Source organism: Equus asinus, chromosome 14 (assembly GCF_041296235.1).
Source record: "Equus asinus isolate D_3611 breed Donkey chromosome 14, EquAss-T2T_v2, whole genome shotgun sequence".
NCBI lineage: Eukaryota > Metazoa > Chordata > Mammalia > Perissodactyla > Equidae > Equus > Equus asinus.
This window is the reverse complement of record NC_091803.1, coordinates 5,441,964-5,679,502: the sequence shown is the minus strand read 5'-3', so window position 1 is coordinate 5,679,502 and position 237,539 is coordinate 5,441,964. Positions and strand designations below refer to the sequence as shown.

General features: G+C 47.4%; 3 protein-coding genes and 1 long non-coding RNA gene across 6 annotated transcripts; 2 read left to right on the top strand and 2 right to left on the bottom strand.

The window, feature by feature from the left end:
- Window positions 1–13,707: 13,707 nt before the first annotated feature.
- On the top strand, window positions 13,708–44,607 carry TECPR1 (tectonin beta-propeller repeat containing 1). Of its 2 annotated transcripts, XM_014855997.3 has the most exons (25): window positions 13,708–13,820; window positions 17,357–17,603; window positions 18,081–18,263; window positions 18,526–18,648; window positions 19,504–19,629; window positions 22,059–22,233; window positions 22,332–22,432; window positions 23,868–23,969; window positions 24,718–24,863; window positions 27,660–28,147; window positions 28,508–28,653; window positions 29,575–29,730; window positions 30,668–30,817; window positions 30,936–31,093; window positions 32,023–32,150; window positions 33,176–33,278; window positions 38,115–38,211; window positions 38,299–38,378; window positions 39,508–39,564; window positions 40,131–40,311; window positions 40,617–40,752; window positions 41,671–41,763; window positions 42,505–42,611; window positions 42,771–42,890; window positions 43,110–44,607. In XM_014855997.3, exons 2-25 carry the CDS (start codon window positions 17,379–17,381, stop codon window positions 43,269–43,271), a joined length of 3,543 nt encoding a protein of 1,180 aa, XP_014711483.3. In that variant the 5' UTR covers window positions 13,708–13,820; window positions 17,357–17,378; the 3' UTR covers window positions 43,272–44,607. The 2 variants fall into 2 exon arrangements, with proteins under 2 accessions (XP_014711483.3, XP_014711485.3); XM_014855999.3 differs by lacking the exon at window positions 42,505–42,611.
- A 4-nt stretch (window positions 44,608–44,611) lies between these two features.
- On the bottom strand, window positions 44,612–48,343 carry BHLHA15 (basic helix-loop-helix family member a15). The gene is made up of 2 exons (XM_014856000.3): window positions 48,215–48,343; window positions 44,612–47,613 (listed from the first exon to the last, which is right to left on the bottom strand). The coding sequence occupies exon 2, from the start codon at window positions 47,557–47,559 to the stop codon at window positions 46,996–46,998; it is 564 nt and encodes a 187-aa protein (XP_014711486.1). The 5' UTR covers window positions 47,560–47,613; window positions 48,215–48,343; the 3' UTR covers window positions 44,612–46,995.
- Window positions 48,344–49,473: 1,130 nt separating this feature from the next.
- On the bottom strand, window positions 49,474–144,453 carry LMTK2 (lemur tyrosine kinase 2). 2 transcript variants are annotated; one of them, XM_014856002.3, is made up of 14 exons: window positions 144,030–144,453; window positions 113,219–113,343; window positions 110,143–110,287; window positions 103,947–104,020; window positions 100,078–100,196; window positions 94,758–94,845; window positions 83,960–84,093; window positions 72,209–72,293; window positions 70,805–70,926; window positions 66,325–66,474; window positions 62,060–65,045; window positions 54,749–54,881; window positions 54,260–54,502; window positions 49,474–53,292 (listed from the first exon to the last, which is right to left on the bottom strand). In XM_014856002.3, exons 1-14 carry the CDS (start codon window positions 144,124–144,126, stop codon window positions 53,264–53,266), a joined length of 4,530 nt encoding a protein of 1,509 aa, XP_014711488.3. In that variant the 5' UTR covers window positions 144,127–144,453; the 3' UTR covers window positions 49,474–53,263. The 2 variants fall into 2 exon arrangements, with proteins under 2 accessions (XP_014711488.3, XP_070340285.1); XM_070484184.1 differs by lacking the exons at window positions 70,805–70,926; window positions 72,209–72,293.
- Window positions 132,655–138,014, top strand: LOC139040138 (uncharacterized). The gene is made up of 3 exons (XR_011494062.1): window positions 132,655–133,029; window positions 133,964–134,103; window positions 137,397–138,014. It is a non-coding gene; the product is annotated as an uncharacterized lncRNA (long non-coding RNA).
- Window positions 144,454–237,539: the final 93,086 nt, after the last annotated feature.

Here is a 237,539-nt window from a genome sequence, read left to right as displayed (position 1 = left end):
GAGGATTCAAATCTAGGTCCTTCTGTCTCCAGAATTGAGCTCTGGCCCATAGGCCGTGAAGTGCATCCCCTCTCAGGCTAGAAATAGGTCTGGATCATTCCAGAAGGCCATTTCCAGTTTTAAAAAATCAGGAGTGCCCAGATAGCAGGGAAGATGCCCGTTGAGATGATTGACGCTCTTTGGGATGTCACTCGGCAGTGTCTTGTGACCACGGAGTATCATTCGGGGGAAGTGATGGCCCTCCGAAGCTTTTCTCCCCTCTATCCGTGAAAGTGAATTCAGATATACAGGCAGTATTTCCCTCTGAAACCTGGTACCCGTTTCGTTTATGATGGTAGAGAGAAACCGAGGTGAACTTCAAATGAACTTGTTACCATTTGCCAGAGCACTGAATTTGGTGCCAACCAGGCACTTCTTTGGTTGGCGGGAAGCAAATGACCACACCCAAGTTGAGACAGAAAGGTCACTTCCTTAGGTCAGGAAGGGACTTGTGTGACCACGCCCAGATGGGGATTTGTACAAGGCCCTTGCACGGCCTGCAAGGGTCCCGCCTCTCCTCTCACCCGTTACTCTGTTTGCCCAGCAGTAGCCAGAACCCAGTCCTCCCACAGGCCAGGGGAAACCGAGGCTTTGAACTGGTGTGGCATGGAGCCTCAGCTTGTGAAACCAGTGGGCAGAGGACGGGAGTGGCCAGGGGTCCTCGGGAAGAAGAGAGGCCAGCTCTACCGCAGGAAGGCCCCCCACCTCTTCTCCCCGTCCCATCATCCCCTTCTCAGGTCCCTCCATCGTCTCCTCTGGCCAGACCCACCCCGCCCTCCCTCCCTGGCTCCTACCTGCTGCTTGCACTGTGGACATGGCTAACTTCAGCGAGACACCCCTGGGCCGTGGGAGGGAGCCAAGGACAGGGCTGGGAAAAGCCCCCTTACACTCCAGCAGAAGATGGACAGGGGCCGACATGAAGGAGTGATAAAGGAGAAGGCCACGGGGGAGGAGCCATCGCGGGCGGGGAGGATGGGGAGGAACTGGGCAGGGCGGGGCCTCTGGGGGGCACGGAATCCAGCCTCACAATCCCGCCTTGCCGCGAAGATTCTCAGGTTCTGAGCCCGGAGTCCTGCCACCAGGAAGAGGCTGCTGGCGGCACCGCCGACCGCATTTCGCCTCTGGGAGCTGGGACCGTCCGGGCAGAAGCCTGGCTGATACCACTGCCAAGGGCATCCTCGATAAAAACATGACTTATGAGAGATCATGACTGTAGAGCCAGCCAGGTGAGGACAAGATGTGACAGGCACCAGAGACAAAGGCCCAGTGTCAGGCTGCTTCCCGTGTCCCCGGAAAGGATCAGCAGAGGCAGGTGGGGTGAGGCTGGCAGCCACCAGTAGGCATGAACGGCCTCCTGCATCCCAAGATCAGGGTCCCCCTCAAGTGAGGCCAGCAGTCATTCGGTCATTTCCCTTACTTTCCTAGGACAAGTCCTTTCTGTGGCTCCAATGTGGACCTAAGCAAAAGGGAAATGTGCTTCTAGGCCTCTGCCAGGAGAATGGGGGTCCCCAGGGGCTGTGCAGAAAACCACTGTCATGGGGCTGACCCAGTGGCACAGCTGTTAAGTGCACACGTTCCGCTTCTCGGCGGCCCGGAGTTCACCGGTTGGGATCCCGGGTGCAGACATGGCACCGCTTGGCAAGCCACGCTGTGGCAGGCGTCCCACATATAAAGTAGAGGAAGATGGGCACGGATGTGAGCTCAGGGCCAGTCTTCCTCAGCAAAAAGAGGAGGATTGGCAGCAGATGTTAGCTCAGGGCTAATCTTCCTCAAAAACAAAAAAAGAAGAAGAAGAAAACCAGTGTCAGGACCCAGAAAAGCAACGGCTGGCAGGAGGGGCCCAGCAGGGTCCCCTCTGTCCGGGACGTTCCTGTGTTCACTGACTGGCAGTACTGGAGGCTGCAGGATGATTTTTGGGAAAACATATCCCCTTCCTCTATCTCTACTTGTGGGAACCAGGCCCCGGACTCTGCCCTTTTTTTAAAAAAGAAAACAGCCTTATTGAGGTGTAATTGTGCGCGCTTTCTTTTAAAGGCTACACAGTAGTCTTTTCCATCTTGTGACTGCTGGTCCCGGCCTGTGTCACCTACAAGCCTCCCTGGGGACTCCCAGCCTCCAGCCTCTCTGCATGCCCCTCACACCGACCATCGGGAGAATCATCCAGAAGAGCCACCGCTTAAACCCTCCAACGGCTCTCCACCGCCCACGGGATCCACTCTGGCACTTCAGCGTGTCCTCCGAGTCCTCCCCTTCCACACAGGCCAGCCTGTCTGTCCTCTGAGTTCCCGCCTGCCTCACTTGGCACATTTTCATGGGAACCTAGTTCACTGGTATTTCTATTGTTTTCGGAGCCATCCTCCTCCCCAGCTGGAGAGACGGCAAGGTGAGGGGTAGGGAGGGCCCCCCACAGCTTTCTGACTCCAGGAAGACAGGCTGTCTGGGTTCCAGTCCTGCATTTCCTTGACCTACTAACCAGGAGCCCACTGTGACTCAGTTTCCTCATCTGTAAAATGGGGCAATAACTGCACCTCCTTGGTTGGATTTTTGTGGGTGGTGTGACAGGCGGGTGTGGGGCACTGAGTGAGCGTCTGGCAGCGCTGTGTGGTTACTGCTTCTGAGCACTAGGTGCTACCTGGGGACCCTGCAAGTGGCGTCAGCACATCAGGCGTTTACATCAGGACATGACAGTCCGCCTGCCCCTCCCCGCCAGGGATCACGCGGAAGGGGTTACAGTGGATCTTGCTGTCTTTTCACGTTAATTACATGTATATGTTATTTACTGGGTTGACTTTTTCCCCACGTGGGATCCCACTCCCAGGTTTTGTTGTGCAATTTGCTTTTCCCACGTGGAGAGCTTTGCAGGCCCATCAAGATCCCCGTGACCTCTGTCCTCTGTCTTATTACAACATATGGCCCTGTTGGTTGGAAAGCCAGGCCCTCCGCTCAGATTCCACAACCCGGATCCCTTTCCCTTACTGATTCGGTTCCTCACTGTCCCCCAAGCGTCTGGCACGGAGAGACGTCTCCACTCCCCCTACTTTGTTTAATGCTCCATTTAAGCTCTTAGGTCTAATGACCCAAATTTTACCAATCTTTCCCTTTTTTTGCACGTCTACACCACGATTACAAATATGTTAAAGTAATTCTCTTAAGTAATTAAACTTGCAGCTATAAATATGGTGCAATATTTTTGAATATTGCAAACACCTTAGAGAGCAAATCAAGCATATGCTAATGGAATGACTACATAACCAATTTCTTACCCTAAACATCTACATCGTGGATTCAACCGTCTTCATTATGTCCTTGAATTTTTTTAAAAAATACACCTTTTGGGTTATAGCTATATTTATTTTGATATTTTTCCAGGGTTGAAGGCCCCAGAGAAAAAGATGACCATCCCTAACCAGCCGAGTTAAGGCACTGCGGTTCGCGATGGGCTGACCCTTGCCTGGGGCCAGATCTAGATTGTTCTTCCCAAGGCAATTCAGACCAGGCTACAGGTCATCAGATTAAAGTTGCTTTTTATAAGTAAGTGTCATTTGCCGTATCAATCAGATCTGGAAAGCTCAAACTCTTCACTTAGGTTTTGGTTCTTTCCTAAAACTATGCATTTTTAAAATCTTGCTTGGTGGCATTACATGACCCATCTTTGGGTTTTTATGACGTATGAACCTCATCCTGTCCTTATGAAATAGTGACTTGATCTGTTAGCATTGTTAAAAATGTATGTTTGCCTTATCGGTATTCTATAAAAATTAGCAAGGCCATCGAGAAATTCCATCGCCAAGAAATGAAGGACGGAACCTAGTGGTTGTGTCATCTCTTTAGGACATTTGGGTGATGTATCATCCATCTGGGAACACACCGCTGGTCCCGCCCTTTACCTGGCTTTAGTGTGTGAGCACCGGGCCTGGCACCTCCTGGTTCTCATGAGTAACCACGGTGCTGGCAGTTCCTGCTTTTTCTGGGGCCATTGGCTTTGTTCCTTGGTCCCAAGCATTTCCCTGTTTCATCTTAAACAGACAGAGACAAGTGTGCAGCATCACTTGATCATTAGGGGGAAAAACAACATGCCCACGTTAGCGATCTCCCGCTAGATTAGTTTTCCCTGCCGCATGATGAATACCACCAAGTTAGCAGCTCCAGACAGCGCACAGTGATTACCACCCGGTTTCCGTGGGTCAAGAGTCTGGGCACGCCTTAGCTGGTCTTCTGCTCAGATGTGAGCAATCCATGTGTGAGCCAGGCTGCGTTCTCATCTGGAAGCAGCAGTAGGGAAGAATCCGCCACCAGTCCCATTCGAGTCGTCGGCAGGTTTCATTTCCTCGCAGCTTCTTGCTGGTTATTGGCCGCCCTCAGATCCTAGAGGCCCCAAGTCCCCTGCCACGTGGCCCTCCCCAGAGGCCCTTCACAACACGGCTGTTTGCTCCTGCGAGGTCAGCAGGAGAGTTCCCAGCCTCAGAATGGGCCAAGTGCCTCTTAAAGGCTTTTACCTAATTCCACCAAGCTGACCCAGGATAATCTCCCTTTTGATTAACTCAGAATCAACTGATTTGGGACCTTAATTATGTCTGCAAAATCCTTTCCTCTTTGCACTATTCTACTAGCCAGAAGGAAGTCGTAGGTCAGTCAACAATCAAGGCAGGGGGTTATACCAGGGACAGAGATTGTGGGGGCCACCCTCGGGTCTGTCTGCCACGTTCACTTAATGAAATCAGTGCCAACAAAGCACAGTCTGTTACTCACCCCTCGTCTGCACTTACAACTACCCTCGTGTGCGCTTCTTAGAAACGCATCTCAGGAGTTTCGTTATGACTCATGGCTTTGCCGCAGCCCCAGAGGACCTCTCCCTTGGGGCGCTCTGAGCTCATCTACCACTCAGCCTCCCATCCCCGGGCTCCAGCCTCCCTGGCCTCCCGGCTGGTCCTGGCCCTTTGCACTCGTCGTTCCCTCTGTCCACTTCACTCTTTGGGAGAGACCCCTGTCCTCACGCCACTTTATTCAGGCCTCTGCTGACGTGTCGCCTCATCAGAGAAATCCTCAAAGCGCTCAGAGAGGCAGTCGGGATTCGGGATGCAAGCACAGGCTCTGGGGCCGACGGCCTGCACCCTGAATCCCAGCTGCCTCCTTCCCAGCCGTGGGACCTCCCACACCCCACCGTCATCCTTGGCCAGGCGAGGACTTGACTTCTCTGGGCTTTCACAGCCGCCTGGGTCACGCACAGCCTCGTCCAACTCACTCCTTTCTATCTGGGAAGAAAAGGTGCCTCTCGCGTGGTTTCAGGGTGGGATTGCCGTCCTTCTCGGTGGTCCAGAGGCCCTGGGCAGGGATCCCACGCTGCCCCCAGTCCCTTCTCTGACCCTTTTTGCTTTCTGGTGAAATTTCCTTTACGAAGTTTTACTTAATTTGACTGTCTTTGGATCAGTAGACATTTTTCTTTGGCTGCCTTTAGAAGCACCCCGAAAGCTGAAGCAAATTTTCTCTCCCTCCCTCCCCGCTCCCTCTCTGCACCCCTATCTCTTGCCCTACTTTCTCAAGATCACCCACTCCCTGCCCCATCTCGGGCCATTCTCCAGCATTTATCCAGTACTGACAACGCTGAAAGAACTATACCAGGCACCAAAGTAGCTTGCCAAACCATCCTGAAATTCACACCGCTAAAGCTTCCTTTAACTGGCGATCTTTATCATTTAGGGAGAAAGAAGACTGGCAATAACTGTCAAATGTAAATTGGGAAAAGAGATCTCGCTTGGAGCACTTCACCCCTAAAACACCTACTCGGAAACGCAATGGGAGGCCAGAAAGAGGAATTCAGGCATTTTAAAGACATTACATTAAAGGTAGCAGTAAGATCCAGCTGATGTTTTTCAGAGATTAGACCACAAGCCCATTGACAACAGGAGCCTGGAGTATTTCTTTTTGTGCTCCTTGTAGCTATACCACCCTCACCCTGCTGATTATTGGCTTGAAAGTAACTAAAGGGCTGCCATTGGGACTTCTCTTGTGTGGGGTGAGCTCAGAAGCTTCCAGCACAGCAGTGCGAGCTTTCCATTCATGAGGGATCTGACCCTAGCAACTATGCAAGGGGGTCAGGACACTGCCACTGGTTACTGGTGTTCACCACCCATCTCAGTCCCCAGGTCCAAAGCAAGACAGAAGGGACAGTAGAAACTCATGTCGTCCCAGCCCTGCCACTGACTGGCTCTAAGGAACAACGACTGGAATTTTGACTGTTCAGAGTGTGAACTCCCTTCTGTCACCTGGGAATTCTGGGAGTCTTGGTAGGGACCCTAAAAGGTGAGATCCTTGCTCTGTCAAACCCCCAGTCCCTAAGACATGGGCAAAGGACTGGGTGTTGGCCCACTGGAGCGTAGGACTTCGGGTCTGCAGTGAGTGACAAAAAGAACAGACAGATTGGAACGCGTTCCACCTGTGGCAGCAGCACCCAGCATCCGGGGTCCAGAGCTGAGTGGAGACGGTGGCAATGAGGCGATGCCCAACAGCATCATTGCCCACATCCTGATCAGGCTGTTGCTATGGCAACAACTGAGCTGTGGTTCTGGCTCTCAGGTACCCTCGGCTCTTGCCTGTTTTCTCAGCCTGGCTTTTCAGACTTCTGTTGATTCTATAAGCTACACAACACCCGTGGCCATGGATTCCCTTTCGTGTTTTGGTTTGCTCCCCAAGACTTCTGACTAGCTGTGCGAACACTGGCAAATTACTTTCTTTCCCTGTACCTTAGCACTCTGTCATGGCGGGCTGGGTAACAGCTACTGGCACTGCCCGAACATGGAGAAGACTCTTCTGGAAAGAGGAAGAGAAGCTCCCGCAAAAAATGTGGTCGACTTGGTCTCAACTTTTTGAGAATGAAAATGAAATGAATGTCTATTTATAATATTTATTAATTTGGTTTTATGTACATAATTCAAATCACATTTTATAGAAAATATTATCTTTAGAAAGTGTTCTTTGCCCTTACTTTTCTGGAAATGACTTTACTTAAACTTCTCTCCATCTTTGACACTGGTGTCACTGTCACCCCAGAGCCCGCTCTGTGCCTCAGACAGATTTCCAGGGCACATAATCTTGTCTTTTTTCTGGATTGTTTGAGATATGGCGTTCTAAAAAAATCATGTGAGATGCCACTGCTGTTATCCCATTCATGCAAAACTAAGACAGTTGCTTTTACCATATGTTCTTTTTAAAAACCTTTTTCAATTGTAAAATGCACAGAGAAAAGTGTATAAGACGTAAACGTTGTGAATTATTATAATTCAGAACTTATGGAACCACCATCCAGGTCAAGAACTGAAACATTGGCAGCAATCCCAAAGCCTTAGTCTGTCCCTTTGGTGCCCAAAGGCATCCACATTCTGGTTGTTATGGTGACATTATGGTAATCACTTACTTGTCTTTATACTTTTACCACTAAACACACATCCTTAAACATTGTAATTGAGTTCTGCCTATTTTTGAATTTCACGTATAAAAGGGGTCATATATACTCTTTCGGATCTGGCTTTCTTCACTCGGCCTATGTTCAAGATTCATCCATGTTGTTGCATTTCGGTGTACTTCAACTTTTGTTACCAATAATATTCCATTTTATGACGATACACATTTATTTATCCATTCCACTGCTGGACCCCTGGGGCCGTTACAGACAGTGCTGCTGATAATGATCTCGTGTGGGTCCCTGCTGTGTATATTATTTCAGGCATTGTTGACCCCAGGGCAGCCCTGTTAGATTGATTTCCCCAGTGAGGCCCCACTTGCACCTCCCCTTAGCCTATCTGGGAGGCCTCTCTTTGTAGGTTTAATTTTCGTTCCCCCACTTACTGCTGAGGTTGAGCACGTTTCCCTAAGTTTATTGGCCATTTGTATTTCCTCTTTTTTCTCAAGTGTCTATGCAAGTTCTCTGCCTTTTTTCAATTTAGATGTTCATCTTTTTGTTACTGATGGGCAGGAGTTCTCTCTCTATTCTGGATCCTAGCCCTCTGTTGGTGCGCGTGTTGCCGAATTCTTCTCCTGCTCTGTGGCTCGCCTTTTTACCCACTTCACGGTGTCTTGATAAAGAGAAGTTCTTAAGTATTAAGGTAGTCGAATGTATCAATCTTTTCCTTTACAGTTGGTGCTTTTTACGTTTATTTATTTATTTATTTTTTGTAGAAATCCTTCCTTATCTCAAATATTTAGGATGTTATCTTCAAGAAGGGAAGGTTCATTTTGTCTTTCACATTTAGATCTGTAACTAGGTTTATGCCTCTGGTCCTAGCATCTCTTCTTTAACTCCTAAAAGAGTCTGTTACATTTCCTCAAGCTTTTCTTCTTGCAAAAAGTTAGCAGCACTTCTTCATTAATTCTGTTTCCGGCCATTGTAGATTCCTGGCTTTTGGAGAGGAGCGGAAAAGCATAGCAGAATGTTGTGGAAGAGCTGGATCTGGGCCCGGCTTTCACCCCTACTGGCCGGGTGGCCTCCCTCTCAGGGCCCTGCCTGCCTGGGAGAGCTGTGGTGAGGTCAGCAGAGCGAGGCCAGGAACCGCTTCCTCAGTCCCTACCCAGCGGGTCCCACCTATGGCGGCAGTCGGCGGAGCCCCACTCCTGCACTAGAAAGAGGGCTGATGGGGTTTGGGATAGGCAATGTCACCCTGGAGTAGGTTAATCATGAACTTCCTTTGTGTAAATGATTGTAAAACACAATGAAAGACATTTTAGGTGCAATCAGTTTGTCAGACAAATTCTATTTCTGGAGTCAAATAAACAGGATGCTCCTTTTACATACAGGTACGAGGCAGATGATGCCACTAGAGTTGATTGCCATTAGAAGCTCCTCAAATGACTGTCAACCAGTGGCTGTCACGTGGCGTGGTGCAGAACGATGCATAAAGCCAGTGGAAGGTGGTCCTGCCTGACAAGCTTCCGGCCCACCAGATAAATATAGAGACCACGTGCCTCGTGGTACGTACATGTCACGGACTGACAGTGCGAGTTTCATTTTGCCTCCTGGAGCTTAGTTTATGTTAAGTAGCTTAACCTGGGCTTTCTTTCAGTCTCCTCCTGACCCTTGTACTTTGTCATTGGTGCTGCTGAGTCAGTCTGACTCCTCGTGACCCTGTGCACAGCAGAGCGGAATCCTGCCCGGTCTTTTTGCACCACCCTCTCACCTTCCGGCGCTATGTCAGACAATGTTCCGCTGCTATTCATAGGGTTTTCATGGCCAATACTTGGGGAGTGGGTGGCCAGGTCTTTCTTCCTAGTCCATCTTAGTCTGGAAACTCTGCTGAAACCTGTCTGTCCACCATGGGTGACCCTGCTGGTATTTGAAATACCGGTGGCATAGCTTTCAGCATCACAGCAACACGCTGCTGTCACAGCATTACAGACAGATGGGTGGCGTGGTTCCCTAACTGGGAAACGAACACTGGGCTGCAGTGGTGAGGGCGCCGAATCTTAACCACTAGCCAGTGGTTGGCTCCTTGTACTTTCCCATTAACCTTCTCAGTTCGCCTCCTTAACCCCTAATTAACCACCTGTATAATAAACACAATTTAAATAAACCCCTGTGGGTTTCAGTCTTGCCTGCCTTCTAAAGTATTTTTCTCTCCCCCATTGGACCTTGGCAACTCCAGGTGAAAAGGTCCCTTGGCCAGTTTGAATCCCCACGAGCGCTGGCACAGAAGCTGACACACAGCAAGCACTCCAAATATGTGTGTCAACGAACACTCGACTCGACCATGTTTGCATAACCGCGTGACCAGGCCAAGGTTGACAGCTGAGACAGCGACTATCACTGGCTTCCAGGTTTAGCCCATTGTTTGTTTGTCTGTTTGGGTTTTAGGTTTTGGAACTTTCGTAAGTTTTCTCCTAGAAAGAAAAACATCACTTCTTTACTTCAAGGCATTGTTGCCTGTATCTAGATATGTGAATCTGGACATGCACATGAACTTTGAGTTGCACTTTTCTTTCTTTCTTTTTTTTTTTTTTGAGGAAGATTAGCCCTGAGCTAACATCTGCTGCCAATCCTCCTCTTTTTGCTGAGGAAGACTGGCCCTGAGCTAACATCCGTGCCCATCTTCCTCTACTTTACATGTGGGACACCCACCACAGCATGGCTTGCCAAGCGGTGCCATGTCCGCACCCGGGATCTGAACCAGCAAACCCCAGGCCACCAAAGCGGAACGTGCAAACTTAACCGCTGTGCCACTGGGCCGGCCCCTTTGTTGAACTTTTCTACAGACAGTTTCTGCAAGGTTTCCTCTTCCAGAGACGGGGGAAACACCACATTTTTAGCTGCTTCATCGAGCATCTTAAATATCGCAAAGAAGAACAAAAGTGTTGAAATTCATTTAATTAGCAGAGTGTGAAGGAAGTGGCTGGGTACAGTGTGGGTTACCCCGGGAGCTGGGCACTACCGGCTGAGCGGTGAGAAGGGGAAACTGAAGCCAAGGAACGAGGCTATCCGGGGTCCCGCCTCAGGAGTACCAGGCTCACTGCCAGACATTTGACTCAGTGGCTTTACAAAGGGAGGAGTGACTTAAGAAGAATTAAAAGTAAAAACACTGCGAGCCACTTGCGATGGAGAGTTTACTCCCAGCAAATAATAGTTTCCACTGAAAAATCAAACAGTGGTTAACAAAGAGATATGCCGTCAGAAAGAGCTAGAACAACTTAACCCCCTCCGCTTAACACATGGAGAGCCTACCTGAAGCAGTGTTAGGAGAGGCCCAAGCTAGTGCATACGTTACTGGTAGAGGTGGGGGATGAAACAGAGAAAGAGAGAGAGAGATGTGTGCGGGCCTGTTCTGCTAATCTCTGCCCTTTTTGCTCAGCCTCTTCCAACATTTTTCAATGCATGACTTACCCATTTTCTGGGGGATTAAGGGAAGAATATTCATTCTGTTAATAAAAATTGAGTACCTATTATGTGTTAGGCAATTATTAAGCCCTGGAAATTCCAATACAGATAAGAAAGTCACTCCCATGTATATCTCACCATGTGGTCAGGGAGACGGGAAAACAAACAATCATAGTACAATACGTGAAGGGTTAGAATGGAGAATGGACAAAGTATGAAGCCACGATAACCCAGGTCTGCTTTCCCTTGGGTTCAGTAAGAGTTGACCTTTGATCCCTTTGATCTGAGATGTAAGGCTGAATGAGAATGGACAACGGAAGAAGGAAGGTAGGTAGGACATGTGGGACAGTGGGGGCCCTGTGGGGGAAGCCTAGAGGTCTGACAGAGTCAGAGAGGGCTTGCCATAGTGAATTCTGCCAAGGCTGAAGCTTAAAGGTTCACAGGAGCTTCAGTAGAAACGAGGCTACCATGGAAGGTGGAGTCGGGTGGGGAAAAGCCATCGGGAAGAGCCTGAGCTCTCTCCTGTACCTGATGGGCAACCATTGGGGATGTTTAGCAAGCCCAGCCTGGCATCAGTCCAGCCATCCCTCCCTGGTCCATATACCAGAAATATATACCGTGATGTCTGACATCCTGAAAGCAGGCCTCTATCAATCATTTGGAATGCTGCTGAAACAAGTGTTGTTTCTAAAGTGTTTCTGGAACTCTCACTAAGCAGGGATGCCAATGGCCACGTGCCCCAAACCTGAATACACACAGAGTATAATAGTAACACTAGGAATACGTGAGCGCTCGCTGGAGGCCAGGCACCGTTTAAGTGCTTTACACGCCCCTTCTCACTGGCGGTGTTATTCCCGTTTTACAGATGGGGACACAGGCTCGGAGGCTGAGTGACTCACACAGAGAGGGATGGAGCTGGGATTTGAACCCACTGTGTCCGGCCCAGGAGACAAGTGGCAAGGTTAGAAAAGAAACCAAGGAAGAAATGAAGGTTGAAATGAAAAAGCAGAAATGAGAATGAGAATTACCAGTTGCGGTGAGGGCGGGAAAACGCAGACCTCCTGACAGTAAGTGAAGAGAGTCAGCTCTGCAGAGGCTGAAAGGACTCGGCGAGGAGGGTTGGGAGGAGGGAGGAACATGGGTCCCCAGAAGGGCTGCTGTGTCCGATCCTGAATTCGGGAAAACTGGTACTGAACTCCATCACAGCACATGAGCACCACAAGGACCATGGAGAGCTCCTAATTCAATGCCTTTTTTTAATGCGGAAACTGAGGCCAGAGAGGAGAAATGGCTACAAAGGGTCATGACAGAACAGAATCCAGGTTTCCCTACTTCCAGACTATTATTTCTGTAGTCTAGCAGCCACTCATCCTCCTGCCAACAGGACTCTAATTTTCCTCTGAGGATCCATCCCTTTCGTCTAGCTGAGCCCTCACGCTGTGCATCTTAGGTGGCTTGGGCTGCCATAGCAAAAATACCATAGACTAGGCAGCTTAAAAAAAGAGACATTGATTTCTCACAGTTCTGGAAGCTGGAATTCCAAGCTCAAGGCACCAGCAGACCTGGTGTCCGGTGACAGCTTGCTTCCTGGCCTGTAGACAGCTACTCTCTCACCATATCCTCACAAGGGGAGGGCACATGAACTCTTTTATAGCAGCACTATTTTCATGAGAGCTCCACCTGCATGACCTAATTACCTCCCAAAGAACCCACCTCCAAATACCATCCCATTGGGGATTAGAGTTTGAATGTATGAATTTCGGGGGGATACAAACATACAGTCCGTAACAACCCACATCTCCAGACTAAGCCAGTCCACAAATGCCATTCCCTCACGTGCAAGCTAGGGTCAAGGTTACACACAGGACTCCACAAAGCCATCCAGGGTGAATTGGAGGCTTTTGCCTTTTTTCCCATTGGAACCCGCCCACGTGGGGCTTCTCCAGCCATCATGACCAGGGAAAAGCCGGTCTGCATCCTCCGAAAGGAGCAAGAACCAGGCAGAGGGAAACTAAGTCCAAGTGACATTGTTTCAGCCTCTAGGCCTATAAGTGCCTGGCCTTTCATCAATCACATCTTCCTTTGTTTTGTTTTTCTTTCTCCATCCTAACTTTGGGAATAACACCACACCTCCCTCTCTGGGTTGTCGGGGGGTTGGGGGGGGGACGAAATGAGAGGGTGCACAGATGGCACTTCCATCAGCGCCTGGCACCCCGCAAGCACTCACATATTAGCGACCTCAAGTTATCTTTTCTCTCACCGGCCACACAAGAGTCTGAACGAAACAGTGACCTGTTACTGCTACCACACCATGCTGTATTCACAAAATTACAGGTTTCAAGGATTTCTCCCAAGAAAGTTACAGCTGTGCGTTTGTGGGCGACGTTTCAGTTAGATGGAAACCAGCTGGACACCTGTCTGGATGTCCCCGGCTGAGCGCCCACTCGCCGGCTCTCCTCTCTCCTCCGGTCTCTGCAGCGCTGCGCACCCGGGCACTGTCCAGACCCGCCCCCTCTCCTCGCCTGCGCCCCGAGAACACACCGCCTGCTCCGGCGGGCAGGTCCGAGGGGCACGGCGCGCCGGGTTCTGGGGATCGACGAGCCGGGTCCCGACGGAGGGCGGTCCTGGTGGGGGCGGCAGGTGGGCTGCGGGTCCGCTTTGCTCCCGGGAGCGCGCGGAAAGCTCGCCCCACGAGCCTCCAGCAGCACGCACTTCTCCGCGACCCCGGAAGTGGGCGTGACGCGACACGTCTCAGCCAATCATGAGCTCCCGGCCTTCGCGTCACCGCGAAGCCGGCCAATGGGCGCGGGCCTGGCCGCCGCTTCCTGCCCGCCCGTTCGGCCGGCCCGCGGGGGAGGGCCGGCTAGGTTTCCCCGCCGCGGAGGAGCAATCGCCGCGACCGGGCCGCTAGACGCCGGCCGAGGTGAGTGCAGCGGCGGGTCCCGGGCGTGCGACGGCCGCCACGGTCGCTCTGGACAGGTCGGGGGGCGGCAGAGGGCAGCGGCGCCTCCTCTTGTGGCGGCTGCGTTTGCCCCGACACTCGCGGGGAGGGCGGGAGGGGCTGTGCTCGTGCTCTTTCCTGCACGGTTGGCGGAGCGCCGCTGCCATTCCTCGGGAACGCAGCGACAGGTGACGCTCCCACCCCAGCCTTTGCTCTGGAGTGATTTGGGAATCGGGCTGCTGGAGCCTGAAGGGTTTAGAGGATGGAGCTTCTGGTCCTTCTCTGGGCAATGATGGGGGCAAATCTGCTTGTCGCGGGATTAGCGCTGGCAGATGGTCAGGGCCGGGCGCCGACAATGCTGCTGGTGGCAGAGAGGGAGCCCGCCTTGTCGCCCAAGTGCGTGGAACCGGAATGAAACTAGGCTGACCGGCCCGCGATGATGGCGGGCAGGGGGCTCCTCTTCAGGGCTGCTCCCTCAGGGCACCTTCTGCTCTTCAGGAAGGGTTTTACTACCATGCATGTCCTGCTGTTTCCTCTCACCTCTTTGGAGCCTGATGTCGTCTTTCAACAGCCCCCGCAATTGGCAGACAGTAAGAGAGACCTTAGCAGCCTGGGCTCGCTCTGTTTGCACAGGTGGTGGGAATGACAGGGTGTAATAGAAAAACAAACCAGCAGGAAACCTTTCAGGAAGGCGTCCTAAGGAAGATTCCAGGAAATAAATGCTTCAGGAGCTCCCTTGGGACTGCGTTGCACCGTCTACCATACCCCCACCCCCACCTTCCCTTGGGGACCTTTTGGTCTCTGAAGAGATCTGTTAATAAGCCCATGCAGAAAGGCAAATGGTTCTGAGGGCGGTGCGCTGGCCTTCTTAGTGGAATGACTGAAGGTCCAACTGGAATTCATTGTGCAAAAGTTCTTGGTGAATCGGAGGTTGCTTTCTTGGAAGATGTTCCCTCTGTCCTTTCACCCCTACAAAACAAAGAAATCCCAGGATCCTAGAATCATGGACTCAATGCTCCAACCCTCCTTTTGAGAGTCCTCCGACCCAGTGACCCGGTGTCCCTGGACAGGTTACCTGATCATCCCACAGCTGGAAAGAGGCATGCGAGGAGTTGGGGCGGCCTTCTGGCAGAGGTGGGAAGGAGGTGCAGCTGCCCAAGGATGTTCACCCTGTGTCATCTTTAGCTAGGAAATGACTGGTGCCCAGTCACTCTGAAGGGAGTATGCAAACATAACGCCAACCTCATCCTTCCTCTGCAGCAGAGTCTTTCGTTAGCTGCCCAGAAGTTTCAATTATGTCTATTACTACTTAGTCATTTCTCTGAAGGAACGTCTATCACATACAAGTCAAAGTCACTATTCATTGAGCTCAAGCTGCAGACAGCATGAGTTAACTGTTTGCTTATGTGGTGAACTGTGAGCTGAGATCTGTCTTTGAAGATTCGATTCATATTAATATGACACTGTAGGAAATGACATCCCCCCCCCAAAAAAAAACCTTTACTTTTTCCGTAGCAATTTATGATGAGGATTTTCAAACATGCAACCAAGTTGAAAGAATTATACGGAAAACACATACCCACCACCAAGATTTTTACTATGCTTGCTTTATCACACAGCTATCCACCTGTTATGACCTTCCTTCTAACCTTAAGTCATTGATGACTTTGGCTTCCCTGGAGCAGTATTTCCATCTCAGCTCAGGGAGTTGGCAGTATGGTGGATGTAGGTCGTGGTGATTATCTGTAAACTTTAGTTGAACACCTACTATGTGCAGAGCACTGTTCGGGGCTGAGGAAATGAAGAGACTGAAGACTCAGGCTGAACAGGAGGGGACTTTATTTTTTTGTTGTTTTCGAAGAGACAGAAGATAAGTGGGAGTTTGTGGTATTACCGGCCAAGTAATAAAATGACATCAGTAACGCTCATTGAGTTCTTGCTGGGTAGAACTTTATTATAAGCTCTGTTCCTGTATTATCTCATTTAATTCTCACAGCAACTATCTAAGTAAGTCAGTATTCCGTCCTACCTTTTACAGATTAGGAAATCAAGACACAGAGGGGTTACCTGGCCTTTGGCGGTGCTAGAAAGTGGTGGAGGCAGGACCTGAATTCCAGCAGTGACTGTGGGCACCCTTCGTCACAGTATAGATGCCAGAGGGCGATAGTGGACACTCATCCCTGACCAGGGAGAAGCAAAAGGATATCAGGGGGTTACCACAGCTCTTCCGGGGGTTCCAGCTCAGGCACCTGGACGCAGATGCCAGTTTTCAAATGGCTTCAGAAGGCTAGTTCTGACTTCCCCTGTGGTTGACTGGGCCTTGGTGTTCCGAGGTTCTGTGGCAGGCCCCCTGGCGCTTGTTCCGCTCCGCTGGTCAGGCTCCCTCCTGTCATCTCTCTTCCTGTTCTGGATGTTTCCCAATGCTTGCCTCCTGCTGCTTCCGCTACCCTTCTTTCTGTTCCTTGTCCTTCGGTCACTTCCTTCCCAGCCCGCACTCTTTCTTCTTGGTGTTTGTAAGACATGCTTTGTTCTGAAAGAACCTGTTTGTCCATGGCAGATGCTCCTGTTTTCAGACACATTTCATCCGTGTGCTCATTCCAGTCTCCATGCCTTCTGAAGTGCCCACGTGCCTCTGGCGTGCCGCAAGAGTGGAATAGCAGGGCAACAGCCTCCAGGCACCCAGAGTTGCTCTGTCTCTTGGTCGCTCCAGTTTCCAAACCAGACTGGTGGTGTCCTCACCTTTAGCCTCTTCCCTCGATCCTGGCCCCAGGGCAGTGTTTGGTCTCGGATGTGGGAGGTGCCCTGTGAGGCAGAGCTCCTCACTGCCGTTCCACTGCCGCCCTTGTCCAGCTGCTCTGTTTTACTGCCGTGGGTCTGACCATGTGGCCCTGCCACCAGCAGGAAGCTTGTCCCTTCCAGAAGCCAGGGCTCCAGGAGTGACACCCAGGGAGCAGCCTGGGGGATGAGGGGTTCACTGGTAGAGCTTATCTTTACTAGTTCATTGAAGAGCTTATCAGTCACCACGGCCATCCCCTACATAACAGGAAGGAAGAGGAGAGAAGAAGGAACAGGAATGGAGACTGACAGAAGAGTGAGATTGGGGCAGAGAGAGAGGTGGTCACACAAGGAGGGTGAAGATAGGACCCTCACATCTCCACCATCCAGCCTCAGGGCTCCCGTAGGACCACACAAGACTCTGGCTGGGGTGCCAGGCACGTGTGGATGTCCCCACCACACCCATACAGGAAGGTCACATGGGCAGCAAGATGTGTGTATATTTGGGACTCAGCTAAATCTATGGCTTTTCATTCATTCTTTTGACAGGAAAGATGACCGAATAATAATATTCACTAAATTTGGGGCGGTGGATACTTTGACGTTATATTTTTTTCTCTGTACTTTTTTGTATGTTTGAAAAATATCCCCATAATTAGAGGAAAGGAAAGGCAATGATGAAAAAGGGCCCTAGACTGGGAGCCTGGGGCCGCGGACACTGACTCTGGCCCTCCTGTCACCAGCTGTCCCCCAGCTGCCACCGCCATGCCTGACTCGGTGCTCTGGGCGGTGGATCTCTTCGGGAGGGTGTACACGCTCTCCACGGCTGGGCAGTACTGGGAGCTGTGCAAGGACACCCAGCTGGAGTTCAAGCGGGTCAGCGCGGCCACTCAGTGCTGCTGGGGCATCGCCTGCGACAACCAGGTCTATGTGTACGTGTGCGCCAGCGACGTCCCCATCCGCCGCCGGGAGGAGGCCTATGAGAATCAGGTGGGGTCTCGTGTGTTTGGGTTGCTGAGTTGGTTGGTTTGTTGGGAGATAAAGCCCCCACACCCGACTCCTGGCCAGTTCCCACATTCTTCATCCTATTTAAAATCTGAGTGGTATAGAATCCAGGGTCCTTGGGACCAGAGTGCCTGTTGTGTCTTTACCAAGGCAGGCTGGCCAGATCTGCAAAAGAATGGGCTCCGGGCATTTCCCAGGGGCTCAGGATGGGGCCATGCCCTCCACTGTCTGCCCCTCGGGGCACTGTGGCTGGCCAGGTCTCTGCCCTTTGGGGCCGCGTGCTGGCTCATGTGAAGAGTCCTGGGAGTTGCTGATCCCTGAGTTCCAGGCAGGCCCTCTGCTCACTTCCCACCCTGGACACAACCAGGAGGGCCTGCTGGCAGGGTGCTACGTTCCCCGAGAGACCGCTGCTGTCCCAGGCCAGCTGCAGGCCTAAGGCCCGTCTCTGCCTCTGGCCCTCAGCGCTGGAACCCCGTGGGTGGCTTCTGTGAGAAGCTCCTGCCGAGTGACCGCTGGCCGTGGAGTGACGTGAGTGGGCTCCAGCACCGGCCGCTGGATGGGGTGGCGCTGCCCTCGCTGCACTGGGAGTGGGAGTCAGACTGGTACGTGGATGAGAATTTTGGAGGGGAACCCACCGAGAAAGGGGTAGGTGAACTCGCTTCCCTCCGTGCCTCCCTGTGGGGAGGGAGCGTCTTGGGCTCTGCTCCGTCCATCCCCCAGTGCTGTCCCCACTGCCCTGTGGCTGCCGACCTCAGTCTGCGCCCTGCCACTCCCCGCATGTTGCCCAGGGTTGCTGGGGATGGTGCTTTGGGCCATGTCGCTGTCCCCTCCCTCTCTTCCAGCCTGCCCCCCACCTTCCTCAGCTTTCTTCCCCAAGAGACCCTACAGAGCCCCCTTGGTATTTCAGGGGTGGACGTATGCCATCGACTTCCCTGCCACCTACACCAGGGACAAGAAGTGGAATTCTTGCGTGCGGAGGCGGCGGTGGATCCGGTACAGGAGATACAAGTCCCGCGACTCCTGGGCCAAGGTCGAGCCTGCGGGGTGGGCTGGGGGCAGGGCGGGGCCCAGAAGGCAGTCACAGGGAGCCTCCCCTGCCCTCCTCACCACGCCTACCCTGAGACCTTGCCTTGAGTCCTCTCCTGCCCTGGGAACACTGCAGTGCTGCGTGTCCCTTCATTTGGGAGATGGCAACATGAGGAGCTGGGACAGCACAGGACTTGTCCTGACCGGGGTCTCCGCTGCCCGGTCCCAGACTGAGACTCAGTCTGTGCCCTTCCTCCCCTCACCCCCATGGATGCCACTCTGGCTCTCACATTGTTCCCGTGACCCGGAAAAACCTCCCAACTTAGGGACACGAGGCCTGGACCCGGGTCCTCCACGGCCTTGAATGAGAGGAAGGCCTCGGGCCCTCACCAGACCTCTCCGGAGGGTCAGGGCCGTGAGGTGGGGCTGGGAGCAGCCCAGAGAGCGAGGTGACAGCCGGTGTCATGCAGGGCTCACAGGACAGGGCTGTGTCCGCTCCCTTCTAGACGGGGCTGGAGTCACAGTCAGTCACTGCAAAGCACAGAGCCAAGACCTTATATGTGCGTCTGCCTTCCACTCTGGAGCAGCAGTGACCACTCGGGGACAGCAGCCCAGGCCTGGTGGCTGATAGAGGATGGGGCAGAGGAGATTTAGGGCAGACGCCTCTGTCCTCGTGTGCCTGCTCTGTGAGGTCAGGTGGTGCGCTGAGCTGGAGAATGGAAGGCAGCGTGCTGGAGGCTGCAGGGGGCGTGTGGGGGCCGTGGTGCAGGACCAGGCGCCCACCAGGAGGGGAGCAGTGCCCTCTACTGGCCAAGGTGCCCACAGGTCCTGACTGCCACTGCCTCACACCTCATTTCAGATCCCTTCGAAGGATGACCCCAAGCAACTGCCCGACCCCTTCAATGACCTCTCTGTGGGGGGATGGGAAATCACAGATGAGCCCGTGGGCCGCCTGTCTGTGTGGGCCGTGTCTCTGCAGGGAAAGGTGAGGCCATGCCCCCCTGTACCTTGGACGGGAGGTGGCTGAGGGAGGTCGGCCACAGGCGGGAGAGAAGCTGGCCTTTTGGGTGGAGGGTGGGAGGTGGAGGAGGAAGGAAGCCTGCCCCTGAGACCGTCTCCTCACCTCCCGTCCCAAAGCCGGGGCTTCCCCGAGCAGGCAGCGTGTTACCTGGCTCCCACAACCCCCGTCCTGTGACTCCTGCTGTCCTGTGGACCCACTGGGACCTGCCCCTCCCAGGAGCCTCTGACGCCCCACTCCATGCCTGGTCCTGGCCTGTCCTTCCTCTGAGCCCCCGGAGCACTGATCAGTGCCCACCATGAACTCAGATGCCATCAATATTGTCTCCTCAGATAGATTCTGAGCTCTCTGCCTGCTCCCTTCTGGTGCCTCCCACACAGCAGTCTCTGGGAGTATGGCAGATGGATGGGTGGGTAGGTGGATGGGTAGGTGGGTATAAGATGGATGGATCGATAGATGGATGAGTGATGGTGGGTGGGTGGATGGGGGGATGGGTGGATGAGTGGGTGGACATATGGATGGACGGATGGACAGGTGGATGGGTGGGTGGGTGGGTGGATGGATGGATGGGTGGATAGATGGGTAGATGAGTGGGTATATGAATGGATGGGTAGATGGGTGGGTGGGTGAGTGGGTGGGTATATGGATGGATGGATGGATGGATAGGTGGATGGGTGGATAGATGGGTAGATGGGTGGGTGGGTATATGGAAGGAAGGATGGGTGGTGGGTGGATAGATGGGTGGGTGGGTGTATGGATGGATGGATGGGTGGGTGGGTAGATAGATGGGTGGGTGGGTAAATGGATGGATGGATGGGTGGGTGGGTAGATAGATGGATGGGTGGGTATATGGACGGATGGATGGGTGGGTGGATAGATGGATAGATGGGTAGGTGGGTGGATATATGGATAGATGGGTGGGTGGATAGATGGGTAGATGGGTGGATGGCTGGGTATATGGATGGATGGGTAGATGGGTGGGTGGATAGATGGGTAGGTGGCTGGGTATGTGGATGGATGGGTGGGTGAATAGATGGGTAGATGAATGGTTGGATAGATGGGTGGGTATATGGATGGATGGGTAGATGGGTGGGTGGATAGATGGATAGATGGGTAGGTGGGTGGGTATATGGATAGATGAGTGGACAGATGGGTAGATGGGTGGGTATATGGATGGATGGATGGGTATATGGATGGATGGGTAGCTGGGTGGGTGGGTGGGGGTTTAGAGAGAAGAGGACATCCTTCTCTTAGGGAGTTTGTGAACTAAGTGAAAGAACAAAACCAACCCCTGAGGTCAGCAGCAACAGAGCTATCCTGCGTGCAGGTGCTCCAGCTCTTTCGTCGTGGTTTTGGGGCCCTTGGTGACTCCTCAGCGCTCTGCACCACAAATTGACCAGATTCTCTGGTTGGCTCTGGAAGAGTCACGGCAGGTTTTTATCAGCCTTACCTCTGGGTCCTGTTCGGCTTGGGCTCAGGTCAACCCACACTTGTCTTCTCTGAGTCACACTGAAGTGTTGGGGGAGCTGGCCCGAGACAGAGCCCCTGCCGAGGGGCTGTGCCCCCCTGGAGGCAGGGATGGGGAGAACGGGGGTGCAAGAGTAGTGTTGGTGTCACCGGGTGCCAGCTGTGAGGCAGTGCTGCCCTGCACCCCTGCTGTGATCCATAAAAGGTGTGACCAGGACCCTGGGCTCCGGGAGGAGCTGGGGAGACAGCAGGGCTCCCAAACCAGCAGGTAGCCAACGGGAGGCTGCCCAGGCCTGGTTCTGCAGTGCTGGCTGTGAGGGCGAGGTGGCAGGGTTGGGAGCTGTGGTCACCCGTGTGGCGACAGCTCCCGGGAGGAGGTCCCCAGCCCTCCTGGACCGTGCGGCAGTGCACTGCCTCCTCCAGATGAAATGAGCCAGTTTGGATGATATGAACAGGTGGCTCAGCCTTAAATAGTTGGTTATGCTGATTCTCTTCGCATTAAGGAGAAAAAGAAGTGGATGTTTTGGACATCCGTATGAAAGGGATTTGGGAGTTTTCCCATTTAATCACCGGGCACCCTGATTTCCCCTAGAGACGGGTGTCCTGAGAGCATGACACCACTAGGGGGCGCAGGACACCTGGGCTGGGGCTGGAGTTCTCACGGGGCAGTGGGGCGGGGCGCGGTTCTCACAAGCAGATCAGGGATGGGATCTGTCCCCTAGGAAGGCCCAAAGGGTTTGCATTTTTTTAACAGAGTTGGGGGTCACCTAGTCCCACAGTCAGGGCACCCTGGTCCCCGGGTCCCCCAAGACTCCCCACTTGGCCCGTGTGTGCTGTGCTGCGAACGCAGCCAAGCTTGGACAGCTGGCCCAGCCACGGAGCCCTGGCTGAACCCCGCTGACCCTCCCTGTGGGTTTCTCGCCTCCCAGGTGTGGTACAGAGAGGATGTCAGCCACCCCAACCCCGAGGGCTCATCCTGGTCCCTCATGGACACCCCAGCAGAGGCGGCCCAGATCAGCTGTGGGCCCCACGACCTCCTGTGGGTCACGCTCTGGGAGGGGCAAGCCTTGGTCCGGGAAGGAATCAGCAGGAACAATCCCAAAGGTGGGCATTCTGGGGCCAGCCCTACACCTGTGCTGGGGCAGGGGGGCGCCGAGCTTCTCCCCAGGGCTGTCACTGATGGGGGCTGCCTGACCGTGTAGGAAGTTCCTGGTCCGTGGTGGAGCCTCCCACATCTGAAAACGGGATCATGCACGTCTCGGTGGGAGTCGCTGTGGTCTGGGCCATCACCAAGGACCGGAAAGTAAGATGGGGTTCCTGGGGGCTGGGGCTGGGGCTCTGTTTATTGTTGAGGGTTGTGTGGTTTTTTGTTCTTGCTAGTGTGGTGCAAACCCTTTAGAACAATCTGGCATCAGCCAAGCACGGTGCCTTTTCTGTTGTTGACGTCATTGGTCATCTCCAAGATGTTTGGTGCCTGCAGAGTCCCCCCCCCAGACCTGCGCCCCCCAACCCAAGGGCAGAACAACTGTGTTTGTCACTCAGGAGGCTGTAACATTTCAAATAATCAGAAGCAAATTTTCTGAAACCCTCTGCTAATTCAGTGCCTCCGCTTGCTCATGGCCAGTGCTTGTCATGCTCAATTTATCAGAGGCAAGTCCAAGAAAATAATCTGATTTCGGGCTGCTTCCACGATCTCTTTCTAACCGCATGTCAAGAGCATCCCATAGTGTCCAGGGGGCCGGATCAGCCACACATCTGAGTCTGTCTTCAGTGCTGAAGGCCCCCAGGGCTCAGGCCACACCCCAGCCTGAAAAAATGTAGCTCAGCTACCCCTCTATGTGTCCCCAAGCACCCCACTTCCCAGAGCCCGCTCCTAAGCTGGTCACAGAGCAATGGATTAAATGAGCAGAAAATTGTATTTATATGAGCCAGCGCTCTGAATGGATAAGGACCGTCGTGGGGGAGCCCAGCGGGGACCAGGGTCAGGGGTGGAGTGTGACTACCAGGTGAGTGTCAGAGCCACAGCTGGGCCTGAGAGAAATTTGGTTGGATAGTGTGTGTTTTTACAAGTTGACGTGAAAAAAGTATTTCATAAAGCACTAAGAATAGACCCAAAATATGCTATTTATTCTAATGATCAGTTTAGAAAAATGATTCTCCTAAATAGCATCATTAAGGCCATTATCTTACATAGAGACAAACTCGATTGGATAAAATGGCCTTGTCCGAGCGTCAAGCGTGAGCTAAGGTGGGGATGCCCAGAGGTCCGTGGCAGTGGGATGTCACTGGTCAGGCTCACAGGTCAGCGTCTGGATTTGGGATTCGATGTGAATCCCGCCCCCCAACCACCACCCATGACCACCTCCCCGCTCTAACTGTCTGCAGTGAAACAGCTGACACCTGTTGCTGGTGCCAAGAGATGCTGAACTGGTGGAGAGAAGGTTCTAGAAAGATTCAGGCAGCCTTGTCTCCTGGAGGGGCAATGCCCTCAGCCAGAGAATGGACAGGAAGCCACCAGGACAGATGTGGCTGGGGGCAGGTGACCCTCAGCCCTGTGGGACAGGGGCGCAGGAAGAGGGACGTGGATGAACATTTCCTTTAAATCACGTGCCGTGCTCGTTTGTGGCATGAACCAAAGGATCTGAGTTGTTCATTTGTTCTAACTGAGCCTTCAAGACAGAAAAACCCTCCATTTCGGTGGCCCTTCAGTGAGGCCTGTTCATTTCTGACTGTCCCAGGTGTGGTTCCGCAGAGGCGTCAATTCCCACAACCCCTGTGGCACCAGCTGGATCGAGATGGTTGGAGAGATGACGATGGTGAATGTGGGGCTGAACGACCAGGTGCGCACGGGGTGCTGAGCCTCGGCCCCCTCGGGGGCAGGGACGGCAGCTCATCGACAGCGGAGGTCTCGGGATGGGGGCTCCTGATGTGTCACTCCTGGGCCAGTTGCGGCCCTTCGGGCACCCCCGCAGGCTCTTCCCTGGCCCCTCCCTTGGGCTCTTCAGCTGCCCAGCCCACCTGCCTCCTCAGTGCCCAAAGGCAGAGGGGAGGAGGCACCCGCCTGGCCACTTTTCCCGTAGAGAATGAGGTCAGAATCAAAGAGGTTACTTTGCATCTTTGAAAAGATCAGGACCATCCTCTGGGTTCACTTGGGGAGCAGCTTCCTTCCCCCCAGAGGCTACATGGAAGATGGGGATGTGGGTGGACTTTGTGTCTGGGCGCCGTGCCCATGGGCACCACCACCTCCTCTGGCCTCTGTCGCCCCAAAGCTGCAGGTTCACCTGAGGTTGGGGAGCCAGGACAAGGTCCCTGCTCTCCTGAGTTTGGTGTCATGCCCTCCCCCAGCCCTCCAGGCTCCCTTTCCTGCTTTTGACTTCTGCCGTCCCATCGACCTTTCCAGCCCTAACACACATGTACACGCATGCACCCCACCGCACGGATGGGGGGGGCCTCCTGCCTGCCATTGCAGATGTGTCCTCCAGCCTTGGGGTGCTCTCCCCAACCCCGTCCTCCTCCACACCCCCAAAAGGGAAGGGAGCCCCTGGGTCTGCGCCGCCCTCCCACCCAGCAGCACCTCCCCCTGTTCAGGTCTGGGGCATCAGCTGTGACGACCGGGCCATGTACTTCCGTCAGGGCGTCACCCCGAGCGAGCTCAGTGGGAAGACATGGAAGGCCATCGTCGCCGGCCGAGAGAGTGACCGGTCGCACTCCGGCAGCTCCTTGAGTCTCCTCAGGTGATCCTGGGGGCGGCAGGGCACGGAGGAGCTGGGGCGGGAAGGGTTGGTGGCCTCAGTGGGCAGTGTCCAGAGGAGGCTGCCACCTGGCCTCTCACCAGGACCCTGGTCTCAGGCAGGACAAAGCCAGGTTGTGGCGTGCCAGAGGCCCAGCCTGTGGGGTCTCCTCTTTCCTGTGCCTGTGTCCTGGCTCGGCCGGAGGGTGGGAGGTGGGAGGTGACAGGTGAGCGAGGCTGGGATGTCCGTCCATATTGGAGCCGGTGTTTGTCCCCAAGCAGGGCTGGCCTGTTGGTTCTGAAGTCTTGAGATCTGGGAAAGAAAAGGCTTCTTTGGGGGGTGGAGGCTCAGGCCGCTCCGTCAAAGGAAGGCAGGGGAGAAGATGGAAGGTCCCTCTAGTCTAGAGCTGGACCTGAAGCTTGGGCGTCTGGGTCGCTCTCCAGGCCCCGCTCCCAGAGCATCTGTTTCATAGGTTGGGGGCGGGGCTGGGATCTTGCATTTCTTGAAGCTCCCAGGTGTGCACTGCTGTGGTTCTGGAGACTGTGCCTTCAGACCTCCTGTGGGTCCAGAAAGTGTGGACGGAGGCATCCCAGCTCTTCCCACAGGCGTCAGAGCGCAGGGAGGTGACCGCGTCTGAGCTGGAGATGCCTCAGCTCCACTGGGAGGGGCTCGGGGGACCTCAGTGCCCACCTGCCCAGTCGTGCAGCCCACAGGGCCTGGGCACAGTGCTCCACAGCACGCCGCGTTCCTGCCTGCAGCTTGGGCCCGACCCACGCCCTGGTCCACACTCTTTGCTCCCCAGCTTGGTGGTGGCCACGTGGATGCACTACCAGCCCAGGGCAGGGGCAGGCCAGGCAGGGTCTGCCCACATTGACCCAAGGGTTTAGTCTCCTCGGCTGGTGGTTCCCAGACTGAACAGCATGTTGGAATCAGCTGGGAAGCTTCTGAAGCCACTGATGCCGAATCGTCATGACCTTGGATTTGGCAGTGGTTTCTTAAATATGACACCAAAAGCACAAGAAACAAAAGGAAAAATAGGTAAATTGAGCTTCATCAAAATGAAAACTTTTGGGGACTGGCCCAGTGGCACAGCAGTTAAGTGCGCACATTTCACTTTGGCGGCCCGGGGTTCGCCGGTTCGGATCCCGGGTGCGGACATGGCACCGCTTGGCAAGCCATGCTGTGTCAGGCGTCCCACAAATAAAGTAGAGGAAGATGGGCACAGATGTTAGCTCAGGGCCAGTCTTCCTCAGCAAAAAGAGGAGGATTGGTGGCAGATGTTAGCTCAGGGCTAATCTTCCTCAAAAAAAAAAAAAAAGAAAACTTTTTTGCATCAAAGGACACTGTCAAGAAAGTGAAAAAACAATCCACAGAATAGGAGAAAATATTTGCCAATCGTGTGTTTGACGAGGGCCTAGTATCTAGAATATGTAAAGAACTCTTACCACTTGACAGCAAAAGGACAAGCCCACTTAAAAAGGGCAAAGGGCCTGAATAGACATTTCTTCAGAGGAGATATTCGAATGGCCAAGAAGCACATGAAAAGGCGCTCATCTTTCCATCCATCGTCAGTCATTAGGGAAATGCAAATCAGAAGCAAAAGAGACACCGCTCCACTTCCCCACGTGTTGACAAGCTGTGGAGAAATTGGGGTTCTCATACACCGCTGGTGGGAATGTGAAATGGTGTAGCCACTTTGGAAAATAGTCTGGCGGTTTCTCAAGAAGTTAAAGATAGAGTTACCATACGATCCAGCGATTTCACTGCTGGATACATACTCCCAAGAATTAAAAACAGGTGCTCAAACAAAAACTTGCATGTGAATGTTCTAGAAGCATTATTCACAATAGCCAAAAGGTGGAAGCAACTCATATGTCCATCAGTGGATTAATGGATTAATAAAATGTGGTTCATCCATACAGTGGAATATTATGCAGCCATAAAAAGGAATGACATACTGACACATGCCACAACATGGACCAACCTTGACATCATCACGCTAAGTGACAGAGGCCAGTCACAAAAGGTCGAATATTGTACCATGGCATTTATCGGAAGTGTCCAGAAGGGGCAAATCCACAGGGACAGAAAGCAAATTAATAGTTGCCAGGAGGCTGGGGAGAAAGAGGAGGATGGAGAGTGACTCCTTAATGGGTTTCCGTTTGGGGTGATAAGAAGGTTCTAGAATTAGGTAGTGGTGATGGTTACACAACATTGTGAATATACTTAATGTCACTGCATTGTATGATTTAAAATGGGAAATCCTGGGGCCAGCCTGGTGGCGCGGTGGTTAAGTGCGCACATTCTGCCTCAGAGGCCTGGTGTTCGCCGGTTCGGATCCCGGGTGCAGACCTACTACACTGTCAAGCCACGCTGTGGTAGGCGTCCCACATATAACGTAGAGGCAGATGGGCACCGATGTTAGCTCAGGGCCAATCTTCCTCAGCAAAAAGAAGAGAATTGGCAGCAGATGTTAGCTCAGGGCTAATCTTCCTCAAAAAATAAAATAAAATGGGAAATCTTACATCATGTGTATTTTGCCGCAATAAAAAAATACTACTCCTGCCTAATCTCCAGCCCCAGATATGTTGCTTTGATTGCTCTGGGGCGGCCTGGGCATCAGGACTGCTCACAGTGCCCAGGTGTCCCTGGGAAGCGGGTACTCGTGTGTGTTGCACAGAGAGGCTGTGACTTGCCCGGGGTGGCACAGGTAGTCGATGGTGGAGCAGAGCCAGCCTGCCCCCTGCTGGGCGTCTTTCTTCCCCCAGGAAGTCACGGGTCTGCCCGCTTTGTTCCCAGCGCTGGCTGCTTCTTTGGCGACGAGGTGAGGGGCAGTGGCGAGTCCTGTGCACCGAGCGACACGGACGCCTCCTCGGATGCTGAGAGACCGGGGCCTGACCAGCCAGTCCCTGCAGAGTCTCTGGACTGTCCCGGGGACCCCAAGGGCAGCTCGGCCTCTGGCCCAGGCACCAGCAGGACCACAGAGCATCCCGCGGAGGTCGCCAGCCCTGCCACTCAGACCCCCAGGCCTGAGCCTCGCCCTGGTCCGGCCTCCACCCCGGCTGAGGTGCCCTGGACCAATATCGACCTGAAGGAGCCTAAGAAAACGCCCAGCCACCCGGTTGCAGGCCTTCCCGAGACCACGGGGCTCTCTTCGCTGGAGGTCCTCCCCCTGGGCCTGGAGGAGCCCTATGGCGCCGACGACCACCCGCTCTGGGCATGGGTGTCTGGAGGAGGCTGTGCCGTGGAGGCTCACTCTGTGCTGAAGTGGTTCTCTGTGCAGTTGGGTAAGGGGCTGTCGGCGGGGCCCCCACCCCAGAGGGTGTCCCCCGGGGGTGGCGGGCAGGCGATGTCCTGCCTGAACACCCCCCTGTGCTCAGCCTGTCTGTCTGCTGCCTTCTGATACCAGACAGCCTGGCGCCCCCTCCCCTCTCCCTGTCCCAGCTGTGGTGGCCATTCTGGGCTGAACTGGGGGACGTCAACGTTCTCATCAGGGTGAACAGTGGGGGGAGGGCTCATGGGACATTCTACAGAGTTTGTAGCTTTTTAGAAAGAAAGGGCTGATTAAAGAAAAAATAAAGATCCCTGGCCTGCTGCGCAGCTGTGGCCGGCCAGGCCCCGGCCCTGAGGCTCTGGCTGGCCCGCAGGCCTGTCGCCCTCGGTGCAGACACTTTCCCTGTCCATCACGCCGGCCCAGACGGCCGCCTGGAGGAAACAGATCTTCCAGCAGCTCACGGAAAGGACCAAGCGGGAGCTGGAGAACTTCCGACACTACGAGCAGGCCGTGGAGCAGGTGGGGGGCCCCCGTGTGCACGTCTTTTCAGCAGGCATTCATTGAGCGCCTGCTGTATACCAGCCCTGAGGTGACGTGGGAGAAACAGATGGACGGATGCATGCATCCCTCTGTCTGTCCGTCTTGGATGGGAAGCCGTCCCTTCCAGGCCCCTTGTAGATTCAAGGATAAAGAAATGAGTCCACTCCTTTGTTCTTCTGCCCTGAAGAGCGATGTTTCGGCCCCACTGCATTCCAGGGACGACGTAGGGCCTGGGGACCAAGAGACAGAGCAGCTTCGGGGGGTGGGGGGGGGCGGAGGTGAATCACGTCATCCTCTGTCTGCCGGAGGGAACCCTGCATCCCAAGACAGTGTCGTGTTTTATTGAGACGAGTCAGGACAGGGTTGAGGGCCATCTCGGATGCCCTCAGGCAGAGCCCGGCCCCCAGAGGCCCACACTTGGGCTGGGAAAGAGGAGTCACACGGAGCACGTGGCTGGTTCCATTCGGAGGACCTGGCCGCGTCTGGGCTGGTGGCGCAGAACCAGCCCGCTGGCAGCTAAGGGTTGGGCCTCTGAGGACAGGCAGGCCGGGTGTGGGTCCCAGCTTTGCCAGTGACTTACTTTGTAACATTGGGCTGGGCACAGAGCTTTCCGAGCCTCAGTTTCCCCATCCAGAACATGAGGTAATGCTGCCGACCCCACAGGCTGTTTGAGAATTAGGAGGTTATCTATAGCCGGTGCTGGCTCGCGGCCTGGCGCCTGTCGAGTGTCTGCAAGCATTGCTTTTGTCATTAGGGTGAAGTGGAACTGGGAGCCCCAGTGAGGCAGCAAAGGGACCAGGGGCCAGGGGTGGCTCTGGGGTGCTGGGAACTGGGTGCATGCAGGACCCGACTGCCTGCCTGTGACTCTGTCCTCGATGCCCTCCGGGGCCTGTGCCACAGTCGGTGTGGGTGAAGACAGGGACTCTGCAGTGGTGGTGCAACTGGAAGCCCCACAAGTGGGTGGACGTCCGCGTGGCCCTGGAGCAGTTCACGGGGCACGACGGGGCCCGGGACAGCATCCTCTTCATCTACTACGTGGTCCACGAGGAGAAGAAGGTGTGGTGGGGGGCACCGTTCGGGGGAGGTGCCGAGGGGAGGGGGCGGAGGAAGGGAGGGGGATGCCCAGGGGAGAGGGGGGTGCCCGAGGGGTACACAGGGGTGGGTGCAGAGCCGGGGGGTGCAGGACCGGGCCTGGGACACCAGCCCCAAGGTGCTTGGTCTGGAACTGGCATCTGGCATCTAGAAAGTGCTGGCCCATGGTGACAGCTGTCCCCATCAGTGGCGGGCAGGTGTGTGCCAGCCCCGTCGAGCCATGTCCCCGCTCCAAGCACCCGGTGACAGGCTCTCGTGTTTCAAATGAGAAGTCAGGCTCAGGGACATAAGCCACTCACCCCTCCTGACGGCCAGCTCATCCAGGGCTGGGGTTTGAACCCCATCAGTCTGATTCTCAAGTGCCCTTGTCAGCATCAAAAAGCATTTCTTTAAAGTGTAACTAAGTGGGCCAGCCTGGTGGCACAGCAGTTAAGTTCGCACATTCCGCTTTGGCAGCCCGGGGTTCGTCGGTTCAGATCCCGGGTGTGGACATGGCACCGCTTGGCAAGCCACGCTGTGGTGGGTGTCCCACATATAAAGTAGAGGAAGATGAGCATGGATGTTAGCTCAGGGCCAGTCTTCCTCAGCAAAAAGAGGAGGATTGGCAGCAGATGTTACCTCAGGGCTAATCTTCCTCAGGGAAAAAAAAAAGAAGTGTAGCTAAGGTGCTGCCCATGGACTAGGCTTCTGTACTGGAACTTCCTGGGCCCCAGAGCCCCCCACCAAGACCCACAGGCCCCTGGGGATCCCGAGCATCAGCTCTGTGGAATTGGGGGTGACCTAGGCCGTCCCGGTCCGTCCACCACGGAGGGGGCTCCACCCAGAGGCCTGTCGTGCCCCCAGCCCCGTGGGTCCCGCTCTGTCACCGGTGACAGCCCTGCCGTCTGCTCTCTGTGCCCAGTACATCCACGTGTTCCTCAACGAGGTGACAGCGCTGGTCCCCGTGCTCAATGAGGCCAAGCACTCCTTTGCCCTCTACACCCCCGAGAGGACCCGGCAGAGGTGGCCTGTGCGTCTGGCTGCCGCCACAGAGCAGGACATGAACGACTGGGTGAGTGGGCGGTGGTCCCCACAGGCCGAGGGTCAAAGGGCAGCCATCTCGGGGCAGCCCAGCTTCAGCCTGCCACCCGCCCCCTTCCCAGCCATGACCGGCCGTCTCCCCACGCCAGCTCGCCCTGCTCAGCCTGTCCTGCTGCGAGAGCCGGAAGGTGCACGGCCGCCCGTCCCCACAGGCCATCTGGTCCATCACCTGCAAGGGAGACATCTTTGTGAGTGAGCCCAGCCCAGACCTGGAGGACCCCGCGCACCCGCTGCCCTGCGACCAGATGTGAGTCGGCTGTGCTCCCGATGGGGCTGGGGCCTGGCCGCCCCTCCCCAAGCACCCAGAGCTGGGCTTGCAGCAGGGAGGGCCGCAGGCAGGAGGACCACACGGGGCCTTGCCTCCCGCTGGTCCCCAGACCCCGAGTCCTCCTGGACCTGTGGGAGGACCCCAAGCCGGGACCGGAACTGCCTGGGCTCAGGGCAGGTCAGCGCCATCGAGCAGCTGGGTGTTGCAGGACGAGGGAGGGACGGCCCTATAGGAGGCGTTTAAAACTACGAGATGGAATGAGGCCACCCAGGGCGGGCAGTGTGAGCAGAATCCCCGGGCATCTGGCATTTTGGATGAGGAATTGAGGGGGACCAAGGAGGGGACCCAGTGCCCCCAATTATGTCCTGAGGTTGCTCCCAGAAAGTCACCCAGAGCCCGCGAGGACCAGGGAGACGTAAGTGAGACCAGGGGACCCCACTCAGAAGGGGAGAGTCCATGCATCTGTCCACCCTTTGAGGCCCTGTGTACCTGGTGTCTAGTCAGACAAGTGGGGACAGTGGCAGAGCCTCAGCTAGCAAGTGGGGAACCCAGGTGGCAGTTGCTCTCTGCACTCTGCCCGGCCAGGAGGCCGCGCTGTCACCGTGCAGCCTGTCATGACGTCGTTTCAGTCTGCTGGGCCGTGTTGTGGCTCAGCCTGCTCCCTGCCCTGACATGCCCGTCCCAGACCCCAAGGGGCAGCGTGGAGCACCGGCTGCTGACCTCGCCCCCTGCGTGCACAGCCCCGGGGATCAGGGGCTCCGGAGGGGCCAGGCCAGTTCCAGCGTCCTTACTAAAGCCTGTCCTTCGGAGACTGAAGACATAGGACGTCCCCGGGAGGCCACAGCGCCGGAGGGGGAGGAAGGCAGGACGCCCGGCATTCCTGCCTGCCCTCTCCCCCATCCTCCCAGGTTCTGGAGGCAGGTGGGAGGCCACCTGCGGGTGGTGGAGGCCAACAGCCGGGGCGTGGTGTGGGGCATCGGCTACGATCACACGGCCTGGGTGTACACGGGCGGCTACGGCGGAGGCTGCTTTCAAGGTGAGGGCGGCCCGCACACCCTGGCCGGCGGGACCGGCTCCCTGGGCCCTGCCCACGGCTTTCCCGGGCCGCTGCCTCCTCTAATCCCTGTCTGGCTTCCCTGCCCCACGCCGGAGCTGCTGTCCCAGTGTTGACACTTGGCTGACAGCTGGCTGACAGGTGACCTTCGTCACCGCCAGCCTCCACAGAGAACAGTCCCGGGGCCAAGCCGTGAGGTGAGACCAGGCCTCGCCACCGATGTGCCTTCCTGGGCACCCACAGCTGAGCTGCGGGCCTTGAAGGTTCTAGAAAGGCAGCTGCCAGGGCCCTCCAGCGTGTCCAACCCCTCCTTTCACAGATGAGGCCTCAGGGCACGTTGGGGCAGCTCCGGGCCCCCGTCTCCTGAGTCCCTGTCCTGAATTTCAGCCCCTCTCTAGGTGGGTCATACGCCTTAGGGGATGAGACCTTGACGAACCCCTGTGGGCTCCCTGAGTTCTGGCAGGCGGAGTCCCTGTGTCCCCCTACTGGTAAATGGAGGCAGAAACAGGCACTGGAAGGGGCCGTGCCACAGTCCACACGCCCCACAGTGGGGGGGCGGTCAATCCTGTAGAGCTGTGGTCCACTAAGACCACAGGAACGCACGTCTGCACAGGCCTAACAGCTTCCCCGTTTGTGAGGCGGGAATTACCCTTGTCCCCGTCTTACAAATGAGGAAATTGGGGCTCATGGGGCTTTTGTGCATGGTCCAAAGTACCTGTGTTAGTAAAGAGAGAGCTGGGTGGGCCTCCCCACCTGCCCGGTGCCGGGTGGGTGGGACGGCAAGGGAAGAAGGGGTGTAACCGAGAACAGAGTGGGAGGTGTGGACGGGAGGTTTATTGAGCAGCGGATTCTCATCCAGGCGATGAGGAGGGAACCCAAGCTGGGCGGCCCCAGGAAACAAGCTCAGTAGGCCTGAAGCCCTCTCGGCTGGCCCTCCCCGCCCATTCTCTGCGGCCTTTGGTGCTTCAGACAGAAGCCCGAGTCCCAGCAGCCTCCTGTCCCTACAGGCCTGGCCAGCAGCTCCAGTAACATCTACACCCAGTCGGACGTCAAGAGCGTCTATATCTACGAGAACCAGCGTTGGAACCCCGTCACGGGCTACACCAGCAGGTGAGCGGCCCGGGCGCCGGCCAGGGTGCTCCTGGTCCGGGCCACGGTCTTGACAAAGACTGGATGACCACGTCCAGGGTGGCGTGAGAGCTGGCGTCCGGCCCCCGATGTGGGACTAACTGGATCTTCTGCTTACAGTTTTTTTCTTAAATCTTTAAGTGTGACACGCATTTTAAAAACTCACTTATTGAGAGGCATAGCATGCCTAAAGAGCGTAAAAGCGTGTATATGTGAACATATATGCCGTGAGATTTCTCTCTATCTAGGTGTATATTAAGCACTGGGTTGTCGCAAATCGAACCCAGTGTGACCACGACCCTCCACCCCTTCTGGCGCCCCTTCTCTTTCGTCATCATTCCCTCCTCACCAACATCCAAACTTCTAACACTACTGTAGTTTTGCTTGCTTTTTTGGGGTGGGGGGAGTGGTGGTTACTTAACTTTTTTTTTTTTAAGTTTCGCTTAATTTAAACTACTGAGAACATCGTGGCCTCCACCAAAATTATTATTATGACTTTTTTTTTGGCGAGGAAGATTGTCACTGAGCTAACATCTGTGCCAGTCTTCGTTTATTTTGTATGTGGGATATCGTCACAGCGTGGCTTGACGAGCAGTGTTTAGGTCCGTGCCCAGGATCCGAACCCGTGAACCCTGGGCTGCCGACGTGGAGCACGTGAACTTCAGTGCCATGCTGCCCGGCTGGTCTCTCCACCAAAATTATTTTAATCCTCTGAATTTGAGACCTTTGGACAAGACAGTCAGTGTGTTGTGTTTTGGGCAGAAGAGGAGATGCTGTATAAAATCCAGATCGTATGTGGCTTTTTATTTCCCACCCACTGAGCATAGACACGTATTTCTCATTGCTCTTGTCCTGGGGTTTTTCGTTTTCTGTTTTTTTAGAAAGTGAGCAAGTTGTGGTATTTCTTAGCCTTTAGAACCCACTGCAAGGGGCTGGCCCCGCGGCTGAATGGTTAATTTCTCGCACTCCCCTTCCACAGCCCCGGGTTTCGCTGGTTTGGATCCTGGGCGCGGACATGGCCCCCCTCATCAGGCTATGCTGAGGCAGCGTCCCACATGCCACAACTAGAGGGACCCACAACTAAAACATATACAACTATGTACTGGGGGGCTTTGGGAAGAAAAAGAAGAAAAAAAATAAGATTGGCAAGAGTTGTTAGCTCAGGTGCCAATCTTTAAAAAAAAACAAAAACAGAAAACCCACTGCAAGATTTCTGGCAGCTGGAGCAGTGCTGCCTGACTTCAGCATCATCCAGGCTCTGCGTCCAGGCCCCTCCCAGACTCCGCCCTGTGGGCCTCTTGTCTCGACTCGTCCTGTTTCATATCCTTTATGATAAAACTACGATCCTAAGTTTAGCGCTTTCCTGCGTCAGAGAGTCGTTCTAGCAGATTATCCAACGTGAGGTAATGGGAACCGCCAAATTCGTAGCCAGTCGGTCAGAAGTGCAGGTGGCTTGGGCGTCTGAAGTGTGGCTGATGTCTGCAGTGGGGCGGTCCTGTTGGGGACCATGCCCTTTGGCTGCGGGGTCTGTGCTAGCTGGGGGGTTAGCATCAGAGTCATCCTGCAGCACACCCAGCTGGGGTGGACACACCCGTTCACACTTCACCAGCACACCTTTGCCAGTTTCTTTTATTTTAGCCGTACTCAAGTGTGGCTCGCATCTCTTATTTTCGGTTTCTGTTTCCTGCTGGCTACCAAGACAGAGCCCCTCTCCTGAGTTGACTGGCACTTGGATACCCTTCTTTCTGGACGGCCCCCTTCGAGTCCTTGTCCCGTGTTTTGATTGCATCCTCTTTTTCTGGCTTTGTCAGTGTTCTGTGCGCATTCAGGATGTGAGCCCTCTGTCACTTACTTCCGTTCTGTGGCTTGTCTTTCCAGCTTCTTAGTGGTGACTTTTGATTGTTAAATGTAGTCCAGTTGATCGATCCTTCTTTTCTTTTCTTTTTTTTTTCTTGGTGAGGAAGATTCGCCCTCAGCTAACATCCATTGCCAATCTTCCTCTTTTTTTGCTTGAGGAAGACTAGCCCTGAGCTAACGTCTGTGCCAGTCTTCCTCTGCTTTGTATGGGGGACGCTGACACAGTGTGGCTGATGAGTGGAGTGGGTCTGCACCCAGGATCCGAACCTGCAAACCCAGGCCGCTGAAGTGGAGTGCGTGGAACTTTAACCACTCGGCCGCAGGGCCAGCCCCCGATCCTTTTTTTTAATAAAGTTGGGCCTTTAAAAAATCCTCTTAAGAAATCTCATGAACTCTGAAGTAATGAACACATCCTCCTGTCTTCTAAAGATCAGTCAGCAAACTTTTTCCATAATGGACCACGTAGTAAATATTTTAGGCTTTGTGGGCCATACGGTCTGTCGCAACTAGTTGCTTGAAAGCAGCCATGTCAACGAATGAGCATCGATGTGTCCTGGTCAGGTTTCTATCTGGACACAAATTTGAATGGCAGGTAATTTTCACACGTCACGATGCATTATTCTTCTTTGGGTTTTTTTCAAACCATTTAAAAATGTAAAAACCAGCCTTTGCTTGTAGACTGTGCCGAAAAAGAGACAGTGAGCCTGGTTAGGGCCGCAGGTCATGGTTTGTGGATCCTGTTCTAGAAACTTTATTCTGGGGCCGGCCCAGTGGTGCGGCGGTTAAGTGCGCACATTCCACTTCAGCGACCCGGGGTTCTCCGGTTTGGATCCCGGGTGCAGACATGGCACCGCTCATCAAGCCATGCTGTGGCAGGCGTCCCACATATAAAGTAGAGGAAGATGGGCATGGATGTTAGCTCAGGGCCAGTCTTCCTCAGCAAAAAGAGGAGGATTGGCAGCAGATGTTAGCTCAGGGCTAATCTTCCTCAAAAAAAAAAAAAAAAAAAGGGAAGAAACTTTATTCTTCTGCCTTGTCCATTTAGGTGTAGAGCACCACCTCCCCACCCCCGAACTGTTGGGTATATAGTGTGGGCTGGAGGTCAAGTGTTGGTGTTTGAATACACAGTGACCCACACCATTTATTGTCCCCCTTGCATCACAGCGGCCACCTTTGTCTTAACTCAAGTGTCCGTGTAGGCACTGCTCTGTGCCTGAGCCTTCCTCTCCTTTGAGCCATTGCGTATCCTCGTGCTAACCCCACGCTGTTCCACCCGCTGTCCCCTTACGGGAAGTTTTCAAAGCTGGTAGAAGAAACCATCTCATCTTCATCAACAGTGTTTCGGCCGTTCTCGCATCACTTGCAGAGTTTTAGAAGCAGCCCGTCACAGTTCTCAAAAACCATTGCAGTCTTGGTTGGGATGGCCTCAGATCTGTAGATTAATTTGGGTAGAAAAGTTGCCTCACAAATCCTCTCTCCAAAATGTGGCCGTAATTTACAAATCCATTCATGAAGGTCTTCCTGAATTTCTTCTTAATAAGGTTTTGTAATTTTTTTATAGAGGGGTCTTGACATCTTTTATTAGATGCTGTTTCGTATTTTTTGATCCTATTGTAAACGGCACATCCCAACTTTCTTATTTCATCTTTTTGGCTGTTTGTGGCTGGATACAGAAATTGATTTCCCCTGCTGTTTTTTCAAAATTGGCAAAAAGAAGAAATACCGAGTAACATGAGAACAAGCTCTGCACCAACCAGAGACAGCAACCACTGCTCAAATTTTGGTCTATTGCTCTGGCCCGCCCTCTGTGTGTGTCTCTGGGCCTGCACAAGGGGGACAAAATCAGGCACGTAAATATGGTCCGGGATGGCCTCGCAGTCATACCCGGGAGCCATCCGGTTTACCCAACCCCGACTCAGTCTTGGATGTGTAGGCCGTTCGCGACCTTTCTCTGTCGTAAGAACAGTTTGGAGGGTTCTCTTGTGTGTGAATATCTGTGAGTCTCTGTTCACCCCCAGTAAACCGAGATTTGAGCTCGTCTAAGGCAGTCGACACACATTGCTGAACAGGTCCTGGAAAGCTCCACGTCGGCTGTGTGTGGCATCCACACACGAGGCTGACCTGCTTGCGTCTCCACGTTCTCCTCAGTCCTGAGGAAGGGGAGCAAGGAAGCTGGTGCTCCCCAGTTCATAGAGAGAGTGCAGACGGGGGAGCCCGGTTCCCACACCCACCCGGCAGCCCCCGTGTGCTGCTGGCTGCTCTGCCGGTGTATAAGTCAGCTCCAGCTGCTGTAACAAAGCGCCACAGACGTTTCTTCTCTCACAGTTCTGCAGGCTGGGGAGTCTGACATCCAGGTGCCAGCAGGGTTGGTTCCCTCGGAGGACCGGGAGGGACCATCTGTTCTGGCCCTCTCTCCTGGCTTCTGGTGGCTTCAGGGGTTCCTTGGCTTGTGGCAACATCATCCCAGTCATCGCATGGCGTTCTCCCCATGTCTTCACGTCGTCTTCTCAATTTGGGAAACTTGGGTTGAATTTCCCCTTTTTCTAAAGACGCTGTCATATTAGATTAGGGCCCATCCTAATGACCTCATCTCACCTGACCATCTGCAGAACCCTATTTCTAAATAAGATCACCCTGACAGGTACTGGGGGTGAGGCCTCAACATCGTTTGGGGGCACACAATTCAATCCACAATACGAGGGAAGGAGAGGTGGGCTCCCAGACCACGCATGCGCCCCAGCCCTCGGGGGATGGCCTGGCTGGGGTTGCAGCCCAGGCCCCCGTGTGACATGGGGTCACCCCAGTTGCTGTCCCCGCCCTGGGGCAGTTCTGCTTTACCCCACACCCCTTCAGAGATGCAGACATCCCAGCTGCGTGTGTCCATCACTGGCCATTGCCTGAGCAGGACGGGCCATTCTCGCCCCTCTCTCGAGTCACCCCACACCTGTTGTCTCGCCATAGGGGTCTGCCCACCGACCGGTACATGTGGAGCGACGCCACGGGGCTGCAGGAGTGCACCAAAGCCAGCACGAAGCCCCCGTCCCTGCAGTGGAGCTGGGTGAGCGCCCGGCTGCAGGCTGAGCAGAGGCGGGGCTGGGGGGTCCAAGGGTGGGCGTCCGCCTGCGCTGACCCTCCCCTCCCCCAGGTTTCTGACTGGTCCATCGACTTCAGCGTTCCTGGGGGCACTGACCAGGAAGGGTGGCAGTACGCCAGTGACTTCCCTGCGTAAGCGTCCCCCTCTCTTTCTCTGCCTGGGGCGGGGCATCCCGGGGTGGGGCTTAAGCATCAGGCCCCTGGGCGTGTGACTCAGCCAGGCCCTGTCCTCCCCAGCAGTGGCGGCCTCACCATTTTGCCAGGCCGTCCCCCTGCTCCCCAGCCCCTTGTCCCCCTGCCCTCATGCCTCCCTGCCCTGGATAGCTCCGGTCCCTACAAGCACCCAGGTGTGGCCGAGGAGCAGACCCCTGCGTGCCCACCTCAGCTGGTTGGAGAGGTGTGGAGGGGCACACCTGGCACACCCGTTCTCAGTGGATGGGCTCAGGGATGGCACCATGGCTTCCCCAGCACCTGGTAGTGTGCCTTCTGTGCCAGGCACGGGCTCTGGGAGGGCCAGCCGAGAACCCGGTTCCCTGGACTGAGGTGGCCTTGGGAACCTCAGGAGCAGCGCTGGGAATATTGGAGCCAGGCCCTGGGTGACGCGTGGGGGTGGTCCCCCGTGAGGGAGGTGTTGGGGTGAAGGGGCAGCTTGAGCAGAGCATGGAGTGAGGGCGGCGCCGTCCTGGGAGGCAGGAGGCCAAGCTTGTCAGGGCGGGTGGTGACAGGAGAAGTGGGTGACGGCCTGCATAGCCAGGGGCTCTGTGTTGGCGGGCTGCAGGCCCTTCATGGTACACGCGTCATGTCCAAATGGAAGACTGAGCTGGGGAGCCCGAGCCAGGGCCTGAGCAGACCTGAGCTGGGGCAAGGCCGGGGTCAGGGGCCTCCCAGACTGACCCTCCCCTCCAGCCTTGGCCCTGAGTTTGACTGTCCCCAAGAGGTCTCTGATGGGGCCTGTGCCAGGAGGGCTAGGAGGCACCTTACCTAGAACCCCCCACCAACTAGTTGGGCAGCTGCCATGTTTTGGCCCCAGGAAGACCCCAACCCCAGGAAGACCCCAACCCCAGGGAGACCCAGACCCCACGGACACCCTGGCCAGGCTAGAGGTGTCTAAAGGACGAGGATCGTGATGCCCTTGGAGCCCACTCCGTGGCTCACGCTGAGGCTCTGTACCCTGTGATGGGTGGGGAGAGAAAGCGTGTTCAGTGTCGCTTTCCAGAAACTTCCACAAAGTGGTCTCGATTTCAGCTTCTTCCTCTTGCAGCTCATACCACGGGTACAAAACCATGAAGGATTTTGTCAGGAGAAGGTGCTGGGCCAGGTAAAGACAGGAGCGGCGAGGGAAGTGGGGGGTGTGGCCTTGTCCCTCCTGCTGGTCCCTCCAGGGCCAAACCTCCCAACCTCTGACCTCAGTCCCAGGAGAAGGAAGGGGAGGGGGGGTGGGAAGGGAAAACAGGATCAAAGTAAATGTCAGCCCAGGAAATGCCCGCAGGCTCCCAGTGCTCTCTCATTTCTGAAGCGTTTGTTTTCGAGAACAAATAAGAGAAATGTCACTGGCAGGCTCTGCTTCTGTGCTGGACCTGCTGGATGGGAGGCGGGGCTGGGAGTGGGGGCAGGGCAGGGCCCGGAGGTGGGGCCGCCTTTCTAGGCCCTTATTCCTGCCCATCTGGAGGAAAGGGTGCCCGCCTGGGTGTTTTTGGGGGTCCTGGCCCCTGCCCTCCCCAGGACCCGGCCGAGGCTGCCGTGGGGAGGAGGGGGCCTGGCTGCTCTCTTTGCAGTCCTCTGGGGCCAGGTCATCGTGGCTCTTGCTTCCACTTTCTTGCACATGTCTAGAGCAGAGACTCTGAGCATCCGGGTGCCCAGGTTGTGTTTCTTTCCACCATTCAGGAAATGCAAGCTGGTGACCAGTGGACCCTGGCTGGAGGTGGCCCCCATTGCCCTCGGGGACGTGTCCATCATCCCCGAGAGCCCGGGCGCCAGTGGGAACGGGCACAGCGTCGCGCTCTGGGCCGTCAGTGACAAAGGGGACGTGCTGTGCCGCCTGGGTGTGTCCGAGCTCAACCCCGCGGTGAGCTCCCCCATCCCTGCCTCCTCCAGGGGCGCCAGCTGTCGGGCCCTCTAGGGGTTCTGGTGGAGTCTTCCAGAAATAGGACTCTTGCTGTGGAGTCAGACTGAGCTCAGGTGTCCCCGGGCCTGCCCAGGACGGTCCCTGGGACCGCTGGCCACCGCCTGTGGCCCGAGGGGGTCACTGGGTTCTGTGGGCAGTTGGAGCTGAGGATGAGGTTGGCATGAGGAGCTGCCAGCTCCTGGGACCCGTGGGTGGGGGGTGGCAGAGGTCTCAGTGTCTCAGTGTCCCTCCTTGCCCGTCTTCAGGGCTCCTCCTGGCTGCACGTGGGCACCGACCAGCCCTTCGCCTCCATTTCCATCGGGGCCTGCTACCAGGTGTGGGCCGTGGCGAGGGACGGCTCTGCCTTCTACCGGGGCTCGGTGTCCCCCTCCCAGCCGGCCGGTGAGTGCCACCCCTCCACGTGGACCCCCACCCGGTGCCACCAAGCTGTGACGTGGGACGCAGGGCTGGTCAGAGCCAGGTTGCACGTGCTCCTGCTTCCAGGAGAAGCTGCTCACAGGTGTCCTAATTTTCAGCTCAGCTCGACGAGCGTTTACTGAGTGCCGCCTGTGGACCAGGCGCTGGGGCCAAGCCGGGATCCCCCCAGAGGCTGCGCTCCTCTCCCGCTGGGACAGACTGGGGGGCGGTCACCCCCGGGGATGGGGGGGCCCCTCACAGCTGCCCTTCACTGCGCTCGGCCTTCTGCCCAGGGCGTCGCTGGTGGTGGGCACTTTGCACATCCTGCACTCCAGGGGACAGGCCTGCCCAGGCCCTCCCAGGGTTGCCCCTTCTGGGGTGGCCCTGCATGGCCCACTCCACAGTGACCGCTCTGGCTACCCTCTGGGAGTGCAGGCTGTGCTGGCTTGTTCTTGGCTGGATGTCTAGACGGTGTCCGGCACAGGGGAGGCCAGACAGATGGATGAGTGGTGGCTGGTGCGTCACTGCCCCCTTCCCAGGGGGCTGCGGGGCTTGGGCAGGGAGTTCATATAGCAGCCCCAAGGCTGGCCTCCTGCTGCATCCCGAGCTGGGCACCTTCGTGCCCCTGTGATCAGCCATCCAGCCCCACCATCTGGAACCTGCCACGGCTTCCAGAGGGCCCCAGGCGAGGCGGGGGTATTGGAGAGACAGCAGGGCACCAGTCAGCCCTGCTTGACCCTCAGCTCAGGCCAGGCCCTGTCACACGTGTGTGGTCTGGGGACAGAGGCCGGCCACCCCCGCCTCAACCCTGTGAGCTGCAGAGGAAGCCATGTGCTCCACGAGCCCGGGCACCGCAGGTTTGGTGTTTCCCGGCTGCTTCCGACGTCCCATCTCCCGTCGCAGGTGACTGCTGGTACCACATCCCATCTCCTCCCAAACAGAGGCTCAAGCAGGTGTCTGTGGGCCAGACGGCCGTCTATGCCCTGGACGAAAACGGCAAGTTGTCTCCATCCTCAGTGGTCACCAGGGGAGGTTAGGGCTTCCCCGAGCACCCCGATGGGACGAGACCCTGGCCGGCCCCAGGTCCCTGACACGAGACTCCGTAAGCCACCCTGAGAGGCTGCCGGCCCGAGATCAGCCTCCAAACAGGTTCCTTCCCCAAGGTACCCAGGGTGGCGGCACCAGTGACCCCCGGTGATCAGTCTGCCTGGACCTGGGGCACAGAGCGCAGTACCAAGGCAGGGGTGACGCTGCACGGCGGGGCCTGTGCGGGGGGCGTCTTCTGGAAGGTGCCGCCCAGGCCCATGATGCTGGACCCCCACGGCAGCCTGGGCCTGGACCCTCCCTGCCGCTGTGTCACCTCGGGCAGCGCTCTGGCCAGTTCCCTTTCCTGTTCTGTCATTGTCACAGAGGAGCAAGGCGAGGAGAGGGCAGAATCGGGCCTGGAACCCAGGGCTTTCAGTCCGGACCCGCTCTCTTTGTTTGTTTAAACAATTCGTTGTCCTCAGTTTCTCATGCGTAGAAAGAGGAGGACGATGCCAGCTGGGCACAGCGGGCCGATGGGGCAGCTCGGGTGAAGCCAGGGGTGGGAAGGGCAGAGCTGGCTCCTGAGGGTCGGCGAGAGCCCCAGAGAGTGTGGAGACACAGAGAAGAGTGGTCAGACCAACCCCGGCTTTGCGGACCCTGAAGTGGGTCCCGACACTCTGGGGCCTCACGACTAGCACCCTCTCTCCCCAGGGAACCTGTGGTATCGCCAGGGGGTCACGCCCAGCTACCCGCAGGGCTCCAGCTGGGAGCACGTGTCCAACAACGTGCGCCGCGTGTCCGTGGGGCCCCTGGACCAGGTCTGGGTGCCCAAGTGGGGGGACGGGGACGGAGGGCGCATGTTCCCTCTGGGGCTGGGGACGTGGGGCACACCGGGGATCCCACTCTGGTCTCCCCGCTGCTGTCCCGATGGTCCCTCTGCAGCTGGGGGCCGGGCCTTCAACGGGTCTGCGTTCCAGGTCTGGGTCATCGCCAACAAAGTCCAGGGGAGCCACAGCCTGAGCCGGGGAACCGTGTGTCATCGCACGGGCGTGCAGCCCCACGAACCCAAGGGGCAGGGCTGGGACTACGGCATCGGGGTGAGCAGGGCAGGCAAGGGTGGCTGTGCTGGCCGGGAGTACGTGGTCACCCTGTGTGTGCTCCGGGCCTCGGGGGCGCTTCTGGCTGGGACCTGCCATAGGGTTGGTGGGACACCCCAGGCAGAGCCCCTCGGAGGACCCTGAGCTCCAGGGTTTGGAAGGATGGTCTCTGCCCCTTGGCCCCCGGCAGCCCTGGGTGACATGGCTCTCCCCTTCCAGGGTGGCTGGGATCACATCTCCATCAGGGCCAATGCCACCAGGGCCCCCAGGAGCGAGTCCCTGGAGACAGCCGGCGAGCGGAGCGGGGAGCAGGGTCTCCCCAGTGGGCCCGCGCAGGTGGCCGGCGCCCTGCAGGAGTCGCTCGGCCCCATCTGCTGCTGAGGCCGCCTCCCCTCACGTGGAAGCGAGAGTGGTGCCCGGTTTGAAGGATGAAGATTGATGCCTGAGTCTTCCTGTGCTGAAATGCGGATCCTCGAGACTCGAGCGGGAACCTGGCCTGAGGTTGCGGCCGCCTCGGAGGCACTAACTGAGAAAGCCCAGAAATGTGAAGCTTTGTGGATGCCCCACACATGTCCCTGGTCTGCGAGGAGAGCTCGGAGCGTAGGGTGGAGGGTAGGGGCCCCTTCCCCTCTGCCTCCCAGCGTGGGAAATGGATCCGGGAGCCTTCCAGGGGCGCTGCCCCCGGGGAAGCGGAGCTGCACAGGAGTCCCCGAGCCCCGGGCGTCCCCAAGCAGCATCAGGGCCCTGCCGCCTCCCCGTGAAAAACGGCTGTGGGGCTCAGCGCTGCTTTGGGCTGTGCTGTGGTCATTTCTCAGAGCAGGACTTGAAAATACAGTTTCATTTCAAAGGTTAGGGAAGGAGTTGGCAGGTTGGGAATAAATGCTGGAGGGGGCATCTTCTTCCCCCGGTGGGCACGGGCCCTCCTGGAGTGGATGGAGGACAGCGGGGCTGCCCCAGGACCATGAGAAGGTGCCAGCCCTTCCCCAGACGAGGTTAGGGGGCAGGGGGCTCAGCGGAGAGGGAGGGAGTGGGGATGAAGGGAGGGCTGTGGAGGCCACATCATCCCCCCTGGGGCAAGTCGGGCCAGGCCAGGAGGAAAGCACCTCTCAGTGGCCCTGGTCCCACCGGGCAGCTTTTTATCCCTCCCAGCCCCACCTGGTGACGTCTGCCGTCTGCTTCCTACAACCACACCCTTTGCCCCAGTCATCAGAGCTCAGGTCAGTCTCTGCTCCTTTTGAGATGGAACCAACTGTCCCCAGCTCTGCGGGCATTCCCTCGGGAGGGGTCCGCTCTGTGTTTGATCCCGTTTTGCTGTGTGGTGTGTGGTGTTGTCACCCTGAAGCTGACGCTAAGGAGGTCTCCTGTGGTGTCCCCTCCCATGGGGCTTTGAGGGAGCCCGTGGTCCCTGCGTTGGCCGTGTGTCCTGGAGATAGGACCAGGAGGCGTGAGTCTGGGTGCAGAGTGGAGTGACGCCCTCTTGTCTGTCTACACTGCATGGCAGGCTTTCTCCAAATGGGCATTATGAGTTTCTTCTATGGCAGCAACCTGTTGACCTGTCGTTCTGCTGGGACTCTGTCTGTAGCTGGTTTCACCCTGCCCTTTCTCCAGGGCGACCGTCCTCTCACTGCTGAGCACCAACTGTTTACCTGCTCAGCATCAGCGAACATCTGGATTCCTCAGATGCTTCGTTCAATAAAAACTTGCACCAGAGTGTAAATGACGTGATATATTTTATTGCCACATTATGATTAAAATGCACAGTTCCCGTGCTCGAGTGCACGGGGCAAAAGCAGCAAATGCTGTGAAATCTTTTATTTTTCTTTCATGACACAGCATCGGTTTTATTAGTACTTTGAAGGGGCCATTAGGAAAAATGAAAGCAAATTTGGGTCATTTAAGAAACATTTTCGCCGCAATTACAGCTGGGGCACTGGCCGTTCAGTTCCTGGCAGGTTTCCCCAGAGAGAAAACTCGCACTTCTGGTTTCTCTGCTGAGTCCACGGGGATCGATCGCCACCTCCGAGCTCAGTCAGGGCTGGTGTGCAGGCGGGTCTGTGGCCCCCGGTCAGGCCAGGCAGTGGGGGCTCAGAGTGCGTGAGTCTCTGACTTAAGGGTCCAAGACGAGGGTCAAGGGAGCAGGCCTCACTAGTCTGTCACCCGACCTGTCCCCTCACCTCCCCCGCCCCATATTTAATACCCCAACATGAGACTGGGACCTTTAAGGATCATTTATGATGTGGCCACAGGGTCTGGAGATGCCCTCCAGCCTCCGGTGAAGAAGGAGTGGACATCTGGGCCCAACTCACCCTCTGGGAAGCAGAAGGGATGCAGGAGCCAGTTTGGGACAGAGAGAAGGAGCCACGAAGGCCATCGTCCTGCAAGGTGGTGACCCCCAGGCCCTCCTGCTGCCCGATCACCGGGCATGGTCTCCCGGACGGAGCCCCTGCTGGGCACCCCTCCCTGTGCTTTTCGCTCAGTTGCAGTTCACTCAGCAAGTTCAGGGACGCACTGAGCTCTGCTCTGGCCCCAGCTCGGCCGGAACAAGCGCTGCCAGGTCTGCAGGCCTTGCCCTCTCGTATCCCAGCCTGGCAGGTCACCCACAGTAGGGGTCCCAAGGTTGGAGCTGCCTTCAACCTTGCCTCCCATTGATGGATTGCCCTGACCACTGACCTTCCAGAGTGGCCACCCCTGAGGGGAGGCCCGGAGTGCTGGGGTCCCCAGCTGACCCACGCTACCTGACCGCTAGAGTGATGGAGCCTGGCCCTCCTGGGGCTGCCTTCCAGAGGGCCCCGACAGTGTCTGACCAGGAAAGTTAGGACCGAAGCAGCTAATGGCTGTTCTGAGGACTGCCACATGCTACCCTCCATGTGGCCAGAGCTGACATCAAGCCCGGTGGTGCGTTAAGTGGCCGGGGCTGGGACTACCAGGCTAGGGAGGGTGAGGCCACAAATTGGGAAGGGCCCTTGGCTGTGGCAGCCCCACTCTTGGCCCAGCTCAGCCCCCACCCACAGCGCCCCAGGACAGGCGTGGGCACAGAAGACCCGGCCCCACATGTCAGGCCAGTTCCACCCTCACCACAGCCGCTGTCACTGGGGTTCCTGCCTGAGGCTGCCAAGGACCCTGTCCTCTCCCCATATCGGCTGTGGGCAGAGGGACAAGGAAGGGAAGAGGCCAGCTGGGGCCGGGAGCAAAGTGGCTGAGCCTGTCCAAGGCAGCTGGTCAGGAACGCCACAGAAGGAAGCTTGGCCCGAGGCAGTGAGCACCTGCCAAGCTGCCCAGTCCCGCCTTTAAGGAGCAGTGCCAGCGGGGGAGGAGATCTCCCGCCACCCCAGGCTCCTCCCTGGGGGCCCTCAACTCCAACCGGGACCCAAGAACATCCTGAAGTCCTGTCAGGCCAACCTCTGCCAGTTTCATGACCACCCACGTCAGTGACAATTATAACAATGAGCAGCAAACCTGGGTGGACCCCAAGGGAGGCCCAGGGACAGACCCTCCACAGTCAGGAGCCCCCACCGGGCAGGAGGGAGGAAGAGACCCCAGCCCCGAGGCCTCTCCCTGACAAGGTCCCTGTGGAATCAATCTGAGGTGGCATCTGACCAGGGCTTCTATGTGACGGATGCAGAACTAGACGCTCCGACCCTCGCAGCTTAGCCACACTGCCCGAGCGGCTGTGGGCTTTTGCTTGCTCCGTGCCTCAGTTTACCCCAAAAGAGGAGGCTCTGATGCAGGTCGGAGGAAGTCCCTTCCTGGGCCTGAGCCTCAGCAGGAACTGGGGGAACTTACCAAAGAAAACCTTTTCCTGGAATCTCCCTTCACCTCAGGAGGGAGTCGAGAGGGAAAGGAACTTGGGGACAAAGGCCCATCAACGCCTGCCTAGTCGATTACAGAGCAGGCCCTGGGACTCCCATGGAGGTTTGGGCTTCCTGCTATCCAGAGCCACGGCCCCTCACTGGTCTTGTCCCCCGGGGCCCGGAGGTGCTCCAGGGAGGCGGCTGAGAGCAAATGGGGCCGCTGGGGCCATGTCTGTGTGGGGTGTCTCCAACAGTCTGGGGATGAGCACGGAGGGATGAGCAGGCCGGGCCACCCCGAGCCCCAGGCCGGCGTGCTAGGAGCCCTCTCGGAAGCTGTGGATCTGTGTGGAGTACTTCTGCAGGTGGCCCTCGGGCTGGGCCTCGGTGGCCCCGAGGGCGCCCCCCGCCACCTGCTGCTGCTGGTAGTGCTGATAGAGCTTGGGGCCTGGCCCGTCCAGGCCCGGGAGGCGGCCGCTGGACATGGTGAGGATGGTGGCGGTCAGCGACTTGATGTAGTTCTTGGCCAGCGTGAGCGTCTCGATCTTGGAGAGCTTCTTGTCGGCGCGCACGTGCGGGATGACCTCGCGCAGGGCCTGGAAGGCGTTGTTGAGCTTGTGCATGCGCTGGCGCTCCCGCTCGTTGCTCTCCAGCCGCCGCTGGACGCTGCTCTCCCGCCGGCCACCAGGCCCCGAGGACCCCGGGCGCCGGCGCCCGCCCTCGGCTCGTGCCCCCTGCGCCCGCGCCGTCCTGCTCCGAAGCCCCTTGGTCAGCTCCGGCCCGGAGCCCGGCTGGGGCCTGTCCTGGGTCCGGTCCCCTGGGGTGGCCTCTGTGTCCTGCGGTGGCGCCCGGCGCCTGGGGGGCCGGTTCTTGGTCTTCATGGCTCCAGGCTGGTCGTCCCGGGGTGTGGCGGCTCTGAGGGGAGGCCCTTGGAGCTGAAATCCAGAACACAGGCCACCCCGTGGTCACTTGGCAGGCTGGTGGACACTCAGGGCTGCTGTCCCTGGCAGCCTCTTTGCTGCCCAATGGCATCTGGCCACTTGGTGCACAGTGACCCCAGGGTCCCTCCCATTCACACACAGACCCTGAACCGACCTCCACTCCCCATACCCCTGTTTGACCTCACACTGTGACCCCTCAGACCTTTCCCTGATCAGGTAGCCCCCTCTCCCTCTGGGTGACATGCACTGACTCCTGGACCTTTCTCTGGCCCCATGCCCCTCACTGTCCCCTGAGTGCCTCCTGGACTTAGTGGCCTTTGACACTTTGCTCAGACCACCAGATACCGGGCCCCATCCTGGCTCAGGGAGACCCCTCTGCCTGAGGCTGCGCTGCCTCCTGCTCGCCAGGCACCGGCTCCGGCCACCACACTGACCGTCCTGCCCGGCTGGATGTCACACATGCAGGGACAAAACTGGGGCGAGAACCGCTGTGGATATAGGGCAGCTGTTGCAGGTCAGAGGTCTACAGTGGCCAGAGCCTGCAGCAGCCCCAGGCCCACCCCGCGGCCCCACCCGGACCCCCCACCCTCATTACCTGGGGATCCGCGGCCGCACGCGCCAGGGCTGCCCACGGGGGACAAGGACACGTCGCTTTAGCCGCCCCGGGCGGGGCCGCGGCCGCATGTAAATGAGCCCGCGGGGCGGGGCCGGGGCGGGGCCGGCGTCCGTGGGTCCCCCGCCCCGCCGAGGCGGGGGCAGGGGCGCACCTGCAGGCGGGGCACCGAGCCCTCTGCGAGCCCGCGGTGCAGGGGAAGCCCCGGGACCGCGCCTGGCCGCCGCGCCTGGCCTCGGGGTGGAGGCTCAGAGCACAGGGCCGAGCGAGGAGAATTCGCGGAAAAGTCGTTTTGCAGTAATACCGGTTTCTCAAACGGGCAGCGGCCACACCCCTGGAGGGCAGTAGCCCGGGGACCCCCGCGCCCTCAGCCCAGGTTTCGGGCGGGCCTGCGGCACCGGGGCTTCGGGACGCCCCCACCACGCCGCCCGCCGGCGCCGGTCCAGGTGCGAGGAGGCGGAGCCCTGGGGCCCCGGCCGGCCGCCCGCGTGCAGGTGGCCGGGAAACGACTGGTCATGGGTTTGAGGGGGTCTGCGGGGCGGGAGGCAGACGCTTGGGCTCAAAACCGGCTGCCGCCCACTTGCTTTACTTAATGGCAGCCCTGCCCGTTCCCCCGCCTTTTACAGGCGCGTTAAAAGGTGCTGAGAGCAGCATCCTCGGGGCTGATGGGGGCGGCGCGAGGGCAGAGGCCCCGCGGTCGCACACGGGCTGGGCTCCCACCCGCCTGTGCCCCGCAGGGCCAGGCTCAGACTGTCCCCGAATTTCCCCGACACCGGCCCTGGCTGTGTGTCGCAGGCGCCTCCAAATGGGGGTTCACAAGTCTCCTCCATCGACTCCCTGAGGTCCCACGGGAGGCGGTAAGGGGTGGGGGCGAGGCTCGGGTTTTCGTAGGAGGCGGTGACCGAGGGGGAGAGAACGGCTGTGGGGGCCGCCGAGGTCCACTCGGGGCATGGAGAGGCTGGACCTCGGAACTTAAAATGCTTCTGAAACTCATCAGTTAGTGCAGAGGCTCTGAATTAAGATACATTTAAGGCAGCACAAGCACTACATAAAAGTTTCATTTTCCAGTGACTATGCAAATTGTGCTGTCAGGAGCGTCGGGATTTAGATCTGTCACTGAAAAGGGCTTCCCATCTCTAGACACCAGGACAGTGAGTGACCCAGGGCTGCAGGCTGCAGGCGCCAGGCCACCCACCCCGGGCCTTGCACCGTGGAAAAAACACGAAATAAACGCAGCAACAGAGTTTATAAATATATAACTATATTTATTTTGAATATTAAATAGTTTTTAAATTACAAGCAATTTATTGAATCACACTATGCATCAATATACAGTAAAAATCTTACAATTTAAAAATGTACACAATTTGAATTGAAAGTTCAGGAACTGTTATATTGCCATGAACCTCTTACAGCTGTGTTAAAGCACGACAGGGACACCTCGTAGGTGTGACCGCCCTGAGGTCCTCATCTGCGGACGGAATTAGACAGTGGGTACACACGCCAGTCCAGTATCCAGCTCCATCCACGCCTGCGCGAACTGGGACAACCACAACAGGTTCAAGCCACTCCAGTACCAGGCTGTTGGTAATCAATACTGTCGACACATCTTGAAGAATTTATTTATATACTACAGAGAAGTCTCTTTTTAATAGCCAAAACTTGAGCCAACCTCCTTACTACCTAGGAATATTGTTTTGGGGGATTTAAATCTGAAGTAACTGTGTACACCCATTCTTATTTTAAGGCTGCTTCTCGTAAGGCTGATAATTTGAAGCCCCCATAACTGACGCCCAACGTTTGGAGCCTGACACTTGGTTCACTTCTGGAATTTTCAGATGACGGGCAGGGCAGAGCAAAGCTGGCAGCTGCCTCCCTTGTGCCCGGGGCCCTCAGGCAGACACGCAGCAAGTCATCGACCCTACGAAGACCCTATGGAAAATGCAATACAAGGAAGAGGTTTTGAAAGGCGTTTTACGGCAGCAAGACATACAAAGGCTTCTCTTAGATAAACCCATTTCTATAGAAACAATCGCCTGTACGTTTAAAAATAGAAGGAACGCTGTTCGTGGTGCTGGGCGTCTTCACCCTGAAGATGAATGGCTTCTCCCCAGGCGCACAGGCCGGGCCACGAGGATGTGGGGAGCACTTTTTCTCCATTTCTCTTTCTGGCTAATGACAGGGTCACTGGATAACACAAATTAACATCTAGCTAGGAAGGAAATGAAGGTTCGATTATTTCTATCGTAGGATTTAAAATACGTAAATTCCACCAAAGTAAGACTAATTAAAATCTGACAGATTCCAAAGGAGGCCAGGAAATAGTGTGAACCAGGTATTATGAACCTCACCCATACTATCTAGAGAATTCCACTGGTTTATGTCACTGCATAACTCATTAGAACAAGTATGACTCGAAAACCCACCACTGGTAAGCAACTGAGTAAAAAAAACAAAATCGAACAAGAAAGCACATGCTGACATTTCAAAAATGGGCTGAAAATTTTAATCTACAGAATTTATTTCCCGTGTATTGCTTGAGATTTCAAAAGAACATGTCAAGTCACATGTTTATTATAAATAGAGTCTTCCCCACCATGCAACGCCACAACAGTATCTACTACCCCAGCCCGCCCCCCAACGCAACGTATAAAATGCTTTTTTTGGCAATTAATTATGACAGTGATATAGACTTAAAATAAATTAAAATGGGAATTATGTCATTAAAATCTCCTTAATCATAGTGAAAAATGTACAGCCCCAAAATATCAATAAATTTGTCCCAGGCTGACTGTATAAGAAGACTATATATTCTACAGATCTGCTTGATGTGAGTGATTAAATCTGAGCTCCTTAATTCGAGAAAACTGGTGTAAGTGCCTCTCATTTCTCTCTCAACTGAGACCGGCAGTCAGATGTAAAAATCCAGAAAACTCAGGAGGCCTCCATAGCAAGAAATTCGGCGTTATCACAATTTTGGCAAAATCACCTCCCCATGTGTTTGGCTGTGCACATCGGAGGCAGGCCCAGCGCTGGCTGGCAGGGTCCTCCGGCGACGCCCCAGCTCACCCCGAGCGTAGGGTACAGGGCCCTTTCTCCATCCTCAGTTTTCCTACTTGGGAAAGTTATTGCTGCTATAAAGTCAGTGGAGTGACCCAGAACTGAGAAGAAAGGTCACGATCTGCTGCCTAACTCTAGCCAGGACACGCTGCATCTCGCACTAGGCCCCGAGCGCCTGTGACTGACATCCCGCAGCCGCAGCCCGGGCCTGGGATCCTCCTGGTGTTCCGCTGGAGTCGGGAGAGCGCATCAGCACCGGAAAACGCCTGGGCTGAGGCCAGCACCGGGACGGCAGACCTGAGGCCCTGCCTGGTACACACGGCTTCCTCAGGGACACGGCGAGCCTCCCTCAGCAAACGCCGCTCCGCTGCTCTAGCCCCTGGAAACTTCCTGACATCAGAGCAGAACTCAAGAACTGCGGGAGGTCAGCTTTTTACTTGGAACACCGACTCCTGCCACCATGATGAGGTTGCGCTGGACACGCTCAGTCCCTTTCGAAGCAAGGGGAGAACTTGGTGCTTAATGCAGAGGGAAGGGTCAGGCAGACGAGCCCCGGGCCGGCGTCTGGATGTGACAGCCACGCGGGGCCACTCAAGCTTCCGACCAGGAGGATGTGCCAGCTGCAGAGGCTCTACCGTTGTCCCTTGTCGCCCCTCACGGCTGTGGGATGTAGGGATGTAGTGTATGTCCTCGGTTACAGAGAGCAGCCACACCTGGACACGACACGCTCGAAGGGGTTCTGAGGGGCGATCAACACCTGAAGCAGACAGAAGAAAGAAGCCAACCCGCCCTCGGTGCCAGAGCCCTCTGCGGGGCGGCTGCTTCCTGGGAGCCTCCACCTTCCCGGGGGAAGGAGGTACAAGGACACGGAAGCCACAGCAGTCTGCACTTCTAGAATCGAGCAGAAGAGCCGGCTTTGAGGGGAGGAGGCCTGGGCGCCACACTCTGTCTGCAGGTCACTCGACCTGCCACTCAGAACACAGCAGGCAGGGAGCCGCTCGGCTCCCCAGGGGGAGGGGTCGGGGGACCCAGACATTCTAACCTGCAGCTGAGTTCTGGGTGCACCACCTGCTGATTTTTATCAAAACGGTCTAAAAAATAGGGGGGCAGGGTGGGAGAATGACACGAATGGGGTGCAAGAGCCTTCAGCTCCTCAGAAGCCTCATCTGCTGCAGGGAAACTTTATAGAGAAGAGACAAAAATGTGTTTCACTCAATCCACAGAACAGAGCAGTCTTTTTGGACTCATCAAAAATATTTCCTATAAGAACATAAAATACTAACATTCGGAATCATTTATCGCGTACGAAAGAGTACCATATGTACAATTCCAACAATTCTAAAGACAGCGTGACACTCAAAATATGGAAGCTTTACAAGTACCATGCAAACAAACTATAAAACAGAAAAAAAAATCAAACTAGTGGATAGCACCAGCTTGACCTGCCTTATTTTCCTTGAATAATTTAAGATTCTGTACAATATCAGGGACTCTTGGAACATTTATCCACAGTGCAATTACAGAAAGCAATTAGTGATTTCTTTAAAAGTAATAAATATGGCTCACTGGTGCCAATTCCCATTGTGCGTCCTCTGGGCCCCTGCATACAGGTGTGGACTCAGACAGCACCCCGCAGGGCAACCAGGAACAACCCGGAGCCTACAGTCCCCTGCACACCGGAGCGGGGTCGGCGCTCCCCAAGGACACCTGAGCGTGAGCACTTGCAGTGGTGAGAGCGGCCGCAGGGCGCAGCTGCAGGGCAGCACTCCGCACCGGATGAGACCACGCCTGCCCAGCCCGGCTTCCGGCCGCAGGCTCGGCGCTCGGAGCCCAGCACTGACTCCCTTTCGCCTCCTGAGTCTCTCCCTGTCCCATTTCAGCAGATGTGGAGTGGATGTCGAAGCTCGCTGGCAGCGCACGAATGCCGCCCTGGGGGAGCAGCCTGGGACCCCGGAGGGCGTCAGCATCCGCCTAATCTTTTTCTCCATCTTCGCTGCTTCCTAGTTAGGAGAGAGCAAGCAAAGCTGAGTTTTTAAAATGACCGTGACAGATAAAAATAGTGTGGAGCACTCTGATCTGCACTGCAGAAAAGGGAACTGAAGCCACAGTGCGGCTGCACCACCTGGCCGGCTGCAGGTTTTCTTCCCGTAACAGTCGCACCTGCCGGACTCTCTTGCAAACACATCTGCGCAGCTCACACGTGGGTCAATGTCAGTGCTGAGGGCACAGGAGAGCATCAGCTGATCTCCACACATCTGCCCTGACAGCTCGTTAGGTACCGGCATTATCTAATCGGCACAATTAAACATCGCACAAACACAAAGAAAAGCTCTTTATATTTCAGTTATTATTTGATCGGCAAACTTCAAATCAAAAACTATACCCATTAACACTGATGTTCCCAGCGAGCCGTGGGGAACACAGGGTCCCCACGTTCAGATAACACCACTTCGAGCGTGCGCTGCCCAGCACTTCCCAGCCAGGCCTTCTGGCGTCACGCGAAGACCCAGACTTCATGGCAAAATCAACATTCCCGGGAAGAGCCAGAGCACATTGGGCTCAATCCCAATCACAGGCCAGGTGCTCTTAGGAGCACACCCTTTCTCAGGGGCTGCTTCTCTCTGGGGAAAGGAGAGGTGTGGGGTAGGGGGTGCTAACAGCAAAAGGGGAAAAACAGAGAACAGAAGGTGGCGCGCACCAGGGGCAAGTTCTAGACCCGAGCCACGCCACCACGCTGCTCACCGCCTCCACCGGGCCACCCAGCCCCGCAGGGCCGAGAGGCCTGGAGGGACAGACGCCTAAAAGTGGGGCCCGTGGCCCCAAGAGCGCACTGTCAAGACCGTGAGAGCTTTGTAAAGGATTTTTCATAATCCAGGAAATACCAGGCAAGCATCAGATTGACGGGCACTCAAGCCCCGTGGGGAAGGTCCCCCAGGCTGCCACCACGCTCGCACACACCCGTCTCACCTCCTTGCTCGATGTCCGAGTCGGTCAGATGTGTGAGAGAGAAGCTGGCGATGTTGGCAGGAGAGATGGAGAACCTGGAATACGGCGACGCGTGGGGCCAGCTTGGCTCCACACTCCGGGGCGGCGGTGGCGGAGAAAAGTACTTTGATGTCTGAAGAGAAGGCTTGGAACTAAGAAGGTTGCTCGTTGTCTTTGACATGAAAGGGTCTGGGGAGAAATCATCATCCCATTCAAAGCCTCCACCTACAAGCAAAAAAACAAAACATCATTCTTTTATCATTTCGTGATAAAGACTAGAGAGCAGAGCGCAAACACACAGGTGTGCTCTGCAGATCAACAAACACCGACTCGGGCCCGACAGGTGGCAGGGCTGCTCCCGTGGGTCACGGGGTCATTTAAGGCCATATGTGAAGTTCCCCTCAAAGAGCTGACGTCATGCACAATGCACTCCTTTAGCTCCTCTTTCAACCCACCAAGGAAGTGAAATACCTTCTTCGTCAGTTGAACTTTCGGAATTGATACACCTGCTCAGGTAGGGGAAGCCTGACGAAGGTGCTGGGCTGCTCAAGTCGGGGCCGTGCGCTTCTCCTCCACAGTGTCCCAGCTCTTTGGTTGGGGTCTCCTGAAAAGCCAAAGAGAAATTCCCGTCACCAACGCCTGCTCACGGGCACCCCCGAGGTAGGCGCCACAGGCCAAGGGCACCTGCCTGGTCAGTGGTGCGATGTTCACCTTAAAGCAGGGGGGTTCTGTCTGGGGAAGGTGGAAAAGGAAGGCTCAGCCCTGTCTCTCCACCCAGCCCCAAGACCCCAGGGTGGCAGGCGCCTATAATTCTGAGGGCGGTGAACTTGTCCCCACCTGGAGGAGCTGCGATCCCGAGAGCGAGGAGAATCCCCACTGCTTTTCCCGTTTCTGTCCTGCACAGATGCAGGAAGTGTGAGGCATCCACTGCTAAGGGCCAGTCTGGCCAGTGGGTGGCACATGCACTGGACAGGTCCAAACAGTACAGCAAAGGCTTGAAAGGGGAACCCCAACCCACAGAAGACTGGTTGGAACTTGTGACCTGAACCCGACCGGGTCAACGCCTGCTGAGATAGAAATATCAACATTCTCTGTAGGATCTAAAGCAAACACAGAGCCATGTAACATAATGAGGACACAATCTAAAACCACTCAGCATACAGAGAATCAGAAAAACCTCAATTCATGGGGAAAAGCCAATCAACAGATGCCAAAGCCAAGATGACAGAGACGTTGGAATTATCTGAAAGAGACTAACAAAAACGCTCTGCCAAGGAAGGGGAAATGCTGACATTTATACAACAATCCACCATCAAAGGCAAAATACATGTTCTTTCAGGTGCACACGTGACACTCACCAAGACAGACGATATCCTGGCTCCAAAGCAAATCTTAACAAATTTCAAGGAATTGAAACCACACAAAATACGTCCTCTGACCATAATGGAATTAGACTAGAAATCAATCATAGAAACACACAAGAAAATCTCCAACCCTTGGAAATTAAACAATATATTTATAAATAATTCATGGGTCAAAGAGGAGGTCTCACGGAAAATTAGAAAATATTTGGAACTGAATGAAAATACAACATATTAAAATTTGTGGGATACAGTTCAAGTAGTACATAGAAGGAAATTCATAGCACTGAATGCTAGTATTAGAAAGAAGAAAGGTCTCAAATACTAAGCTTCTACCTTAAGAGTCTAGAAAAAGAGCAAAATAAATCCAAAGCAAGCAGAAGGAAAGAAATGATCAAGATAATGCAGAAATCAATAAAAGTGAAAAGAAAACAGTCAAGAAAAAAAAATCCATGAAACCAAAAGCAGTTCTTTGAAAGGATCAATAATCTACACAATCTCTTCTGGAAAGTGGAGGAAATACTTTGCAACTTATTTTACGAGACCAGCATTACCTAGGTACCAAAACCAAAGACAGTACCCAAAACGCAAAAACCCAAATCAGCCAAACGAGAAAACACTCCCCAAACTACAGGCCAATGTACCTCACGAACACAGACACAAAAATCCTCAACGACAAATCCCCAAATCAAATCTAGCAACACATAACAATAAAACCTCACCACCAAATGGGCTTTATTCCAGGAAGGCAAGGCTAATTCAGTATTTGAAAATCAACGTAATCTACCATATTAACAGAAGAAGGACCACGTTACTACCAAGTGATGTATAAAACGCATCTGACCAAATTCAACACTCATTCAGGATGAAAAACTCTCTCAAACTAAGGACAGAAGAGAAGCTTCTTAGCTTGATAAACAGCATCTACAAAGAACCCCACAACACAATCAATGGTCAAAGACTGAATATTTTTCTTCTAAGACCCTGTTCAAAGCCAGAAGGTCTCCTCTCATTACTCCTATTCAGCAATGCACTGGAAGCCCTAGCTAGTGCAATAAGGTAAGAAAAAAAATTAAAAAGATACAGATTGGAAAGAAAGAAATAAACCTGTCCCCATTTGAAGACAACATGATTGTGTAGAAAACTACAAGGAATTTGCAAAAAACAAAACAAACTCCTAAAACTAATAAGTGAGTATAGCTCAACACACAAAAATCAATCGCATTTCTATATACTGGCAAGGAACAAATGGAAACCAAAATTTCAAAATTAGCTTTTATAACAGGTTCTCAAGAAATGAAATACTTTGGTATAAATCTAACAAAGCATATAGAGGATCTATAAGCTGAAAACTATAAAACACCAAGAATAATGGAGAGACTTACCACGTTCATGAATTGGAAGACCCAACATAGTAAAGATGTCAATTCTCCCCAAATTAATCCACATATTTTATGCAATTCCCATCAAAATCCCAGGAGGATTTTTTTGTAGATATAGACAAGACGATTCTAAACTTGTGTGGAATATTAAAGGAACTACAAAAGCCAAAACAATTTTGGAAAGGAAGAAAAAAGATGAGGAATTGCATTCCCCAATTTTAAGACTGAAAGCTACACTAATCACCAAGACTGAGGTATTGGCAAAGGGGTAAATACACAGACTAACGGAACAGAAAAAAACACCAGAAACAGACCCATATAAACACGGCCATTTAACTTCTGACAGAGTGTGCCAAGGCAATTCAGGTAGGGGATAGTCTTTTCAACAGACCATGCTGGAACAACTGGATATACAACCAAATGCAAAAAAAAATGAAGCCCAACCTAAACCTTATACAAAAATTAAGTGTATAACAGATCTAAATGAAAAACATAAAACTTTTGAAGAAAGTATTTGGGATCTAGGGTTTGGGGAAGAGTTCTTAGAAGTGACACCAAATGCATGATCCATGAAAGGAAAAAATCAATAAAATGGAATCCATCAACATGTAAAACTTCTGCTCTGGGAAAGACAACCTACAGACTGGGAGAAATATTTCCAAACCATACATCTGACAAACAATTCCTATCTAGAATTTATAAAGAACTCTCAAAACTCAAAAGTAAAAACACAGAGAATCCAATTAGAAACGCACACAAGAAGAGGCATTTCACTGAAGAGGACATATGGATGGCAAAGAGGCACATGAAAAGATGTTCAACATGTCACCAGTCAACAGAGAAACGGAATTCCAGACCACAACGAGGTATCATTTCACACCTATTAGAAAAGCTAAAATAAAAAAATAATGACTGCACCAAATGCTGGCAAGGATGCAGAGAAACTGGATCTCTCATTACCTTGCTGGTGGGAATGTAAAACGGTACAGCCACGCTGGAAAACAGTTTGCCATTCTCTTTAAAAACTAACCATACACTTATACAACCCAGCAATCACACTCCTGGGCATTTTTCCCAGAAAAATAAAAATTTGTGTCCACACAAAAACCTGTACACGATTGTTCAAAGCAGCTTTATTTGTAATAGCCCATAGCAGAAAAACAAAGCGTCCTTCAATGGGTGAATGGTCAGACAAAGTTCTTCATCCAGCCCGTGGAACACTGCTCAGTGACACGAAGGAAGGAACTACTGTACATGCGACAACGTGGATGGATCTCAAAGGACTGACAGGCTGGGTGAAAAAAGCCAGCCTCAAAAGGTGAGTCCATTTACACGACATTCGCAAAAAGACAACCTAGAATGACCCGGACCACGTCAGTGTTGCCCGGGATCAGGGGTGCGGGGTGGGTGGGACCAGGACGGAGCACAGGGCGTTTTCTGGGGTGAAGGAGCTGTTCTGTATCACAGTTGTGGCGGTGGTTACACAAATGTTAAAATTTATAGAACTGTCCACCTAAAAAGGGTCAATTTTACTGTTAATTTAAAAAATAAAATTAAAAAATAATAAAAATGACTGATGTGAACGCTGGTCAACAGATGAATGAATAAATAAAATGTAACATATCTACACAGTAGAATGCTACTCCGTAATGAAAACATGAAACACAGATGCCCCTCACAAGCATTATGCCGAGCCAGACTCCAGACATGTAAGATTACATACTGTATGATCCCACCACTTACACCAATTCTAGAAAAGGCAAAACTACAGTGACAGAAAGCAGACCAGTGGTTGCCAGGGGGAGGGGACTGAAAACAAAGGGGCCTGGGGAACTTTGTGGGGTGATGGAAGTGTTTGTATCATGACTGTAGTGGGGATGGGGGTGAGGAAATGAGTCTTTGGAATTTCGTGTATGTGTGTGTGTGTGTGAGAGAGAGACAGAGGGAGACTTCAAGTGGTAGGAACTATAGACAAGTTTTCTTTTTTTTTTTTTTGAGGAAGATTATCCCTGTGTTAACTGCTGCCAATCCTTCTCTTTTTTGCTGAGGAAGACTGGCCCTGAGCTCACCTCCATGCCCACCTTCCTCTACTTTATACGTGGGACGCCTATCACAGTGTGGCTTGCCAAGCGGTGCCATGTCCGCACCAGGGATCCGAATCAGTGAACCCCAGGCTGCTGAAGCAGAACGTGTGCACTTAACCACTGTGCCACCGGGCCGGCCCCCAAGTTTCATTTTCTTGAGTGTTTTTTTTGTTCCTCAAACTGAAAAAAAAAATCTTGCCCAAGTAAGCGTTTTTGTCTTATGCACAGTTTATATTCTTTCAGAAAAATGTCCTTGAAAATGGAAATAAACTCAAAAGACAAGAAAAAAGCAGCCCACAGGACCCCAGGTAGAGGCCCCCCTCTTGCCCATCTGCCCAGGCGGTCCACCTGGGTGAAGTCTAGGAACATTTATTCCTCATGAGCTGTGGGGTCTCCTGGCTCTAAGACTGTGATCCGGGAGGTGGCCTCATGGCATGGGCCTGAGCACCGCTCAGCACAGCTCCAAGGCCACACTGCCAAGCCCTGGCCCCGTCTTGACAGTCACGACCAGGGCTGAGATGAACGGGACTGAGCTCAAAGCTCATCTGTCCTACAACCATCTCATCAGGCTGGAGGGCAACCATGTGTCATCACCCACTGTTTTGGCCTCGAGAATACCGTGTGTCCAGGAAGGACCCACAGGCGAGCTGAGAGTCAAACAGCCGCCAGGCTCGTCTGAGGGTCTGTGCGGGAGGCTGCTGGGCTCAGCGGAGACCTGGGCCGTACCCCTGCACAAGGCGCCAGCTTCCCTGAGCCTCGGGGCCTTCTCTGTGAAGACGGGTGACAACCACACCTGCGTGCAGAAGTTAAAGAGACCCTGCACATAACGTGGCGGCACCCAGACTGCTGAGTCGCCGGGCCGTGATCTCGCACGAACGTTGCTTTACATACAGCGAGAGTGCGCTAAGTATCTGCTGAACTAACAAATAGGGAAACAAGCAAGACGCAAGGCAACGCTGCCACAACCCCTGAACACTCAGTTAAAGGGCTGGAGCTAAGACACTTAAACTACTTATTTAGAAACCTAACCTCCACGGCAAACTGCACGGGACAATAAGACAAGCAACTGCAGATCACCAGGAGGAGCTGCAGGATTTTACTGCGGCCTGCACCCACTTTCCGACTTTCTCTACGACACTAACCCCTTCCCAAACCTCACATCCATTAAGCGCATCTTACATCTGATTTCTGTAGCTCCGCTCCCGCAGCCGGCATGCCCTTTCTAAGTCTTCATCCTTTGCGATCCTGTCCTGTCTTCTGAAGCCAGCACAACATAACACCCCCCCAAAGCCCTCCACATGGGTCTAGGCCCCGCGCAGCCCGGGGGCCTCCTCCGCACACTGCCTTCCACTGGACTTGTGCCCCGCTCACTGCTCCAACAAGACCCCAGACAGCTTCCCCAGCCCCCCTCCCACTCTGCTCACAGAACACAGCTTATTTTTCTGTCCCACCTATAGATCGCCCTGGTCAGCAGGGAAATGTGACTGTAGTTCAAGTTCAGAGAGATGGGGAAGAAGGGGATATCTGAATTGGAATGCACTGGTAACAAAACATAGAACCTGGGCCAGGCGACCCCCTCCCTTCCACCCTCAGGAGAAAATGGCAGAGCTAGCTCACGGCTCTGAAGCCGGCGTGTGCATAAGCCTCCGGGCCCCTCTCACAGATTCAATAAATGGAGGCTGAGTCCAGGAGTCTACCTTTTCTTTTTCCCAAACACTTACCTGCCTCTACCCTCCCCCCACCACGTGCTGTAGTTCAAACGTGGTGGCTTAATGGCTTTTTGAGCAACACCACAAAAACAGAACACAGAGGAACAACAAAGCCTAAAGCAACAAGCAAATGAAGGAAAAGCCAGCCCCGAGGGAGGAGGTGGAGCCCAGGACCCCTGTGCGTGGGCAGAGCCTGAAGGGCAGAGCCCAGGAGGCAGGAAGCCGAACGAGAGGCTGAGAAGCCTGAGAAGCCACGGTCTCGGTTCCCAGGACAACACAACGGGAGGGCAAGCAGCTTGAAGGATGCCTTCTGGAAGGTGAAGGGGTCCTCCTCGGGTGTCTGACGCAGCTTCACTTAAAAGTCAGCTGATTTAAGAAGCAAATTCAAGGGCTACAAGGACTAGTCAACAAAGAACATTTCAAATAAAACTAAGAAAAATTTTTTTAATTAAAAATATTGAATTATAGGCTGCTTCATTTTTTTTTTTTTTTTTTGAGAAAGATTAGCCCTGAGCTAACATCTGCTGCCAATCCTCCTCTTTTTGTTGAGGAAGACTGGCCCTGACCTAACATCCGTGCCCATCTTCCTCTACTTTATATGTGGGACGCCTACCACAACATGGCTTGATGAGCGGTGCCATGTCCGCACCCAGGATCCGAACCTGCGAACTGCAGGTGGCCAAAGCGGACTGTGGGAACTTAACTGCTGCACCACCAGGCCGGCCCCCAGGCTGCTTCATTTTTAAAGAAGCTGAAGTCTGAGCCCACTGAGCAGTCTGCAGTCTGCTCCACAGCGGGGGAGGAGGGCAGGGAGGGGCCAGCTCCGGCAGGAGGGCCACAGACTCTGTCACCGCTGCCCCGGGTCCTGCTCCACAGGCACTGCCACTGGTCGGCATCTCCAGGGCTATGTGTGAGCCACGGACCGTTCCAGCGTGCACCTGCATGCTGGGTATCGCTGCCAATTGTCAGATCAAACTGTGGTCTGCGAAGGGTAACTAATTTCAGTAGGACTCTGCCAGGAGACCCAGGCCGAGCACCCAGGTCTCCTTCCCTTAATTTAATAGGAATTCCCTGTCTCTGCATATTCTTGGAACCGTAACTATAACCAACCCCAAATCCGTTCTTTTGAGTAACCATAAACCACCCTGTGGCCTCAAAACGGCAATCAGAAAAACAGAGCATACTCAATTTCCTAACGCATTCTGGAATTCTCGAATACGACAATTTGGAGGCAACAGATACCTACCTGGTCAAACAGATAGACTGTGACATCGTCAAAAAACGTCACGGCCTTCTTTTCCTTTTTCCAGTCATCTGGTAGCTGGTCAACGGCAACAGCGGCCGAGGGCTTCAAGAGGCTCCGTAAGTGCCTCCCGTCCTCGCTGCTGAGGATCACGGGGACGGGGTGTTCGGTGTCATCCTCCGACTCGGAGCTGAGGCTGTGCAGGTGGAACGCACGCAGGTCCTCGTCCGAGTCGTCACTGTTTTCGTCCTCCTCGTCCGCATCGATTCCGTCCTCGGAGAGGTCCAGCAGCCCTGACACACCAAGCTTCCCCAGGTATTTCCCTTCGATATCTGGCTCCTTGAGCTTGGGGCCCTCGGAGTGGCCGCCTGAGGACTCCTCCTCCATCAGGTCCGCCGGGCTGCCGGAGCGGAGGGTGGAATTTGCAAACGCCAGGAGCTCGTTGGTGTTGGTTCCAGTGGAGGCGAGCGTGCAGGGGCGCTCTTCCTGGGCCTCAAAGTCATCACCGCTGCTCAGCTCTGAGTTCCACAGACTCAAGGGGCTGCCAGCCTCGTCTTCAGGATGCGTCTGTCTGGAAACGTCAGTCAGTGCTGGTTCTGACATTTCTCTTAATTCCGGGTGACTGTAATTTTGCAAAGCAGACAGACAACTTTGGTCAGGCTGGCTATTTTTGGTTTCCGGGCAACTGTCCTTGGTGCCAGGACTCTGCTCTGGGATGACTGGCTCAGGCAGGGGCTGATCCGCTACTATCGTCGAGGCCAACGCTGGGGTTCCTGGGACCCCCTCCGACTTCTTATCAGGCTCAGAGTCATTGTCTGAGAAGTAAGCAGAGTCTCTGTATGAGCTCTGGGAGCCAGACGTGAAAGTCTGCGAGGTCACTTCTGTGCCCCTGTGGCCATCAGCTGCATCTGAGATGACAATGACAGGGTTGGGAGGCAACTCGCCATGACCGCTGTTGCCTGCCGTGGTCGCCTCAGAGGCAGAGGTGCCATCAGGAGCAGGGTGCAGAGTCCACTCAGGGGACTCCAAGTTCTCTGTCTCGTAGCCACTGTCTGCAGGCTTATCGGGGGGCAAGAGTTTCTGAGGTGTGTGAGAGCCCAAAGAGCCCAGCAGAACTTCACGGACGTCCACGGAGTCCAGAGAGTCCGGGGTCTCCAGAGACTGTTCCGATGTTGGAATGGGTGTGGACAAGCTGTCTTCTAACAGGCTGTCTTGACTGGTGGAGTCCGAGGAGAGGGCAGACACCAGGCCCGTCTCTTTTGCGGCATCTTTATAATTCAGCTGCTTCAGAGTCTCCACAGCCTCCAAGCTTTTCTCCAGCAGACTGTGACTGCGATGGTCTTCGCAAAGTGGCTGATTCTCTGAGTCCTGTCTCAATTCTGGAAGACTCTTCTCTATACCCACCTTACTGGCAAAAACGTCATCAACAAGCACTGAGTCACTTTTGGGTAGTCTCAAGGCTGCCTCACTTTGCTGAGTCAAGTCACGGGACCTGTCGCCAACACCCTGTGTCTTGGCATCAGTCAGGGGAATTTCAGCTGGGACGGTCACAGAGTCTGGGCTGGTTTCTTGGCAGAGACAGTCTTCATGGAGACCGGCATCTAAACACGTGGGCTTGGTTTCTCCCTGCTTCGGGCACGTATCTGGGGGTGCACTATGAGGCGTTCCTTCTGTTTCGAGCGAGGTAGGGGGCCCCTGCACTTCTGGGGAAGACTGCAGTGAGGTGTGCAAAGCGCTGTCGCCGGGCAGGACGCCTGCATCTTTCCCCTTTGCACTCGTGTTCTCCCGCAACAGAGAAAAGCCTGGTTTATTTTCAGCAGACTTAAGCTCAGCATCTAAAGAGTTTCTACGTGGAGTTTCTAAGATAGTTTCAGTAAAACCGGCATTTTTAAGCTCTGTTTGAAGATCGTTTATATGTTCTTTCCTAGACAATGAGTCTTTTACTAAGTTCCTCTCTTGAAGAAATAAAAAGTTTTCTGACAATTCTTCAACATCCAGCGGATCGAAATTATCTTGGTGCACAAGGTTTTCTGATGAGCAAAGAAGCTCAGAGTCAAAAAGCTTATGGGGCTTTTCTTTCTCAAAGTGGCAAGTGACTACTGACTCTTTGGGGTCCTCCAAACTCGAACGTAAAGTCGTTGGCTTCAAGTCACTTTGAACTCCGTTCAGTTCCATTAAGTCAAATATTTTTTGGTGACTGAGCAAATCCTCTGATTTGTCAAGATCACTAAATATACTGTTGAAAGGACTCTCAGGGCCCCCGGTAACATGTACGTCCTCGGGTGTGGTGGAATCTTTGGGGTCTGCGCTGCTCTGGAAGAAATCCTCATCTGTACTGGACTCCTCCAATTCCAGATTCCTGAGCGTCAGAAACTGAGACGCCTCGTCACTTCTTCTTTCTGGATTATCCATCTCAGTGGTAAGCAGTGCAGGTGGGTAATCGAGCTCCAAGGTGCTCCCGCTTTTTTCTTCTAACTGGATGTAATAGTCACTCCCCACAGAAAGGTTGTGGGCGTCAAACACGGGAACCACCCCGGGGGCCCTGAGGGGGACATCCTGGCCACTGTCGTCTTGTTTCCTGGGCCCGGAATCCGAAAGCGAACTCTCGAAAACTTCAACTGGAAAGAAGATGCTTGTGTAGGACAGGGCTTCGTCCGGGTGGCCCCGAGCGCGCTCGTCGAAGTGATCGTGCTTAGCCGCCTCCCAGACGTACTCGAAGCTCAGGCCCTGGCTCGTCTCAGTCACGGTGAGGACTTCCTCCATTTCACGACCAAGCCGGTCCCGGGGAAAGTGGTCGAGAATCGGGAACGCAGCATTACTGGAAGCGTCTCTGCTGTTTGTATTTGGTTTAAGAGCATTCCACTGTTGTTCAAAGTCGACTTCCGAGTCCCTTTGGCTTTGCATCCGCAGGTAGGTGAGCAGTCTATGCACGTCTTCGGCTGCTGGTCTCTTGTCTGGTGACAGCCAGCAAAACTGTAAAACTTCATACCTGAGCGACACAAGAGAGAGAATTCACGGATTGATAATGAATTGTTTTAAAATAAGAAAAGACTTTACAAGGACTCCTAACCCAACTCAACGCCTCAGAAGTTTCTACACTTTAATCACTGCCAACCACATGAAGGAGGTGAGAACATGGTGAGAGAGGAAATGCAGAAATATAAAATTTGGCCCACTCCTTTGTGTGTTCTCAGGACACTTCACAGTATCGCTGCAACTCTTTTCTCATTTGTTCTTCTGGTGTTTATCCAGGGACCTATCCACCGAATTTAGAAATGGTTTTACCATGCTCTCCTCTTAAAACAATTGCCACACGTATTCTGTGTAGTAAAGAATGCACCTGTCTCGCGTTTTTAGATTTATTCACTTTATTTTGCGAGAATTCACACAGACAAATGCTGTTGTAACTAATCTCCGACTATTCCCCCAATAAAAAGTAACACTACAATCTTCTGCAGCATGTGCCTTCCTTGGCTCAGAAAAGGAGCTGAAGGTAGAAGGGAAAGGGTAGAGAATGAAGCCCAAAGAGGGCGGCAGCCAGGAGGAGCTGGGTCTTCAAGGGGTTGGCTGAATACAGCCAAGAGCTTAAACTGTAGCCATGAGCAGAAGGGAAGACAAAGACAACTTCAAAGCATTACATTTACGGAGTAAATGTCAAGTTATTGTGGGTGAAATAGTTCTACCAACTTGGATGGCTGGGCAATGCCTACATGGAGAGGTGCCAAGCTTCAGAGGTAGTGCCAGACGGGCATGTGGTGGTGTAGACAGACGTCGAAAGAGAGGTGAACCTGATCCAAACGGGAAATAGACTAAGAACTTGTCTGAGGACTCATAAAAAGTAAATCCGTAAAAGAAGTAAGTTTGTTTTGTAAATGTCACCACACAGTATGCAAAGCAGTTTCAACAGACAATTTAAATATTATCATTTTTATACTCTTTTCTTACATATTAGCTATCACTCATATAACTAGCCTCATTTTAAAACAATTCCACGAGAGGATCTCCCTTACTATTGATTTTTCTAATTAGGTCAGACTTAATATTTTTTCTTACTGCAGGTAATACATAAATTCTTGCTTGTTCTAAACATTTTTCAAAAATTACATTAAATTTTTAAAATAGATGTTAATTCTAAAATTAATCATGAATGACGTACAAATGATTGCTTTTCATGACATCCATTTTTAAGAAGAAGGAATATGCAACTAACGCCCATGGAAAGAGGATTTCCTTATCTCGTGAAGATGGTAAAACGTGAAGACACTCACCATCTATCGGAATAAGGCTGCTCCAGCTGGGGCTTAGGGAGCTTTGTGTCTCTCTCCCGGATGACCTGATTGAGAACATCTAAGTTGGAAAGGTTGGAATAAGGCTGAGCAGCATTATCAAAAAGCTCCCAAAGTGTCACACCCAGGGACCTGCGGAAAAAAGAAAATGGTTATTTCTTTCTCCCATTAGGTGTCAAATTTTGTAAGGCCCACACTTTTATTTGTATGTCATTAGTAACTTTAAGGACAAGGAGTGTACTGAAAAGGTTATTAAGGGTAGCTCTTTAACATGATTTAAAAAAAGAGGCATTTCCATCACAATGAGGAACGCAACAAGAACGCCTCCTCGTGTTTACTACTGAATTCTCTAGAAGTTTAGGCCAATGCCAAAAATTATGAAATAGAGATAAAAGGCATAATTACAGGGAGGAGGGAATATGACTGTCAACTTAAGTATCTGAAAGATCATGAGAATGATTTAAGAGTTCAGCAAAATGACTGGAAACAAGATAAATATCTTGAATTCTGAGTTTTTCGGTGGAAAACAAATCCCATTCCCAATAGCAGTAAACACCAGAAAATACCTAGAAATCTTTATGTGAACAACTCATCTCTTCCCAGCTGGACCCACACGTTTCTTGTTATAGTTATTCCTAAGCAGTTTGGGTTTTGTTGCCATTAGGACGGGACTTCCCTCCATTACTCTGCCAGCTAATTTGGGTGACAGAGAGGCCGCCTGCCGAGCCTCTCGAGGCCTCCAGGTACACTGCCATTCCCACGGGCAGGAATGCCCCTTCTCTGGACCTGTCCCACTGCTCTGTCCCCAAGGAAATGGCCTCTGCCGCTCAAGTCGCGTGAACACTCACTCTTCATGTCGACACCACCTCTGCGTTTCTTTCCCACCACATACTGTGAGCCTTCTGCCGTGCACCAGTCTCCTATTGACTGCAACGGCTCCCAAGCCTGGGTGATCACCTGTGTCATCTGGAAGCTTTAAACTAACACATCGGTATTTAGGACCCACCCCAAGGACTTTGAGTTGGTAGATGAAGGCGTGGCCTAGGAAGCTGTATTTTTAAAAAGCTATCTAGTGATCCTGACATCCAGCCAGTTTGGGTACTGATGGTTTATATGACTTTTATCAATATCCACCAGAACGCTTATTTGAATAATAAACTATCTTGAATAAATAAAAGATTATTATTTGACATTGTATAATACAATATAACTTATAAGCTAAATTCTCTTACGCTAATTTCACAAATCAGTGAAAAAAACCCAGCATATTCAGTATCTAAGTTAAGAGATCATTTCTATCAATAAGGAAATAAAAGGACTCAAATTTCCAAACCCAATTCAAGAAGTGAGAAGTGCTTTCTCCTGGGCACAGAACTGCTATGAGCAGAGGACATTTTTGGATACAAAAGAAGTCTAAGAGAAGTCTAAGAAGTCAATGACTTTAGAGAGTCTATAATTTATCTGAGAACAATAAGAAATTCACATGAAATATTAAAGATCACAAGGGTGGTGTATGATTAGCAGCAAAATGAGTGTTATCAGCACCAAGCTTAACCTCGGGTACATAACTACCTGGCTCAACTTCCCCAAAGCCCTGATTTAGCTCCCTGCCCTCTCCTGGTGAAGCATACTCCGAAACCAAACCCCCCTCCAGCCTCCGCCCAAGCACGCGCTTGCTCCACTCCCCACGCCATCACTTCTAACATCCTTCTTGAGCATCCCTTCCTTATCTCCTCAGACAGGCCACGGAGAAAGACGGATGTGTCTCCCGCTCAAGGTCAGTCCCTGCCCTGTAGCTCTCTATTCTGTCCCTCCAGTCTCCTCCAGGATAATCGCCATCCATCACCTCCTCTTCTTCCTATCTATTCAACTCTTCACCTCACACCGGCTTGTGCCTCCCTGAGTACCTTCAAGCCTCTTTCTTCTGGGAGGAAAAATGTCCTGTAGTTCTTGTCCCCTCTTCCACCAAACTCTCTGAACAGAATTCCCTCTTGTTCACCTCTGGCATGGGGTGATGTGGTCCCTGCCTCTGGTGGGAGCTGGCACTGCTGCCAGCCCTGCCATCAGACACTTCTCAAACTGTCAAAAACAAGGGGCAGGTTCTGCATCTGGGAACACAGGCTAAGTTTCCAGATCAAGCCCAATGCTAAAAACAGTAAAAATATGGATAAAGCATAAAACACATCTTCTTAAAGGCAGCAGATAAGATATGGAATTGCCAGGACAAAATCTAGAACTTCAAAACTAAGTAGAACACTAAAACCACCTTACCCTTGGAGCATCTGCTGAAACACAGAACTTAGGTTCTGAGAAACACTTAGGTTCTGTGTTTCTAGTTTACAATACTTGATGGGGGTGATGGTAGTGATGGACAGGCCAAAGTCTGGGCCTGACGAAGGTAAAGGGTCTCACAGGGAGACCTCCTCATAGCGGGAATAAACCTGCCCCTCCCTCCCTTCAGGAACCTGAAAGATAGCCTTGGCATTGAGGTGCTGTGAGTGAGTGTGTGTGTGAGGGTGAGAGTACGGGCGTGTGAGTGTGTGTGTGTGTATACGGACATGTGTGTGGGGGGGGTAGTCCCTAAGAAGTTGTAACCACAGAGCTGGCCCTTACTTGAATTTGCAGCCCAAATTCACATCATCTGAGTGGTCCAAAAAAAATCTCAAGCTGGACACGTAAAGCCCTGGACTTGTACAGTGACCTCACATGGCAGGACACCCAGGTGCCCAACAGAAGCAAATACAGATCCTCTCTGGAGGAATGTAATGCGATTCCAGGATTCCAAGATCTTCACCACAAAAAGGTCCCCAAGGGAACAAGGAACCATCAAGAACCAGCAAGATCAAATCCACAAAGACTGAAGATGTTGGAATTATCTGATGCAGATCAGAATCCAATTATTAAAAGTACTGGGACAAAATTTTAAAAATCAGACAGACTTCCCAAAACTGAAAAATCAGTAACCGAACTATAAAACTTAATAGAAGAATAGACAGAGCTGAAGAGAGAATTTCAAAAAGGGAGAATTAGTGGCTGGAGCACAGGTCTGAAAAATTATCTAGAACGTAGCACAGAAAGTCAGAGAGGAAATATAAAAGAAAGATTAAGAGGCAGAAGACAGAGCAAAAAGGCATAACACATGTCTCATCAGACATCCAAAAGGAGAGAAAATGGGGAAATGGCAATATTTGAAGGGTCAGGGCTAAGAACATCACCGGCCTACAGATTTGAAAAGCCAAATAAATCCCCAGCAGAAAAACATAAGAAATCCGCACCCATACACATCATAGTGAAACTACTAAAAACAAAAGACAAAGAGAAGAGTTTAAATGCAGCCAGAGAGAAAAAGTCACATTACCTTCAAAGAGCTTAGGTAGACTGACAGCTGACTTCTCAATAGCAACAATGGAAGCCAGAAGACAGTAGAATGATATCTTCAATATGCTGAGAGAAAATAACTGTCATCAAGTAAAAACGTATTTCAAGAATGAGGACAAAATAAAAGTATGTTCAGACCTACAGAAAACTGAGAGTCTGTTACCAGCAGACCTTCACTCAAGGAAATTCTGAAGGACATACTTCAGGCAAAAGGAGAGTGATCCCAGATGGAAGGTCTGAGATTACAAAAAAAAAAAGGAGAAAGACTAAAGTGATGTGATTACATGGATAAACCTAAAGAAACATTGATGCTAAAAAAAATAATAATAATAATAAGGTCTTGTGGGGTTAAAAGAAAAAATTAAAATACCCAATAATAACATATAATTGCATGTGTGTGTGGTGTATAGTCAAACTGAGTTAAAGTACTCTAAGGTCCTTGTATTGATCAGAAAGGCCAAGATGTAAACTAATACTAGACTAAGGTAAGTGACGTATACATGGTATAATTTCTAGGGTAACCAAAAAAAGTACAGGAATAGAAAAATACAGCTCCCAAACTAAGAGGAAAAAACAGTTTAAAAAAATCAACCCAAAAGAAGGCAAGAAGAGACAAAGGAAATAGAAAAAGCAGGACAATAGCATAAAAAATGTAGATATAAAATAATAAAGAAGTAATAAAAATTGTTAGTCAAAAACTTAGATACATTTTCAATTTCCATTAAATTGTCCTCCTATAATTCACCGTATTACATAATAGTCTAGACTTCTTTCTGTTTCTTCATTCGATTCAATAAATATTAATTAAATATCCATTATATGCCAGACCCTGTGGCGGGCACAGAAAATAGACTTGGCTCTTGTTTTTACGGAGCTCATTACTGTCAAATGGATAAGAGAAAAGTTAATTGTATCATCACAACTGTGATAATTGCTATGATGTCAATAAACTGTCTTTTTCATAGCATCAGGCACTCTTGTGTTCCTACATCTTATTCAATTACTTTCCCTTAAGAAAGTACCCAGTGAGAAAGAAGGTACTTTGCTACCCATAAGCCTAATAGAATGGTAAATCAATACATACCAGATATTACTATACTTAGTTTGATCTGCAGTTAGTAGTCTGTCTTGAAAGCTGGTTACTAATTCTGGAGCAGTCCATCGCAGAGGGAAAATTTTTTTATCATCTGTTTCAATATAATCCTCCTGTTTTATTAGAAAGCATACAGAATTTTGAATTCTATTATACTTTTAGTGAGCTCAATGATTTAATTTCAGGTCATTCTCATAAAATAGACACTTAACCCAAAAGACATATCAGAGAAAAAAGTGGGCATGACGAGAGACTTTCTGGGCAGAAGGTGGGGGAGGGTTTCTCCGAAGCCTCCTGGGCTTCACGAGCTGGTCTCTGAGCCATGAACGCTCGCTCAGTCATCCTTCCTGGAAGAGGAAGGTACGCTGTGTCTGATGCACAGAACACAGACTCTGAGCAAAACATCTTTAAAATACGCTGGGCCTTACGCCCCGAATAGGGGAGTGGTGCTGGTTAATGAATAAGAGTTCAGGCTTTAGAATCCAACAGACTGGGTTGTAAGTCCACGTTCAACCATTCACCAGTTATGCGACTGTGCGCAAGCAACAAAGAGGCTCAGCCTTTTTCTTTATCTGCAGAATGAGGATGATACAATACCTACCTCCCCTTAGGGTGAGGATTAAATGAGATTATGCAGTCAAGTACTTCAGAGTGCTTGGTATACAGCAAGCGCTCAAGACAACAGAGCTACCATGTAGACAAATAACCAACTAATATTTGCCTAATGTTTTTTAGTTACAAAGTACTGTGAAGATAGGACCCCTCTGGTCCTCACCAGAAGCCCCTAAGACAGAACAGATATCATCCTCACGTCGCTGCTTAGAAAGTGGAGGGCAGGTGACTTCTCTGAGGCCCCGGACAGCATGGCGCGGGGCAGCCACAGTCCCTGCCTCACATCGTGTGGGCTCAGCTGGGCTACACAAACACGCACAAGCGAAACCTCATCAACTTCTCATTTTCTCTGGGGATATATTTATGACAGAGTTTAAAAATAAAAACCCCAAGCTTACGGAATGTGAGCCAGAATTTTACTGAACACATAACAGGGAAATATTTATATGACGTACGTTATTATACAAGTGGTAATAGCTGTTATTGCCCAGTGTCCACACTAAAATCTACGCTGCACTGTCAAGCTCTCTCAATTACACTGTGGATAAGTCTTTTCAAACAAAGCATTCGGAAAGCTGTTACCAACCCTCAGGCACAAGGCCACAGATTCAGACAAACCACACATCGGAAGCCAACACCATCATCCAAATGACTGGAACAAACCCCCTCCAAGTGGTAACGTGGCCGAGATTCTTACCCTCGTTCCCAGACGGAGTGGCGTTTTGTGATACCACCTATGAAATTAAGTCAGATTAAGGGGAGACCCTTAAACCGTTGGCTTACCTTGTACCTGCTGAATCCTATTCCATAATCTCCCACTTTCACATTTAAGTCCGAGGTCAGAAAACAATTCCGCAGGGCTAAATCACTGAAAGCAGAGAGGGTGAAGTGAACACGGGAACAAGAAACATCTGCAGCCAGGACAGTGTGACGTGAAGCTGCCATGGAAAAAGGCTTGCTCTTGTGATCAGAGTAGCCCTCTGAACTCCCTGCTTAATTAATGTTTTAAAATTCTTTTCCACAGAAAAAGGCTTAAATATCATATTCTTCATTACTTAAATAATGGAGATGATCAGGTGTGTTTGCAACTCTAACTATTACTGGGACTGCTAAGGTTCAACACTGCGCTGACCACATCTGTACCTTATTCTGCATTAATACCAGATTTGTGGCTTGTTTCCTAGTATTTTAAGAGTGACCAAGAAAGAATTCTAAAATACTACTGGCTAAAATGTCTGCATATTTTTTTTTTACAGTAACTTGCATTACTTAATAGTCTAGTAGTAGTCTATTTATTATAAGGAAGGATTAATAATGTCACAATCTCAAGCATCCAAAAATAATCTACATTGCTGAAAGTGTGCTTTTTTAACTTCTTTTCCAAAAATATACAAGCGGTATACAGAGGTCCTTTCCAAATTACTCTCATCTCTTTCAAACTCCACCTCCCCACAAGGGAGGTAAAGAACATATTTTCAAGACTTACTTAAAACAATTTACTTATATTGTTTAAGAACAAGTTAACTTTCAAAAACACCTAATTTGAAAAGTAAAAACCAGTTTTTCTAAAGGAACTTCCCACAGAGACAAAAGATTAAATTGTTTTGGATTTTGGCTTTAGCCCCTAGAATCTTTTTAATCTTCAATTGGCATACAAATAAAAAAGCCACTACATTAAAATAGAAAAGGACACCTAATTTATAGTTTTAAATCATAAATAAAAGTTATCAATGACTCAATTTCTACAGTCCAAATCTTAAAATAAACGTTTGCGTTTCTATGACTGTAGAAGACCAAAAACTTAAAACTAATTCTTAAATTCTGATTTTCATTTCCAAAGCTCACGCCTGAAATATAATAATAATAATGACGACAGTGAGAGCTAACTTGATATAACTCAGCGGCTGCTGGGTACATAATAACATTGGTTCAATTATATAATAATGGCTAATATTTACAAAGCGCTTACTTTACGCAAGGCATTTCTCTAAGCACTTGACATACATTAACTCATTTAGTCTTCACAACAAACTTTTGAGGTGGGTACTATTATTTTCCCCATTTACAGAGCAGGAAACCGAGGCACAGAGAACTGAAGTAACTTTGCTGGGATCACAAAGCTAGCAAGATACCATTCGGTAGTATTTTCCTCCTGGCACCAGCAGTAACTATCAATGACACATTAACAACCAGAGCACTGTCCCACGCATACGGCTGCTCCTCAACAAACATGTGCTGATCTGAATTTCCAGTTAGTTATATTAAATTTCTCTCTACACTCTCTCTGTTTACAAGTGGTGATTTTCACAGAGCTCCCTCCAGAAGCCTTCAGGCCTGTGGAAGTGGCTGGGAAAACCTCAGGACACATCACGCCACCGGTACAAACAATACAGAACTTCCAATCTTTTTGTTTTTTTTTAAAGATTGGCACCTGAGCTAACAACTGTTGCCAATCTTCTTCTTTTTCTTTTCTTCTCCCCAAAGCCCCCAAGTACATAGTTGTAGATTCCAGTTGTGAGAGCCTCTGGTTGTGGCATGTGGGACGCCGCCTCAGCATGGCCTGAAGAGTGGTGCCACGTTTGCGCCTGGGATCTGAACCGGTGAAACCCTGGGCCACTGAAGCAGACCGCACGAACTTAACCACTGGGCCGTGGGGCCGGCCCCAGAAACTTCCAATCTTAAGAAAAGAATTGGTCCCTATTTTTTGGAATGGAGGGAGGGGAGGGACAGGGGAGTAATATGCCATTTGAGGGCAAGAAAATGAAAATGGCTTAAGTCAGGCAGTTTTATCTACTGGACTGACGGCTGCAATGGACAATGTTGTGGGTTTTGCCAACAGAAGTTCTGCTCCTGAGCACCAGTGACAAGTATTTCTACAGTCTCTACAGATGGATCCTTCTCAACCTTCCCAACATCCCCCTCCTAAGGCCAGAATGAAAACCTGGGTGCCGGCATTCCAACAGGGGCAGGCGTGGGTCACCCGCAGGCCTGAGGCTGGAGCACCTTCAGGGCACTTGGAAAGTTCCACTCAGGCCATTCGTGCAACTAACTCCTGGCCCGCCCAGCCTCCTCGCTCCTCTCCTCTCTCCTTACCCATGCTCAGTGCAGGTCTTTAGACAGAGCAGATGTGAAGGTTAGATAAAAGATGGAAAGTTCCATATGCAAAAGGCCTTTGGCTCTCACTATAAAAGGCCTCACAAACTCTAATACAGTTCAACTGATATTCCCAGGAAAAGGAAGAATGCTTCTCACTACCTGAAATCCGGCGACTGGAGGAATTTCTTCTAAACCCGCTCCCCGTCTCCACCCCAAACATCCCAGTCACCACAGTACAGTGGAAAAAGCACTGGACAAGTCAGAAGACCTGGCACTTCTTGGCTCCACTTAAGAACTGCGCGACTTTGGGCAAGACGCTTAATATACTGGAGCCTCACTTACCTCACAAAAAAAGAGAGATGCACTTGTAAGGGCCAACTCACAAGGTTTTCATAAAGATAAAATTAAAAACTAGAGAGATAAAATATATTTCAAAACATTGAAGTGCTATCCAGATGCAAGACGACGATGCTATTTGATTCAAAATTGGTAAAAATAAATATTCTCTGAAGCTCAATAACACGCAAAGCTAAAGAACAGAACAACACAAAGGGAAAACTTCTTAACAACAGAGGTAACTCTTGACGTCAATGGCTGGTTTGGGTCAGGAAATACAAACATACCCAGGATATTCTTCCTCCAAGTTGAAAAACAGGTCTAGGGGCGATGCTGCCAAGCGATCAAGCACTGAAAGGCTCTCTCAAGGCCCTGGCTTGGTTCCCCTGGGCTGGCAGCACTTGCTGTCGCCTGAGCTGACAGTGACCGTGTGGGACTCGGCCGCATGAGTGGGGCTGATGGACACAGGAAGTAGAGCCCACAGATTTCAAGAGTCCCCACTGCAATTCACAAAGCATCATCACTTGTTCCCAACTCACAGGAGAACTAGAGTGCACCCATCTGCAGCAGGACTGCTCTAACGGAGACAGCTCAGTGGGACTGCAGCCATTTTCAAATCACCCACACCTCTGCTTACGTTACCTACAATGCCTTTCTGGGCAACCTGAATTCCTGATAAAAAGTAACAAATGGCGAGCAAAAGAACTGAGCGTTACCGACCGTTTTCTAGGGCTTGGCATACGTTACCTTACGTAATCTTGACAACAGTGCTCCAGGGTAAAGATTATCCCCATCTCACAGAAGAAAGAGGCTCAGAAGGATTAAGTATCGTGGCTTAAACGAGTAAAGCTGATGAGAGGAGAACGAACAACCTCAACCCCGAAGTCTCGCTGTGCTCACCACACCACCACCCTGCCTTTCGCAGCCACAAAGGTTCAAACTCAAAATCATTACATGGTTCTGAAGAGACTCTGCCCCTTATCACTTGAAGACGGGATGTTGCTCAAACAGGTGCAAGCAGAAGATTAAAGCCAGAGGATTCTGATATGGCACAAAGAGACGACCTGACTTAGCGTCTTGACAGCTCTCGCCCTTGCTTACTAGGTCAGTCCTTGCTGGCTGAACCATACTACCTTTACTGAGCGCCTGCTGCATCTCAGGCGCCTGCTAGGTTTTCGGTACAGAGAATACTTCCACTGTGAAATTCTGGATGGACCTTGAGGAAAATGCCTCTGGCTGGAATGTGATCCACCACTGATGGCCTGAGTTTTGTGGGCTGGTGATAAAATGGAGATAAAGCCTTTGGTTCTGAGTTTTCCCCAGGGCTGGGCAAGGGCCAACACTGAGTTGGACTTTCAGGCCTACATGGTTCTCAACTTCTGGCTTATCTTTCCACTGTAAACAACTACAAAACTGGACAAAATATACAAGGAAGCAGTTCTCAGGTATTGGACAGTGGACAGCCAGGGTTCTGATCCTGGTACTTGCCTGTGCATCAGAATCACTTGGAGGGCACAGACAACGCAGGAGGCCTGGGGTGAGGCCATACTACCTATCAGACAAGCTCCCAGAATCCAAGCCTAGACAAGAAGGCCGCAGCAGACCAGGATCAAAGACGGCCAGCACGTTCCATGTGTGCACACTTTCACAAATGGCAAACCAGCTGGTTTAAAAAGACAGCTAGCACTTCACCACAAATTAATTAAACATTAATTTTCCCATGGGGCCTAAGGCCATCTAGAAAAATGGAACGTTTAATACTTTATATACAACAAATGATTTTAAACCGAGGGTTAGAACCCCAAACAAGGTGGCCTGCCGTCTGAGACACTCGCCTTCGCCGTTCCTGCCTACTCCACACGCACAGCCTGCAGCGCGCTCCTCCTCCCGGCCGGCGCGCACAGCCAGCCCACCAGTCTAGAGCTCTGGCCTTCCCACCCCTCTCGTGCACACACACACATTCTGCGTAAATTGGCTTATATGACTGCGAGGCTTTCTCTGAGTCTTCCTGAAGTGCGGCCTTGAAAAAAAATATTTTTTAAACTGTCTTCCTCCTTCCCTGTCCACCCATTCCAGGGAACACACGTTCACAAACTGGTAGGTATAACCTTTCTAGATTTTTCTTCATACTTACAGACACAGCTCGAGGACATGTACAAATAAGGAGATTAAGAGAATCTGTCTTACAAAAATTCACTATTATGCTTACTTATCTGCATCTTTATTTCTTATTCAACAATATCGCCATGTGGAAACCCCTCACGTCAACTAGTACAGAGTTCTAAACCTTCCCTTACGATAGCTGTGTAGTATTCCGCAGTGCGGACGTACGTAAATTTATTCCAGTTTCCCTTTTTTCTTTTTTGCCGTCACTTCAAACAAAGCTGCAACAGATACTTGTAACACACATTCCTCAGTTCCAGTGCTTCTACTTCCTACGGGATCGAGTCTAGGGATGGAGTTAAAGGGAGTGTGCATTTCAATTACACAACTACTGCCCAAGAGTTTTTCAAAGTGTGTAATAATTTATATGCAATATATGACATATACACACAATAGATGAAAAAGTTCCCCCACGTTCCTACTAGCAAGAGATGCAGCAGTTCCTTTCAATCTTGAGTTTCAGTTACGTAATTTGCATGTCTCTATCTACTTCTGAATTTGAACATCTTTTCACATTTATTGGCCTTTTTATCTCTTTGTATATCTTTCTACGGGGTCGTCGTTTTCCTGTCAATTTGAAAGAACTCTTATGATATCAGGGCTCAGCTGCTATCTGCATTGCAGATGCATCTTCACGACTCTGATGTCTACTGACTTGGTTTATGGTACCTGTTGCTTATGAAGCATTTAATTTTGATGTAATAGTCAACCACATCTCCCTTTTATCTTCCTGTCTTGATTTAGAAGGCCTCACTCATCCCTGGGTTATACATACAGTCTTCCAGAATTTTGCCAACAACATATTTAATTCTTTTATCTTTAGCTGTATATAATGGAGGATGTAGAGGTCCAATTCTTTTCCCAAATAGATAACTAATTTTGTCAGCATCTAATAAATAAGCCATCCTTTTCCCACTGATTTGAAATATCACTTTTTCAGATATTAACTTTCTCCATGTACTGTGTACTGTCTATTTATCTGTTTCTCTGCCAAAACCACCTTGATTTTTATTTCAGTGGCTTATTGCGTATTCTGCTATCTGGTAAAGCTAGCTTCCCTTACTGCCCCAATAATTCATTTTTTTTCCATACTTTAATGGCTCTTCTAGACATTTATTCTTCCATACATAGCTAAAGATAACCTCATCCACCACTCCTCTCCAAAGAGCCTGTGAGGATTCTAATCGGAATTGTACTGTTTATTTATTAATTTTGAGTTAAGTGACATTTTTGTGCTGTCTTTGACATAAAACACAACATGGTACATCTTTCCATTCGTTCACATATTATTTTATGTCCTTCAAGAAGATTTCATAGCTTTCTTTATATATTCCTGTGTCTTTCTTACATAATTTACTCCCAAATAATTTATAACTGTGACATTGTTGAGAATGGAATGGTTTCCTCACCTTCATTTCTAGATTCTCATACCCAGTACAGGGAAAAACTATTAACTTCAGTATATTTGTCTTATAGCAAGCCACAATAAATGCTCTTATTAACTTTATTTTTTATAGAAACTGGTATCTTGTTTTTTCTCAATACATAACATCATGTCACCAGCAAAGAAGGGTGATGTTCTCTTCTTTTCCAATGATAAATCTAGTTTGTTTTTGTATTCACTAGTCTACCAAAGAAATGTTGAAAAAATAATGGAAATTGTGGGCATCTCTCTGGTTTCTGATTTTAACTGAAAAGTTAAATTTATTATTTTGCCACTTAGAATGATAACTGCTAATGAGCTTTGATAAATAGTCTTTATAAATAGTCTTTATATTTTAGCTGTTTCCTTTGTTTCCTATCAGAGATTTAAATAGGAAATGGCTGCTGAATTATATTAATGATGTTTCAGCAATCTATTGACAATATAATTTTTCCTCTTTTATTGTCACAATGAATAAATTATGCAGAATTTTATGATGTAAACCTCCCTTATACTCCTAGAAGAAGTCTTACTTGTTTTTTTCACATACTGCTGGATGCAATTGGCTAATATTTGTGCCTGTACTCATTAATGAGAATCATCTATAATTTTATGTATGCCATCTTTTGCTATTAAAATTATGTTGGATTCAAAGAGTTATAGAAATTTCAATTTCCTTTAGAGATTGAAATTAGCGCAAAGCCCTGGTTACGTCACTCCACTGCCCACAAAATAAAGCCCAAAGGCCTTATCCTGGCACTCAAGGCCCCGTATAATTTGGCTTCAGGCTACCTCGCTATTCTTATCTTCCACTATTTCCCTTCGTGCATTTCTGTTCCAGTTAAACTAGACTATTTGATATCTCCCTAAACCTCCTTTTCTTCTCTTTCTCTCACCACACACATATTCTTGCTACTCCCTTCTCTAGCAATTTCCTCATCTCCATTCTCTAACTTATACTCGTTCATCAAGGATAACTAAAATGCCACCTCCTTGATTCCCCCCAGAAAAAAGGAACTTCTCCTGTATAAAGGACTATGCATGGTGTGTGTATTTCAAATGACAGCATTCACTATGATATAACAAAACAGTATAGGAGATGAGAGCACAGGCTCAAGAGTCAGATGGCCTGGGCTCAAACCGCTCATCAAGTTAGTGGCCAGGACACACAAACTGCTCACCACTCTGATCACCAGCATCCTCTTTTGTAAAATGGGGTTAATAATGGCACCTGCCTCGTGGCTCTTAAGGTTGTCTTGAGGATAAAATAACTATTTATAGAATGTTTTGCAAATGCTTGGAACACAGTGATCATTCTGCCTCAGGTGAATAAATGCTTTAACTCTCGCTAGAGTATTAGTGAGCAAGAATCATGGATTTTGCTTTGATTTTAAATACATTTCTATATTCCTCATCTCAACTAGCACTCAACTTTGCAGACTGCAGGTCAGTGAACACTTACTCGATCAACGAAGTTTACATTGTCTTTAACTTAATATCAAAACAAGTCCAAAAAGGGCAAGAAAACGAAAAACTCAAAGTAAGACAAGACCTCACTCATCATAATCATCATTTCCCCTGCTTCTCCTTCCTCCCCTGCTGGAACCGGGCCAGACACGACAGCATGAGCTTTAGGATTTCATCGAATCCACACATTAATCTTAAGAATTTAACTCTATTATCAAGACTTTACTAGTGAAGAACACGAAGCTAGACCAGGCGAGCAACCGTGACTAGGACTGGTCATACTTTCATTTCTCAGACGCTTCCAGAGTGTGTGCAGACTTGTACATCAAGCCTGATTCCAAAGCCTGTTTAAGGAAAATCCTTAGGTTTTATCATGAAAGCAAAATGATCTTAGAGTTGCAGGGTCTTTTCGTTTAATACCACTGTGTCAGGTGCTCTCTGTGGCTTTGATTTAAAATTATCAGGCAAAGGAATTAAAGCAATCATATTTATTGCCATAAATAAATTTATTCCTTAAAAACGCCAATCTTTAAAATAGAAAAACAGGGGCTGGCCCGGTGGCGCAGTGGTTAGGTGTGTGCGTTCCGCTTTGGCAGCCTGGGGTTCGCCGGTTCAGATCCCAGGTGCGGACATGGCACCACTTGGCAAGCCATGCTGTGGTAGGTGTCCCACATATAAAGTAGAGGAAGATGGGCAGGGATGTTAGCTCAGGGCCAGTCTTCCTCAGCAAAAACAGGAGGATTGGCAGATGTTAGCTCAGGGCTAATCTTCCTCAAAATATAAAAAAATAATAACATAAAATAGAAAAACATTAGAAGGAATTTTAAAGAATATAACCTAAACATTTTTACATGTACACAAATTAATGAAAACATCTAATAATTCACTGACTGAAAGAAACACTCAAGCTACAGGTACAGCACAAGCCAATTAGTAACAAGACTTTCTAAGCTTTACCAACATGGACACCTGTAGTACAACTTAAGAAAAAAATAATGGAGAACGGCACCTGACACCAGTGTTTACTTATCATGCTCCTATAACACTGGACACCCACACTCTGAGGCCTGGAGAACTCGGTAACTTCAGTGTTTCTCAGCAGAAAGTAACTTTAACGTTAAAGCTGGGCAAATCCTAGAGGCTCTCTGGTGCACAATCGTCACCTGTGTACTCCTCAGTCACCATCTTACAGGTCTCCAGCAACATGAGCCACCGAGAGGCCCACGCCACCTGCTGAAGCCCTCTGCACTTAGCTCACGGCAGTGACCTGGTGGCCTCTCACTGGAGCTGCTCAGGACTGACAGGCAGGAGACAGGAAGTCCCAGGCCCTCGGCCAGCACGGCTGAATAGTGTGGAGTGTAACACACTGGCAGCCTCTGCTGTTTACATGGCCTTCACGAACGTCACATGCTCGACTTCAGAAACGCAGGCTACCTGAGACCCAGGCAGAAGTCTCTCGTTAAACAACCAGTAAAAACAAAATGTAACTGGGGGCACTTTACTAGATCAGGTTCCAAACACAGCTAACAGCTTTCACTCGGACACGTGGCCTGTTCTATCTTCAACCAACACAGAAAGTCTGACTTCGAGCCAGCCAATAAATAGTCTAAATTCTAACTTAAAAATATGCTGCACAGCGTGCTACCAACAAAAAGTAACTTAAAGCACAAAATTTTGCCCCAAATGGAAATTTTACAGAAAATATGGCTACTTTTTCAAACAAAATGAAACAGCTGTCAACGGTTTCAAGAATTTTCTCTACCTTGAGTTTCTGTACCTGAATAAAATCCAAACCTTCTGATTTATCATCTTTACTTGCTCTAAATTAAGTAAAACTTTCACCTGAAGAAACTCACAGGGAAATAACATTTACTCTGATATCTTTGCCAATTTTTAAAACACAATAGGGCTTTAAACACAAATTCTAGCTGTCTTTGATAACTTTATGTTGTTGATTCTGATACGACACTTTTTATTTTTATTTTTTTCCTTCTTCTCCCCAAAGTCCCCCTAGTACATAGTTGAATATTTTAGTTGTGGGTCCTTCTAGTTGTGGCATGTGGGACGCCGCCTCAGCATGGCTTGATGAGTGGTGCTAGGTCCATGCCCAGGATCCGAACTGGCGAAACCCCGGGCCACCAAAGCAGAGCACACAAACCTAACAACTCCATCACGGGGCCGGCCCCATGATATGATACTCTTTTTAAATGCTCCATTCTCCAAAATCTAAGAATTCCTAAACCAAGTACTATATAATAATCATCTGTGCTTTACAAAAGATTTAACAATGCAAATATGATGTGTATTACCTGCTAGAAGAGATTAAAAATGAAATATAAGACTTCTCCATTAGAAAACAAATAGATCTTTATATTTTGACGTTTTGTGTAAGACTTTCTGCCTTGGGCCTGAAGAAATTCATAATCTTTTGGGTCTTTTAAAAAGCACTTTATCAGAATGATTTGCTCACTACACAAGTCAAACAAGATACAGACGTGTAAGAAAAATGTTAATAATTTTCCTTCTTCCTTACCCCAAAGTAATGCGGAGAATTTGATGGGTACTTTTCCATGTCTGTTCTCACAAACACACACACACACCCTCCTCTACAAATACAACCAAGTGTTTTCTTACTTTTAAAAATGGAGTCATACTATAAATATACTCCTGTGCAACCTGTTTTTTAAAAAAATATAATACTTCAGAGACATCCCTTCAAGTCAATACACAAGGTGTTCCTTTCCAGGTCTTTGGATTGCTAAAAGTTAAATGATTTGGGGCTGGCCCAGTGGCGCAGCAGTTAAGTTCACACGTTCTGCTTCGGCGGCCCGGGGTTCGCTGGTTCGGATCCTGGGTGCAGACATGGCACCGCTCATCAAGCCACGCTGTGGCAGGCGTCCCACATATAAAGTAGAGGAAGATGGGCACGGATGTTAGCTCAGGGCCAGTCTTCCTCAGAAAAAAGAGAAGGATTGGCAGATGTTAGCTCAGGGCTAATCTTGCTCAAAAAAAAAAAAAGTTAAATGATTTAATGAAACTCAACTAGAGAAAGACTGTCTGTTTTCCCTGGAGAGCTGAGAAATAATTTTAAAAACACAGTGACACATAGCATCATGACGTTTCAGTCAACTATGGACCGCAAAGACGATGGCAGTGCCACAAGATTAGGACCACAGAGCCCAGGTGTGCAGTAGTTACACCATCGCGGTTTGTGTAAGTACACTCTATAATGTTCACACAACAACAAAATCGTCTAACAACACATTTCTCAGAATGCATCCTTGTCGTTAAGTGATGCATTCTATTGTATTTTAAACAGAAATGTCTATGTATATGTATTTTAAACATAAATCAGAGCTCAAAAGGCTAGAGGAGAATAAGCAGACATTTCCTTTTGGGTTCACAGAACCATCATCTCAGAGAGGACCCAAAGCGCTTTGTTGTTTTAACTACGAAAATTATATCAATGATCTGAACAGAATACAATGTGCTCCAAAGAGCTGCGGTTATTCAAGTAGGACCAGAAAGGTCTCGACAATAACGTGCTCTACCAACTGCCGTGCTGCTCGCACACAGGCCCCGAGCACCTCCACCCCAGCCATGGGCAGGCCCGCAGAGCGCTGGCCAGAACCTGTGCCATGGCCTTACACGAAAAGATGATGCTGGCTTGTCAGATCCTCTCTTCCTCTCAGGAATGTGAATCAGGACACAGAGGGAAAGCTGGCAGCGAGAATCAGAGCTTAAGGATGCAACGACAGACGGCAGGAAGTAGATGGGGACTGTTTACTCTCAACTCTGAGCGATGTACCATTTTAACAGTCTTCGAAATTCTGGAAATAACTTCTAGACCTTAGGCTGTACTGACATGCTGTTCCCTGGTATTGGTTTAAATGAAGCCCAGCTCAACCCTCATGCCGACACTGGAAAGTACAGGACAGCTTCTAGTTCATAAAGCAAGAGCTGACTCTACGCCTGTTCTTCTTAAGCTTTGCAGAGCCTTTTCAGCAGCCTCTGTGACGCGGGAGGCCACTCTGAGCGGACGGACCCACCTGTGCAGGAAGTGCAGCTTGTGCATGGCGGCCAGCCCCGCGGCGATCTCGCACGCCATCCGCTGCAGCAGCATGGTCTGCGAGCCCCCCCGCACGTGCTCCTGCTCGTCGCGCAGGTAAGCCTTTAGGTCGCCCTGCAAACGTGAGGCTAGTTTAGTTTCAAGAGTGGACGAGGTGAACAGACTGGCAACCAAACCTGTGCCTTAACAGACATTACCCATTAAGATTGGTTATTAGAAGTTACTTAGATTTGAGCTTAATAAAGACTCTCAGACTGAACAAGTTTCAAATTGTAAAAAGTAATTCCAACCGAATATTTCAAAGGTACAGAAAACATTATTATATTCTTAGAATCATTGTAACTAAATTAAACATTAGTTAATCTTTGCTATATAAACACAGGTAAAACAAGACAGTAAAAAAAAGGAAATTTTGCAATGATGCACAATTTAAACTAAGTGCAGAAGTATAGAAAATTCCAGGTAACTAAGAGAGGACATGACGAGGAAAAGAAATGGTGCCTCCCAGAGCCTCTAAGGATCCCAGGAGACACATGGTCAGAGAGTGCTACATCATGGGGGCTACGGCCAAAGCACTCACGAGCAACAGAGAGGGAGGGAAAAATGCGTGGAAAAGGAGGGACAAGCACATTCAGCGCTGGTAACAATGGCTTCAAATCTCTGCCCTGTGTTGCCCAGAGACCACTGCGAGAAAGAACATTCCAGTCCCTCCACAAAAATTTACAAAGTTAAATAAGCTTATTCAAAGGATAGCAGCATGGGCAGGAAAATGAACAAATTCACATTAAGACATCCAATGTGTGTACATTTACATGCTGAGCTCCCCGGGTACCACCTCCTGACTTCCCCACCTTACCCTTTTTCTCGCACCTTTAGTTTAGGACTGCACATTCTGGGGGGTTTATAATACGTCTGTTTTGGGGAATACACTTTTGAGAAAATAAAATCTTCCACATTCTTCTTATCATATGATTAAATATTTGTTGATGTGATTTAATTTCAAATTAAAGCCTTAAATAATCAGTTATTACAATTTAGAAAGCAAGCCCATAGCTTTCAGTTTTCTTTATATCTGAGTTAAGAAAAGACTCTCCTGGAAGGAAATTTCCCTTGACCAACTACAGAATATACTACATTTCTTATAACTGTTACTGAAGATAGTAAATTTATCAAATTCCTCCCAGAATAAAACCTTAAAATATGATACTCCTTTACCAACATTTGCCGACATTAAATACTGAGGACATTCTAACGTAACTTCTAGGTCCACTCCAAGAATCTAAGTTTGTTTTCACTCCCAGTTCCAGTGATCGTTACACGAACGATAACGGTGGTATTAATAAGCATTACCATCCGAGCTTTCGAGCGGGGTGCCAAGCACTGTACCAGCTTACACACTTGCTACCTCAAAGAAGTCTCACAGTTTGAACACTTTCCAGATGTGGAACGGAGGAGGAAGGTCAAGATGTGCCCAAGGCCAGAGCTAGTAAATGGTGGGGCTACGCTTCAACTTTCCAATCTACCGACTCGTCAAGACAATTCTACTCCGTGAGTGAACTAAATTAGTATCCAGATCACATCTATTTGTTTTACAAAAATGAATGTAAAATAACTTAAAGCCAATCATGTGGGTTTGTCGATTCTCCCACACTTTCTGGAGCTGCTCTGCCAGGGAGGCAGTTTCGCGCCGTCAGGACCAGCGCGAATGCCCACCCACATCACTCTCCTCTTACTTCTTTCCAAACATGGTGCTTTCTCCTTTGTTCCCACCGCAATTACACGCTGCTCCATAGGAGAAATAGACATCTATTTTTTCCTTTTAAAAACACATGCCGCTCCCCACCCCCACCCCCACCAGGCTAAACTCCATCCAGCGTGGGAGTGCTGGGAATAAAGACAGATTTGGGTGACAATTAAATTGACCCAGGAAAAATTTCAGCAAAGAGCTCCAGACCTACAGGCTAATGGGATTTTCACGAGGTAGTCCAAATAGAAACTAAATAGCTTAAATTTATTTACACTACCAATGAAATGGCCACTTAAATTCCTTTGTCTAACCCCTTTCCTACAACATCCATCTAAGGGAAAAATCACCCTCACAAAAGTAGGATTGTGCTGTGCTGTATCTGGCCAATTCTCAAAACAAACAGAAGCTGCTGGCAAACAGTGAACACTTCACAAGAGACTTTGGCCATGAATGCAGGAATGGCAGAGTGGGTGTAGTTGTTTTTCAAGGTTATCGAAAGTATATTCATCACAACTCACTGTTCCTAAAATATCTTCTCTCCACAATATTCCACTCCCCAAACTTCACTAGAAGATAAAATACAATAAACAGAAAGGGATTTTGCTCAAGAATGTTAACACTCCTAACGGCTCTAGCTTGGCAGGAAGCAGAGGCCTCCCCCAGCCCACCTAGGGGAGATAAAGCTGGCACAGGCCGGGCGAGCACATCTCTGAGCTGGGTGAGGGGTTAACACCATCGACTACTGAGGAGCCTGTCACTGCTTCTCACGGATGGACCTGCAATGGACTGTGAAGGATCAAGGGTTAGTTCTACATTCTAGAAAGATCCTCAGAGCTCTCCTGATACAGCCGTTTAAAAGAAAAATCAGCATAAAATCTTTAATCACCGTAAAAAATGTTTCTACTAAATAAGTACTAAAAATTGATTCATTCTATCCAAACTAGGCTGTACTTAGATGTTTGGTTTATTTATGTTTTAATGGGGCTTAGTGAGTAGACAGGGATTACTTTGGTCCACAATTTAAAGAAAAAACACTAAGAATAGAAATGTAATCTAAATTAAAATACAGTTTCCTTTATCCAAGTTTTAAAAATTTCTCAGATCCTCCCAAAACCCCTGAAAAAAACTGGAAAAGAAAAATTTATGACACTAGATGGCAGCAAAGTGCTATACTGTACTAAGAACTCGGCTAACAGAACAGCAGCTTGGAACGCCTTCTCGGACTGAGTCATTCAAAGACCTTTTCATGGGTTAGTCACAGGTGTCCTCTTAAATTCCAACAGAAACTGCCAGGAGGGGTTTATCCGGCTTTTTGCAGGAGACTGAGAACAATGAATTGAGTTCAATACAACGTAAAAACAAGTAAATAGCTTAATAACTGAAAAACCAGTCATTTATACATTTGACTAAATGGATGGAAGAATGGCATCAAGAGCCACATACTCAGACCTGCTGATGAAATAAAACATCAACCCCGAGCTGAAGCCCCTGGGTACCTGGTCCCAGCCACACCTCCCCCCTCCAACCCGACCCCATTTCTTAACCCCCAAGTTCCCTGCCTGTGTTTATTTTTTCTCACCAACACTCCAGCCCCCGCCTGTCTACATCCACACCCTTACATGTCGCCTTCTGTTACGATGGATTATTCACCCTGGTGCCTTTCTAAGCTCAACCTCTTTGTGAGCCCATCCCTTCCCTCCGCTCTAATGCTCCAACATCTGCCAGGCAAACCCACACACAACCAAACGAGTCTCCCTCTGCCTCCACGCTTCTCCCCTGCTGCCATCCCACTGCCCTCTTCTCCACTGGGTCCGCAACTCACCAGCAGAACCAAGTGATGGACCCATTCCATTCCTTCCTTCCTCGTCAGCCTCCTGGCTTTCTTCCGATCTCACTGGCCACTCCTTTCCCGGGCCCCCGTGCTGGACCTTCCTCTTAGAATCCGTTAGTGCTGGCACGCCCCAGGGCTGCATCCTTTGTTCTCCTCACTGTGGACAATCATTCCCGGGTGACTGTATCTACCCCATGGCTTCAAAAATCATCTCTCAAACACATTTCTCTGGCTCAGACCCCTCCAACTGCTGAAGCCCAGATTCATCTGTCCAATTGCTGACTTGACACCCTTCCCTGGATGCCCTAAGAGGCCCGTCAAACCTAACGCATCTGGTACAAAACTTCAACAACCCACTCCATCTCAGGACACGGCATCACTGCTTTCCCAGTGGATCAGTTCAAAACTGAAGACCTCATTCTTGAGTTTGTCTGTCTCTAGACTCCCACATCCAACCCATCACCAAGTCCGGGATCTATTTTCACAAAGGGGGCAGCAGCCAGGCATAAGGAAAGGAGAGGCCACCAGCAGGGCCTAGGGCCTGGGGATATACGCTCCCCACCATGTCACCCCTGCCCTCACTGTCAAGCCTGATCATGCGGTGTCATTGTTCAGCACAAGCATCTCCTCTGCGGGCTCTGAGTGAGGGACAGCATCCACATGCGCCTCTGCTCCACTGTAGGCATGTCCTCTCTTTTCTACATGAACTCTTTAGGGGCAGAGACATGTCATTCATCTTCGTTTGCCCGGCACCTAGACGGGTCCCTGGTGCACAGACTTAATGAATACATTTATAAATAAGACAGGTCCATTAACTAGGCATTTTCTGTACAAAAGGGCCAATTCTAAAATGGAGGCTTCCCACTGGCAAAAAAATATGTACAAGCATTAAACCACTGGGTCTAAGTACACAGAATAAAATTAAGCCACCAGTTAAAATCTCTACTTTACCATTAGTAATTATACGACGGCAGGCAAGTCAATTAACCAGACAAAGGACGAATCGAAAGCATGGTCCTGAAGTCAGACAGACCTAGGTCTGGTTCTTCAATGAGTCTCTCCATCTCCCTCAGCCTCAGTTTTCCAATCTGTAAAATGAAGCTACTGCCACCTGTCGCACAGGGTTCCTAAGAAGACTCATCAGCTGGAGAGCGAGTACCAAACGCCCCACACAAGGCCTGGCACAGACAGGCTGAGCCTTTCCTTCCTTAGTCTCCTAGGTGGGCAGCGCCCAAGGCCACCTTCAGCTCTAAGAAAGGCCAAAGCCCCTTCTAAGAGCCCATGATTCTAAGCGACAGTGACTCTTCATGAGACTGAAGAAAGCGAATCCCACAGCGGAATATGCTGCACCTCCAAGAATGCCAGGTGGGCTCCTTCCCATTCCCACTCGGCCACTGCTAACCCCTTTCAGAGATTCACTCACTGCTTTACCGGCTGAGTATCATGAAGGAAATCTGCACACCACATCAAGAACGCTCCCTTGCAAAGACAATATTATCACCGCTTGCTTCGGAGTCAGGCGAGAGTTAGGTGTTGACTCTGAGAAATATTAAGATGGAGCAAAATTTAACTTATATTCTTCTCCTGACCCCCTCAGCTTGCAGTCTAGTCTCCTACTTGGTTTGCCTCTGTTTTTTCTCCCCTCCAACTGACCTTCCCCGGCAATGCCGAGCTGCTTCTCTAGCCTCCCACTCCAGCCCTCTCCACGCCCACTGTGGGATCGCGCATTACTTCCCTCACACACACTGCGGAGCTTCCCTGTCTGGCTTGTGCTGTTCCTGCTCTCCTTTTCTGCCTAAAAACAGTCGATCCACCCACTCTTCCACTCTCAGTGACTCAAATACCACTTCCTTTGCAAAGGCTTCCCCGATGATCCTAGTAGAATTGTTCTACTTCTATACACACTCCTCAAACCCTTACTTAATAATAATGAAGTAGGATTAATTAATTTAAGTAACTAAAAATGAATAAAAACAACTACCATTTCCTGAGCACTTACTGTGTCCTCAGCAATTTACATTCATCATCTTATTAACGGTCAGGGTAGTCATTTTACAGATGTCTAAACTGAGGCTTAACACGGTGCGGTGACTTTCCAAGGTGAGACACAAGTAAGTGGCAGACTGAGCATCTGAAGGCAGGCCTGCCTGCTCTACAGGCACAAGAGACAGGAGTGGGTGACTCCCCTCTGTATTCCCTAGGGCACTGCGCACAGCTCTTTGTACTTAATAGGTGCTGGATACGTTTCTGATGAATGACTGATCCTTAACCAAAGAACAATCTCATGGCCTCCATATTCATGTGAGAGTACTATGCACCTCCTGTGGCAACAAGTTATACACAACACCCTGCAGAAACCTGTCCTTTCATAAACAAGGCACCATCAGCATCACAAATCGGTGGCTGCAATCCAGCTACCAAACTCAATCAGAAGAGTTTTCATTTTCTTTCATAAAAATTACAAGATAAAGTGCTTTTCAAAAACAGACTGGCAATTCCATCTTACAAAGGATTACTTCAATGCAAAAATATTCCTTCCTTTCTACCTAAAAGATATTATCGTTGAGCATGATCACTGCCTGGTGACGACTGAAGAGGCCAACGTTCACTCAATAGCTCCTGACCCAGTGAGAACATGTGAAGATAGTGGCTCCTTTCACTGGGGCTGCAGCTGCTTATTACCAGGCAGGGGCTAGCGCCCTCTCTGTCCTTTGGAGCCCGGCCAGTGGGCAGTTTTGCCTTGGATGACACCCCCTGCTCAGGCTGGCCTATTTCTGGGAGGGTTCTGGGGCATGCAGCCTAGGAGTGGGGTGTGGCATCAAAGCCAGGCTTTGGTGTGTCACGGGGACGTCCCTGCAATCACTGCAGGTGGGGTCCCTCTGCTTCACTGGGATGATGCTACCTGACGGTTCCTGCCACACAGTCTCCGCATACAGTGAGCCCAGAGAACCGGACTTCAGAGTTGGGGACCCTGTTGGGTCAAGAGCCTGTTTCCTCTTAAGTTTAGAAGGGCCCAGAGGTGATGATCATGAAACTGCCCAACGAGACAAATGTGACCTCTTGCTATTGGGCAAGGTGGAGGGATCCCCGGGTTAATGGTCTTTGATATGAGACTGACCATTCTAAGCACTGACCAACAGATTTCCCAAGGGCACCCTAGCCTCCTCCTAGTATAGGAAATACGTGGTACAGTACCTTAAACAATATAGTAGGTTATTATCAACCTTTTCTTAAAAACAAATTTTCTTTTTTGAAGAATGATTTTTTTGGTGAGGAAGCTTGGCTCTGAGCTAACATCTGTTGCCAATCATTTTCTTTTCTTTCTCCCCAAAGCCCCAGCACATAGCTGTAATCCTAGTTGCAGGTCATTCCAGTTCCTCCATGTGGGATGCTGCCACAGCATGGCTTAACGAGCAGTGCTTAGGTCCATGCCCAGGATCTGAACCGGCAAACGCCAGGCCGCCAAAGCAGAGGGCACAACCTGTTTTTAAATTGTGGCAAAAAACGCGTAACATAAAAGTACCTTCATAACCGTTTCTAGGTGTGCAGTTCAGGGGCATTAAGTCCACTCACACTGCTGTACAGCCATCACCAACATCCACCGACAGAGCTCTTCTCTTCATCACCCCAAGCCGGAACTCCATACCATGAAACAGTAACTCCCCACTGCCCCCTCCCCAGAGTCCCCAGCAACTACCACTCTTTCTTTCTTGTTTTACCTCAAGGTGCACCCACGTGGCAGCACGTGTCAGAATTGCCTTCCTTTTCAAGCCTGAACAATACTCCCTTGCATGGATATACCCAATCTTGTCTATTTAATCATCTGTCGATGGGCACTTGGGTTGCTTCCACCTCTTGGCTATTGTGAATAACGCTGCTACAAACATGAATGTGCAAATATCTCTTTGAGATCCTACTTTCAATTATTTGGGATCTATGTACCTAGAAGTGAAATTGCTGGATCACGTGGTAATTCTATTTTAATCTTTTGAGGAACAATTATCATTTAAAAAATGCTGTTGCTGATCAAGGTACCATTGGGTGGTGCACTTAAATTAAAAATAGCTATTAGCTCCACACCACCAATGAAAGCTTTCGGTGGTGACAAGGGCTCTTTCCACACGTTTAGCTTTCAGGAGAGAACATTTCCCCGATGTAACTTAGGAGGGTCACATAAAATACGTGTTTCAAGGAGCCACATTTGTTAATTCTGGAGCATTGTATGCACAATCTTCACCCCAAAATACAAAAGCTGATACAAATTGAGATAAGTTAATATGCTTTGAATTAGTCTCAGTACTTAGAGAATATGCACTTAAATCTGAGATCTGAAAGTACTGGGAAAAAATTTTGTGAAAAGAACGTCAAGTTAAAAAACATATGTTTTATTATATTTACATGAAAATTAGATTTACATAGAAACAACGACAAAGAATAGTCTAGGATCTTGTCAATACTGGGTCATATATGGAAACTGAAAAGGAGTTATTTGTGTGTTTTGCAACATTTTAGCGTTTCTTTATAAAATAGGTTAAACTACTAATACCCCCAAAAACAGGCAGTCTCATTAAAAAATAAATTAGAATAGCACTAACACTAACCCTATCACCTGAACCCATTCAGAAAAAAACATTAAGCTGAGCATCCAGTCTTTTACCATTCCAGGAAAAACAACTACATTGTCTAAGAAAATGTTCAGGAATGGACCCAGAGGGTGAATAAGAACAGGAAAATGCCAAAATATATGAGATAGTTTTACAAACCACCTCAATTAGCCTGGAAAGGTGAAATTTCAAGTAGATGCTAATTCCTGCTGTATTTCTGTTATGCTCACTCATGGAGAGTGTTCTGATTGTTATTTATAATCAGTATCAGGAGGTGAGGGGCCCAGAAAGGGCACCATTAAATGTCTCAGAAAAATAGACTTCTGACAAGCAGACTTGTCTCATCACACAAAAATGCATCTTTGTGGTCTATTTTCCCTCAAATTCTGTCTCAGCACAGAATCACCTATCATATTGGTCACATAGAGCTAGATTAAAAGGAGCTACTTTCACACTACAATAACCCAGGACCATAAATATTATAACTCTGATAATGCTGAGACAATCAAAGCAAAATATAATATGCAATAAAACTATCAGAAACCCCAGTGAGAATTCCTTCTTCTTAACCCTCATGCTTCCATTCAATATTTATCAGGCTGAATGGCAATTCTCACATGTCTGCTCCCTTTCAGTAGGAAACCTGAGGGCCAGGACCAAATTTCTCTCTGCATGCCGAGTGCAGCATGCTGCCTTGTGCTACACAAGCGCTCAACAAATACGCAGCCTCCGTAATGGAGGAAAACGTGAGATGGCAGAGAAGTGGGCTTAATTCCAGTTTTCCCACACGGAGAAAGAGCTCTATGAGGTCCCAGCTCTTTTGAAGGAGGGATAAAATCGTGATTAATTTTAGACTTTGTTAAATTAAATACGCATGTTCTAATTTCTCATGTAACCATACACAAAATTAAGAAACTGTATCTAAAATCCAAACTAGGAGACAGGGAAAATTGAAACAAGGAAAAAAAAAAAAAACAACAAGAATCCAAAAGAAGGCTAGGAAAAAAGCAAAAGAGAAACATTGAAACAGGCAGGAAAAATAATGCAAAATAGGTACACAAAATTCCAAACATCCTACAGATACAATAAACGTAAATGGACTATACATTGCATGTTAAGTGACCAAGACTGACAGATAAAAACAACTTTTACAATAAGCTATTTATAAGAGAAGGGTTTGTTTATAAACCTAAGAAAAGGACTGACAGAGACAATAGGCGAATTCTAACCAAAAGAAAACTGGTGCAACTATATTACTATCTGCAAAAACAGACTTTATCCTTAGTAATGCTTTTAATCTTCAAGAAATCCCCTTCATAATGATAAAAGGTTCAAATTACAGGAAGTTGTATCAACTCTAAATTTGTATCCCTGACACAAGAGGGAATCAAAACGTACACAGCAAAAACAACTAGAATTATAAGAAAAATTCATAGAGTGGGAGATTTTAATATGCCTCTCAATAACGGATAGAAAACTGACTTGGGCTCCCTCAATTCCCACCCCCCCTAATTAGAAGGATATAAGAATTCTGAACAACCTCACAAACTTGACTCAGAAGATCCATACAGATACACTATATAGAACATCAGAATACATTTTTTTTTCCTCCAGCATCTATAGATACAAAAAAAATACCAATCCTAGGGTGAAGATAAACGTAGCCTGGAACAGGGCTGCAGCTGACCCAGAGCTGGCGTGGAAGATGAGTGAGAACCATTTCTTCTTATTAGCCACTGAGATTTGGGGGGCTACTACAACATAATCCAATGAAAGCTAATATATCGAGTTTATTAATAATTTTTCGTTGAAATTAAAACAAAAATTCACAATGTTTACTGCTGTCTTTCAACTTTACCAGCTGAAAATATTGTCTGAATTAACAGGGATTTATTTTGGTGTCCTCCCACTTTCCTGTGCACCATCAAGGCAGTTTTAATGTTCTGAAAACTGAGATGATGCCAAGAAATCAATCAAAACCTAGCTTAAAAAAAAGACATTTACAGGAAATTTTCACATAAAAATTATTATTCATAAAACCAGCACAAAGAATAATCTTTCCAACTATAAATCTTAGTAATACCTAAACGAGGCCATTAATTTTAGGTTAAGAAAACAAACCAACTAATTATTCAGAAATATGTTACACACATTGGCTGTTTCTAAAAAAACTGAAAGATTGTGGGTACTCTCTGGGTAAGGAGATTCTTGAGCTCCCTCACGGGGAAAAGCGTTTCCAAATGCCCAGGTGAAGTGCAGACCTCAAGCTCTCAGGAAGGGCAAACCTGGCCCAAGCTCTGGCTCGGCCACATACTTGAATACACAACATTTTCTTAGTCTCCTTGAGGCTTATTTTAACCATATTTAAAATGAGGACAAATATGACTAAATGCACGCAAACAGCTTAGCATAAGGATGGAGTATAAGACAACATGTGTGTCAGCTAATACTACCACCAAAGGTAATGAACTAACACGTCGCACAGTTCTTAAAATGGGAGAAACGAAAGCAGCCTCTCATCCAGCACTTCCATCTGTCCCAACACTTGAGTATACCCTTTTGAATGCCTGACCTTGAATTTCTACTAAAAACTTACCAAGTCACAGAACTCGAACACCAGAAGATAGGGAATTGCTTCTACACATTGTCCAACACACTGAAGAATATTTGGATGCTGAAGAATACTGGCAAAAATAAAAGTTACAGTATTGTTCATCAGGGAGCATGCTAGTAAGACTGTTCAAACAGTCATCCAAATTTTAACATTCATCATGACAAATACAATAAACTGAAAAGAGCACATTAAGATTATACTTAACAGATATCTTCTGAGTTACATAATAATTAAATAATTCAAAGCCAATCAGGTCAACATTTTCACAAATTAAAAGTAGAACTCCTAACACAAGCATCTTTAACTTTAATCATTTAAATTTACAGCTTTCATTTTGAGGCAGCATTTAAAAAGAAGGCCAACTATATACTTACAAATTCAATAAGCACTTCAATCCATACATTAAATAACTCAGGACTCCTCAGGCTATCTGGCTTATATACTGTTTCTGTAAATTCCCACAGTACAGTTGCCCCTTAGTAGCCACAGGGGACTGCTTCCAGGACCTCCAGATACCAAAATCCACGGACGCTCAAGTCACTTCTATAAAATGGCATAGTATTTGCATATAACCCACGCACACTCTTCTGTGTACTTTAAATCATCTCTAGATTAGTTATAATACCTAATACGATGTAAATGCTATATAACAGTTATTATACTGTATTGATAGAGAATAACGACAAGAAAAAAATATGCGCATTTCAATGATGCAACCATCATAGGCCTTTTGATCCACAATGGGTTCAATCCAAGGATGTGGAACCCTCGGATATGGAGGCTGACTGTATATGCAAACTCTTTTGGGAAAATATTTTGTCCAAAAGGAAGTAAGAAAAAAAAAAGATATGTCAAAATAGTTTTTTAAAATACTTTTTAGTTTGAAGCAATTATGAATTAACATAAGTTGCAAAGATAGTACAAAGAGGTCCCATGTTGCTTTCACCCAGTCTCCTTCATTGACTACATCAGACACAATTCCAGTGCAATACCGGGGAACCGACACTAGGATCCAGCGTGTGTATATTCTCTGTCCTGTTATCACATGTGGAGATGTGTGCAAGCACCACCTCAACAGAAATACAGAACTGCTCCATCACCACAGAGACCTCCCCCTCGCTCCCCCTTTATAGTCACACCCACCTCCTTGCCTCCATCTTCCACCACCCCTAAGCCCTGGCAATCACTCATCCGTTTTTTCATTTCTATAATGTTCTCATTTTGAGACTATTACATAAATGGAATCATGCAGCATGTGGCCTTTTGACACTGACTTTTTTCACTCAGCGTCATGCCCTCAAGATTACCCCAGTTGTTGCACATATTAAGAGTTCATTCCTTTTTATTGCTGAGAAGGATTCCACGGTATGGATGTACCACAGTTTGTTTAACCGTTCACCTATTGAGGGACATTTGTTTTTCCAGTTTTTGGCTATTTACAAATAAAGCTGCTATGAACAATCTTGTAAGGGTTGTTGTGTGGAAGTAAGTTTTCATTTCTCTGAGATAAATGCCCAGGAGTGCAACAGGTGGGTTATAGGACATGATGATTAATTTTCTGTCAACTTGGCTGGACCATGGTGCCCAGATGTTTGGTTCAACATTATTCTGGATGTTTCTGTGAGGGTGTTTTTGAGTGAGATAATCATTTAATCAGCAGACTTTCAGTAAAGCAGACTGTGCTCCACAATGTGGGTGGGCCCCACCCAATCAGTTGAAGACCTTAACAGAACAGAGACTCCCCAAGTGAAGAAGGAATTCTGCCAGCAAATGGCCTTGACGTGAACTAACACTGGTTCTTCCCTAGGTCTGCAGCCTGCTGGCCTATCCTGCAGATTTTGGACTTGCCAGTCTCCATAACTGTATGAGCCAATTCCTTAAAACAAAGTATCTATCTGATCTCTCTCACTAACCTATCTTAGCTATCTGTCTAGCTTACAGATTCTATTGGTTCATTTCTTTGAAGAACCCTAACACATATGGTAAGTGTATGTTTAGTTTTTTAACAAACTGCCAAACTATTTCCCAAAGTGGCTATTACATTTTACATTCCCACCAGGAATATATGAGACATCCGGTTTCTCTACATCCTCACTGGCATTTGGTATTGTCACTATATTTTATTTTTTCTAATACTTGTGAAGTGATATCTCATCATGATCTTCATTAATTACCCTAGTGGTTAGTGATGCTGAACATTTTTTCATGTGGTCGTTTGCTATCCATATATCCTCTTTGGTGCAATGTCTCCTGGATTGTTTATTTTTGTTTTTTTACTGTTGAATTCTGAGAATTCTTTATAAATTCTAGATATGAGTCCTATATCAGACAGATGGTTTGCACATATTTTCTCCCAGTCCATAGCTTGTCTTTTCACCCTCTTGCCAGGGTCTTTCAACAGAGTAAAAATTTTTAATTTTTGATGATATCAATTTATCCTTTTTAAAATGGATCGTGCTTCTGCTGTCAGGTCTAAAGTCTTCATCGAGCCCTAGGCTCTAAGATTTCCTCCTATGTTATATTCTAAAAGTTTTATAGATTTACATTTTACTTTTAAATCTATGATCCATAGAGTTAATTTGTGTATAAGACGTAAGGTTTAGGTCAAGGATCTTTTTTCCCCCAAGGACTATCCAATTGTTCCAGCATCATTTTTTGAAAAAGCCATCTTTTCTCTTGAACTGCTTTAGCACCTCGGTCAAAAATCAGTTGGCCATACTTGTATGGGGCTATTTCTATGTTCTCTATTCTGTTCCATTGGTTTCTGTGTCTCTCTCTCTCTGCCAATAACACAGTCTTGATTACCATAGCTATATAAGAGGTCTTGAAATTGGGTAGAGTGATTCCTCCAACTTTATTCCTATGTTTTATAACTGTTTTGGCAATTCAAGTTCTTTTGCCTTTACGTATAACTTTAGAATAATCTCATACAGAGGTTTTAAAAATTTTGTTGGGATTTCAATATGAATTACAGGAATCAGACAGGGAAGAATTGACATCTTTATGAGTTTCCCAATCCATGAACATGGTATGTTTCTTCATTCATTCCAGTCTTTGATTTCTTTCATCGGTGTTTTGCAGTTTTCAGCATACAAATCCTGTACTTAAGTATTTCATTTTTGCTTTTGAACGAGTGTAAATGTTATTTTATTTTAAATTTTGGTTTCTATATGTTCATTGCTAGTATACAGTAATAAAATTGACTTTTTTATGTTGATCATGTATCCTGCAACTTTGCTGAATTCATTTATTAATTCCAGGGGATTTTTTTGTAGGTTCCTTGGAATTTTCTACATAAAGCATCATGTCATCCACAAACAGAGACATTTACCTCTTCCTTTCTGATCTATATGCCTTTTGTTTCCTTTTCTTGCCTTACTGAGCTAGCTAGAACTTTCAAGAATATGCTGAATAGCAGTGATGAAAGTGAACATCCATGCTTTGCCTTGCTCTTGGGGGTGAAAGTCCTCAGTCTTTCACCATTAAGTATGATGCTAGATGTGTTTTTGCAGATGTTCTTTACCAAGTTGAGGAAGTTCTCTAATTCTAGTTTTCAAAGAGTTTTTATCATGAATTAGTGTGGGGTTTTTGTCACTTGTTTTTCTCCACCAACTGATATAATCATGTGATATTTCTTCTTTACCCAATTAATATGGTGGATCACATTGATTTATTTTCAAATACTGAATCAGACTAGCATCCCTGGCATAAACTCCAATCGGTTATGATATATAACTTTTCATATATTGCTAAATTCTATTTGCTAATATTTTGGTAAGAATTTTTACATCAATATTGGTGACAGATGTACTGGTCTATAGTTTCCTTTTTTCTACTGTCTTTGTCAGATTTTGGTATCGGGGTAATACTGGCTTCATAAAATGAGTTGAGAAGTGTTCCTTCCTCTTCTGTTTTCTAGAAAATATTGTGTAGAACTAGTATTAATTCATCTTTAAACATTTGTAGAATTCTACGGTGAAACCATCTACGCCTGGAGATTCCTTTTGAGAGCTTTTAAGCTGCAAATTCCATTTCTTTAATACTTATAGGTCTATTCAAATAATCTATTTCATATTGGGTGAGTTGCAGTGATTTGCGCTTTTTGAGGAATTGGTTCATTTCATCTAAGTTGTCAAATACTTAGAGCTGCTGGCCCCTTACTAGCCTTTTGATATCTTCAGGGTCTTACAGTGATATCCCTGTTTCATTCCTGATACCGGTAATCTGTGTCTTCTTTTATTCTTTATCAGTCTTGCTAGAGGAGTGTCAATTTTATTATCTTTCCAAAGAGCCAGCTTTACGTTTCATTGATTTTATCTATTGTTTTCCTGTTCTAAACTTTATTGATTTCTGCTCTTATCTTTAATATTTACTTCCTTCTGTATGCTTTAAGTTCATTTTGCTGTTCTTTTTCTAGTTTCTTAAGGTATGAGCTTAGATTACTGATTTGAGACTTTTCTTCTTTTCTAATGTAACTCTTTATAAGTAACGTGTCGTTTCTCTCTCTCTGCTTTTAAGATTTTTTGTTCGTCTGTAATTTTCACAAGTTTGACTACTGCATGTCTTGGCATGGATTGCTTTGGGTTTATCTTGTTTGAGATTTGCTCAACTTCTCGAATCTGTAGGCGTGTCTTTGCCAAATTTGGAAAAGTTTTGGCTAATATTTCTTCCAATACTTTTTCAGCCCCATCTTCTATCTCCTTCATTCTGGGATGTCTGTGACATGAATGTTAAGATCTTTTGTTATAGTCCCTCATGTCCCTGAGGCTCTATTCATTTTAAGTCTATTTTCTCCTTGTTGTTCAAATCGGGCAGTATCTATTCTTCTGTCTTCAACTTCACTGATTCTTTCCTCTATCCTCTCCATTCTGCTACTGAGCTCATCCAATGAGTTTTTATTTCAGTTACGATATTTTTCAGTTGTAAAATTCCCATTTGGGTCCTCTTTATGGTCTTCTACTTCTTTGCTGAGACATTGCATTTCTTCATTTATTTCAAGGGTGCTGTAATTTAATTGCTCATTGAAGCATTTTTACGATGGCCGCTTTAAAATCCTTGTCAGATAATTCCAGCTTCTCTGTCATCCTGGTGTCAGCATCTGTTGTTCTTTCTTACTCAAGTTGAGTCCTCTTGGTTCTTGGAATGAGGAGTGATTTCGATTGAAACCTGGACATTTGGGTCTTATGTTATGAGACTCTGGAGCTTATTTAAATTATGTATTTTGCAAGAAAGTCGTTTTAAACACCTGACTGTCAACAGACCACAGACTACGTTTGCAGAACATATATTAAGGTTTACTTACTAGTAAGGTTCTCCATTTTTCAAAAAAGTATCCTGTTCCTTTGGGCTTGCACTTGCTTTTAGCTCCTTCACTATTACTCTGGCTACACTAGTGCCCGTGTAAATCTCTCCAAGGAGGACCTAAAACCAAAGGACAGTTTTTTCATTTCACTTCCATCAAAACGTAAAGAAGTGCATCTCACTTAGCAGGAAATGGAATACAGGAAAAGGAATTAAGCAACAAGCACATGGCCTTCGATTATTTTACATAATACATCCAAAAAAGCTTGGAAAACTAAAATATTTTCCTTCAGTTTTAAATCACTCCATCAGATATTTATAACATTCATATATTTATATGTAATTCTTTTCTATTTACTTAAAAATGTATTACACTTTCATGGAAATTACCAATGACACTACAGAAATTTCTAAGTTCAGTTCAAACATAACTCAAATGTTTCTCAAAAACACTTCAACTGAGTTTTGTTACTTTGTCTCCTGCACATATGAAAAAGTAAACTGACAAACAGCCAAGGTACAAACTATCACTGCATTCTAACTTTAAAAATCCATGGCATTCCAATTATTCCAGGCCTTTATCTTGTACTAAACCTCCAGTCAAAACATAGGGGAAATATAGTCTACGGAAATTAACAGAACACAAAATGAGAATGAAAATAAGAACAAGCTATAAGCGAAACATTAAATATAATATAGGACAGTGCAAAAGCATTCCAAAATACAATATTTAAGGTGAAAATTTTGATGAAGTAAAAGCTTTAATTTAATTTGCGAATAATCAAAACTAAAAGGCTTCCTTTTAAGATAGTTTTTCATAGTTTTATAAAACAGATTAATTTTAATGCCCGGGAAATAGAAAGTAAGAACTTGAACAAAATTTAATGTGTTTATTAGGAATATAAGGGTAAAAAAATGAACAGAACAAGAAATTCTGATAATTAACTATGTCTTATTCTTTGTTTCAAAGAACCAGCTTGTGCATAAGCCTGCCACTCAAAAGATATCAATATCAAAAAAGGGGGAGAATAATTAACAGACTACTGCAATAACCTGGCTCGTTGTCTCTCTCTCTCCGCCACCACTGTTATCATGCCTGGTGTTCAATATCTGCAGCGACAATTCATTCAACCCCTGGACCTCTCAGCTCTTTGACCTCACTTCCAATAATCTTTTCTACGACCCCGTCTCAGGAAACACTTCCACGGGTGTAGACCTAGCCAATAATTGTATTACGTCCAAAACTAACTTCTTCTCTACCAGTCCTTTGACCTCCAGCTCACTCACTTCAAGAGTCCAGTCCAACAAGTGTACAACCTGCCCCCCAAATTCATTAATGGTACCACTTTTCCACCACGCTGCCCCCAGCCCGGGGCCTCACTCCTCTCCCTGACAGCTTAGACCCCATGCTCCTTCAGTATCATCACTCTCACTGAGTTATGATAGCTTGGCCAACCCCAGTGCTGCTTACATTCAACTACCTGCCTACAATAAAAAGCACCAAAAGTAGACAAAAACACACAACCACAATGACTGGTCCCATTTTAAATTGGCGAGGGTCCTCAGCACTGCCCATCATCGCCCTGCCCTAGTTAACAGACTTCCCCAGAGGCCTCTTACACACCTTCTCCTCCTATCCAAACTTCCAACACATCTTTTTGCTCCTCCCTTTCAAACCAGCCTCTTATTCACTGAATAAAATAATCAGAAATGAACTCCCTCATTTTAACACCACACCCACCTGCACCTGTATCCACTCCCTCTGCTTTTCCTTTCATTTCAAGAGAGAGACTGTCTCTGCTCCTAACACCAAGTCCTACAAATGTGCTATGGATCCCTCCTACAATTACCCCTCTCTCTCCTGCATAATCACTTTCTCCCCCTCATATAAACATGCTAAAATAGCCGCACATCCTATAAAAAAAACAAAGCAAATCAAAAAACCTCCCCTTGGCCCTCGGATGGTCCCAATGCTCCCCTTTAGAGTAAAACTCCTTATCAGAGTTGTCTAAACATGCTGTCTCCACTTCCTCCCTTGAACCCACTCCACGTGAGGATGTGACCCCTAAGCGGCTCTTTTGAGGATGCTGTGGACCTCATGTTGCCACATCCTAATCCTCCCAGTCTTGATCTTACTCAATGTGTCAGCAGCATTTACTATAATTCATCTTCTTGGAACTCCTTCACTGACTTTCAGAAAACTCCTGCCTCCTGCATCTCTTCCTGCTCACTGGCTGATTCTTCTGCTTCCTTCACTGGTTCTCCCTGACTGTGCTGACCTCTCCATGCTGCAGAGCCTCAGGGCTCAGTCCTCGCGCCTCCCCCTCTTCTCTGTGTTCACATTCTCGGTCATTTCATCTAGTCTCATACCTTTAAATACCATCCATAAACTGAGTTCTCCCAAATTTGTATCTCTGGCCTGGAACCTCTCTCTTGAACTCTAGATTTGTGTTTCCAACCGCCTACTTGATACCGCCATTTGGATGACCCACCTAACATACCCAAAAGCAAACTCCTGACTGACTTCCTCCTCTGCGCCTTCTTCTCCTTAGTCTTTCCCGTTTCAGTCGACAGCAACTCCATTCTTCCCGTCACTCAGGCCACAGGCAGTCATTCTGACTCCCCTCCTTCTCCAACTCCATCTCTGATCCGTCCCAAGTCCTGTATGCTCTTATTCAGAACTCCACCTTGGGTCACACCATTTCTCAAAACCCCAAGCTATCATCCAGGTCCAAGCCTGCTTGCATCTCTCCCTGTAGGACTGCAGTGGCCTCCTACCCAATTCCCCTGCTTTCCCCTTGGCCCTCTACAATGTAACTGCCAGAGTGATCGTTTTAAAAGGGAAGCCAGATTACATCAGTCGTCTCTCAGACTCTGGACCTTCCCATCTCACTCTAGGTAAAGCCAAAGTCTAAATGCATAGAACATCTCCCACCACCTGGCGCCCCTACACCCCTCTGAGCTTGTCTCCTACCACTGACTATTCCCTGTCTGATCAGCGCCTCCCCAGAAATCTAAGCCTTGGCAGGCCAGGGCTCTATCCTGTTTGCTGCTACGCTCCCAGCACTCCACAGGCCAGGACTTACCTTCTGCCTCCAGATCGCCTCCCACCACCGAGAACAACGCCTGATACACAACAGATTTTGCTAAATGGCTTAAAAGACTTGGTAACTAATGAAGTTGGGACAACATCAAAGATGCAGGACTGACAGACAACTCTGAATGGAAAAGACAAGAAACACAAGATGGCTGATTACAGAGCAAATACATCTTCCCGACTTGACTGCCCTGCCTATGGTGCAACCAGCCCTCAGTTAGAACCTTCCACAGAGAACGACTGCTACATCACGGAAACAGCCGCCAGGCTAAGATCATTCCTCCTGAGCAACCTGCGGTAAAAAGACCAACAAAGCACTATGACTACAGGCCACTCGACACGCTACAAGGAATAGAGAACAGTTCCTCTTATGAAAAGTCTACCATCTACAATTCTAAAGTGTCTTAAGTGCCATATGGGGAAGGGGGAAGAAAACTAAGGAGACGGGGGGAAAAGAGGAAAAAAACAAATAATTTAACTTGTGGAGGATAAAAAGCTTCCGAAATTCTGGTCTCTTTCCCCTTCTTACTGTTCTTATGCCAACAGTCCAGAAAAGTCTTTGGTATCTAAATAAAAGCCCTGCTCGGAAAAGCCTGTACACCAGGACTGCTGAAGCTCGCATTCCCGTGCAGTGTCAGGCGGCAATGGGGAAACTCGATTGGTACTTAACATCTAGAGAGAACGTAGAAGTCACACAATATAATTCTTAATTAGCTTTAAATTCTAAACAGTATAACCAGGAGGGGAAAAATTGAAAGCGAACAACATTTTACCTTTCCAAACCAGCCATTTCCAATTTCCTGTATATAATTTAGACTGTGGCGGGCAACTTGAGACTTCAAACCTTCTGTAGGAAAAAGAACATAAAAACTAAATATAAGCACTTAATGGAAATAAAATAAATATTAAACATATAACCTACAAAGTACAAACACTAACATAAATTTAATGCTTGTGCTAATAAAGGTAGAAATACATAAAACATCTCTTTCAAACTAATAATGCTAAACAATTTCAAGTTTCAAAACTGACAAGATTTTTGAATGAGTATCCTACCCTGATTCTTTAACACCGTGCACTGTTTCTTCTGATCCAACTACTCCACTATAACCATTCTCACCATTCCACTGGCCTTTACTTGGTCTTTAGTTTTATGGTGGAATAGGGCCCTCTGGGGACTGTCCCTCCTAGAAATGCTAAAAATCTTGTCAAAAACTGTCAGCACCCACCTTATCAAAACTATGGAAGATAGTCAAAGGTTTACAGCAACTGAAGTGAACCAGAAGAAACACCACTGAAACAGGGCAGAATTATTTTGTGGCTTTTCATTTACCCTGGCCCCACCTCCCTCCCCCGGCACAGCAGCAGTCTTAAAGATGAGCCAAGTTCCAGTGTGGGTACTGGCTCCAGAGGGAGCAGAATGGACCTTCTTCCCAAGAAACTGTTTCGTTTGACCACACTAGGGTTTCCTGGAAGGACTGCCGGAAGTGGCTTCCCTTTGTTTCACCTAACTCGAACTCTATCACGATGCAGCAGCTACACATTCCCTAAAAACACTGAAAGGCAAATGAACAAGGCACTGCCACCTGGGGCAAAAAATAACAGCTGAGGCAAACAGTAGACATGCTGAAAGCTTTGGGGGAAATGCTGGGGAGTGAGACTTTTGGGGGGAATGGGGGCTTTGAAAAACTACTGCATATATGAGGGAACCTAGAGAGCCACACACATGCTCAGGGACGGACACACACTCAGAAAAGACTTGAGAAGAATATAAGCTTCCACCTCTGGCTCATGCTCAGCACAAGCAGGAAGTGAAGGCTAAGGCAGAGCAGTAAGTGGCCTGGGTGACAAGTGCCCCAACACAGAACCAAGGTGCAAGGACCCAGAGTACTTTCTGTTGTTTTCTTTCTCTTCTTCTTTTTTGCACATCATATTATTCAAAATATCCAGTTTGCAACAAAAAACTACAAAACATGCAAAGAAACAAGAAAGTATGGTCCATTCACACATACAAAAGAAATTTAAAGGAAAGTGTCCCTGAGAAAACATAGACACTGGCCTTACTAGAAAAACTTTAAATTAACTCTCTTTTAAATATGCTGAAAAGGCTAAAGGAAATCATGGACATGATTTCCCAATAAGTAGACAAGATCAATAGACAGATAAAAATTATTAAAAGGAGCCACATAGAATCTTGGCACTGAAAAGTACAATACCAAAATAAAAAATTCACCACAAGGGTTCCACAACAGATTTCAGCAGATAGACTAATCAATGAACTTCAATATAGGTCAAATTTGAAACTATCCAGTCTGAGGAGCAGAAAGAAAAAAGAATGAAAAAAATCAATGAACAAGGTCTAAGGGAGTTGTGGGATACCATCAAGTGGACCAACATACACATAATGAGAGTCCCAGAAGACAAGAGAGAAAAGGAGACAGGAAGAATATTTGAAGATATAACGGCAAAAAACATCCCAAATCTGTTAAAAGACAAGAATCTACACATCCAAGAAGTTCAACAAAGTCCAAGTAAGATATCCTCAAAGAGATCCACACCGAGACACATTATAATCAAACTGTTAACCAAAGACAGAGAATCTTGAAAGCAGCAAGAGAGAGCAACTCATCACGTACAAGGGATCTTCAAGGACTGCCACACAATTTCTCATCAGAAACCATGGAGGCCAGAAGGCAGCGAGATGACATATACAAAATGCTGCAAGAAAAGGACCATTCACCAAGAATTCTATAGCTGGCAAAACTATCTTCCAAAAATGAGGGAGAAATTAAGACTTTCCCAGATAAACAAAAGTTTAGGAAGTCTGCTGCCAATACACCTGCCCTACAATTGTTAAACGGAGGCTAAAATAAAAGGACACCAAACAGTAACTGGAACCTATATGAAGAAATAAAGATCTCTGGTAAAGGTAACTACATAGGTAAATAGAAAAGCCAGTGTTATCGTATTTTTGGTGTATTCTCTTTTTACTTCTTACTTAAATGATGAATGCATAAAAAATTATAAATCTGTGTGAATCGGCACACAACATATAAAGATGTAATTTGTGACAACATAAAGCAAAGGGACTGAGTTGTATACAGGAGCAGAGTTTCTGGATGCTATTAAAGCTAAGTCAGTATCAATCCAAACTCAACTGTTATAAATTTAAGATAAGTATAATCCCCACTGTAATCACTAAGAAGATATCTAACAAATATACACAAACGGGAATGAGAAGAGGATCATAATGGTACACAAAGACACACACACATAATTCCAAAGGCCTGTTTTGCAGAAATGGAAAAACTGATCCTAAAATTCATATGGAATTGCAAGGGACTCTGAATAGCCAAAACAATCTTGAAAAAGAAAAACAAAGTTGGAAGACTCATACTTCTCAATTTCAAAACTTACTACAAAGCTACAATAATCAAAACAGCGTGGTACTGGCATAAGGATGAACATACAGATCAATGGAATACACTTGAGAGTCTGCAAATAAACCCAGGGAAGTATGGTCAATTGATTTTTAACAAGGGTACCAAGACAATTTAATGGCGAAAGAACAGTCTCTTCAAACACTGTTGCCAAGACAACTAGCTATCCACCTGTAAATGAATGAATCTGGGGGCCGGCCTGGTAGTGCAGGGGTTAAGTTCACACGCTCTGCTTCACAGCAGCCTAGGGTTTGCTGGTTTGGATCCCAGGGGCAGACATGGCACCGCTTGGCAAGCCATGCTGTGGCAGATGTCCCACATATAAAGTAGAGGAAGAAGGGCATGGATGTTAGCTCAGGGCCAGTCTTCCTCAGCAAAAAGAGGAGGATTGGCAGCGGATGTTAGCTGAGGGCTAATCTTCCTCAAAAATAAATAAATAAATACTATTAAAAAAAATGAGCCTAGACCCTTACCTCATACCATATACAAAAATTAATGGGTCAAAGACCTAAATTTAAAAGCTAAAACTATTAAAAGTCATAGAAGATGATATAGGAGCAAATCTTCATGACCTGGGATTTGACAGTGGTTCTTAAATATGATACCAAAAGCACAAGCAACAACAGAAAAAAGCAGATAAATTGGATTTCATCAAAGTTAAAAACTTTTGTGTATCAAAGGACACTACCAAAAGAGTGAAAAGACCACCCACAGAATGGGAGAAAATATTTGAAAATCATATATTATTATGAAGCTATTATAATTAAGATACTGTGGTACTGGGACAAGGAATTGATAAATTAACTAATGAAACAGAATAGAAAGCCTAAAGCAGATGCACACACATATGGAACTAAAAAGTAGAGAGGGAAGGATGGACCAATCAATAAATGAAGCTGAAAAAGACATAGTAAGCTACAAGGAAAACTCATGGACTCTCTCCTAACACCATACTCAAAATCACTTCAGGATGAGTTATGGATTTAAATTAATTTAAATCTCAAAGAAAAACCTTAAAATATTGAAAAGGAAGTGGTTAAATATCACTTTGATTACAGAATAGGACAGGATTTCTTTCTTTTTTTCTTTTTGTTGAGGTAATATTAGTTTATGACATTATATAAATTTCAGGTGCACATCATTATATTTTGTGGAAAGCATTTCTTAAGACAGAAAAAACTCTAACTCTAAAAAACAGATTAAATTTGGCTATATTAAAATTAGGATCCTTGTTCATAAAAAAATTATTTTTTGTTTATATTTAATATTTTTAGTGTATACTTTTGATTTCCTCTTATTTCCTTTTCTGTATGTTTTTTAGCTATTTTCTTAGTGGTTACCATGGAGATTACAGTTATCATCCTAAATTTAGAACAATCTAGTTTGAACTGATACCAATTTAGCTTCAATAGCAACAGAATATACCACTTGACACCCAACTGGCAGGAATATAACTTGGCAAAACTCCTGCGGAGGGTAAGTTGGCAATATCCATGAAAATAACAAACACATGTACTCTGCGACCCACTTTTAAAAATTTATTCTACAAGTATACTAGCACAACAACGTGCAAACCCGCATAGGTAAAAGCTTTGATTAGAAACAACTCAAATATCCATCAATAGGAGACTGGGAAATAAACTGTGCTAGGTCCAGACAATTTACATAGTATGACCCTGCTAGCAAAAACAAACAAGCTCTCTTTATTCTTATGGAAAGATCTCTAAAGCATACTGGTAAGCGGGAAAAGCAAGATGCAGAATAATATATTTACCATGCCACCTTTGAGTTAAAAAAAGGTAGAGAGAGGGGAATATTTGCATCAAGAAACTGGAAAGATGTGTAGGAAACCAAGAAGTTACCCAGGGAAGGTGGGGGTGGGAGGTCAGGTCAGAGTCGAAGATTAGAGAGAGACTTTTTACCATATGTACCTTTCTAAGTTTTGATTTTTGAACCATGTAACTACATTATCTATTCAAAAAATAAAATATGCTTTAAAAAGAGAAAAAAGGAAAAAACGGGTAGAGCTTCTTCCAGACTTGCTTTGGAATGTGGTGAGCCTTTTTCACTTAATACATTACAAATATCTTTCATAGCAAATATCGTTCACCTGCATCCTTTTATAGGACCACTTGATATTCCACTGTATGGATTTACCATAATTTAACAAGTTACACATCGACTTTAACCTGGTTCCATTTTATACTGCCAGAGAGTGCTGCAATAGCCACATCATCCGACTCAGGTGAAGCCAACCAGAATGGCTCTTCGAGGGTTTTCTTTCTGGCCAGAGGAGAGAGAAGTTCCTTTCCTGTCTGGCTGTAACGCTACAAGGATATGAACCTGGAGGTGGCAGCAGCCATGCTCCCTACTGAGGAAAGAAGCCTGCGAGACTAAGCCAACATGCAAAGAGAAGAGAAAATGTGGACTGAATGTGTAGTGCTGACGGTGCCTGAGTACCTGGCTCTGGCTGTCTCTAAGTCAGCTTAACCCCTGCTCTTGCCAGGGGCTGGTTCCACGGATCAGAAAATTCCCTGTTCTACATATGCTGAGCTGAGTTAGGATTCTGTTACTTGAAATAAATTCCTGAGAGTTAGACTCCAGGCCTGGAGAAGCCTCTCAGGACTTCCCTAAAGTATATTATCAAGTAAGCAGATATAAGATACAATATTTCTAGTTAGAGTTGAGTATACTCACGTTTACCTTATCCCAGGGACATATGAGACTCCTTTTAAACTTCACTATTTTGGTTGAAGTAATGGTAGTATTGTTACTTACAGAAATTAAAGCTAAATACTACATGTCATTTTTCTTAATGCTGCGAAATCTACAAATGTTAAATACACCTAACTTTACAAATATTTTATATGAAATGCACCAGCTGCGTCATGTTTTAAGTTACTTTTGCTTTTAGTCACACACGCCTACAGCAGTATAATCAACTGTTGGGTTTATACTGCCCTAAACAGACACCACTGTGGGCACAGTACCACAAAAGGCAGGACTGGCACCTACAAACACTCTTGGCAGTCTTAGAAATCCCTAATTCTTGGACCACCAGTCATATTCAATTTTATAACAAAAAATCAAGTAACATTTAATCAAACCTCTATCTTAGGATGAAAAGTCAACCCAATTAATTTATCCAAATATATGCTTCTTCCCCAAACACAGGACATCCCAGGAGAAGACAGTAGGATCCTACTCAGCAAGACAAGCAGTGTGGAGAACCAGCAGAGAAGCCTGTCTACCACAACACAGGCCAGGAGCTCTGTCTGAGAGTTGCATTTCAATGAATCGAGGACACTAGTTTACTCTTACGCCAGACCCAGGGTCCAAAAGGAAAGAACTCAGCTTTTGCAGGAATGCAATGGGTCTGAGCACTAGAATGCAGCTTTACCAGGAAGCAGAAGGAAAAGCAAGCAGAGAAGACAGGCAGCCCAATTATTTTATGATTAGCAGCAAGGCGCCCATTCTCACTTCTCAGAAATAACTCACCAACACATGACATTAGGACATGAGGTCTTACCTACAGAAGGCTGGAACTGTGATGGAGCTGGTAGTGAAATATTTGGTACTGAAAGGGTGAAAACTTCTGCTGGGGATTGAACGGAGGGAGTATCTTCTGCTGGTGGTGTGAAATCTATTTCATCATCAAAATTATCTTCAAATTCCTAACATAAATGAAGAGCAATGTTATAGCCAATATAAATCAGTTTGAGAGCAAATATTAAAAACATCTGCTAACATTTAAGATATGAACGTTTATTCATTCATTTGGAATATGCTGCCATAATTTTTTTTCCAATTCGTACTTACTTCAAGTAAAGAGCATATATAGCAGGATAAATAACATTTGAAAAGAAATTATACATGCTTTATGTAACTTTTTAAACTGACAGCCTAAAGTTGAATGCAAAATTTTCTAAAATGACCACGGAACTTAAAATGGAAATACTCTTCTAGGTTCAAAATTTGACTCAAGTTACTATAGTTTAATCTATTCTTTTTTTAATTCACTTTCACAAATCTCTTTGCATACTAAATCAAAACAAATTTATTTTATTTTTAAATTGTATACACATTTCAATAAGGTCAGTGAAAAGACAGCAAAAATATTTTTTAAGCGAGTCCTATTTCTCTGGAAAGAGCAACAATGGAAAAATTACTAAGCCGGGTAGAACAATCAAGATCTGAACCACAGAGGTTAATATAAAACTGCGTAGCATGTAAGTGCAATTAACACTCTAAGGACATCCAGTTTTCTAAAGACGGCAACTTTCAAATTGAGCCTGCACCAATAAAGCTGTGGAAACCTTTTAAGGAACTGTGTTCAGCAGAAAGCTAACCTGACTCTTCCTATTATTCCAGTGAGCTGGGTCTACTCGAGGTCATGTTAATTTAACACAGTTACAGATGATTAGCAGGGTCATTTGCTCGTTAACTAACAAGTATTACCCCCCAGGCACCATGACAGAAGCTGATAACAGAACAGTGAACAAGACTGTTTTCCATTCCTCTATGGAACACCCTTCTTTCCATTTTCCTTTTCTACCACTTCCCCCTTGGCGCCCATACAAGGAAGAAACTAAGTTATAAGGGTAGATTTCTCTGACACAACATTCATGTTCTCATGTGCACGTGAAAGGATATCATTCTCACATATCTCATACGTTGTCAAATGCATTAGGACGTTATTGCCATGTGTGACAGGGGAGGGGGGAGCAGGACAATGAGGTAGCATAACTTCAATCTATAAGGGTACCTTTAAACAGAGAGCTCTGTTCAATTTTCCATTTGGACATTCCTAAAGGTTCTCTCCTTAAAAAAGACTTTATCCATCACTTCTAACTTAAAGATAATGCCACTCAAAACTTCGGCAGCAGCATGATATACTATTAGGCAGCAGATGATTCTAAAGATTCAGGGAGGTAACAGTATAATTTTTTATAAATGAGGCTGTGAGAGAAGACTGGGTCACTTCTAAATTATGCCAGTGGCTATCAGGAGGCACTTGGGCAGGTCACTTACTTTACCAGACTGTAGCGTCCTGGTCTGGAAGATGACTTCCCAGGGACCACTCCTCTCTAAAAGTGCACAGTTCTAAAGCTAAAGGAAACCCACAAATTACAGACGGTGATCTTCCTCCATCACATAGTGTGCAGAGCTGGAGAGGACCTCCTATAAACTCCCTGGGTCAATGCTGAGATTCAGGCGGGTTGGAACAAGCCAAGGCAGGAATGAGGCACCACGACACGTGGGAGAGACACGAGATTTCAGCTTCAGCAACGCTGAACAGACTTTATCTCTGTCCCCAAATGGCCAGGTGTCTGTGCAAAGCCCCTCAGCAAGAAAGTCAAGCAACACAGATTTTCTGCCTGCCACTGTGTCCCCATGTGGCACAGTCATTAATTTTCCACGAAGTGTCTGCAGTGATTCTAGCGCCTAGGCGCCGATGTCATGAATAAAGCCCTACACGTCTGGGGTGAAATCTTCTAAAGGCAATGATCTGTGCTAGTGAAGTCTGCTCCTCCAGTCATCCTTTGTCCTCAACCTTCCGTGTGTATAATGCTAGTGTGGAGCCGAGAGGATGGCACACGTCCTTACCTCCTCAGAGCTGCCACCAGACTCAAGGTAAAGAGAACACATAACAGAAACAGGTGTGAGGCTCTAGAAATAAGGTTCCTGCATCCACTAAAAAGGTTTTAGCTACAAGACAGCTTTCTCTTTCCCCAAATTGAGCCAGTGGCCCTGGGGACAGCTAGTAGGGCTCTACATTAAGGACTATTTTCTCTGCACGCATGAATCCCTTTTTTTTTTTTCTTTCCTATGTATTCCTTTTCAACAAGTATTGACTGAGCCCTAATACAAGCCAGCAGGCATGTGGTAAGCTCTACAGCAGGATTTCCCAGCTGGTTTCTGGCAGATTCTACCCATCTGCGGCTACAACGCCAGCCCTTCTATGTTACCAGCCACTCCCCCATCCCCCACTCCCCAGGGTTTACAATCAGCAGCATTCTTTTTTTCTCCCCCTTAGGGAAGTCAAGGGTTAGAGGTAAACTGAAAGATGTTCTTCTTCATATACAAAACACACTGGGGGATCCCTTGGCCTCAGTAATCTTAACCACACATTCATTAGTGCACAAAAGTTTGGAAATAAATCAAAACCAGCCTGCCCTTCCTTCTAGGCTTTATTGCAAGTGAATTCAATCATCATGCTTTATTCCTCACTTAGCAAAATCAATTAAAACAAAGAGTTAGTGTCAACGATGCTCTCAGGCAGGGTTAGCAAACTACAGCTGGCGGACCAATCCAAACCACCTATTTTTATAAATAAAGTTTTACTGGAACAGGGCCATTTGCTTACATATTGTCTATGACTGACATAGCACCACAATGGCAGAGTTGAGAGCTGAGTAGCTGTGACAGAGACTGTACGGCCCACAGTATTTACTATTTACAATGGCAGAAATACTTACTATCCGGCCCTTATAGAAAAAGTTTGCTGAAAAAGTCCCCTACTCCCAAGGGAGTGTGATATATAGCCATTCCATTGATAAATGTATCAGAAGATGATTTTAAACATTCCTCCTGTCTGTGCTCACCTTAAAGTCTATTTCTGGGTCCTTACAGCAGGATACACAGTTGGCAATTAACACTATTAATATCATTAAACTGCACACAGATAGGATCACAAAGGATGAGGAAACTTCCACAGCAGGTGCCTCACCTGGAAAGACAGAGAAATAATATTAAAAACATGGCCATTGCAAAATCATCTTTATATAAGTAAACCAATTTATTTTCTACCAGATGGAAATGGGATCAAGAGTTAACAAAACAATGCTAAAGTGCCCAAGACAAAGCTGATGACTAATCCAGGACAAGAAGCTGCGTCTTTTTTAAACTTTATTTTGAAACAATCTTAAGATTTACAGAAGAGTTCCAGAAACAACAGAGACAGTCCTCATATACCCTTCACCCAGCTTCCATTAACATTAACGTCTTACGTTACCATGGTAAATTTATCAAAACTAAAATAGTGACATTGGTACAATACTCCTAAATTTCAGACTTTATTTGGATTTTACCATTTTTTTCACTAATGTTCTTTTTCTTTTCCAGGAGTCAATCCAGGCTAACAACGCTGCGTTTAATCATCATGTCCCCTCAGTCTCCTCCAATCTCTGCTGTTTCTCAGTCTTTCCTTATGTTTCCTAACTGACACTTTTGAAGAGCAGTGGTCAGTTATTTTGTAGTATTTCCTTCAATTTGAGTTGTCTGATATTTTCTCAAGAATGGACCAAGGTTATAGACATTTGGAAGAATCCAGAATCCCACAGTAGTGGTCTGCCCTTCTTGTTGCATCATGTCAAGAACACACGATGTCGGCACCCCTCATTCCTGGTGATGAGAACCATGATCACGTGGTCAGGTGGTTTCTGCCAGGTTTCACCACTGCAAAGTTACCACTTTCCCTTTACATACTCTCTTCCTTAAAAGCGAGTCACCGAGTCCACTGCACACTCACAGGGAAGGGAATTAAGCTGTACTCCCTGGAGGGAGCAATATTACAGAATTTCTAGACGTAAAAACCACTACAGTAATCAACATGTCGGGGAGACACTCTGAGGCTATGCAAATATCCTGTCTCTCCTTAAAGTTTTGTACACCAATTTTCACATTTGTCAGTGAATCTTGCCTGCAGCAATTAACACTGTGATGTTCTAATGGTGATTGTCTATTTTCCTCATTCCTTCTACAACCATTATTTGGAATTCTTCCTCAAGGAAGATTTCTCCCTTCTCCCTCACTTATTTGTTCATTCATTTAGATAGTTACAGATTCATAGATATTTATTTTCTATTCTTTGGGTTTATAATCCAATATTATCATTATGTTGTGGCTCACACTGTTCCAGCTTTGGCCCCTGGGAACTCTTTAAAGTTGACTGCTGGGTCCTTTGGACATGCTCCCCCCTTTTCTTTTTCCCTCCAACACTTCCTCACTTTCTGGCACTACCGGAAGCTCCAGGCTCCTCTTGTATTTTCTCTTCTCTGGCTTTAGAATCAGCAACTTCTCCAAGGAGCCCTGATCATGATAAGGAATGTTTCTAGTGGAGCAGGGATCAGCAATCTACAGCTTGTGGTTGCATGGCAGGGGTACACCCTCTGCCCGCAAACACACACACACACCAGCTAAGAATGATTTCTACATCTTTAAGGGTTGTTTTTAAAAAAATTTAAAAAATTAGCAACACATATTGCGGGTGAGCCACAAAGACTAAAATCTTTTACTACCTGGCCCTTTACAGAAAAAGTTTGTAATCCCCATCTAGAGCATATTTTCACATCTTACTTTCAGCAAAGACTTAGTTTCTGGAAAACATCTTATTCAACTGGGGCTATTTTGAACTTTTTCTTTGCTAGGGCAAACTATTAAGTTTCACCTACGGGTGTTTTACTAAGAAATAAACTTTCCTTTTTATTCTCCCCAGCTTTATTGAGATATAATTAACATGAGTTTAAAGTGTACAATGTGATGATTTGATATATGTATATATTGCAAAATGATTACCACAATTAGGTTAGAAATAGACTTTTCCTTAAAATCTTCGTCTACGGCTATGTGATCAAACACACCAAGTGGAAGACATGGAGACAAATCAATGAACGACACCACCCTTTTTTCTTAAAATGTAAGTATAGTACCTGAAGCAAATAAAAACTAACCCAAACTCCTGTGTGAGCAAAACACTCTTGAATACAAAACAGCTTCAGTGAAGAGCAGAGAAGTCTAAAATCAAGTGAAAACAGGACTAAGTTCCTTGTCAATAACAAAAGGTCTATTTGTGAAAGAGCAATGCTAAAACATGCTTTATAACAAATGGGGCTGGACTCCAGCTGAGCCTTCTCCTTGAGTTTGTGTTGCTTAAAAATAATACAGTTTAAAAGGATTGTCAAGAGAGACCCAGTTCTCATTTTAAAAAGCACACATGTAGGACATCAGCGACATGGCAGAGTGAGCTCACCTGGGACTCTCTCCCCTCCAAACTACAACCAAAATGGAACAACTGAATTTCAACTAATAACTCTTAATAATACAGAGATCGTCAGAGACCCACAGCAGCCAAACGACGACGGAGGGTGGAGAGGCTGGAGCCGCCCTTGGAGGAGCTGGAACAGGGTAGGAGAGAACTTCGTTCCCTCCCCTAGAGACTGGGATTGCTGCCGCAGGTGAGGGAAGGAGCAGGTGAGGGGCTGCACGTCTGCGGGATCATCTAGGACTCCCACCGCCGGTGCAGTGGAAACCCTCTAACGAGGGAAAGCTTTCGCATGGGGGGACCCCATCAAGCCAGGGTCCCAGGAAACCAGAGAGGGAGAGCTGATCAGAATCCAGGTTGGTGCGCGAGAGAAAGTGCCCCTCCTCTCCCAACCTGTGCTGCGTGCCGCCATCGTGACTGAAGGTGGAGGGCTAAGAACGCATGGCTCTCGACCCCCTTCTAGTGGCGACAGGCTGTAACTGCAACCAAATAATAGCATCATGCACAAAAACCGCTCCTCAACCATCCAGCAATTTATAAAAGCTCCAGTCCACAAGGAAAACAGTAAAGATACAGAATTAAGTCCTGAGGACTTGGAAATAGGTAAACTAAGTGAAAATGAGTTCAGAGTAGCTATCATCAAAAAACTCAATGAGGCAAAGGGAAATATAGAGAAACAAGTCAATGAGTTCTGGAGTTACTTCACAAAAGAGATTGAAACTATAAAGAAGAATCAATCAGAAATACTAGAGATGAAAAATACAATGGATCAGATAAAAGAGAATACGGATTCCCTGAATGCACGTGTAGATACCATAGAGGAGCAAATTAGCATAATCGAAGATAGACAGGCTGAATGGCTCCAGACAGAGGAAGAAAGAGAACTAAGAATTAAAAAGAATGAGGAAAATCCCAGAGAAATAGTGGATTCAATGAGGAAATCCAATTTAAGAATTATCAGAATACTTGAGGTCATAGAAAAGGAAAATAGAGCAGAAAGTGTGCTTAACAAAATTATAGAAGAGAACTTCCCAAATCTAGGAATTGAGGGAGAAATGTGTGCAGAGAAAGCTTTCAGATCTCCTAGATTTGTCAACGTAAAAAGATCTACTGCAAGGCATACAGTAGTAAAAACGGCAAAAATGAATGACAAAGAAAGAATACTCAGGGCAGCAAGACAGAAGAAAATAGCCTACTAAGGAACTCCTATCAGACTTTCAGAGATTTCTTTACAGAAACTTTACAAGCTAGGAGAGAATGGAATGACATATTCAAAACTTTAAAGGATAAAAATCTTCAGCCAAGAATACTCTATCGAGCAAGAATATCCTTCAGATATGAGGGAGAAATTGAATATTTTCCAGACAGACAAAAGTTAAGGGAATTTGTAACCAAAAGACCTCCAAGAAATCCTCAAGAAGGTTCTCATACCTGAAAAAAGAAAAAAAGGGAGAAAGGGGTCACAAACCAGAGAGTAGGGAGACAGATAGAACCAGAATAGGATAGCAAATATTCAACTATAGCATTAGGATAATGGGAAGGAAACCACCAAAGCAAAGACGATCTTATCACTCTAACCACAAACTCATAACACGAGTTGGAATAAGAGAGGAAAATAATAATTTAGGAGGGGAAGAGGAAAGGGACTAAATCAGTCTAGGCCAAGTAAGTAACAGACCACCAGAAAATGGACTATATTATACACAAGATTCTAAATACAAACTTCAGGGTAGCCACTAAACTAAAAACCAGAACAGAGACACAAAACATAAATAAGGAAAAATCTAAGAAACCCAAATAAGAAATTGTAGAAGTCAATGGGTAGGCAAAAACACACAGGACGAGAAACAAAGGTAATGCAGAAAAACCGGATAACCAGCGACAGAATGACAGCATTAAGTCCACATGCATCAATAATCACCCTCAATGTAAACCGATTGAACTGTCCAATAAAAAGACACAGAGTGGCAAAACGGATTAAAGAACAAGATCCAACAATTTGTTGCCTCCAGGAAACACACCTCAGCCCCAAGGACAAACACAGGCTCAGAGTAAAGGGGTGGAGGACAATACTTCAAGCTAATAGCAAGCAAAAGAAAGCAGGTGTTGCAATACTTATATCAGATAAAGCAGATTTCAAAATAAGGCAGGAAAAGAGAGACACAGAGGGACAATGTATAATGATCAAAGGGACACTTCATCAAGAAGAAATAATGCTTATAAATATCTATGCACCCAACACAGGAGCACCAAAGTTCATAAAGCAACTATTAACAGACCTAAAGGAAGATGTTAAAAATAACACAATAATAGTAGGGGACCTCAACACCCCACTCACATCAATGGACAGATCATCCAGACAGAAAATCAACAAGGAAATAGTGGAGCTAAACGAAAAGCTAAAACAATTGGACTTAATAGACATATATAGAACACTTCATCCAAAAACAGCAGAATACACATTCTTCTCAAGTGCGTATGGAACATTCTCAAGGATAGACCATGTGTTGGGAAACAAGGCAAGCCTCTAGAAATTTAAAAAAATTGAAACAATAACAAGCATCTTCTCCAACAATGCTATAAAGCTAGAAATTAATTACAAGAAAAAAGCTGAGAAAGGCACAAGGATGTGGAGACTAAACACTACGCTATTGAACAAGCAATGGATCATTGAAGAAATTAAAGAAATCAAAAAATACCTGGAGACAAATGAAAGTGATAACACGCCATATCAACTCATATAGGATACAGCAAAAGCTGTATTAAGAGGAAAATTCATTGCAATACAGGCACATCTTAACAAACAAGAAAAATCCCAAATAAGCAATCTTAAACTACACCTAACTGAATTAGAGAAAGAAGAACAAACAAAGCCCAAAGTCAGTAGAAGGAGAGAAATAATAAAAATCAGAGCAGAAATAAATGCTATTGAAACAAAAAAGGCAGCAGAAAGGATCAATGAAACAAAGAACTGGTTCTTTGAGAAGATAAATAAAACGGACAAACCCCTAGCCAAACTTACAAAGAAAAAAAGAGAGAAAGCTCAAATAAACAAAATCAGAAGTGAAAGAGGAGAAATAAGAACAGACTCCACAGAAATACAACGGATTATAAAAGAACACTACGAAAAACTATATGCCAACAGAATGGATAACCTAGAGGAAACGGATAAATTCTTGGACTCCTACAATCTCCCAAAGCTTACTCAAGAAGAAGCAGACAATTTGAACAGGCCAATCACAAGGAAAAAGATTGAAACAGCAATCAAAAACATCCCGAAGAATAAAACCCCAGGACCAGATGGTTTTCCTGGGGAATTCTACCAAACTTTCAGAGAGGATTTAATACCTATCCTTTTCAAGCTATTCCAAAAAAGTAGGGAGGATGGAACACTTCCTAACACATTCTACGAGGCCAACATCACGCTGATACCAAAACCTGACAAGGACGCCACGAAAAAAGAGAACTACAGGCCAATATCGCTGATGAACATAGATGCAAAAATTCTAAACAAAATTTTGGCAACCCGAATTCAGCAATTCATCAAAAGGATCATACATCATGATCAACTGGGATTCATACCAGGGACACAGGGATGGTTCAACACCCGCAAATCAATCAACGAGATACACCACATCAACAAACTGAGGAATAAAAACCACATGATCATCTCAATAGATGCAGAGAAGGCATTTGACAAGATCCAACAGCCATTTATGATAAAAACTGAACAAAATGGGCAGAGAAGGGAACTACCTCAACATAATAAAGGCCATATACGACAAACCCATAGCCAACATCATACTCAATGGGCAAAAACTGAACCCCATCCCCCTGAAAACAGGAACGAGACAAGGATGCCCTCTATCACCACTCTTATTTAACATAGTACTGGAGGTCCTGGCCAGAGCACTCAGGCAAGAAAAAGGAATCCAAATAGGCAGGGAAGAAGTGAAACTCTCGCTGTTTGCAGACGACATGAACTTATATACAGAAAACCCCAAAGAATCCATTGGAAAACTTTTAGAAGTAATCAACAACTACAGCAAAGTTGCAGGGTATAAAATCAATTTGCATAAATCAGTAGCATTTCTATACTCTAATAACAAACTAACAGAAAAAGAACTCAAGAACACAATACCATTCACGATCGCTACAAAAAGAATAAAATACCTTGGGGTCAATTTAACTAAGGAAGTGAAAGACCTATACAATGAAAATTACAAGGCTTTTCTGAAAGAAATGGATGATGACATAAAAAGATGGAAAGACATTCCATGTACATGGACTGGAAGAATAAACATAGTTAAAATGTCCGTTCTACCTAAAGCAATCTACAGATTCAACGCTATCCCAATCAGAATCCCAATGACAATTTTGACAGAACTAGAAGAAAGAATCCTAAAATTCATATGGGGCAACAAAAGACCCCGAATTGCTAAAGCAATCCTGACAAGAAAGAACAAAGCTGGAGGCATCACAATCCCTGACTTCAAAATATACTACAAAGCTACAGTAATCAAAACAGCATGGTACTGGTACAAAAACAGGTGCACAGATCAATGGAACAGAATTGAAAGCCCAGAAATAAAACCACACATCTATGGACAGCTAATCTTCGACAAAGGAGCTGAGGGCATACAAGGGAGAAAAGAAAGTCTTTTCAGGCCGAGTGGTTAAGTTCATGTGCTCTGCTGCAGGCGGCCCAGTGTTTCGTTGGTTTGCATCCTGGGCGTGGACAGGGCACTGCTCATCAAACCACACTGAGGCAGCGTCCCACATGCCACGACTAGAAGGACCCACAACAAAGAATATACAACTATGTACTGGCGGGCCTTGGGGAGAAAAAGGAAAAAAATTAAAAAAAAAATCTTTAAAAAAAATAATAAAAAAAAGAAAGTCTTTTCAACAAATGGTGCTGGGAAAACTGGAAAGCCACATGTAAAAGAATGAAAATTGACCATTCTTTCTCACTATTCACCAAAATAAACTCAAAATGGATCAAAGACCTAAAGGTGAGACCTGAAACCATAAGGCTTCTAGAAGAAAATGTAGGCAGTACATTCTTTGACATCAGTATTAAAAGGATCTTTTCGGACACCATGTCTTCTCAGAGAAGGAAAACAATAGAAAGAATAAACAAATGGGACTTCATCAGACTAAAGAGCTTCGTCAAGGCAAATGAAAACAGGATTGAAACAAAAAAACAACCCACTAACTGGGAAAAAATATTTGCAAGTCATACATCTGACAAAAGCTTAATATCCATAATATATAAAGAACTCACACAACTCAACAACAAAAAATCAAACAACCCGATCAAAAAATGGGCTGGAGACATGAACAGACATTTCTCCAAAGAAGACATATAGATGGACAATAGGCACATGAAAAGATGTTCATCACCGCTGATCATCAGGGAAACGCAAATCAAAACTACAGTAAGATATCACCTTATACCCATTAGAATGACAAAAATATCTAAAACTAATAGTAACAAATGTTGGAGAGGTTGTGGAGAAAAAGGAACCCTCATACACTGCTGGTCGGAAGGCAAACTGGTGCAGCCACTATGGAAAACAATATGGAGATTCCTCAAACAATTAAAAATAGAACTACCATACGACCCAGCTATCCCACTACTGGGTATCTATCCAAAGAGCTTGAAGTCACCAATTCCAAAAGTCCCATGCACCCCAATGTTTATTGCAGCATTATTTACAATAGCCAAGACGTGGAAGCAACCTAAGTGTCCATCAACAGATGAGTGGATAAAGAAGATGTGGTATATATATACAATGGAATACTACTCAGCCGTAAAAAAGAACAAAAATCGTCCCATTTGCAACAACATGGATGGACCCTGAGGGAATTATGTCAAGTGAAATAAGCCAGACAGAGAGGGACAACCTCTGTATGTCCCCCCTCATACGAGGAATTTAAAAATGTAGACAAAGGGAACAGATTAGTGGCTATGAGGGGAAAGGTGGGGTGGGGGGTGGGTAGAAAGGGTGAAGTGGTGCACCTACAACACGACTGACAAACATTAATGTACAACTCAAATTTCACAAGACTGTAACCTATCATTAACTCAATACAAATAAAAAATTAATTAATTAATTAATTAATTAAAAAAGATTGTCAAGAATCTGCAAGTTCTAAACCAACAAAATCTAAGACAGAGGAAAATCCATACACTGAACACAGAAAGTAACTGGTGATTCCTCTCAGCAGCCAATGGGGAGGGAAGTCAACCTGCACTGAGAGGAAGCATTCCCCAACTAGGGACACTCGTGTACATTTGGAAAACTCAACTCAGCGAGGAGCCGTGAGCCACCGAGAGCTCGTCTTCTACAAAGGAAGCCCCAGAAGGAGCACTCTCTTCACTCCTCCCTGCTGCTAGCTGTTCTCTCATCCAGCTTGGCCTGTGCATTACCTATTGGTATTTATTCTTAGAACTTTGTCTCTCTCCCCTCACTCATATAATGAGGATTAAATATGATTCCTGACGCTTATATAGCAAAGCACTTTCACATATGCGGCATTTTTTTGACTTTTTAAGATGCAGTTTGTCCACTGCATTTTAACATCCCTGAATTTCAGGTACAACTTACACTGGAAAGAAAGCTGGTTTTAATCAGCAGCACTTCTTTCTTAACAGCACAAAAATAAGGGTGTGTCATAATCGATCATATCTGCGATTTGATAAAATGCAGTGTTATTTCATTCAATCATCACAACACCTCTGAGGGAATTCAACCAGCTCCATATCACAGTTGAGGACACTGACATGCCCAAGAACCCAAGGTGGGAAAGCAGCAAGGCCAGACTCTGGGCTCAGGGCTGCTGAGTATAAACCCCGCGTGCTCCCCTTGATACCACGTTGTTTTGCCTCAATGAGATTACCTTTTAACGCTTAAACAGACTAACCTAAGTACTCTGAACGGAAGTCTATCATCATCAGTTAAGCCAGTTCATACTTCCGGGGCTCTCATCCAAACTCCACAAAGTGGATATGAAATTATTTTTTCCTCTCTTTGCACCCATAATTTTTCATCATCACACACTATTTATTTAAAGCAAAATGTGATCAGAACTGCCTGAAGGCCAGCTCAATTATCTGATTCATAATGTTGCCTTTGTGAGTCATTAAGTAGGCATGAAAAGTCAGACCCGTGTTAAAAATAACTAGTTGTGCTGACTTTTGCCTACCTTGATAATGAACTTATTTCTGTTAAGACACTGCAGGGGCATCTGCTCTCCCATACTTGGATTCCTCAATGTACACAAGGCCTACTCAACCTCAACGTCACAGGCCCATTGAAAGGACTTCATAAATTACTACCTAAGAAATTTAGTAGGTAGCCTCAAGTAAAAATTGTATCCATTTTACCACTTTTAAAAACGATCTTATTACTGTATTTTTCTTTTGATCAGTCAAAAGCACTGTGCTTTAAAAAACTCTATATACCAGGGGCTAGCCCCGTGGCCGAGTGGTTAAGTCTGTGTGCTCCGCTGCAGGCGGCCCAGTGTTTCGTTGGTTCAAATCCTGGGCACGGACATGGCACTGCTCATCAAACCACGCTGAGGCAGCATCCCACATGCTACAACAAGAAGGACCCACAACGAAGAATATACAACTATGTACCGGGGTCTTTGGGGAGAAAAAGGAAAAAATAAAAAAAATAAAAAAAACTCTATATACCAATAAGAAAAAACTTCCATAAAACAAAGAAACCAAACCAAGCCAGCATAGGCTGGCAGATGAGGTAGATTTGCATAAACCACAGAGAGGAAGTAAATTCTAGATGTGAGGAACTACAATGAAAATCCCCACACCCCAGTGGTCAACTACAAACCGAGCTGGAAGATTCCTGAGTGCAACTGTCAGGAAACTATGAAGAAAGACAGTTCTCCTTGAACACCCTCACCTGCAGCATTCAGAAATGCATAATTCAAGCCAATCGTCTACTGAAGAAGACATCAACAACGCCAGGAGAGTCTCCATACATTTCGGTAGCTTCACTGACTACAAACTGAGCTCCAGAATGATGAGAGGTCTGGGGCAACTCAGCATGCTTCCCCAAGACACCGACTACAAAATTCTTGGCATCTCTAAAGCACATTCTGTGAGCTTTCATTCTATAGTTTCCCAACCATTTTAACACATATCTAGCCCTGATTTAACAGGCAGAAAACCTGAGAAACTCTAAGAGGTAGGTACACATTATCCGTTTTCCAGACAGGTAATTTGGAGAACGTGATTTCTCAGTAATGACCCAGAGTAAGTCAGGGGTACTACCTGACTATTAATTCAGCCATTATAAATCCCTGCCTAGAACCTCGATCAGAACTTGAACACATATGTAATCAACTCAAGAGTTACCTGTGAATCCATTTTTAGGTTAAATAAAAAATTTTAAAGGTCCACAGACAGAAAGAAACGATGACCAATGCCTAGATCCATTAGAGATTGCAAAGTACTGACATTCTAATTTTGTTATTCCTTCTTCAGTTACTAGCTGATCTACTTTTATAAAGAGGAGTTTCCTCGTACATATTTACTATCTGGTTACCCAGTGGTTCAAATTCTAAGGGGTGGGACTGAAAGTTGGAAACATCTAATCTCACGACTGGTTCCTCTGGCCACCAGGCCCCATCCGGAAGCTATTTAAGGCCCCGCCCCGCCACAAGAGTCACCTCATTAGCATAAACTCAGGTATGGTTGAAAGGGGTTTGTTATTAATAACAAGAGATGTCCTATCATGCCTATCACTCAGGAAATTCCAAGTGTTTTAGGAGCTCTGTGCTAGAAGAGGGGACAAAGCTCAAACAGATAATTCCCACTATGCCACAGGTAGTTACACCCCAGAACAGGCAGCAGGAAACTACAGCCTGTGGGCAAAGTCCTCCCACTGTTGGTTTTGGTATGGCCTGCAAGCTAAGAATAATGTTTACATTATTTACCCTATCATTACATTATTATCTCAATAAGTGTTTAAAAAAACCAAAAGAATATTTCCTGACACATGACATTTACATCAACAGCTAATAAGGCAAAAAGGCAGACAACCAGACATTATGTGCCTCCTAACGGAAAAACATACCACCACCTACTAAATAAGTACTGCCCGAAACAAACAAGCCAACGATAACAAAACACCGAACCTGTATCTGACCAAACCTCTAGATCTAAACACCAATTTACGGGAAACAAAGAGAACAGTGTAACATACTAAATACCACCACAAGAATGTAATCAGCAAAATACAGGCTATGAATAAGAGAGAGAAAAACCTGAGGAATTACAAGAAGAGACAGAAAGATGGAGAAGGAATGAAAAGGATGTAAAAAGACTTACCAACCAATTGTATGGGTATTTGAATCATGATTCAAACTCAAAAAAAATTATGAGGGGCCAGCCCTGTGGCCAAGAGGTTAAGTTTGTGTGCTCCGCTTCGTCAGCCCAGGGTTTCGCCAGTTCGAATCCTAGGCGTGGACATGGTACTGCTCATCAGGCCACGTTGAGGTGGCATCCCACATGCCACAACTAGAAGGTCCCACAGCTAAAATATACAACTGTGTGCTGGTGGGGTTTGAGGAGAAAAAAGCAGAAAAAAAAGACTGGCAACAGTTATTAGCTCAGGTGCCAATATTTAAAAAAAAAAAAAATTATGACATTTGAGACAAGGAAATCTCAACCCTGATAACTGACTATATTAAGCAAGTATGATTCATTTCTCCTAGGAGTAATAATGGTAACGTAGTTACGTTTTTTTGGTTTGTTTTTGTTTTTGTTTTTTTCTTGAGGAAGATTAGCCCTGAGCTAACATCTGCTGTCAATCCTCCTCTTTTTCTCCTCTTTTTGCTGACCTTGAGTGAACATTCGTGCCCATCTTCCTCCACTTTATATGTGGGACGCCTGCCACAGCATGGCTTGCCAAGCGGTGCCATGTCTGCACCCGGGATCCGAACCTGTGAACCCCAGGCCACCAAAGCAGAACGTGCGTGCTTAATCACCTCACCACCAGGCCACACCTGTAGTGATGTTTTTAAAAGCAGTCCTTACCCTTCAGAGACAGTGATCTATGTAACAATGTCTGGAACTTGCTTCAATATAGTATGGGGGTAGAGAAAGTGATGGGGGTAGGATGAAAAAAGGGCAGTCACAAGCTGATTCAAGCTGGGTGACAGGAACGGAGGAATTCATTACCATATCTATCTAGTCTTGTACATGTTTGTATGCTTGAATTTTTCCATTTATTAAATAATTTCTTCACATCCATTAAATAAAAGTTTAGAAAAAAAAGTAGATATAACAATTTACAATCCATACTCATGCCTACTCTAGGTATGTGTATTAGTTTGCTAGAGCTGCTGTAACAAAGTCCACAAACTGGGTGGCTCAAACAATTCTGGAGGCTCCAAGTCCAAGATCAAGGTGTTAGCAGGGCTGGTTCCCTCTGAGGGCTGCGAGGGAAGGGTCTGTTCCGGGCCTCTCTCCTTGCTCCTGGTACATGGCTGTCTTCTCCCTGTCTCTTCTCATCCTCTTCCCTCTAGGCTTGTCTCTGTGTCCAACTTTCCCTTTTTATAAGGAAACAGTCATGTTGGCTTAGGGCCCACCCTAATGACCTCATTTCAACTTGATTACCTCTGTAAAGACGCTGTCTCCAAATAAGACCACATTCTGAGGTATTAGAGGTTAGGATTTCAACATATGAATTTGGGGGGGACACTCAATTCAACCCATCTCCAGGATGTATATTTAAATGAAAACAAGAAAAAAACAAAAACAAACAGAACAGGTCAGAACAGTGTGTACATACACAATGCTACCATTGGGTAACAGTGGTCACCCAAAGGAAGGGAAATTGAGTGGCTGGGGGACAAAGTGGGGAGGTGCTATATATACTTTTCTATTTCTTGAATTTTCTACAGGGGCTTCCCACCATCTTTAGCCTAATGTGCAAACTCCTTAAGAAGGCTTGCAGTATCCTTCATCATCCAGCTACCATGTACCTCTCTACCCTTAACTCTCAACACTCTTCCCCTGCTCTCCACTGCAACCTTCAGTGAACCTCTCTCAGTCCTTCCAGACAGATCCTCTGTCACTTAAAGTCTCTCAGTTTACATTCTCCCCCACCAGGAAACTCTCCCGTTGACACACCCCCTCCCCTAATTAATCCTCACCATTCAGATCTCAACTTGGAAACCATCCTTGAGGTCCCACAGTTCAGAGTCCCTGCTTTTGGGACCCAACGCTCCCTGTACTTCCCCATCATAGAGTTTATCACACCGTGTATTTTAAATGCCCGTATGTCTTCCCGACAGGACTACAAGCTCAATGCGGTCAGGGACCAGGCCTGTATACTCCACCAATGACTGCCAGGGCTCGGCACAGTGCCTGGCATTCAGTCAGAAGTGGGGGCGAGGGAAGAGAAAGAGAAAAGAAAGCAACTAAGGAGCTTCAGCAAGGAAAGGAAGAGATGTAAGAGAGAGAGATCCACAATTAATCTACTAGTTAACAGAATAAACTTATGTTTTCAGGGTCAAACAAATAAGATCATAAAACAGTAGCATTCCTTCAATAATTTTATGCTTTTACTCGGCAAAGCTTTTCCTCCCACTACTAACCACGCCCTAACATACACTGTATTGGGGTGGTTCTCTTCCTTCCCGCTAGTAATAGTTTGTCACTTACTCCTCACGTCTCAAAAAACTCCCACAAACATTCTTTATTTACCCATTTGGCAATTCCTGTTTAGCAGTATAACTACTAAGCTACTTTCTTTAAAAAATAAGTTTTCTTAAAAAGTGGATTTCCCCCAACTTCTGTTCGCCTGCGGTAACGAGTTATTTAGTCACTCGTACTCCGTTCTCCACATAGTCTGATTTCACTGGTAGCCGTCAGAGTAGTTCCACTCTGTGCTCGCAGAGGAGGAGTCCAAAGGCACCTCTGCCTCCACGGGAGCCAGGGCAGCGCTGGACTGAGGAGAAAGCCCAGCCCACGAGCTCCCGCGTGAGCGGGGCCCCACTCTCGGTTGGCCAAGTCCCCTGGGCCTCCACTCTGACGGTGGTTTAAAAAAAGGAATCTCAACAGATGCCTTCTAAGACGTGACCCTAAATGTGTTTAAGTCTGAACCCTGTGTACAGTCTGCTGGGGCAGCCATGACAGAATCACACACACTGGGTGCTTAAACAGCAGAAGTCTACCGTCTCAGAGGCTGGAGGCTGGAAGACCAAGATCAACGTGTCAGCAGAGCTGCCTCCTTCTGAGGCCTCTCTCCTTGGCTTGCAGATGGTCATCGTCTTGCTGCGTCCTTACATGGTCTTTCCTGTGTGTGCACATCCCTGATGTGTTCAAATTCCCTCTTCTTATAAGCACACCAGTCATACCAGCTCAGCTACGAAAGAGTTAATGGCCTCCTTTTTAACCCACTCACCTCTTTAAAGGCCTCATTTCCAATTGCAGTCGCCTTCTGAGGTCCTGGGGCAGGGGGTGGAAAGGGACTCGCTTCAGCCCAATACACTGTAAATTTGCTAATTTAGGAGTGCCATCCTCTCTGGTAGGGGGTCCACCCCTGATGCACCAGAGACGAGTATGTGCTGCCTTCCTCTGTGGCTTCCCAGGACGCAGTGGGTCGGGAACGGGCACGGACTGCAGGACTGCTAAAGCGAGCGTCAGAGACGCATGTAACTCTTCTGCTTTCTGTCCTCTCTGCCCTCTCACCCCGGGGAACTCACAAGAGAGATTAATGTGTCTACTTAACAATGAAAACTGGTGCACACTGGCCTGCCTAGAGAAAGAAAACTTGGTAGAACTCAGGGAAGCTGAGCAGCAGCAATCTTCCAAACAGGCCTCACACGGTCTACTTTGAAAGTAGACAGTTCTGGCTTTTCTTTTATAAAGATAGGACCAGTAAGTCCATCTTCCTTTTCCAAAATCCTGACAAGTAGCTTTATATCCCAGGGTCCTAGTAAAATGAATCATCATCATACTACTTGGGGAAAAAAATTCAGACAATCATTGCAGATCACACATTTTTATTTAACACCTCAAAATTACAAACTCATCTATTATAAAGGTTTCCTGTACACAGAATCTTAAGTTACTAAATGATTTCCTTGCCTCTTCATGTAACAATATATAGCTATTTATAGTAACATTAAATAATCTAGAACCTCCCGAATGTATTCTAATATTAGAAAGGGAAAATAAAGCATAGCACTAAATATACCCAAGCACACAGAACAGTAAATAGTGCACTGATGATCTAGCTGATGAATCAGAGATTCCACAAAGACCCGAAGCCAGCACACCGATAGCCCAGAAACACAAACCTCACAATGCGCTAGTCACAGACACTGAAGCGTTCTTCTTGTTCAAAAACAATTTTCAAGGTCAGCCGACCCAAGTGTTCTCTCACACTTGCAGAAAGCTTATATAATCTGAGTGCTGACTGAGAATACCTGTGAATGAGATCATTTTATACGAAGCTCCTGTTTCTCTCAGCCACTCCACTAAAATCTGTTATCAAAGGGTCATTTCATTGCAATTTTTAAAACACTCCCTAGCATGGAGACTACCACAGAAGAGCTCATCTGAGATGGCACAGTTTGGCCAAAAGAACGTGAGGGTTAGATGACTGCTGTCAGCCCACCATGCACCCAGAGCCCGGGCGAACGACAGCAGGGATGCTATTTTATGAACTAGAATCGTAACTCAGTTGATGGCGTAGTTACGTTGTGGAGCAATCGCAGTGCTCAGACGTTTGTACCGGCTCTGAATCAGGACCTTCCTGAAGTCCAGGAAGCCAGCTCAGGAACAGGCAGCATCCGGTCCCAGAGGGAGAAACTCATGGCCCGTTTCCCAGGGTTTCTCCCCTCACAGCTGGCCACTTCCGTGTACCACTAATGTCCAGGGAAAGGACACACTGTCTTCCATACAACTTTCCACTGACATCTGCAGAAACGTGCAGGTAAATCAAAGGCAGTATTGGGTTCATAACACTTAGCCAATACAATTTCTGTACAACAGGGTCAACAGGAAAGGAGAGATGACCCAAATGTATGTTCCTTACTTCTCAGGTAGAGTAGACCCTAAATGTCCTATAAAAATATGTGTGCCTTTTTCTTTAAAATTTCCTACAACACCTTGATAGAGTCTGCAGTCTCAGGACCCTTCTAGCTTCCTAAGGTCTAACTTAAATTCTTGCTAATATAACTGAAACGTATTCTTAGGGGATGTGTCCTTAAAAGGTCCCTCTTCAGAGAGGAAGTAGATGGTGGTACGGACGCAGCTGGACTGGCCGCAGGGATGGTTGGGACTGAGGGGAGAGGTACAGAGAATTCATTATACTCTTTTGTCTATGTTCAAACTTCTCCATACTTAAGCCTTTTTTTTTTTTTTTTAAGATTTTATTTTTTCCTTTTTCACCCCAAAGCCCCCCGGTACATAGTTGTGTATTCTTCGTTGTGGGTTCTTCTAGTTGTGGCATGTGGGACGCTGCCTCAGCGTGGTCTGATGAGCAGTGCCATGTCCGCGCCCAGGATTCAAACCAACGAAACACTGGGCCGCCTGCAGCGGAGCGCGCGAACTTAACCACTCGGCCACGGGGCCAGCCCCCTTAAGCCTTATTTTTTAAGTACTATCTTCATAACTAAGCCAGAAACTGCTTACAACACTGACCTTGACAAGGTACTATGGCCTAAAGACAAGATTTACTCCAGTGTCCTATCCGATAAGGTCCCACTGATATATTCCTACATTATACAGAAAAATAAACCCAGTGACAATCTACCCAATATAACTAGGTGCTTCCAGACACTCAGGTATCCAGCCCAAAATAAAAGACCTAAAAGAGCTATGGGGGAGGGTGTCTCTTATGGAAATGGTCGCTTCATCATCCTACTGTGAAGTCTGCCAGCCAACAAGTCCCACCCAGCACGTTCATTCACTCAGCAAATGTTTACTAAGCCTCTTCTAGAGGACAGGCACTGCCATAGGTTCCGGGAATCCAGAATTGAAAAACCAAAGCGCCTGCACTCACAGCTTACATTCTTGCGCAGGGAGACAGACAACAAGCAACTGAATAAATACATGGTAGCTCCGATGGTGATAAGCAAAGTGCAAAAATAAAGCAGGGGAGAGGAAGAGGTTATTTCACCCAGAGCGATCAGGGAACACATTTCTGATACTACAATAATTCATGCAAGAAACGGTGGCAGTTTGGTCTGGGCGGTTATAAAAATAGCTAATACTTAAACGGTGCTTTCTATCTGCCAGGCACTATTCTAAACTCATCGAACACCACAACAACTCTCTGAGGTAGGTACTATTCTTAGCCCCATTTTAAAATGAAGAAACTGAGCAATGGAGAGATAAAGGTCACACAGCTCCTACGTGGTGACGCTCAGCGTGCACACTCCTACGCTCCATGACAGACAGCGGAGGGGGTGAGAGCAGGCAGTGCCCAGGACCCAGTGACACACGTGACATGGAATGTGAGGGGAAAGGACATGCGTCCCATCAGCGTCCCTCACTCTTAAACACAGGCAGACTTTCAAGGACTCCCTGACATTTGAGAAAACCCTCCTTAAAAAAGGTAAAGGATTAAAAAAAAAAAAAAGGTAAAAGATAGTGACCAACCCAAATAGACAAAAAGGGACTTGAAAGAAGCAGACAATGCAGGGGTTAAAAAAAAAAAACTAAAATAAAACAACTATAATTAACATCCTCAGAAATAAGAAGTGATATTACACTCTGAGAAGATGCTACTTTAAAGGTGTGAATGTGGTGTGTGTGTGTGGAAACTCGTGGAAACAAAATGTATTAGGAAAAAGAAAAGCTCTCATGTAGGAGAACAAAGAGACAAAAAGATGAACAAAAGGAGAAGAGAAGCTCATTCCAAGAAGTCCAACGCTCAATTAACAGAAGTTCTGGAAGGAAAGAACAAAGAAAAGGAAGAGGAGATAATTCTCCAAAAAAATGCGTGTGTGTGTGTGTGTGTGTGTCTGTATGAAATTTTTCCAGAACTAAAGGACACAACTTTCTAGATTCAAAGGGCCCACTGAGTATCCATCTTAACGAATGGGATGGATCGAAAAAGACTCATCAAGGCATAGCTTTGCAACTTTTCAGAATTCAAAGATCACATCTTAAAAGCTTCCATCCAAAGAGAGGAGGCCACACAGGAAAGGAAATCAGATGGCCTCAGACCTCGCAGCCACACACTGGAAGGCAGTCGGAGAGCCACCATTCCAAGTCTGGCACGGGGCACAGTGGGTTCCACACAGCCCAGCCACGCACACTGAGAGGAGACTTAAACTCCCGCTGAGGAGCATGGGACGAATCACCCACAGATTCATGAGGAACTAAGGAAATGACAACAAAGGGCAAGTCTAGGGAAAACAAAAGATGTGAAAGAAATTTAACCAACAACACTATAGGGTCAGCTGTGAACAGTATCTGTAGTCATAAATATACAACGCTGAATAGTGATTTAATCAAAAAGTGTAAATAAGTGTTTGAGAAGGAGAAGAGTGTGTGTACGTAAGAGTATGAGTATACAAATCCTCTTCTTCCACAGCAGAGACTCAGTGCCGACTGAAACCAAGAAACAGGGGCTCAAGCATGTTATCTGGCAGCCTGGCTAAAAGAGCTGCCAGACGATGCCCTCGAGGAGCAGACAGCAGGGATGGGATAGGGTGGGGTGGGGTGGGGTGGGATGGGATGGGACAGTACAGGGGCTTGCTACTTTCATTCCAAGCCCTGGAAAACCTTCACTTTCTAAACTATCTACATGCATTATTTGACAATAGAGAAAAGGAGAAGAGGAAGCGGAAAAGAAAAGAGGACCAAGGAGATGGCAAAGAACACTTAAGGGATGGGACAAAGAAGCAGACAAACAGGAAAGAGGATGCTGTAGAGGCGGATGGAGACACAGGGGTGCACGCTGCCTGGAAGGCAAAGGAGGAAAGCATTTCACAGTGTCATGGAAAGAAATATGGCGATTAGTAGCAAAAGAACCATAAAAATGGTTCACTTTTTTTTTTATTCCTGAGAATTTATACTCACAAAGTTATTCAAAAGTAGAATAAAGCTCCGTGGAAAAATATACAGTAGTCCCCCCGAACCATAGTTTCACTTTCTGCGGTTTCACTTACCCTCAGTCAGCCACGGTCTGAAAATAAATGGAAAATTCCAGAAATAACTCCCAAGTTTTAAAGTGGCCGCCGTTCCGAGTAGCGTGATGAAATCTCGAGCCATCCCGCTGTGACCCACCCAGGACGCTACGCCACCAAGTCTACGTCATTCAGCTCGCTTCATCGTCTCATGTAGGCATTGCACCATCTCACATCACCACAAGAAGGGTGAGTACGGTACAGTGAGACACTGTGACAGAGACAGAGAGACCACATTCACACGGCTTTCATTACGCTATCTTAATCTCTTACTGTGCCCAACTGGGAAACTAAACTTTATCACAGGTATGCTTATAGGAAAAAATATAGAGCATATAGGGTCAGGACTGTCCGAGGTTTCAGGCATCCACGAGGGGTCTTGGACTGTACCCCCCGTGGATAAGGGGGGACTACTGTATACACCAAACTGTTATTATACATTAACTGAGAGAAAGGGTCCAGGAGGAAACACGGAAGATGAAAGAGCAGGCGTGCTGCTGATGCCTACGCCCCAGAAGGAAGCTGGAGCTGAGAAAGGATGGGACCAAGGGCACAAATCAAGAGACAGTCTTAAAGAGCTGAGAAAAATGACCTTTGTCTACAGCTCCACTTAAGCTTTTTAATACCTGTATGTGAATCTTGAATGTATACACAAAATATCTGCTAATGGACATTATTCTTGGGATCCACGGCATCCAGCAGATTTATCTTAAGAGGGTCCATATCTCCACAAAACCATAGAAATCAATGGTGCTTAAAGTATTTCTCATGTTTACAAACAAACGTTTATAAGTTTATGATTACATTTTTTAAAAGTCAGAAATATTTTTTATCACCTTTCATTAAACAGTGTAACTTCATTTCATAGATGGAAACTAAACTGTTATTCTTACAAGTTAAAAGATGAATGTGGTTTCTGGAGCCTAATTATGGAAGTTAGCACTTTACTTTCCTAATTTTCAATAAGGAATTATTATTAATACTTCAAGGATCAACTATATGACAACTATGTTTAAATTTCATCTCCGTACTTCCCGATAGTAACAGAAGTAAATATCAAGGGGAGAAATGCCTGGAATGAGTCTATGTGCGTGCATCACACTAACACAAACATTCTTGACAGTCCACGGCCACACCTTGGTGAACGGGGGGACTGGCTGTGAGGATCCCTCCTTCCAGAACCAGGTCTGCCGCTGACCGCCAGCGTGGGATGGAACCCGCCACTTCACTCCTCCAGGCCTCAGCTCCTGCACCTGTCAACTGGTACGTCAGCTCTAGGTTCTATAGCCAAGGTTTGATAATTCCAAAATTTTATGAGTCTACCAAGCGCCTATAGGATTAATATTGGTAATCAGATCTTTTATTAATGTTAATCTTATTTTTCTTAAAGAAAACAAAGTGAAATCACAGATTTCTGGATTGCACCCTGGCAAGAGGCCTCTGGTGGCGCGTTCCCAGGGGACTATTTCGGTCAGTTTGTTATTTTTCAGTGCCTCACTAGCAATCAGTGTCCGGGTGTTGCGTTTTAATAACAGTCTGAAGTCAGAGTCAAGCGGGGCTGAGTGCTGTAAGTGGCAGGCCGCGTCCTTGAAAGGGAACAGTTGCTGCCGACACTCCACAGGGCACAGTGCCGGGAGAAGGAGGGAGACGACTTGGTTTCCCTCTGAAAGGGGCACAGGTTGAATTCGAGGGTTCTGAGGAAGAATTTCAGTGTGAAAAATACTTCAAACTTGGAGGCTAATCTGAGAGGCAATCAATAGATGACAACACTGCGGTTTTGCAATAGGAAGCTGAAACTACAAAATTCTACAATCACTAGTTGGTTAAACTAGATTTTTTAAATGTGCAAAATCATTGCAAACTGCTTGCCCTCTATCTTCCAAGTCCACGATGTCTTAGAGATTTACAGATTTACTTCCGATAATTAAAGGTTGCAACTAGACCAGGTCAAACTCAAGCCTCCTGTTCAGTATAGCAAAAAAGGGAAAAAGACGTTTTCTAGATGGACTTGGAACATGGACTCATGGAGGAAAAAAAACACATGAGCTTTTAAAACTTAAATTACAGTGGCTTCACTGTGGGATAAGAGCAACTTCTCTCTGGGGCCAGCCCGGTGGCACAGTGGTTAAGCGCACACGTTCCGGTTCAGTGGCCCGGGGTTCACCAGTTCAGATCCCGGATGCGGACATGGCACCACTTGACAAGCCATGTTATGGTAGGCATCCCACATATAAAGTAGAAGAAGATGGGCACAGATGTTAGCTCAGGGCCAGTGTTCCCCAGCAAAAAGAGGAGGATTGGTGGCGGACGTTAACTCAGGGCTAACCTTCCTCAAAAGGAAAGAGCAACCTCTCTGAAAAATCACTATCATAGATGCTTATGACTAAATTCTTTTCTTCTATCCAAGGCATACATGTTGCCAAAAAAAACAGAGTCCTGAATTACCTGTACTAGTACATGAGCCTATGATGCTCTTATTCAAACCCAACTGATTACACAATCATTCTAATGTAGCAGTTTCAGAGATAAATATTGACTTTCTTTAGCTCATCATAAGAATATTTTGTACCTATTAATACATGCACGACAAACACATCAAAATAAACCAAACAGCTAAAAAAAAAAAAAAGTACCTACTGAAAAACATGAAATAGGCTACAAATTCTAGGCTATTCCAAAATAAACTAGCTTAGAAAAAGAAACGTTTTTAAAGCAAGATGTTAATGACATGATATTATACTGGCAAGAAGTAACCCTGCAAGTTACTGTACAGATCAAGAATGAGGGGCTCTCACACTGCAGTGTGTCGTCTGTCACCTGGGGCATCAAGAACGTCCCCGCGTCATCCCTGCTCTAGCTTAGCTTCCTTGCTCGTCTGCACTGCAGTGGGCAGGACCCTGGCAGTCCAGGCTGGCACGTCTACAACCACGAGGTTCTCAGCTCCCAGCGCCGGCATCTGACTGTCAGGCTACCAGCTCACGGTTTTTACTGATTATTTATACAGGAAATTTATAAAATGTAAAGAGGCTAGTATTTATACTGACGTCTAGAGAAAGGGCTGAAGTTAAAAAAAAAGGTATTTAGAGCTGTGTTCTGCCCTGGAGTGTTTCAATTCCTTTGTGGTTATACCATACGTACTTTTCCCAAGAAGATTCCTCAGAATAATATTCACATATGATGGTCAGGAGTAGAGATCTCTTCAGCTTTTAGGTGTTGACATTAATTTTTACATTTTAAATTGCTCTTCCTTCCTTGAGTCTCACTACTTACACAAGCCAACTGATTTCTATAAAATAACTGACACTATTTTGTCTCTCAGTAAAAGATAGAACATTTGTGGTGTGGGGGCAGAGAAATCACCAGAAAAGTATTATAAATGCAGATTTTCAGGCCAACCTCCAGAATTCTGATTCAGCTGGTTTGCCTGGGGCCCCCAAATCTGCATTTCTGCAAAGACCTAGGTACCCTGATGCAAGCGCTCCTCTTTTATAAAAACATCTTTACTTTTTCCTGAAACATTTTCAGCTGAACTGACATTCTGGCTGGGATTTACATCAAAACGATGGGGGCCAGGCCAGCGGGAAGGGGTCAGGGGAACAAGACTGACTGTAAATCAAAAACTGGTGATGAGCACAGGAGGGTTCATCATGTTATTTACTTTACTTTTGTTTACGTTTGAAATTTTCCATAATAAAAAAATGAAAAGGAAAAAAGAAATGAAAAGCTCTGTAAACAGGTCAAAGCAAGTCTGCAGCCTCTTCCACCCCCCTGTTCTCTGCAAGAGATAGACCCCCTAAAATAATTCCAACTAAATCCTGAAGCCCCAGAGGTTTCCCTCATATTCTTAGCGATTAGGTGGCTCTTGGAGAGAGTAAATCAATCTACCTTTCAAAATCTATTGTTCTAAAAATAAAAATAACTCCCTGCCAATATTATCATATCGCAAACACGGGATATAGAGTATTTATGGTGGTGTTAATAGTTGGTTAGCAGGTGGTCAAGTGAAAGGGAGAAAACAGGGGCAGGGTCCTTCCAAGTCATCTGTCTCTAAGAGGCCCTTTGTCCCTCCAAAATCTCTCTCACTCACTTTCTCTCTCTTTCCCCCAATACCTGCATTAGATATAGGAGGCAGAGGATCAAAAGCCTATTATAAATGTCCCAGTAGCAGCAAGCAAATCCAGTGCCGTGATCGTGGTTTCTAACATCATTCTTCAACAAAAGGAACCAGCCTGAAGAAACAGCTGATTCGAGGGCTAGAGGAGGGAGTATACAAAATGAGCCTATAGCTTCCTGTAGGACCAGAAAGTAAGGAAGTGCTGGGGAAAAAAAAAAAGCTAAAGATATATCAACAGGACATAGGAGCCAACTGAAAGAGCTCCCAAGGGCCAAGGCTGGTATAACCCGAGGAGCAAAATAAATAACAGAGTTGGATCATAACCCAAAGCGTAAAATCAATATCCATGTGTCCATACTGATATAAATAACTGAATAAGGAAATAAAAGGGGGAGGATAATTAAATCTCCCATACAGAAGAATTCTTTTATCGTTTATACAGATATTTGTACCTTAAGTGGGCAGAGCATAACTCATCAGCACCTAAGTGCGGGCCGTGCAAATGTACAGTACGGAGAAGGGAGGAAAAAGCAACTTCACAATGGTGGAAGCTGACAAATGGCACCCGAGCCGCGTGGCCAAGTGACCAGTTACGTTGAAAGCATGCACCCTTGAAATGAACTGACGAGAATGGCACTTTCATCCCGTGGTCTTCCTCCCAAAAATGTACAACCTCAGTCTAATCAGGAGAAAAACATCAAACAAACGCCAGCTGAGGGACAGTCTACAAAAACCTGACCAGTACTCCTCAAAACTGTCAAGACCATCAAAAACAAGAAACGGACTGGAGGAGCCTACGGAGCACGACAACTAAATGTAATGTGGTATCCTGGAACAGAAAAAGGACATTATGGAAACAGTGAAGAAATCTGAATAAACTGTCGACTTGAGTCCACAATACTGCAATATTAGTACTGGCCCCCAGCTGTGAGAAACGCACTACACTAATGTAAGATGGTAGCAACAGGGGACACTGGGTGGAGGAAACACAGGAACTCTTTGTACAAGCTTTGCAACTTTTCTGTAAATCTGAAGTTGTTCTAAAAAAACGTTTATTATTAAATACAAAACAACTATAAAGGGCCTCATTCCAGGCAAAGGACTATGGCTGGATGAAAAGTAAAGTTTGCAGCACAATGAGAGGCTCTAAGCCACACCCTCTCCTTTTAACACCCACACGCTCTGGAGTACTGGTCGGGTGAACTCAGTTCTCCAGTATCATCTTCATCATCCAACACCCACAAACTTAGAGTGTGAGGTACCACGCAAACACTAGAAATACCAAGGATATAAGACACAGTCCTTGCAGTCCAGGTGAAGAGACAGCACTTAAAGAAACAAGTGGTATTTGCTAAGTGCAAAAGGTAGTCTGGTACAATGAATCCAAACCTTTTTGATCTCATAGCCCATCCGTAAATTTTCTTTATATTCCTTCCATTTCATGAAATTTTACTTACTTGTAAACCATAAAAATATGTTGGTGTATCAATAAATTCTACACCTTAAAAAAGTCATGAAAGTCAAAAGTTTAAAAAGATGAAATGAAAATAAATAAAAACATAAGTTCCAATGTTTTCATCCTGCAGCCCGTGGAACATCTTGTTCCACAAGGAAACACTTGAGGAGTTCACTAGGGGTAGGAATCTCTAAGGACTGGGCAAGAAGAAAGGTCTTCGTACGGAAGTTGGGGCTGCAGAAAGGTTTAAAAAAAGCAAGAAAAGAAAGAAAAAGATGACAGCACTTAGAGATGCAAGGAAAAGTCAGGCAGTTACAAACAGAACATGTGAAGAGTTGGAAGATGGGAATTTGCACAGCATATTTTGCAAACTGTAAGGAGATCAACTTAGCTCTTAAGAAAGGGCCATGAAAGGCGGAGGGTGGAGGCAGGGCCAAGAGATGCAGGACAGCAGAAATCCCGCGGCAATGACCTCTCTTGACCAAAGCTTCCCAAAATGGGGGCAGATGCTGGAGGCCAGGGGCTATCCGAGCCACACCACATCACATGGTCTTGGCACTTCTATTTGATGTGACGGTAATTTATGCCTTTGAAAACAAACATATTATATAGCAAAATCGGCCAAACTGTCAAAACTAAAATCTAAGTTTACCACCAACACACTAAAGCCCCGGGAAAGCAGAAGAGTAGCATGTCACTCTTTCATAGTCGGGAGAAACGGCAGAGCACCAGCCTAGACCCAGATGGGACAGGGAGAACGAAAGGCGCTCACCGTGTCGTGCTTTCAGGCACCTGAGCCGTTTGGCGTCAAGAGTTCTCATCTTTCCCACTTGAATCACAGTGAAGTCAAACGAAATCTGGGATCTCTGCACTGTGCTAACCCTTGCAAAAAAACTTTTTTGAAATACTGAGGTTATTTTTCTGATATGCCTGTTCTTTGTGGCAAATAAGCGTAATGCCAAAGCATGGTTCCAAATGAGTCACTTGCTGTAATTTAAAAATACTTCACGCCAATATTTTGCTTCAACACACTGATTTTTACCATATTTCCGCAGCTTTCTCTGACAGTGTCTTCATGTGCAGATTCACAGAAAAGTTGAGAATCAAATCTAAAAACGACCCCAGGTGTAGCAGTCTTTTAGACCACCAGGAATGTTTGTCCAGCTTCCCCTTTCCATAATATTCCTCTCCTCGCGTCTGAGTAATAAATAAAAAATTTTAAAAGAATAAAGCACAGCTAAGAGACTGCAAAAATACATGATTTTAAAAGAGAGAAAGCAATTCACCGGCTGCCTTCAGGGACGCCCTGAGCAAGTATACGATTTCGTTTGGGATCAGCTCAACTGAGATTGCTCGTGATTCCTTTAAGTAAATTAAAACCAGCAATTGTTCACGTGCAAGAGCTTTAGTCATCTCGACGTTTAAAAACAGGTTTATTACATAAAAGCACACTAGTCCATATCTTTCAAATTTCCAGTATAATTCCCCAACATTATGAATTTCAAGAAGTAACAATACCATCCTACATATCATACTTAAACAAGCCAGATTTCTCTCTAAAGGATCTCTTCTTCACCCAATATAACAAGTTATTTTGAGTAACAAAGATTTTTTTAAATCCAGTAAGTTCTATGCATTCCATGACAAGCAGCTGCCACTTTGAGTTCCTTCTTTGAAGCCATACCACCCACCCTTAGTCAATTCTATGATAACCCACCAAATTTACCAAGAAATCGGAAGCAATGAAGAATTCCATGTTGCTGAGTGCCCAAACTGTAGCAGCCGTGGCATACCACCATGACACTACCTCACCTCCTAACAACCCTTAGGTAAATATTATTAACGTCCTTCTTTAACAGGTGAGTTCTAAGATGCCTGAAGAGGTCAAGTAACTGGCCCAAGGCCGTAAAGCTATTGAAGTGGCAGAGGAAGGCCTCACGCCCAGGCTGACTCCAAAGTGCAAGATCTGTCTACAATACCTGCCCCTCCCGTGATTGGTCCATGCCTCTCTTCTCAACTAGGCTGAAAAGTTACATTCTTTTTATATGTCCATCTACAACACCTTTTTTGAGGACTCATTTAACGGTTTCAGACCCCTGGCCATCTCTTATTTACATTACAGTCTTTTTCTAATTATTATTATATGTACAGCTGTTATCTAAGTGACACAGCCCACAGGGGACACAGAGGGCGCAAGGACTCTCGAAATTTCAAGAGAACTGCATGAACAGTCAGCACATTGATATCAGCAAAAACGCAGGGATTTGATAACTTCAGTGCTGATCAGCTACAAAATTGCTGGACAGACTTCCTATGACGCTGCAAATGAGCATATTTAGTTAACCCAAAAATATCTCCAACTGAAAGCAATTACAGCGTTCCCGACCCAGGTCAAAATCTCAAGCCTTACAGCCACAAATCCTGAAATCATTTGCATGGGAAGCCTTTTGAAAATAATTTTATTTTCTCCAAAGCTGTTAAACAGAAAAACTCGCACTTTAGAAAGCACTTCCCTTACTTCAGAAATCTCTTTCAAGATACAAGTCGGTTTGTTTAATCTAAAACGAGAGGCTCGGTTTCACAAGCCGCTGTTTAATCAGTAGCTGAGTCCCACCGGCTTCAGACTTCCGTGAGGTCCTTTATCTGGAACTGCTAAAGAGCTTCCTCTGTACTCCGTGACCTAATATACCACAGAACAATAGAAGTGGGTTTCCCTGTCTAACCACTATCCTAACATTAATCACAAACTGGACTTAGAGGAATGCCCTCACACAGACAAGCACCAGATCTGCCCTTACGGTGCGAATCCCAATAATCTTACAAGAGGCACATACGTGTTTTTCAAGAGAAGAATGATCTGATAACCATGATCTGGAGAAAAGAATTTCTTAACTTAGTTCAGCAATTTAAGTGTGCGTGCAAACAGTGCACTTTCTCCCTTTATGTAAGCTTCCTAGTGAGGACCGAGATCTCAGGCTACACAACAACAAAGGCCCTTGAAGAAATACAGATTCTCAGGAAAAGAGGCTCCCAGAGAGGGCGGTAAGGAACTCCCAGAGCGGTAGAGAGAGGCCCAAAATAAAGTTCAACCAAGAAACGCTTTCTTGCCTGATGGGCAAAGGCAATCCACATATTTATAAATCTTTATTATGCTAGAACGGATAAACATCTTTTCCAACTTCTGAACCTAGAAATGATTTTGGATGACAAAGAAATCTTGGATAGATGAACTTCAACTAAACGCTGGATTTTAGTTAACTGCCTCATTTGTTTCCCCATGCGAATGGGCTGGCAAAGGATAAAATTCAAGTATTTTTTTCCAATCTATTTTTGATAACCCATGCTTTCTCCAAGGGTCTCTTAACCAGTTTGAACTTGAAGTAGTTTGAACTTGAAGAAGGCGGCCAAGGAGGCAAAAGACCCTATGCATTGGGTCTGGCCTTAATTTGAAAATGACCAGCCCTACCTTGGTATGGAGCACAGGCCCCCAGATAATCAAAAGCTTGAGCGCTACTAAGTGTTTGACGTTTAACCGCTCTTTTATCTACTATACACGTCAGGAAGGGTTCCTCTTTCTTAACCAGCGAGCTCACTTATCAAGATTAGCTTAAAGGTTTCTTTATTCTTCTTGGTCTAATACATCTTGGTCATGAATATACCTCAGTTACCAGGATTTATAATCTCTTTTGAATGGAAAGACCAACTCCCAAATCTACGTGTGACTGTGGGTCTTTTCCACAGAAGTTAATCCTACGTACCTGTCGACATATGCTACATGTCTAACCATATACTCTCCAGTAACAAAACATGAAGGGGAAATCTGCAAAAGCTGCTATAAATTACCAAATCTCTCCTTATGCTTTATGTATGTCACAATTTGACATTTCTATTTATGGATTAATTTTCCTGATTGCTTTGTTTTACAACACACCGAAAAAAAATTTAGATTTTATGATTCATATCTCCATAAAATAGCAAAAGAATGGAACTAAAAACATGTTAAGAGGTTTACAGCCAGACACATCTCCATAGGTTCCCACAAAGAATCTGTTTTTGAAAATATATAAAAATTCGAGTAAGTGCAAAGTCATCTGGAAACTTCTTGAATCTGTTTCACACAGATACTCTTTATCCACTATCCTTCTCTAGTGCTAATTTTCAATTTCACCACCAGTATCTTTCAACATCAATATCAATATCTTCTCATACAGTCTTTTATAACTTCCTCGATACTTTCTGTGACTCTTACTCAGGCTGCCTATACACTTCTAATAATATTCACTCTTCTTATCAACTCAGAAAACAGAATTCACCTTACAAATATTTGATCAAAGGCAGTGGCAGAAATTTAGTGATACATTATATAGTACAATGATAACAGTTAATACTCAACTAAAGAGTACTCAGTGACATAATCTGGTGTAACCCTGGAAACAATTATATATAGTTTTCATTGTAGATGTGTTTGCAAAATGTGTCTTTACTGGGGATAGTAACTTCCACATTCTGTATGCAATTAACATCATTCTAAAATAACTCGACCTCACGAGTATTCCTAAACAGTTACAAGATGAAGTGGTGAAGTGGAAAAATCACACAACTAGGGGAATCTAAGACCTGGGGTTTAGTTGTGGTTCCACCTACAAGTTAGCTGTGTCACCCTGGGTAGATCATTTGACCCCCAGGGCCTTAGAGTCTTCAACTGCAAAACGAAGAAATTAGACTAAATATTCTTTAAAATCTCTTCCAACTCGGAAATTCCCTGAATCTATGAAATTTCAGTCTCCCCTCATTTCAAAGATAAGCAGCAGATGATAATGGCAAATTAGCCTAGATTTTTTTTTCCCTTTAAATATAATGACCCAACTTGGGATGCTTTCCGGGGTTGAAGTTTTATCTAGGAAAATAAACCACAAATGAAGACGACGTCGAGAAAACGGGGAGGAAAAAAAAAGAAAATCACACACTGATGTAGCTAAAATAGAAACTTCAATCACCGTCGGGCCATTTTGTCAATAGTTATTCAAAGGCTGCTGCTCTAATCACGGGCTTCCCAAAATAGAAATATTTATAGAGTTGTTTCCTTCTCATCCCCAGAGATTCAATCCGAATAAAAAGCACATCGTCTAAAATCAATCTACAACTTCAGAACAAGTTGCAGGGAGCGAAGGAAACTCCGCACAGCACTCCGAGTCATTTGCCTTCGAGCGTGATTAGGGCTAAGAAACGGTGCTTATTATAAGATGTGAGAAACGCACAGGAGGCAGGTGACATCTGGAAAGGGAAGCAGAACTGCCAGGAAGGGATGGAGGCTGAGGACCTTCGGGCAACAGGTCCAGAGCCGGGACTGCAGCCTGGCCCGGGAGGGGTCGGTCGTGCCACCCCGCTCGCCGCCCTCCCCATCCCCAACCTCCTCGCCTCGCCCCCGCTTCGGCCCTCGAGAGGCAGACCGCCCCCCGCTCCTGCGGCAGAAACCTCCCTAATCGCTTCCTCGCTCGCTTCCCCGGGCCTCCCGCCCCGGCAGGCCCTCCGATGCCTCGGCGCCGAGGCCCGACTCCTCCCGCGGCCGCCCCCGTCGCAGCGCCTCCGCAGCCCTGTCCCCGCCGCCGGCCAGCTCACCTGCACCTGTTTGCGGAAGTGGCGCGGCGCCGGCCCCGCCGGCGGCCAGGAGCAGCAGCAGCAGCAGCAGCAGGAGCGACGCCGGCGGCCCCGGCATCTCGCCCACGGCGCGGCCCCGGGGCCGGCTCTTCTCGGTCGCCTTCCGTCCGTCCGTCCGTCCGTCAGTCGGTCCTGCCTCCCTCAGCCGCCTCAGCGGCACCCGCGCCGGCTGCTCCTGAGCACACGTCGCTTCGGCCAAACCTCAGCCCGGCTCCTGATCCGCACCCGCCGCTCCGGCCACAGAAACATCATCCTTCCCGCCTGCCCGCTGCCTGCGCCGCCGCCGCCGCCGCCGCCTCTCAACAGCAGCAACAGCAGCAGCCCTGCGGAGCCGCGGGCCCGGACAGCCGCGCTCCCGCCGCCATGATGGGCTGCGTCATGTGACGTAGGGCGGGGGCGGGACGCCGTGATAGACAGCCCAGCCGGCCAATCGTCAGTCCCACACTGGCCGGCGAGGCCCCACCCATCGTCCTGGCGGAGGGAAGGTGGCCGCCGGTGCGCCCCCTGCAGACCGGGGAGTGCATGGGCAGCAGGTAATGCCGACAATTATTTTAAATTCAAAAATACAGAGAAGTATAAAGAAGACAGTAAAAAGCATCCAGAATCCATCCTGGATTTTTTTTCTCGGTATTTTAAAACGTGTAAAAATAGGACTGTGTTGTCGAGTGCCTTTTTTACTTGTCCTAGGCATTTTAGGCTCTTCTCCTTAGGTTGACCTAACACATCCTACCAGCCATCAAGGAGCTTTGGGCTTATTTCAATTTAGCAAGAATAGAATGCCTCTCCCCTCGCACCCATGGACTCAGCTCCTGAGCTCAAGCTGTTTCCTTGGCCAAGAGTGCCCTTCCTGTCGTCTCTTGGCCACCTGGCATACTCCCTTTCCTAGGTCAAGACTCACCTGAAGGATGACGTCATCTAAGAAGGCCCCTCCCAACCCCAGGAGAAATGACTAGCATCTCCTAGTGCCACACCCAGACCCTGGATACACTGCTATCCCAGCTGCCATGTTTTATTGTTCTGTGTCTGTAAGCCTCCCTGAGGACGGAACTGTGCCCCTGTCAGCTGAGAGTCCCAGGGGGTTGACGCAGGGCCTGGCTCCGAGGGGCGTTCTCTACAGGAACGGGTCCTGGACCTGGTCCTGGGTGTCAGGGAGGAGCAGCTCCCAGGTGCTGACCTCTCCCTACCAGAGACAAGGGCCAGCCGACAGGTGAGGAGAGACCACAGCCCTGCAGAAGGCTATGGGCAGCAGGTAATGATACCTGCTGGAGTAACATAGTGATCAGAGGCCTGGAGGCTGGGAAAATGCTGAGCTTTATCTGGAGAATGCAGTTGTAGTCCGGTTTGGGCATGAGAGGAACTGATCAGAATCTTATCAGATGGGGCTCTACCAACTGGCAGCAGGGGAGCCTCCCCACTTCTCCAGACTCCTCAAATGTCCGTCCTATATGCCAGCTCTCTGCAGGGCTAACTCAGCGCTGGACACGCAGATGATGCCCAGGGAATGTTTGTTGAATGATCAAGGCAAGCCAGTAAACACCTAAGTAGATGCATAGCTGGAATGTGAAATGCTGAGTTAAGGCGTTCAGGCTATCTGCTGATCTCTGTGTGGGAAAGGGAAGGAAGGCAAAGGTCTAGCAAAGAGACATAATCACTTTGTTGTGCTTCTGCTTCTATCAGGAAGCTCGGGACTCCGAGTTTGAGGAAGCCAGGGAATGCTCGTGTTGTATACTGGGAAGAGTCACTGTGTTTGTCTGCAGCCCTGCCTCATAATCCTTGTGGTTATTAATCATAATTAAAGTGCACCCCAACAACAACACGTCAGACCACAGTCCCAAAGCTGGTTTCGTTCTTATTTGAGCAAGCCCAAAAGTTTAAAAAAAACTTTTTTTTTTCCACTTCACGGAACAGAGGTTAAGGTACACATTCCTCAGAGGGTGTCTAATGGAAACCTTGACACTACCACCCACCTCACCACTCACACCTTTGCCCAGTGCTTCCCCGGAAGACTTCTAGTTAGAGAATTCATAAAACAGAAGGAAACTTGTTTACTTTGTTTAGTTTCACCTAGGAATCAGAAAACAGCCTTTGGCACAATTTGGGATTAGAGCCTTAAGATTTGAAGTAGTATCTTTCAGTATTCCAATAGCTGTTCTCACCTGTGCTCAGCCTTTTCCAATTTTTTTCCATGCCAAGCCATCACCTGGACAACCCACTTGGGATTATCTGTCCTGCCAGCAAGCTCTGGCTGAGGGCTGGATGCTGAGGGATATGAAGTCAGTTTACTACTGGATAAGCATGCATCTCTGGGGGTCTGGCACCCAGTGGGTACCCTAAATGTTTACAGGGCTGAGCTGGATCAAATGGATGCATGCGTGAGGATCCCGTCAGTGGTATACTGGAGCCAGCTGCTACCAGCTCATGAAATCCAATTGTTAAATCTTCAGGAATTTTTCATGCCAGTTGTTAGACACTGCCACTGGGGAAAATTGACTTATATAAACTTACAATTAAATAAATTATATTAAAAACGAAGGTAATAAGGAGAAACACTTCCAGAAAGGAGAGCAATTAGAAAACTGGGGAAAAGTGTCAAAATCAACTTCTTTAGAAGCCTGTAAATTAGCCAAAGTCTTGCAACAACACAGGGAGCATTTACGAAAGAGAAATGGCTGAATCTCAGTAAGTACTGTGAGCTGTGTAGCATTTTCACTTGCTGTATTCTCGTTCCTCTCTCCCCATCTCCACAGTAGCCTTGAAAAACAGCAGCCTCGCAACCATAATAGCTGTGAAAAATGAGCACCCTAGCAGCCACTGGAGGGGACAGAACAGATTTGGAGCCCCCCTAAAAGCTACATCCTCAGAGAACACTCACTTTGACCTGTCAGGCAGCTCCCTAGAAAGGCACCATTCACAGACTTGCCTTTATTTGATGTGACTCGAAAACTACCTTAGTGCTAACGTATCTCCAGTTTGTTGAAAATAATCAATGGCAATTGTTTAACACCACAGCTTCCTGAGCCAGCAATATCAGTTGGCTGATGAAAAACTCAAAAGAAAAATTTAGAGAATGAGATGTCAGCGGGGGCTTTGAAAGGCTCCAACATATTCCTGGAAATCTAGAAAACCATGTGTATGTACAAGGCTGTACACATCCCCAAGAGAGACAAGAGAAGGTCCAAATTTCTCATCCCTGGCTGATCTTGAAGTTCTATGTAAGCAGGAAGTGAAGGCTGGGGCAGAATTTTAATCTGTGGAGCATTGAAGGCATGCCTGAACACACATACAGAGACTGTTTGCAAAACTAGGGAGACGTGTTGGTTCAAAGCATTTCAGGAAATCTCTGCACAATCATTAGCTGACCGTTAAGCTGGCTGAACAGAAACTTCAGTGGCCACACACAATAAAAAACACAGACTTTACAGAATTAGTCCATGAAAGTCACTAAGCAAATGAATGGTGGCAGCAGCAACAATAAAACAAGTCTTGGGAAAGGGGGATATTAGGGAAAACTGGTTTCCAGAGTTGCCACGTTATATGATTTAAAATGTCCAGTTTAAAAAAGAAAATTGCAAGACACGCAAAGAAAAACAGGAAAACATGTTCCATACACAGAATGAAAAAGCAGTAAATAAAAACTTTTCCTGAGGAAGCTGGGAAGGTGGCTTTAATAGACAAAACTTATGAATAAATAAAAACCTGTAAAATTAAAAAACACCAAAAAACCAAAAGTTATAAATAAGTCAGCTATTATAAATATGTTCGAAGAACTAAAGGAAACCATGTCTAAATAACTAAAGGTCAGTTGAAAGACATTAAGACCTGAATAGGGGCCGGCCCCGTGGCCAAGTGGTTAAGTTCGCATGCTCCGCTGCGGCGGCCCAGGGTTCGGATCCTGGGCGTGGACATGGCACTGCTCATCAGGTCACGTTGAGGCAGCATCCCACATGCCACAACTGGAAGGACCCACAACTAAGATACACAACTATGTATGGGGGGGTTTGGGGAGATAAAGCAGGAAAAAAAAAAAGATTGGCAACAGTTGTTAGCTCAGGTGCCAATGTTTAAGAAAAAGAAAAAGATTTCGTGGAGGAAGATAAATTGTTTAAAAAAAAAGACCTGAATAAGTGGAAAGACATCCCATGTTCATGGAACAGAAGATTTGATATCGTTCAGAAGGCAGTACTCCCCAGTTGATCTACAGATTCAAAGCAATCCCCCTTAAATTCCAATTGGCTTCTTTTCAGAAATTGAGAAGCTGATTCTAATAATCATATGGAAATTCAAGGGACCCTGATTGGTCAAAAATCTTGAAAAAAAGAACAAAGTTGAAGGGCTCATGCTTCCTGATTACAAAGCTATAATAATCAAAACAATGTGATATTGGCACAAGAATAGACATATACAACAAACAATATAATTGAGAATTTATAAATAAACCTAAATATTTACAGTCAATTGATCTCCAACAAAGGTGCCAAGACAATTCAATGGGAAATATTAGTTTCTCAACAAACAGTGCTGGGACAATCCACATGGAAAGAATGGAGATGAACCGCTCGCACCGTACACAAAAATTGAATCAAAGTGGATCAAAGGCCTAAATGTAAAAGTTAAAACTATAAAACCCTTAGAAGAAAACATAGGCATAAATCTTCATGGCCTTGGCAATGGTTTTGTACCTATGTACACCAAAAGCACAAGTCGCCAAAAAAAACAAAAAGGTAAATTGGGCTTCATCAAAACGAAAAACTTTTGTGCTTGAAAGAACATCATCAAGAAAGTGAAAAGACGACCCACAGACTGGGAGAAAATGCTTTCAAAGTGTATATCTGATAAGGTACTTGTATCCATGATATATAAAGAACCCTTGTAATACAATGATAAGAGAGAGAATCCAATTAAAAAGTGGGCAAAAGGTATGAATAGACATTTCTCCATAGTTATGCAAAATGGACAATAAACAAATGAAAAGATGCTCAACATCATTAGGAATCAAGGAAATGCAAGTCAACAGCACTTCATACACACTAAGATGGCTCTAATCAAAAAGACAGAAGATCATAGGTGTTGATGAGAATGTCTAGAACTTGGAACCCCCATACATGGCTGACGGCAATGTAAAGTGGTGCAGCCACTTTGGAAAATAGTCTGACGGTTCCTCAAAGTGTTAAATATAGAGTTATCATATGACCCAATGATTCTACTCCTAGATAAATATACCTAACATAATTGAAGATGTATGTCCACATAAAACCTTGCCCACCGATGTTCATAGCAACGTTATTCATAATAGCCAAAAAGTGGAAACAACCCAAATGCTCACCAACTGATGAATGGGTTAGCAAAATATGCTATATCCTTGTAAGGGAATATTATCCAGCAATAAAAAGGAATGAAGTATTGATTGGATGAACCTTGAAAATATGATGCTAAGTGAAAGAAGCCAGCCACAAAAGGTTATATTGTATGATTCCATCTTTTGAAATGTCCAGAATAAGCAAATCCGTAGAGACAGAAAGTAGGTTTGTGGTTGCCTAGGGCCAAGGGGGTGGTGGGAAGGAACGGGGAGTGACTGTTAATAGGTACAGGGTTTCTTTTGGGAGTGTCAAAAATATTCTAAAATTAAATAATGGTGGTGGTTGCACAACTCGATGAATATACTAAAACCCTTCGAAAGGAGTGAATTTTATGGTTTGTGAATTATATCTCAAAAGTGTTACTGAAAAAACGAAGGTAATAAATACTAAAAAGTCATCAATTCCTGATTACTTTTACTACAGTTTACTATGATCTATCTTTTGAGGTCATTTACAACTATTATAGCTGTACAGCGGAAACACTATATGATACTGTACTATTGCACGTCATTTCCCAACTCTGACTTCAGCGGTTTCATGTCAGTAGCTTGAAATAAACCATGGTGTGAGTATTTACACATGGAAATTGGCAAATGGTACTAATCAGGACGCTTTTCCTCCCAGAGAGCCTTTGTTACGACACTCTAGTCCTGCCATAGGGTACCCTCCTTAGGGTCTTTACAAGTGCCACTTGCCGACTTAGATCCTTTTGAGGTCATACTACTTTAATCCAGCTTTAGGCAAATAAGGAGACCACGCAGATTAAAAGTCAGACTCTCCCTAATTCTCCGCCAGTCACATGAAGGCCACATACCTCATCTCTGACTCTCTTAAATGCCTTTGTGTGAAGTCCTCACCTTTCGTTGCCTTCCAGATCCTCTGTCTGGAGCTGTCTGAGTCAAGGACAGCTCACCAGGTGCATTTGCCTTTCAGAGCCCTGAGCTGCCACCCATTTATGGGGGGGCACCCAATGCAGTAAAAATGAATGAGTGAATACAACTAAGCCGTGCTGAAGCAAGGCTCAAATATACGCTAAAGGTTAAGTCCAACAAGTTAACACTTTTAATATGCATAATTTATAATGCAATGTAACAGTGCTATCCACAAGATAATTATAGGATGTATTAAAAAAAAATACACAGCAGACGGTGAGATTCAGAAATGGGATACCACTTTAAAATTGTTTTATGAACATATTTTTTTCCAAGCTCATCAGTGTGTCTGCCTTCATTTGGAGGTGACTTTTATTTAACAATGACTTACAAATCACTTTCTATGTATCAGACACTGCGCTAAGTACTTTATAAGTAATAACTCTTTAAACTTTATCTAATTTTGGAATGTCTTCATCATCCCTGAAAGAAACCCTGTAACCATTAGCAGTCACTCCCTATTTCCTCTCTCGCCCTAGCCCCTGGCAACCACTAATCTACTCCATCTCTGGGTTTATTAACCTGGACATTTCCTATAAACGAAATCGTAAAATATGTGGCTTTTGTGACTGGCTTAAGCTATCGTTCCCATTTTATAGATGAGGAAACTGAGAAACACAGAACTTAAGTACTTTGGCCAGGGTCCCGTGGCAGACGTAGGGTCCAAACAGAGTCCCTGCTAAGTCTCAAAATCAAAACCGAATCATGTCAAAGCGTGCATGGAAGGCCTTTTGTGAATATGGGGTCAAGGCCAAATTGCCCCACGTGCATCCCTGAGGTGAGAGGCCCCATTAGAGACTGCCTTCTGGGGGGATAGAGGTGGGGAACAAGGGGAGGTGGGGAAACAAGTACTGCCCTGAAGGCAGTAGTTGCTCAGTAAAATAAATGTGTCCGTGGAGAAAGACAGACTCTCCTCCTGGGCTGAACAGTTGTATTTTTCTCTCTTTGGCCTGCCCAACATCTCAGTTCCTTCCCATGTTGAGAAAGCCCCATGATATGAATCTTGGTAGTAGGAAGGTCACCTCTCACTATGAAGACTGGGGGCCTAACATGTCCTCTGGGGCCCGAGCAGCCAGGGCATGAGCATCCTCCCAGGTCCGTGGCGGTGCTGGCAGCTGTGTCATCCTAGCACATGGTCCCCCAGGTGGGGCCTGGTGACATCCCCGCTGCCCAGCCCCCTCAATGGCTACTTATGTCCTGAGCCCAAGACCCCAGCTCTTTCTGTGGCTAGCCACTGCTCTCCCTGGCCCTGTGCAGGCTCTCAGAGGGTCAGAAGATCCTCGAAGCCAGCTCTCAGCTACTTCAAGCTTCTTCAAAGACCCATAACTACTCCTTCTCTTGGGTGCAGCCAGAACTGCAAGGGCTGCGCCTGGACCAGGCCCTCAGGCATTCATCGAGCATCAATCACCATGCAGGACACTGGAGGTGCCTGATGGACAAGACAGACATAGTCCTTGCCCTCCTGGCACTTGTGCTCTAGTTGGGGACAGAAAATGCAGAGCCGATCACACAATTAATTGTGAATGCCCTGTTTTGATGGTGCGAGGTCGCAAAGAGCGTGTGTGCATACATCCTGGAGATCAGGGAAGGCTTCTCTGAGGAGGTGACACTTGAGCAGCAATCCCAAGGATGAGCAGGAGGAAGTTTAATAAAGGGAGGAGGGAGGTGGAGTTCCACACGGAGGAAGGAGCGTGGGTTTTGATGTTTCATCTCTGACGTGTCAAAGTGGAGGCTGTCATTGTTGGCAGACAGGTACCTGGACAGGTAAGTTTTGATGGGGAAAGGCAAGAGTCTGGTGTAGAGGACCGGGATTGTGGGAGGCCGTGGGAGGATGGCAGGATCAGCCCTGATTCTTCCCATTTCTCTCCTAGGGAGTGGGGAGGGGGCGCTTCGTTTCCATTTCTGACTCAGGGCAAACACGCATGCTCCACACAGGGACACTTTCCTGAGGACCAGCATTTCATCCCCTCCATGTGGAGTTGGGCTCCTGGACCCTCCTCAAACACACCACGTAGCTCCCTCCTCAGGGCCCCCTGCATTGGCTGTTCCCTTTGCCTGGAATGCCCCTCCCCCACATCTTTGCTTGTCAGCGTCTTTAAATCCTGAATACCCTCAGAGGGACCGCCCTGGCCATCCATCCCCATCCTCGTCTGACCCCTACTGGACGTCGTGATTCCTCAGAGCACTGGTCACTCTCTGACTCCGTCATGTATATCTGCTCATGGGTTTATTGCCTGTTGCCCTCGATTAGAACAGAAGTCTGGCGAGGGGAACCCTGCCTGTTGAGCTCCCAGCTGTAACCCTGCTACTAGAAGGCGCCTGGCACCAGTGGGATGTCAGTCAACTGCTGTGGAGAGGCTGTGGGCTCCTGTGCCAGGACCCAGGCAGATGGATGCCCTTGTGTCTGCCTTGTGCCGACTCCCCCTCTCGCCGCCTGCAGCTTGAGCCAGGCAGATGCAGGGCTGAGGTGGCAGCATCTGCTTCTCCCTAGCAGCTTTGTCAGGAGAATCTGGTGCAAGGTTAGCTTTCTTACTCACACGCGGCCAGACACACATTGACTCTTTCTATGTCTCTCCCACCACTTCCACTGCACCCCCATCTGGCCACCACTGCCAGCCGGGGCCCGGGCTGCTTTCTGGAGATGACCCTCAGCGTCACTGTGTCATCTCCCTCCCTCCCCTCTGCTCCAGTCCGCCTTCCACGGTGTCATCTTCCTAGACAAAGGTACGTGTCACTCCTCTTCTTAAAGGCGTATGGAGGACCCCGTCCACCCAGGCCTCCCCAAGCCTCCATCAGCTTAACCTCCTGGCAGGGCCTGCCTCTCTTTCACTCAACCAAACCCTTCACCTCTGAGACGTTCCATCTGCTGCTCCTTCCATCTAGAAGGCCCTTCCTTCCCGCTACCTGGTGCGACCTTGGTCCATCCTCCTGACTCCTCCCCGCCCCCTCCCCGCGCCCCCAGGAGCCCCCTGCTGCAGGGGAGCTCCTGGCTCTGTGTTCTGATGGTGGGTTTCTGTGGGCTGGGGGCCTCTCTAGGGCAGGGCTCATGTTCTTGTCACATCTGCTCCTCACCAATCATTCGACATTGATTTCAACACACCTAGCAGGTGGTTGTGATGTGTCAGGCCACGTGCCAGCACTAGAGTGAACAAGAAGACGAGGTCCCTGCTCTTCGGGAGGTGGCGTTCTAGGATAAGAAGAGCCCAGACTGCGTCGGAAAGCCCCGCCTGCCTCAGCCTCCCTGTCACCCACGGGACCCTTGCCCCCCAAGACCGTAAAACCGAGGCAGACGTACAGGGACAACCTCCTGCGTCAGTTCCTGCCGGCCAGTGGGGCAGGCCTCGGTTGGTGGGTGCCAGGTGGCCAGCCTGTGCAGGTGGGAGTGTCACCAAAGGCAGGGTGGGTGTGTGGGCCAGGGGTGGCTGGGCAGGCCGGGCAGGGGCCTGTTGGCTTGCCCAGACCGATCAGCCTTTCCAGTGCCATCCTCTGGCCCTTCTTCGGTGCTGGGCCAGAAGGGGATTTCAGGAAGCAAGGACTGGAAACTTCGAAGCAGACAGAATCCTAGGACAGGCTCTTCCACAATGCCTTTGTATCTGCCACTAAATGTGGGGGAAACAAACGCTCCATGTGCCCCCAAAGACAAGTGAGAAGGTGACCCTGCCAGAACCCAGCTGCCTAGAACCTGGGGTCAAAGTCACGCAGACAAACCATGGGCCTGTTTGTGGTTGGGGCCTGATCCTGCCTGTGGCTCCTTTTTGGGCTCAGCAGGAAGCTTTGCCTCCCCAGCAGCACCCCCTTACCCCCTACCCTGGGTGCTGGGGCCCAAGTCAAAAAGATCCCGATGACTTCCTGCACCTCCCTTCTCCCCACCTGTTTGTGCCTGAAGCTGTTGCACCGCCTGCCAACAGGCTCGGCCGGAAAGTGTGGTTCCTTCTCTAACGCTCAATAGATTTGTTATTTAATAGCACAGGAAAGGGTGGCTATTATTTTTAATCACCAGATTTTATTAGAAAGGGACCTTTTCACTGCCCCTTGCCCACCAGGGCTATAACCGTAAGCCACCACTCTTCTAGGAGAGCGTGTGTGTGTCCCTCTCTCAGATTTTTCAGGCACAAGCCACACACCAATGGACTCTGCTCAGGATGCCCAGAGGGCTTGGTGTCCTAGGTGAGATGCAGGCTTTTCCTGCGTGTTCCTTCATTGCTCCCCAGAATAACCCTCTGGGGTTGGAGCTGTGCCCATTTCACAGATGCAGGAACTGGGGGGCCCTTGTTTTTCCCGGGGATGACAGGGTGTAGGGCAGTATTTGACTGGCAACAGGAAGGGAGGAAGGGCTCATAAGGAGGCTGACCTTCCATCACGGGCTTTACTTGGGCCCGTGGCCATAATTGCCCTCCTCACGCCCGTTTCCTCTTGGGGGAGACCAGCTCTGTCCCACCTGCTCACCTCTCCTCGTAAAGGGTGATGCTGCTACCTGTGAACAGGTAGGGGCCCATCCCTGTCCAGGTGGGCTGGCAGAAAGACCAAGGAAGGACAGGGCAGAGGGGGCCTGGGTGTCAGGGACCAACACCAGGTCTGTCCTAGGTCTTAAGAAGACAAAACACCTCAACTAGCTCTTCAGCTGGAGAATGGGGACTTTCTTGCCCCCGGGGATGTCAGGCACGGGGGTGTGGGACGTCTCTGGGCGTCACCGGAAACAGCCTCCATGCTCCTCTGCTTGTGCGATGTTTACATGGTCGAGCAAGACCATGCTCCAGATTCCTTCAAGAACCACCATCTGTGACTTTCTTCTTATGGAGATGGCTAAGGAATGGAAACTGTGGAAGCTAATGATTTCTACAGAGAAAACCGATTGCAAACTCCTTTACACTGCAAAAAGTCATTTCAAGGAAAAGACACTGGGGCCTCATGAGCCATTGAAACGAAGGCTGGTGGGAGAGCTGGTGGTGAGTGGCGACTGTCAGCAGAGGCTCCCTTGGCTGGTGAGAGGCCTGGTCAGGGAGCTGGGGCCCGGCAGGGCTGGCTACTGGGTCCCCAGAAGGGCCTGATGGCCCTGCACAGGCCCTGAGCACAGAAACTCCAATGGGGAGGCATACGCAGAGGAAAATCACATGGAGATAAGGCTGGATGAGTAAAGGAAGTGCAAGGCAGGAGAGCGATTCCAGCCAGATAGAGGCCGAAAGGCCTTAAAAGTCAGTAAAGCGGATCATGAAAATGTGGTCAGACTGGAGGGACCAAGGGAAAATGCCAATTTGCCAAGCTAAGTAAAAAGAGGCAGCATGATCCCATATTCATATTCATATTCATATTCATGCATATTCATAAGGACTAGAAGGAAATCATGAAAACATTAGAATACTAACATGGTTGTCTCTCAATGGTAGGACTGTGGATGTTTCTCCTCTTTTTTTTTTTTTCTTTCTTTCTCTTTTTTGGGCCGGGGGTTGTGTGTTTTCTCACTCCTCTATAATGAGCCTGAATTATTTTATAAGGAAAAGGAAGGATTTTTTTTCTTTGTGTGTTTATTTTTGTTTCTAAGCTGGCGGAATTTTTAGACTCAACTCAGAGCAATGCCATGTCAAGGACAGAGACTTGGTCACCAGCCTCGCTGCACAATTAGAGAATCGTGGAGAATTTTCTTAATACGCTTTACGTTGTGGAAAACATTCCAGATGGCACCAAAGTGATAATATCCATTTCTAACCATTTATATTCGTGACGCTGGAGCGCTGCTGGTCCTGGCCGAGCCAGTCCGTGTTTTATCTTACACCTGGGGTTCCGGGTGCTTGATTATGCACTGTGATCCTCACCAAGTTGCTGAATCTGCTGCCTGCTGGGAGGTGTTAAAAAAAAGCCCTTTTTTAGAGAGATAATTGAATCGGCTGAGGGAAGTGGAGTGTTTTATTTTTGGTGGGGATGCTTGGCGACAGTCCATGCATTCTCTTTAAATTTCGCTTGAAAGATTGGTGCTGTCTGGTGATGGCGGATAGCTTTTCGATTTTTCTATTCTGCATCGTCTCCGAGCGAGAGATAGACGCGTGGAGATGAAATTCCATTTGTCGCGTCTTTATTCAAATCTGGGTGTGTGTGTCTGTGTTCAGAAGAAAGCTGGAGCCATTAGCTGGCTTGTTTGGGGACAAGATATCCCACGCAATTTTGGAATATCTGAGTGGAGTCGGCACGTTTCCACAGGTCAAATTTGATTGCTTGGGGGGGGTCCAGGTCTCCAGGCCATCAACACACGCTGGCCTCTTTATATGAGAATGGGGAAGGGTTGGCTGGTTGCATTCCTCTCTATTGATTACAATGATCAATGAACGAAGTCAACTGTGGGAGTTTTGGCAATACGTTACTTGGCGTTAGTCCTGCTAACAAGATCCAGCCAAGAGAGTCTGAACACACTGGACTCTGAGCAAGCAGACATTTTCAAATTATTATTATGGTAAAACATACATAACATAAAATGTACCACTTTAACCATTTGTAAATGCACAGGTCACTGGAATTACCATCATCACCATCCATCTCCAGAACCATTTCATCTTCCCAAACTGAAATTCTATGTTCATTAAAGAACAACTCCCCATTCCCCTGCTTTCCGTCTCCAGGAATTTGACTACTCTAGGTATGTCATACAAGTGGAATCACGTGGTATTTGTCCTTTTTGTGACTGGCTGATTTCACTTAGCGTAATGTCCTCAAGGGTCATCCATGTTGGAGCATGTGTCGGAATTTCCTTCCTTTTTAAGGCTGGATAATCTGTTGTATGGCTAGACCACATTTTGTTTACCCATTCATCTGTAGATGGACGCTTGAGTTTTTTCTACCCTTTGGCTGTTGTGGATAACGCTGCTAGGAACATGGGTGTGTTAATGTCTGCTTGTGTCCCTACTTTCAATTTTTTTGGGTGTATATCCAGAAATGGAATTGCTGAGCAAGCAGACTTTTTAATAGAAATGGAAATGAGGCCAATTGGAAAGTCCTCTGCTCTATCCTTGGCATCAACAACCCCTGCGTCCTAGAGGGAGCCCGGGAAATTTAGAAAACACAGCAGCAACGAACCTGAGCACATGGGTTTGAGCTGGAAGGGTCTTCAGAAGCGTGCGGCCCAGAGCTCTCTTTCTGGATGAGGCATCTGCATTGAGTCCAAGTCTTACAGCCAGACAGTTTCTCTATCCTTGTCATGAAGCCTGGGCCCTGATCCTGTCAGGGAGAAAGAAAAAGGAGGCCGCAACTCTGGAGTGGGAGTTAGAGGAGGAATGTTCTGCTGGGTCAGCAGTCTCTCGCTCCCCATGCCCCACTCACTGCATATGCTTCTCCCCAGGATGGGCAGGGAAGTTCAAAAGGCACCACACAGACTCATTCCATCCAAAGGGACAGGCAATACAAAGCATTAAAAGGGGCAGCTGATTCAGTCCCGGAGACAAGGCACCGTCCATCAGAGGTCTTCTCCACCCAGACATAAAACACTCTGTTAAGAAACAGGCGTCTGAGATTCTGGTTGGGCAAGTTCTGGAGGAATGCCAGAGATGGGTGTAGCGGCCATTTGTCATTCTTTCTGGCTCCGGGGCCATGAGAGGCCGAGGATCATTTTCCCAGCCTCCTTTGAAGATATGGCCCTGCCATGTGATTGTATGCCACCAATCAGATGCACATGTGCTTAGCCAGAGGCAGAAGCAAGAGCAGGTACTGGCATGCCCACTTTGAAGGAGGTGGCCAAAACTGCCTTTAGTGCCTCAAAAGAAGGCATCAAAGCGGTTGCCACTTGCTCCTAACAGTGATCTCTCCACTAAATCTGTCCTGCTGTGTGCTTGGGCTTGTTCCCAACTGTGTAGACTCCAGGCCGGGTTCTCCAGCCTTCCTGGAGATTCTGTGAAGTACTCAGTCTCCTTCAATACACCTCTTTTCTGCTCAAACCAGTTAGAATCTGTTTCTGTGGTTACAACTAAGAACTCAGACTGATTCATCAGACTACTGGTTATCAGCTAGAATTGGGTTCATCTGTGAATATTGGTGACACCCACCCCTGCCCCCACCCGCCCCTTCAAATAAGAGAGCCTTAAACAAGACAAAAGTTTATTCCTTTCTCACTTAAAAGTCCAGGTGAGCATCTTGGCAGCAGGAAAGCCTCAGGTTCCCACTCTGCCATCCCTAGGGTGTGGCTCCATCCTCATGGTCCAAGATGGCAGCTGGAATACCAGCCATCAAATTCATATTCCAGACTACAAAATGGAAGAAAAGACAAAGAAGAAGGGGTAAAGAGTTTGTAGTATCTATCTTTAAAGGAAGTTTCCTGGAAGCTTAAAACCCATTAGCCCTTCTGGAATTTGATGGTGGTAATAGTTGCACAACTATGCGAGTTAAGTTGAAAACCACTGAAATTCCCTTTAAAAGGGTGAATTTGACAGTATGTGAATTATATCTCAATGTAATAAAAACCTCATTAGTCAGAACTTAGACACGTGGCCATACCCAGCTGCAAGAGACTGGAAAATGTGGGCTGTATTCTAAGTGGCAGTGTGGCCAGCTAAGACCTGGGGCTTTCATTTACTAGGGAAGAAAGGAGCGACAGATGTGGTGGGCAGCTAGCAGCCTCTGCCATAGTGAGGGAACACAAAAACGGGACTGAGACACTTAGTAGGTTTAGATTTTATCCCTCAGCTCTCCCACGCCAGCCAGAGTCCTGGAATCGGTGCGTTTGTTTTCATGAGGGATGTCCCCCTGATTTCTTATGACCAAGGTCCAGTTAAACAAGAGCAGGGCATCCTGACCCCTGGCTGGAGAACACAGCCCCAGAGGGCCTACAAAAGTCAAGATGAAGATGTTTTACTGATAAGGCTTGAAGGAAGTGATCAGCCACCCTTGGGATCTGGGCATCAGAAGGCCATCTGGTCCCCAAACAGAGGCATCAGCATCATCTGGGAACTAGTTAGAAATGCACATTCTCAGGCCCCAGCCTGGACCTCCGGACACAGAAACTGGGGGTGCGGCCAGCAATCTGTGCCCTAACCAGCCTTCCAGGGGCATCCAATGCTGAAGCTTGAGAACCGCTGCTCAAAAGTCCATGTCCTGGGACCCAGTACCGTCTTCACTGGGTTGGATTTTGTTCACTAGTGTAACTCTCGGCATCTGTAACAGTGCCTGGCACACAGTAGGGGCTCAATAATTATGTGTTGACCGAATGAAGGAGATATTGTTGCCTCTCATTGAAGGGAACACTCTGTTGAAATTCACTGCCGCTTTCGCCTTCGCTGTGGGGACATCGTTCACACCCCTCTCCCCATCATTCCCCATCTCCAATATCACACTCCAAATGAGATATTTATTTTTGAACTTAGGGTTGAAGGAGCTCGCTTCCCCCGAGAAACAGATATTGTATCCGTCGAGGTTCCGTCAGGATCCAGATGGCACATTCAAAATAGGATCATTTGAGGAGAATTTATTTACAACATAGCTTACAAAGGTGTGGATAACAGCAGCCAAGTTGTTATCACCCCTGACTGGAAGGAGTGGGGAAGGCGGGCCATCAGAACCCAGGAGGGCAGAGAGCTAGAGGGATGGCCTTCAGTTAAGGGAACAGCCAGCCCAAGGCAACTTGACCTTGAAGGAATGAGGAACTGGGCATGGCAGGGGAGATAAATAGTCCAATCTCATTCTCCTCTTTTCCTCTGATCTGTGCGAGAGCTGAGCATAGGATGAACCCAGCGAGAAGCTGGAGGGCAAAGGAATCTGTTGGTATTGTCTATACAGCTCCACTCCCTGGACAGAGTATGGCCCAGAGAAGGGTTGAAAGAAGATCTGACGTGGCAAAGGGGAGACATCAGGTGTAGACGCATTTCTTTCCCTGACTATAGGAAGGACTCAACTGACGGTGTTTCCCTTTTCACTTTGCCTGCCAGGAAGCTCTAAGCCAAAAAAGAGGCTTGCCTAGAGCCACCATGTTAGCCTTTGACTTGCCTTTTGACTTCTTTTGTCGCTAGTTGTCACATCTTTTTCATTTAATTGGCCCTGATTCCTTCGTCCTATCTGAGTTGTCATTATTTTGTTATGTAGTTTTCTTCTGTATGTCATCTCAACCTTTGTGGCAGGAATCCTGGCACATAATTTTTTAAACTAATGATAAAAATTATCAAATGGCTACTCTGCACCAGACATTATAATAGGTGCTACAGAATGTAGAAAAATAGGCGGATGCAGCCTCTGTTCTCAAGGAACCCCAGTGTATGCATTGAGGGCATATTTCAAGGGAGCAAAGACTCCGCTATGAGGGAGAATAAGGTTGAAGCCGTATGGAGGGAGATGGACTTGCTGTTGTCTCTCTAAAGATGGGTGAGGTCACGCGTCTGTTTTGTCTGCTAAAGATGAGCACAGGACTTGGGTCTCTGCTTGTGTGATCAAGTCCAGTTCACGCTCAAACCATCCAGGGGAATGATAGGAAAACCCAAGAGGGCAGTCTTCCCTCAGCATCAGGCCCCAAGGGCAGGTTCGCAACCCACTCCCGTTGTCTTCATGTCACATCCATGATGACAAGGTCAGCGAGGAGGAACCGCTGGTTCAGCTCCTCCTTAACGACCTCCGGACAGCAAGGCTGGCCAATGGAACTTTCCAGGATGATGGAAACGGTCTATATCTTCGTGATCCAATATGGCAGCCACTGGCCACGTGTTGGGCATTTGAAATGTGGCTGGTGCGACTGAGAAACTGATTTTTTCAAATTGTGGTAAAATACACATTACATAAAATTTACCATTTTAATCATTTTTAAGTGTCCGGTTCAGTGGCATTAAGTGCATTCACATTGTTGTGCGACCATCACCATCATCCAACTCCAGAAGCTTTCCATCTTCCCAAACTAAAACTCTGTCCCCATTAAACACCGACTTCCATTGCTCCCTCCCCACAGCCCCCGGCACCCACCATTCTCCTTTCTATCTTTATAAATTTGATGACTCTAGGCACCTCATATCAGTGGAATCACACGATATTTGTCCTTTTGTGACTGGTTTATTTCACTAAGCATAATGCCCTCGAGGGTCTTCCATGTTGTAGCAGGTGTCAGACTTTCCTTCCTTTTTAGGACTGAATAATATTCCGTTGTATGAACGGACCACATTTTGTTTATCCATTTGTCTGTGATGGACATTGGGTTGTTTCCACCTTTTAGCTATTGTGAATAGTGCGGCTATGAACGTGGGTGAGCAAATGTCTGTTTGAGGCCCTGCTTTCACTTTTGGGTATATACTCAGCAGTGGAATTGCTAGATCATAGAGTAATTCTATGTTTAATTTTTTGAGGGATTGGCATACCGAGGAACTGAATTGTACATTGAAATGTAAATAGCCACACGTGGCTAGTGGCTACATAGATGGACAACACAGATACAGAACATTGCCAGCCCTTGGCCGGGCTCCTTTGCGGCCCTTCCCAGTCAATTTGCCACACCCCCAGGTAACCACTATTCTGACTTCTGTCGCTAGAGATGAGTTTTGCCTGTTTCTGAGCTTCACGTAAGCGGAATCATAGATGTCCAACTGTGTGCAGCTTCCTTCACTCAGCACAACATTCATGAGAGTCAGCTAGTGGTAGGCTGGTAAATATTTGACAAGAGGCTCTCTGAAAAATTTAAAAACCTGATTTGCAGCGTTCGCTGATGCCCACAGTGTGAATACTCCCGCCACGGCGATTTGTGACGTCAGCTGGCCTGGACGAGCCAGGTCCAACACACCACCAATCACGCCTGTTGTGGTCATGTCAGGAGTGTGTTTTGCTCCCTGTTCACGCCCCACAGGAGCTAAGGGCAGCCCACTTTTCCTCTAGTGCAGGTTTTCCGCATTAGCTGGGTTCCCCTTAGCTGTCCCTTTTGGGAGGCCTGGATTTGGAAAAACTAGCTCAGAATACATGAGCCTCGTCACCTGCTCCCTCTTGCCTTGGTTCTTCTCTCCTCCCACTGTCCTCATCCGCTGGAAGTGGACGCTTGCCCTTCTTGTCTACCGCTTAGATACAACGAAAGAGTCACCAGGGTTGCATATGTTAATAGAACCTAAGGGAAATTAGGAAATAGCCTTCCTTCCTGACAAGGCTTGGATTTCAACACCATTGACTTGCTATAGATGCCTCAGAGAAGTCAGTTCTGAGACAATGAGTTCCTTGTTCTGTTTCTGTCCTTTCATTCCCTGGGGTAATAAAACCTCACAGCTCAGCCCAGGACAGAAGTTGGCAAACTACGACCATGGGCCAAATCCAGTCCCTTGTCCATTTTTTGTGTGGTCCCCAAGTAGGAATGCTTTTTACACATTTTCGACTGAGATATAATTGACATACAACATAGTGTAAGCTTCACATTGTGGAAATCAATGTGTTGATTTGATGCATTTACATATTGCAATGTGATTCCCACTTCAGCATCAGCTAACGCCTCTAACACATCACATAATCATCATTTCTTTTTTTGTGGTGGGAACAATTGAGATCTAGTCTCTTAGCAACTTTGAAGTTTATAATACAGTATTATTGACTATAATCACGAGCTGTGCATTACATTACCAGGACTTATTTTTCTACCAGTTGCAAGTTTCTACCCTTAACAACATCTCACGGATCTCCCCACCCCCAGGCCCTGGTAATCTCCATTCTACTCTCTGTTTCCATGAGTTCAGCTTTTTTAGATTCCACATGTCAGCGAGATCATACAGCATTTGTCTTTCTCTGTCTGACTTATCTCATTTAGCGTAACGCCCTCAAGGTCCATCCATGTTGTCACAAACAGCAGAATTTTCTTCTTTCTCGTGGCTGAATAATATTCCATTGTATGTATACACCACATCTTCTTTGTGCATTCATCCATTGATGGGCACTGAGGTTGTTTCCACACCTTGGCTATTGTAAATAAAGCTGCGATAAACATGGAATTGCAGAGATCTCTTCCATATCCTGTTTTCCTCTCTTTTGGATATATACTTAGAAGTGGAATTGCTGGATCATATGGTAATTCTATTTTTAATTTCTTGAGGAACCGCCATAATATTTTCCATAATGGTTCACGTTTTTTAGTGGTTGAAAAAAGTCAAAAGAAGAGAATTATTTCAGGACACATGAAAATTATATAAAATTCCAATTTCAGGATCCAAAAGCGAGGTTATATTGGAACAGCCAGGCCTACTTGTTCTTGGAGAATCTTTGGCCACTTCTGTGCTGCAACCATAGGGATGGGTAGTGGCAATGGTCTGATCCTCAAAGCTTAAAATATTTATGATCTGACCCTTTCAGGAGAAGTTTGCTGAGCCCCGGACTAGGAGGTGGAAGGCTGGAAATGGACATGACTTCAGGTAGAAGTGAAAGACTCCCCAAAAGAACCACAAACCAGCACGTAAAAATGCTTAAAACACCGCTTCCAGATCACAAAACAAGATGGTTGTCAACACAGTCGCTTTGTATTTCCTGCCTTCTCTTCCATGGTCATCGCTTTTCTTCCTCTGTTTGCTTTCATTGTATCATTTTCTTCACCATTTTCTCAATTTTGGGGGGCCTCATTGTACAAGGCTTGGCAAAAGCAAGAGCCACGTGGGGAAGCCTCGTGGAAAGTGCCCAATGGCCCCTGGTTCAGTTAATGACGCAAGATGGGCACTTTTTGCTTAATTTAGTTTGTTTTTGGCTTTCTGCCACCAAAAGAGCCATGACACTGATGCCAATAAAATAATAACACTAAGAAAGGTGAAGTTGCCACTGTAACAAGCACAGAAAGGGAGGAGCGTGGGAGAGCTCACCAGGAAGCACTTACAAAGGTCCTAAGGGAGAAGAGAACCTGACACACCCCGTGAATGAGAAGAAGGCCCTGGAGACAGGTGCCCGGAGCCTGGGGGAGCTGGTGAGAGGAGAGGGGGAGGGTAGACAAATATTGGGGGCCTTTGTCAAAAGAACATTGAACTATATCAAGCTAAAAAGCTTCTGCACAGCAAAGAAAACCTCAACAAAATGATAAGGCAACCTAAGGAATAGGAGAAAATAATTTGCATATCATATGTCCGATAACGGGTTAATATCCAAAATATATAAAGAACTCATACAATTCAACAGCAAAAATACAGTCTGGTTAGAAAATGGGCAGAGGATGTGGATAAATGTTTTTCCAGAGAAGACAAACATACGGCCAACAGGTACGTGAAAAGATGCTCAACATCGCTAATCATCAGGGAAATGCAAATCAAAACCACAATGAGATATCACCTTACACAGGTTAGATTGTCAATTATCAACAAGTCAAGAGATAAGCGTTGGCGAGATTGTGGAGAAAGGGGAACCCTTGGGCACTGTTGGTGGGAATGCAAATTGGTGCAGCCACTAAGGAAAACAGTATGGAGCTTTCCCCCCCAAAATTTAAAATGGAACAACCATATGTCCAGCAACTCCACTTCTGGGTATTTATCCAAAAGAACCAAAATGACTACCTTGAATAGATATCTGGACAGAGAAAAGAGGGGCGACCACTTGGGAAAGAGAGCAGTGTGGCCATTCACGGGGGAAGTGACCGACTAAGGTGGTGAGGGTAGAGATGAAGAGAAATGAGAGGGTGGGAGCAAGACTTCCGAGGCACAACCCACAGAACGTGGTCATCAATTGGATACAGGGTGTGAGCAAAAGGGAAACAGTCGGGGTGGCCTGAGTTTCTGGCTGGTGCAGCCACGGCCGGTGCCTGTTCTCCATGTTGCCCATGTATTAATTCATTTAATCATCACATCAACCCAGCAAGGTAGACACTATCACCAACTTGATTTTACAGATGAGGAACTGGAGCCACAGAGAGCTTACATAACTTGCCCAGGGTCACACAGCAAGCAAGAGACTGAAATTTACAGCCAGGCGGTCTGGTTCTACAGTCTCTAAGCGAACCCGCTACACTACAGTGATTCTGTGCAGTAAAAACCAGGCTAAGAAAAAGAAAAAGAGAAAAATCTGTGGCTACTGATTACAACTGTCTGCAAACCCGAGGCCCTCAAGAAGACCAAAAGATCGTTCAAAGAGGTTGTGGGGTTTAAGGTTGCGTAGGGTTTTCATTGCCTCTGAAATTCACTTGAGTTCGTAGTTGAAAAAAAAAAATAGGCCTGGGATGGTAACGCATCTGAGACAGGCAGCGTTCAGGGGTTTTGTGTCCCGTATCTCGAGGGTTTGATGTGGCATCTTCCGGATTCTCCTTTATTACTTCAAAACTCGCTGCCGCCTGGGCGTTCTAATTCTCAGCCAGAGCTGCATGGAGGGAGGGAAAAAATGACCCTGTTTGGGGACTCTTGAAGAGGCAACTTTCCCCGCTTCACAGTGAGGTTCAACGTGCCGTCGTTGTTTTGTGGGAAAGGATGTTCAGATACTTTGAACACATACCTCTGAAGTCGTTCACTCCCAGGCAAGCAACGCCCATCGTTTGCCCTTTTATTCCTGCTGTTCAGATTTCTGTGAGTCATTGAGAGACTTCCAAGTGGGATACTAAATTCCCCCTGTCAGCCCTGTTATGCCGTCCCCGAGGCTGTCACATGGCAGGCCCTGGGCTGGGTTACACAGACACAATTCCCATTGTAACCCTGATGGCTGGGTTAAATGTTCAATAAATATTGATTGACTGACTGACTGAATGAGTGAGTGAGTGAGAAAACAAGAGAGGTAAAGAAACAAGTGTTGGAAATACAGCGTGATTTGGGCTCTCCAGGAGGTAAATGCACAGAGCTATGGAGGCACCGGGCCAGTGTGGGGACATTGGGCAAAGAGAGGAGTCTACTTCTGGGGTGTGTCTTAAGGACAGAACAGCATTCTCTTTAAAGGGGAAGACCAGTGGCAAGTGTTAGAGGCTGGGGTGTGCGTTAGTGCCCAGAGGAGGTAGGGGTGGGGGGCCGGGCGAGGACAGCAGAAGCTGGGTCACGAGGTCAGGGAAGGCCAGGCCCAGAGTTCGGACTCTGTCCAGTCGCTGTTAGGAGCTCCCTGAAGGTTTTTTTCATTTAACTTTCTGCTGGGGACATTTCAAACACACAAACATAGCTGGACGAGTGTAAAGACAGCAGCCCCGTGCCCGTCACCAACTTCAGCAAACTTTCAACTCAAGGCCAATCTGGTCTCACCTCCACCTACTCCTTTTTCCTCCCTTATTATTATGAAGCAAATTCCAGACTTCCTACCATTTCATTCGCAAATATTTCATTGTGCATCTCCAAAAGATAAAGGAGCACGTTTTATTTGTTAAAAATCCACATTACCACCATCCCCCCAACTAATGAACAATTCCTTAATATCTTCAAATATCCAGTTCGGCTCAAGGTTTTGAATGGAGAATAAACACGGTCAGATTGATGTCTTACAAAGATGGCAGGAGGGAGGAAGGATGGGGGCAGGTGAGGCAACCGCCAGAAGGGTGTTGCGTTCCCCAGGATGAGAGCTGATGGTGACCTGGCCTTGGGCTGAGCCGCAGAGATGAGGCAAAGGCACAGGTGTGAGAGGCATTGTGGGATTCAGTCCCCGCCATGATGTGGAATCTGATAGATGCAGAGGGGTTGGTACAAAAAGGAAGAGGTGGTGCCCTGGATCGTCTGACTTTCTGGGCCTTTCCAGATGGCCATGGCACATGCCCGCACACCCCGTCTCTTTACATCTGCTCGCATCATTTCCTCTGCTTGCAAACCCCTCCCACTCTCTACTGAGCCTGATGAAATCCTGCTCATCCTTCTGGTCCAGCATTTGCTTGTGATGAAAGGAGGATGAAAAGCTCTTGCACAGTGTATCAACCGTGTCTTTTCGTTTCTGCATTGTGATGCTTTCACACCTGGGGGTTTGCTGACCCTGGAAGGGTGGCCCCTCCTGGGGTTAGCTAATTCCTAGAGAGAGCAAACAACTCGATTCATAGGCAAACCAACCAATCCAGAGTTCACGCCTCCACCCCCTCCTCTATGAGGCCCTCACACTCTGGGCCACTATCTACCTGCCCTAATTGCCCAGGGCCAGGTACCGCACGACTAGGGACAGCCCCTCCGCCCCAGAGCCCACTGAAATTATCCAAGCCAGCCAACCCTAAGCCTGCTGGCCCTGCCTCACCCATTCCTTCCTGCAGAAACCACAATAAAGGCTCTTGCCCACAGTTCCGCCCTCCTTCTGCCTCCTGACCGACCCTGGTGCTTCCGCATGTGGCCCTGCATGGCATGGTATGCCCCTTCCTCTTGGGAACTGTAAGCAACAAACTATCTCTTCAATGTCCATCATCTCCTGATCTGCTGGCCTTACTACACCTCACGTTTTCTATTCATATTTAAAACACACAGCTTTGAGCTCAAGTGTGTGTAGCATGCACGGCTCACATGTTTTAGGCAAACTCTTTGGCTGGCCTGCAGGGCCCTTCACTTGCGCACACAGTTTTCCACCTGGAAGTCTGAGTGAAGACACCATTGTGCATCCATAATGAGAGAAATGCTGGTGATTAAGACCCGGGTTTCAGGAAATTTCAAGTATCCCAAACTTCGTTCAGTGCAAACCCAGTTCTGCCATGCTAGCTATGTGACTCTGGGTCTGCCACTTTACTTCTATGAGCCTCAGTTTCCTCATCCGTGAACAGGGTCCTATCTCTTTGGATCATTGTGAGCACTAAAAGCAATAATGTACGGACTGAGTTCACTGAGCTGGACATTCAAGAAAGAATGAAAATCACAATTGCCTGTGACAGTGGTTAGATCCTCAGATATGAGCACTGAGCCCCAGGTATCTGAGATAAGAGAAGACTGTGGCCTCTCTCCTATGAGAAGCTGGCAGCACCATGGGCTTGAGTTCCCAAGGGCTGGCCACTCAGCCCTATCTTTTTTTTTTTTTTTTTTTGGGTGAGGAAGATTGGCCCTGAGCTAACATCTGTGCCAATCTTCCTCTATTTTATGTGGGATCCCACCAGAGCATGGCCTGACAAGTGGTGTGTAGGTCCACACCCAGGATCCAAATCCACGAACCCTAGGCCACTGAAGCAGATCGTGCAAACTTAACCACTACACAACCATCAGCCCTACCTTTTGGTGTGAGCACAGCAATTACTGACACAATAGTAGCAGAATTTGGACCTAATCATGGCAAAAATGAACTTTCCTCCTTGGAGACGAAACCCACAATTAACCAGAGAGAGATGCCCATGTTCGTTTCTGCACTTGCCATCCTCTAAAACACTTGGGCCCGGAGATGAGACCTCCCTTTCCCATGAATGTCTTCCTTTTGTCTTTTAATTAACCACCAAACACTCTTGTCTGGGAAGATTCGCTAATCAAGATGCCCAGGGAGTCACCAATGGCCACGCTCAAGGAAGGATGATGAGAAGACTGCGAGTGTGGAGCCCACTAGACCTGTAGACGTTTCCAGGGGACTCAGTTTAAGCTTTTCAGACCTAACCTCCCTCACCCCTCCTTGGCTTCCTTGAAAGGCAGTGGTGATTTCAAAGTCTCCGGAGACAGCTGTTAGCTAAATAGTCTGTGTGTAGCAAAGAATTGAGCTTACCCAGAGAGAGGTGTGGCCTTTGCCCTCAGCTAAGCCTTGGAAGGTCCTGCCTGATAAGAGTGTCTGTTTACCTGGGGGCCTTGGGCCCTGCCGGACAGTTTAACAATGTGACTTAGGGCGGTGGCTTTGGGCCACGCAGTATCAGCTTGACTTCTGGAGGGGCTGGAAACTGACATCAGCACGTGGGGAGTCAACCATGTCTACGTGATGGAGCCCCAGGAAAAACTCTGGACACAAGGCTGATGGGGCTTCCGTGCTTGGTTGTCACACATTGTTGCTGGGAGATGTTAGCACTGCCCATGTCTCCACTGGGAGGGAACAGCTGGAAGCTCCACATCTGGAATCCTCCTGGAGTCTGCCCTCTGCGTGTCTTCCCTTGGCTGATTTCAATCTGTATCCTCTGCCGTGATAACCCATAACCTTAAGTATGACAGCTCTTGGTGAGTTCTGTAAGTCCTTCCGGCTAGTTATCAAACCTGATGGTGGTCTCGTGGACCTCTGAACTGTGCACTTGATGCCAGAAGTGGAAATGGTCTTGGGGACCCCCAGACTTTGCTTCCTGCCTTCCCGGTGACTCTCCTTTTCAAAGTGGCGACAGGCCCATTGAGGGGTTGGATGACGCTCTATCTCGTGATAAATGACTCATGGAAGAGAGCAGGCCCTTGCGGGGAGCATCCGTGTCCACACCCAGTGGGAGTCTGTCCAAGGAAGGCTGGGGCGTAGCACCTTCTCCCAACTAAGGATCTGGATCAAACACTGGCCAGGTGTGATGGATGCTCCACTGTGATGGGCGTCCACCCCCACTCTAGTCTTCATTCCTCCTCGCAGCTCCTTCTTTTTATTCAAGTATTCATCTGGTCGCAGAGGGCCAGGGCAGGAGGGGAGCCCCCACTCCAGCCCAACCCCCGTCCCAACTCCAGAGGGTGGATTCTGGTTGGTTTCCACCAGTCACAATAATTCCAGTGCCCTCTCCAGTGACTGGCTCCAGTGTGGCCATGTGGTATAATTCTGTTCATTGAGATGTCTTGCTCCTAAGGGACACTCAGAAGAAAAGAGAGACTATCCACGGAAGTTATGTTTTGGATATAACACCTAAAGAGCGTCAGCCATCTTGAAACCTCTCAGGTTGCCTTCTGAGGTCCAGCCAACATGCTGGCCCTGCTGACACTGTTGAACAGCTGGATATACCCACCCATCCCTCCAGATGCCTCGCTATGTGAGATAACAAATGTCCCTCTGATTTAACCCAACTTGGGTTCAGATTTTCTTTTCCTTCCAGAAGACATCCTGGTAGGCCAGGTACCAAGGCCCCTGGGGACCAGCTTGTGAAGTGGACTTAATTACCCCTTCTTTGTCGTGGGAGACACTGAGAGGAATTATTTCAATTAAGATGCAAATAACATAAAACACACTCAAATGTTCGGACACCATGTCTTCTCAGACAAGAGAAACAATAGAAAGAATAAACAAATAGGACTTCATCAGACTAAAGACCTTCTACAAGTCAAGGGAAAACAGGATTGAAACAAAAACACAAGGCACCAACTGGGAAAAAATATTTGCAAGTCATACGTCTGACAAAGGCTTAATCTCCATAATATATAAAGAAATTGCACAACTCAACAACAAAAAATCGAACCCGACCAAAAAATGGGCAGGGGATATGAACAGACATTTCTCCAAAGAAGATATACAGATGGCCAATAGGCACATGAAAAGATGTTCATCATCACTGATCAACAGGGAAATGGAAATCAAAACTACACTAAGATATCACCTTACACCAGTTAGAATGGCAAAAATAACCAAAACAAAAAATAACAGATGTTGGAGAGGTTGTAGAGAAAAAGGAACCCTCATACACTGCTAGTGGGAATGCAAATTGGTGCAGCCACTAGGGAAAACACTATGGAGATTTCTCAGAAAATTAAAAATAGAAATACCATATGACCCAGCCATCCCACTACTGGGTATCTATATCCAACGAGCTTGAAATCAGCAATTCAAAGAGACCCATGCACCCCAATGTTCATTGCAGCATTATTTACAATAGCCAAGACGGGAAGCAACCCAAGTGCCCATCGACTGATGATTGGATAAAGAAGATGTGGTATATATATATATATACAATGGAGTACTACTCAGCCATAAAAAAGGATAAAATAGTCCCATTTGCAACAAGATGGATGGACCTCGAGGGTATTATGTTAAGTGAAATAAGCCAGATAGAGAAAGACAATGTCTGTATGACTCCACTCATATGTGGAAGATAAACAAACACGTGGACAGAGAGAACAGATTAGTGGTTACCAAGGGAAAAGAGGGGTGAGGGGTGGGCACAAAGGGTGAAGTGGTGCACTTCATAATATGACTGACAAATAATAATGTACAACTGAAATTTCACAAGGTTGTAAACTATCATAACCTCAATTAAAAAAAACACTCAAACAGCTCAAACAAATAATGGGGCTCTGTGGAAATACATGAAGACCACCCGAGTGAGATTAAACAAGGGCTATTTGCTCAGTGCTTGCTGGAGCAAGGGGACAGCAACCATCTCTTGTGTTTGGCAGAGATCCAAAGGCAGTCAGGAGGGGCCAGCCCGGTGGCGCAGCAGTTAAGTTCGCACGTTCCGCTTCAGTGGCCTGGGGTTCACCAGTTCGGATCCTGGGTGTGGACATGGCACCGATTGGCAAGCCAGGCTGTGGCAGGCGTCCCACATATAAAGTAGAGGAAGATGGCAATGGAGGTTAGCTCAGGGCCAGTCTTCCTCAGCAAAAAAAAAAAAAAAAAAAGAGGAGGATTGGCAGCAGTTAGCTCAGGGCTAATCTTCCTCAAAAAAAAAAATTTAATTAAACAAAAAAACAAAGGCAGGCAGGGGAGTGGGAAAGCTTGAGAGTGAAAAAAAGGAAGCTTCAGGTGTGCCCTGATTGGAGGCTGTCCGCCTGGGGAATCGAGGCGGGGCTTCCTATGTGATTGCTTAGGGAAACATTTTTGGCTTCTCTGGTTGGTCCTGAGTTGGAAAGGGGAGGGACCAACAAGCAGGGATGGTGGCAGTTATTGGTCAGATCCTGGCTGGTTCCTGCAGAGGTTGTGTGGGTCAGAGTTCTGTTTTAATATAAGGTCTGGCCATTGTTGGTGTGTATGTATATTCAGAGGTGATTCACGCCTGCTCCAGTTTTGGTTTGATGCAGGGGCATCTCTTTCCGTCTCTTTCCTCTCCCTTGCAAAGTGTGGGCTCCTCTCAATATGCACAAAGACAACCAACCAACAACCACCAGGGCTGCAGGCTTTCCCCCCCGACGTCCAGTGAGGGGCTGGGACGCCTGCTCCCAGAGCCTTTCTCCAAGGAGCCCCCAGCCAGTGGCATCCGAAGAGCAGGGACGAGGAGCAGACCGCCCCGAGTACAGGCAGGTGCATTATCTGCTAAGGATTTAACAACAAGAATAAACTCAACCCAACACTCGTCCGCTTTTTATAATCACTTTGTGCCAGCAATTCTCAACAATGTCAGTGATAAAATACTCCTCTTTGAAAAAAGAATACTGTTGGTTTAATCCTTAGACAATTGCTGCAACTGGTGTTGAGTTTTAAGAGTATATATATATAAATCCAAATTTGCACATTTTTATTCCTCAAGCTTTAATAAGCATTGCATTCTACATGGACGCTCATTCAGAGAGCTTGCTCCCAGTTAGGGAGCTGGGCCCCGCCACGCACGGGCCCACTTGCTGACGGTTCACTGTTGTCCGAACTGACTTTGGGCACGGTTTGTATCTCTCACCCTTGTGGTACAACTACACGTTTTGGGGACACTGTCTGTGAAGACAGACAAGAAACTTGAGTTTCTTCAGTTCTGACCTCTCCCAGGACCCACTGGTGAGTTTTCCTTTGGGTTTAAAATTTAAAACGGTGAAACAAAGTGTGAACTGCGAGGTGTGATGTCTTTCTCAAGTGTAACTTTTAGTTCACGTGTGAAATATTTTGCCGAACTGGAATAATATCTTTAAAAATAGAGAGATCTTCTTTGCAAAATTGTCGATTGTTTTAGAACTGAAGAACAAATCTAGAAAATAATTTTTTACGTCATTATTACAGAAAACAAGTTTGTCTTAAAGAGAAGAGGAGTGTTAAAAAATAATCCAGTTGGCTTCCCACGTGCTTAACCCGCCGAGCCCCCAGTGCAACGGCCAGAGGCTGGGATGATTCTGTTTAGAGTGGGTCACACACGCCAGCCTGACGGACAGCGAAGGGGGACGCGTTCTTCCAAACACACAGGCCAATTGGTGGGTGCTAGGGGCTGGGGGAGGTGGAGGGGGGAGCTCCCACTTAATGGGTACAGGGGGTCCTTTGGAGATAATGAAGATGCTTTGGAACTAGACTGAGATGGTAGTTGCACAATAGTGTGAGTGTGCTAAATGCCACTGAATTGTTCACTTTTTTTTTTTTTTTGAGGAAGATTAGCCCCGAGCCAACATCTGCCGCCAATCCTCCTCTTTTTTTGCTGTGGAGGACTGGCCCTGAGCTAACATCCGTGCCCATCTTCCTCTTGAATTGTTCACTTTTAAAATGGCTAATTTTGGAGGCCGGCCCGGTGGTGCAGCAGTTAAGTTCGCACGTTCCGATTCGGGGGCCCGGGGTTCGCCAGTTCGGATCCCAGGTGCGGACATGGCACTGCTTGGCACGCCATGCTGTGGTAAGCGTCCCACATATAACGTAGAGGAAGATGGGCACGGATGTTAGCTCAGGGCCAGTCTTCCTCAGCAAAAAGAGGAGGATTGGCAGCAGTTAGCTCAGGGCTAATCTTCTTCAAAAAACAAACTAAATAAACTGGCTAATTTTTTGTTATGTGAATTTCATCTCAATAAAAAGAAGGGAAAAAACAAACCTCATGGGCTACACAGAAGAGGTGCGACCACCAGAATATGAACCAAGAGGTGAGAAATGCCTCCTGTTGCTTTACAGAGGAAGAAAGGGGGGCTCACAGGCCTGGGGAAGCTGGTCACAGCTAATACAAGCTGGACATCCTAGGTGACCGTGCAGGGGGCATATTTGGCTTGCTTGGTTTGGTCCTAAGGTGGAAGCGGGGGCAGAGTCGGGAGGCCGGCAGATGCTGGCCAGTTGCTGCAGCGGTTGTGGCTGGGCCCCCGGCTGGCTGCTGAAGGGCGTGGGTCACAGTGCTACGGTCATCTGTGCTCCTGGTTTTGTTAGTTCTTGTGTTCAGTGTCGGGCAGTAAACACACCTGTCCCCACGCAGCGCAGCGAGCGCCACAGAAGGGCAAGGCGGCACGGGACAGCAGCTCAGTTCCTGTCAGCATCTGCACCAAGGACGTGGGCTCCGAGCGTCAACTCCTGGTGGCCCGGAGGCCCGCCACTTAGGACCAGCAAGTCCCTGCAGGACACACACAGTTGTGAGCTAACCGGAGGCACAAACACTGCTCCAGGTGCTGTTAGGAACATGTCTCTCCTCTTGTCCCTGCCCGCTCCCCTCTCCACCCCCGCCCTGACCTCTCAATGCCATTTCCACATCTTCACCCCCAGGCCTGCCTGCACGCACCCCACCCACTGGCGCCCTGATTATCACCACAAGAGGGGCCTTGAGTGGGAGCTAGGCTTCCCGCTGATGGAACATTCTTTCCCCATGCAGTCACGCCCTGTTCCCAGGAGAGCCGAGGCTCTGGGTGTGGGGCACGCCAAGAACACCTGGGCCCAGTTGCCAGCAACGCCCAACATCCCCCAATCGGACCGGGGACACAGGGCCCTGGATTTAGTTTCTGTGGAGAACAAAGACCCTCCCTCGACCAACCGAAACCTGAAAAACAAGCCCAGCCCTGCAGGACGAGGGCGGCAGGCACAGGAATGCCAGTGACATTCTTCTCTTTTGCCCTTGGCCCCAGAGATAAAGGCTCCTAATCTCCCGTCTTGAAGAAAAATGTTCACGTGAGCACATTGGGAGGAAGGCAGGAGCCAGGGACCCGACTGTGCTTTCTCAGAACCTTCCAGCACAGGAGAATCTCAGCGCGCTGGAGGGGAGGCGGGGAGTCCCCAGCACAACACCAGGGGCAGGATGGAGGAGAAGGTTGGCCACGGTGCGGGGCTGGCTCCTCCTGCAGGGGGGAGGCGTTGCGGGGCAAGGCCCGGGCCCATGTGCCAAAAACGGGCATGCCCGGTCAGAACGTGCCAGCTGTGTGAACTGCCCGGCCTGTCCGTGGCTCTCCATCTCCTTGGTGGCCCGTGGCCCAGGCCTCATCAATTCTTGCCTGGAGACGGCAGCAGCCCGTTCTGCCTCCTCCTTGCTTGCTCTGGGGTCTTCAGTAGACTCCCCCCCAAAATTTACATTCACCTGGAACCTCACACGGTGACCTTATTTGGAAATAGGGTCTTGGCAGATCTCATCAGTTAAGGATCTGGAGCTGAAATCATCCTGGATTTAGAGTGGGCCCTAAATGCAATGGTTGGTGTCCCTATAAGAAGAAGAGAGGACACAGAAAGACAAGGGGAAGAAGCTCATATGAAGATGGAGGCAGAGTCAGGAGTGAAGAGGCTACAAGCCAAGGGACGCCTGGGGCCACCAGAAACTGGAAGAGGCAGGAAGGATCCTCTCCTGGAGCCTTCAGAGGGAGCATGGCCCTGCTGACACCCTGATTTTGGATTTCCGGCCTCCAGACTAAGAGAATATATTTCTGTTGCTCTAAGCCCCCAAGTTTGTGGTGATTTGTTACAGCACCCACAGGAAACTCATACTCTTGCCACCCCTAATCTGGGCCTCCAGCAGCTGGAGGGATCTCTCAGGCCAGATTAAATGCCATCCTCCTTCTCTGCAGCGTTTTCCCATTACATTCACAACTTTTCTTTTCTTTTTTTTTTCTTGAGGAAGATTAGCCCTGAGCTAACATTGGCCACGCATCCTCCCCATTTTGCTGAGGAAGACTGGCCCTAAGCTAAGGTCCATGCCCATTGCCCTCTACTTTATATGTGGGACACCTGGCACAGCATGGCTTGATGAGCAGTGTTTGGATCCGGGATCCAAACCAGCGAACCACAGCCGCCGAAGGGGTGCACACAAACTTAACCGCTACACCACCAGGCCAGCCCAAAGCATTACATTCAGAATAAAACCCACCCTCCCTCCCACAGCACTGGGCCCCGTGTAGTCTAGCCCCTGCCCACTTTCTACTCGTCTCGGCCCTCACTGGACACCACCCACGAACCGTCACTTCCTGGAAAATTTTTATTTCTAGAAACTTCTGTTCCCAGAAAACCTGCTGAGCGGGTTCCCATCTCAGGATCTTCACGCTTACTGTTCCCTCTTCTGGGAACGCCCTTCCTCTGGATCAGTGGATCTCCACAGGGGGATTTTGCCTCCCAAGGGAAGTTGGCACTGTCTGGAGCCATTTTTCGGTTCTTACTTCTTGGAGGGGGAGGAGGGTGTTACTGGCATCTGGGTAGAGGCCAGGGAGGCCACTCATCACCCCACAAGGCACAGGATGGTCCCCACAGCAGAGAATTATCCTGCCCCCGATGTCCATAGTGCCGAGGTTGAGAACCCCGCCCTAAATCTTTCCATAACTCAGTCCGCCTTGTCTGTCAGGCTTTGCCTCAAATGCCACCTCCTCAAAGAGGCCCTCCCTGACCATCCTTTGTAACCGGGCACCTCCTGTCACCCCCTTATTACATCATATCGTTTCACTTTCTTCAGGGTCCCTATCATCATTTGAACCATCTTGCTTGTTTATTTTTGCTTGATGTCTGTCTCCCTCTGCTAGGATATCCCGGCAGATTTTCACAACCACTGCGGGTGGAAATTTTTACTCTCTAGCCATCTCCCCACCAATCCTCACCCCCACAGCCTCCAGGGAGTCATTAATTGAAGGCTTATTCTTTTCCATTTAGCCAACAGATATTTTTTCCCCTCTCCTAGGTCTTTGTGTGGAGGTGAGCGTTGCCAGCCCGGACCTGTCTGAGCAGTCGTCACTCCGTGCAGGTTGACTAGCATTTTCTGGTCCTGCCAGGGCTGTGCGGGCGGCTGTGGAGTCAGTCGGCCCAGCCTCACACGGAACAAACTGTTCTCCGTGAATGCAGCACGCCAACTGGGTGTTTCCTCCTGGTCCAGACACGCAGCCCTGTAGCAGGAGATGCTGGCCCCGAGTCCCAGCACGGACCTCCACCTCCACCTGTTTCAGAATGAGAATCTCAGAATGACAGGAAGGGAGCTGCCATGGGCTGAATTGTGTCCTCTCCAAATTTACGTGTTAAAGTCTTAAACCTCAGTATCTCAAATGGGGCTATTTCTGGAGATAAGGCCTTTAAAGAGGTGATTAAGAAAAGGAGGTCAGATGAGTGGGTCCCAATCCATTATGACCGGGGTCCTTATAAGAAGAAGAGAGTAGGACACAGACACACACACAGAGGGAAGACGATGTGAGCTCACAGCGGGAGACGGCGGCCATCTGAAAGCTAAGGAGCGAGGCCTCGGGAGAAACCAAACCTGGCGACACCTTGATCTTGGACTTCTAAGCTGCAGAAGTGTGAGAAAATAATTTCGTGTTATTTAAGTCAGTGGGTCTGTGGCTGTGGCATGGCAGCCCTAACAAGCGAATATAGGGCCAACCTAGGCTCGAACCCCTCCCCACTCATGCACTCCGGGGCAGGTCTCCGAATTTCCCCAGGCTTCACTTTCTCCACCAGTAAAATGGATATAATAAGACTGCATCTATTTTATAGAGCTGCCGTGAGGAGTGAGTGAGACAGAGTCAATATTTCTTGAGCACTGAGTATGTGCCAAGCTTTTGCTCACGACATATTATGCACTTCTCTTGTCTAATTCCGTAAGACAACTCTTTGAAATAGGTTCCATAATACCCATGTTACAGTTCAGGAAACTGAGGCCCAGAGAGATAAAGTGACTTGCCCAAGACCCACAGCTGGTAAGTATGGCATCTACAATTTGAACCCAGGTTTGCCTGACTCCAAAACCCAGGTGCTTAACCATGATGACTACGATGTGCCTGGCACACGGGAAAACCCCAGTAATGGTTAGTTCGATTCTTTTTTACAAGCTGAGCTTCATAAAGTCTCTGATAGAGGATGTTACTTTAATCACCATTAAAGAATTGAAGAAGCCTGGCCCAGTGGCACAGCGGTTAAGCGCACATGTTCTGCTTCAGAGGCCAGGGGTTTGCCTATTCAGATCCCGGGTGCAGACATGGCACCGCTTGGCACGCCATGTTGTGGTAGGCGTCCCACATATAAAGTAGAGGAAGATGGGCACGGATGTTAGCTCAGGGCCAGTCTTCCTCAGCAAAAAGAGGAGGATTGGTGGCAGATGTTAGCTCAGTGCTAATCTTCCTCAAAAAAGAATTGAAGATCACGTCTGTAGCTTAGAGTATCTTCAATTCAAGTCTATAAATCTTTACGAAGTACCTCCTGTGCTCCAAGCAGTGTTTGAGGCGTTGTGGGGACAGGCTGTCCCCTGAAAGCTTATCACTTATTTCTGGAAAAGGCACCTATTCCCTAGGGTTTCCTGAAAGGCAGGAGAGCACGTCTGTATTAGTTAGCTATTGCTGCATAACAAATTATCTCAAATCTTAGCAGAGGTGATTTCTGTGGCTCAGGAATGTCAAGAGGGCAAAATGGGAATGGCTTGTCTTTGCTTTTTGGATCTTTCTTAGTATTTTCTTATTGTGGTAAAATATACATAATATAAAATTTATCTTAACCATGTTAAGTGTACAGCTCAGCGGCATTAAGCGCATTCACAGTGTTGTGCAACCATCTGTACTATTTCCGGAAATTTTTCATCATCCCAAGCAGAAACTCTGTACCCGTTGAACAATAATTTCCATCTTCCCCTCACCTCATTATCTCTGCTTCTTAATGTCTGGGTCCTCAGTTGGAATTCTGAAGGCTGGAATCATCTTCTTCACTCACTTGTCTGGCAGTCAATACTGGCTGGAGCAGCTGAAATCTTAGCTGGCGCTGTGGGCTGGAACTCCTACACGTGGCCTCTCCATGTGGCCTGGGCTTCCTCAAAAAGTGGTGGCTGGATTCTGGAGGTGAGCACTGAGAGAGAGAGAGAGAAGGAGAGAGAGAGAGAGAGAGAGAGAAAGTCAAGCAGCAGCTGTATCCTTGGGATGACCTTGACCCAGAAGTCATATAACATCACTCTGGCTGTGTTCCATTGGATGGGGCAGCCACAAGGTCCAGATTCATGGGGAGGGCACACAGATTCCGCTTCTCAGGGGAGGCAAGCCAGTCAATTTTGGTAAGAAGAGCACTTAGGATGGATACGTACATTGGTGAGACCATCCTTGGAAAACACAATCTGCCACACTGAAGAGGCTGAATACATAAGTGCTGAGAGCTTTCCAAGTACGGATATGACTGGAGGGATGCGGCTGAGCATGGAGGAGGTGAATGCTGGCCTTGATAGGAATATAAGATTTTTTCATGGCAGGGAAAAGATAGCAAAGACAGTCAACACAAGCTGGACAACAGCCCGAGGCTTGGCTACTCCTGTTGACGTGCGTGGCCAGTGCTATAAGGCTGAGCTTCCATGGGGCTCAACAAAGTGATGCCTTGTGGCCAACAGAGCCACCAGCAAATCTGACACATATATGTAGGAGCGGGAGCAATGAGCCCAACACAGAGCTAGTATGGGGATGAGTTTACCACCTAATAAAGGTGTTCTCGATGAGGAGAAATCGGATGCTTCGATAAATGATGCCGAGACGATTGGTTGGAGTATAGCGAATACGAGTATAATCCGACTTCTTAGCTCTCATTTTATAGTTTCAAAATATGTTCCAGATGGATTAAAGAATTCAATTAAAAATATGGAGCTCGGGGCTGGCTCCGTGGCCGAGTGGTTAAGTTCACGCGCTCAGCTGCGGCGGCCCAGGGTTTCGCTGGTTCGGATCCTAAGGTGGAGAACTGGTTAAATAAACTATGGGATACATCCGTATGTTGAAATACCACGTGATCATTGAGTCACGTTCTTAGATGATGTTTAAGGATACAGGGGACATGCTCATGCGGTATTCAGCGAAAAAAGTGGACTGTAGAATATCATTATTATGCCATGCTATCCTTGGCTGTCTTTCTAGCAACAGCTGAAGCTCTGTTTCTTACTAAGTATTCAGCACTGTGCTAAGTGTTTTTATAGGGATTACATCATTGAAAATTTCCCAATGACCCATGAGATAGGTACAGCTAATATCCCCATTTGGCAGGGTAGAAGACTGATATGTAGATAAATTCATTCATCTGCCCGAGGTGGGGGAGCTGGGCTTGGAACCCAGGTCTGCCTCGCTTCAGAGCCCTGGTGGAAAATCACGCGGAGGCTGTGAATTATCCCATTTTGTGAAAAACCAGCCCCTCAAAAATGAATGGAGCAGAGGGACAGTGGAGGGATAAGGATGCAAATGTTAGCTCTGGTTATGTGTGGGTGGTGAGATGATTTTCCTCATTTTCTACAAATTTATGTTCCTTTTGGAGTAAAAAAATTTATAGAACATTTATAAAAGAATGAGTACATGCCGTATAGAAGTCCACACAGGCATGTCATAAAGCCCTCTCCTCTCTTGGGGTCTCTGAGTGATTTGTGACGGGGAGTTCTGGGAGTCCCCATGAAGGCACACCTGCAAATGCCCAGAGGGGTGTGGCCACCAGGAGACGCCTGCAAACCCTTGATGGCAGTTTCTGAGATGAATTGCCATTGCCCTAAGGGCAGCAGACGCAGCTACAAGGGACCCTGTGGGACAGGACAACGCTGTTCTTTATTTTTAAGGAGCACCCCGCAAGGTGGTCCCCCTGACTCACCCTCGGGCACCCCTCGCCACCAGAAAGGCCACCAGGTGGCGCCCGGGAGCCTGGCTCCCCGGCTGGTCCAGCCAAGCAACGACCCTGGTTGCCATGGGAACAGCTGGGCGGGGGCGGAACCAATCTGGATCTGCTAAGGGTGGCCGGTCTCCTCCGTCTGCCACTTGCCTGTTTTCATGCCCCACCCCATTGCCCCCAATCTCGTCGCCCCACTCCCACGCCCAGGCCTCGATTTCTCTGTCTTTAAAAGGCAGAGACCGAGGAGGAGTGAAAAACAAAAAGGAAAACTTTGAAGCACTAGGGGTTTTTTTCTTTAAAAAAATTCTGGAATGGTTCAAACATACAGAAAACTATAGAGAGTAAATTAAACGCTCGTGTACCCTCCACCAAGAATTAATATATGTTAATATTTTTGCTTTACACGTTTCCGATTTTTATTTTAAGAAATCCCCTTTGCACCCTTCCTGGATCCCATTCTCCTCTCCCTGGAGGCAACTGCTACCCTGAAGGTGGCCTTGTCCTTCCTGTCTGTGCTTTTATACTTTTACTACCTTGGTGGGTAGCCGTAAACAATGGAGAGTATTGTTTTTCGTGTTTTCAAATGTACTCTTTCCTACCATGCATAGTCTTCAAATTGCTTTTTCACTCAACATGCTGTTGAGATTTATTCTTTCCCTTTTTTTTCTTTTTAAAGATTGGCACCTGAGCTAACATCTGTTGCCAATCTTTTTTTCTTCTTCTTCTCCCCAAAGCCCCCCAGTACATAGTTGTATATTCTAGTTGTAGGTCCTGGTGGCCGTGTTATGTGGGACGCCACCTCAGCATGGCCTGATGAGCGGTGCCACGTCCACACCCAGGATCTGAACCGGCAAAACCCTGGGCCACCGAAGCGGAGTGCGTGAACTTAACCGCTAAGCCATGGGTCTGGCCCCCCGAGATTTATTCTTGACAGACGTTCATTTTAACTGCCTTATAGAAGTCCTTTGTTTTACTAGATCCATTTTTATTTTTATTATTTTATTTTATTTACTTTTTTGCTGAGGAAGATTAGCCCCGAGCTAACATCTGTGCCAATCTTCCTCTACTTTGTATGTAGGTCGCCACCATGGCATGGCTGATGAGTGGTATAGGTTCACATCTAGGAGGTGAACCTGCGAACCTGGGCCACCAAAGTGGAGCACACCAAATTTAACCACTAGGCCACGGGGCTGGCCCCTCTATTTTTATTTTTAAAAAATATGGTCATTTATATTGTTTCTAATTTTTGCTATTGTAAACAATACTGCAATGAACATCTTTGCACCCTGCTCCCCATGCCCCATGCAAGAGATTCTCTCTGGAATACGTCTAGAAACACAGGTTCTGGGTTGTGAGGTAGGAGCACCCTCCAGTCACCAGGGGTTGCCAGTTGCTCTATAATGAAAGAGTCAGTTTATACTTCCCCCAGCAGGAGGTGAGTTCCCTTTTCCCCAGGTCCTCACCAGTACTTAGTGTTATCACCCTTTCCGTTTCTCAGCTTGGTGTCTTCTTGCCTGTTCCTCAGGGAAGTGAGAGGTGGCTCATTGCTAACGGTGGCTGGCCTTTGAATTGAATCCCCAAGGGACATTGAAAAACATGTTTTGCAACTTCTGCTTTTTGCACAGACCTGTGGGCAGCAGGACAGGCTCCTGCTCAGGGTGCTGTCGGTTTCTCTAAGCACTCACAGCACATGAGGATGAATGCCCTTGACCATACTCTTTGTCACCTCTGTTTGTCACCTCCCTTCTAAACTGAGGCTCCTTCCTCACTATGTTCTTGGTCTGCCCACTCCCAGCAGGGTCAGCAGGGTCCACGGTAGTTTACCCCTCCATTTGCTTGACAGCAATTCAAGTTCCATTCGAAGTTCCAGTGGACCCCCGATGTGTGGGAATTCAGTGAGATTCAAAGCTGGGAGAAGGTGGGCATGTTGCATCTGAGACTTAGTAAGTGGTGACGCCAACAGCCCGGAGAGGCCACGCTTTCTGTTCGAACGAGAACTTGCTTCAAACGCGGAAAGAAGGCAGTGGTGGTTTAAGAAACATGAAAAACCCAGGAATCCTCTCATGTCCTTTCCTACTGTGTCACTACCCTGTGTTAGCCGACCACCTATGCTGAAAATGATGGCACCGAAGGAAAGGAAGGATCGCGACACCCACAGCTCCTTTTCCTTTTGACTCTTCCTTACCCATCAATGAGCTGAAGGTAAATTTCTGAGTTTTCTTTACCTGGAATGATATTAAGTAGGAAATGAAAAACAGCTTGACAAGTCAAAAGAGAGACCACAGAAGAAAGGAAAAAGGTTTATATTTTAGTATCTTCAACAGCACTGCCCAACCCCACACCCGGCTCTGCTTGTTCCTTTCTCGATAATTCTTACCATCTTCTCACATCCTATATATTTTACTTGTGATTCTTGTTTATTGTCTGTCTCTGCTCTTTAGAACGTCCCTTCTCTGAAGGCAGGATTCGGGTTTTGCTCACTGATCTGTATCCTGAGGGCTCAGAGGTGGTATCTGGCACATAGTAGTTACTCACTAAATATCCGTTGTATAAATCAACATATTAAATGAATACACAACTATGTAAAAAAAACTCTACTTGTCTCGGCAATTCCACTTCTGGATATATGCCCCAAATAATTGAAAGCCAGGACTCAAATAGCTATTTGCACATGCATATTCATAGCAGCATTATTTACAACAGCTAAAAGAAGAAACAACCCAAATGTCCATCACAGACGAATGGATAAACAAAATGTGGTCCATCCATACAGCGGAATGTTGTTCAGCCTTGAAAGGAAGGCAATTCTGACACGTGCTACCGCACGGATGCAACTTGAGGACATTGTGTTACGTGAAATAAGCCAGTCGCGAAAGGACAAATATTGTATGATTCCACTTATCTGAGGTACTGAGAGTAATCAAAATCATAGAAACTGAAAGTAGAAAGGTGGTTGCCAGGGGCTGGAGGACGGGAGAATGGGGAGTTATTGTTCAATGGGGATAGAGTTTCAGTTTCGAAAGATGAAATGTTCTGGAGATGGACGGTGGTAATGACCGTACAACCACCTGACTGTATTTAATGCCACTGAACTGTGCTCTTAAAAAATGGCTAAAGCAGTAAATTTTATGTTAGTTATATTTTACCATAATAAAAACCACCACCACCACCACACAAAAACCCACTTGTCTTGAAATTAGGTGGGACATGTTTCACACTGGGGGTAACGCAGGTCCAGACAGCTGCCCTGAGCTTCTGCGGGTCTGTGAGCGCATCGGCACAAATCCCTCCAAGGAGCCCGGCCGCCTGTGTGCACAGCTCTGCAGGAAGGACCAAGGCATTCCCCCGGCTGCCCTCCAGCACGGAGGCATGAGGCATGCTCCCCGTCTCTCCTTGCGATGCTCTGTGCTCAGTCCGTTCTCTCAATATACATCAATCACACCACCACCAAAGGACGAAACAAAGAGAACCCGTCCACACCAACCTCGACCCTTTTCTGTGTTTTTTCCAGTCTTCGTTCGCCTGCAGGTGTCTTTTCACATAGTTCTAGTCAGCACAGACACAATGTTGGGTTCTGCTTGTTTTACTTTAAACGTTGTGGACATTTTTCATACATTGCTGCAATCCTCGTGGTGGTTATTTTTAAGAGCTGCGTACCATCCCATCTGGTGGATGTACCATAATTTATTTTGCCCTTCTCCTACTTTTGGACGTGTGGCCTGTTTTTAGGCGTCCACAACTCTAAGGAGTGGCCTGGCCAGCTGAGCATTTGATGCATCAGGATTTTATCTTTGAGTCTCAAACCAGCATAGAAGGGTGCACCCTGGCCAGGTCCCAGAGGATCTCCAAGAACCCCATGAGAGAGAGCAGGAGCTCCAATAGCCAAGGTTGGGGAAGGAGTGGGTCCATTAGTGGACCCCAAAAGGCAGGCTGAAGGGAGCACACACTATGTCACACAGGTACCTACACGGGCCACACCAGATGCTGCCAAATTTTGCAAGGACAAGTTCAAGTTCAGGGGGCTCTCAAGATCAGCCTCAGGTTCAATAATTTGCCAGAAAGACTCAGAGAACTCAGCAAAGCCATTACGCTCATGGTTATGCTTTATTAAAGCAAAAGGATGTATATGAAGGTCAGCCAAGGGCAGAGGCTCATGGGGCAGAATCTGGGAGGGTTCTGCACGTGGAGCTTCCAGTTGTCCCCTCCCAGTGGTGTCATGGACAGCGCTGATATCTCCCAGCAATGACATGTGACAACATGCATGGAGTATTGCCCATCAGGGAAGCCCCCTGAGCCTTGGTGTCCAGAGTCTTTATTGGGGCTCCATCGCATAGGCGTGGTTGACTCCACACGTGGCTGTCCTTTAGTCTCCAGCCCCTCCAGAGGCTGAGCTGACACCATGTGGCCAAAGCCCCCACCCTGAATCACACTGTTAGACTTTCTGGCATGTCCCAAGGTCCCTAGGTAAACAGAGTCATTCTTATGGGGCAGAACCTTCCAAAAGCTTAAAGATCACCTCCCAGGAGTTGAGGGCAAAGGGCAACCTCTCTTTGGGTAAGGTCAATACTTTACTGCCCCAAAAGCCACACTCTGGGGAATAAAAAATATGAACAAAACCCAAGTAGTGGAGTAGAAGGCAACAGGCCTTCGTATGCTCTGCTGTGGATCTGCGGGTGCCATGATGTTCTCCATACTTTGTGTATGTCTCACGTTTTCCCTGATGAGAAGTCTTTTATTTTTTGTTTATTTATTTGAGGAAGATTAGCCCTGAGCTAACATCTGCCGCCAATCCTCCTCTTTTTGCTGAGGAAGACTGGCCCTGAGCTAACATCCGTGCCCATCTTCCTCTACTTTATATGTGGGATGCCTGCCACAGCATGGCTTGCCAAGCAGTGCCATGTCCGCACCCGGGATCTGAACCGGTGAACCCAGGGCTGCCGAAGAAGAACATGCACACTTAACCACTGGGCCACCGGGATGGCCTCAAGAAGTCCTTTAAATACCCTGAATGATCTGAAGACCCGAGGGAAATGGAAGAATATATTGGATGCACATGACAGGTAAGTGATTTGTTCCTTAATTTCAAAAGGCTATTGCAAACACATTTTTAAATTGATTCAATTAACCAAATAGAAAAAGGGGCAAAGGATGTGAGCAGCAGAGGAAATACAAATGGCTGAGGAGTACGTGAAAAGAGGTTCAATCTCTTGCATCTAAAAGAAATGCAAATTAGATACTTTTTTTTTTTTTAACCTATGAGATGGGCACAATGTTTTGAAGTTGGGAACGCCTCAGAGCGGAAGATATAGACAAGGGACAGCACACAGTCTTCAGAAATGAGCCCCTGAGCTTTCTGCCCTGCTTTCTGCCTCTCCATCTCAAATGTCAGGATCACATACAAGGAAGTATACAAGCCAATGGTCTCAGTCAGCCGTCTGTTCAGTCCATGCTGAGCGTGCACTAGTGCACACTGGAGACTGGGGCACAGCTTCCTGCCCCGGCTCTGGCGCTCCGTTAACTCTTTGCACTATGAACTATCAGGTTGCGGGGGTCTTCATGAAGTTTCCAGTCCAGTGGTGGAGACAGATGTTAATCCCATTATCCCATAAATGCATGTAAATCTGTGAGAAAACGCCATTCAATGGGGAAGGGGGTGACCTAGTCGTGGAATCAGGGGAGATTTACTGAGAGTGAGGATTGTGTTGAGTTCTGTGGGCTATGTAGGAGTTAACCAAGCGTATGTGTATGTATGTGTGATGTGTGTCCATGTATGTGCACATGTGCACACGTGTGTGTCTGTGGGGAGAGTTTCAGGAGACAGATCAGCATGTGTAAAGGCCCTGTGGCAGCAAGTTCTCTGGCAGAGATGAAAGGCCAAAGTGGGTGGAATGGAGAGAGCAAGGGGGTGTGGTGTGTGCTGGAAGATGAAGTTGGAGGGTTAGACTGGGTGTGACTGTGCAGGGTTGAAGAGGCCACGTTTAGGATCTTGGTAATGGTGGTGGTGAGGAACGTACTGAAGGTGGGGCTGGGGCTGCAGGTCAGAGATGCCAGGAGACCACGAGGAGCCTTCTGGATGCAGAAGGCCAGAGGAGAGACAGCAGCGGTTCACCTGGTGGGGCGGTGGTGGTGGAGAGAAGGGATATAAATTCACCCAGATCTGTGACGGATTGGCTGCGAAGTGGTTGGGGAGGGGGAGGTGTCAGCCGTGATTCTTGGCGACAAGATGGAGAGCAATCCCATTCCCTAAGGAGGGGACAAGACTGGAAGCAGAGCCAGTTCGGGGGGGACGAGCTCAAGGGGACAGTCTGAATGTGTGAAGTTGGCAATTCCACGAAGACATCCAATGTCAGCCATGCAGGGGACACCCAGGTCTGAGAAGGGAGACCCGAGCCGAGGAGATCAACCTGTGACTCACGGACCCCAGGTAGTCCTGTCCATCCTCATTATTCACAGAGTCCATATTTATGAATTCATCCACCTGCTACATTTGATTCATAAACCGCAAATCAATGCTCACGGCACCTTGGCCGTCATTCACAGATATTCGCAGAGCGCGAAAACTTGATCTCCTGACGCCCGCATTCCAACTGTGGTTGAACAAGGTGACGCTCTGCCTCTTTGTTTCAGCTCGTACTGTAAACAAGGGTCCTTTTGAGGTCTGTTTAGTGCCACGTTTTTTGCATTTTTTGTTGGCAATTAGTGCTGAAGTGCTCCCAAGTGCAAGAAGCCTGTGATGTACGTTGAGGAGAAAACACGTGTATTCGATAAGCTTCCTTCAGGCATGAGATAAAGCACTGTTGGAGATGAGTTCAATGTTAGTGAATCAACAACATATCTTAGCGCTGGCCCGGTGGCACAGCGGTTAAGTTCGCACGTTCCACTTCTCAGCGCCCTGGGGTTCGCCAGTTCAGATCCCAGCTGTGGACATGGCATCACTTGGCAAAAAGCCATGCTGTGGTAGGAGTCCCATGTATAAAATAGAGGAAGATAGGAATGCATGCTAGCTCAGGGCCAGTTTTCCTCAGCAAAAAGGAGGATTGGCAGTAGTTAGCTCAGGGCTAGTCTTCCTCAAAAAAAAAAAAAATATATATATATATATATATATATATATATATTTTAAGATTTTATTTTTTTCCTTTTTCTCCCCAAAGCCCCCCAGTACATAGCTGTATATTCTTCGTTGTGGGTCCTTCTAGTTGTGGCATGTGGGACGCCACCTCAGCGCGGTTTGATGAGCAGTGCCATGTCCGCGCCCAGGATTCGAACCAACGAAACACTGGGCTGCCTTCAGCAGAGCGCGCGAACTTAACCACTCGGCCACGGGGCCAGCCCCCAAAAAACATATATTAAGTAAGATGTTTTTAAACAGAAACACACATAAAATGAGGTTACGTATGGATTGGTTGATGAAAATATTGTGATCAGAGACTAGCGGGAACCTAACCGCATGTTTCCCCTGGGAGCAATGGTTCAGTATTCACGAATTAAGTGTCCATGATGATTTTATAAAACATAACAACCTCAGATAATGGGAATCGACTGTAACTGGTGTCGTGAGTGGGATGAGCATATCAAAGAAGTCAGTAGGGTGAGAGGGTCAGCGCCCAGCCTGGAGAAGAAGGAGGAGCCTGCAAGGGAACTGAGAAGGCAGCTCCAACGAGGAGGAGGCGACTTCACCAGCTGAACGAAATGAACCTTCCAGCATCTCTCCTGCCAAGAGGACAGGTGAGAAGAGGACTGAGATGCCCTCTAATGACAGGTCACCATCACTGGCCTCGGAAAGAGGGGCTCAAGAGGGTAGGAGGTGGGAGGCAATGAGTTTAGAGACATGTTTTGGGGAGTTTGGCTGCAAAAGGGAGAGGAGAGAAAGCTGGCGATAACTAGAGTGGCGTCAGGAGTCCTGGGAGGGTTTTGTGTGTTTTGTTTTGTTGAAAAGCCAATGGGGAAGATGCATGGGACAGAGAGAGGTGGTGATGGGAGAGAAAGGAGGGGTGCAAGTCATGGGGGCCAGCAGGCTTGGACAGCAGAGCAGACAGAGGGGAGGGAGCTGCAGCTGAGGGCAGGTGAGGGCAGCCTGTGTGTTTGGAAAAGGGGCGTCAGGAGTTTCTTGCTGAAGGCTTCCAGGACCTTTGTGAAGTAGGAGGTGAGGCCACTGGCTGAGTGGAGGGGTGGGTAAGGGGCAAAGGGATCAAAGGTTCGAGGAGAGAAGGAGGAGTTTAAATAGTTATTGCAGAATATGGGGGAGTGACAGGACCCCAGGGCCACCAGGAGTGCAGTGGGCCCTGGTGGATGGCCCTGGTGACTTCACAGCAGAACCCCTGAGTCCTCATGACTCTCCAGCTCCCGCACTCTCTCCCCCTCCCCCCCCCCCCACTCCCTCTCAGGTTGCTCAGGGTCAGACCCGGTACAAGCACATGTCCCTTTTTCCCGACCACACCCCCCAAATCAACGGGCCACTTACCAGCATCACTAAGAGGTACCAATTTAGCTGAGAGCGTGCACATATAGAAATCAGAATTTAAAGAGATGTCAGTCTACAAACTACCGGGATCTCAGCCCAGGGAATGGGAAGCAGCTGTGGGATGTGTTTATGAGGTCTAGGTAAGTGACTTTAAAAGGATCTTTGTGGTCAGCTCTTTCCGATTTCAAAGTGTGATGGAAGCTGGCCTCCTCCCCACGGCTGGGCGGGGATGGGGACAACCAGAGCACGCTCTTCTCCCCCTCGGGTTCCATCTGTGCCTCAGAACAGCTCTCCCCACGTGGCTGGCTCTGTTTCTGAGAACGAGTAGGGGGAGGAAGCATCTCTGATGTGGAGCCCACGGGAGCCCCACACGTTATGAAGCAAGTTGGCAGAAAAGAGCCAGTCCAAAATAGATTCTGTCTACAGCAGAGAACGACTTCTTGCCAGAATGGGAAAGATTGACCAAAATGAGCTGTTTTCAAGGCCCTCTGAGGGAATGTGTGCGTGGGGAACTGTGAGTCCAGAGGCGGGAGCTGGCAGAGAAGGATCAACAGGCCTTTTCCAGAGCGTTCTCTGCCTCCGCTTGGGGTGACACTGGGCTTCTGAAGGTCTCTCCTGGGTCGGTCTTGGTGCTGAGAGTGGGCCCTCCCAGGACTTCATGCCTGAAGGAGTTCTGAAAGCCATGATCCTAGGAAGAGGCTGTCTTTCTCCAAGGGACCCTAAACCCAAACAGTGATTAACTGGGGCATTTTAGGATCCATGTGGACCACTAGGGGGGTGCTGGTGAACTGCCATCTCTACAAGCAGCCTCCTAGGTGCAGGCCACAGAAGCCATCTCCCAGGATAGACGGAACGCAGAGCCTGTGGGAATTACTTGGAAGGAGGATCCTATTAGAAGGACACAGTGATATGCATGTCAGGACACTTCTAAGCACTGTAGGAGAAAAACCATGGTGATTTCCAAGAAAATGGCTTTTCAAAAATTAAGCAAAACTACCAACAGGAAAGGAAAAAACAGGTAAATTAGACTACCTCAAAATTTAAAATTTCTGTGTGTCAAAGGACACTATCAACAAAGTGAAAAGGCAATGCCTTGGAATGGGGGGAAATATTTGCAAATCACCTATCTGATGAGGGGTTAATATCTGTAATATATAAAGAACACTTATAAATCAACAACAACAAACCCCCCAAATAATCTGATTTAAAACAGGCAGAGGACTTGAACAGATATTTCTCCAAAAAGATATACAAATAGCCAATAAGAAAAAATACTTATTGGGCCAGCCCCAGTGGCCTAGTGGTTAAGTTTGGCATGCTCTGCTTCAGCAGCCTGGGTCTGTTTCCCTGGCACAGACCTACACCACTCATCGGTGGCCATGATATGGTGGCGGCTCACATACAAAAAGAGGAAGGTTGGCAACAGATGTTAGCTCAGGGCGAATCTTCCTCAGCAAAGAAAGAAAAAAGAAAGAAAAAATATTTAACATCACTAATCATTAGAGAAATGCAAATCAAAACCACAATGAGACACCACTTCACACTCATTAGGATGGCTACTAAAAAAAGAGGAAACTGGATCCAGCCCCGATGGCCTCGTGGTTAAGATTGTCATGCTTTCCTGCAGTGACCCGAGTTTGGTTCCTGGTCGCGGAACCACACCACTCGTCTGTCAGTAGGCATGCTGTGGCGGTGGCTCACACAGAAGAACTAGAAGGACTTGCAACTAAATATACAACTATGTACTGGGGCTTTGGGGAGAAAAAAAAAAGAAAGGTTGGCTACAGATGTTAGCTCAGGGCCAATCTTCCTCAGCAACAAATAAACAAACAAACAAGAATACTGGGAAATGACAAGTGTTGGCAAGGAGGTGGAGAAATCAGCACCCTAGTAAACTGTGGGTGGGAATGTGAAATAGTGCAGCCACTATGGAAAACATTACGATGGTTTCTCAAAAAATTAAAAATACAATGACCGTATGATCCAGCAATTCCTCTTCTGGGTTTAAACCAAAAGAATTGAAAGCAGGGTCTCAAAGACATATTTGTACACCCGAGTTCATGGCAGCATTATTCATAATAGCTAAAACACGGAAGCAACCCAAGTGCCCGTCAATGGACGAACGGATAAGCAAAATGTGGTCTATCCGTCTGATAGAATAGTATTCAGCCTGACAAAGGAAGGAAATTCCAACACGTGCTCCCACATAGATGAACCTTGAAGACGTTATGCTAAGTGAAATAAGCCAGTCACACACACAAAGAATTACGTATGATTCCACCCACGCGAGCTACTTAGAACAGTCAAAATCATAGACAGAAAGTAGAATGGCGATTGCCAGGGAATGGAAGGAGGAGAGAAGGTGGGGTTATAGTTTAATGGAGACAGAGTTTCAGATTCACAAGAGTTACGAGGACGGGTGGTGGTGATGGCCGCACAGCAACGGGAATGTGGTTAATACCACCAAAGTGCACACTTAATGGTTAAAATGGAAAGTTTTATGGTATGCATATTTTAACACAGTAAAAAAAAAAAAAGAAAAAAATTAAAATTAGAAAAACAAAAACACTATTGAATTAAAGAAAAATTAAGCACAAGATTCCCTTTCATAAATTCGAAGGAAATTGGCCAACCCAAGAGTGGGTCAGCACCAGCTTCAGGGGCACCCCCTCCGCTCACAAGGAGGAAACAGACCAGGGCATCCCACCCCTTTTCCTCTTTCAAACACCGGAGTCGACACTCTTCCTGTTCGTTTGTCCCAGAACAAAACACGAGCTGCATCGTGCCGGATGAATTTCTTCTCCCGACGCTGGCCAGGCGGTCTGGCCGGGTGCTGTCTGCGCACAGAAGGGAAAAATCCGCACATTTCAGGCCCTCTCCGCCCCTCTGCCGCCCCCTGGTCAGCTTGGCTCGCTGCGTCCTGGGGCGCAGCCCAGCATCTCTCCTTGCCCTCAGCTCTGGGCTTGCGCAGAAGTTTCAATGTTCTGCTTAAATCATAAGAAATTCCATCTGGCCAAGCACTTCCCCCAGATTTAACCACTTAACCTGTTTCGTTGGCAAATATCACATGCATTCTCTCAAGATGAAAATAGCAAGAGGCGATTACTCAGCAGGTCGTCTGACGCTTGGCCCCACTTGCACGCCAGGCCCGGGGTCTATACAGGGTCTCAGCTTAGGGTGTAGAAGATGGGAAATCCTGCACGAGGCAGCACCCTGCTTCCCATAGGGAAGGACCCATAGGGCCCCACCCAGGAGCACCCAGAGTTTAGCCTGGGGACCCCACTGTGTTTCTCAAGGAGGAGCCTGAAGGCCAAGTACGTGCTGGCAGAAACGTTGGGGGAAATGACTTCTGATGTCAAGTGCCTGAGAGTGTGGGCACTAACCAGAGGACTGAGGCCAGGGTGGGCCTGAGCACTCCCAGAGGCCATTCCCTGATGGGCTGGGGACCCTCTTTCAGGCCAGCCAGTGGCGATGAGCAGATGGAAGAGCATCTGTAGTGAGAGCATGCACAGATGCAACAGCTGCCCTTCCCCTCTCCGTGCCACGTGCCCATGGGGCCATCAACAAACTCCCCTTGAACCATCACTAAGCTTGGAGATCTATTTTTAGGACCAGCAGGCCCACCCTAGTGACAGCATCACTAGGGGTTAAGAGCCAGATTTCGAGAGTCCGTGACCGAGTTCAACTCCTGGCCCTTGACCTTGGGCAAATCCTACCGTCTCTCAGGGCCTCAGTGTCTGCATCTGTAAAATGGGAATATTAACAGAGTATTCCTTCCTAGGATCTCTGGTGACATTTAAATTAATTTACCTGCGAAGCACTTAGAATACCACCTGGCACAGAGTAAGTTCTCTATGATGTTCTTATTGTTACGTTCTAATGAGTGGAGATAGACCCCAAAAGTAAGCCAGTACTTTGAGACCACACTAACACACAGAGGAGGACATTTCTAAGGAGTGTAGGAGAGAAATCATGTTCTTTTTTATTGAGTGGCCTTTTAAAAATTAAAATTTAATTACCCAAGTAATACGTATTTTACACATAATACCTTCTTCATATAAAATTTGAAACATCGCACATAAGGCTTATCTGAAGCAGCTCCAGAGAGGAGATGGGGCTCCCCGGGGACCCCCGCCCTTCCTCCCAGTCACCTATTTTGATGGATTCCTGCCCTCCAGGGATATGTTAGTTTACGGTAGAAAAGAGGACTTGCCCTGGGCACACACGAAGGGATCTGTATGTTCTCTGACCTGTTAGTTACGTAGGTTCTCTTGAGTTTTATAAGATGGCCACATTGAAACCTGCTCTCTGAGGGGACCCCTGCCACTCCCAGCTGAACCCCCTTCCCAGCATCGCTGTTTCTGGCTGCCTTTGAAAAGAGTTATAATGACAAGGCAGAAAGGCTCTTCCTTACCATCCTCCGTGGCCGCAAACCTGACATCTATTTCCGAAGCGTTGGCTCGACGTGGTGGCAGCAAGGTCCAGGGACCCACTTTTCTTGATTAAACAGAGAATGCATTTGCCGACCAGAAGTATGGATGCGAGACTTGGTGTGGGGCTGGATGCAGAGTCTGTGGGGCCCCCCTGGCAGGGAACCAGTGCAAGTCAGCTCCTTGGATGATGACCAAAAGTGCGTTTCCTGTCCCCAGACCATGTGTGTGGACCGGCCAGGTCAGGGACGGGCCTCTCCTTCTTGTGCCTATTTCTGAGAATACCTCCCTCGTCACCAGACCCCAAACTATCAGGCTTTGTTTTGGTTTCAAGCGTTAGGAGAGGCACACTGGGGACTCAAGGACAAAGAGATTCACTCTTGCTTGTTACTTCTTAGCCCAGGCATGGCGATGACCGGTGTTGTCTCCCCCAAGGACGTCGACACTGCTCTGTCCAGCTGCAAAGGTGAGGGGGTCTGCTCTCTTCCCCAGATGGGGAGGGTCCTGGGGTGTCAAAGAAGATGTGTCTTAGGCCACTCAGTCCAATCCTCTTGCTTTCAGATGAGGAAACTGAGGCTCAGAGGGGAACGGGTTTACCCAGGGCCATCACCGGGCTTCCAGACTCCCAGGTCCTGCTCCTGGCATGGAGACCACAGCTCCTCCTGTAGCATCTGAGATGTAAGGGAACAGATCACCTTGAGTGACAGCACAGGGTCACGGGCAAATGCACAGGCCCTGAGCTCAGATTGCCGAGGTTCAGCCTCTGCTTGGCCATTCACCAACCCCGGGACACCAAACAGCCATTTAACTCCCATTTAATAGCCGTTTAGGTTCAGGGGGTTCATTTGTAAGATAGAGATAAAAATAGAAGCTGTTTCGTACAACGGATGCCCAGTATCTGGCATGTGGTTAAGCGCTCAATAAATTCTAGATATTATTGTTATTAATTTTGGCATCTTTAACCGAGGCCTCTTTGGGAAGGAGAGAAAGTTTATATTCTGGGGAAGGAAATGAGAGCATTCTTTGTCATCTGTGGCTGGGTCTATAAATCTAAAATATTGCTTTGGGTTGCCATTAGCATCGACTCATGGCTAGAGATAGCCTATAAATAAAGAAGTCTATTTGTTATGACTACTTCTAGACATAAATCTTTTGACTCCTCTAGAAGAGGATATTTGACATGATTTCTTTAATGAATGTATACCAAATACATCCTGAAAAACCCAAATACCTTCACACCCACTAGGATGGCTATAATTGAAAAAGCAGAAAATAGGTGTTGGCAAGGATGTGGAAATAGGAACCCTCATGCATTGCTGGTGGGAATGTAAAATGGTGCAGCCTCTGTGGAAAAATGTTTGATGGTTCCTCAAAAAGCTAACATAGAACTACCATATGACCCAGCAATTCCACTTCTAGGTGTGTAACCCAAAAAATGGAAACCAGATACTTACACTAACATTTGTACACAAATGTTCAGAGCAGCATGATTCACAATAGCTCGAAGGAAGAAACAACTTAAGTGCCCACCACTGGATGAATGGATAGACAAAATGGGGTATATACATACCGTGGAATATTATTCAGCCATGAAAAGGAATGAGTACTGACACATGCTACAACATGGATGAACCTGGAAAACATTATGCTAAGTGAAATAAGCCAGACATAAAAGGACAATATTGTATGATTCCATTTATATGAAATATTCAGAATAGGCAAATCCATAAAGAGAGAAAGTAGATTGGTGGTTGTCAGGGGAGAGAGAAAAGGGGTTATGGGGAGAGACAGCTTACTGGGACGGGGTCTCCTTTTAGGTGACGAAAATGCTCTGGAACGGGATAGAGGTGATGGTTGCACAACATTGTGAATGTACTTGATGGCACTGAATTGTTCACTTTAAAATGGTTAATGTCATGTTATACAAATTTCCCCTCGATAGACACACACACACACACACACACACATCCACACCCCATCCATAAGGAACTTTTATGGAGATGACAGATCGGGGCTCAAAGCACTGATTTGAGTTGGGCCACGTTGTAAGTTACAAACAAAAGAAATGCTAATCCTTAAAGGTCACTGTATCTTTCAGAACCTGGCAGCTTCAACCCCAAAGCTGTCTTCTCCCAGGTGGGCTTATCCAGAAAGAACCCTGACCCATCAGGAAAGCATTTACGAGCCTAGACCGGACAAGAGCGGCCTCATTGAAGATGAGGAGTTTGAGTAAGACTTCTCCAACATGCTGGGATGGAGTGGGGAGAGAGGATAAACCGGGAGTGAATGGTCCCTGAGGTTGTGACCCATTCAGGGATATCATGACAGCGCCCTGCATCCCACACTCTCCATGGGGGGACACGTTTTTCCAAGCCTCCCTCAGCCCTGTTCAGGCCTCTATCCTGGCCCCCTGGCCGGGCGCCCTAACTGTGCGCTGTTCCTATAGGCTGTTCCTACAGGATGTTTCCAGCTGTCCCTGGGTCCTGACTGACAAGGAGACCGTGGACATCCTCAAGGTGGGTGACTCGGATGGAGATGGCAAGATGGGAGTGGACGGTGAGTCAGCCTCCACCCCCTCCTCTCAGAGCACGTGCACCCATTCTCACCTGCCCTAGGTGCCTGTCACACCCACCTGCCCTGCCTGTCCCGGCCCTTCTGGATCCCTACGGTGGTCCACAGCGATCCCTGCCAAACCCAGCCGCTCCTGCATTTTTATTATTTTTTTGCCATTCTAGAAGCCCCAGTTTGATTTATTTTAAGGTCTTTGATTTCTCCAGACCTAAGTCTGTTTAAGTAGGGCCATGATTCTCAATCAGGGATGATGACGCCCTGTCTGGAGATGTTTCTAGTTGTCACACTGGAGGGAGGGGGTGCTATGGGCATCCAGTGGGCAGAGGCCAGGGATGCTGCTAAACATCCTATAACGTACAGGATGGTTCCCACCATAAAGAAGGATCCTGCCCCAAATGTCAATGGTGCTGAGGTGAGAAGCTGTGGGGTAGTGGCTCATGTGTGTTGGGAGAGAAGGCTCAGGCCCAGGTTCCCCACTCCTGAATAATCTTTTTAAAAAATGTTTATTTATATTTTTATTTTTTATTTATTTATTTTTTTTGGTGAGGAAGACTGGTCCTGAGCTAAGATCTGTTGCCAATCTTCCTCTTTTTTTTTTTTTCTCCCCAAAGCCCCAGTGCATAGTTGTATATCCTGGTTGTAAGTCATTCTAGTTCCTCCATATGGGACGCTGCCACAGCGTGGCTTAATGAGCGGTATGTAGGTCTGCGCCCAGGATCCGAACTGGCAAACCGCAGGCCACTGAAGCAGAGCACATGAACTAACCGCCTGGCCGCGGGGCTGGCCCCCTGTTTATTTTTATTTTGTTGAGGTCGTATTGGTTTATAACATTGTGTAATTTCAGGTGTACATTATTGTTTATCAGTTTCTGTATAGACTGCATCATGCTTACGACCAACAGTCTAGCTTTTTCCATCACTGTCCATATGTGGCCCTTTACCCCTTTCACCCACCCTCCCACCCCTTCCCCTCTGGTAACGACTAATCTATTCTCTTTATCCATGTGTTTGCCTATCTTCCACTTATGAGTGAAATCATGCTGTGTTTGTCTTTCTCTGTCTGGCTTGTTTCACTTAACATGATACTCTCAGGGTCCATCTATGTTGTTGCAAATGGGACAATTTTGTCTTTTTTTATGGCTGAGTAGTATTCTATTGTATATATATACCACATCTTCTTTATCCACTCATCAGTCGAGGCGCACTTGGGTTGCTTCCACATCTTGGGTACTGTGAATAATGCTGCAGTGAACATAGGGGTGCGTATCTCTTTGTATCATTAATTTCATGTTATTTGGGTAAATACCCAGTAGTGGGATGGCTGGATCACGTGGTATTTCTATTTTCAATTTTTTGAGAAATCTCCATGTTATTTTCCATAGTGGCCACACCAGTTTGCATTCCCGCCAGCAGTGTATGAGGGTCCCTTCTTCTCCACATCCTCTCTGACACTTATTATTTCTCGGCTTGTTAATTGCAGCCATTCTGATAGATGTGAGGTGATATCTCATTGTGGTTTTGATTTGCATTTTCCTAACAGTGATTTTGAACATCTTTTCATGTGCCTGTTGGCCATCTGTATATCTTCTTTGGGAAAAATGTCTGTTCATATCCTCTGCCCATTTTTTGATTGGGTTGTTTGTTCTCGTTGTTGTTGAGTTGTGTGAGTTCTTTATATATTTTGGAATTTAACCCCTTGTCAGATATTTGATTTGCAAATATTTTCTCCCAGTTGGTGGGTTGTCTTTTTGTTTTGTTCATGGTTTCCTTTGCCTTGCAGAAGCTTTTTAGTCTGGTGTAGCCCCATTTGTTTATTTTTTCTTTTGTTTCCCTTTCCTGAGTAGACGTGGTATTTGAAAAGATGCTGCTAAGACCGACGTCAAAGTCTGTACTGCCTATATTTTCTTCCAGGAGTTTTATGGTTTCCCATCTTACTTTCAAGTCTTTAATCCATTTTGAGTTAATTTTTGTGTATGGTGCAAGAAAATGGTCTACTTTCATTCTTTGGCATGTGGCTGTCCAGTTTTCCCATTACCATTTACTGAAGAGACTTTCCTTTCTCCATTGTATGTTCTTGGCTCCTTTGTCAAAGATTAGCCGTCCATAGATGTGTGGTTTTATTTCTGGGCTTTCAGTTCTGTTCCATTGATCTGTGTGTCCATTTTTTGTGCCAGTACCATGCTATTTTATAGCTTTGTAGTATATATATTTTTTAAAGCAAGTGATTTTTTCTTAATGCTTTTTTTTTCTTTTTTTTTGGTGAGGAAGCTTGGCCCTGAGCTAACATCTGTTGCCAATCTTCCTCCCTTTCTTTTCTTCCCCAAAGCCCCAGTACATAGCTGTATATCTTAGTTGTAAGTCCTTCTAGTTCTTACATGTGGGATGCTGCCACAGCATAGCTTGATGAGTGGTGCATAGATCTGCGCCCAGCATCCAAACCCGTGTCCCCCAGGCCTCTGGAGTGGAGCGTGCAAGCTTAACCACTATGCCGCCGACCTGGCACCTTGTAGTATATTTTGAAGTCAGGAATTGTGACACCTCCAGCTTTGTTCTTTCCTCTCAGAATTGCTTTGGTTATTTAGGATCTTTTGTTGTTCCATATAAACTTAAGGATTCTTTGGTTTATTTCTGTAAAGAATGTCATTGGGATTCTGACTGGGATCGCATTGAATCTGTAAATTGCTTTAGGTAGTATGGACGTTTTAACCATGTTTATTCTTCCAGTCCAGGAACATGGAATATCTTTCCATTTCTTCATGTCTTCTTTGATTTCTTTCAATAATGTCTTATAGTTTTCAGTGTATAGGTCTTTCACCTCCTTGGTTAAATTTATTCCTAGATATTTTATTCTTTTGTTGCAATTGTAGATGGAATTGTTTTCTCGACTTATCTTTCTTCTAGTTCATTATTAGGGTATAGAAATGCAACTGATTTTTATAAGTTGATTTTGTACCCTGCAACCTTGCTGTGGTTGTTGATTATTTCAAACACCTTTCTGGTGGATTCTTTAGGATTTTCCATATATACAATCATGTCGTCCGCAAACAGTGAGAGTTTTACTTCTTTTCCAATTTGAATACCTTTTATTTCTTTTTCTTGCTTAATTGCTCTGGCCAAAACCTCCAGAACTCCATGTTGAATAGGAGTGGTGAGAGTGGGCACCCTTGTCTTGTTCCTGTTCTTGTTCTCAGAGGGATGGCTTTTAGTTTTTCACTGTTAAGTATGATGTTGGCTGTGGGTTTGTCATATGAGGACTTTATTATGTTGAGGTACTTTCCTTCTATACCCATTTTATTGAGAGTTTTTATCATAAATGGATGTCAGATCCTGTCAGATGCTTTCTCTGCATCTATTGAGATGATTGTGTGATTTTTATTGCTCATTTTGTTAGTGAAGTGTATCACATTGATTGATTTGCGCATGTTGAACCATCCCTCTGTCCCTGGTATAAATCCCACTTGATCATGGTGTATGATCCTTTTAATGTATTGCTGTATTCAGTTTGAGTGGCATGTGACCTCAGCACCTCCCTTGGCCTCAGTGACCCCCGAGGACCCTCCTTTAAGATGAAGCTGTTGATCACTGAGTGAGCCTTGAGGTCTCCATGATGCTATCCAGGCAGGTGTCCTGGGAGCTGACAAATATGCTTGCCTTGACAGGAAGCTTCAGGGACAGACTGCCAGGGGAGAGCCCTCAAGGGGCAGCTCGAAGCCTGTAATCCAGGGACACAAATAGGACATCAAATTACATACAATGCCAACAGCCCCTTCCCCCTCCCACCCCCACCACCAGCTTCCCCACCAGGGCTCTGGCTATGGCAGGAGTCATGCTGGAGGCAGCTCAGGGCCCAAAGACAAACAGCCCACATCTGGGCCCCATCTATGTGGCTTCACTCCTGCGGGAGAGCCTTCTGGAATTAAACTCTGTCTCACCCCATTCTGAGGCTCTGTAATTTTGACTCCACATAAAGACATTAGCGGCTCATGTCTTTGCCTGGGAATCTCCCAGAAGTTCTCAGCAGAGAGGAAAACCTCTTCCGAAGGCAGGAGAGCACCGCAGGCCCAGGCAGCTGAGAGCTGAGGTGCTCGGTACCCATCCAAGCGACAGCCCCACTAGCACGCAGCCCTGTTGCTGCTTTCTCTTGGGCACCAGCAACATGAGTCACTGAATCTACTCCCAGCTCTTGCTTTGTTTCATAGGAGTCACTTGATGTGGCTGGCTCTCCGCCCCACGGTGTCTTTAATATATTGCTCCTTCTTTTCTCTTGTCAGAATTCCAAACGCTGGTAAAGGCTTAGCTAGCTTTCGACGCAAGGATGACCTCAAGATTTGTCCCTGGTCCCCCTCCTGCTTCTGGGCTCATCTCTCCATCCTTTTCCGATGCTCCGTTGCATCAGTGAAACAAACGCACCATCTGGACGCGTCGCCAAGTAGGCGTTGGGGTGACATAGCCACATGTCCCAATGGGGCAGAGCAAAAGGCAAGGGATTGTGGCAACTCACAATATGGCCTCTCAGCTAGGAGGTGAAGAAATAAGGCCCAAAGCAGCCTACAAATGGATGTGCCCCTTTTTTTCTGTGCTGACCCTCGTGGCTGCCTGGCCTCCCACGACGGGGTGTCTTTGTTCACTGGATCCAGTGGAGAGTTTGATCTGCCTGGGATTTCTGGGATAAAAAGGCAGCACAAAGAACTTGAGGGAACTGCCCCTTAATGCCAGAAAAGAACAATTTCACTAAACTTCGAGATAGTTAAAAAATAAAGTTAACCTGCATGCACTTTGAAAATATTGAGCTAAGTGAAATAAGCCGGACACAGAGGGACAAACACCGCGTGATTCCACTCATATGAGCTCCCTAGAGGAGTCAAGATCGTAGAGACAGAACATAGAAGGGTCGGTTCCAGGGGCTGGAGGATGGGGATGAGGGGTTAGTGTTTAATGGGTGCAGAGTTTCAGTTTGGGAAGATGAAAGAGTTCTGGAGACGGATGGTGGTGATGGTTGCACAAGAGTGTGAATGTGCTCAATGCCACTGAACCGTTCACTTAAAACTGGTTAAAATGGTAAATTTTATGTTATGTAGATTTTACCACGACAAAAAAAAATGAGGACAAAACTAAAGTTAGATGTGAGCTGGGTCTGCCGCTGAGCCAGGATCCTGGCCCTGTTTAGCAGGGAATAACGGGAAATTATAGGGCCTGGAAAGCTTGGCGGAGTGGAGTAGCTGCTTCAGGCGCCTCATACCAAGGAGAGAACGTCAGAGGGCACCTGCTACTCTGTTCCAGACGATGGAGGAGGAGGGGAAATGCAGGCCCAGTGTCCTCCAATCGCTTGATCCTCAAAAGAACTAGAAAGCCTGATTTTTAGGTGAAGTTAGTTGAGAGTGAGTTCAAAAAAAGTTTAAAAAATACTTTGTAATCTAACACCATGCAGGCAAAATAAAACCCATTTGTTGGTTAAAAAAAGAGAGAAAGAGAGAGAACGTCTGTCCACAGAGGCTTCACCCGTGAGCGTGAGCCTGAACGGAAGTTATGGGGCGGCGGACTTCGGTTTCATTCATCACAATGTTTTGTCTACTCCGTTTGAAAATAGAAGGAAGTTGTCCGCTGTCATGATTGCTCCTGCAGTGTGTACAGGAGGTCCAGAGCTCTCTGCCCATGTTTTGGAACCTCACCTGCTGTGGCTCCTTGCCTGTGGGGCTTTGTCTGTCCCATGGCTCCAGATGTGAGGATGATCTAGACCCGCCCGGACCTGGCTCAGCCTGAGCTGCTAGACAATCCCAGCACACTATACTTTGGCCTCTTCTCATCCTCCTGCCCCATCGCTGAAAGCAGGAATGCATTGATGAATAAATGCATGCATGAATGAATGGCTAGATGGGTGGGTGGATAGATGGATGGATGGATGGGTGGGTGGATGGGTGGATGCATGGATGGATGGATGGGTGGGTGGATGGGTGGATGCATGGATGGATGGGTGGATGCATGGATGGATGGGTGGATGCATGGATGGATGGGTGGATGCATGGATGGATGGGTGGGTAGATAGATGGATGGATGGATGGATGGATGGATGGATGGATGGGTGGGTGGATAGATGGATGGATGGATGGGTGGATGGATGGATGGATGGGTGGGTGGATAGATGGATGGATGGATGGACGGATGGATGGATGGGTGGGTGGATAGATGGATGGATGGATGGATGGGTGAGTGGGTGGATGGATGGATGGATGGATGGGTGGGTGGATAGATGGATGGATGGATGGGTGGGTGGATGGGTGGATGCATGGATGGATGGGTGGATGGATGGATGGGTGGATGCATGGATGGATGGGTGGATGGATCGGTGGGTGGATGGATGGATGAGTGGGTGGATGGATGGATGAATGTATGCATGCATGGATGGATGGATGGGTGGCTGGCTGGATGGATGAATGCGTGAATGAATGAAGGAATGAAGAGGGTAAAAGGCCCCTTTCCTGCCCATGTGGCACTCAGTCACCTGGGTCCCTAAACAGCCTCGTTCAGCTCCCTGCCCTCTCTCCTCCCTCTGTCTGCGCTCACAACCAGCTCTTTAACTCGACCCTACTCTCGCTGCTCACCCCTTCACATCATCTCCTCTCCTTCCTTCTCTGGCTCCTAGTTTCCCTGCACAAAACTCCTTCCTCCTCTTTAGGCTTCACCCTAAAGCGAATGGCCTCATGCATGTCGGGCTCCACAAACAGAGGCTGGCTAGTAGGAGGGTGCCTGATTTTTCCTCCCAGAAGCATCAGGCACACCGCAGCCAGCAAAACTCAGACCACAACACCAGTTTGAAACCAGAGGAATCACCCGTGATGGAAAACGGCAGTTGGTAATGAAACACTGGTAAAAAAGTCACAAAAAATTAAAAGGCAAACAAGTTGGGGAAATACTGGCCATAAGCATGACCCACAAAAACTAAATAACCTCATTATGTCGAGATATTACAAATCAAGATGAAAAATACGAAAACATAATGAAAGTGTTATGAAAAAATATATATGAATAGCGAATAAGCATGTGAGATACACAGCCACACATGCTAGAAAAACGTGAAAAAAAGAATAAGATACCATGCATTGTCTAGTAATTTAACAAAAGAAACAATGACAATATTTGATTAAGGTGCAGAGGAGAAACACTCTCATACACAGCTGGTGAAAGTATAGATTAGTATAAACTTTCCAGAAACCTACTTGGCAAATATAGGAAAAGTCTTTAAATAAAATATATATATTTTTTTTGGGGTCTGTGAGTTTGTTTGCTGCATACAGAAAAACACTAGAAGGAAAAAGGCAAACATTTATAATGGGTTTTTTTCTTTTCTTATACGGAGAACTTTTAAGATCTACTCTCTAAGCAACTTTCAAATATGCAATACAGTATTGTTAACTATAGTCACCATGCTGTATATCACACCCCCAGGACTTATTTATTTTATAACTGAAAGTTTATACCTTTTGACCCCCTCCACTCATTTCGCCTCTACCCCCCACCTCCCTGCCTCTGGCAACCACTGATCTGTTCTCTGTCTCTATGCACCTGGTTTGTTTTTTTTAGATTCCACATATAAGTGAGATTATGCAGTATTTTTCTTCCTCTGTCTGACTTATTTCTCTTAACACTATGCCCTCCAGATCTATTCATGTTATTGCGAATGGCAAGATTTCATTCTTTTTTATGGCTGAATAATATTCCATTGTGTATATATATATATACACCACATTTTCTTTATCCACTCATCTGTTGATGAATGGAGCTTTGATGAACACTCAGGTTGCTTCTATGTCTTGGCTATTGTCAAAAATGCTGCAGTGAACGTGGAGGTGTAGGCATGCTTTTGAGTTAGTGATTTCATTTTCTTTGGATAAATACCCAGAAATGGAATTGTTGGATCACACGGTAGTTCTATTTATTATTTTTTGAGGAATCTCCATAGTGTTTTCCATAGTGGCTACAGGAATTTACATTCCCGCCAACAGTGCACAAGAGTTTCATTTTCTTCCCATCCTCACCAACACTTGTCATTTCTTGTCTTTTCCATAATAGCCATTCTAACAGGTGCGAGGTGATATCTCATTGTGGTTTTGATTTGCGTTTCCCTGATGATTACCGATACTGAGCATCTTTTCATGTACCTGTTGCCCATCTGTATGTCTTCTTTGGAAAAACGTCTATTCAGTTTCTCTGCCTATTTTTAAATCAGATTGTTTGTTTTCTTCTGTTGAGTTGTGTGAGTTCTTTTTATCTTTTGAATATTAACCTCTTATCAGATGGATGGTTTGCAAATAGTTTCTCCCATTCAGTAGACTGCCTTTTCCTTTTTTGGTGGCTTCCTTCGCTGTGCGGAAGCTTTTTAGTTGGATGTGGTCCCACTTGTTTATTTTTGCACTTGTTACCTTTGCTTTTGGCATCAAATCCGAAAAATCATTGCCAAGACCAAGGTCAAGGAGCTTACCACCTATGTTTTCTTCTAGAAGTTTTAGGTCTTACATTCAGGTCTTTAATCCACTTTGAGTTAATTCCTATGTACAGTGGAAGATATGGGTCCAGTTTCATTCTTTGACTTGTGGATTTCCAGTTTTCCCAACACCATTTATTGAAGAGACTGTCCTTTCCCCATTGTATATTCTCGGCTCCTTTGTCGTAAATCAGTTGACCATATATGCGTGGCTTTATTTCTGGGCTCTCTGTTCTGTTCGGTTGATCTATGTGTCTGTTTTTATGCCAGTACCATGCTGTTTTAATTACCATAGCTCTGTAATATAGTTTGAAATCAGGGAGTGTGATGCCTCCAGCTTTGATTGCTTTGGCTATTGGGTGTCTTTTGTGGTTCATACAAATTTTAGGATATTTGTGAAAAACACCATTGGAATTTTGATTGGGATTGTGATGAATCTGTAGATTGCTTGGGTAGTATGGGCATTTTAACAATATTAATATTCCCATGAGCCCAGAATATCTTTCCACTTATTCCGTCTTCTTCAATCTCTTTCATCAATGTCTCATAGTTTTTGGTGCACTGGTCTTTCACCTCCTTGGTTAAATTCATTCCTAAGTATTTTATTCTCTCTTTTAAAATTATTTTATTGAGATCATATTGGCTTATTATTCCTACATATCTTATTCTTTTTGATACAATTGTATGTAGTAGTTTTATCTGGTTGAAGGAATTACGGATAATTGTTTTTCTTTTTATGGTTCCCTATAATTTCCCCCCAATGCACTTACATTTCCTCAATAATCAGAAAAAGACATTTTTTGAAGGAGGGGAAAAGGAATGAAGGACTAAGCAAATGTAGGCATATACATATGGATGCCTTCATTTCCACGCTCGAGCCAAGTCCATGGAAGGGGAGGGGGGAGCACTGAGGATTAAGTCTCCCAGGCAATATTCCCTCAAAACACAAAGACTTGGGACCATGGTTAGAGCTAGTTCTGTGACTCTGGGCAAGTTACTTAATCTCTTGGAGACTTAGTTTCTTTTTTCTTTTTTTGGTGAGGAAGATTGGCTCTGAGCTGACCTCTGTGCCAATCTCCCCCTATTTTGTATGTGGGTCACCACCACAGCCTGGCTGGATGAGCAGTATAGGTCTGCGCCCAGGATCCAAACTCACGAACCCAGGCGACTGAAGCGTAGCAGCCAAACTTAACCACTACGCCACCGGGCCAGCCCCGAGACTTGGCTTCTCTATCCGTAAAGTGGGTGAAAAATACCAGTACCTACAAACTTGCTACAAGGGTATAAAGATGTGATGTCCAACGTGATAGTCACTAGCCACATATGGCTATGTAAATGTAAATGTATTAAAATTAAACTTCAGTCGCTCTGGTCACATTTCAAAGGCTCAATAGCCACGTGTGGCTAGTGGCTACTGTATTGGACAGCACAGATATACAACATGTCTCTCGTGGCAGAAGGTGCTATTGGGCGGCGCTGGTCTAAGGCGTGTCCAGTGCCCGGTCCATGGTTAGGATCCAAGAAGGCCAGCTCTGACTATGATTATGATTCCTTGTGAATTCTCCAATCTAGGCCTGCTGCAGGGGTGAGGGAAATGAGAAGAGAGCCTGTTGCTGAGAATTTAGAAAAAAGAAGAGAAGAAACAATATTGGCGTTTTTGCCAGTGAGGAGAAGAGAAGAGAGAAATCACAACCTCAGTTTCCCTCCAGAACAGACACTGATCAAATTTCCTCAGTAGAAAGAGGCGGATTTCGTGGGCTTCTCCCGTCTCCGGAGACAGAGGCCGCTTCCCACAAGTGGATCAGACCACGGATATGAAATGGGCGGGAAATCTGTGGTTCCCGTCACTTCTTGGGATTGGCAAAGGGAATAGCTTCCTCTTGATTGGATATCATATTTCTGAATCACGAAAAATGTTCCCGTGATGAACCTCATCTGTTTAAAGCAATTCTGTTTCTAAAATTCAACTGCATTGGTTTAAGAGGAGTGCGTGTGTGTGTGTGTGTGTGTGCGCACGCAGTCAGCTCCTTGGGGAGCTACAGAGAGAGACCCAGAAGACTTTGTTCTTGGCTGTGCCACCCTTGTTAAAATCATACTTCGTTCGCTCTGTGGAAGTGGAGGCTGGGGGAGGAAGGCGTGGAACAGATGTGCCTGGGAGAGCTGCGTTCAGCAGTTCACACTTGAGCGATTCCCAAATTAGGGAAATGGGTCACCTCCTCAGGACTGGTCAATCCAGCCACTGCTTGGGGTTGAAGCAAAGACAAACCGGGACCTCCACAAGATGTCTCGTCCCTTGGGGAGGCGCAGAATGTCTGGCTTCTGGTTGCACACAGACATCAGCCCAGCACGTAAAATCCCATTTCAGCACCTTATGAGGCCCTCTGCCAAGCACATCTATTTTCGATCCTGCAGCCGTGATCACACCCACCAGGTGGGTGTGATGAGCTGAGCATCTTCAACCCCCAGGACACTCTTTCCTCCCAGCCCCAGCCTCTGGCTCCTGTCGATGGGGCTGCAAGGACAAGCCCTCCTTGGGGACCGTCTGCACCATCCGTGGGCAACGTGAGGTTGACCCCTCTCAAGATAGTTGAACCACAGTGTGCAATTAGCAGTTGAGGTTTCTTGGGGTGTTTGGGAGTACCCTCCTTTCGTGCACCCAGAAATGCCATCCTGGCGACAGAGCGGGGAATATGATGCTCCCTGTTGGTAAGAGCCTGGTGCTGATGCTGTAAATTGGGTTATCAAGCATCTATCTCTCACTGCTCAGGCAAAGAGTCTTCCAGGAGAAGGAGTGAAGCTGGACAGCTCAGGGAAATGGGATGGATGGGGCTTTCCAGATCTCTAAGTTATTGGTTCATTGGGTCCCAGAGGAGACAGCCAAGGGCCTCCCCGCCACCACCTTCCCGTAGGAGAAGCCAGGAGTCCTGGTCCATCCCTGAGCAAGTGAGCACCAAAAAGCACCTGGGCAGCTTAAAATCCAGGTTGTCCCCATGGCCAACGTCACATCCTATTTACCATCAACTGCTGACCAGCATTTCCAGCAAGCCTCCATCAGAGTCTGGCAAAATGGCGCCCACAGGCCAAGACCAGCATGGAGAGCATTTTGATTGGTCCACACACTTTGAAAAAGTTGTAACTAACTGCTGACCTTGAAAATTTTTGAGATTTTGTGTGAAAAAAAAAAAATCTGCATTTTCAGATTCTCTTGACAAGTCAATACCTGGCCACACTGAGTCTGGCAAGTGTCCATGGGCTGAGCTTCAGGAGAGGCTGCTCCCCTTAGAGGTGGCCACAGTGCCCTCGGGCCTCTCTCCTGGGGGCCACATCTGCTCAGGTCCCCTGGATACTTAAATGCTCCATCATTTCTCGGAAACGGCAATTACTCCCAAAGAAGGTCGTTCTGACCAGGAAGGACTCTCCCCAGGCCTGAGACTCAGTTCAGCTGTTTGTGAGGCGCCTGCCTACACCTGACCTCACCTGACCCTCATAAAGCCCTGGAGTGGGGAAACAGGACATGGTAATTACCCGCAGCAGGAGATCATTCGGCCCAGATAAATATGCCAACCTGATGGCCTGGAGTTCCTGCAGAAGGAGCATCCCCTGGGGTGGATGGGGGCACAGGGCATCCGAGAAGACGATCTGGCCTGGATAATTTGGGAACTTCTTGTTCCTAGGTTAAAACAGTGAGATAGGAAGACAATGGAAACTCAGAGTGAAAAGGGACTGTGTGAGAGGACGGAGCTGGGGGCCTTTACCTGAACAAGGTGGGGCAAAATGGTGGGAGCTGACAGAGGGTGGAGGCGGGAGGACCGGGAGCCCAGCCATCAGCAGGCAGTGGCGACCCCTAGTGGACATGACGAAGCATGCTCCTCCTTTCTCCAGAATCTCACAGCCAAAATGATTGAAAGCTGGTGGGTCCCAGGCACCGTCCAAGGCACAAAATGCGTGACTTTTAATATCTCTCACCAAAACGTTGTGATCATTACTATCATTCTCATTATCCCTTTTCACAGTTGAGGAAACCCAGGTTCTGAGAAGTTAAAATAACTTATCACATCCCAGCGCTGTGCCAGGATTAAAGCTGAGGCAGCCTGGCTCCCAGGCCCACCACTCACCCACTTCACAGACAAAAGCAGATCCAGCAATTCCACTGCTGGGTATACACCCCCAAGAACTGAAAGCAGGACTCAAACAGATATTTGCACACCCATGTTCATAGAGCGTTAATCGCAATCGCGAAAAGATGGCACCAGCTCAGTGTCCGTCAGTGGACGAATGGATAAACAGGATGTGGTCCATCCACACGATGGAATATTATTTAGCCTCAAAAAGGAAGAGAATTCTAACACGTGCTACAACATGGAGGAATCTTGAGGGCGTTATGCTGAATGAAATAAGCCAGTCACAAAAGATAAATTCTGTATGATTCCACTTACATGAGGTCCCTAAAGGAGTCAAGTTCATAGAGGCAGAGAGTGGAATGGTGGGTGCCAGAGGCTGGGGGAGGTAGGGGGAGTTCATGTTTAATGGGCACAGGGTTTCAGTTTGGGAAGATGGAAAGTTCTGGAGATGGATGGTGGTGATGGCCGCACAACAATGTGAATGTGCTCAAGGCCGCTGAACTGGACACTTGAAAATGGTTAAGATGGTAAATTTTATGTTAGGTATATTTTACCACAATTTTCAAAAAGCAAAAAAAGAAGATAGGATCCTCAGCCGCCCCCCCGCCCGCCCCCCCCCCCCCCCGCCACCACCACGGGGCCTCTGTCCCTGCCTGGCCCCACAGGGGACGAAGGTGGTTCTCCCCGAGCAGGGAACTGGTCCGAGCCTGCCCAGCCCCTGCCCTGCACCCACTTCTGTCTCTGGAATCTTCCTCATTTATCCACACCCTGCGTCAGCCTCGCCTCGCGTCGCTAAGCGGACATGCACTGACCAGGATTTTGACAACGTCACGCTCCTGGCTTGGCCCTGGCCCTCGGGACCTTCTGCCACCCTACCTCCGTCTTTTCTGAGTAACTTTGGTTTTCCAGACAAAATGTTCCTTTTCTCTTTCGCTTTACTGAGCGTCAGACACCCCAACCTCTCTCTCCTTTCTCTCTCCCCCACCCTCCCTTGACCTAGACACACAGCAAGGGCAGTCGCTGCTGAGCCCTGTTTTAAAATGGAGTTTTTGTTCTTATTCAGGTATGGCGAGGCCGACAGATCAGGAGACGATTGCCAGTGAAAAGACTGGCTTGTTACTCACAGTTCCCAAGAGGAGGGGGCATGTGACGTCCACTGATCACAGGGGAAGCACCGGGGTGGGCCAGGAGGCAGAGGGAGGGGGCAAAACCCGGGCAGGAGCCTTAATTGTGGTTTCTGCAGGAAGGAACAGGTGCGACAGGGTGAGCAGGCTTAGGATGGGCTAGTGTGAATTATTCCAGTGGGCTCTGGGGCAGAGGGCTGTCCCTGGTTGTCTGGTCCCTGGTCCTGGGGTGATGACGGAGGGAAACAGTGGCCCAGACCGTGAGAGCCCCAGGGAGGAGGGGCTTGGGGTGCGGGCTCTGGGGTGGTTGGTTTGCATACGAACGATGCGCTGGAGGTCAGTCGTTTACCATCTCTAGGAATTGGCTAGTTCCGGGGGAGACAGACCTTCCAGTATTAACGAGGCCCCAAGATGTCAGATCACCGGGAAATACAAAAAATAAACAACACGATTCATACAGGCAGGAGGAGAAGTCATGTTCTGGGGGAGGCTGGGCGGATTCAGGCATCTCTCATCCCTCTCCCTAGAGCAGAAATCTGCTCCGGACACCCCAGCCTCAGGCTCAGGCAAGCTCAGGCTTGGGGGGTGCCTCCTCCCTGGCTTGGCGGTCAGCCTGTGGCTGGTGCCACACCAATAGAACAACTTCTCCATATAAACCACCTTCCCATCCATCCCCACTCTCCTGAGAGAGGTCAGGCCCTCCCAGCCGTGAGTGGGGTCCATGAGGACCCGGGGGCGAGGTCTCCTCGGAGCGTGGAGGACAAACGATAGGGAAGTCCCACAGGGCAGCAGGGAACCGGGCTGTGGTCCTGAATGCATTTATGGCTAAAGGAGTTAGATCCCTCCCAGCTCCTCTGAAAACCAGCCACCGAGCTGATAGCTTGATCCAAGAACTCTCCACAAAGTGTATAAAAATACAAGACGGGAAACAATAAGTGTTGGAGAGGTTGTGGAGAGAAGGGAACCGTCATACACTGCTGGTGGGAGTGCCAACTGGTGCAGCCACTATGGAAAACAGTATGGAGATTCCTCAAAAAATTAAGAATAGATCTACCACATGACCCAGCTATTCCACTGCTGGGTAGTTGAAAGAAAGAACTTGAAAACACCAATCCATAAAGATAAATGCACCCATATGTTCACTGTGGCATTATTCACAATAGCCAAGACTTGGAAGCAACCTAGGTGCCCATCAAGGGACAAATAGTTAAAGAAGATGTGGTATGTATACACAATGGAATACTACTGAGCCATGAGAAATGATGAAATCCGGCCATTTGTGACAACATGGATGGACCTTGAGGGTATTATGCTGAGTGAACTAAGTCAGAGGGAGAAAGTCAAATACCGTAAGATCTCACTCATAAGTAGAAGATAAAAACAACGACAAACAGAGAAACAGAGATTGGATTGAAAAGGCGTGATTAGGCACACGTGTGCAGTGATGGATGGTAATTAGTCTTCGGGTGGTGAACCTGATGTAAACTACACAGAAATCGAAATATAAAACAATGTACACCTGAAATTTATATAATGTTATAAACCGATGTCACCACAAGAAAAAAACAATACATCCTCGGTCTTGCTTACTTCAGCTACAGTCTTTCTTCACCTGCTCCTTCCCAGACTGACCTACGACAAACTGGCAGCCTTTAAAAGGCACAACAGCCAACGCCGCCTTCACCCAGAGCAAATGTTTCCAGGGAGAACCTCTCGTTCCCCCAGCCCAGGTGGTTGAGAACCACATGCAAAGAGCAACGACGTCTATTTTACAAAATAATCACGTTTTATTGAAATATCAATTTCTGTCCTTTTCTTGACCCTGGAGCCAAAAGTGTGAGCCCCGGGTGATTTTTTTTCCATCCCGCTCTCCTGGTGGCGGGCGGGCCTCTGGGTTCTGAGCTCCCTCGTCCCCAGAGGGCGAAGGTAAGTGGACTAGGGTCAGATTGCTTCGGATCAAGCTCCAACTCTGTCATTTACTAACTACGGGTTAATCACTCAAGCCTCAGTTTCCCCATCTGTAAAACAGTGGAATTGATAACTGTCATTGTCATACGTGGAATAACCCAGAGCTAAATGTGTGAACTTGATACAATACCGGGCTCAGAAGAAGCCCTTTAATTAATATTGTTATTAGAAATAACAGAGCATATTTTTTCTCTTCCACATTGTAGACATTTAAATGGAGAACATGGAAAGGAAGGAAGGATGCAAAAGGACCCAGGGGTGGTGCCTCACCCTGTCCCCTACCCCCTAGCCCCCAAGAGGTCCCTTTTGTGACTTCCTTGGACAATTCCACGTGTCAGGCAGACTAGAAATGCTAGGGAGGTAATGGTCCTGGGTTGAGCACCCTTCAACCAATTAGGGACAGGAGCTGGTGGGTATACACCCCGCCCCAATCCTCGGCCCTCGGGGAGGCAATTCTGAGCTGTGTCTTGCACATCCCAGCAGGGCAGCCTGGATGCCCAGAGCAGTGGCCCAACCATTCTGCACCTTTGCCTGCCTTCCTCTCCTCCTGGTCATGACTCCACTCCCCAGCCATGATTCCTGGGGTCACCTCCCGGCTAAACGATTTGCACCCAAATCCTTGTCTTGGGGTCCACTTTTGGGAATACTGAAAGATAAAGGATGGAAAGGTCTGGCAGAAGGCGCCACGCCACTGCCTCGTCTCTTTTCTGCTGACTTTTCCTCTGCTCTTTGCTGACCCTTGAAAGGCTTGGGAGTTTGGGTGTTGGAACCAGACTGCTTTGACTCCAGGCTCGGCTCTCCTACTTCCTGCCAAGCGACCTGCCTCAGTTTCCTCATCTGAAAAATAGGGATTATGCCCGCACCTCATTTAATGGGGGATTATATAGCTCAATGCACGGGAAGCACTCAGAGCAGTGGCCACTGGTGTTGTCGTTATCATTTGAAATGCTGAACTGCTACTCCGGGCCTCAGATTTACCATCTATAAAATGGAATGTCCCATCCTAGTGCCAGCTCCACCTCCAGGCGGTTACTGTGAATTTCCTTCATTATTTACATGTTTATGGCTCACCTGTGTTTGGCAATGGATTCCCAATGTTTCATAGCATCTAGCAAGGCAACATAAATTTGAAGAGGAAAACAAAGGTTGGGACATAGAACGGACGTAGGAATGAGGATAAAAGATATATGACTGGCTGCAATATAAGCTCTGTTCCCCGCCAAGTTTGGCTCCGGGTAAAATTTCCTGTAGGTGTACACGCTGAGCCTTTCAGAATCACTGGGCCCCGGGTATGAACAAGTGTGCGGAGAAATCTCCCATTTAAAGGGAAGCGTCCGTCTTTTCCATTGGATCCTAGAGGGAAGACAGTCTCCTATTCCTCAGGTTTCCAGTCATGTCCTTGTCATATTTCCGGGCATTCAATAGTCATCTGTGCTTCTAGAAAATGAACTCTTTCGCGGAGCACCAACCAATCCTGGGTGTCTTGCACAGCGAGTCACTTCATTGCTCTGGGCCTCTGTTGAGAGGACTAAACTAGATGCTCTCCACGGGGAGACCTTTCCAACCATTACTGTGGTTCGTGGATTGACCGCTGTTCACAGCTCTTCAGCTGCTCGACTCTCGACAGGGTGGCCATCACAGCCCACCTGAAGGGTGGCGAAAAAATCATTCTCTGGGTTGAAGTTACTGTGGTCAGAGCAATAATACTAATTAAATCAGAGGCTGAACATAGCGACCCTTGGGCAGCAGCACAGGGCCCACTGAAATAACGTCTTACTGGCTAACTCTTAGAGGTCTTCCCTTCCTTGCTCATTACTTCTCCCCTGGATTGCCTTCATTTCCTCGCTAAGACTAATTGAGATGCAGCGTAGCGCTTCCAAGCACAAGGCCCAAGTCAGGTTCCTGAACTTTGCTCCAGGCCTCAGCGTCCTGATCTGTAAAATGGGACAATCATAATAGCGCTCACCTCCAAGGATTGTCGTGATGATTAAAAGAGTTAATACACATAAATTCTTCGGAACAGCCCCTGTCACAGGGTGCATTAGTTTACTGGGGCTGCTGTAACAAAGGCCCACACAGTGGGCGGGTTAACAACAGACATTTATGGTCTCACGGTTCTGGAAGCCGGAAGTCCGAGGTCAAGGTGTCGGAAGGGGTGGTTCCTTCTGAGGGCTGTGGGGGAGGAATCTATTCCAGGCCCCTCCCCTTGCTTCTGGAGGTTTGCTGGCATCTTTGGAATTTTCCAGCATCATCCCAGTGTCTACCTTCATCCTCACATGGGCTTCGTCCTGTGGCCTGTCTCTGTCCCAATTTCCCCTTTTTATAAGGACACCAGTCATACTGGGTTAGGACTCACTCCAATGACCTTATTTTGACTTGATCACCATCGTAAAGACCCTATTTCCAAATAAGGTCATATTCTGAGGTACTGGGGGTTACAACCTCAACATAGCTTTGCCGGTGGGGGGCACAATTCAATCCATAACCCATGGTAGGAATTATTTGTTTGTTATGATGAGGATCAGGAAGAGGAGGAAGACAGTGACAAACATAGATAAATACCACAGGGTTGGTGTTATTTATTTGTGCCTTCACCAAAGTCATTCGCGCTTGTCCATGAGAACTGGTGAATCAATTCTCTTCCTAAATGGGTATTTCTTTTTGTTATGGAAACCCTTTTTACTATATTTTAAGCAGCTCGAGGGCGTGGACCATTTCTTCCAGTTCTTGAGGCTCCCTCCACAGAGCTCACATGTAGGACCTTCCACGAAGTAGGGTCTTGATGACCTTGATCGGCATCATGTCGTTCAAGGACCCTTCATGACAGCCCTCTCTCTTGGAGCCATTTCTGATCCTGTGCTTCTGGAGGCTTCTCTGAGGCTCAAGGGGACTCTGCTGAACCTTCAGTTTTCAGAAACACGCGTTTCTGTTACTACTTTTGTGGTTAATTGCCACCACCCACCTCGATGAATTTTTAATGTTTAAAGTCAGATGTAGCATTTTACAAATCTTTTACAATTCGCAGATGGTAGCTGCATACGCACAACTGAGTGCTGTCTACACTGACAATCATTTGAAATACACGGTGTACTTACACTCTAGCCAAATGTGTCCTTTGTCACGGTCGGCTCACTCTCTTTCCTTAGATCTGAAATGACCAATTTCCATGTGTGCTGAATCTCAGTTATCTGCCTTTATGTATTTTTGTCTTTTTCTGAATGATTCTGAGCCATTTGAACATTCGTTCAATGGATATTGCAACGAATAAGGAAAGTAAATACCTTACTCTCCTTGTGGAGTTTGTTTCAAAAGAGGGGAAGAAAAAGAAAACATGATTGTCCATAAAATCTAGAAATACGGATAATATTATTTTTCAACAGATTGACGTTCTGGATGACATTATGCATACTTGCCTATGTTGTCACACTTTATGGACAAAAAGGCATCACAGGAAGGAGAGATTATGTGGTATTTTTTAAAAATCACGTGAGGGGCCAGCCCAGTGGCACAGTGCTTAAGTCCGCGCGTTCTGCTTTGGAGACCCAGAGTTCGCTGGTTCAGATCCCGATGCAGACATGGCACTCCTTGGCAAGCCATGCTGTGGCAGGCGTCCCACATATAAAGTAGAGGAAGATGGGCACAGATGTTAGCTCAGGGCCAGTCTTCCTCAGCAAAAAGAGGAGGATTGGCAGCAGATGTTAGCTCAGGGCCAGTCTTCCTCAGCAAAAAAGAGGAGGAATGGCAGCAGCGGGCTAATCTTCCTCAAAAAAAAAAATAAGTAAATAAAATCATGTGAACTCATTACTTGTAATCACACATCCTACTCCTGAGAAACTCTCTTTAGCATGAACTTTGGGGTTCACTCCAGATTTATCCATTGGAAGTAGAATGTGGTGGGAGAAGTATATAAAAGGTAGAGAAGTATGAAATGGTGGAGAATTACAGAGTGATGGAACCAGAGGCCCCTTAGGCCTGGAACTGTCTGGAAGCTGAGCAGCCCCACCTGAAGAGCATAGCCTCTGCCCCTACAACGTGGCCCAGGCCTGAAGCATCTGGGACTTTCTCTATGGGCATCACAGTGTCTGTGCCCTTGGGAGAGGCTGGCGTGGGTAAGACAGAGGCCAGCAGGCTGGATGAGCCCTGATTCCCTTCTGCAAGACTCATAGGAAGTGGCAGCAAGGAGCAGTCATTGCTTGGCGTTGCCAAATGTGCTCCAAATTTTGAAACAGCACGTGCCTCCAGAGAGGTCAGGTGGTCACCAGGCCCCAACCTAAGGACCTCGCAGGAGTGATGGTGCTCCCAGGCCCACGTCCTGCCAGGTGTTCTGCCTTCACAAGTGCCCCTGCCCACTGTATGCCCCAGCACCCACAAAGATGGGGTGCCCGGTCATCGAGACGCAAGGAGTATAGGCCAGCTGTAAGAGTCAGCCAAATCCAGAGTCAGAGGGAGCAGTCCACACAAGACTGCCCTCACTTCTGACACCAATCGCAACTGTGAGAGGCTCCCCAAAACCACCCTCGAGTTTGGTAATTTGCCAGAAGGACTCACAGCGCTCCCTGAAAGCTGTTATATTCACAATTATGGTTTATTACAGCAAAGGAGACAGATTAAAGTCAGCCAAGGGAATCGGCGCATGGACAGGGTCCAGGAGGGTTTTGGCCATGGAGCTTCTGCTGTCGCCTCCCTGTGGAGTCATGGGCGGTGTTACCTCCTCCTGGCCATGACATATGACAACATGCATGGTGTACTGCCAACCAGGGGGGCTCACCTGCACTCCAGTGTCCAGGGTTTTTACTGGGGCTCCATCACACACTGCCTGGTGGCTGACCTTTGCTCTCCAGCCCCTTCTGGAAGGAACTGATGCCATCTGGCTCAAAGCCCTGACAAAGACTCTCCTTGACCAAACTTGAGTCAGGCTCCTCTGAGCCCTCTTCTCGACTAGGACTCAAACTTGTCCTATGAGTACTGCAAACTTTCAGCACAATTATATCCACTCCCCACGCCAAGAGACTTGAGCAAACACTCACCTGGTTTCTAACAGCTCCAGGCCATGTCCCTGGTATGACTAAGGTCCCCCCACCACAGTTCCTGCCTGGGAAAGCTCAAGACTCCAAAAGAACTCACTGCTTGAGGTGCACACTGGCCCAACACCTTCTTTGCCTAACAGCGCTTGTGAAACAGCCCCCATTCGCTTTTTGTCATTTTCCACACCCCTGACTCTGCCTGAGGCCCTGCTCATCCCTCCCCGCTTCTCCCTCGTTCTTCCTTTAAAACGCCCTGTCACCTCTGCACAGATTGGAATTGAGCTCAATTCATACAGAAGCCCCTCCCGCAACAGTCTGAATAAAATGTGTCTTGCCGCCTGTAACAGATGTACAGCTCTGCTTCCCTTCGGCATAAATCACCATAAACAGCATCGTTAAACTGTCCAGAGGCCAGAGCCCCAGCAAAGAAAGACACTTCTACAGACAAGACCTTCCAGGAGCCTTGAGATGACCTCCCAATAGCCAGGGGCAAGGATAAGGTTAATTCTTCAGTCACATGAGGGCAGAGCTCCGGGCTCCAGCCTAGGCAGAGGAGCAGCCCAGAGAGCTATGGCGATGTGCCCTTCCTGACCCAGCTGGCCCTGGGAGGCGGCGACAGCAAGAGGAGCCTGTGGCTTGGGGGCAGTAGGAGCCACTAAGGAGGCAGCAGGGCGTGGCCACGGGCCTCAACATCCTCCTGCTGCAGCCAGCAAAGAATGGGGTCTCCCACTGGGGACCGGAAGAGTCCGGGGTGCTTCAAGGACAGCCAGGCACCACGGATTGGGTTTATTTTTGGTGCTTCCTGGGAGAAAACACTTTTTAGTATTATTATTATTGTGGTAAGAACACTTAATATGAGATCTACCTTCTTAAGAAATTTATGTGTTCAATACAATATTAACTATGGGCACGATGTTGTACGGCAGATCTCTAGAACTTATCTTGCAAATCCCTTTAAAGATGAAAAAACTGATGTCCAGAGAGCGCAGTTGATCTGCTCAAGACAGGAGAGTAAATAGACAGTCACATAGACACAGAGATAAATGTGGACACCTCTAGGGTGCAGAGAATTGCCTGCTGTACCTTATTCCACGCATTCCTTATAAATCCTTCGTGCCGCACTTAGGGACACGATCTTATTACCACTGTAGCGGAGGAAACCTGGGCTCCGAGACACAACGAGGCTCGTCTGAGATCACACAGCTTATACGCGCAGCTGAGCTGGGACTGGAGCCCAGGTCTTTTGTGGGTTGCTTGGCACCGCCTACGTACTGAATCGTGCCTGCTCCCGAGTGCATTATGGAGGACGACGGTGCACCTGCAGCCCCTGCCCAGCAGAGTTGTCATTCACGCCCAAACACAGGGTTGCAGCGATTCCCATGTGTCCCTCCGCTGGAGTTGGTTGGATTTTAGGTTGAAAATAAACTCGCTGTCTTGAACAAGAAACTTGTCAAACTGTTTTGCCAAAAAGAGGTTCAGATCCAAATCGTTTCCCTAGTGATGGGTGTGTGGTGACGTCAGAGCGTGACTCGTAAGACAGTAACAATGAGTGCCCTGCACAGTCTTGTTTCCATGTTAGTGTTTACCGTCTCGTTTATTTGTTTCTTGTCCCCCTTCACTGGAAGGTCAGCATCAAAGGTGTGTTATATTAACGATATCCCGCTCTGGAGAACAGACATACAAAGGACCCTTGATGAGAAACGTGCTTAAGCTCCAGCCACAGTCCCAGCGTTTGAAAAGAATTGATAAAATTTGATCCTGATTGAACTGGTCCAAATCCTGAATATAACCGAATCTTTCCTCATTCACTCTTGACTTGGACAACGTTTAACTTGGCTGCTTATGATAATGTTTGTTTTAATGTGGGTTCCACTGGATCCTTGTTAACAGGTTTCGGTTTTGTGGACCGACTTTCTTCATTGAAAACACCGCTCTCTTTCCTGCTGACATGGAGCCTCCCACTCATTTTCCGCCCTCTGCTCTGCTGCTCTGGTATTTACCCCGGGACCTTTGTCCCCTCTGACTTGCCTTCCTCTGGTGACACCTACAGGCAGCTGCAGGATTGATGCCCAGAAACAGAGAATTAGACGGAGTCTGGAGAACTCAGGGCTCCTCCGGAAATAAATGTTCTGGTGCATGCACACACAGAAAAATGTTTTTCAGAAATTTTATATTTACTTATTGTCAAGAGCCTTAAGACTTTTATAGTAGGGAAGGGAAACCAAAAATTTCCCTTCCAAGAACTTACAATTAAAAAAAAAATTGTGAGGACCTCCTCGGCATCCGGCCAAGATGGAATAACAGGCACTCCATTAACCCTCCTGCCTTAAGCACCTACAACACTGGACAAAGCGTTTGAAACAGCAGTTTTTAGACACTAGATGTCAGGCAGCACAGGACCATGATCCCTGATGAAGGTGACACAAATGAGGCAAAGAGTTTCCAGGTGGCAGTGCAAAGAGGGGGACCCAGGCAGAGCCCAGGAGTCTCCCCGAGTTGAGAGTTTGGGGAGGCCAAAGCAGCTTGAGTTTGAGGGCGGAGTACCAGACAGGAGAGGATGCTGAGAGAGCCAGCTCTGGAGATTTGCAAAGGAGCCCTCTTGAGTCTGCAGCTGAGTATCATCAGTGCACGCATGTGAGGAAACAACCTGGGGCCAGGGAGAAAAAGCATGTCAAATAAGCAGGCAGAAGCCTGCAGGTTATTGGAATACTTGTGTTCCCAGCAGACAGAGTGAAAAACTGCATAACACATGGAGCATCGAGTCAAGTGCTCAGAGGGCGGGCAAAATTGGCCCTATAGGACGAAAGACTGTTCTGGTTCCACCCAACAAAGCTTAAAAGCAAGCCTCAAAAGGATCTGACTGTTTCCAAGCCACGTAACTACATCCCAGAACCAAGCTCAAGAATATGTATTTTTTTTAAACAGAAGACTATTCAGCACCCAGGCAGGTAAAATTCACAATATCTGGCATCTGATCAAAAATGACCAGAAGTGCAAAGAAGCAAGCACTACATCCCATAATGAGAGAAAAATCAATCATGTGAAATGATACAGATACAGTTAATAGGTAAAGACATTAAAATAGTTACTACAGCTACGTTTGATGTGGTCAAGAAGGTAGAGGAAAACATGAGCATGTTAAGAGGAAGCATGAAAGATGTACAAAAGACACGAACTCTATTTCTAAAGATGACAAACAGACTGGGTGAAATTGGCAGATTAGACACTGTAGAGGATAAGGCTAATAAACTTGAAAACACAGCGATGGAAAAAGTGCAGACTAAAACACAGAGAGAAAAAATTATGGGAACAAAAAAAGAACAGACATCAGTGAGCTACGGGACAACATCAAGCAGCCTAATATACGTGTAATCAGAGTCTAAGAAGATAGGAAAGAGGAGGGGAAAAATTTTGAAGAAATAATGGCCAAGAAATTTTCCACATTTGATGAAAACTATATACTCACAGGCCCAAGAAGCTCAACGAATCTCCAGAAAAAATAAGAGGAAGAAAAAGAAGGAAGAGGAGGAGGAGGGAAAAGAGGAGAGAATGACAACACCAAGGCATACTATAATGAAACTGTTTAAAACCAGCGATAAAGAGAAAATCTTAAAAGCAGTAGAGAAGAGAGGGACAGTATGTTCAGAGGAACAAAGATAAGATTGACATCAGACTTCTTATCAGAAACAGTGCAAGCGAAGAGGCAGATGAGCAATATTCTTCAAATACTGCAAGGAAAAAACCCAAACAATTGTGGATGGACACCAAGGGTTTGTTTCTCTCGGCAAATGGAAATCACCTAAATGTCCAGCGTGAGGGGATTGGTCCACTGAAGGGCCACGCAAAATAAAAGTATAGTCTACAAATATATTTAGTGAAATATAGTCTACAAGTGTATTTAGTGATATGGAAAAATATCCACCATATACTGCAAAGTGAGAAAAGCACTATACAAAACATATTTTATAAATTAAAATGTATATATTTAAGTACATAGCATGTCAGTTTTAGAGATTTGACCTTACACAATTGTAAGAGCTGGCTACACGGTATGTGTGAGACTTGTGTTTCTGTGTCTAGTGCTGGAGCCAGAGGTCAGCAGGGCAGCTGGTGGGAAGAGAAAATGGACATGAACTGGGGGAAGAAAGAGAAACTGGGACCTTTGAGGATGACTGGGACCCACGTCAGACTCTCGCTCCCCCAGACTTCCATGACTCTGAGCCTTTGCTTATGCTGTTCCAAGAAACATGGATATGGACATCTAAGAAGAAAGGATGTCCAAATGGTTAATTAACATTGAAAAGGTAGTCAACTTCATTAGTCATCACGAAAATGCAAATTAAAAGCACAATGAGATACTTATACACACACACACATTACACACACAGCAGAAAGGCAAAAATTCAAAATACTGACAATTCCAAGGGGTTGGTGAGTCTGTGAAGCAAATGGAACTCTCATACCTTGCTGGTAATTGTGAAAATTACTACAACCACTTCAGAAAACAGTTTGGGGGCCAGCCCGGTGGGGCAGCGGTTAAGTGCGCGTGTTCGGCTTTGGTGGCCCAGGGTTCGCCGGTTCGGATCCCGGGTGCGGACATGGCACCACTTGGTAAGCCATGCTGTGTAGGCATCCCACATATAAAGCAGAGGAAAATGGGCACAGATGTTAGCACAGGGCCAGTCTTCCTCAGCAAAAAGAGGAGGGTTGGCAGCAGGTGTTAGCTCAGGGTTAATCTTCCTCAAAAAACAAAACAAAACAAAACAGTTTGATGTTATCTACTGAAGTTGAACACTGGCATATTCTATGACCCTATAACTCCATTCGTGGGTGTATACCTGACAGAAATGTGTACATACGTGCAACAAATTATATGTATAAGATGTTCACAGAAGCATTTGTAATAATCCCAACTAGAAACAACGCAAATTACCATCAACAATAGGATGATTAAATATATTGTGGAATACTAGAACAGAGATGAAGATAAGTGAATGGCTCCTACATGAAAAGATGTGGGTAGATCTCACGTATAATATTGAGTATAATACTGAGTAGCCGGAGCCACAAATAGAAAAGTACATATATAAAAACACATCCTATACATTCCATTTACACGAAGTTCAAGAACTAACCTATGATGTTGGATGGGAGGACCGTGGTTATCTTGGGGAGGAGGGAGAGATTGGGAGTGTTTCCTGTGCTGGTAGGTTACATAGATGTGACTAACTTCATTTGTTGTGCACACGAATTATACACTTCATGTATGCGTGGATGTTATATTTGAACATAAAATTTTCTGTCAAAATGAAATAAAGATAGTACTGGGTATAAAAATAACTTTAAAGGCCTAAAACGTCTTTAACGGCTCCTGAGGCAGGCTAAAAATGGCCACCAATTCTTTGTATCTTCTACACACACAGTGGAGGCTGGATCAGCTCGTGACTTGCTTTGCCCAACAGAAGGCGGTAGAAATGGTGCTGCATGAGTTCCAAATACGGGCCTCAAGAGGTCTTACAGCTTCTCTCCCATCCTCTTGGAGTCTGGAGACTGCCATGCCGTGAAGAAACCCAGTTTAGCCTCCTTAAGAATGAGAGGCCGTTTGAGAAGAGACCCAGCCATTGTAGCTGTCCCAGGTCCCAGAAGTCCCGGCTGAGGCTCCAGACGTGAGGGTGTTCAGTTGACACCGCATGGAGCACCGATGAGCCGTTCAGCTGAGCTCAGCCCGAATTGCTGACCCATAGAATTGTTAGCAAATAAAACAGTTGTTGTTTGAAGCTACTAAGTTTTGGACTGGTTTTCTAAGTAGCCTTAGAAAACTGACAGGATCGCCCATTGCAGTTAGAATAAGATGCACTTAGGATGTTCGCACACCCTGTTTCTTCTGTCTGAACAAGTCCCCCACAGCACCCCACACCCCAACACTCTCCCACCCCAACACCTTTACCTGTCCAACCCCCTGCACATTTTTCAGATCTCAGGTTAGATGTCACCTCCTCAATGAAGACATTTCTGAACCCCAACTCTTATTTCTATCCTACCAACATCTTCTTCTCCTTTGTGTCACTTGTCATATTTATTCATAGAATTAACAGTTAAACGTCTATCTCCCCACCCATCCATTAAGCTCCAGGAAAACAGGGTCCTTGTCTGTTTTGTTTCCCACTGTATCCCCACCACCTAGGAAAGAGTGTGTTGCACGTGGTTGGTGCTCAACACACACTTTTGAATGAATGAATGTTAAATATCTTGAAGAAGAGTGCAACTCTTAGGGAGCCCTTCATTGTGCTAATCAAGTAGGATAATGATTTTGTCTTCATCTTGGGTTTTTTTAATTGTGTTGAAATACACATAAAATTTATGATCTCAACCATTTTTAAGTGTGCAGTTCAGTGGTAATAAATACATTCACATTGTTACGCAGCCATGACCACCATCCATCTCCATAACGCTTCATTTCGTAAATCTGAAACTCCTTACCTATTAAACAAGAATTCTCCAGTATGCCCTCCCTCCAACTCCGGGCAACCACCATTCTACTTTCTGACTCTATGACTTTTTACTCCTCTAACTACCTCTCATATAAGTGGAATAATACAGTATTTGTCTTTTTGTGACTGGCTTCTTTCACTTAGCACAATGTCCTCAAGTTTCATCTATGTGGTAGCATGTTTCAGAATTCCCTCCCTGTTTAAGGCTGCATAATATTCTATTGTATGTATATACCACATTTTTCTTATTCATTCATTGGTCAATGGACACTTGGGTTGCTTCCATCTCTTGGCTGTTGTGATAATGCTGCTATGAACACGGGTGTGCAAATATCTCTGTGAGACCCTGCTTCATCTTGGTTTTATTCTGTTAGGAACTACTGCAACATGAGGTCAGAGAAATAGGACATTCACGAAAGTTTAATTTCAGTTGAGAAAGTATGACCTGTTTATTTCTAAATTCAGTTTAGAAGAGGATCTTATGATGTGTTTTTAAACTTAATCTCGTAAACTTCCAAATATACACAAAAGTAGAGAGAATAATAATGATGCATTATTGCATTCATCACCCATAAATATTTTTCTGGTAATGTTCCATCTATTTCCAGCCTCCTTCCCTTTTTTTGCTAGATAATAATGCAAATCCAAGACAGAATGTCATTTCACCTGTAAATGCTTCAGTATGCATATGATGTGTTCTTTTAATAACACCCAACATCCTTAGAAATTCTTGAATATAAATAAGGGAAGCCTAGTGTTAATTATATAAAAAATTGTAGCCCTGCAATTTTGCCCAAATACATATAATATTTGTGAATATTCTTTAAACTACCCTGCAGTTATGGGACTGAAGCAATTAAAATCTCTCTCCAAACAGAGAACAAAAAATAGACAACGATACTATTCTTAGAAGATTGGCATATTTGCCTCACATCTAGATGTGCATTTCATTTTGTGTTCCACAACTGAATAAAAGAACTAAGGATTTCAGTATTTTCACTATTTACTTAAATATACAGCTAAACTCACCTTCTCTAAAAGCACAAGATATGTGTTGCCCGAATGCTGAACACGGGCTCCTAGGACACTGCTGAATAGGTTTTATTTCCTGAATTTAATTTTCTTCTGTTGCTGAAAGTGATTCATGTGTATTTTAAAAAATTGCGTTGGCCCGACAAGCCATGGGAACGGTGTTGCCACCATCAACCATTCTCATGATCTTCTAAAAAGCACTGGCTTTCAGGCCAAGTTGGGGATTGGCACGCTCTCCATCTAATTAGTCAGGGTTCTCCCTTCTCCTCTGTGTCCTATGACATTCATGCCGCTTGGCATCGCCGTCTTTCATTTGGGGCAAAATTGAGAATCATTAGCAAAAGCTTAACTCCCTTAAGAAGCAAAACTAGCAAGAAAATTCATTGTGTCCCAGTTTTCTAGACAGCTTCCTCCAAGATCGCACCTGGGTGCTTAATAATTTAGGCTTTTGGACAAAGTTCTCTTTAGAATAGGTCAAAAACATGAATAATTCAGTCATTTGCAAATCATACCGCTCAGTTGTGCTGACACTGGCCAGAAAACACCCGAAGCAGTTACCAAGAGGCTCAAGGTGACTAGATCAGGTGACTGGGTCACGATGACACCAAATTTGGTTAATGGGAATCCCAGGTCAGATCCAGTGGTATCAGACTACAGACACCGCCTGTGACATTTGGCAGGTCGTTGGAGTCTGAAATGTCTCATGAAGCAAAAATTCCTGCCTGGAAACCATATTCCACACCTTCAGTCCTTTCTCTCTCTCACTTCCTCAGATCACTCTTTTACTCCTCAAACCCCAGCGCATCTTGATTCTCAGCAGATGACCTTGCTTCCTCCTTAACTGAGAAAATAGAAAAAACCAGAAGAGAGCCTTTTGCCCCCTACATCCCATTTACCCACTACAGCATCTGCAACCCACATACCTGCCTTCTTGTCTTATCTAGAAGATGAACCAGCCATGTTGTATCTAAGTCATCTCCTCTGTGTGTACACTGGACCCCATACCCTCTCGCTCACTCAAGGACGTCACTCCACTTACTCGCCCCTTCCTCTCCTCCGTCATCAATTTTTCAATGCTTAATGAGTCTTTCTCATCAGCATACAAACATGGTGTTTTTGATCCTAGCTTTAAAACTAATTCTCAATATGGATGGCAAACAAGCTGACTTAGTCCATTTGGGCTTCTGTAACAGAATACCATAGATTGGGTGGTTTAAGCAACACACATTTATTTCTCACAGTTCTGGAGGCTGGAAGTCCAAGATCAAGGTACCCAGAAGATTCTAGGTCTGGTGAGAACCCCCTTCCTGGATCATAGCTGGTGCCTTCTTGCTGTGTCCTCAACGTGGCAGAATAGAAGAAGGGAGCTCACCAGGGTCTCTTTCATAAGGGCACTAATCCCATTCAGGAGGCTTCACCCTCATGACCTAATCACCTTCCAAGGGCCCCATCTCCAGATACCATCACACTGGGGATTAGGTTTCAACATGTGAATTTGGAGGAGCTACAAACATTCATTCCATAGCACAAGCACATGAAAAGATGCTTAACATCATTAGTCATTAGGGAAATGCAGATTAAAACCCCAATAAGATGTCACTGAACACCAATGCAAAGGTCCCAAATTTTTAAAAACCAACCATGCCAAATGTCAATGAGGGCGTGGAGGAACTGGAACTCTCATTCACTGCTGAACTCTCTTTCTCTGAGCAAACAGGAAGGTGTTGTCCAAGTTGTCTTGGGCCCTCAGGTTGCATATTTGACAGTGCTTTCTTCGTAGTTGGTTGGAAGGGTCAAGTTGGTTGGATGGAAAATAGAGAAGCTGACGAACTCTCCTCCATGGGGCATTGGGAGGGTGAAACGGTTGATGAAAAATGTAGGTTACGACAATGCTACCACATGGAGGTTTGGTGGACAGTGGAGATCATGACACTTTCCCCTTGAGTGTGTGGGAGGGTGAGGAGGATTGAGGGAAAATGGAGATCACAGCCACGCCTCTCCCCACACGGCCAGGGAGTGGCAGTAGTGGAGAGCATGTGATGACTTGACCCCACAGGGCCCTGGATGGGGTCTAAACGGGACCATATTGACCTACTTGGAATGTAAGGGTTGGGAGAGCAGAAAGGAGGGCTGTCTACACTGAGGCTTGAAAGATCAGCAGGACTTTTCACCGGGCCAGACACAGAAAGGCCTGTGATACCAAGGAGAGCCCCGCCTATGCCCTGGTGTGATTGGCCCTTGAGGTTGCCCATCCCAGCTGAACCCCAGAGCCCTCACCTCAACCTCTCCAGTGCTGCCCAGCGACCCCAAGTCTTTCTCCTAGGATCTACCCATGCCGGCAGCATCTAGAGACCACCTACCAACCCCTGATGTCTCCCCCACCCACCGTCTAGCTGTGGTCAAGCCATCTGAGGAAGAGCTGAGATCCTCATGGTGCCCCTGGATCTGCATCTACTCAGACTCTGCCCATGGTCTGTCCCACTTAGGAACTTCTTCCTTGCTTCGAGGTCCTCCCCATTGGCCCTCAGTCACCTCTGCCCGCCTCAGGCTCTCAGCACCCACCCTAATTGCCCTGCTTGCAGCCTCACCTAATAACCTCACCCATCCAGGGCCCAGCCCCACAGCATCTCCAGCCTGTGTCTGCTTGGGGAGGGAAAGGGCGTCTCCAGACGGCAGACGGGAAAGTGCCATCGCTGTGTGTCTTCTGAGCCCCTGCTGGACACTGGACAGGCTGGTGGACTGTCCCGTGACCTCTTTTATCAGCCACTTCCAAGAATGGAAAGTGAAAGAATTTCCTCAAGCTAGCAAGGACCAGAGCAGAGGGAATCCGGAGTTACTCGTGTATCCACCTTGGGGCTGTGATGGGCAAGAAGGTGGCCCATGGTAGGCGGGAGCCAAGCAGTTACATGCTCTCCACGGGGCTCTCCCCACGGCCTGGGGGCTGGGTCTCTCATCATGCCCACTTGGTCACTGCCTGCAATTATCCGGTGAGAAAGGGCTTGGGCAGAAGGTCCGTGCTAGGGCCTTCTGACCGAGGCCAACATTCTCACTCAGCCCTGCCTGTGCTGACAAGGAGCATCTGACCTCACACAACAGAAACACATGGCTCGTGAGGCCGTGACTCGGAATGTGTGACCTTCCATGCCAGGACTGGGGACACAGAGGGGACACAAACGGGGCTGCCTGCTTTCAGGTTGCTCAGCGTCATGGGGAAGGGAGACCCACAAACTTGTATGTGATGACATTTGTGATAGGACAGTGAAGAAGAAGTCAGGGGGTCTGAGCTAGTGGGGGGCCAGGATGGCACCCTGGAAGAATGATCAAGAGTAGAAGATGGCAGGACTAGCCAGGAGGCCGACACTCCAGGGCGAGGGAGGAGCACCAGCAGAGGCCCTGGGGCGTGAAGGAGATGGGCCAGTTCTGGGAGCTGGGAAAAAGTCACTGCAGCCGAAAAGGAAGGACTTCAGAAGCTGTGAGCGTGGGCAGGTGCGGAGCCCCATTCCTGGGACCGCAGCAGTGAATTGGGAGATGCAGGCCAGGTCGAGCCCTTCCCTGGGGGGCTGTGGAGTGGAGAAGGAACCCTGGATCAGTTGGGGATCCGCGCATCTGCCTATAACAAAATGCCAACATAACAATGACTGGGGAAAAGAAAGTGAAGTTCCTCTCTCACATGTGAAGAGGTCTGGGTTCTCCACGCCATGGTTAGGGCCCTGTCTCCATCTTTCCGCTCCTCCACCCTCCCATGGCTTCCATCCTCAAGGCGCCATCTGAAGGGGTCTGGCCATCACGTGTGCCTTCCACACCTGCAGGAGAAAGAAGAGACGGCAGCGAAGGGGCTGCTGCCTCCCTTCCAGATCCTCCTCAGAAATCCCCCACAGCCTTTCTACTCCAAGCTTAGGCGCATGACCACACCAGGGCTCAAGAGAGCCAAGAGACTAGTCTTCTTAGGATGGGCACCTGGCTCTGCAAGGAATAGGAAGGAGAGAGTGTGTGCATTAAGATGACAGGAGCCGCCTGAACAAGTGCCAACACCTTGCTGGCTTATCCCACGACAAGCTCATCTGGTAGTTTCTAGAATTCCTGGTCTGTAGGCAGGTCCCCTGCTCCAGGGATGGGGGGAAACACAGACCCTCCATCTTCAGGATCCACCTGCCCTGGGCCAGGCCTAGACTTGTCCTCTGATTTGTTTCACAGTGTTGATCACAAGGAGCACACTGGGTCTTTCAGATTCTCGAACTTTCTTTGTTTTTTGCTTGTTTTGTTTTATTCTACACTATAAAGATATTAGTCTGGGTGAAGGGCTGTGCTCTGTTGATAGTCAAGACTGTCAAGCATTCATTATACACTTTTATTCACTGCACATGTTTAGCACTGGCCATGAGGTAAGCAAGATGCTAGGACCCTGGAGGATACGAAGGGAATGACATATGACTTTGACCTACAAATCTGGGTAGTTAGAAAGTGGAACCAGCACAAGAAACAGTTACAGAGATATTTAGATTATTCTGGGGCTTAAATGGATCAGCCGGGGTGTATTCAGGTTCATGTCCCAGAATTTCTGGCCCAAAGTGGCTTCAGCGCAAAAGGCTATGATCTCACCAACGAGGAGTCCAGAGTCAGGAGGCTCTGGGGTTGATGAATTCATCCTCTCAGGAGGGCAGGCCTTTCATCAGCTCCTCTGGGAGTCTCTTTATCTCTTTCCTCATGGTCTCACTTTGGCTGCTACAGCTGCCAACGTTACATACTCGCCCTCCCAGGTCAAAGGCAGTGAGCAACGACTGACTCCTCCCTCTGCCTTTCTCTAGTTGGAGACATAAAACCTTCCCAGACACCACCCACCTCCTGTATCAGGCATCTGCTCAGGCCCTGTTGGCCAGAACTGGGTCAAATGTCCTCCTCACTCCTAAGCGATGCCAGCAAAGAGGAAGAGGTCCGTGATGGATTTCCTCCCGTCATGATTCATTCCCTGGAACTGGGCGTATTTCTCTGAGCCCATTGCATCAGGAGATTAGAACAATGGGGGATTAGAACAGTGTCCATTTTCTTTATTAGTATTACCCTTATTCAGTGAAGAAGAAAGCAACGACTGCTGGGGAAAATGCCAACAAGATTTGCAACAGGAGACAAGGAGGTCAAGGACCAGAAGTCCAGGTATAGAAGGGATTGTCACTGTCGATGTAGAAGTCACTGAAAATGATGACAGTTGCCAGCAGTGAGCAGGGCTGATGTCTTCAAGGACAACCACAGGGATGGGGAAGGGGCAGACGGCTGCCCAGGAGGGGTGATGGGTGCTGACCAGGAACAGTACTCCACCTTCTCAGATAGGCAGCCTACTCAGTCTGTGGCCCTGGACTCTCACAGTGAGGACCCTTCCTCTTCTCAGAGTCTCACTTCCCCTGTCCTTGCTCCGGGCCACCAGCAGCCTGCCCGCTCTGCACTTGATCGTCCCTTCCCAGAGGTCCCAGCCTCAGAACTGGCTATAAGATGGGAAAGGCTGCACAGCAAAGGGTGAAGTTGCAGCCTCAGGATCCAGGCATGCTTAAGGTCACCGTGGAAACCCCAGAGTGGAGCTTCAGCGATGGGAGACCCGAGCAGGACCCATGCTGCATGATGAACAGCTCACGCACTGCTGGCTGTCAGATCCCGGCATGTTCTGGGAGTGCTGGCGGGCTGCCTGCATGAGTGGGTCACTGCCCCCACTCCCAATTGTTCCATCTGTGAAGGGAATTCTCTGCGATGGGGGAGCTGGGTGCTGCAGAGACAAAGTGGGCACCAGTCAGGCCCATAGAGGATGAGGACTGACATCAGGGCAGTGATACAGGAGGGCCACGGTGACAGCCAAGGGCACGGCTGTGACGTCACAAGGAGGCATTGTGTCATGCGTAGGTGGTTATAAAAGCTGGGTGCCTGTCGAGGCTTCAGCAACTCCTGCTCTTCACAGCATTTTCTGCCGCGTTCTGCGCCCCAGGTGACAGCGTGCCACCCACTCAGTCGTCCTGCCTCGGGGCCTCTCGCCCACATCCGGTGCTCCACCCTCATGTTCGCGTCCACCTTCACACTTCTCTGGGGTCCCATGAGTCGTCACACCTGGCACTGCAGGGGGAAGTCAGATTCGATCTGTAAAACAGATGGAAGGCCAGGAAACAGGGCAGGAAGAACAACCTGAACACAAAAGAGTGGGCCCAGACACGGGACGTCTGAGGCCAGGTGGAAATCCATCTTCCAGTGGAGCAGCCGACCAGGGGCCAACTGGGAAGGCAGTGGTTGGCAGCCAGTGCTTGGAGGCATTCAGAGCACGGTCCCTTTGAGGGGTCACTGTGCCCAGGTGCTGGTGGGCTCATGGCCTGAAGACCTTTGGCCTGGGACTGACTTCAGCCTGATGTCCTGGTGGCATATCACTTGCAGAGCTTTTTTCTTCTGGAGAGTTCTCTTGTTGAGAGGGAGCAAAGGCTACCACGCCCTAGAACAAGAAAATGCCGGAAGTTGGAAGAGCTGGCCATGCAAATCCAACTTTTTTTTGACAGACTTTGAGGGAGAGCTGAAATTGATGAAAACAGCTCTTAACACCAGCAGCGAAATTAACAAAAATCTGTCTAAAGAAGTGTGTGAGCTAAAGGATCCCCTAAAACTACGTCAAGGAGAAAATCAAAGCTGAAAAATCGGCTTGTCAATTTGTGTCACCAAAAGGACACAATTGAAAAAACTTGCCAGAGGACAGGCCTCCCTGGACATGGCACGAGATGAGGAGGGGACTGCCAGCAAGTCCCAGAGGACACCCAGGTCCTGAGTCCTGGGCTGAGCTCCTCCAGGCTAAGAACCGGTACCCACCATTGGAGGGCGGGTAGAGGTGTTAGAAGGACAAGTCAAGCCATGGTGAGTGGTGTCGTTGGCAGGCCAAGAGCTTCTACAGCAAAATTCGGGGCTTCCTGGAAGCTCTTCCCTTCCGGGCAACCTTTTCACAGTACCACGGGGTCACTTCCCCGCGCCCATCCCAGGAGGGCATACAAGGGAAGCTGGGGAAGAATGTGGGTCACCTCCTCCAATGGAGGCAACGTGAACTTCACGATGTTTGTGAGTTTTCGATAATGCTAAAGAAGTGTCCAAGATTCTAGGCTGGCCACTTCCTTGGCCGTGGGCCCCCCCAGCTCCCGGGACTGCTGGAGCTCATGTGAGGTGCGAACCCCAACAATCGGGCCCACCTGCGGCTCAGGCTGAGGTGGGGTGCAAAGCCTAGGGCTGTGGCCCAGGACGGTGCTCGAGGTACAGACATGCCTTCATTGCAACGGGGCCATAAGGGAGGAGAGCCCTCAGGAACCTGGGCCTGGGGGGAAAGTGAATTTGAGGGGTCTTGGACCATGTCTGAGCCCTTTCAAGGGCTGCTGGTTTCAGGAGCCAGCGGGGAGGGAGGTGGAGGGACCCGAGGGGAGGTGGCTCAATGTCAATCAATGGTGTCAATCAATGATGTCAATCAATGGTGGAGCTGGTGTCAATGTGATAAATGCCAGTGTCAGACAGTGAGGATCAGAGGAGGTGCGGTTTGAGGATCAACATTTGGCGAAGGTCTCCCATCAGGCAGACACTGTGTGGGACCTGGACCCCCAGGCCGGCCCTCCCATAGGCAGAGGCAGCATTTCACACTCGTCTCCTGTCAGCTGGGGACCCCAGGTCTCCTGCACTGGGTGGAGTCTGAGAGGCAGAGGTCAGAGGGCGCAGGGTGCATTTGTGTGGTCCCAGTGCTGGGAACCTCCTCTGCTCAGCTCTTCAGACCCAGCTCACCCGCACCCTGGGTCCCAGGACACAGCATCCTCTTGAAGGCTGGAGGGGCTCTGACTCATGTTTGCGGGTGTGGTCCAGAGCTGCTCACCCCTTCTGAGCCCCCAGTTCCTTCGTCTGTAAGACGTGGAGGACTCAAGTGGGGACGGGGTGGAGTAAGCAGGAGGCAAGAGAGGGCAGGGTTGGGGAGGGGCCGTTGGACAGGGGACTGATGGAGTCCCGTGACCGGAGGGGGAGAGGGAGGGCCCACTGTGAGCTCCCTCCTCGTCCTTCCCCTTCCTTCCTGAAGGCATGACATCAGCTTCGGGAGGAGAGCACTCTGAGAGCTCGCCTTGTCTGCCGGCCTCGGGCACAGGCTGCCACAGCCCGGCACCCGCACTCCCCACACCCTTCCACTCTCCTCCACTGCTGCTCGGTACCCACAGGTCGGGGCCCTCGGGCCGTAGGAAAGCTCTGAGCTCCAGGGAACAGGAGTGGGATGGCAGGCATTAGGCAGCTATTCTGTGCCGTGTTGACAAATAGGGCATTAATAGATAGTGCTTTTCAAGGTTTCCCCTCCTGAATTTAACATCCTGTGGAAAACAGGTTGGCAGTGTCTAAAAACGTTACAACTGCCATGTGACCCAGCTATTCCACTCAGCTTCCTCCACTGAAGAATTGGGATTCCCAGGACACGCCCTCCCTCCCATCCTGTTAAAAACAGCCACTCCGGCCACCGCTACGCTTTGCACCACATTCAGCGTCATCAGTGGCCTGTCCCACATTCAAGGACTTCTTGCCAAGGAGCTCTTGAGCATTTTTCCCCAAAAATCTGTCCTTGGAGCTTTTGCTATAAACTCTGTGGTTTGTTTGACCAAGTTACCGATTTCGACCAAGGCCAAGAAATATCAGGAGAGCCCAAAACAGCTCAGGCATGTATGAAAGGCTAGAGGAGAAAAGAAACAAAATGCTTTAGAAGGCTGATTTTTTCATGAACGAGAAAGGTGAGTGTCTCCATCTCAACTTACCGATGGGCTGGAGGTGACGTTTAAAGGAGACTAAGTGAGTTAATTAAGGAGCAATCGCAACTAAACCCAACACCACGGGAGAGGGCAGCATCTCTTGCTCCCGTGCGCCCTTCTCTTCTCTGTCTGCTTCTCCCCACAATGCAGGTGCTCCTTAAATTGGGAAGACATCGCTCCAAGAATCAGATCCCTGGGAAAACCATCCAATAGGGCGTTGTCATCCGAAAGTTCCAGAAACCTTGGACATCAGAGCCAGGTCCAAATCTGGGAGATTGTTCCAAGGCTTCAGAAGCTGTCACGTTCTTATCTAGACATGACCTTGAATAGATAGACGATCAGAAGATGGGGGATCCCACCCTCGTTCTGACCTTTCCAGCTGTCTGACCTTGAGAAATTCACCCAAGCTCTTAGAACACCGGTTTTCTTATTTATTCACTTGCTCAATTAATTTTTATCATGTGCCCGTTATGTGCCTAGCATTAGGAGAAAAGGTTATTAATTAATTGATTGGCCAATTAACTAAACAAATATTACTGGTGTCAAAAAATAAAAATAAATGTAAACTAAGTGTGTGTGTAGGTGTGAGATAAATAGGAAGGAGGTATATTGGTCTCTGCCCCAGGTTCCTGGCACAGAGCTCCTGAAACCCTTGTATTTCCTAAGTGATGAAAACACTGCGAGCATCTTTTGTTTCAACATTTGGGCTTTGACTCTGGTTCCTGACACAAAGATTTTAAATCTCTTGGAATTCCTGGTGACAGGAGCATCTTTTGCTCTAATGAGGCGATGCTTGGTGGGACCCTAAATGGAGACTGGTCACTAGAAAGACCAAGCCATGGTTTGAAGTTTGGAATTTTCAGCCCCACCCCCCATTCTCCAGGGAGGGGAGGGAGTGGAAATGGAGATAATAATCGATCGTGCCTACACGATAAAACTTCATAAAAATCCCCAAAGTACATAAAAATCCCAAAAGTATGGGGTTCAGAGAGCTTCCAGGAACATTTCAGTACAAATCTAAGGGCTGGCACATTCTTTCCATCTAATCTCTGAAATTTAGCTTAGTTTCCTCATCTGTAAAATGGGAGCATCGACACCTGCCTGTCAGGAATGTTCTGAACAGTGAAATATGCAAGTTCTGAACGTATGTAATAAGTGTGTAGGCTACGGATGGCTTTTTGCATGAGTGGAACAGACAGAATTTCAGAGGTGACTAACCTTTATTATTCCACATGTCTGAGTGTTGTGTTGGTGGGTCAGCAATGTTTGGATGAGTAATGAAACAAGGAAGTACATAATTCATAAACTTTTATATTTTAAATCCACAGAATTAATTTTTTCCCTTATTTTCAACAAAAAATGTATAATATTATAACAAAATTTTCATGTAATTAATGTTCTACTGCCAACAAGGATCTCAAAGACTAAAAAATAAAATGCAATTGTATTCCAAGTACGTGACATTTGAATATATTTTCATCAAACATGTATATTAAAAGTAAAACATTGTTAAATCAAAACTATTTTTTTGTTTTCACAAAATTGTTTTCCTTCTTTTTTTTTTTTTGGTGAGGAAGAGATTGACCCTGAGCTAATATCTGTTGCCAATCTTCCTCTTTTTGCTTGAGGAAGATTGTCCCTAAGCTAACATCTGTGCCTGTCTTCCTCTACTTTGTATATGGGATGCCACCACAGCATGGTGGTGTGTAGATCTGCGCCTGGGACCCAACCCCACAAATCCTGGGCCTCAGAAGCAGATTGTGCCAATTTAACCACTATGCCACCAGGCCAGCCTCTGTTTTCTTTCTAAAGTATTCAAAATCAGCTATTAAAAGGTAAAATATAAGGTATAGTTAATGAACATCAAAATTGTTAATCAAAGTGATTTCAATAACACTAAAGTGTTTAATGTTTTAAAATGTCAGTTGAATTTCATTAAACCTTATTAAATTTTTCTAAAAATAAAACAATTCACAATTCTAATATTCAACGTCCAAGCAGTTGCCCGTGTAAAAATTGGTATCACACTTCTCTCTTGTTATTTCTAAACCTACATGAGTACAAATTAAGGATAACGTGAGTTGTTTAATATTGTAAATTCTCCTTAGCCACCATGCAATTATTGTAAGTAACAAGGTAATTTGCGAATACCACTGAAGCCACAAATTAAAACACCAAGAGAAGGAAAAAGTGGAAATTCAGCATGACTGGGAAACAATCACTTTGTTATACAAGACTTTATAATAGTCAACATATCTGAAAGGATTTAATAACTTGATTTGTCTTGTTTTCTTTCATTCTCCTTTCTTTCCCACCACTCAAATTCTCCCCTTATGCCCTGTCTGTCTCTGAGGTCAGGAGTGGCACAGCCTACACATCTTCAGACACAGTCATCTTTTGTTTCGAGGGCATAGAACAAGAGACGTGAAGAAGCATTTCTCTGGGGCCTGAGCAGTGTCAGCCGTGAGAGTGGATGGTTAGTTACAGGTTGCGCTGGGTCTCAAGTGACAAGAGGGCCCTTGTGTTCTTTCATACATTCCCGCTTGCGTTTGTGACATGTGGCACTTCTATCCATGAGGCCCAGGTAAGGCTCTCCCTGCCTGCTCTAAGGGCATGCTGTTCCCCGGGCATATTAGTCGGCTCAGGCGCCATAACAAAATACCACGGATTGGGGGGCTAAACAAGAGAAATCTATTGTCTCTCAGTTCTGGAGGCTGGAAGTCCAAGATCAAGGTGTCAGCAGGGTTGTTTTCTCCTGAGGCCTCTCTCCTTGGCTCGTAGATGGCACCTTCTCCCTGTGTCTTCACACAGTCCTCCCTCTGTGCACACATATCCCCAATGTCCCTCTGTGTGTGCTAATCTCCTCTTCTTATAAGGACACCAGTCAGAGGTTAGAATTTCCACATATGAATTGCGGGGGTTGGGGGGGAGTACCTAATTCATCCCATAACGTTAGACTACTTTGATACAGCACTCCCCAAATTTTCTTCCTCTTCTCTGGCAGCTCCTCTCTGTCTTTTGTGTAGGCTCATCCTTCTCTTCCAAGAGGGCCGCAAGATTCAAGCACGAGCCCTCATTCCTGCTTACTCTACCCTCTATGACCAGGCAAGCTGAGCCACACCCATGGCTCCAATTGCCAGCTATTCAAGAATGACTCACAGATGTGCATGTCCTGCCTGCACCACTCCTCTGAGTTCCAGATTCACACGTCCAGCTGGACATCTCCACACGGATGGCTCACTTCATACTCAGCTTGCTCCTCACCAAAGCAGGCCAGCTCCCACAAACCGGGCTGCCTTCCTGTGCGCCCTGTCTCTGTGAAAGGCATCGCCAGCCCTTCTGGGGCCATCCCCGACACCTCTATCCCTCATGCCCTGCGTCATGACCAAATTCAGTCCGCTGAATCTTCTGATTGCTCTCAAATCCATCCACTCCTCTTCACCTCTCCTCCTACCCCCTGTTCCAAGCTTTCCTCTCTCCCCGGGACAACAGTGATATTTCTCTCCCTGGTCCCCCAGCATTGTCGCTGGCCCCTGCCAATCTTTCTCCATGCAGCAGCCAGAGGGAGCTTTTGAAAATGCAAATTGAATTGAGTCACTTCCCTCCTTAGAATCTTCCAATGGATCCCTTTTGTTCTTATGGTTAAGACCCAAGTTCTTAAGATGGCCAACAAGATCCTGCAAATAATTCCTCATTTTGTAAGTATGCATTCATTAATGTTCAGTGTGATTATATTTTTGTTCTTTTTTATTTTTTTTTTAAGAGTAACAGGTCCAGGCAGGAGGGCATAGGAACTTGAGAGACATCCCCAGAAATTCTGCCAAGCACACCAACCGCTGAACGCAATGTCAGATGGAACTAACCAGGCAATTGCTCATTTGCCCATTGTTTTAAACCCAGCATCTAGTGCAGCATCTGGCATGTAGAAAGCACTCAATAAATATTGGTTGAATGAACAAATATTACAAGACACTCCTGAGAACGTACCTTAAAGAAAAAATAACTAAGGATGGACCCAGAGTTAGCTACAAGGATATTCATCCCAGCACTCTTTGTAATAGTAAAGATATTAAAATAACCTAGATGTCCAATAATTAGGGATCCATGACATTAGAGCCCCCAGTACAGGAGAATTATACATAGTCATTAAAAATCGTGGTATATGGATTTGGACTTATTGCCAGGGGAAAACATTCACAATGTGTTAAGTGAAAAAGTAGGCTACTCGATCATATCCCCATTTTAATGTTTAAAATATTTTTAAAATAAATATATCAAAGGATCATGGAAATGTTAGCATCAGTCACTTCTAGTGATGAGATACATTTCATTTTTCTTCTCTTCTTCTCTCTTCTCCCTTCTCTTTCTCTTT

Excerpts from the sequence above, each read along its gene's own strand:
- BHLHA15 (XM_014856000.3), bottom strand. The coding sequence starts at position 47,559 with ATGAAGACCAAGAACCGGCCCCCCAGGCGCCGGGCGCCACCGCAGGAC.
- LMTK2 (XM_014856002.3), bottom strand. The coding sequence starts at position 144,126 with ATGCCGGGGCCGCCGGCGTCGCTCCTGCTGCTGCTGCTGCTGCTGCTC. Across the intron at positions 100,197-103,946 it reads GAAATGGCTGGTTTGGAAAG|GTCCTCCTTGGAGAGATTTA; the intron begins GTAAAATGTTGT and ends CTTTGGTTTTAG. Across the intron at positions 94,846-100,077 it reads AAAAATGGAGAACCTTACTA|TATTCTTCAGCATCCAAATA; the intron begins GTAAGTAAACCT and ends TATTTTTGCCAG.
- TECPR1 (XM_014855997.3), top strand. The coding sequence starts at position 17,379 with ATGCCTGACTCGGTGCTCTGGGCGGTGGATCTCTTCGGGAGGGTGTAC. Across the intron at positions 18,264-18,525 it reads GGGAACCCACCGAGAAAGGG|GGGTGGACGTATGCCATCGA; the intron begins GTAGGTGAACTC and ends TTGGTATTTCAG. Across the intron at positions 39,565-40,130 it reads AGGAGAAGGTGCTGGGCCAG|GAAATGCAAGCTGGTGACCA; the intron begins GTAAAGACAGGA and ends TCCACCATTCAG.